The 250,288-nt window shown below is 40.7% G+C and overlaps 7 protein-coding genes across 7 annotated transcripts; 2 read left to right on the top strand and 5 right to left on the bottom strand.

Moving 5' to 3' along the window:
• Window positions 1-5,170: 5,170 nt before the first annotated feature.
• Window positions 5,171-14,366, top strand: LOC306972023 (myosin heavy chain, fast skeletal muscle-like; the record flags this gene model as incomplete). The annotated part of the gene is made up of 39 exons (XM_079568466.1): window positions 5,171-5,377; window positions 5,451-5,594; window positions 5,687-5,843; window positions 5,934-5,961; window positions 6,040-6,154; window positions 6,226-6,318; window positions 6,407-6,470; window positions 6,548-6,646; window positions 6,737-6,840; window positions 6,920-7,058; window positions 7,140-7,258; window positions 7,340-7,489; window positions 7,567-7,737; window positions 7,820-8,120; window positions 8,202-8,269; window positions 8,354-8,441; window positions 8,522-8,639; window positions 8,713-8,836; window positions 8,931-9,067; window positions 9,160-9,415; window positions 9,491-9,733; window positions 9,820-9,996; window positions 10,079-10,224; window positions 10,302-10,392; window positions 10,463-10,852; window positions 10,933-11,059; window positions 11,139-11,257; window positions 11,328-11,524; window positions 11,610-11,793; window positions 11,878-12,043; window positions 12,181-12,305; window positions 12,402-12,710; window positions 12,796-12,999; window positions 13,296-13,421; window positions 13,492-13,662; window positions 13,756-13,860; window positions 13,944-14,039; window positions 14,128-14,284; window positions 14,362-14,366. 39 exons carry the CDS (start codon window positions 5,171-5,173, stop codon window positions 14,364-14,366), a joined length of 5,820 nt encoding a protein of 1,939 aa, XP_079424592.1.
• An 8,761-nt stretch (window positions 14,367-23,127) lies between these two features.
• On the bottom strand, window positions 23,128-36,464 carry calb2a (calbindin 2a). Its single transcript, XM_079567505.1, has 11 exons — window positions 36,255-36,464; window positions 31,767-31,843; window positions 31,101-31,190; window positions 30,412-30,492; window positions 28,263-28,319; window positions 26,465-26,542; window positions 25,856-25,911; window positions 25,713-25,752; window positions 25,579-25,632; window positions 24,155-24,226; window positions 23,128-23,799 (listed from the first exon to the last, which is right to left on the bottom strand). The coding sequence occupies exons 1-11, from the start codon at window positions 36,343-36,345 to the stop codon at window positions 23,683-23,685; spliced, it is 813 nt and encodes a 270-aa protein (XP_079423631.1). The 5' UTR covers window positions 36,346-36,464; the 3' UTR covers window positions 23,128-23,682.
• A 6,202-nt stretch (window positions 36,465-42,666) lies between these two features.
• On the bottom strand, window positions 42,667-47,694 carry pnp6 (purine nucleoside phosphorylase 6). Its single transcript, XM_079567346.1, has 6 exons — window positions 47,403-47,694; window positions 46,219-46,382; window positions 46,042-46,145; window positions 45,227-45,402; window positions 44,298-44,488; window positions 42,667-43,439 (listed from the first exon to the last, which is right to left on the bottom strand). Exons 1-6 carry the CDS (start codon window positions 47,426-47,428, stop codon window positions 43,237-43,239), a joined length of 864 nt encoding a protein of 287 aa, XP_079423472.1. The 5' UTR covers window positions 47,429-47,694; the 3' UTR covers window positions 42,667-43,236.
• Window positions 47,695-76,926: 29,232 nt separating this feature from the next.
• Window positions 76,927-180,156, top strand: necab2 (N-terminal EF-hand calcium binding protein 2). Its single transcript, XM_079568492.1, has 13 exons — window positions 76,927-77,304; window positions 80,349-80,373; window positions 108,042-108,150; window positions 112,127-112,152; window positions 113,493-113,590; window positions 132,447-132,583; window positions 133,605-133,729; window positions 144,934-145,013; window positions 150,721-150,777; window positions 171,598-171,710; window positions 177,110-177,187; window positions 179,289-179,380; window positions 179,471-180,156. The coding sequence occupies exons 1-13, from the start codon at window positions 76,978-76,980 to the stop codon at window positions 179,497-179,499; spliced, it is 1,296 nt and encodes a 431-aa protein (XP_079424618.1). The 5' UTR covers window positions 76,927-76,977; the 3' UTR covers window positions 179,500-180,156.
• Window positions 180,157-183,926: 3,770 nt separating this feature from the next.
• Window positions 183,927-192,250, bottom strand: slc38a8a (solute carrier family 38 member 8a). Its single transcript, XM_079567749.1, has 10 exons — window positions 192,009-192,250; window positions 190,960-191,158; window positions 189,693-189,849; window positions 189,170-189,274; window positions 188,705-188,762; window positions 185,993-186,107; window positions 185,688-185,835; window positions 184,906-185,108; window positions 184,789-184,840; window positions 183,927-184,157 (listed from the first exon to the last, which is right to left on the bottom strand). The coding sequence occupies exons 1-10, from the start codon at window positions 192,204-192,206 to the stop codon at window positions 184,055-184,057; spliced, it is 1,338 nt and encodes a 445-aa protein (XP_079423875.1). The 5' UTR covers window positions 192,207-192,250; the 3' UTR covers window positions 183,927-184,054.
• Window positions 192,251-193,510: 1,260 nt separating this feature from the next.
• Window positions 193,511-207,344, bottom strand: mbtps1 (membrane-bound transcription factor peptidase, site 1). Its single transcript, XM_079567367.1, has 23 exons — window positions 207,192-207,344; window positions 204,525-204,995; window positions 204,099-204,359; window positions 201,914-202,129; window positions 201,503-201,613; window positions 201,309-201,418; window positions 201,106-201,222; window positions 200,386-200,453; window positions 199,927-200,029; window positions 198,769-198,920; window positions 197,921-198,082; window positions 197,223-197,367; window positions 196,953-197,141; window positions 196,692-196,864; window positions 196,492-196,607; window positions 196,243-196,399; window positions 195,517-195,641; window positions 195,373-195,450; window positions 195,153-195,293; window positions 194,927-195,058; window positions 194,678-194,804; window positions 194,388-194,518; window positions 193,511-194,313 (listed from the first exon to the last, which is right to left on the bottom strand). Exons 2-23 carry the CDS (start codon window positions 204,688-204,690, stop codon window positions 194,117-194,119), a joined length of 3,177 nt encoding a protein of 1,058 aa, XP_079423493.1. The 5' UTR covers window positions 204,691-204,995; window positions 207,192-207,344; the 3' UTR covers window positions 193,511-194,116.
• Window positions 207,345-208,253: 909 nt separating this feature from the next.
• pskh1 (protein serine kinase H1) lies at window positions 208,254-214,871 on the bottom strand. The gene is made up of 4 exons (XM_079568123.1): window positions 214,551-214,871; window positions 213,535-214,097; window positions 212,551-213,453; window positions 208,254-209,372 (listed from the first exon to the last, which is right to left on the bottom strand). The coding sequence occupies exons 2-4, from the start codon at window positions 213,601-213,603 to the stop codon at window positions 209,055-209,057; spliced, it is 1,290 nt and encodes a 429-aa protein (XP_079424249.1). The 5' UTR covers window positions 213,604-214,097; window positions 214,551-214,871; the 3' UTR covers window positions 208,254-209,054.
• Window positions 214,872-250,288: the final 35,417 nt, after the last annotated feature.

Genomic DNA, 250,288 nt, shown 5'->3' on the forward strand with positions numbered 1-250,288 from the left:
AAGCACCAGTTGTCAGAGACATACCATATATAGTACGGTTCCAGGTTTAACTTTTGCTTACTCGACAGGCACTTCAGCTACAAGAATTCATTCCCTACTTCAGTACACAATGTGTTGAATACAGACAGCATGTACTGTATATGCCAACGTTTCATTTGGGAATGGATTGATTGCCATAATGTCACACATATGTCTCCAATACTATGTTCAATCAAACAAAATAAATCATGCTATTGCATGAAAACATAATTATTTAACTTTACAATTGTTCAATAGAGGAAATGAATAGAAAGACCTTCCAAAATAAGGCAGAAATAAACCAAGACTTGATTATCTGTGAAGTGTTTAAAGCTTGTGTGCAAAAAAGAAAGAAAAAAAGAAACAAGATACAGAAAATGGAAGGTTTGATGAAAAGGCAGTGTTTGAAACACAGACCACCTCCACTTGTGGAAGACAAAAACATCGGGGCTTGGACAAAATCACCCTATTTCAATGAGCTTTCTAACTCTGCAAAGACAAAAGTCCTGAACCATACTAGTATCTCTTCTGATGTCAAGTGTACAGCAAAGCTGTCATTATTACCAATTAATTGCTTGGTCGACAAATAGTCTTTATAGAATGTGGAGCAGTGCTATGTACCGAAAGATAATAACTTAATATCATTTAGAATAATAATATATGTTAAAAGAAATCTGTTTATTGCATTTATTTATTTCCACATCAGCCATGAGTAAAATATTTCAGCATATTCTTTGTTTTTATTTGCAATTTATGGATTTGTGCATTTTACATGACAGAAACATATCAGCAACAAAAGTAAAAACAGTAAAAAACAAACAAAAAAAGAGAAAGAAGACCCCTGAGAGAGATTGGGTGAAGGCAAAACTGTGGTAAATCTGTTCTTTGCCATTTTTTGTAGTGATCACAAAGAATCAACTATTATAAATATAAATAAGGAATATTATGGACTTTGTCACTAATATGAAATATGCAATTCATTATTTTATGAATTGATTTGTCTTTAAGAGTAAACTTTTAAGGGCCCCCGGATGTGCCTATGGGGTCCCAGACCTCACTTTGGGAACCATTGCACAAGAACACATAGTATGAAAATGACATTATCCATCTGAAAGTGTTATTGCTTTAATAAAATAAATGTTGAATGTATATGATTTTGCAAAAAAAAAGACTAACATTGTTTGACTTTCTATTTTTTATTATTATTATTTTACTTTTCTTTCTTTGAACTGTGTACAGGTAGTGAGGTTCCAGAATTGTCACTGTGCAACCAGGGTCATGAGTGAATACCAATTTCATTGCTTGAATATGTTAATAATAGTTTTTCTTCATAAAACACCAATGGGAGCCACAATGTGAAACCATGACACTATACTATGCTATCACCAGTGTTAGTCCATCAAATTAACTAATAATCAGAAATTAGAAAAAACATGAGAACCTGTCATAAGCACTGAAAGTGTACTAAATTGGTTCATTTTAATTTAATTGATTAAAATCATTTTTATATGATTATCTACTGTGGCTCAGTAAATGGCCAAGTACAGCTAGAACACACTATTGGTAAAAATTTGGGAAACACTTTTTTATGTAGACCTGTTGGTTTTTCTTTATCTACAAGTAAGGATTAAACAGCCGTGAGTTTTAATGTACGACACACATGAAACTACCTGAAACTACTTCCATGCGAATCGCTCAATTGATTATTGTTACTATGGAAAAAGCTGTTGCCAGATTATCGTTGTGGGTACATGGAAATAATATGCGCCAGTTAGTATTAGAATTCTCACTGACCATTTTATAACACTATTTACATTGCATGATTCTCACCGAAGGCATGAAACTATGAATTAGCACATGGAATAATGTAGGAATAATGTGGCCCCTCCGACCACCACCAACCACTCACTCACACACTACATTCATTCTGGTCTATTGTACATGTTTTAGTGGTAGGGAAACCGGAGACGCAGACACAAGAAGAACATACAAACTCCACACAGAATCAAATCAAATCAAACTTTATTTATAAGCGCTTTTCATACAAGATTTAACACAAAGTGCTTAACAGTGCTTAAAAATCCTAACAAACACAAACACACATATACAGACAGCCAAGCAGTTAAAATATAAGTCTCAATAAAAATGGACATAAGGCTGAGTACATACTGGGCTGAGTACAGGTGAACCATAAGAGGAAACCACCAAGGAGCCGTCTGCACCGGGAGCATCCCATCGGTTACAACCAAAGGGCACCGACACAGGGCATCCGGAGGAGGTGTTGGAAACATCCAACCTCCATCCAGGCACCCACAGGAGAGCGCCCACACAGCCACAGCCAACCAACACTCCTCGGGCAGAGGGCTCCCTCAGAGAACATAAAAAAATAAAAGATTAAAAGCTAGGTGAATCTAGGCTAGAATGTGAAATAACACAAGATCAAGAAGAGTGAGACTAAATAAATAAATAATTGTATAATACTAAAACAGATAAGTAGAATGAATATAATAAATATTAGGTAAAAGCTAAAAAGGTGGGTCTTGAGGCTACTTTAAAAACATGAACGTTCTCTGCGGGTCCTGAGCTCCTCCGGCAGGCGGCCTTTCCAGAGGTGAGCTCCATAAGTTCGTCACCGAATGGTTTTCAAAAACATTTCTGACTCATTGAGAAAACATCAAACGTGCTACAAGCAGTAATCAAAGCAAAAGGCTGCTATTTTGAAGAATCTATTTAACCTTTTTTTGTTGTTTAAAATTTCTAAATTCTTAAATCAGTGCCTTTAGTGAGAATCTACAATGTGAATAATCTTTTGACTGGCAGTACAGGCATACTTTCTCCAAATTAGATGGTTTACTGACACTATCTATACTGTTCGGAATTACGGATACTGCATGTAGTGTAACATTAAATATTAATAAATATATCAATAAAAAGAATAAACACAAGCATTCATTTGATTGATATATGATGTAAAAAACAAATGTGCCTTGGACATCTAACTTTCCTGGAAGCGAGACATCACCAGCTCGTGTTCATGGAGGTGTTGCTGCTTTGCTATAACTGTTACATGTTATGTCCTTTTTCAGCTCAGCCATATGCTTTATTTTGACGATCGAACAAAAATTTAACCTGTGTTTATGCATGACAGTTTCCAAGAGTTTAGTTGCAACACTCTGTTTTTCTGTTTTAATGTACTTTAATAAAGGTTTTAATAATAACCTGAAAGTTTATCAAATGTGTGGCTTAAAGTTTGCAAAAATGGTGAATATATATGTTGATCATTCAGAGTGCACACACAAGTAAACACAAAGAAAAATACAGACAACTCTTCAACACAACTGTCCTCATCAAACACAACACTCAGAACTCTTAATATGTTCAAGAATTAACTTGCATTTGGTCACAAGCAGTTCTCAAAACAAACAAAAAATAGGAAGAAATAATGTTTGAATTTCAAAAGGTCAACGAAAGAGGGCATTTCATGTTCAATAATATCAATACTGATGACTGACAGTAGACAAAGCCTCAAAACAAGAGTCCAAAAAAATCTTGCCCAATCCATACAAAAAGGACATATTGATGAAGTGCAGGGAAGACCTCCTGTGAAAATACAATGGGCAAACAACACTCAACAGGTGCTGTGACACTCATTCTAAAATAGTGCCAAGAGGATGAGCAGCTGGAGCTTAAGGTGTTAGATTCTGTAAGGTTCCCTTAGATCTTTAAATCACAAACCATTACAGCTAATATTTGTATCCCGGTTTGTTGTTACTTTAACTTCTCAAAGCTTATACCCTAAAATAAATCCACGTATTTAGTGATAACATTTCAAGACATTTGTTATTCCCTATGCCCTCTAAAAAGGCATAACATGCACCAGTAGGAATTTATTAGGTAATAGACTTGTGTGGCCTCATTTTGGCCTCAGCACAAGCAAATGAACTTCAGTATGCCCAGTGAACGCAGAAAATAGCTTGGAAAGTCATAAAGATTTCAGAGTGTTGCAGTTACACTCGTGAAACATGGATGAAACTTGATCTGTTAAACACGCTGCCATTAGAACGCTCCATGAAAGGATTTTATATGCTGCATTTTAAACACTCTACAAATGACTTGGTACAATTAACTACACGAGATATTAAAATAAATCAAATATAAAACAACATTAAATCAGGGGGAAAACTAAAAAATGTGTATTTGGTATAATGCATATTTATACATATATGTTACAGATAATCAAAATAAATGAACACTGATAACAATCTTTTAAATAGGTTATTTTGAACTGAAATATATTTTTGTAGAAAATAAATAGAGTTCAAAGGAGGAGAGTGAAATGTTTGGATGGATGCCTTCTGTGATGCACACCTCATTTGGTGGGAGGCCCATATTTAGCTTGAGCGGTGTCAGCACCCGTGATTGAATATAAGGGGGGAACAAGGACGCAAGAGTCACTGGCCACTTGGAGAAGCTGGTAAGTCTTTCCTCTACACGTTTGGATGCATGTACTGTAGATTTACATGTTTTGCTTGTGTTTGTTGTTTTAATAATTAGCTAATATATTTTACAATTTACAGAATTGAGGAACTTTACATCCCAGCACAGTCAGGGGTCAGGTACGATAACCTTTCAAACATTTCAGTATTTGGCTATTTTTATTGTGACAATTAATGAGAATTTAATGGGTAGGGATTTTGAGAAGTTTGGGATCAGACTGCAAAATATACTATATATAATATATATATAATATTTAAAATTCACAATTGAACTATCACTATCAAACAACAAAAATAACATTTAAAAGATACAAAAGTAAATTCACACTTCCTATTTGTTCACCACGTGTTTTCTAAAGGTACATTTCATAGTCAGACTTGTAGAATTTGCTACACTTTCACACGTTGTTGTTACAGAGTGCAGAGACATGTACAGATAGGATACAAAAATACAGGTCATGCAAATTAATCGGATTTACACGTAAAAGCTTAGCATTATGAGACCAGACAGAACAAACTAGCATAATAGCATTACATTTCTGCGCTACATGGAGACATTTTTTTTCTTTCCATTTTCTGCTGTCTAATGAATGTTGGAAAACAAAGGGGTTGAGACTATAATCTATATTATCTTCAAGCAGAAACAAACCGCCACCATGAGTACGGACGCGGAGATGGCCGTTTATGGCAAAGCTGCCATTTACCTCCGTAAACCAGAGAAGGAGAGGATTGAGGCACAGAGCAAGCCCTTCGATGCCAAGAGTGCCTGCTTCGTGACTGATAAGGCGGAGCTGTACCTCAAGGGAACAATCCTCAAGAAGGAAGGTGGCAAAGCCACCGTCAAACTCTTGCTAACTGAAGAGGTATGACTTATGCAAGGTACAATACTGTCAATAAATCAGGATTTCCCTAATCACACAGACTGCTCTGTTGTAGGAGAGAACAGTCAAAGAAGATGAAGTCTTCCCCATGAACCCTCCCAAGTATGACAAAATTGAAGACATGGCCATGATGACCCACCTCAATGAAGCCTCTGTGCTTTATAACCTCAAAGAGCGTTATGCAGCATGGATGATCTACGTAAGACACCTATTTTATTGAAGAGCAACAAGCACAAAAACACTGCACCAAGAACAAGATTCTGAACACATGTTTCTGTGCACCTTCTTCAGACCTACTCCGGCCTGTTCTGTGCCACTGTGAACCCCTACAAGTGGCTGCCAGTGTATGACCAGGAAGTTGTGAGTGCCTACAGAGGCAAGAAGCGCATGGAGGCTCCACCCCACATCTTCTCTGTTTCTGACAACGCTTATCAGTTCATGCTTTGTGGTATGGCATTATAAACTCTTTTTGTTATTGGAATAATGTTCAGTGGCAAATTAATAATATGTCTGTTTCTATATCATTGTAACTTAATAGATAGGGAGAACCAGTCTGTGTTGATCACGTAAGTTTCTAATTTGTTGCTCTTTGTGACATGTCTTCAATTAAGACAGGATTCTTTCATGTCTGTTTTCATCCCCAGTGGAGAATCTGGTGCTGGAAAGACTGTGAACACAAAGCGTGTCATTCAGTACTTTGCCACAATCGCCGTTGGTGGTGGTGGTGGAGACAAGAAGAAGGATACATCAAAAATTCAGGTTGGTTGTTACAATCTTTTAACACAAATTCAAGAACAAGTTCACAAACTTGACGATTATTTCCTGTGCAGGGCTCCCTGGAGGATCAGATTATTGCAGCCAACCCCCTGCTGGAGGCCTATGGTAATGCCAAGACTGTGAGAAATGACAACTCCTCTCGTTTTGTAAGTATTGCAACAATAGAATGTATTTTCAAAAATGATTTTTCTTCATGTTTGTATGGAATTATAATTTCATGTATTACTCAAATAGGGTAAATTTATCAGAATTCATTTCGGCACAACTGGTAAACTGGCTAGTGCTGATATTGAAACCTGTAAGTAAAATACTTTAGGTTTGTGTTGGGGCAAAATGTGAATTTGTTGTTTCATACTAAATTCCTCACACTTACAGATCTGCTGGAGAAGTCTAGAGTGACATTCCAGCTTTCTGATGAGAGAGGCTACCACATCTTCTACCAGATGATGACCAACCACAAGCCTGAGCTTATTGGTACGTAGACATTAGACAATACAGATGAAACAGAACAATGTGGGACTTGCTCTTCCCTTTTATCCTAAAATGATAATGTCTGGTTTGCAGAAATGGCTCTCCTCACAACCAACCCCTATGACTTCCCAATGTGCAGCATGGGTCAAATCACTGTGAAAAGCATTGATGACAAAGAGGAGCTGGATGCCACTGATGTGAGTGATTCAGAAATCACATTACTGTATTTACTTGAAATGTACACAAAAAGTAATAATTGGAACCGTTTAAAACCAGAATGCCATTGACATCCTGGGCTTCACTGGTGAGGAGAAGATGAGCATCTACAAAATGACAGGTGCTGTGCTCCATCATGGCAACATGAAGTTCAAGCAGAAGCAGCGTGAGGAGCAGGCTGAGCCCGATGGCACAGAGGGTAAGTCTTCTGAAACAATCGTGAGAAATGGTGTAGTTCAATTTAAAGAATCATAACAGAAGGCATGATAATCTCTTATAGATGCTGACAAGGTCGCTTACCTGCTGGGCCTGAACTCTGCCGATATGCTCAAGGGTTTGTGCTACCCCAGAGTCAAGGTCGGAAATGAGTTTGTCACCAAGGGTCAGACTGTACCCCAGGTAAAGTGGAAATTTCAGTGACAATCATGACAATGTTGCCATGTTGTGAAGGGTTTACAGCTAACGCCAAGTTTTTCTTAGGTGCTGAACGCTGTCACTGCCCTGGCCAAGTCCATCTATGAAAGGATGTTCTTGTGGATGGTCATTCGTATCAACCAGATGTTGGACACCAAACAACCGAGACACTCCTTCATTGGTGTCTTGGACATTGCCGGCTTTGAAATCTTTGATGTAGGCTTCAATCTCAAGTGTTAATAAATCTAGTAAAGCATTTGTGCTCATACAGTATGAACTATTTGTCTAAACAGTTCAACAGCATGGAGCAGCTGTGCATTAACTTCACCAACGAGAAACTGCAACAGTTCTTTAACCACCACATGTTCGTCCTGGAGCAAGAGGAGTACAAGAAGGAGGGCATCATCTGGGAGTTCATTGACTTCGGTATGGACTTGGCTGCCTGCATTGAGCTGATTGAAAAGGTAAGTCTTAAGTATAGTAAAACAGTATAGGGCAACTTTATTATTACATTTATAAATTACATTTCTCTTGACATCTTTCTAGCCCATGGGAATCTTCGCCATCCTTGAAGAGGAGTGCATGTTCCCCAAAGCCTCTGACACCACCTTCAAGAACAAGCTGTATGATCAGCATCTTGGCAAGAACAGAGCATTTGAGAAGCCTAAGCCAGCAAAGAACAAGGCTGAGGCCCACTTCTCCCTGGTGCACTACGCTGGTACTGTGGACTACAATGTCCAAGGCTGGCTGGACAAGAACAAGGACCCATTGAACGAGTCCGTTTTGCAGCTGTACCAGAAGTCTTCTGTCAAGCTTCTGGCTCTTTTGTATCCTCCCGTTGTTGAAGGTATGAAAACTTGCTTCTACACAGACAATACCACTATAACAAAGACTTCATTTTGAATTATATGTATATTTCTCAAAACAGAGACTAAGGGAGGCAAGGGTGGCAAGAAGAAGGGTGGCTCTATGCAGACTGTGTCCTCACAGTTCAGAGTAAGAATTCACTAGATTAAGTCAATTGGAGCTTGTGTGATCCTTGGCTTGAATCTTTTTATTTTTATTTTTATTGTGTTTTAGGAGAACTTGGGCAAGTTGATGACTAACTTGAGGAGCACTCATCCTCACTTTGTGCGTTGCCTGATTCCCAACGAATCCAAGACTCCAGGTATGAATCATAGCACTTGGGTGGGCATCCAATTTACTTTCTGTCAAACCCTTGGCTGAGTTATTTTTGCTTTACTCTAGGTCTGATGGAGAACTTCCTGGTCATCCACCAACTCAGGTGCAATGGTGTACTGGAGGGTATCAGAATCTGCAGAAAGGGTTTCCCCAGCAGAATCCTCTATGGTGACTTCAAACAGAGGTATCACTGAACTCTATGAAAGCAAAGTTGTTAAAAATGTATGTATTTGTAATGTATTTTCTTCCTCAAAAAGATACAAGGTGCTGAATGCCAGTGTCATCCCTGAGGGTCAATTCATTGACAACAAGAAAGCTTCAGAGAAGCTGCTGGGATCAATTGATGTTGATCATGATCAGTATAGATTCGGGCACACCAAGGTACCATTGTCATCACTGTCATAATAGTGTGATAACGGTCCTTTGCAATTCCCATTTCAGTGTTCAACATTTTTCCTCCAACCTTTCGTGATAGGTGTTCTTCAAAGCTGGTCTTCTGGGTACTCTTGAGGAGATGAGAGATGAAAAACTTGCAGCTCTTGTATCCATGACACAGGCTTTGTGCCGTGGTTACCTCATGCGAAGGGAGTTTGTGAAGATGATGGAGAGAAGGCATGTCCGCTATAATAATAATATTACAACCCTATAAGTTTTATTACCATAATGGTGCAACGTTGTAACACAGATTTATCAAAAATTTACAGGGATGCCATCTTTACAGTCCAGTACAACATCCGCTCATTCATGAATGTCAAAACTTGGCCATGGATGAAGGTTTACTTCAAGATCAAGCCCCTCCTGAAGAGTGCTGAGACTGAGAAGGAGCTTCAGCAGATGAAAGAGAATTATGAGAAGATGACCACTGACTTGGCTAGTGCTCTGGCTAAGAAGAAGGAGCTGGAGGAGAAGATGGTGTCTCTTCTGCAGGAGAAGAATGATCTGCAGTTGCAAGTGGCATCCGTGAGTACTCAAGCTGTGCCTTAAAAAGTGCCCACAAACAAAATTAGTGAACTTAAAACGTAATTTCTCCTTTAGGAAGGTGAGAATCTCACTGATGCTGAGGAAAGGTGTGAGGGTCTCATCAAGAGCAAGATTCAGCTGGAGGCCAAACTCAAGGAAACCACTGAGAGACTGGAGGATGAAGAAGAGATCAATGCTGAACTCACAGCCAAAAAGAGGAAGTTGGAGGACGAATGCTCTGAGCTCAAGAAGGATATTGATGATCTGGAGCTTACCTTGGCCAAAGTGGAGAAGGAAAAGCACGCCACTGAGAACAAGGTTTGACTGAGTTATTATAATACATTGCACAACTTCCAGTACTGCTGTATCTGATTGTTAATTGATCATGTTTTTATAACCAATAGGTGAAGAATCTGACTGAGGAGATGGCCTCTCAGGATGAGAGCATCGCCAAGCTGACAAAGGAGAAGAAAGCTCTCCAGGAGGCTCACCAGCAAACACTGGATGACCTGCAGGCTGAGGAGGATAAAGTCAACACTCTGACAAAGGCCAAGACCAAGCTTGAGCAGCAAGTTGATGATGTATGTGATATTTTTATTGCCACTATTGAGACTGAAATGTGTTGAAACATGGAATAATGATATGTTTTCTATTCTTCTTCAGCTTGAAGGGTCTTTGGAGCAGGAGAAGAAGCTGCGTATGGACCTGGAGAGAGCCAAGAGGAAGCTGGAGGGTGACCTGAAACTGGCTCAGGAATCCATCATGGATCTTGAGAATGACAAGCAGCAGTCTGAGGAGAAACTGAAGAAGTAAGAAAAGCAATATCATGTATTATTCCTGTTTAGTGGAAAAACAAAAATGTGATGTATTTTACTATCCCCATCAGGAAAGACTTTGAGACCAGCCAGCTGCTTAGCAAGATTGAAGATGAACAGTCTCTGGGAGCTCAGCTGCAGAAGAAGATCAAGGAGCTTCAGGTAATGTTTCTTTTGAACTTGTAAAAGAGACTTGGTACTTAAGCGTAACTCACAAATCCTCTATCAACAGGCCCGCATTGAGGAGCTGGAGGAAGAGATTGAGGCTGAGCGTGCAGCCCGCGCCAAGGTTGAGAAACAGAGAGCAGATCTGTCCAGGGAGCTTGAGGAGATCAGTGAGAGACTGGAGGAGGCTGGCGGTGCCACTGCTGCTCAGATTGAGCTGAACAAGAAGCGTGAGGCTGAGTTCCAGAAGCTCCGTCGTGACCTTGAAGAGTCTACTCTGCAGCATGAAGCCACTGCCGCTGCTCTGCGGAAGAAGCAGGCTGACAGCGTTGCTGAGCTGGGAGAGCAGATCGACAACCTCCAGCGTGTCAAGCAAAAGCTTGAGAAGGAGAAGAGTGAATACAAGATGGAGATTGATGACCTCTCCAGCAACATGGAGGCTGTGGCTAAAGCTAAGGTAATGTGATGAGTGTTACATTGTGAATGGACAAAAAAATAATAAAGAAAGCGCTTACTAATGTACAAGTATTTCTAAAGGGAAATCTGGAGAAGATGTGCCGTACCCTTGAGGACCAACTTAGTGAACTGAAGACCAAGAATGATGAAAACGTTCGTCAAACCAATGACCTTGGTGCCCAAAAAGCACGTCTCCTCACAGAAAATGGTAAAATTAACACAATTAAGCAAATAGCCTGCTTAAAGATCAGACTTTTTGTAATCTAACTCATCATTTTACATCTAAGGTGAGTTTGGCCGCCAAATTGAAGAGAAGGAAGCCCTGGTCTCTCAGCTGACCAGAGGCAAACAGGCCTTCACACAGCAGATTGAGGAGCTCAAGAGACAGATTGAGGAGGAGGTTAAGGTACGAAATACAATAGTAGTTTAACATGCAACAAATGTTCAATATCCTTATAACCATAAGTGTTCCACAGGCCAAGAATGCCCTTGCCCATGGACTCCAGTCAGCCCGTCATGACTGCGATCTGCTCAGGGAACAGTTTGAGGAGGAGCAGGAGGCCAAGGCTGAACTTCAGCGTGGTATGTCTAAGGCCAACAGCGAGGTAGCTCAGTGGAGAAGCAAGTATGAAACTGATGCTATCCAGCGCACTGAGGAGCTTGAGGAAGCCAAGTGAGTTTGGAATATGTGGCATAACAAATTCTTACAGAACACATTCTCAACTTAAGTTTATTTCACATTCATACTGTTTTTAAAGGAAAAAGCTTGCCCAGCGCCTCCAGGAGGCTGAGGAACAGATTGAGGCTGTCAACTCTAAGTGTGCTTCTCTGGAGAAGACCAAGCAGAGGCTGCAGAGTGAGGTGGAGGACCTCATGATTGATGTGGAGAGAGCTAATGGCCTGGCTGCAAACCTTGACAAGAAGCAGAGGAACTTTGACAAGGTGCAGTTTACTTTTATTCATATCAAATAGGAAATTCTCTCTTATGCTTATTTCTGTTACTCATTGTGTCTTATAAAAATGTAGGTCCTGGCTGAATGGAAGCAGAAGTTTGAGGAGGGCCAGGCTGAGCTTGAGGGAGCTCAGAAGGAAGCCCGTTCACTGGGAACTGAACTGTTCAAGATGAAGAACTCCTATGAGGAGTCTCTTGACCAGCTGGAGACCATGAAGCGTGAAAACAAGAACCTCCAGCGTAAGTTTTTACTGGTGATTCTTAAAGGGACTAGACAGAGTTTAAAAACAGCTAAAGACAGCTTCCATCTCGTCTCTTTAATTTCAAGAGATTTCTACACCAAATATTTTAAGAGTAAATATTAAATTCCCCCACAGAGGAGATCTCTGATCTGACTGAGCAGATTGGTGAGACTGGTAAGAACATCCATGAATTGGAGAAGTCCAAGAAGCAGGTTGAGACTGAGAAGGCTGAAATCCAGACTGCCCTTGAGGAAGCTGAGGTAACAAATTCACTATGTACTTAAACTTGATGAGAAAAAATAATAATCTACAGGGAAAAAAAGCAGCACTGGTAATTTCTTTCCTGTTTTTTTTAGGGAACTCTTGAACATGAAGAGTCTAAGATCCTTCGTGTCCAGTTGGAGCTTAACCAAGTGAAGGGTGAGATTGACAGGAAGCTGGCGGAGAAAGATGAGGAAATTGAGCAGATTAAGAGGAACAGCCAGAGAGTCACTGACTCCATGCAAGGCACTCTTGACTCTGAGGTCAGAAGCAGGAACGATGCCCTCAGAATCAAGAAGAAGATGGAGGGAGATCTGAACGAGATGGAGATTCAGCTTAGCCATGCCAATCGCCAGGCAGCTGAGTCCCAGAAGCAGCTCAGGAATGTCCAGGCCCAGCTCAAGGTATTGTCTGACATTTAGCATTGTGCCATGTTGTTGCAATATTCAACCAGGATCTACTTACATGCTTTATGTCTCATTTAATCAGGATGCCCAGCTGCACCTTGATGATGCTGTCAGAGCTCAGGAAGACCTCAAAGAACAGGCTGCTATGGTTGAGCGTAGAAACGGCCTGATGGTGGCTGAAATTGAGGAGCTCAGAGCAGCTCTGGAGCAGACAGAGAGAGGCCGCAAAGTCGCTGAACAGGAGCTGGTTGATGCCAGTGAGCGTGTTGGACTTCTGCACTCACAGGTAAGCACATTCACCATGTTATGTCTACTTTTTCTTTTCTTGAATAAGTGGTCATTACCAAAATAAATGGAGAGGCCTTTGCTTTACTGTGGAAAACCTGTGGAACTGTGGATTATGTTCAAAGCATAATGATCTCCAACACCATCAAGTAAACAAAAATAACTGCATGTCTGGAGATACTTATGGTCAAGCTCAAGCTAAGGTCCAGGGAGCTAAAGTGGCAGGATACAACCCTCATTTTGCCACTACAATGGTGATACCAATGCTTTAATGAAATATTGATTTTTACCTTGCAGAACACTAGCTTGCTGAACACCAAGAAGAAGCTTGAGTCTGACCTGGTCCAGGTCCAGAGTGAAGTGGATGACACTGTTCAGGAAGCAAGAAATGCTGAGGAGAAAGCCAAGAAGGCCATCACTGATGTAGGTTTTTGACTTACGGTCCTCTTGGTCTTCTAATGAACACTCTAGTCAAACTAAATGTGCTTACCAGGCTGCCATGATGGCTGAAGAGCTGAAGAAGGAGCAGGACACTAGCGCTCATCTGGAGAGGATGAAGAAGAATCTGGAAGTTGCTGTCAAGGACCTGCAGCACCGTCTGGATGAGGCTGAGAATCTGGCCATGAAGGGTGGCAAGAAGCAGCTCCAGAAACTGGAGTCCAGGGTAAGAAAAAAACAGTGAAACAGTAACTGAAAAGTTGCTGTCACAAATCTTTCCACAACAATCACATAATCTTACAAATTGTACATTTCAAAGGTGCGTGAGCTTGAGACAGAGATTGAAGCTGAACAGAGACGTGGAGCAGATGCTGTTAAGGGCGTCCGCAAATACGAGAGGAGAGTCAAGGAGCTCACCTACCAGGTATCATGGCAAACCCAAATAAGTAGTCATTCTTTTATTTCATTCTCAGATCTTAAACATTAAATATTGCTTTTGTGCTCCAGACTGAGGAGGACAAGAAGAATGTGACCAGGCTCCAGGATCTGGTTGATAAGCTGCAGCTCAAGGTGAAGGCCTACAAGAGACAGGCTGAGGAAGCGGTAAGTTCAAAATATTTACATTTATCACATTAAAAATCTATACTATGTATATTTGTCCAAGTTGACATATATTACAAATGTGTTACAGGAGGAGCAGGCCAATGTGCATCTGTCCAAGTGCAGAAAGGTTCAGCATGAGCTGGAGGAGGCTGAGGAGCGTGCCGACATTGCAGAGTCCCAGGTTAACAAGATGAGAGCCAAGACCCGTGACTCCGGCAAGGTACGGTATAATTTTGAGCATAAATGTATATTATTATTATTTTTTACACTCTTCTTTGGTTCATATAATTTGATGTCTATATTTTGTTGATTGATTTCACAGGGTAAAGAATCCGCAGAGTAACTTCGAATGAATGTGGTTGTTTCTATTCATAAAATATGACTTGAAACAATAAATCTTTTATTTTTTTCATTTAAAAGTTTTTGTCTTGTCATTTTTATTCTGCCAACCAATATTCATAGTAGCATATAAAAAAACACCCACTTTTTATCAATGGGGCTGAATTAGTTTGATACTAATCTGAGCTATAAAACAAAAGTCAAGATCAGATTTCCAGCTACGTAACTAGCATTTTAGATAAAAAGGAAATGGATCACAGGGATAGGTGCAATAAGCTTTAGCTTATTGCACCTAGGATGGATGGATGGATGGATGGATGGATGGATGGATGGATGGATGGATGGATGGACAATAAACAATGCATGCAAGTTAATGAGATATTGTGCTATGTTTAATTGTTTATATCTGAGGCACCTCCATCTTGCGAGTGATGTAAGGACTTACTATATCCTTTGCTAGTACACTGTTAAATTGGTCTCCATAAACAAAGCTGTAGCTACTTTTGACAATGCAAGACCTCCATTCCAGTATGACTGTCCATAAAACACATGTTTTATGCAGATCCTGCAGTCAGAAAAGTCACACATTGTATATCTCTTTAAAAGCACACGAGAAGGAGATAATTATATAGAGACATTGGTAGCCTACTTCATTGTCTTGGTAGAGCTTGTCTTAACCCCGTGTGATCTGCCCCACATGTTACTACTCTGGCTTAATGAGCAGCATAGAAAGAGGGGACCTCACAAAAGCAAAGAGAGTACAGATTAGCAGTAGATTAGCATCAATTGACAAGGGGGGGAAGTTATTCAAGCACGTGGCGCCATCTAGTGTCCTTTTACAACATTAAATGTATTTTCTTACTGGACTTTTTCATTTGGGCACAGTTAACGCCCTAACTCTTAGTGTAGGCCTAATGAGGTAAATATTTGAAGCTTTGAAATGATGGCCTCGTGGCGTTCCTAGCTTTACCTGTGCCCTGGTTGGCGAGTATCTTTCTTTCCTCCGGTGGCCAAACTTTCCACTAGTTGCTGTCCGAGCCTTCGATTTGCACCAGTCAATACTGAGCCGCAATCTTTGAAATTCACATTACCACTCGTTTTGTCATTTATTTATTGCTAACTTTAGTATTTGCGCTGATTAACGCTAACACGAAATGGCTAGTCATGACGCTGATGCCCGGCAGGTGGCAGCATTGCTTAACGAGAGGATTAGCATTAGGCCACTGGTTAAACTCAAGATCTGGTTAGGACTATTCCACACCAACCAAGTTGCCTTATACCTCATAAAATATTTGTTTTTTAGGTTTAGATTACACTGAAATCTAGGCTAAAACGGGTCTAAAGAAATTAAACCAGAGTAGAAAATATACACACACAAAAAACGTAACTTAACTGTAGTTTATTATATTTCAAGTCCTAAATATTATCATTGTACTGAATTCAATTATCTCTCTAATGAACAGTCTAAAATTGCAAATGGTCATGATTTAGGACCCAGCCACCAGGGTTGGCCCCAGGGGCGGATCTAGAAAAAAAAAAATCACGGCTTGGCAAGCATGGTCAGGAATAATTAGTGGGGTGGCAACACATTTTACAATGTCGTATGTTTATAGAGGGGGTACTCAAGTTTTGCTTGATCGCAGGGCAACTTTTTCCATTTAGATACAGGCTGAATCTACCAAAATTATAATAGAAATAGCAGTATTGGCCCTAATATGAGTCAGGTTTTTTTTTTTAAATCTGGTTAAATAAATATAATAACTGAGAGCGAGTCTCTGTAACCACCCAAGTAGCGTCTTGAGCAGATGTGAGACATCACATTGGCTATACAGACCAAAAAAACTATTAAATGAATCAGGCTTTGAAGATCTGGATCACAACTAGCCCTTGCAACAATGCATTTATAAAGTGCCAGGTTGATGACTGTACTAGAATTTAGACAGTTCCAGACATGGACAAAACCTGGCTGTCATCAATGGGGTGACAGCTGGGATGCAAGACCTTCACTTGGGGTGGCACCTGCCACCTCACTGCCACCCCTCTAGAGCCACCCCTGGTAGACCCATAGAAATCACATTTTGAGAATTAGTAATCTGGTAACTATTCGAACAGGACAGGATGTGTATTATGTTAATTTCATTGCACTTATTTACTTAACAGTGAGTTGCCAAAATGTAGAAATTAATGTTCTTTCAAGACTATTGATTTGTAGATTCTCATTGAAGGCATTAATTTATGAATGAACACACACATGGAATCATGTTTTAAACACAAAAAGGTGAAATAGATTCTTTAAAATATTATTGGATTACTATACTTCTTTGCACACTTTGACATTTTCTCAATGGGCTTCAGAAATGTTTTTCACATCACAGACTGTTGAAAACCATTTCAGGTGATGTTATGAAGCTCATTGAGAAAATGCCAAGAATTAAGGGTGGCAGTTCTGAAAATATTTAAATATAAAACATATTTTGGGTATTTCACCTTTTATTTGTTTCCTTCATAAATAGTGATAGTAAATAGTAAATAGTGTTGAAAATAAAGAAAAGCCAAAACGTGGAAAGGATTTTAGGTTGGTCTAAAATAGGTTTAAATTTTAAAAAAGTAGCGCTACGCAATCACTAACATGAAGCTGGATAGAACCATGAACAAAATTTACTGTAAATGAAAGACTGAGGACCCTACATATTGCCATATACCACCAGTAGTGCTAGTACCCAACCTGTACCACAGTTTGAGAAGCACAGCTCTTTAGCAACAAGCACAAAGGGCCTATTTCCTTGCTGAATGAACAAAATTGGATCAGGAAGGGCATCTGGTATAATACGTACTGTATGCCAGTAGGTATATTCAAATTGTGTTATGGCTATGAAGTAATTTAGCTGCTGTTTGAAATTAACTTTCATCAAGAGACATGTTTGTTTTTCCCCGCATGAGTTTTCAAATATTGAAGCTTAGACGGAGGTGCAGAGGGAAGAGGCTGAGAGCACAGCTGATGGAGCTTATGCAGTCCCCGCACACAGATGGTTCCTCTGGCAAACTCGCAAGTCCAGATTCTCTTAAATCTTTTGGAGCTGCAGAGATGCAGATATCCCCATTCAGCTCCAGGTCAGTCCATTTCTGGTGTCTGTGCCTTTCTGGGAGGCATTACCTTGGCACACACTGTGCTGGTTAAATTATGGGTTGGGAATAGTACAATACTGACTGGCAAGCCTCAGCATAGTATCTATTGTTTACAAATAAAATGTGTTAATGGAACCACATGTGTAAGAGCAGAGGGAGAGATCATTTCAATTTGACAAAACATTTCACAATATTATACAAATAACATTTTATATTGTTTAGTATGTTCAAGGCCAGGACAAGGATGTTGAATGTGAAGCACAGTTTTAGGTAAAGCTGTATCTCACTAGAGCTGGACGATTTTTCTCCCCAAAAAATCTGCAATTTTTTCTCTCTCAATCAAATCAAATTGTAAATCAAGTTTTTTTTAAATAATTTTAAACAAAATAAATGCAAACTGTAAATATATATCTAAAATATATATTTATTGTATTCAATTAAAGTGTAACAAATTTGCAAAGGCAAACCCTTTCTTTAACTGAAAAGTTACTGTGCAGTGTGCAACAAAGACTGTTAAACATACAAATTATTTATTTGGATTGAGCAAATAAAACAAAAAATCCTGAGGTAACTCCTAGTTGAATTGGACATGAAACAGCAACACAATTCGCCATAAAACAAATTCAATTGTACTTTAAACATTCTTTGCCAGGAAAATGAGCCTATCAACAACAGCAGGCTTGAGGCAAGCTCGAGGTCAGGTGACAATACCCCGACCTACATGGGGTTGCTAGTTGCTGGAATGGCCAGGTATATTCTTGCCAACTTCACAACACGACTGAGTGTTGTGAAGTTGGGCTGATGCTTCTTCCACCACTCAAGTGGGTCAGTGTCAGGATCCACCTCAGGACCCAATAAGTAGGAGGTGAGCTCTGCTTCGATTTTGTCCTTAAGTGACTGGCGGGACAGTGATGCAGGTGCTGCTTTCTTAAAGAAGGCAGCTACAGTTTTCTTCATAGGTTCGCTCTGTTCTTCTTGGTACATTTGTACAGCAGGACCTTCTTCCTTTGAGCAGAGAGCAGTGAGCTTAAAAAAATAAAATAAAATTATAAATAATAAAAAATATAAATAAAAATATATATTTTTTTTTTAAATATGAATTGATTTGATTTCCATTATGAATATGGTCTTAGCACCATTTATCTGCAACTTGAAATGGAAATATCGATAATCATATGTGAACTCTTCCCTTCCCATGGTCCCTGAAGGATCCCCTTACATATGCCCTTCCGGAGTTTTCTATATTTACTTTGTGGTATGGAATAAACATTAGTGGACCATTGGGACACACTGATAAATTGCATCTTACATATGGTTACAATGGTTCTGAACCAGTGGGTTGGGACCAAAACATGGATCAACCATTTTAGTGGATTGCAAGTCTTTCCCAAAAAGTATTTTATTTAAAAAAAAAAAAAAGTAACATCTGGAAGGGTAAACACTTGTGATTAGTTGTTTTGATCATTATTTCAATGCTTTCATCCATCTGGCAGACCAGATCTCTTATTTCATTTGAGGTAGATGGAATCACCCACAGTACCTCCAATGAGCACATTCATTTAAAGGTAAATAAAAGAATTTTAGGAATTGTGAAATCTGGAACCCACCGGCAGCCAATGCAGAGATTTTAAAACTGGTGTGACACTCTCACGTCAACACGCTCCAATCCTCCAGAGCCATTACACTGAACACGGGGCTCCCCAAGTCTGTGTGCTGAGCCCCCTCGTGTTCACTCAGCGGACCCGTACTGACCAGAACTAAGGTCCTGGGTGTGCACATCACAGAAAACCTCGCTGAACCAGGCACACTACATCACTGGTCAAGAAAGTAAACAGCGTCTCTACTTTCTCCGCAAGGTGACCCTACGCACTGCGAAATGCACAGGCCAGGTCCTGTTCACTGAGGAACAGCTTCATCCACCAGGCTCTCAGGAAGCTGAACTCCCTCCCTTCCCTGCTTTGTGCATTTATATTCTTTGAATGACACAGACACAGAACTAAGACTAATCAGTGCATGATGGACAGGGAAATAGATTATTGATGAGAATACAAAATTGTTTTTACTTTGCAAGCCGTGATTGCAATATATTGAATTTATAACTTCACTCCATTTTATACACCGAAGACAGATATCAGAGACATAGTCAGAGACATAGTCCCTCAGTGTGTCCTGGGTCTTCCAAGAGGCCTCCTCCCAATTGGACATGCCTGGAACACCAACCAAGGGAGGCGACCAGGGGGCATCCGAAACAGGTGCCCTAGCCACCTCAGCTGGTGTCCAGCCACCCTGCGAAGGAAACTAATTTCAGCCGATTGTACCCACGATCTTGTCCTTACCGTCACTACCCAGATCTCATCACCATAGTTGAGGGTACAGAATGAAGATCCATCGGTAAATCGAGAGCTTTTCCCCCCGACTCTGCTCCCTCTTCACCACACCAGTCTGATACAGCAACTGCATCGCTGCCGATGCTGCACTGATCTGTCTATCGATCTCACTCGCCATCCGTCCCTTACTCGTGAACACGACCCCGAGATACTTGAACTCCTCCACGTGAGGCGAAGACTCCCCACCAAGGAAGCCACCTTTTTCTGGTGAAGAACCATGGCCTTAGTTTTGGAGGTGCTGATCATCGTCTGCAAACAGCAGAGATGAGATCCTGAGATTCCCAAACCGGACACCCTCTGGCCCATGGCTGCACCTAGAAATTCTGTCCATAAAGGTAATGAAGAGAGCCGGTGACAAAGGGCAAAGGTCTGACTTACTGCCGGCAATGCAAACCAAGCTCCTACTGCGGTCATAACGGACAAAGGGCCCCCGGACCCCATACTACAGGAGCGCCCCCCACAGGCCACCATGAGGGACATGGTCGAATGCTTTCTCTAGATCCACAAAGCACATGTGGACTGGTTGGGGGAGCTTCCACAAACCCTTGAGGCCCAGATGGAGGGTATGGAGCTGGTCCAGTGTGCCACAACCAGGACGAAAACCGCATTGTTCCTCCTGAATCCAAGGTGACATTATTTATAACCATTCCCTGTGGCCACATACCACTAAATCCTCCAAACATGTAGCCCGGGGATATCATGTTGCCGTGCAAAAACTCGTATACACAAAAAACAGTTTTGTTTATGTTTTTTGTTGTTGTTTGCCACTGTTTACATTTCAACGCTTTAAAAAAAACTAAAGTTCAAAGCTGCCTCTTTGCCTGTTAGTTAGTATTCTTTGTTCAGCATAGAATGTGGGCCGGTTCATCCATTTCCCCTGTTCAACATCATTTATTTAATTATGTGAGCTATATTTATAAAATGTATTAATAAATTAACAGGGTTCTTTTCATCAATGAATAAATCATTGCTGTTTGTATGCTGTGTATGGCTCTCCTTACTCCTACATCAGCAGTGCAATGTAATGAGCATGTCACATTAGCATCGTGTTCTATACGCAGATCCTTCTGTGTTTTATGTTACATTATGATGTCAAAAGTGTCCATGTCCACACCTTTAAATGTACACACTAATCGAGTGAAATTAAGCTTTTTTAGTGTCATTTTGTCATTGACTCTTTTGTGAGCCTGCTTCTTATATCTTACTTTTGAATTTTACATCTCTAAGTATTTGTTTGCTAAGATATTGTGATATTGTGATATATTTTGCAACATGTTGTGCAGCCCAAATGAAACGTTTATGTAATTTTTTTGTCACCCTTCTATCCATTGATTGCGATTTCAGCTACATGTGCTTACCATTGTAATGAATTCATTATAGATCTAAAATAAGTTGATCTTGGTATGCAGACAACTCTATTGGCATAAATATAAAAATAGTGATGATGATAAAAATAACTGAAATAGTGATTGTTTTGAGATGGCATTTGAATCAGCACACTAACCATGACCACATTTCCCACCAACAGTTGTCCAGGCCCACAACAAATGCAATTCAGCAAATCTTTAATTAGATATGCTTCATCCAGAAATCAATCTACATTACTTTTTTTCTTCTTCTCTCAAATCAAGCCATGCCGTTTAAATTGTTCCCCACACCAGTGCGTCTGCTCGCTTTTACAATTCTTTTGTAAGCTTGACTATGACGGCTGCTGAGTCATCTCTCTACTCAACTAAACAGTAATTAAAGATTCCACATTGTCAGAGCGAGATGGGGGCTTGGACTGTGGGTCCCTGTGTCGTATTGCGCTTGCCAAGGGACACAAGGACCAAGGGATTTCTGATGCAGCAAGGATACTCAGAATAGGATGTGCACGTGCCAACTGATCCTTACTATGAAAAATGCCCTCAATTGTCTGTTGTCAGGTCCCACAGATACAGCAAATGACAAATGAAATGACAAAGCTGTACTTCAACTTTGCGTACAGAGATCTAGAAACAGTTGAAAAATCTTTGTGGGGGGAAGGGTTACAAAATGTCACAGTTTCCTATCCGCTACAGTCTTCTTCCTATTAAGGATTCTGTCGTTTTCCCTGTGCACCTGCCTGCCATTGGAAGATTGTGTTGCTTCTGATTAATGGATACATATTTGCGCTACGGTCTGTGTGTGTCTGTACTCGCTGTATAATTCAGACTCCTTTAAAAGCATGTCAACTCAATTATAAGGGTTTTACCAGATGTATCATGTCTTGTCTAACTGTCTTGGAAGAAAAAAAAAACTGCCAATGTTCGGGATACAAAAACATAGTATCTTTAGGGCTGTCGTTAAGGTTATTTTACAGATTTACAATTATGTGACAGAGTAGTATTGAAGGGTATAAAAACAAGCATGCTACTGTATGAAACTTACCCATGTCAAATATTTACTTATTCCTTTTTGTTTATTTTTCTCATCATGGTCTATTGCATTATAGTTTCAATCCACAAATGCCTTATTATCCACTCTAGGGATGAAACATGATCATTTCATGTTGTAAATGGCATGACTGTCGCCTCATAGCAAAACATGATCAAATTGAAATGCATTTGAATTAGAAGAGGCCTCTGTGGCAAGCCCCATACTGAATAAGAGTGTGGCTCATTTCACACGCACAGGCAGTGCCTAACGGTGCTGCGTCAGCAATACCCCTCCACTTGTTTCTTCTGTCATTTCCATTATGCAACTGGGAAAAAGACATCAAGCTGCAAATGAAGCTGTCTTAGCCTGTGCCAAGGCAAAACAGCCACTATTACTCTCATCTGCCACAGAGCAATGCACAATGTGCAGCCAGTGTGTCAGGAATAAATAAGGTCCTTTTCCTTAATACTCATAGTTGTAATAAAGTGGAATTGTTCAAATAAAGCAAAATGGTGCAGCCGATGGCCTAGTGGTTAAGGCTGCAGCACAAATGCGGTTTTGACCTCAGAATTTTGGGTTTGAGTCTTGACTCTGACACTATGCTCTACACCCCCTTTCTCCCTGAACTGATCTAATACAGCCTATGGGCCAAAGAATCAATCAATCAATCAATCAATAAACTAAATCTTTTGGCATCTTGAGTACTCACATCTAATCCATCAGAAAGTATCCCTTGATGATGTAAACTTGATGGTGTGAACTTTAAAAAAATAAGTATAAATATCTCACAGTAAAAAGTTTTATCATAAGACTTTATTATTATTTCAATTGACATATCAGCCAAAAACAAACATGTAAATGGATGGTACAGAAGAAGCTCTAAAGGCTTTGACAAACAACAGTGTAAAACTCACTTCAGATTCCTCAGATGTATAATAAAGATAGATTCAAACACAGTTTTGCAGTTTCTCTTGACTATATATTGTTTCTAATGCAAAGTCGAAAGAGCAAGGGGACCAAAAGCCAGATTTATTAAGGGGTCAGGGTTCAAAGGTTAATCATGTGGAAAGAGGGGCTTCAGGTTGAAAGTCAGACACACCACTGGAGGCCTCAGGTCAACAGGAAATCTGGAGGATTACTTTAGGCGTGTTTAGCCGCTCGTGGTCTTTAAATTGGAGTGAAGTGGAGATAAGCTGTTGTGTGCTGACAGTGCACTTTTCATTCATTCATAAATGGTTATGTTGGGTACTCTGGGTCAGAGGAGCGGAGTGTGCTTGGCACATGCACCTGGTTTATGTTGCCAGGTAGTTGGAGGTGGCTGTGATTTTAGGAGGATGGGGAAATGCTGGGCAGGCAGAGAAAGAAAATATGATTAGCAAGAAGAAGGAGAAGAGTCACACCAGGGGCTCCCTGCAGAGGGCGATCTCCAGCTCACTGCGGTACAGCTTCCCCCCATCAGACAAGGCCATGATGCTTCGCTTATAGCCTGTCAGGCATTTGGGATCCACATCCTGTATGACATGAGAAACAAGACATGGCAGGATTAGTTACGGTATAAGTGATCATACACCAATAAACATAATATAAATAAGTATTTCAAACACTGCGAGGCAACTCCTGTTGTGACATTGGGCTATACAAAACCATTGATTGATTGAAACGCAAACTGGTTAAAATACAGCTACGGGTACCATGTTAAATAAACTAATTACCAATGGGCTTCCAGAGATCTTATGTGTAAAAATCATGTTGTAGGTTAGCAGTTTGAGTTCCTATTTAAGTCAGGAGAAGCTCTTGTTTGTCAAAGAATTGCCAAAGGATACTTTTTTTTTGTGTGCAACATATCATTCCTTCATCCCAATTCACCTTCTTGTTTTTCAGGTATAGGTCTTGTAGCAGAGTCTCCAACTCCTGCTCGTCAATGTAGCCATTCCCATCCTGTAACAAAGGCATTTTGTTAAACTAGCCTAACACAAAAAAACATGAATAAATAATAAATATAAGAAAAACAAAAGATAATTAAAAGATTCTCTTCAGTGTATACTTTATGCTGTGAGTGAATCAAATGTTGTGTTAGACGTCATGAAATGTCATTCAGGGATTGTAGTTTTCCAGCTGAATGATCATTCAACAAGACATGATAAAACCCCTCCATTCACAAACGGGCGCCCTGAAGAATCCACGTGGAGTCACTTTGCTAATTAATTAATCAATGGTCTCTGCGTAGTGTTTAGGGTTTAGGCCGTAAAGTAAGTCCAAATCATTGGAGATGCTCCATCAGCAGTTGGCACAAAAATCTGTCTATCTAGGCCCAGTCTCCGGATAACCGCAGTGCTGAGATGCTTGCCAGTTTTATTTTTCAACTTTGATGTTAACAAAGCTACACACAAATGCCCTACATGTCAGGAATGAAGTGAGGATCTATTTATTTTCTTTCTTTCAATTTCCATCTTTCATTCAAGCATACATCTTCAGTCTGAGCCATGTAATATGACAAGCATATTCTACATAGCGTAAAGTCGCGAACGATTTACAGTATCAGGTGTTGAAACTGAGATATTATTTCCCTTTTGAATATCAGAACAGATACTATCACATCTGTCGTACATTTGGGCAGAGCAACATGTTGATCCTCAGCTTGGATATCTAAGAGCTACCAGCTTGCAAAATCAGTTCACTCTATTGTCATTGTCGTCATATTCCATAGCCAGGTTAGTTCTTAGTAATAAACTCAACATATTCAAGGAAAAAAAGTTGGTGTAAGGGCACTAATCTCAGCTAACATGGGGGTAAAACCACCATGAAAATGAATGTGTCTGCTTATTCTTTGGGCTGTTTACATGTGAACAGGTGCGCCAGCTCCAGTCATTTCCCTAGAGCTCCTATACAAAACAGGGGATTTGTTTATTCATATCACAGAGTCACAAAAACAATTAAGACCATAGGGAATGGCTGAGTGCCATATTCCTTCTCTGTTAAATGAAATGATATTCAATTGCAGAACCTTTAAAATGTTTCAATACATTAGTCATTATAAAATAGAAGATTACAATTTATTGTGTTAACTCCAAATAATAATAACAATGCTCGACTATGCTTTTGCGAGCGAGCACTCAGGTGAAATGATTAGAAATGGAAGTATGATTGCTCTTGGATTATGTTACTGTTTTGACCACGTAGAGAGAGATTTGGGTGTAATCTGCTGAATCCAATGAATTGCACAGTATTTGTTTTAGCTTGGCACCTTATCCTTAGAAATGTTATTTGTATGTATTACATGGGACATGTACCTTGTCATGAAAGTTGAAAATAGCATGGAATTGGTCAGCAGTCATCTTCACACCCTGTAAAATGACAGTAGACTTTAATTATCAAAGAAGACAAAACTACAGTAGAAATGATTGCATATAGTCATTAGTTTCACCTGGAAATTGAGCAGGAAGTTCTCCTGAACTGGGAGCAGCCTATAAGAGACAGAGCCGTGTTGCATCAGTGGGCACAAAAGGAACCACAGAATTCAAAACTCACTGAGACATTTAGAAAGTGAATCAAAGGGGACTGCATTACCTCGCCATCTCTGCCAGGCCCAGCTTCCCGTCTCCATTCAGATCAAACATCTTCAGCTAGAAACGGTCGAGCAGACATAGAGGAGCAGAATGTGAAAAGAAACCTTTGGTCACACCAAGTTTGATATGGTCCAACAATAAACTGAGGAACTAGACTTTCTAAAATACAGTAACTATTATTATACTTTAAGCATTTGGCTTTGTTTTTTGTTTTTTCATTTTCCTATTCATAATTCAAAGAGTACTGTTATGTTGGACATGATAAGTATTCTGTTGGATGTAGTATAGGTGATAACATTTAGTTACTAGTATACCACTCTTCAACTGATCTGTGTGAAAGCAGAATTATCTTGATAATAAAAACCAAAAGAAAGTAGGGCAACCATATATTTATGGTCAAAAGTTTTCAAAATCCTTGCAGTGGAAATAAAGTGACTCTTAAAGAAGTCATTTTAGCTCAGGCCAGTTCTTTTCTGGGGCTGCAGGAGTTGGCAGCTGTGACCACATCTGGGCAGTGAACAGTAAAGAACACATGGGGTCACTGCGAGTCAAACAGACACTGTGGAAAGCCCTCTTCTACATGTCCCACTATGGTGTGTGTGATTCTTACAATAGTCTGTGTGTACTCGGCGAGCTTCTCGTCTTCGTAGTGTCTGTTGGCCTTCTGAAGCAGGTCTGACAGGAAGTCCTGAGGAGAAAAGCACTTTTGTGAGGGACAAATCAGGACAGGAACCTTTAGAAGTCATTGTTCTTTCTTAATGCCAAAAGCGCATCTTGTCATTTTCACAAGCCATCCTGCTGGACTTAATCTCTTAATTTTCTGGCAGATTGTAGTTGAAGCATACGATTACATAACATTTTTAGAAAAGGGGGAATCAGTTCTTTGTACGTTCCTGCTTGCTATAAGAAATAAATATATTGCCTCTGCCAACAACAGCTTGAGTTTGCAAACCAGCATTTGAGGTAAGTACTGCTGTTGTGACATCAAAACATCTTGTTACATATAAGTTATCACATTTTATGAGCCAGTATTCAAGTGTGGTTAAACAAAAGCTGTGTCAGGAAGGACGATGCAAACGTAATTAAGTGAACATAAAAAGTATTGTGGACTTTTTGTTGTTGTTTTTAATTAAACAGCCTTTATTGCCATTACTGAAAACTTTGTTTGTCACTTTCTAAGATATACCTTTGTCGACCCAAGTCACAGGGATAGACACTAGTGCCTTCAACTGCAAACAAATAAGCATACAATCTTAATGAAAACTTCATTCAAACTAGGGTTGTAGATTTGTTTTGAATCATTGCAAAGGGTAAATACTGTATTGTGGACTGTTTGAAAATGGAGTCATCTTTGGATGATGTAATGCATCCAGTAATATTACATTGCTGGTATTATGCCAAATTCTGAAATCCAACCTACTGCCTTGATTACACTTCTCCCTGGAGCCCAATATCATAATCACATTTCTCCACCACAATCCTGTGTGCCACGTCTGCTGTCTTTCTCCTCAGGTGCAACTTTCCAAAGCTCTGCAAAAGCCACACCTGAGTTTTGCTTCTTTGCATCTCCTCAAGCGGAAACCATTGTGGTCCCAAACGACCTGAGCAGCCTAACAAGGACATGAGGCGTTATGACTGACCCTGTTAAACAGGGTAGTGTGGTCCCCCCCCTCCCAAAATGACATTAAAGCTTTTGCGACGCAAGTTCTCCACTTTAAAGTGCACTCTTTGGGAGTATGATGTTGGACATCACTTCACTAAATCACTAAAACACTACACACTCTGCTCTGGTGAATTATTTACATCTGGTGTAAAGTTTTAACATGTTGTAAAAGTTTATCTGCCATCTTCATGTCTTTAGCGTGATGTTGCTCTCGAATGTTCCATGCAAAGAGCCTATTGGCTATGGTAACATTTCCTTCCTATGTGCTGTGTAAGTCAGTTCATTTTCTACAATTCATTCTATCATTATATAATCACTCCATTCCCGGACTTAACATAGTTTTGTCTTCTTTATTGACACAAAACAACTCAACAAGTGAAAAGGATTAACATAATGTGATATTCTCCATCAATGTAAAAGATGAGGTGAACAAAACAAAGTGAAGTTACATATGGAAAGTTGCATACAATGAGGACAATGGAATAACAACCACTGATGAACTATTACAGAATGCAAAAGGCTATAAATTAAGTGATGAAAATGCAGTCACAATCACTGGCTGTCATGCTGTTGGATTAATGTAATGGAGAGAAAAAAACAAATAAAATAGGTGTAAGTCAGAAGAGAAAAACTGGTACGACATTGTTCTTTATTTTGGTAAGCAGGGATTAAACTGAATCACTACAAATCACTGTCAGGATCATGATTTATTTAATCTTCTCCAATATAAGGATTATGTCCTTACCTTCAACTCATTTGCCTCAATGTAACCACTGCGATCTGTATCATACCGCCTCCATGCCTGCAAACAACATAGAGGAACATGAAGCCCATGAATCGACACATAGATCAAAGTCTGTGGCGTTCAGATTCCCTTTTTGGTTTTCTTTCTTACTGAAACAATTGTCTCGATTGACCACAATGACCACATGCACCACAGCAATCTCACCCCGCTCTGGCCTGCTCACGCCAGAGGAAGTCATTTTAATGAATGTTTTAATCTCGCTGCTGTCCCCGTCCAAAGAAGAGCTCCTTTTCAAAGATGGATGCCCCTACAACCCCGCCCCTTGCACCAGTCGTTCTGTAGAGAGTAGCTAGTGTTGTTATTCATTATGAATGACTCTGGAAATAGAAGCTTCCTCATTCTAACCCTTTCAAAACCTTTCCTCCCCACCACGCTGCTAACCCCACCAATCCTTGAAAAGTCCACTCCTTGTCCTTTAACAGTCCATCACAATCCAATCAACCCATTTCTGTGTTTCTGCTTACTTCGACTTGCCCTTTCTTAACCCATCTCTCCTCTTTCCCAGTATCTTTCCCGCTCCTTCATCCTCACACTACAGTGACGACCGCCTCACGGTGCATAATTGGTTTCTAATTGTCAGCGTCAGACGGTTGGAGCACATCGAACATGAAATCTGCCATTTCCCTTATCTTCATGAGGTATTTAGTGAAATAAATGACTTCCCCCCAGCTTGTACCTTTCATGGCTCGTTCCAGTCTCTCTGCTCGCGGCGTTTTCTTACTCCTATTCTGCCATTCATTATTAAACGGCACGGTGCTAAAGTTAGTTACACCTCATTCAACATTTTCCTCTGAATATGCTGCGAGAGAGAGAGAGCAACTCTGTGTATGGTATCACTGTTGTCACGCCGCTGCTTGTTGTGCTTGTTTGTGTGAATTCTTTAAAAGCGCCATGATAAATTGACGAGCTTTTTCTCTGTATTTTGGAATGTGCTCAGACATTTTTTTTTTATTGAATCTGTCATCTTGCTTTGGATATAATGCACACCGCATTTTAAAGGTGCCAGAGACATGGTCAGTGTTGGCCATTTGCAGAAACATGCCGCTGTAAAACCTGAATCAGTTACAACTTGATGCCTGTCATTGTTTATAGGGGTTGGTTAAAGGGCATTACACATGGAAGGCAATACCATTAAAATGCTATTGATAGTTTTAATGGGAGGCCTTGTACGGTGACTTTTTGCTTTGTTTCCAAACAATATAACTGACTGGTGAGTGACCCCGTGTGTCGGCTTTTACAGAGCTACAAAAGTAACGTTAGATATACAAGAAGTTGACATGTGCTATAAGAAATTGATTTACGGTTGTCCATGTAACCTTTGCATGATTTTGATTCACAACAGTATATGGCTATTAGTATTAAGCAGCATGTATAGGTTAGACAGTGATTGTATGTTCATGTTTAACCCGCTAACACCTTTAACTGAGCACATTCTCTCCAGTTCAGCTTTACCCAAATGTAAAAGCTTCTCGACTGCAGAGCAACTGTGTAATGCCTCATTTTTAAGACAAAACTGACATTTTTGTCACATTCTATCACATTTTCTTCTCTTATTATGTCACCTTTTAGAGTAATTTTATTGTTTTTCATTGCTTTTTTGTCATGTTTTTTTTCCCGCCATGTTTTTGTGACTTTTTGTAGCTCTTTTGACACTTTTTTCTTGCTTTTTCATCACTTTTTTGCTCCTTTTTTGTCACATTTTTGTTGTGTCTTCACCTTTGTCTTCATCGCTATATCGATGCTTTTTCCAAGAGGCTTTTAGATCTGGCAAAAGCCGAACTGGAGAAAATGTGAACGGTTCAGGTGGGGGTTAAGAGGTTAAATATCTCTAAACTCTGTATACTATAAATACTATAAATGAAGACTATACTTTCTATGTGGTGTGGTTGTTTGTTTTTTTTGTTTTTTTTCACTGTCAAGTTACATATGAAAATACCTCAGAATTGTCAAACCTGGTTTTAAGACCATGCTTACTCCCATATGACTACTCAAAGCTGCAGTCTATTTCTATATGTTGAAGACCTGATCAAACAATTAAATCCATACAGAACATCAATTCAGTGATGGGACTACATCAGTTCAGTCTTACCGCCATGAACTCAGCACTGGAGCTGACAAACTGTCTGAAGCAGAGCAGGAAGTTCTCCTCAGTGGGCAGAATCTGGGCCAGCTGTGGAGATAAGTGACAGGCAAAGGGGAGTGGTGAGAACACACAAGATGGCGGCGATAGAAGGGGGGGGAAAAAACGACCGGGGAGCTTTTGTCTGCAGTGCCTCGAATAGCCAACTTAAGCATGAATTATACAGTGGCATAACCTCAGAAAATATGCCTAAGGTACATTTTTATGGAATCAGGGGTATTCGAGGTTGTGGGTTGATTGAAGATCTCTGACAGAGAAGGATTAAAAAAAATGGTGGGAAGGTGCGCCCAAAATCGGCTCAATAGAATTTCATAAAGGCCGCATTTATGCAATCGACTGGAGAATTGACTTCACTCTGGGAATTTGTCTGATTTTTCTCTCCACGCAAAAATACAGACCTCAGGCTTTTTGTTGCTGTAGTTAAAAGACAGCTTGTAAAACTTTGTAAAGGCAACAATACTTGGATCATTGAATTTAGATCCCTCTGTGTTCGAACACCCAAAAATATGCAAGACCTTTGAACCAATTTTTCCATTTAAGTTGAGGCTAAATCAGTCAAAGCTTGTATTTGACATTATCGCTTATAGAATGGTGCTTTTGGTAGAAGATAGTAGGTGTGACTAAACAGGGACACTGACCTCTGACATCTCAATACGGCCATCTTTGTTTTTGTCAAACTTCTGCAAGAAGTCCTTCATCTTGTCTCTGAACGAGGGGTTTGATGGATCCTGAGAGGGAGGAAAATAGTCAACATACAGGGCTCATCCATCTTCTAATATTGTTGATGATGTTGCGGTGTCCATCTCCAAATTTTGAGCTACTCTTGGTCAGGACTACCGAGCTGGATGTCAATGTCAACTTAAAACAGAACTAAGTAACTTCTTTACCTTAATAAATCCTACCCATAGTGCATCTGGGGTTAATACAAGTGTTAATGGGATCATCTCCCCCTGGTGTCTCTGGCCAGAAAACCACAATTGCAACTTGGCTGCGGGCCACTAATAGAATCACGAAGAAGAGGCTAACAAGCTAACAGGCTAGCGCTACTTCAACAGTATATACAGCCAAATTTGAGTGAAATAAATTTTCTCCATTGTGTAATTGGATGTACAATATCCCTCTCTCCCTTTGTCTTTTCTGTCAGTGTAGTATTTACTCTCACAGACAATTAATGAGTAAAAAAAAAACGCAACATGCTACAACACCTGCAGTGGCACTTATGGCCTCTAGGGGCATAAGCTACTCAGTATTGCTTTAATGTTGCTTGGAGAAACCAGAAACTCAGCCAGACATCTTGGACTTACCACTCCTACTCCTCTTCGGGCCACCTCCAGCTCCCTGAAGAAATTCTCCAGTTCCTTGCCCTCAATGTAGCCATTCCCTGAAAAGCATAACCCCACCATGAGAACATGTGTCTCTATAGCACGTACATAAAGTCGAAGGAAACACGTGTGGTCACCGTCACGCTCATATCTCCGCTTGACGTTGTATTGATCCAAACATGAAACCTTTACAGTAACAGCCCTTCCTTCCCCCCACTGTCTTAACAGATCCCACTATTGACTTGTCCAATGGAAACTGATCACTGTGTCAAGGGGCTATATATGGCCATATCATGCTTCTTCTTTTTTTGTGTCAGTGGCATTTTCAACATGATGACACATGTTTTTTTCTGAAAATCAATCAAGCCAATAGAAGGGAGTTCAAATGTATCATTGCCAGAATGTGCTGTTCATCTCAAGACAGATTCCAAGTTCCAAAATGTGTATAAATGCTCGTCGTCTGATTCCTTTCTAGTGACCCAAGCACATTTTCTACCGTCTATATGTCTTGTGTGTGATGTTTTCCTCTCTTTACAGAAATTATTAGACCTTGTATCTACAGAATGCTTAAAAATCTTTGTCCAACGTCTACCAAAACCATTGTGACGTAGTTTAAAGGGTTCATTCTATTGTCCTTTCATTTAACTGATGCTTGTTCATTATCTTTTGAATAGACCGTTTCACTTTTACTATTGAAAGAGCTCACTAAGCACAGTTCCGAAAAGTTTCCCCATTTGCGGGGCTGCTGCATGGCACAGAACTCCATTTGCGAGTTCCATTGTTATGCGCCATCTTTGTGGTTTGGTCTTTTACTAAATAAATTCCAATCCTCTGGACACCTCTAATGCTCAGCCACAGCTTGGTATTGCCCTTGCACTAAAGTTCCTCCCGGCTCCTTAATGTTCCTTGTGGTGATCCACTGCCCTGACACTGCCTATTCAGGGGACAAATGAGAGTGTCCGCTTTGAACAGGTACTCCGTGAAGCCGTGCCAATATCCCATCAGCAGGCGCAACGCATCGGCCCGGACAGATGGCTCCAAACGATGCGACTACTGCTTCAATAAAGCCCTGGAAGGCAGAACGGGCTCATTAAACACTAACAAAGATTATTATGCCATCCCACTTCCTCAACTAGCACGCTGTCTTTCCTTGTCATCCTCTCCCCTCTGCTCCTTCCTCTCTCCATCCATCCATCCCTCCCTCTCTCTCTCTCTATCCATCAGCTTCTTTGTTCTATCTATGGAATATGTGAGCGTGTTGTTTTTTGCGCTCGTGTGTAAAGTGAGTGGAAGTGTTGCTGCTCGCGGGACAGGACAGTGCATCACGTCCCCCCCCCCACACTCGCTCTCCTGTGGGCCTTATTGACATTTAGCACTCCGCAGAGAAACGGCCCGCTTGGTAATTAAACAGAGTGAGATGTGATTAACTACAAGGCAAACGGCATGAAATGACAATAAGGACAGATTTATCAATGTACTACGCTCGGGCGCTGTCATACGCTGCAAAGAAGATGCAGCAGTCCATGATGCCTGCGCGGCGATGATGAGCATCTGGTGGGCTTTGTGCTGTAGCAGATGTGAGAGCAAATATGTTTATTATTTGAGCAGCTTTAATGTAAAGAAAGGCGAGACGCTCAGGGCATTGTGTTGTGAGAATTCATTGCAATTGCCACACGAAAAAAATACTGATTTGCCTACTACGCTTACAAAATTCAGCCTTAGGTGGAATATGAGTGCTTCTGTGTCAGTCTCAAGCCTGGAGAAATGGTGAGGGATGATGCTCAATGCTGGAATTTGCTCTAAGCTTTTACTTCTCTAGTTTTAGTGCTCAGTCACTGCGGTTAAAGATGCGACTTCGCTTTGGCATCAGCTTCTCTATTCACTCAGGCTTGAAAGTGGACATTTGTAGCGCGTTGTCCATAAACTGGGCTTACCCACTGCACTGTCCCGCCTGTTTTTCAGAACATAGGGCAAGTCTACTGGATGCCTCCGGGATCAGAAGGATGTATAGAGGCTGTAAGGGTGAGATCTGCTATGATTGGACTTTACAGACATATGATTCATTGGGTGTATGGAACGAATCTGGTCATGTTTGGGTAAAGTGGCATACAGTATCTGAAGAAAACAAAACAACAAGCCTGAGACTTTTGGTATGGTTCATAAGCAAAAAGTCTATGCAAACTCTTGAATGTAAGGCAAAAGTTGTGTGAGTCATTGCCGAAACAAAGACCACTTGCTTTTAGTCCCATAGCAACACAGCACTTAAGGCATGCAGTTGAACAGCGAGGGGCTTACAAAAAAAAAAAAAACACTTCTGGTCACCATCTGCACATTTTAGGACTCAGCATCAAACATCCCGGGAGACTTGCCCATTCTAAGAAAAAAAACAAAAAAAATCAAGCGCTGAGTTTTGAATAGTAAATTTTGCAAAGCGTTCAAAGCCTGTGTGCATTTGCCTTTCAAAACAGCCTAGTCAAATACAATACAGCGAAAGCACACGAGCCCATGGCACTGATTTCCATCCAAGGCCAGGTAATGCTGACAACAAATGTGCCGTAATTATCAAAAAATGATCCTACATCCTGTTCGGAGGTACAAGGCAGCAGGCGCTGACAGAAAAGGAGACAGATGAGCGGGTCACAATACGCAGGGAACTGTGAAAGATGCAATTCAGATGAGATTTGACTCTGAGCCAACCGGGGAATTCATTGTTTCATCAGCCCGGAGTGCAATACCTCCTGAGTGCGTTTTTTTTTCTTGCTTGCACCTCTACATGTTTATTCACATTGATCTCACAGCCATTTGTCCATTAATGCACGGGACGCACCATGCATTTAGTGCCTCGTACATGTGTCTGGTGATTAGATTTGATTTGCAAAGTGGCTCGGCACACGATATGTAAAAAACATTTATGCAAAACACCACCCGAAGATCGAAATCATGCTACACAAGATGACAACAAGCGGGTGGCGCGCGATCATTTTTCCCCAGCTCATCATCCCTTGCTTGATTTCTCTGTGGAATAGATTCAGCATCAAAAACACACACCCATAACAGGATTTCCCAGAGGGCTTTGTGCGCAAATAGGTGGAACATACATACTCCTATCTCGACAGGTGCAGGAGTTATACACACCTTAGTTAAGTTGCTTCACAGCTTGCAATGTGACAAATTTACACCGCAGCATTGTTTTGAAAGAATTGAGTTTGACTAATTGTGTAACATAATACATTTGATGGCAATTAGCTTTGGGCTCGCCTTGTCAGTTCGAAGCAATTTTCTAATTCTTTTACTTCTTGAAGATTAGCACAATGACTTTCTGTTAAAACATAGCAAATGAAGACTGATTACGTTTTGCCATTGGGAAGTTCTTTCTCGAAATCCTTCCATCATGACTGAAGCCTTACACCATCCAAATGTGACTGGGACTAAAGTTGTAGAGCACATTTCCCATGCTAAATCCAACCTCATCATTGATCCATTGTGATCCGTTTTATTTATTCAGGCCCAGTGTTTCTGTTCAATGTACGTGCGCAGTCAGTGTTCCTCTGAAACCATTTGGGGAAACTTTGAACTCTTCTTCGTGGGCATGTCCCTTTTGATGTCAGTGCAGTTGACAGTATGCTAATGGACTAATTCTACAAAGATCCATTCCCACGGTCTGACGGTGCGAGAGCCACCAGAGGCTGCAGATGTTGAAAGCTCCTTCGATTGCAAACGACTATCCATACACGCTGCAGTCACTCACGGCCACTCACTGCGTATCTTCCAGTGATTAATAAGGGGGGGGTGGGGGGTTTGGGGGGGCTCTATTCAGAACGCAACAGTAATTGCATCGTTAATTGATTGTAAACTCGTTTTAATCAATGCTCCACCTTGTGATGATGCGAGGATGATAGTGATTTGGCTGTGGTGTGGGGCGTAAAAGGCAATATTTATGCACAGATTGACTGCACTTCTATAGCTGTCGGGCTTTGATCCCTCTCACTGCAGCATCCCACCAAACAACACACAGAGAAAGAGCTGCCACTCACGCCAAAGTTCAAAACGCGCTATTGCCGGAACCGGGAGTGTCCCGCATCAAATATTCACTTCGAAAGCCTGATTGCGTTTTACGCGGCTCGCTTTTATTGAAATGTCTAGATTTAAAGGTCATAAATCACATTGCCTGAAAGCAATAGGCCTGTTGAAAATAAGCAAAATAGTAGGCTATTAATAAAATAATATTAGGCGAATGAAACATAACCCAATAATACTCCAAATTGTTTCATGTCTACAGCTGTATCTTGTAGTTTCCATCATCTCATTTATTTTACGTTTCCTTTAGTTCACACTTCTGATCTTATATTAGCTTCCATGCTTTGCTTTGCTCTTTGCACCGACACATTTGAAAATAAACACATTTTGTTCACATTTTTATAAATACACATCTCGGTGAGAAAACTTTTCTTGCTGAAGAGTCACTCCTACCGTCGGCGTCAAAGTGCTCCCAGATGTCGAGGAACTGGGATGCGGTGACCTCGGCCAGGTGCAGGTGAGGAGGCTGCGCGTTGTTTGCCATGACGCTCTCGGACGGACGGCTGTGGTCTCACAATTTCGGAAATCCCAACTTTTTTTGCGGAGTCTCGCTGCGCTCAAAACACACCCCTCAACACACTGTGGCGTCCGCGCGCTCCACGGTGCCTTTTAAACCCATGCGCACGAGCCGTAATGAGGCTGCGCTGCCGCTGGAGGCGCCCTGCCACCGAAGCCGTCTGAGTCAGCGTCCCGTGGAAGTGCGTGTGTGTAGGTGTGTGCGTGTGTGTGTGTATGTGTGATGTGCTGGTGCGATAGGACGTCTGGGGCACTGCAGTGGACCCTCAGAGTGAAGGCAGTTCTCTTATTGTTACATCATCAGTGCAGCAGCTCCGTCAACATGTGTGCGCGTGATTCTCCACATGCCCTGAGTGCTTCATCATACATAGGCTGTTGACATTGACAACCCCATCAACATCTCATTTACAGAGCCAGATGCAAGCCTGTGAGGTTTATCCTTTTGTTTGCAAAGGTGAAGATGAAGGAAACGAGTGGTGTTCAAAGGCAGATACATTCATTTGGTCAGTGGTCAACAGTGAATAATAACAGTATACATGCATAAGAGCAGCTTAACGTGAGTCTAACCAAATAACTACCTGTAAAAGCCAGTCTGTGTGTGTGCGTACGTGTGCGTGTGTGTGTGCGTGTGTGTGTGTGTGTGTGCGTGTGATGCTTCAATGACTTAATTAGAACTCAGTCTAAGCCCCGAGCCAGTATAGTGATTAGGCTTCATGATAAATGTAAAACCCAGGAGAAAAGAAAAAAAAAGGTTGTCATTAGCTGTTCTACTTTGATGAACCAGAAGAGATGCACGAACAGAGAAAAAACAGGGGAAAATCAGAATTATCTTTTTTAGTATTTCCTTCAAAAGCACAAATGCTGGTGGATAGCACCGCACATAGAACAATTCGTAGTTAAGAGGCGATATAGGGGCACTTGGGTTCAGGTTGTTAAAAAATGGGATGGGATATGTTATGTCTGGTGCGAGCGTGGTAGCTTCCAACTTCACCCCCGTTTGGAGCTATAGGATTACATTGGAAGAGGCCAAATGCTGGCAACATCTTTGGTCGTTTTGCGTGACTGAGGGCACGCACAAAGACCAGACAGGTACGCATCAACTCGTCTAAGCTCAGGCAAGAAGATATGTCTGGAGAAACGGTGGCCTGTTTTTTGATATTAGGGGTGAAAATAATTGTAGTTTAGTTCATTTGTTTTTTGACGGAGGAGACAATACAATTTTGTGCCAGCTTTTTTTCCCATGTGGAGATACAATTTAAGACATATTACAGCCATAAATCATGACGAGATCAATATGATTGTGTAAAGTGGCCAGTATTTAGTCGTCCTCAGAATAACTATAATGACTAAATAGTGAAAGGGGACACCTTTTATCTTGTTATCAACGGCCTATAACAAGTAGTGGGATTATTGAAGTGATAATTTCAGTGTCAGGTTATTCTCAGTGGTTTGTTCAGATCACAGAACCTGACAGTATCTATCAGTTTGATGTAGTGTTTATTAACATTGTGCGCTCCCTATTTAGTCATCCATCTTCAAAGGAACTTTATTCACGTTCTTCTCACATAAATATGATGCCAGCATAGCATAGGTTTCCATTACCCCAGTGTGAGCATATTGCTGTGTCAGCAAGATGCGATACCAAACAGAGCTGGTGCAATAATAAACAGTAGTAAAAGGCGGGTGCATTAGGGTGTGTTCTCCCTGGTGATGTGCAGTGTGTCAGACTGAAGGGACTGTGAGCTCCTCTGAGACCAGTGCACAGAGGACAAATACAAGTCAGCCAACTGCATCTGAGTCATGCTCCAAGCTCTCCTTCTCAGGTAACACAGTGGCATGTCGGGAGAGGGCAATGGACACTGTTAGAGCATAACAGCACCCTTTGCATGAGTTTATGCACCATCCTCCATTCTCTCTTAAGCTTAGTGGACATTACTTCTCCCAAATTGAACCACTGAACATTTTGACTAGCTAACTAAATGGTTATATGCATCCCCACACCTGTAGCCGTGATGCTTTCTATAGTCCTACGTGTAGCCTGCTTCTAATACATGATGCTTACCATGATTGGATTTTGATCTTTGTTATTAATTTGACATCATTGATACACATACAATTATATGTAATACTGTTGCATAATAATGAGGATAATCTTTGTTTTAAGAATCGAAAAGGCAAGATTAAAATTGCACTCTTTACACAATCAAAACGAACGGCAGTTGCAAATAAACTAAGCACGTATTCATCTCAATGTGCTGTTGAACTTTGCTGTCACATTTGCACAGAGGTGGAGCGGTAATTTTCCAGATTCACCCTCCTCTGCTATTGTGCTGACACACGGCTGGCAGCTCACTTTGGAAAGCGGCGTGTGAAAGTCAGACGCACCCTCCCCAGTCCCCTGCTCCTCCCGCTTGTAGCAGTCCCCTCGGCCGACTGGAGCTCCCCTGATCGCTACATGAAGGTACATCCGCATCAGCTTCGTAGCTATTGTACTGCTTCAAAGAAAGTCCAACTTTACGTGATGTTGTTTAGGATTGTGCACTCAGCAGACCTGGCCCCCTCTATTTCCTCAGCTTCCCTTTTCACCCTGTAATAATCGATAGTGGGCTCTGGGCTTAGCTGGCATGGTGACAATAGATAGATCAACATTACATTAGAGATAAGGCTTGTCGCCAGCCTGCGGGGACTGCCGAGTCAAACACACTTCACTCTCCCACTCACTTAAGTCACTGTTATCTTCATCTCTGTGCAAACCACTGTCTTCCTCACTAGTCCAACTGCTGTCCTGCGTCTATTTGAGGACTCATTTTCTGCGGGACAGGATCCACCCCCAAAAAACATCTTTTAGATCACCAGAATCCATCTTACTCTGCCACATCTTCAAGCCCTCTGTAGTATAGAGGACTAAGGAATGGGACTCACCCTGAATGGTTACTGAAGGGTGCACAGTCATGATCCCTCAAGGTTGATGAAAAGTGTACATTTACTTTCTTGTATGTAGATCTATTTCCCTTACATTTCCCAACCAAAACTCCAAATCGTATACTCTACTTTCTCCAAGTGCCAATGTGAATCTATGTCATCTGTTCTCCTGTATGTTCATTTCCAAAAGAAAGAGGATTGCTCAAAATGACAAGCATCCGGTGTTTAAGATACAAGTGAACTGTGGAACATGCTGCTATTTTTAGTAATAGTTCTGCTGAATAAAACAAAGCTTCTATTCCCCTTTGTAGAGGATGAACTGTACTCCCCAACATAATAATGCAATTTGCTTCTGTATGAAAGCGTTGTTTTTTTTCTTTCTGGGTGCACCAATTGTGGTGATGATTATATGTTTATTATATTTGTTTACTGTGCTAGTTCTCAGTTGTTTTTATGGAATTAACTTGTACCCCTGGCTGTGAAGAGGCAGCCTCTTGGCCAAGACGCAAGAGAGGAGATTTGTTATCTCAATGAGACTTCTCCTGGCACAGGCTGTATCTCCAAAATTTCATGAGGACAAATAAAAACGTAGCATACAGTATGTTATACACAAAACATGTTTTACGACTGCATTCAATTTCTTTTTTTACCATTCAAAAATAGAATATATGTCGTTTTGAATACTTAAAGGGACTATACAGGGTTTAAAAATGTTAAAATGAAGTATTTTCCTCCCACTACATGTCCCAATCATGTCCTAATGTGTAGAATGAGCCCAGACCTGTTCACCACAACTGCCTCTAAAATCCTGCACTGTCACTCAAAAAGGTGTCACTTCGGACCCGAATTGCCGCCATGCACGAGCTTAATATAGAAGGTGCAGTTACACATATGGCCTGAGGTGGCAGTAGTGAGTATAAAATGGCTTACTTGCATCCAGCCCCTTTAATATAGAACCTACAGTCACGCCTAAGACCTGAGGTGGCAGTAGTGAGCACAAAAATGACCAACTTGCATTTAGTCCCTTTAAGGAAGGGTTTGTAAATGTTCCTATTTTTGTCCCCAGATGTAAAATCAAGTAGTCTATTGATTGCACTGGTAACTGTTGCAATATTGTACATATTACATATAAACATGTTTTTGTTTTTGTTCTCTAAACTAACTGTCCAATCAGAAAGAAGAACTTGCCCCACACTTTGGCTTTCGAGAAACAATGTAAAACCAGTTTGGAAATGAGCAAAAAAGGACTCTGGTGCAGAATAAGGCTTAGTGACTGAATTCAGGAGGTTCTGAGCTTTCAAATCGGGAATGGCATGTCCATACACAGAGAAATCTTTCCTTGTGTCCTAAATAAGCAGCACTAAACCTGATATTTTTTCTTCTGTAATGGAACATTTACTTTGTCTTTGTCACTGCCATCCTGGCCTAATATACCTGTTTTAAGTGGACTTCGCAGACACGGGGAGAACATACAAACTCCACACAGAAAGGCCCCGCCAAGTGCTACACTCTGCACCACCGTGCTGCCCATTTGTGGGAAAAACACTGTGCATCTAATTGTAAAGCATCTGGAACAAGTTTATGAACTTCCAGGCGAGTTTTCTCATACCTGTGAAGAATTGGGATGCTACAAATATGTTAGGAATGAGTTTGGACCAATAGCATTGTAATTTTGTGGCTTCCTCCTTCATTATTTTGTTATTAAAAAAAAAAAAAAACAGGTATAGGGCTTTTAAGGCAATCCAGTTCAGGTGTAGATGTAGATGTAGTGCCTTTACTTATTGTTTTGTTTTGTATTTTGTATTTTTACCACTAAGAGAACCATTGTGGTAATGGTCCTTATCATTTTGGACCCATGCATATGTTGGCTTGACAGGTTTGTTAAATGCTCTTTGATCTAAGACGTGTATGTTGTGCAACTGTTGTCGCTCTGGCCTCGTCATTTGTATGAATATTTTAGCTCCACAGTGGGCTGTACGTAGATGAATTATGTAACGCAGAGAAGCCGGGAACAGAAGAGCCATTTCATCTCAATCTCGTGGAGGAAGTAACGTAGGGCTGGTTTAGAATGAATCCCTCTCGAGCTACAATATTTCATTATGTTTGAAATATAATAAACTGCTCCTCATCTTGACATACCCATATTAACTGAAGCCTGGGATAGGTCTCAGGAGAGTATAGTTTAAGCGCACATATTTTCACCATTGCACTCATCCGTGACAGAAAAAGCCAGCACTGAACTTTCATCTGCGTGATTTTTATTGGCAGCAGTCTTTGATGTGAGAACAGGCTTCAAGGAGCACTTTATTCAAGTCACACGTCACAACTTAATGCAGCAATAAAAAAACAGAAGAACAGTGAGTGAAATAGTAATTGTTACTTTTGACTAGCCTTAATTGAATCTTGATTTTCATATATAATTTGGACAAGGGGGAACAACCATGTGTTGACTAAGTGCATATGGTCCCAAGCCTGGATGTGTGCAGAAGGCAATGAAGCAGAATTTTATAACATACTTTGTCTCTAGAGTCAAACTTCAACCCACAGATGCTGAAATAATTCTAAATGGGACTTAGTTATGGTTCCAAATCAACTAAACATCAAGCTCACACGGCCATTTTGAGACTGTGATTTCTACTCTAGAACTCATGTAAAGAGATTAGGAGAGTCTAATTATAACCATTTTTTTTTTTTTTTTGTGTGTTTTTCATTTATTGTGTTCATTTGACTTTCATTAAGCAACTTTAGAGCAACTGTTTATGCAAAAAACACTTTATATTTGTGTGTAATTTACCTTTTTGTGACCCAATGGCTGTATGGGGGATTAGCATGGCGCCTTTACTCTTGGTCACATAAAAGTGATGAACAGAACTGGTGACAGACTATAACATAACATTTTGGACTTAGTAGGAGCGCACTTTCAGATCTGGTAACTCCAGACTTAGCGCTTTAAAGAGGGAAGTACTCGGGATGGAGAAAGAACCATGACCAATGGCGATGTTATGTACAACAGCCTTACAACAGGAAGAACACAAGGCAGTGTGATGCAAACGAGGAAATGAATGTGAGGGTGTAAACCACAGCTCAGTCCTCTCTCTTCGTATAAGCGACGTCCTCTTGGATAGAAAGTCTTCTTGTTACAGGATTACTATTTCTCAGGGTAAATGTTTGTTTTTACCTATTCCCTTGAACAGCACTTTGTGATTTTATCTGTGAAAAGCGCTTTATAAATAAGCTTTACTTACTTACTTACTGACTTACCTACTAAAAGTTTGTGAGCTTGATGACTGCTACCAGTTTATCATTAAGGGAGAGTATTGTTCACAATACATGTCATTTAGGAGGTAGATTTGATGGGCAGGGGCCCGCGGCAGCACTGTGGAGTATGAAGTGGAAAAGTACATATAAGACATTCCTGTCACATACAGCGCAGTGGACTCTAGTGTGTGCAGCTTTGTTCAAACATCTGACAGTTCCTGGTACAACCTCAATATGAAATATCACAGAGGGCTGTAAGCAGATCCTATACAGTCTTTAAGGAATACTAATGTGACCTACAGATAGTGGGTGCTCTTAGTTTTTTTTAGGATTACGCATTGTGACAAGGGAAATCTTCATTTTGCACAAAAATAACTCTCTTTATATAAGCAATTTTCTACTTTTATGATTCTAAAGATAAATATCAATAATTTCTTATCATTATACATTTTTTACATATGTCCTTCTAAGCACTACAAATATATAGTTATTTTAAAATAACATTTATTCTATTTTTATTGCACTTTCATAATGATTAAAGTTACCTCTGTGGCTCACTATAAAAATGAAAGCCAACCCTAAAAGTACCACAACCCTAACCTACATAGTTCTCTGCAGGTGCAGGTCACACATTAACTGTGACTGAACTGTCCTGATTTATATGACATGTTTGTAGTTATCACATTGACAACACAGAGAGAAATTTACAGACAAGATCCTGGAACAGCTTGGTCTGTCTTTGAGAGGTCTGCAGAACCTCCTCATGGTTTGCTTTCTCTTCACTGTCGTAGTCTGTTATCACCTTGTTGGTAATAAGAGACAGTCCCAGGACACGCAGGCCACAGTGACGAGCCACCAGCACCTCTGGGACAGTGCTCATGCCTAAGAAGACAAATACACAGGCGGGCGACAGTGGCACAGATGGTAGAGCGGGTCGTCTCATGATCGGAAGGTCGGGGGTTCGAATCCCACCTCCTGAAAGTGCACATTGTCGTTGTGTCCTTGGGCAAGACACTTCACCCACATTGCCCCCAGTGTCTGCGTACATTGGTGTATGAATGAGAGTATGAATGGGTGAGTGGATCCTTGCTGTAAAGCGCTTTGAGTGCCTAATGTAGGTGGAAAAGCGCTACATAAGTTGAGACCATTTACCATTTACCATTTACATTTAAAATGATAGTCTTGTTCCTGATAAATTTGTAACTTGCATTTTTTTTAACTTCATGCTGTATTGTAAGTGCTTCAGCTCGAAAAAAGGATATAATAGTGCTTGCTGTCATGGTAATTATTACTTCATGTGCATTCAGTATACTCAAAGGCAGTCATGTACAAAGCAAGAAGCATGTGCAAAAGTGGATCAGCAGTCATTTCTGCATTTTATTCTCTCGTTTACATAAAAAAAACTGCAATAGAGGCAACATTAAATGGTCTTTTAAGTTTAACAAGGAAACAGAATAGCCTATTTTATTTTTCAGCTTGCACTTGCTATTTAGCACCTGTTATAATAAATGACCCCCAAATAATTCATTATTACACATATAATGACTGTGAATGACTGTATCTCAAACAACTCTAAGTACTACAATGAATATGAATATAATAATGAAGAATAATGTGTCAATAATAATAATACAGTATGTTTAGAATCTGAATGTATCTGTATGTATAAATAATTAAATACTTGTGTAGAATTTTAAACAAATATTGGAACTTGAGTTATAAAAGTTAAACTGCACATACCAACAGCATCAGCCCCCAGCTTCTGCAGAAGTTTGCACTCTGCAATGGTCTCAAATGAAGGCCCGGCCAACATACAGTAAACTCCGTCTCGAAGGAAGTGTGCCACCCCCATGGCTTCAGCTGCACCCCTCAGTTTGCTCCTCAGCTCGCTATCATAAGCATCCGACATGCAGGGAAAACGTACTCCAAACCTAGAGGGAAATGCATAGAGGCCATTGTTAGTGCCTGACGGGTGGTATCGCGGTACAGCGTTTAGCACTCGCTTCACAGCTACAAGGTCCTGGGTTCGATCCTGGGGAGGGGGGGCCTTTCTGTGTGGAGCTTTAATGTTCTCCACTTGTCTGCGTAGGTTTCCTCCGGGTACTCCAGTTTCCCCTACCACTAAAAACATGAACAATAGGCCAGAATGTAGCTGTAGTTACAATGGTAGCTTAACACTAAGTATGGTGTGAATAAATAATGACTACAGTGTAGCGCTTTGAGAAGCTTGGTAAAACAGGCTTGTAAAGCACAAGTGTAAGCCATTATTATCATTATTATGACTAATGATGTTTGTTTATTTGTTAATATGACTTCAGAAGGTGCCCCTGAACTGGTGTGAAAGGTGGAAGTTACACGATAGTTCTAAACATCAGTCTCTTGCAGTACGTCAGAGGAAAGATGTTATTTTGAGTGCAATTTCAGATGCAATGACATGTCATCCAAAACATCCAATGAATCACTGCTGGAGAACTTATAGTGAATTGAGTTTTGTGGGCACAGATGTTTTAAAAACGCCATCACAAAGTTACCCACATGGTGAATTTGAGATTTATCAGGAGTGACGATAGTACTTAAACACACTGTATACAGCAATACATTATACTGATACTGTGGTTACGACAGTTTATCACACTATTACTATCGATGCTAATAAAACATGAAGCTACCTTTCATCATTTGGTCCACACAATGGGTTTTGTCCTGAAAAGCCTGGCATGTTAATATGATCCTTGATTATCATAATATCTCCAACGTTGTAGCTGGCATTGAGTCCTCCTGCAGCATTTGTTACAATCACAGTTTTCACTCCCAACAGTGAGAAGACACGCACGGGGTACGCCACCTGAAGGAAACACGTGATACAGTTTACTCTCATTGGACTTATTCACCTTATTCCGGAAGTTCATGTGGGTGCCGCCATGATTTGGAGTTTTATATTTTGTATAAGAATTGGGTTGGGTTCAACGTTCAAAAAAAAAAAAAAAATCAAAGCTAGTGTCTGTGTTTTATTACTGAACAACACCATTGTCATATGACTTTGTCTTTTGGTAAAACAGGGAGTGTTAACCACCTGCTGAAAGAGTAACTCAGTTTTATGATTAAATTGAGTTATTGTTCATGTGAGAGCTTGTAGTATATGCATAAACTAACATGTATAAAAAGACCAAAGGCCAAGCACTTGACACAGTGACCACGCTGCAGTTACTGACCAACTAAAGCAACACTGCACTCCCACAGGAAAGTTATGGCCTTTATAAAATTATATTATACAATTGTAACAGCAGCACAGGGTACACTATTGAGCAAACACCAAGTCTACCTGAGTCTTTTGATCTCCTTTAGCGGAATAACATTATGGTAAATTAATTTTAAAAAATTAAAAAAATAGAATAAAACTTAAGAAAATAAAACTTACATTTAAAAAGCAACCATTAGAGGAAATAAGTAGTAATAAAAGAAAAACAAGGGAAGTAAATCTTACCGTGTGTATGCTATAGCCCTCATAGAAGTGAAATCTCCCCTGCATGCAAACACAGTCATGCCCCATGAGCCTCCCAAAAACCAGCTTACCGGCATGACCTGGCACTGCAGTTGACAAAAAACTATAAGATACAACATGTCAAGCTTTAAAACATGTTTATCAGAGGGAATACTGTACCAGTGCTGGTGGGAAATCGAGGGATGTCTTCATAATTGAATGTAACACTTTCCTCCAGCTTGTCAGCCAGACCACCCAGACCTGAACCACAGATGATGGCCAATACTGGACATATTTTTGTTCGATTCAGCAGCCACTTTGCTGTCTCAGTGCACTCTTCAAAGCTGGAAAAATAAACAAAAACAATTGTTGATATTACCTAAAGTAACTCATGGTATAAGAGTTAAACATCAGTTGTGTCTGATAACAGAAACACTGACCCCAGCTCCCGGTATGCAGTGCTTTGTAGATATGTAAATAATAACTATACAAACTTGTCTGAGCTGTTGTTACAAGACGTTTTTAAGTGACGCCTAACAACACTTTTTGTAGCAGTCACTTTCAGAGCTGCTTTTTAAAGCCACAGGTGTCAGTTGCAGCAGGATAATACGTGACAGCATTGACTGCCTTAAATCTGGAAAATTGCAAACTATGGTTGCAAATGAATAACAGCACATGTAATATTTAATAGATAATCCATGAAGCAGACAAGTTTAATAAAAAGCCAGCACATACAACCTAGGCTACAGACTTATGTGTGAAATTTACACGATAGGCCAGCATGATCATCAAGTTGGCTAAATAATATGTGGGGTATAATAATACATAGCCGATGTATAGGCTACATAACCGAGCCTCCTTCTGCAACAGACGGAGGATTTCCCTCCAGGAGCCAGGGTTAGCTGAAGGGCTGCGGCTCGGAGCTGTCCATGGTGCTACACACATCTCAAGCCCCCCGGACCACGAACACTGGCGAGCTTGGTAAAGTTTTGTTTTTTCATCGTGGCTTTCCTGTTCATTTGAGCCGACATTACACAATGGAACAATGCATGACTCAAGTCCAAGGTAATCATAAAACCTGAAAGACTGGATCAGCCAAACATTGAAATGAGTTTGTTTAGGAATAAGCTAACAGTAGCGCATGTTAATTGTTATAATGCAGTCAACAAAACAACACAATACATTTACTACAACTATTACTGTATGAACAATGCGTTCAAGCTGAAGCTATATGTTGTTAGTAGTCTCTGTGCTTACAGCAGTAAGTAAGTTAGCTACATGAATGTGGATGATTGTCTACAGTGTAGCCTTGACAACCGTGAGGCTTATCTTAGCGCGGCTAACGGCAGCTGTGGCAGTCCTACCTGCTGTGACGGGAGGGCGCCTCCATCTCGGCAGATGAGCAGCGCTGACTCGGCGATCGGTCTTTATTTACAGGATGAGTTAGTTTATGACAGTACCTGTTCCAGTGTGACAATACTTTAACCAGCGGCTGATGGAGCGTCTGTATGCTGCGTCATGACGCTATTGCGTGTTAATCTAGTGGGCGTGGTCTAGGGGTGCCGGTCTCTTTGAAGTGAACAAATCCTCTTTTCTAACAGACTGGGCTGCTCACTGTGTGCTCACTGAGCCGTTCTTCTCTGACCGTACCTCTGACTGACATGGCTGGGAAAAAAGGCTGTAACAGAGTGTGCGCGGGTATGCGCGCGCGTGTGAGTGTGAGAGTGGGGGGTCAGGTCTGGGTCAATGGGTTTGTTATAACAAGCTGAACTAAACAGGCTAAAGACAACTAAACTGATTGACAAAGGTTCAACCGTTCACCAAATGTTGCCGACTTAATTATACCAAAATATTCATTTTTTAGGTAGGCTAGGTCAAATAAAAAACACACCCACTTGACCCAATAGCTATCCTATTTGCACCACCCAATGTTTTTTTCTTTTCTTTCTGTACATTAGGCCTAATTGATCTTGCAGTCTGAGCCTATGATCAAAAAGGTGTTGTATTTTGGTTTGTACAAGTCACATGCCTCTGATACAGCCAGGTCCAAATCATAAATCATAAACATGTGCAATGTGCATGATGCTCAAACATAGGGTTTTACAATCCTTTGTCTAGAGCTTTAGGTTGAAGTATTCTTAAGCCTGTTGACCTTGTGTTTAGAGCTCATGCAGACCAAGGCTCAAACTGGCATCATTTTATAAGATGACACATATTTGACGTTTTTATTTATTTCAAGAGGAATCTCGTTTTCAAGGGGGCCCTCTATTCAAATTGACATATACATTTGATAATGTTACTGCAGACTGTACCAGGCTGTATTACAGTAAAATCACATGAAAACAGGAAAGAATGATGTCTCTACCTCTTGTATTGTTCCTGTGCCTTATTGTTGGTGTTGTGTAAGGGGAGATGCTGTGTGGTGTGTGGTGTGTGGAATGTGAATCATCATTTGTTGAATCTGTGCGAGGCTGACATAGTGAGGGCCCCTAGTTAAATTCTGCTTAGAGCCCCCTGAAGGCCAAGGCCTGCAAGTGACAATGTATAATGGCATTTGTAGCCTTTATGAAACTAACCACCATTGCAAGTGATTACTAATTGTAAATGTATAGCAGATACTAGGCCATCCCATTTTACTGTAAAACACTAGAGATATTGGAAATTAGTAACTCTTCTGGCTTCTTGGGGTACATATCTCTTGAGGTGAACAATGATAAGTCATTTTACTTATCATAGTAGCACAGGGTTAGCGCTCGTGCTTCACAGCTAGAAGGTCCCAGGTTGAATTCCCACCTGGACGGGGCCTTTCTGTGTGGAGTTTGCATGTTGCAGGTTACTGTGTACTCCCGTGTACTCCGTTTTCCCCTGCCACGAAAAACATGTACAATAGGCCAGGACGAATGAGAGTGTGTTTGAGAGTGCCACTGTAAGACAACGGATGCAAATGAGCCCATGGCTACAATCCGGAGTGGTGTGTTCAACATGCCCCAACCAAATATACCAATAAATTAATACATTTGCCTTGAAGAAACCTGTATAACAATCGGAAAGGGTTTGAAGTAATTTAGATTCCTCTTTATTTAAATGCGTCCCCCTGCTCACTTATTCAGAGGTCATGTACACAGTGTAAAGCTGCTGACTCAGCTGGCACTAATTGGTAGTTTCAGGGCAGCCGTGTCACTCTGTTCTGTGCTTTCAGTTCATTTATATTTCCCTGACAATATTTACGTTTCCAGGATGAATGCACAAAATCAGTATTTATAATGCAGGCATCATTACACGTCTAGACATAGGAACATTCTGTCCAAGTGGGACATTCAAGTTACATCTGCAGCTTTTCAATAGAGACAAGGTACTATGTGTGTTGTTGTTGAACTGTTTTGGGTTAATTTACAAGTAATTGTTTGCGTGTTAAATTCAAACTAAAAAGCCTGTGGATGCTCATCAGTTTGTGCAAAGGCAGTGCGCTGAGCAAACAGGAAGACGGCATGACTGGAAAAGGTCATTCGGGATTGGGGAAGATTTATCTTTGCAATTTCTACAAGAGATTGTCAAGAAATGATGAATAAATCATCGGTTGTATATGTACCTGGCAGCGTGTGTTTCGCTGATCTAGTCTGTGTGATGTCTTGCTGTCGAGGACCAAAGGATGCAAGTTGTGCGGTGGCACTAAAATAGTCCACTTATTTCATAGTGTTATTCACCACAAAAGACAACAGTTCACTTTTTACTGCTGACAGGACGGGAAATGAAACAAAATTCAGCAATACATATTTGTTTATTTAGATAAAGCTTATAAGCTCAGATACAAAGAGCCATCAATTCAAGAGTCAAAGGTCAAGCATTAGATTGCAGTATATTCTTTCCCCATCTGCCTCACTGAGGCAGTGGGTAAGGCTGAAAACCGAGAAGCAAGGTCAAAATGAAATGTAGCAACATTATGAGGAAACATAATCGCCCCAACATGTTATATCATGTACTGTTGTCAATGTATTGCTTTAGGCTGCAGCCATTAATTCAGAAATAAATAAATACTGTTAAGGTTTGCAGAGGAGGATCCCCAAAGCGGAGACTGAGGCAGGTAAGTTTTACCAATTTATTTCCAAAACAAACAAAACAAAAACTGAAGAGGCTGAGGCGACGGGGCAGGCAGGCAGCAAGTAGAACCAGGACGGAGCAGAGGTAACCCAGAGCGAGAACCAACCTGGGCAAAGACGGAGACATGTAAGAATTACAAAAATACGTCTGGACAAAAAGCAGGTAAGGCATCTATCTGGCAGTGTGGAGAGGACTGAGCAGAGTATATGTAGGCTGGTTCCCAATCAAGTCCAGGTGTGCCTCATTGCTGCATGTGCCAGCCACGCCCCCGTCAACCGCCAGCTCTGCACAGAAGGCAAAAAAAACACAAAGAGGAGGGGAACAAAACACAAACCATAACAAATACAGCATTTCCACTCAAGAGACTGTGGAGCACAAGAGAATCTGATCTGATCTCATAAAAATAGTTTGTCTTTATTTTATCACTGAAATTATTATATTCATTACATTGTATATTTCACCACAAATAGTACTATACTAAAATGACAAAATGAGAAGACATTTTCAACTCTATACGTGTAGTATGTACAGGATTTAATGTTATCGTCTAATACATATATAAGGGCTGCTCAACTGTGGCAAAAGTAATGATATGGGTTATTTTTATCCATTACAATTATTCAAATGATGATGTGTTATGTAATTGCTAAACAATATGATATTTGTCATATGTGCAATAATACATTCTTGGAAAACAAACAATACTGTGCAAAATACTGCACACAGACAAGAAATCATATCATGATATGTAAATGAGTATTTAAATGTTTTGTTAAAGAAGTTTGGTGCATGTTTAAGCAGGAAGTGTTGTGAGATATGTGCTGTGCCTTCTCTGTGATGCCTGACACAATATTGTCATTGCAAATTTGATTACAACCAAATTATCTTTGAGATCAACCCTTAACACAGCATATCATATGCAGCACTTATCTTTTAGACTTCACTGGCGGCACAGTGAGTGGTTACTGCTCTTGTGCCAACCACTCAGTCACTGGCCCCCTCCTGTCTGGATGGGTTTCCTCCGTGTGCTCCACTTTCCCCAATCACCCCAAAACATGCACAGGTTAATCCTCCGGTCAGGTGATTCTGACCGTTAGCCTGGCTCCACCTCTGGAGATGGTCATGGTATCCAGTGATGTGGGCCTACGAATCATTATGGAAGAGGTTTGTGCTCAGTGAGGACCGAATGTGAGAGGATGTGAGATCAAACCAAATATAAATTTCCTAAATTTGATCATATTTATGTCAATAGTTGCTTTAAAGTGTCTGTCTGATTGGTTCTGTTTCGAGCACTTCTGTATACTCACTATTGCGCTCCACCCTTTGCAAATGACTTTAGGCTTTTTCCTGATTATTTGCATACAGACAGAGGTGTACACTACAAACACTAAAGATGACTGGTTTACAATCCTGCATGAGTTTAAAGATTTTGCAGTAAACGTTGAAAAGAAATCTGTAATATGTGCGGTAAAGTGGAAATGGGCAATAAAATATTGGCAAAGTGTATCTCAACCTGATATTTAATCAATAGCAATATGAAAATGGTTTTGTGGAATGTCCTATAGCTTCACCCTAAAGCTCCAAATACAAAAAGCAATATGCAAAATGAATACACCAACACTGAAGCACTTATAGCCTAAGTTAAATGGAGTAAACAGATTAAATATCACTTCATGTGCAAATGTATTATTACATGGACATATATATAACAGTCTGTTTTGTGTTTTTGCACATTCTCCTGACTAGTCCTCAGAAAGCTCATCCTTGTAATAGGAGTACCGAGCCTTGTCTGTCCTAGCAATTAAACCCTAAACATCAAAGCAAGACTTTTAGGCTACATGTAAACACTTGGGGATCAATTAGGGTTAGAAGAAGAAAGTTTTTTCTACTATTATTGGGGTAAAGGGGTTGCATAATTGGTCTAAGATGTTGCTAACAAGATCTAACTTTGTTCAAATTTGATCTTGCCTTTCTTATGCTTGTAATATTTGAAAAAGTAGACTGTGCTGGTTCGCAACTCTCAACTTTATACTTCATGTATCAATTTGCGATGATTTCATTTATAATACAATGAGATTAAGTGTTTTCCTGGTTCAGACAGTTTACACCCAGTTCAACCCTTATCTAGTACTATTATAGAATCTTATTCCTGATTTGATCTAGATCTGGTGCGACTTGGAAGTTTAAAGATTATAGGTCGTATAACGGGTGGTTGGTTTGAGAACGACTAAACCGAGGACATTTTATCCCTGCATATATAGTATAGTAGCTTAAATTTTATGGCATTATAATGTAGTGTATCACAGCATTAAAATACTTTGTACCATGCATCACACTTGTCAGAATAGCGTTTGTTTCATCAGTGATGTTTGTTCCAGTGATGGATGGTGTGTCGACGAGAGCCGGTGCCGCAATCAAATACAGCAGGAATAAGATGACAGACTAATGACTGATCAACTTACGTGATGGGCATTTAAAAAAAAAAAAAAAAAAAAAAAACTCAAGCTGTTGCCAAGTCTTCTCCCATGCTGAATTTAGCACCTTTAAGGAAACCCTTCTCCTCCTTTGCTGAAAGTATCTGGCTGCATCGACACATATTAAGTGAGCGGCTCAGAGACTTGTGGAGGATTGCTGACACTATTAGCTCTTATCAGTGGCTGTGGTATTGCAAAGTCACCTTGACATAATACCCTGCCCTGCTTTGGGTTCAGATTTACTTTCATTGTTTCTTGATGCCCCCCTTTTTCTTTTCTTTTAACAAATGCCAGATATCTGTAAATAGATGTACGTTCAAGGCTGCCTCAGATGGGCTTGACTGCGTTGTCGAGCTTTTTTCTCCCCCCCCCCTGCATGTGCGTGATCCGGGGCAGCCACGCAAAAAAACGGGAAACCCTGCGAAAGAAGTTGTAGCGTACAGCCACATTAAGCATTTATAACGGGAGGGCCAGCTTGGGTCCAGAACACCACTTACAGCCCCATCAAGACACTATCATTTTTAATTTAGCACCTTTCTCTCCACCTCTCTCGCACTTTCATGTATGTTTCAGGTTAGCTGCTTCTAATACGCCGTTCGATAGCGACTTCGCCGTGCGTCGTATTTCACATAGGGATGCGATTGTTCCGAGATGTGATGGTTTGTTCGACACTTCTCTCGTCTGTCACTGGAGCAAAGGCAGCCCCGCTCTCAGTGCCTATGCTTTGATGGATGAGTTCCACGAGGACTCCAGTCTTTTAGAAACAGAAAACACACATAAATATATACAAGCAGGCCTACGGGACACTGCCAGTGGTAAGGTGCAACAATCAAAAGGCAGGAGTGGGGTTTGAACCTATCCCTTAGCAGTTAACACAGTGAATTAATAGCAAAACAGAGCTAAGGGAAGGACTGTGTTGGGCCGGCAGCCATGATGAAAGCGTTAACAATAAGCTGCAGCTCTCCCTGTCTGTCAGCCTCTGTCACAGCATCCGGATGTGAGGAGATAATTGCTTTTCTTTACTCCCCGTTCCCGCTCACTCATTTCCTTAACATCACTCATCCGCAGGCCCATCTCTCTCTCTCTCTCTCTCTCTCTCTCTCTCTCTCTCTCTCTCTCTCTCTCTCGTGCTCGCTACCTCCTTGATATTACAGCGCTTTGTAGACTTTCTTCCCTTTCCCACAAAGTGAAATTTCAGTCCAGCAACGTGATCTGAATCTCGCCTCATTGTCGCACAGAAATGACTCAATTGTAATGTTTTGGAGCAAGCCAGACTAGTCCTGGTTTTAAATGTTCATCTTTTATATTCCCCTCTGTGTTGCATTTTTTTTCAAACAGGAATGGTGCGGGTGTGTTGTTTTTGTACGTGAGAGCTAAATACGCCACACTGGGAGAGTTTTGCTGCATCTGAGAAATTGCTCAGAAACAAAAGGAATCCATGGTCCCAAATTAATCGCTGGAGTTAAAGCCCAGCCTGAGATGGATCAAGGGCTCTTGATTCCGATTGAGTTAAATCTGCCTCAAATATCATGTAGTTTGAGTTCTGGAGATGATGTAATGTTCTGTCAACACATTTTCTGTTAGTTGAACGGCCAGCGTTTGCACTTTGGTACTTGACTAGTCACATGACTTTGACAGCTCTCTTGGCTGATGTTTATACATTTGTATGGATGTGTGTGTAGTGGGAATTGGAGAACGAGTTGGTAAAGCTCTTAACCCCCACACATTAACCAAGCACAGTTTCTCTAGTTTAGCATTACCCAAATCTGAGAGCCAAAAAGCGGCAAAAGATCGACAAAAATGTGCTGTTAAAGCAACAAAAACACGATAAAAAAGCGTCAAAAACACACGACTAAAGAGTGATGAGAAAGCAACAAAAATGACAAAAAAGTAGTTAAAAAAGATGAGAACGCAACAGAAGCACTTCCAAAACGTGACCAGAAAAATGGCGACAAAAAAGTGCTGGAAAAGCAACAATAATGCAACAATCAAAGCGACAAAAACACGACTAAAGAGGGGAACTTTATTTGTGTAGCGCCTTTCACAGACAAAGTCACAAAGCGCCTTACATGAGACAAAAAAGTGAAAAAGTGACCAAAACACGACCAAAACACACACAAAAAAGGTGACAACGCCACAAAGTTACAATCCGTTGCGTAGGTCTTAGCTTTCAAATGAGGCGTTGCACTGGCCTATAGGCTGTATGTCCAGGCCAGAAGCTTTTAGATTTGGGTAAAGCCCAAACAGTGACAGTGACAGTGACAGTGACTGTGATGTTCCCATAAATTCATCCCTGTGAAGAATTCAGACTTGAACCACAACTAACATTTAAATTAAGTATCAGGTACAGGGCCTTTAACCTCTTGCCTGAACCAAGCACATTTTCTCCTGTTTGGCTTTACCCAAATCTAAAAGCTTAAAAAAAAAAATCAGTGAACGAAAACAAGGATGAAAATGTGACAAAAATGGACAAAAACGTGACGAAAAAGCAATACAAAGCTGAAGAAAAAGTGATTAAAAAAAAAAACGTTTTGAACAAAGGACAACAACACAGTGAGTAAAAGGTCTCAGCTTTCAAATGAGGTGTTGCCCTGGCCTAGGCTGTGAGCTCTCCAATCAAGAAGCTGCAAGATTTAGGTAAAGGCGATTAGGAGGAAAAGCACTTGGTTAAAGTGGGGGTTAAGATGTTGCATGTTATTATCTTGCTAGTTTGTTCAACCATACATTTTCTAAATTCTAATTTGTTTTGATGAATGCAATACTGTCATGTTTCAATGCTGCAGTTTTCCTCGGCGCCGTTGTGCTACAGAAGATTAAAGTGCTTTATTGGCCACATACGGGTGTAAGACAGAACCGGGTGCAGTGCCGCTTGCAGGCCAACCCCAATCACAAGTTCTTGGAGGTTGTTTTACTGAATATCTACAGAGGAAGCCCACGCAGGCACAGGCTCAACAGGCAAACTCCGCCCACTCCACTCCACAGAGCCGCCTCAGAATTTTCATCAACTTTCTCCCAACTTTATGTTGTATTGCACTTCTGAATGCTTTGAGGGTCTTAGGCATTGCTGCGCTCCTTTCAGAGAAGGCCATAAAGCTTTTTAGCCCCTTCAGGCCCTCTGTGTCGGCACAGGTTTTAGATCAGGTTTTACGGTGAAAACTTGATAGCAGGTTATGTCTCCGGATACTTTAGTGTGTCTGTTGCACTTTTTAGTCGGGACATTCTTGGAAATATTATGCTATATCTTTGATGCAGCATTACGACCTGAGGACAGCGCCGCTCGTGGGTTCCGGTGCTGAGACATTTTGCTCTTGAGTCCTCGATTTCCCCTGGGGCACAAGTAAAACCAGTAGAGTGACAAGCTTTTTTTGGTGCATGAGTTAGATATATTGCGGTCTGTGCTGTCAGGTTGTGTCACGGTACACTGCACTTCCTAAAGTTCGCCTCCTGCGGCAGAAGAAGAGTGTTTAGCGTGTGAGCCAGTGTTTTGGCTTAATTACACTATATTTCTTTTTAAACGCCGCCTCTCACATTGGGGAAAGGACTGTGCAGCATTTGTTCACTGTTCAGTGTTTAATCTTGGCCAAGAGTAGCAAGCCCTTTCATCAATCTGTAGGAATATGGCTGGCTAAAGCATTTATAGCTGATGGAATTATCTCAGGCTGCTTGCAAATCGTACAAGCGTTTGCCACCGTGATCCTGTGACTCTCATGATGTGTGGTTTAATTAAAAGAGGAGAAATCTATTCAAAGCACTGTTCATTTAAAGGCACACTGCGTAACATTTTGGACTATACTGTTGCCATCAGTACAAAACATGCTCCTCATGACCAGCTCGACAGAAAATGCTATTACTGCAGTGGGTAATCAAAGACTGGATTTGATGAGGATCTTGCCTGTTTAAATCTCAAATTCTGCTGATTTTAGTCAACATCACCATGGCAACGAGCTGGGGACGTACCCACTCCCGTTTAAGCTACGGTCATGTCTTAGGGGAGCTGAGCCGCTCACAGCAAAGGCTCAGGTTTGTTTGTACATTTATGAGGTATCTTTCAATGATGAAAATATCTGTCATAAAATAAATGCTTGTATTTCAATTTTATTCAAGGTAAAATTCTACGCGGTGTGGCTTTAACTAAAATAGTTCGTCATCATTTTAGTCAAGGTCATTCTCTTTACTGACTAAACTTACACCGAAACAAAATCTAAAACTATGACTTAAATATGAAATGAAAAATGAAAAGAAGCACTAAAATCATCCAAACGTCTAATGAGAGTTTGAATTCACTGCCAAACTAACAGCTCTGTTCACGTGCGGATCAAACAGACAACCTCGATGAAATATGATTTTAGGAAAGGTAATAAATGTAATGTTTACTCAATTAAACATAGATTTAGTTGACCAAATTTACACAAAATTCTAGTCGACTAAAACTTGCATAAAATTGAAGAGAATAATTTGACTAAATCTTGACTAAAACTAAATTAACACAAAAAAATACGTTGACATATGTCAAAATTAACACTGATCCAAAGTCTAACACATGAAATGGACACTAAAAGAGAAGCCTTTGTTTGTAATAGTGTGTCCCACTTGCCAGTTTACAGAGATATTCCTGAACAAAGTCGACTGAATCTTTGTCCTACCTGAAGCTCGCATTCATGAATTTGAATTTAAACAAACGTTGAGCATATTTACATCGTCTGGCCTCATCGGAAACCTCACTTTGCATCACTTGCTTTTGATATTAGTCATTGGCTCCACTAAAGTTGGCACTTTGCCTCTACTCACCAATTACACACACACACACGAACACACACACACGCACACACACACACACACACAAACACACGCACGCACGCACGCACGCACGCACGCACACACACACACGCACACACACACACACACGCACACACACACACACGCACGAACACACACACACGCACACACACACACACACACAAACACACGCACGCACGCACGCACGCACGCACACACACACACGCACACACACACACACACGCACACACACACACACGCACGAACACACACACACGCACACACACACACACACACAAACACACGCACGCACGCACGCACGCACGCACACACACACACACACACACACCTACACACACACACACACGCACGCACACACGCACACACGCACGCACACACACACACACACACCTACACACACACACACACGCACGCACACATGTTTACACTTCGTTAGAACTTGCATCTCCTCTGACATGTGTTTTTGCAACACTATACAGCCGTTATTCCATTTGTGACTCAAGCTTTGGCCATAGCTTTGATTAAGAACTGTTTTATTTTAATAAGGCACTCTGTAACGGTGTGTATTTTTTGCTTTAGCTAAACTCAACAATCACACAAAACTACACTGACAAATCCCCGATGTGGATTAATTCAACTCAAATCTTTAGACTAGAATTTTTCTGCCTCCTATTGCAGTATAGCACATGTGTCTTAGCTTGAGTCCAACATTGCTGAACACCTTATGCTTATCCAATCCCTAAAAAACACCAAGTCTCGCTGCATTACCGTTGCTGCACACAGCCCAGCTGCAGTGAGCAGGACAAGTCCAGTGTAGCGTGCCCTGAAACCTGCAGGGCGTTTCCTCAGGTCGCCAGTTCAGGTCACTGTCTCTGAAAAGAAAAAAGAAAGGGCACAGTCCAGTTCTGCTCCCACCTCAGTTGTGCTGCAGAACTCTTCTTGAGAAGCTTTAATCCGTGGTTAATGATGCCCCTGCTGTTTGTTGTGTGCATGACTGATTGCTCTTTGTTGTTTCTTTTGTCTCTCTCTGTGCACAGAACCAATAAAGTTCTAATCTTTATCTCAAATCCCAGAAAAATTCAAAACATCTTTACATAATTTGAACCAATGCATCTCTCAAAACCCTCTGTGGCTAATCACATCTTTTTCATTCTCCATTATTTGTTTGTTTCAGGTTCAGTGCTTTTTACATTTCTGGCATCAGTGTCAGCACATTTTTCAAAATCCCTTAGTATCAAAATAAGATCTTGTTAAACATTAGCCATAACACAAACCCTGCAGCTTGTGTTTATTTTTTGCTGTTGTCCATCACAGTCTGGTGTCAACGTTTTGCTTCTCTCTGACTTTTCTTACACCTACAGTCTGTCCTCAGAGAGGGCGCCGTGCTCCACCTGAGAAGAGAGGAGGGTTTTCAGATTGAGTTCAACCCTGCAGCCATCCGTCCTCCACTGAAGGTGCCTTTACTCTGTGTTTATTTGTTATTACTGCCTTTCCTTGTGCATACAGCATTTGCAATCATCACTAGTTAAATAAATGTCCCCGATGTTCTTAAAGCATTGTTTTGGACGAATACTCTTGCCACTGAGCCCCTGTCAGCCGCAAGACAACAACTTTTTTTCCACTGAAATTAAGTATCTAATTAGAGACTGTTGGCCCGCCGATTGTAATAATTGCCTCGGTAGATTGTACCAGGCAAAAGGCTTTAAAACATATTTGCTTTTATTTTTCTGGAATAATACCTTGGTGCAAACCCGTATTTATTAGACAAAACAAGCCTGTGACAGTCCGGGTCCCCTCTGTGCCCTTGGGCTGTCAGGTAGTTTTGACACCGCTGCCACCGCCTGTGTCTCCTCGGTTCAGCTCAATCAGCCTCTCGGGGCAATGGGAGATAAAAGAGGAGAAAGAATACGACGCAAACTTTCAAAGGACAGCTACGTGAAAGGGTTTACTGCTGTCTTCCACTTACCGATAAGCACTTAGAAAAAGGGGACATCCTGGCTGTAGGGCGGGGGCTACTGGAGCTTTTCGAGAGAATTGTGAACAGAATGTAAAGAGCGTTGATCTAAGTGTCGAATGAATGAATGATCTCAAAGGAAGGAACCAAGAATATGCACTTTTGAGTCACAAGTGGCTTTATAAATAAACGTTGATTGAGTGATTGACAGAAAGTACAGGCCAGTAAGTTTTGAAGGTAAACATTCCTGTCTTTTTGGAGTTATTTTGTTGATCCAGCAGCCCCTCAGCTCAGTGTTTGCACTTCCTGCAGACTCTTCCCCCCCCCCCTGTTTGAAATCAATAGTTTTCTCATATCATCTCCACACCCTGAGTTTGGTGCAGAGCCAGGCAAAGGTTAGCGTGTCTGCCATACAAACTTTACAGGTTTGTAGGCGTCTCCTTTTCTTTCATTTAAGGGGCTGTATCCCATTTTCATTTTTTGTTTGTTTTTAAAACCATCACAAAGGGATTTTTCTGCATTTTTGACACCGGGCCTTATTTCCTAGCTATCCAGAGTGTTGTTGATTTGTGGAGATATTTATTTAATTCATGCAGTCCTTATATTTGAAGAGTTTAGTGGTGCTAGGCTAGTGCTAGGCTAGTGCATGTCTATGGTAACTAGTAGCCTGCATTAAAAACAGTCTGGCCTAAGCACAGTACCGAACAGTAGTTTGTTTACCTGCTCATTACTACACGTGGAATTCACAAAGGAGCTTTCAACAAATCAGATATGGCAACGTTTAGAGGACTACCCCATGATTCTGAGGAGGTTTTTAATGCAGACTAGCTGTTACCATAGAAATGTGTTAGCCTAGCACTAGCCTGGCACCGCTAAACTCTTCAAATATAAGGACTGCATGAATGAAAAAAAATATACTGTATATCTCCAGAAATCAACAACACTCTGGATAACTAAGAAATGAGGCCCTATGTCAAAAAATCCTGAAATATCCCTTTAAGTTTAAACTGTTCCAAACTCATTCTTTCTAACATCCTGATTCTTCACAGTAATGTGTTTATAAGCGCTATTCACAACTTTCCATGGGAAAAACAGAGCTGTGTCGTGAGGGTATTGCTGAAAGCCTGCTCACAGCACATTAGCAGTCTTCAGTTGTTGTTTTTTTTTAATAGTGAAATATAGATGCACAATGCTGACTTTTTTTCGTAAACATCTGTGACAACAACAAAACTCTAAGGAAAAAAGGGGCACCAGACTTAAACAAATATTCAAAAGTCTGCAATTTCACTATACACAAACAATTCAATGATCTTGAAAGGGTGGTTGGGGAAATTTGCATGTGGCCTTCACTCGTATCTTGCGCGGATGGACAGATTTACATTCATTTCCATGCCTTCTAAAGCAGAGTCTGACCTGACGAATGAGGTCAAAGACGACTCAACTGGATCCTTTTACTTTAGGAATCTGCTATAACCATTCATCCGTTCAAGAACATAAATCTTCTTTATGATATGGAATGTGTTACGGAAACTGTGTTAAATACCTTTCATAGTTTTTCTACATACTTATGGTTCGCTATTGAAGCTTAGACGTTCTTTTGAGTTGCTGCATTTCTCTCTTTAACTAATCACTGGTGTCAGTGTGTGAAATGTGCAGTCTCTTATTTGTATCATAAATCATGACAGCTCTGACTAAGTATAACTCTGAATTATAAACTGAACAGTAAATTTGGCCTCCACAAGCAAAATTAAAAACTGTCTCTAAGAACTCATGAATCCTGGAAATCCAATGATGTTTTAAGCAAAACCCCAACACTATAGCATAGGGACCCACCATCACATGACCCAAATAATAGCAGTCATAATCGCATTCAAAGTAGTATTCAAATATGTTAAATATGTCATGTAAAATGGTTTATTTCCCTACAAATTGTCGTTGACTTAAGCATTGAATAAGTCTTAAAAGCTAAAATCATGATTAAGACAACTCAGCACCAGTTATCAGTTTAACAGACGGGTGATTTTGCACTTTTTCCATAGATAAAACTGAAAAAGAAGTTTCTTGGGAAAGGCTTGCAAACCACTGGAAATAGTTCTGCAACACAGTTGAGAACTACTGCACTATAACATTAAGATTCAAATTTGTAATTGTATCATTTTGCTAATATTGTTACTTCGATATAAGCCCATGCAGTTCTGTTCTTAAGGCATGTGTGGTTCACCTGCTTAAAAACAATGTTCTGCTCATTAGATTAACAATGCGCTGCCAAATCAGCTTTGCCAGTTTCCTTCAGAGTCCTAAAATGACATTGATGAAACAATGCTTTTCTAAAAATAAATGTTGTAAAAAGGCAGTGGTGGGACCCAGAGCTGAGGAGTTTCTCCCATCACTCTCAAGCAACAATCAATGAGGATTCTTCTAGAATTGTATTACATTACGATCAATAGGTTGGCAGAGCAGCACACAAATAGACTGGATGAGGGTATCATGAGAGTCTTGCAGCAGCAAATATAAAAAGTATTACTAACATAACACAAAATGTAGTATGCATCTTGTTTGAGAGATATGGACAAAGGCACTGTGTCTACAACAGAATTGATTTCAATTCTGTTTTACTCGCTGCATCAAATCAGTGCAAGCAGAGCGGCTGAATGCGGCAGGTTTCACATGACTATTGAGATTGCCCATTTGTTCCATTCTTCTGGTTGTCAGTATGCTGCTTTTTCTTGACCCACACTCCACATCTAAACAAATTAAGTTCATTGGTACATTTATTTAACATCTTTTAAAATGTTTTGGTCCTAATTCAAATACAATGTACAAAACATAAAAATGTCTCATATTCTCTCTTGCATCAGATGCTGAAATCAAAACACTGAGTACACACTGAGTACGTGTGTGCATGTGTTATTAATCTCCAGTATTGTGTGTTGGTAAAAAGGTTTTATCTTTCTTAGAGTAGCCAAACAATCAGACTCTATACTGTTGATGTAATTATGCCGCAATTTGATATACACATTCATCACCCTCAATCGAACAACATAATCTGGCCTAGCCCAGTGTTAGGAAAGTACCTCCTCAACTGAGAGCGTTCAGCATCACATTTCAGTGTTCAAAAATCAGCCCAGACTGACTATGCCACTGTTTCCACTCTCCAGGCATCATGCTGCAGCACACAATTTCCACAGAGGCAGAGGAAGTCCTTGAGGCGTCTGGAGCCCAGAGAGGAGGTGTCGACCGAGGGCCAGCTGGAGTAGTGGCACATCTGAAGGACACGCTTGGCTTTGAAGACAAACTGGAAGTGTCTGCCCAGGACTGTGGCACTCAGAGTAAGAGAAGCTGGCAGCACTGTTGTCAGTGATAAGCCTTTTGCCCCAAGCCGAGATCTGGGGACACACTTCTGGTGGACACAGGGTTTGACTTCATCCCCGGAAGTAGAAGCATGTGTCACAGAGACCAATTATTTTGTGAATCTGCCCATGCAGAAGCCCTTTTAGCACCCGTGTGTGCTACAGTATGACGCCACAATGTTAAACAACAGTGAATGTTAGCTTGTTTGCGATCAAATGTTGTCAATTCAACATTTTGTTGACTTGACTTTATTAGTTAAAACAACACAGTAAGCATTTTTAATCAGTTCCTCTATTCATTAGAGACAGTGACACAGACATTTGATGCACAATGTTTAGCATTGAGCTTTGCTTTAATCCGGGCTTATACATCACGAGGGCTTCGATTGATGTAACATTTTTCACAGTATTACTTCATTCTGTATAATTTCACCTGGCTTGAGTGCACATGTCAGTAGAGCAATGAACACGAGTGTTTCCCTGGAGTTCATGCAGTCAGCATGTTTGCTTCACTTCTATGGCTTAATAAAGTGTTTTATGTTTATGAAACTTAGTTTTTTTCCTCTCTAGTTTCTCCTGATAAATTACCAAGGACACTCCTGGAAGGATGTAAGTCTGCACTGTGAGATCCACTTCCCCAGCCTGCTCTTTTCAAGCACATTAGTGGATTCTGGCCGTCTGCTTAACTCCTCTGAAACTCAAAGAGAAACCTCTGCCTGTGGCGTAACTCTGGGCATTTGTGGATCAGAGTCACAGAACTCCTAGGTACTATGTTTAAAGACTCAAAAAGGCCTGATTATAGATGGGCAGTTGTACAAAACATGCTTTTCCAAAAGAGAGCGATAAGAGAACCGTCTAAAAGTTCACATCTGATGGAGAATATCATAAATAGAATACAGACAGAATACAAATACAAAAGGTTTTTTCTTCAAGCAGAAAACTAGTCTCCAGAGGTAGTAAATTCAGCAGAATCATCAAACTCTAGAGCAGACATGAGGTCCTAGTTAAAAATGACATCACACAATTGTATTCATTGCTCTTTGAAACCTGTCCATAAATAAGATCAAAGACTGAAGCCAGTGGTACTGACTAAACAAGATTCTGAGACAATAACAAAATGGGTCTGGGCCATATATTTAAACTGTCTCCAGGGATAAGTTAGTACAGTAGCTATGGATTGAACCCCCTGAATTGAAAGCCAAATCCATTATAAATTCTCCAGGGAGGACAAATCTACTGATTGTGTACTTTGCAGCGAGTGTTCCAGCGCGCTTCCTTCAGGACTGCGATTTGGCCGCTCCCCTTTGGAAATGGACAGTATACACTATAGTAGTTTCTCAGTCCACGGCCTTGAACCAAGTTAATGGTATAGCTCCACAAGATTTATCACTACAGACCACATGCCCCTACCCTCTCTGTCATCCATTAGTATTCTTCCTCTTTGCTCTCGTCTCATCTCCAGGTTTTACGTTGCCTATTTATCTTTCCCTTTTCTACTTCTCTGCTCTCCATTGCTTCCGTTTCGGTTGCCTCAATTCTCAAGCTGAGCCTTATCAGCCCCCTCTGCTTAAGCCCGTCTTCGGCGATTGTGACCTCCCTTAACAGCGCGTCTCAAAGCCTGTCCTACTAATTAAATGGAGACCTCACTCGCTTTTCTAAAACCTGCCTTTCTTACGGAACGAAACCTGCGCTATCTTGCCATGTCCAGCTAATTACATCGCTATCAGTAATTACACCCGAGCCTATGGAGAAGGGAATTTCAATAGAGCCTATACTCCACAGTCTATCCATCTGTTGGGCTACGTGATAGAGGCAGAACAATGCACTCAAATAGGAATGCCCATCTTTCTTCCGGCATCAACATTAGCGACTAATAATCACTCTCTGTTCATCTGGTGCTTCCGAGTGATTGACAAGATCGCCCAACGAATATAGAGCTTTCAAAGAGACCTCAGTCAACAAAGAAGTAGCCTTTATGTGCCCACTGGCTGTCTTGCCAGTGCAGTTTCCTTGTGTAATACCCAATATGTGAGTTTTGTAAAAGAGCCTTGACATTGTCTGGAAGGTATCTGTAGTCAAAGATGAGGAAATGGTAGGAATATACTGTATTTGTATGACCAGGAGTGAGTGAGTTTTCCGCTAAAATATGATGCACAGTTGTTGTTCATTTGCAACAGGTCAACACTGTGCTGTTTCTGTGAGCAGCCTGAAAATGGCTTTGTGTCCGTGTAGTAACTGATCTTCTCTTGACGTCTGCAGGTGGCGAGCACACTTCACACCCGCACCCATGGGAACTTTCAGAATGAGGTGAATTGACTCTGTGCATAACTTCAAATAAAAACAATGCCGCCCAAGAAGTGACTTCCTGTTTCGATCCGGCACGCCAAAATAAAAGCGCACAGCTCGTCTCATTGATTAGATCAGCAGGTACTTGCAACATTACAAGAATATAATTAAATACACACATTTTAAGTGTTTTGTCCGTTGATCCTAATGAATAAGACGGTGCGTTTATTTTGGTGTGCTGGAATGAAACAGGAAGTCACTTCTTGGGCGGCGTTGTTATGATTTGAAGTTATGCACAGAGTCAGTTGGAGAAAGGAAGGACCGGAAAAATGGTGCAGCCCTCTTCTGAAAGTGGGCTACATACAGTTTATCCGTTGCATGTACTTCCTTCCCCTCCCTTCTGAAGGTTACTCAGCATCATAAAACTGCATCATAAAACCAACACACCCTTATACAGGTGGAAGTGTCTTTAAAGCCCCAACTTTTGAGGGATTGAAACTGTCCCCCCCCCCCAAGATTTGATGTGTCCTTTTTAACATGCTCCACACATGCTACGCTTGACATACCATCAGTGGTGCATGATTGAGAGCCACCTCATTTGATTGTGCCCATGTCGTCAGAGAAACCATTGTAAATTGCGACCGACTTTAAATTCACAACTATTGGCTGATCGAAGACTAATCTGGCCTTCATCAGGGCATACACCATCTCTGGGGGAAAGCAAGTGACTCGTTTTGCATTAGTGAAAGGGAAATCTTGCACAAGCTCATTTGCAAGCCAGCCAGACACACACACACAGGCTCATCCTCTCACCGGCCCAAGTGTGTAGTCAGTGTTCAGAGCAGAAATTATCATACTTTTAGCCTTGTGTTAAATCTTAAATAACCTTTTCCCATCTGATTGCGCTGTAAATCTTTCCGACTCTTTCTCTCTGCTCCCCGTATACACACACTTCTGTCCTGGCAGAGCATCGGAGTTATTCGCGCTTCAGTGGGTTTTTGACGATTTTCTTGGGAGACTCGATGTAGGCGAAAGGCACTGCACTCTTGCGCAGAATACATGTGTGCATAGGAGGACATGAGAGCAGGCTATTTCAGTGTGGAGATGGGCTCTCGCGGAGTCATCATCTGCTGTTGTGCCATCTGGTCCTTTGTTGGCTTCACTGAGTTTAAATCTTTCTTAGAGCACCCACAACGCTTGCTTAATGGGGGACCCACGATGTCAACCTTTTTTTTTCTTTTCTTCTTCTTCTCAAGGTTCCTAAGCGGTTCAGATTAATTAGGTCTATATTTGTCCAAAAAAAAAAAGAAGAAGTTTCTTGTTTCTGAAGACAGTGCCCTGTGGGGCTCCTTGTTAGTGAAATTTGCATGGCCAGACATAAGGTTGGCTAGTTTCTTCAAATAACCCATCATTACTGACCATGCACCAGAGCCCCCTGCTGGGTACATTGTTCACATCTAATGCAGTGGTGACATAAGGTTTCTCTTGTCCTAAGTGCCATTCTGTCACTTTTGTGTCATTCTTACAGAGATGGGTAGTTCTTTTTAAACTTTACTGTAAGCTTTTTTTTTTTTTTACTTATTTAACCATGTGGCTTGTTTGTTTTTAAGTCTGTCTTTTATGTTTTATGAATGAATGTTTCGACAGTGCACTTTGAGCTACTTGCGCCTTTTTTCCAATGTGGTTTTACTGCAAATGGCAAATAAATTTAATGTTGAATCTAGAGTAGCCAACATATTTACTCAAGATTAATGGTACTTAATAAAAATATGTTACTCAAGTACAAGCAAGCAGTAGTGGCCCAAATATTTACTCAAGTATTTGGAGAAAATGCTACTTGAGTTGTGTGCGCACTGGGTAACTGAGCATAAAAGTGATTTCTGTTTCAGTAGTGACATAAATTATGAGGAACAAAACTTGAAATACTGTTGAAATTGTAATATTTTCAAAGGAAATACTATAGAAACATAAATTCTTCACAATGATGCCTTTTAAGCAAGAAAACACAAACTACATCTATTTTACGTGTAAACAGTAAGATTTGTGATACGAGTTATCATTCTTTTTTACTCAAGCAAGAGTATTTCATTTTAATATTACTCAAGTACTGTATGAACTGAGAACTACCTCCACATTCGTCAAGTAACGGCAAGCTCATCTTCAAGTCTTCAAGTAATTTTTGAAGAAGTTAATATTCATAAATGCTCATGCACTTTCACCTTCTGTTATTGCAAAGAATTCAATGTTCTTACTTTTTCCAAGTGTTTGCATGACCCCCCAGTGTTCCCTTTGGTCGGGAATGGGGACACAGCTCTATAGAAGCAGACGTTCCACGATAGACAGCGTGTCTGTGTATGGACGTGTGCTCAAACTTGTTCAGCCCAGCTCTGAGATCGCTAAATCTCTTTCATTCGCTTCCATGTTTATTCAGCACTTCAATGCAATCTATCCTGACCTGTTTCCTGCCTCTTGCCTATTAAAATTCCTCTTAATTATAGAACACTCTGTTTAATTAACTTGATGGATGCAGCCCCTCTGATCCCACAGGGGACGAAAGAGTCAGAAGACTTGGAGAAAATTGGACTTCTTCTTAGGGCTTTGTAGATGCTAGATGTTCCACCATGTTTGGGCTACAATGTGGTAATGATACTGTATATTATCCAATACAATGTGTAGTAATCGAATTGGCTTGATGATGCAGTTCAGTGATGGGTTAATCTACTCCTTTTTTTTTTTAAGCTAAACTGTTGTTTTTTTCATTGATCTGTCTATTTCAATTATACTGGAAAGAGAGTCAAACTCATTCAGCCGTTTTATTGTTGCTTTATTTCCCCTCTGATGAACTGTTTAGTCAAGTTTGAAGTTTCAGTCTTTTATGGAGGGAAACGATGTGAACTCTCCTGATCGAAAGAGGCTGAGGGCCGATGTCTCTCACTGGAGGATGGAGAAAAGCAGACTAATGAAGAACAAGAGGATACTATTTCTTCTGCCTCATTGGTTACTATTTGTCCTGTATCTATTCTGTGAACACTAAACAAACGAGTGCTTATAGCCTTGTCAAGGTGGAGGAGTGAGGCAAATACTTAAATGTTTTTTGTCTTTCTTCCTCCGCCTAAGCTAACAGAGTGAAGTGTCAGGACGATCGTTTGTTTGGACATTTACAGCTTGTTTTACCACTATTGTATCTGAACAAACAAGAAGCAACAAAGGCTGTCAAAATACATAATGATTCTTTCTGATACTGTGGTTAACTATCCCTACTTTGGTCAACAGATATTCATGAGATGCAGGCATTGTTTTCATGACTTTATCAGTCTTAGGCTGCATGCACTTCAGGGTTTTTCTCTTTGTTCTGGTCCATCATTTTCCACACTTGCACAACTTTCTATTAAAGCCACAATAAAAATGTATAATCATATAATCATAATAGTGTTGCCACCAATAACCAATACAAAACATGTCCCTAATGACCAGCTAGACATGCATTTTTCACTGTGGATAATCAGCAAATGGATTTGTATGAGGACCTAACCTTAAATCTCAGATTTGTCTGTCTTTAGTCGACATCTCCATGGCAATAAGCTGGACACGTCTCGCCCCCAGTAAAGTTTCAGTCAAGTCTGAGGAGAGATATGCAGCTGACAGTAAAGACACGTTTGTTTGGTCATTTTTTAGGCAGGTTTTGTGAATAAAAATGTCTATAATGAAATAAAGCTTGTATTTTATTTTATATATTTTTTTATATGATTCTCCTGCACCATACTTCACAGTGAGCATACGGTTTTGATGTTGATGTGCTGTTCCATTTCTCCTCCACACATGACGTTGTGTGTTCCTCCCAAACTTGCGAAAGAGGTCTAGGATGCTCCAAAATATTAGGTGGACTGATTGACCCAAAGTTGAATAGTCTGAGCGAAACACAACAACAACACTGCTGCAGTTCAGCGAGATTCAGGGGGTGTGCTTACTTATTCCACGCTCTCCTGTGAATGTTTACATGCAATGTAATTGTTTGGGTGGTATTAGTTAAAGCAGACAATGTCTCATTCTTATGATTTTTATAAAGATCAGACCACATTTTATGCACAATTTAGGCAGAAATGTGAGAAATTCCAATCAGTGTAGTTGCTCTTTCCTCGCACTGTAAAGTCAATACTTCACTTGTGTAAATACAGTATCATCATTATGCATGGGAATTAGCAAATGATAAAAGACAAACATACAGAAATGCAGAGATCTAAACTTTGACGGATGTGAAAAACAGAGCAGATGTGCCTCATTTTAATGATCATAAATTGTTTACTTCATTGTGATTCATAATATTTCCATAACACTCGGCTCTCGGCAAAAGATGGGAAAAATCAAAAGCTTCTAATCCCACTCTGAGAAAATGGGATTAACTAGTCCACATTGTTCCGTTATCTCCGTTTCTTGTCCTCACTTCTCCTTCTCCATCTGTTTGCTCATCCGTGTGCGACACATTATATCAGGCCAAACTAATTAGATCTGGACAAACTTGGGGGAGGGATGCGTTTCTGTATCGGGCACTGGCCAGCCTGGGGGAACTTATCTGTTTGATTGTGAATGATGGAGTGTTTGTACTGTCAATGCAATTTGATTTGTCTTATTTACCCAGCAGCTTTCATACAAGAAGCCTGTATTTATTTTGTTTTATTTTTTGAAATGTTATGAGCGAAATCACAATGACTCTAAATGACACTGAACAGTTTGTCACAGCTTGTTGTTTCACATTCCCCTCAGTGACCTCTTTAGGTATGGAAGCCATCGGAAGCAGTTATCATTGATATTCAAAACAAGGACATATTGATTTTTGATTTGGGTGAAATGTGCGATTCAGCAGAACATGTCGCCGACCTTCCTGTAGGCTCAGCACTATCCCCGCACTATTTTTCCTCACTCACTTGTTGTGTTTGGCACTTGTAAATGAAATATATACATATGACTGAGGAACTTCTTCTGCTTTTGCACTCACATCCCTGTTGACCTTTTTGACAATGTTGGAGTTTAAATAAAATGCTTAAGAACACAGCTACATTTTAGGATTTGGAAAAGAAATTACACGCTGTGAGGCTTCAGAAGACAAATTGGATAATTAGAGTCGTGACAACAATATACAGAAAAACAAGAGAAGATTGTTGACTTCTGCTAAGTTAAGTGTTCATGAATAATAAAATTACAAATTTAGTAAAACACATGCATCTTGTTTGTTTTCACAGCTACTTTGAAGCATTTCTGCATTTTCAGGTGTTTTTGCTTTCACTAATCATAAATCGCACAGTGTATTTGTTGGCACAGGGCATAGATTGTACAGAACAATACAACTGTTGCATTTTACCCTACGATGACACATTCATTTCTCTATGATAAATGAAAAACTGTCAGTATTAAGTTAGGAACCTGCTCTAGGTGGAGACTGTAATGACAGACTTTTAAAGAGCCACACTAGCAAGGGGTGTGTGTGACTGTGTCCAGCCAAAACTGGTAAGAAAACATTTTTACAACACAGAATCTGAAAATGTCATCCATTTTTCTGTATCAGTACAATGAATGTTCCAAAAGTTGATGAGTGGTGACTTGTGATATGGGTGTGCTCAGGTAAATTGCATTACGTCATCATTGGTCAAAATTTATACCAAAATATATGCACAAATATTAAACTAAATCAGAGACACAACTAAGATTCCAAATTTGCAGTAATACATCTGCACACATTTACAGATTAGGTCTTGTGATTTCTACAGAAACCAGTCCACACTTTTCAGATTAAGTTCCACGCTTTACAAACTGGTGAGTGTGTTGCCCCAAAACACTGGATGTGTTCAACTGCAAGTTCAATCATATTTTCAATGTTTCTGAAGGTATGTTACAGCAAAGATCTAATGGCCAGAGTCGCTTAAACCAACCAGAAGGTGAGATCACTGTCAAACAAAATCCATGCTCCACTGGAAACCTCAATGTCTTGAGGAAAAGAATGTGTACGTTATTAATTTACCCCCCACAAAAAACTGCTATCTATCAAATGATGTGTAAATTAATAAGAAATTATAATATCTTATAAAACTGATTACAGTTTAGAGCATTTGAGACCAGCCTCTGAGTCTGCTTCTGCTCTGCACTGTGCTTTTAGAAATGAACACAGGGAGGGCTTACATAAAGAACTAGGTCAACTGCACTTGGACCTAGTCTCTAGAGCCACCGCTCGCCACATGGGTGTTGACCTGTCTCCAGACAGTCTGTCTGCACTCACACGCAGGGTCTCCCATTATTATGTATGATACTAATTATGATACTTATTTCAACACTTCAGCTGAGTCGAATACTTTATTTCAAATACATCAGTTCACTGACACACGCACATGCACATGCACATGCACACGCACACACACACACACACACACACACACACACACACACACACACACACACACACACACACACACACGCACAAACACACACACACACATACACACATCCATCACATACACATCCATCACACACTCACACACACACATCCATCACACACACATCCATCACACACACGCACACACACACACTCACACACATACACACATCCATCACACACACATCCATCACACACACATCCATCACACACACGCACACACACACACTCACACACATACACACATCCATCACACACACATCCATCACACACACATCCATCACTGACCATCAGTCTTTTGCAGAACAATAGTTCTGCAGTTTGAAGTGTCATGATAATGACCATAAGACCATAAAGCATTCCTTCATCTTGCAAAAGTATGTAAGTATGATGAAAGGTATTTTTTGCACAACAGTGTTAATTATGCCTTTCATATAAAGTTATGATTATCATCTAAAACTGTACATGCACATGTTTTTTTTTCATGACACATACTCTAAAGAGGAAATCCACTCCTGTCAGCCCCTCAGTGTGAGTAAACCAATGTGATGGAAAGTGACTCAGGTGGTCTTCAAAGTGTTTCTGGAGTCCAGCCTCTGATGCACCATCACAACAACCTGCCAACAATGAGGTGTGTGTGGCTCTGAAGCATTCACAAATGACAATAAGCCTTTTCCTTTATGTACGTAATAAATCCAGAGTGCATAGCGGGATGGACATAAAGGCAGTTTGTGGTTGAGTTTAGTTAAGGATAAGATATTCCACAGGGAAATTCATTGTCAATGCCACTGGGGAGTCTGTAAGTGCAGTGAACAACCAGTGTAGGCCAGTGCTTGGGGACCCATCTCCAGATGTGGAGCCAGGCTAATGAGCAAGGTCAGAGCAACTTGGCTGGAGAATTTACCTATTGTACATGTTTTAGAGGTAGGAGAAACCACAGTACCCAGAGGAAACCTACACAGACACTGGGAGAACATGCAAACTCCACACAGAATGGCCCCGTGCAGGGGAACCCAGGACCTTCTATGATGCACGAGCGCTAACCGCTGCGCCACCGTGCCGCCCTGTTGGAACCATGACACAATGAACTTGGTGGATGGAGGTGAGAACAGGAAAAAGACTCAAGGCAACTATAGTGGTAATAAACTATATTTCAGAGACATCCATATTTCAGGATCTTGTGTTTTAGGAACAGCAGAATGTACTTGGGGTCACTGGCACTTGTTTTCTGTATCTCAACACTTGTACTTGGTCCACTTCACGGCGTTAGCACCAAATGGAAATACTCACATGCCAAGTAGATGCGTAGGATTGGGTACGGTCAAGTAGGGTCTAGTCTCTAGTTATATTCGACTGGAACCTCTTAACTCAGAAGAAGCACTTCAGCGTTTGCATTTTCCTCAATGCATGTTGGATCTGTCAGTGAATCCTACCGAACAGTTTAATCTAAAAGGAAAATAGTGCTCTGCTGAGTCATCACTCTACGGTGAAACTACGTGCTGAAATCCTGGGCTTGTTACGCCCTCTACTGACCATTCAAGCATCCTGACAGGTAGTGTTCCTGACAACACATTGGTAGACTGTCAAATCTTAAATGTTTATGTTTATATATCAAATATACAAACTATATGCATGACGAAGATGTGTGGCTGAGTGTAATGCGCCCTTAACTGTTATTTTATGTTAGCTGAAGAGACAACACATCCAGATTTTGCACTGATTTTGCATTATATTATATATTATATTTTGCATAAAACTGCTACATGTATAATTATCAATACTACTAGTAAATCACAGTCATCTATTTTAATCTTGTCCAGTGAAAAATTACCAACTTTAACTATAAGGCAAAGGGCAAAGGAATTGCATCCAACTCCGACACACATTTTGTCTTACACTTCAGCCGTTCCCAAATGCCACCACAAATTATTTCCAATAAAATCAAATAAAAAGTTTATACACCAAAGTTCAAACTTTGGGGGGACCCAAATTACCCTTTTAAAATAATCATTTGTGCTTTTGTCAAACAGAGCTGCAGTCCAACACGTTCCAAAAAGAAACATGATGATGAATGTGGGTGATTATTGTGGGTATATTATTTATATTTCACTCTGATCAAAGTGATGCTGCTCATGTGACAGATAGAATATGATAGGTATTACACATATTACTTTATACATGAAGTTGTGGTCATATTCAAGATTTTGTATATGCATGCCTATTACTGACAATGCAATTCCTCCTGCAGATTAATAAAGTCTAAGTCTTAATAAAGACAGTGACAATTGCCATCATAGTTTGCCGTTTGAGGGAAAGTCAATCTACTGTTTGCCTGCAGGTGCTGCATTTGTTTGTTTGTTGATGCACCAGCCATACTGCTCCAACCTCTTCAGAATGAAATGTCTGAAATCATAACCTCAACCCTATATGACCACTGAGGGAAGCAAGCTATGATATTCACCATTGTAATGATCAGCTCATCTATACATCCAAACTGAGACTAAATAGTTCTTGTTTTCTGTCTCCAGCAATCTCTTTCCCAGATGGGACTGGCCTGCTTCTTTCCTGCGGAGAACAGCTGAGGCCCCTAAGCCCAATTGAATTATTGTATGCAAACTGCCAGACAAAACTCACCACACACAGAGCTCCTCTTATGCACTACTGGCTTTTGAAACTATAACTTTAAAACAAAAACTCTGTAATCTATAAGTAGTCTACAAGTCTTTAAGTAGTCTTGTCACTGGCAGCACGGTGGCACAGTGCCTTTCTGTGGAGTTTGCATGTTCGTCTTGTGTCTACGTACGTTTCCTCTGGGTACTCCGGTTTCCCTTACCACTAAAAACATGTACAATAAGCCTGAAAGAATGTAGTGTGTCTCGCTTCTGTCAGTCTACCCCAAGGGGCATGTGGCTTCAATAGTAGCTCACCACCAAGTATGGCATGAATGAATAGTGACTACATGTAGCACTTTGAGAAATCTGGTAACACAAGCTTGTAAAGCGCAATACAAGTGCATTATTATATGATAACAAATTCCACAAATGTTGCCACTGTTAACAGAAGACATATTTTTTCCTAAAATAAAATAATACAACCCACATTTAAAACATTCTTTGCTTCCTGTATTTGCTTTATAAGTGAGATATCGTGTATTGCTTGATTCTACTAAAGCCATTCATGACTTATCTGCAAACCAAGGACTAGTGAGCGTGAGAGCCACTATTCAAGAACATCCCAGATCCATAAGTAGCCTACATCAAGGATAAGGCTCCAACAGATGGTGTGCTTAGTGAATGTCTCAGACAATGGGGAACAGAAGATGAGGTGCTGGAGGTTTCGTCATGGGAGGACAAGCCTCTACACGGGATGTACCAAAACATAACTGAAGTGGCGGATATACAGAAATCCCAATGGCTAGACAGATCAGGACTGAAGGACAGCACAGAGGCCCTCGTCATGGCTGCACTGGAGCAGGCCTTGAGGACCAGACCAACAGAGCCCCAGATCTACCACACCGGACAAGACCCCAGGTGTAGACTGTGCAATGTGGCCCCTGAGACAATCCAGCTTTACATAACTGCAGGGTGTAAGATGCTGGCAGCGAAGGCTTACATGGAGCGCCATAACCAAGTGGCTGGCATAGTGTACAGGAACATCTGTGCAGAGTTTGGGCTGGAAACACCAAGGTCAACATGGGAAACACCTCCAAAGGTGGTAGAGAATGGCCGAGCCAAGATCCTGTGGGCTTCCAGATACAGACGGACAGAATGGTAATGGACATTGTGGTGGTGGACAAAGAGCAGAGGAAAGCCTCTGATTGACATAGCAATACCAAGCGACTTCAACATCAGGAAAAAGGAACCTGAGAAAGAAGACAAATACCAGGGGCTCAGAGAAGAGCTGGAGAAAACCTGGAGGGTGAAGGCATCAGTGGTGCCCGTTGGGGCACTTGGGGCAGTGACCCCCCAACTGGAGGAGTGACTACAGCAGATCCCAGGAAAAACATCAGATATCTCAGTCCAGAAAAGTGCAGTTCAAGGAACAGCAAAGATACTGCGCAGAACCCTCAAGCTCCCAGGCCTCTGGTAGAGGACCAGAGTTTGGAGAAAAAAGAGACCATCTGTGGAGGGTGAGAAGAGGTTTAGTTTATAACCTACTTCTGCCAGCAGAGTGCGCATTACTTCCTTTTACAGTGTGACCAGAGTGGGAAAACAAAAGTTGCAAAACCCCAACAACAACATGCAAATCTACGCTAAGAAGAGAGGTTTAGAACAATATGATGGAGTCTGGACTTCGAAACACAGAGGAGCATTATCATCGTGTTTGTTGAATACGAGAGTGGACCAAGGGGTATGAACCAACACATGCGTATTAAACAAAACACCAGTCCAGATAGACTTTGATTAGGGTAAACATAATAACACAGTTAAAACCTCAAAAAGTGGAGTTATTTGATATAGAACTTTTACTTGCAGTCTAGTCTTTTTCAAATGTTTCAGTAAAGCCACCATTCAGTTGGCCTAATTAGTTATAAAGATGTTGCTTATTTTATAGGCTTATAAAAGTCTATTATTGTTCTAATTATGCCTAGATTGATTGAACTATAAAATACAAAAACACAGTAGCCTACAATACTTCACAGAAATAATAATAATTGCTATTCATACTAACTGTAATATATTACATTTTGTTGTTGAACATTTAGGCCCATAATTCAACAGGCTAAAGTGGCTAAAGCCAAAAATATAAGTATTTCAGCGTTTGGCTATTTGGCAAGGGCAAACGGGAATTATTTTAATAAAAACGTATAGGCCTACCAATGCAGAAAAAATAAAAAATACATTTTAAAAATCTACTTTGTTTTGAAGAGCAGCTGGCCCTCATAGTGCCTGTCTTTGGGCAATTTGCGGACCGCCACGTGGGGGCAGTCCTGCCCTCGTGGTGGCGGCTGGAGAGACATAAGTTTTTCACTATTTGTGTATTGCGATTAGTGCAGTGTATTAGTTCATACTGTTCTGTTGGACACGTGGCGGCAGAAAGGGCACTGTCACGGGAGTGGCTTATTACAAAAGGTTACATCTCCATGTCTCTCCAAATGTTCGACTAATGAGCCATTTGACTGACAGTTCTCCCTGCTCCAAAATCCTTTGATGTTCTCCTGACACTGTCCCCAGAGGAACACGCCACACCACGCAGCCGCAGCGCAGGTGTCAACAGCTCTATTCAGAGACAGTGCTTTGATTTGGACATCCATAATTACAAGGTTTTATTGTAACTTAGAGGGAGAAAGCAGCCTGTGCCGTGACAACTGAGCCAACTCCTGAGGCTATGGCGACTCATTGTGCACTATATGCCGAATTGCCAAGACAATAAATGGATAAAGTTATTTCCAGCTGATTTGAACAGTTGACAACACCAGCCACCGCTACGATACTATGCCATGTCAGACTGGGAGGAAAATAAGGGTGTGTTTTGGGGTTGGTGCTGTGATGTAAGAAGGAGGCAGGGGCTTCTCTCTCTCCCCCATAGAGCGCAGCATGAGCGCTCCGCGGCAAAAGGATGTGTGAGCAGGCAGCGCGTTACTGTAGGGACGGTGTCCACAAACTGCTCAACAAAGAACAACCCAAACTTCGCGCTCAGGAAAGCCGCGACCAGCCTAACCCCGTAGCCCGTCAGGACAGCGAGTCCGCAACGGCAGCGCAGTCCGGAAACAGCGGCGCCCAGCCCGGTGGAATCGACGGGCTCGTCCGCTGGATAGTCACTAAAATGAGCGACAACAAGAACGCCCCCATCCGGGAGTACGCCGCCAGTAAGGAGGAGGTGGCCGTAGCCCAAGAGCAGTTCTTCGCCCCGGAGCCGCGGAGGGGCATCTCGGTGATTTTAGATGTAAGTAGAACTGGTGCATCATCTCCGTGCAGAGCCATGCGCCCTGAGCGGGGCAGTGCCCACTTACGCACCGACTTGGAGACTTGGCGAACAAGTGTAACCGATTGGGCTTCACTGAGATAGTTTAGTCACTGTGCGTATCGTGTTCATTCGTTGATTTATATCGGATTCATCATAAGTTACGGTTGATCAAGATAGTACAAATGTGAGTGTAACTTTGGAAGGTGTGTAAAAAGTCACTTCGCGTGCGCCCATCGGTGTCCTGCATGTTTCCCCAACAGATCCACCAAGGGGATAAAATCTAATAGGCCTAAACAAAACAAAAAAAGTCTGCTGGTGATTGACTCTACATTGGAGATGAAATGGGTCACACTGAAATCTTACGTTTATACTGTCATTATTTATTGCCCTACTAAGCTATACCCCTGGAGACACCCTGAGCTGCATGAATGAAATGAAACAGACACAACACGTTAAAAGTAGTTCATTCGCTCAAATGGACCAAGACCCAGATATCCTGCTGGTGAAATGGGAAAATGGTCTTGGAAACTCATTATGATTTAAGACCAGAGGGTGTCCTTCAAGCCGATGACACAAATCTGATTCAGTTTGGTTGTTGGCCAAAGCTTCAACATATTTAAATTCATGCTGTATACAGAGGTTGACATTTCACATTGAAATGCCGTGAAAAGGAATTCCTCCATCCTGTTACAGTGCTTGACATTTTTGCATGACCCCACATCTCAAACTTCACATTTGGCATTTTCTGTGGGGTGCACAGTCAAAATGTTAATCATGTCTTGCCCTTTGTGATGTCTCAGTGATGGTAATATGATCTATGCCATCGTCCAAAGCATCAATGACACTGACATGATCTTAATGTAAAGATGATCTGGTGCTAAGGGGCTGATGTCGCAGATTGGCAGCCTCGCTTCCGCAATTACAATAGTTTGGCAATAGGGCCTTGATGATTGGCTTGGTTTATTTCCTAAATGTAAGCGCTAATTTTTCTCCTTTGCATTTGACAACCATAGACAGGAGAGGACCAAAAGTGAACATGCATCTTTATTAGACAGGTGTAACATAGTCCACTGTATCATGTCATTTCTTGCCAGTTATAAGTTGATGGTTCAGGCATATTTTATCATCGCTTGCTTTGCTTTTTAGTGTGTGTGCTTTGTTTTTGCATTTTTGTCCACACCCCCCCCCTGAGTCCTGATATTTAGGCTAAGTGGTTTTCTTATTGCATTCAGAAATAGTTAAGCTGCCTCATTTTGATTCCCATCTGGGTATCCAACTTAAATCACCGGAGATTAAACTAATTCCTACACAACAACAAAAAACAATGTGGAAAGCTGTTACCATTTTTGTGTACATCACCTCTGTGTTGTCTTTTCACATCTCTCTCCTGCCTCACTTGAAGCCTCTGCTGGTTTCAGACAGGCGTGTTTCAGTGGGACTGTGCCCCGGGGTGCAGTAGTGAGGCAGAACAATGTCGTGCAGCTTTGTCCTTTCAAACTTCTCAGCAGTGAATGATTTTCACTTTGGCACAATCTGAGTACAGGCCTTCAGCTGAATAGGCACGCTGGTTGAAATAGCATTGTGCACTGTTTATTATAGATCTGTACATGTTGGGTTTTTTGTTAGAAAAAGTTTCTCGGCTTTGAAAAGGCCTGAAAGTTTGGAATTACTTCGTTGACGTGATCAATGTGACTGTGACTGAATCTGACTTATTATTACCCATCTTTCCTCATCAGTCAGACAGCTTTCAATAAGAAGTGAAAGAACTGCAGTAACAGGAGGGACATGTGAGACTCTTGCTGTTGTGATATTGGGATGTACAAAAACAATTTGATTTGAATTGATTGAAACCTACTCAGACACGCCCAAATAAAACTCGTGTTATGAGGACAAAAGGAAATTATTTTCAGAAGTAGCTTAGACACTTGGTGTGTTGATGCTTCGGAGATTTGTGCATAATGCTGCCATCTGGTATTGAAAGTATTAAAGAAAGTCCACAGGAGAGATCACACAGCTGTGTTTCCTGTCCATATTCTGAATACTTCAATTTGCACACACCTGTCACCGTCACATCTAATCCCGAGTCTCACAGTCCTTTTGTGGTTTACATTTACAATAGAACTCTTCTATTGCCTTGTGCTTTCAACTTGTTAAACTAATAAATGTTCTGGCTGTGTGGTCATATCACAGAAAACTTTACCTTATCTGAGCCACACACTCGGCCTGTCATTATGTGACTGTGCTGCCAGCAGCTGCAGACAAAGAGCTGAATAAAAGGACTCATAATCAGTTCCAAACTCTGGAACTTTTTTACTGTGTAAATTGGTTGTTCTTGTTGAAATTATCTCTTAGTCTGCAGCTGAAACCAACCTATGATTTATCTGCTAATTCACAGCAATTTGTAAAAATAAAAATTGTAAAAGTTATTTTGTGGACGGGGTAAAAATTCTATTGTAGCTGTCGCTTTGTACATGTATATTTTTTGGTCACTAGACAGCAGTAACATTGCCACATGCTAAATAAATGAATAAGCATATGCACCATTACAGATGCCTTCTGGAAACTCTTAGGGGTCATTTATCAAGCGTTTGCTCATGTGCAAATCGAGTAGCATGTGCAAAAGTAGATTAGCTTAGACTCATTTATCCATTTTTTACTCACGCAGCCTTGTCTTATTTACATATTAGATTTGTGGCCCTGGTGCTGTAATAAAGGCATCATTAAATGGCTAATTAAGTGTCACATGCCCACACAATAGCAAATTAAATTTTTCAGCTTGCACTCGCTATTTAGCACCTGCTTTGATAAATGACCCCATTGGTTGCCATTTTATTGATATATTGATATTTGTTATTGGTCGATTACTTTTGGGATAACAAAATAGTGGTATTCTACTCTTTGTAAAGCTTGTTTAACATAAATCACGCTAAATCTTAGCATAAGAGGTGAGCATTGTTTCTTAACCAAAATGTGTGATCTAATAAAACTTTGTAGTGATGCTATTGTTCACTTTTCCTTCACAGATATTCAGAAGAGCTGACAAAGATGGTGAGTAAATTTATCACTTTTTTAGGCTACATTTGGGTTTAGGGCAAGGCAAGGCAAGTTTATTTATATGGCACATTTCATGTACTTGACAACTCAATGTGCCTCACAGTAACACCAAACAGAGCAAAAATAGAATAAAAAGCATTAAAAACACAATAAAAAGCATTAAAAACACAATGAAAATCAAGAAAACAAATCATTAGTTACAATTACAATTACTATCTCCCCAAATCTGCTTCACAGTTGTTTGGTTTTACTCGCATGATAATTACCCCCAAACTGCTATATAATCCCTGCTGTGAGTAAAAATGAATGGGCGATTATTTCAGATGAAAGAAAAACACCCAATACCTCTAACCAAAGGTGACACCCTTCTAGTTGGGGATTCCTGGGCTAGAGCTTGATTCCTGCTTTAGCTTCAGACCTTCTCTAATGTGAGCTACTTGAATTGCAGTCACTTCAGAGCAGGCAACGTTGCTTAATGCATAAACCCAAGACCATTTTCTCTCATGATTGAATCAGATAAGCAGCCTCTCCTGACAGTCTCAACTGATGTAGGCTGTGCTCTGTCTGCGGCTCTGAGGGTAAAAGGCTGCACTGCTGTCTGCTGCCTGTATTTTTAGCATGTTTTTAAAGAGTTGACGTGAGTGTAGCCATGCCAGGGAATGTGTTGTGTTTTTAGCCATTGGCGCTCACAAGCCTCGTTAGTGTTTTGAATTCTCACTTCAAATCTCCCCTTATCCTTCCCTGCTCATCTCCTCCACTGTGCCGTTGACAAAAAACAATTTAACTAATGAGGAGGCAGCGTGAAGAGCTTTGCCTTCATCGCCGCCAGATGGACGTTTGCCGGTGCGCAGTGAGTATATTTGTATGAGCGAGAACTATTCACTTCAGCTTCCTCTCAGAGCCTCTCCACAGCTATTGTACCACTAGGTTCAGTTTAATATGATTGACCTGTCAATTAATGAGAAGAGAGAAATAAATTACGCCAACACATAGATTGTTTTGATATCTACTCTATGTAGAACTAAACAGAAGAGCAGTTCTTGCTTTGTGGCACTGGTAAATCTGCCTCCCGAAAAATAACTTTGTCACGGCGCAAAAAGTTGATTTTTTACTGTTCAGAGTATCAGAGTATCAGTATGCGTGCTTTTATTTCCCACATATGACCTGTACTGCAAGATTTTGTTTTTCTGCTGGCCTTTTGATAATAATAGATTTGAGTCCAACTTAAAGGGACTGTATACAGAGTTTGAAATCCTCCACTGTCACTCCAAAAGTTCTTAATTCGAGTCCTAAGTGCTGCCATGCACGAGCTTAATATAAGACCTGAGGTGGCAGTAGTGAGTATAAAAATGACCAACTTGCATCTAGTCCCTTTAAATTGCAGTGAGTGGAAAAACTACACTGTTTAAATTGCAAACAAATCAATCATAAGTTGCACAGTAACTTAAGGCCTGAATAGCAACAGCAATTGGTCCAATTTTACTGCATAAATTCATAACATTTGAGTTTTTTTGCCAGATGTTTAAGTAAGTCATGCCCCTAGAGGCCATAAGCGTCACTGCAGGTGTCATAGCATGTTATTTTTTTCACTGAAACTTGGCTGTAAATACTGTTTAAGTGGCGCTAGCCCGCAGTTAGCTTTGCCCGCTAGCTTGTTTGTCTGTTCTTCGTGATTCCTTTAGTGTGTATTGGGGCCTCCGACCCATAGGCAGCGAAGTTGCAATTGTGGTTTTCTGGCCAGAAACACCAGGGGTAGATGTCCCATTAACACTTGTATTACCCCTAGAGGGACTACGGAAAGGGTTTATTAAAGGAATAGGCTACCGTTTTTACATACTAAAATATGTTCTTACCTCACTTTAGTCGAGTTAATATATCCCCGTCTGGTCTTTGTCCGTGCGCTCTGTCACGCAAACGGAGCACATACGCAGCCTCTCCCACATGTCACATAGCTCCGAAAAAGCTCACGATAGAAGCTACCAAGCTCTTCCACGTGTTCCCTATTTAAATAAAGTTACGTGAAGTGTTTTCATGCGAAGTATATTTACACAGAAATGTAGCATGTCGATTTTATAAGCAAATAAAAAGGGGGACTATATTGTGAGGCGTAATGATACGAGGAGCAAAACGTCCGCGCAGTAACTCCTAAAGGTTATTGACGGAAGTGAGCGGGGGAAGTCTTTAGGAGTTACTACGCGGACGCTGTGCTCCTCGTATCATTACGCCTCACAATATAGTCCCCCTTTTTATTTGCTTATAAAATCGACATGTTACATTTCTGTGTAAATATACTTCGCATGAAAACACTTCACGTAACTTTATTTAAATAGGGAACTCGTGGAAGAGCTTGGTAGCTTCTATCGTGAGCTTTTTCGGAGCTATGTGACATGTGGGAGAGGCTGCGTATGTGCTCCGTTTGCCTGACAGAGCGCGCGGACAAAGACCAGACGGGGATATATTAACACGTCTAAAGTGAGGTAAGAACATATCACAGTATGTAAAAACGGTGGCCTATTCCTTTAAGGTAAACAAGTAAATAGTCTTTTAGTTTAGCTGTTTATCCACTGATCCATTCATAACACTGTTTGACTCACCAAAATGTAATAATCTGTACTATATTAAGTAACATTACTGTCAGTCTGATCTGCACTTAGTCAATCATTTCTTCCCAGGCTGTTATTGTCCTCATATCAGACAGCTAGTCATTGACTGTCATTAACTAGGATTCTTCATCAGCAACTAACAATGTCTTATTGTGTAGTTTATAACAATTGGCCTGAAAATGTACCCTTAGCCATTCAAATCTAGGAGACTCTTTCTATAATACATTATTTCCCCAAATATTGTGCAATAAAGATTGGGAGATGCAGAATTATTGTGTAAAACTAACCTGTCTTAGCCATTTCACTGACTCCTAAATCGAAATGATCTCTTATTTAGACTAACAGTCGTCTGTGCATTGTTAATTGTTCTGTGCGCAGTCGGACACCTGGTTAGTCTAGACACTACGTCATTTTCATCTATTTGTCTTGTGCAGAATTGGCACAAATTTGTGTATTTGGTAAACAACAATTTGCTTTGATAAACGCTGTGTAGAAATTCTGTGACACCAAAAAGTTAAGCCAACTGGAAGAACTTTAGCTGAATATCATGAAATATTACTCTGAATACTAATATCGCCTCTTTTTTTCTTTTCATTTGACAAAGATAGGTTAGCTCTTTCATTTGCTCATGATGGCGACAGTAAGATCAATAAGGTACGAAACATACTGTATAGTTCATACAGTATAATGGTTGTTAAGTTTGCTTTCTTTTAATCATAGGTGAGAGAAGTTATAAAGCTTGTTCTGAATCATGCAGGCTAGAAGTGTTCCGAAATTGAGCGACGTGTTAAAATATCCTTCTTTTATTTGGTTTTGGGACTAGCTGCAGGTCGATCGAGCAGAAAGTAGTGTGGCCAGAAAGACAGAAACATCCAGAAAACCACTTAATCCTCTCAACAAGCTTTGCTGTCACAAGTAGCACCCAAATGAAACTGCTTTTTAATGGTCTCCACTTCTCTAATCACAAATGCAGTAGAGTAGACTGAAGTAGGTGTGAAACTAATGTGAAGGAGTCACCTGGGACATCTCTCTTTCTCTCTCTCTGTGGGAAATGCAAACTGAATTTACGGAGTCCATACACCGCTCAGTCAGGCACACCAAGCTGGAACCGGTGAAGAAGCCTAGGCTGTGATGCTTTGATGGAGAAAGGCTGTTACCCCTATTTGATGTGAGGAACACAATGAGGCAGCCAGCACAGAAGAAGAAGCTATTTTTATCTGACTCTCTTGGGGGAGGACCAGGGAGGCGCTTTAATGAGTGGGAGAGGGAGCGGCAACATGCTAACGGCCAGAGCCGCCAATTGTTAAAAAAGAAAAGGTGCGGCGGGAAGGAGGTGCTAAGTGTGTAAGCGGGAGAGAAGCAGGAGAGCAGCAAGAGGAGACATGATAAAAGCAGTGATTGTGACCACGACAGAGTAATCCAGATATAATTACCTCACCTGTATCTACACTGTGCAGACCAGCCTCTCATGTCTTAAGCAGCAGAGGGAGCGTGCACTTCCTTCAACCTTGATGTAAAGGGTGTGCTTTACACAGATACTATGCTGCAAATGCAACTGTGTGAGGAAGGATAGTTAAAGCAAGAGATTGATAATTAATCCAACAAACATAGTAACAAGTGTTTAGTCTAGTATTGAGTATTTGCTTTTGTATTTTACGTATAGTTGAATCATCACTTTTCCATCCCACTGGAGTCGAGGCCATGTAGTCCTGCTTCTTTTGTAAAGGCTCTTGTGAAAGTGACGCCAAGTGTCCGCAATGATATATTTAACTAGCCGCGCTAATGTGCAACAACATGAGAAGTTTGATTGGCACTCACTTCATCCAATGAAACAGGTTTGGGGAAAAAAGACATGTTCAAGTGGCATTGGGTTGGACTTATGCTGCAATGGAATGAATGTCCTCCTCTTAATTCATTATCTGTTAAAACAGATTTGCCACTCAGCCTGTTTAGTAAGACACAGCGATTAAAGGATATGTTGCTTTATCGAAATTAAACACTTTTTAGCCCCTTCAGCCTTAGCGCTCCAGCAGCAGACGCTGGTGTTTTGTTCATTTCTTTGAATCTTTTATGATCATTAAGTCTGTACTGATTTCATTGTTTTCTGGATATGTCTCATGTGGCATATTCTGTGTGTAGAAATGATTGAAGAGATGACACTGTTATATTAATTCAGATTTCAAAGTTATTTATGAATGGATGTATCTGTGGCATAAATGTTTTTTTTTTTTTTTTTTTAAGAAAAAGAGACATCAGTATTTAGTAAGATTAATCATTATCAATTGCAGACGTTAACTTGTAAGTGAGCATGGCAACCTTAATTACTTAATTTACTTCTTTAATAACCAATTTTCTTTCTAACTACATTATTTACTGTAAAGGGGTAATGCAGTTGGATATTTGTCAGCAAATTGACTTGGCAATAAACCAAACCAGCAAAATGCTCCAGTTCCTCCTTTTCCTCATGCCTGATTTTACTGGACCGTGCGAGGACCATCTTTCGGCTCACACATTTATCGGTCGACTGATTATTATGAGCTTGTTTGACATAATGACATAAAACAGACGGAGTTTGGGGAGTCTTGTTTATCCGCGCTGTCAGCACTCAACACATTTCAAAGCGTCGGCAAATAGCAGGCTCCAGCTGCTGTGTTCACTGTAGCCAGAATGAGCTTATTACTACAACAATAATGGAAGTTCTGGAGCGTCTGTTTAAGCCCTGTTCATTTTGACGTTAGAGTTTTTCCCTCTCTTGTACTGGTGTGCAGCCAAGCTAAACGCCGGCTCATATTTACTCTGAAAGCCTATTAGTTCACTCACTCCCTTTGTTCAGGTGTTGGACATCAAAATGGCCGTTTCTATACAATATTCAATTAACAAGCTAAAAGAGTTGACGGAAGAATCAGAACTTTAGGAACAGGCCACCGTTTATTCCTTACTGAGATACAGTATGTTCTTACCTGAGCTTAGACGAGTTGATGCGCACCTGTCTGGTCTTTATGTGTGCGCTCAGTCATGCAAAAAGACCAAAGATGTTGTTAGCATTTAGCCTCTCTTCATGGACCCAAACGGGGGTGAAGTTAGAAACGACCAAGCTCTTCCACGTTTTCCCTATTTAAAGCAGAACTACGTAGCTCATGCCCCTAGAGCCATAAGCGCCACATGTCGTAGCATGTTGCGTTTTTTACTCATTAATTGTCCGTGAGAGTAAATACTACGCTGACAGAAAAGACAAAGGGAGAGAGGGATATTCTACATCCAATTACACAATGGAGATTTTTTTTATCACCCAAAATTGGCTGTAAATACTTTAAGTGGCGCTAGCATAGAACTATATGGCGCTAGCCCACAGTTAGCATTGCCTGCTAGCCTGTTAGCTTCTTCTTCGTGATTCCATTAGTGTGTATTGGTGCCTCCGACCCGCAGGCAGGAAAGTTGCAAGTGTGGTTTTCTGGTCAGAGACACCAGGGGGAGTGGAAAGACCCCCCCAATCATCCCGTTAACACCCCCAGAGGGACTACGAAAAGGAATGGTAAACAAGTTACTTAGTTCTTTAAATACGGTTACATGAGTAGTTACACGATCCAAGTATAGTTACAGTAAAGTGAAGATATTACTGCGCGAATGTTGAACTACTCCTGGTTTGATTACGCCTTACAGTATAATTCCCCTTTTTATCCGCTAAGAAAATCCACATGGTTTAATTTTGTGTAATTATACTTTATAGTGCAACACTTCACGTAACCATATTTAAATAGGGAAAACGTGGAAGAGCTTGGTAGCTTCTATCTTCACCTCGTTTGGAGCTATAGTGGAGAGGAGGAGAGGCTAAATGCTTACGCCGTCTGTGCTGTGTTTACGTGACTGAAGGCACGGGTGAAGACCAGACAGCTACAGAAGAACTCGTCTAAGCTCAGGTAAGAACATCCCAGTATGTAAAAACAGTGGCCTATTCCTTTAAAGCATCACTAAAGCAACTGTAAAGTAGATTTCATGGAAGGTTACTATTAGAACAAGTAGCACCACGGATTCTGGAGAGTGAATGAATAATGTAGCATAAAGCGCTCTGGGTATATTTAAATGCCCTATATAAGCGCATTGATTATCATTATTTAGTACTTAAACAATACAAGAGGAAAAGGCTTTATTGTTGAGGATGTTATTTAACGGGACAGCTCATGGTAAAAGGGGGTGAAGAGCGAGAGACGTTCTGCAAAATGTCAGGGCTTGGTTTCTTCATTTAGAAATCTTTTTCTGGTTAGAATGTGATCAAAATAACCGTTTGACAAGTGGACTATCGAAAAATTATGTTTATTGATTTCTTGTTTGCAACAGTTACAGGGTACACTTTACGTAATAATAACCTGGTGATATAATAGAAACACTACCAGGGATATCAAGGATAATGCATTAGATTTTACAGCCCTGTTTTTATATTGTCACCATGGAAATGCTAATTATGTTTCATAGTAATTGACAGTCTGTACAGCGGCTTAGGGGTAGGGCATAGGTTAGGATTAGTCATATTACTTAGAAAATAAATAATGTGTGTCTTATTACCATATAATTACCATATTTAGTATGGTGTCTAAAATTGCTAAGCTGCAGCCCTATTTATTTGGCACCAAACTCCTGATTCTCATATACTCCGATTAAGAAGTTTCTCTCAGCTGCTCATTTTAGTGGAAATGAAATACTGTAGTGCTCTCACACTGAGCGTGACATCCATCCCAGCTCCATCTGGGTTCCACAGCGTTCCTGCAGCCTGACGGTTAGTCACAACTGTGTGGTGTGTATCTAATTACCTGCAGTCTTTAATCACTGACAACACTGCTAACAAGCCCCAGAGTGCTGCACATCCAGGGACACAGCTGACAGACCGGAGAGGGGCACTTTTGCAGCTTTGCATCAGGAAAATGATAGCTGGGTTTATGAAGGCAATTCAAGCAGCACTAATTTTTTGAGATGCACAAGTTTCTATTTTGGGAGTTCTGATGTTGTAGTTCCTTTATTACCAGGGGTGGCTACTTCCAAGACTTCCACTTCCCAAACTGAATTTCATTCATTATTAAGGATAGCTAAGACAATAGCTAAGACAGTATAAGACCACACTTTGACTGGCTAAAAAAGAGTGACCAACGCCATTTCACACTATATAAATTATAAATACATTTGACAACCCCCAAACTGCATTGTCACCCGGGGAAAATGTAAAAAACGTGGTCTACACAGACATAAACTAAATAAAATGGAGGAGACAGGGTTTGTGGAGGATCTTCTCTGGTCTGGGTTTGGATCAAAGGCTGAGGTTTAAGACGACCTTTGAGGATTGACTAGGCCTTTCAGCTCCTTTACTCCGGTGCAGACTGGAAAAATGTTGGCTTTCAAAAACAGGTGGCTTTTAACAGGGTGATGCAGGTTGTGGCTCAAAGAGATTTGAATTTCTGCAGTCTATAAAAATGTTGGCTTGAGCATGACCATTTTTTTTTCTATGTTGTGCCTGCTTTTATTACTCTGGACAGGTGTGAAAGTGTCAAACTCATTACACTAAGGCCGGCCCAGTGCGCCGCCTGTGTGTTTGCAAGTTTACCCTTGGGCTAACGAGATGTGAAAAAGTTTTGTTAAAGGGACTATACGGAATTTAAAAATGTGAAAATTAAGTATTTTCCTACCCCTACATGTTCTAGCAATGTCCTAGTGTGTAGAATGAGCTCAGATCACTGGCTCTAAAATCCTGCACTGTCACTCAAGAAGGTGTTACTTCGGGTCCAAAGTGCTGTCATGCACGAGTTTAATATAGAACCTGCAGTTATGCGCAAGACCTGAGGTGGCAGTAGTGAGTATAAAAATGATTAACTTGCATCTAGTCCCTTTAAGTCTGAACTCAAACTGTAAGACTAGGGATGGGAATTCTCAGCCTCTGTCTGATACGATTCGGATTTTGATACACCTTCCACGATTCGATTACTTTAAGATACACCTGGGGACACAGAGATGCGATTCGAATCATCACCATGGCCACGATGCATCTCGATCCACACATCTGTAATCACCACCAGCCCGATACAATTAGATTTAGGCCAATTATCACAATGTTCTCGATGTAATGATTTGATAGAACCAGCTCAACTAAATTAAGATTTGACAAATATTCACAATTATTGATGCCATGGATTGATATTAGACAACTGTCAAGTTAAAACAGATCGGTTGTTCGTCCCATCCCTAACTGAGACAAGTTATTGTGTTATTGTGCTGGTGTTTGGATCACGTTATGCGGTATCTTCTTTTTCTCTTGGTCAAGTTTTTCCTGTAAACGATGCAGCCTAAATGCTGAAGGAATACATAAGGCCATCACTTTGACCAATGAAACGACAGAGAGATCACTTGAGTATGAGTGCGTTATTTGTTTTCTCTGTAACTTCTGTCAGCTCTTTTTATATATACGGGGCCGAATTGTGTAAAAGATAGACAGACAGCCAGAGACAGATTGACAGACAGACAGAGTGACAGACAAAAAAAACATTTAAAAACATAAATACTTGGACCAAATAGACATAAGACATAATATATCACCCACCTCTAACACACAGCCCCATGTTTTCATGATTCACAGTATGATTGATAAAAATATCTGCCATACATTCATCTCTGCTAAAGTTTTACCCCCACCCCCCCTCTTCCTCTGCAGTGGGCTGAACACTGCACCACTCTCAATGTGTGCCTCAGTGCAGAGTGGTGGGACTCTGGCTCAGGACGACTTTGGCAGCTTTTCTGAGACCCGGGTGATGGTGGGACGTCTGGACAGTTGGCATCATCATCTTCTCTCATTTCAGTTTCTTAAGTTGACGAATCCTCATATTCCCGGATAATCCGCCCATACCATGATTTATTTGTGAGACAGAGTAATCCCGTCTTAAGATGCATATTGTCTGTCATGATGCCGGAAATCCTATTCTTCTGTGTACAAAGAGACCCATGTTTCCTACAGACGTCTGCTGAGACTATGGGGACACTGGCAATCCTTTGTTTTGTCTGTTGATATTTATTTTTAGGATAGATTGTGCATAAAGTTGTTTCAATTTACTCTTTAAACAGTTAACCAAGTTCAAGTCTTAAATATGCAAGTCCAAGTTCTAAATGTGTCCAAGTCTGAGTCCGAGTTATGATTTTTGCAGGTTATTGATAATCATGTCATGCACATCTTTATCATTATCTTACACTTTGTTCCATATTGATATAAAACAGCCAAAACAAAAATATCCAGTATCCACTTCTCCCCCTAGGCCCACTCCACCCCCTTCCTCTTCCTCTTCCTTTTGCTCCACTTTGCTGCGCAGCTGTTTCAACAGAGAGAGGACACAAAGAGAATGGGCTGTAGCGAAGTGAGGGCGAGTGCTTGTACTTCGTGATGAATGGATGAAATGTGTTCGAAAAGTTACAATGACGTTTTGACTGCAGTTAACAACTCAAATTTACCTTAGTCCCCATTTTGAAATGTAAATAAATCGTGCTGCACGGCCCCTTTAAGTCAAACCAGACCACTCACAACAACCTCTGTCTCATATTGATTGGCAGTATGTGAAAAGCGCAGATTGGAAGTAAAAGGGCACGGAAATGAAGTGCTGAAGTGATGAGGAACTGAGGCCACCTGGTAATTAGTGCAGCCATATTCACGCTAGTTTAAAGCACTGGAGGTGTGAGAAGCAATCATCGATCCACAGATGTGACCTTTCCAACCACCCGTTTACTCAAATAGACAAATGCACAGAGGCCCTCAGAGCATCAGAACAAATGAAATCACAAAGCCCCAATCAAATCAAACCCGGCATTGTGTGCACTTGGCTCAGAGGGCTGTGTGTTATAGGATTTATGCCAAAGATGAGTATGAATCGTTAGCAGCCAAAGTAAACTACAAAAGACTGTGGAAAAGCAGACAGAAGGAGATCAAAGTGTAGAGACAGTTGCATTAATACGTTTGAAAGAGTGTGACCTGAAGACAAAAGGCTCAACACAAACCTCCACAGCACAAAAGGAGAAAAAAGAGAGGTCTTTCATGTTGAAGTGCTCTAAAGTAATAAGCTATTTATCAAAGTAACCGCAAAGCAGCAATTTCATACCTGGAGTTGTGTTTTCGAGCTACATCTTTGAGTAATCTTTGGATCTTAGCATTGCAGAAACAGCTCACAAAAAGCTTCTCCATTTCCCAATAAGCCCCTCCTGTGGTCCTGCTTATCAAGGACATGCTTTCCTCACCTCTACAACTCTAACCCTCTACCATTGCCCATTTGGCTTTAACACTGGCCCTTTAAGTTATAATGTTACCAGACATGTTTCTGTCCAATGAAATCAGGGGGTGAAGTAAGAAAGGGGCATTTGTGTGGGGGGTGGAGCAGTCCAATAACATAATTATGACTTTACTACAGGTTTGAATAGAAATAACCTGATAAAAGAAATATGTACATGCACATGAATATGTGAAGAAGCATATTAGATTGTTAACATTTTTTGTTTGTATTTATGCTAAAACTGTGCTTGTTCGGTTTGTTGCCGCAAGGCAACATCATGCAGTTGTAGCACTTTTGTTGATAAATAAAATGTTCGAGATAGGGATGAGCTGGAATGGAAAATTCCCAAAATAAAAAGTCAGGCCATAGATGGCTAAGCTTAATCCTCTCATTGGGAAGTGAAAACACTGGTCATAGCTTCACGACAGCAACACAGGCCAAGCGATGTATTTAAAAGAAAAGAAAAATGGAAGTGGAGGAGGAGTGGGAGGGGCTTATTTTAGCTCTCTTGGAGGATAAGGAACTGAAGGTACTGGATTTTTTTTGTTTCAGCTGTTTTGTATGGAGGACCGTGGCTGCCAAAACTATAAATATATACATAAATAAATAAATAAATAAATAAATTTAAAAAAGATAAAATTTGCAAAGAAATGCGTGCAATTATGAGAATAAGTGCATTTATTTCTGTATTTATTTATTTATATATTTATTTATTTCTGTATTTATTTATTTATTTACATATTTATTTATTTTTGTATTTATTTATACATTTATTTCTGTATTTCTCTATTTATTTCTCTATTTCTGTATTTATTTTTGTATTTATTTATTTATTTATATATTTATTTATTTCTCTATTTATTTATTTATTTCTCTATTTATTTATTTATTTTTGTATGTATTTATTTATTTCTCTATTTATTTATTTATTTCTCTATTTATTTTTTAATTTATGCATTTATTTATTTATTTCTGTATTTATTTATTTATTTCTGTATTTATTTATTTATTTCTGTATTTATTTATTTATTTCTGTATTTATTTATTTATTTCTGTATTTATTTATTTATTTCTGTATTTATTTATTTATTTATTTCTGTATTTCTCTTAATGAGATGCAAATCATGGGGTGGGTCGGGATGCCTCTGCTGTCAGCTCATTGGTCAATCTTTTTCCTTGCTCCAGAGCTTGTCCAGCATAGACGGCCATGTTGAGATCACTGTGTTCTCGCTATAGCCATGTCAGAACGAAAAGAAAAAAAAAGCATTCTTCCATATGCAGCAATTGCATTGTGTGTGTGTTTTTTAAACAAATAAGTAAATTATCCTTTGCTCTGTGTCGCTGAACAGCCTCCATTTTGGAGTGGTGAACGGTTGCATGTTGGACCTCAAGCATATCTAGTTGGGGACTGCTGTGCTATGTTCTAATGAGCTGAGAAGACTGGCGGACAGGAGAATCTGTAGTGCTGACTATATTATTTTCCATTTGGATCAGTTACGTAAAGTCCCGTCGCCAGACGTCAGTCTTAAGGCGTCATTAGTACTACTATAAAGAACATATTTTTCGGTATTCACGAAGCCCTGGCGCACACTGATCATTACATTAAACATAATCAACAGCAAATATGACCAGACCAACTACAGCTGTAACATCAGTCCTCGTGGCGGAAACGTCAGTAGGCCCACATGCGTTTCTCCGAGCTGAGCCTCCTCATCAACACATCCTTCTACTCAAACTTGAACTTATGAGTGAGGTCCTTTTCAAAAGCAGCTGAATGAGCTGGGCCTTGCGTCTGTGCAGAATACTGCGCCGATGCAACGAAAACACGTTTCCGAGCGTGGAAAACGACCGGACTCTGGGGCTGTAGAACGAGCGCCTGCACCCCCACACTCCCCCCACACACACCCCCACACTCGCGCCACCGTTTGTACCATGAATATGGCTCGGTCAGTGCTGTGGCCGCGTCCACTTTTCAGTCTCTCTCAGCTTCACTAAAGCTCCAGTGTCTGAGTGTAAAACGCACACTTCGAACGCGGGGACTTTTCGGCGGACTTCAGCGCTTTGTAGTAAAACACACACGAGCACCTGTCACTGCCTTTGCCTCTCACGAGCATCGTGGACTCTCAGGGCGGAGGATGATCGTTGATGCCCCTCTATCATATCACCTATATTTTATTTTGTGCCCAGACAACACGGGAGCCGTGCGCAATTGCGCACGAGCGCAGCTTGGAAGGAACCGTGCCAGAGAAAGAGAGAGAGGGATGAAATGCCGCCTCCGTGCTAGAGGAGGAAATAGTTAGGCTACTTGTTGTGGAGTTTGGGCTGGTCTAATCGGGCAGAAAGCGCGAAAGTAACACTGTACAATTGAGTGATCTTTGCCCAATTTGTAGTGGTTTGTAGTGGGCACACGCATCTTGACAGCATGGCGCTTCTCAGCGCACGCCTGTAATGTACATGTACGCACTTTGCGCGAGAGCTCGTCGCGTGCGGTGTATTAAACCGATTGAAAGCGCAAAGTAACAGTTTCGCACATGAGTGATACGTATCTTGGCCCGGTTTGTCGTGGTTATCCGGCCATCCTGCATGTTTTCTAGTGGTTATACCCGTCGCTATGGGCTGGCCATACGGGGCCATGCCCGCCCCCCCGACACAGATGTGGTGTAGTAGACTACGTGATACGCAGACATACGCCGTATAACCACGAGAAGGCCTGCAGAACTGCTGTACAACCACTATAAATTGGGCAAAGATCACTCATTTGCACAGTGTTACTTTCGCGCTTTCTGCCCGATTAGACCAGCCCAAACTCCACAAGTAACCTAACTATTTCCTCCTCACGGAGAGAGAGGACCGGCGGCATTTAATGCATGTAGGCCTACTGACGTTTCCGCCACGAGGACTGATGTTACAGCTGTAGTTGGTCTGGTCATATTTGCTGTTGATTATGTTTAATGTAATGATCAGTGTGCGCCAGGGCTACGCGAATACCGAAAAATATGTTCTTTATAGTAGTACTAATGACGCCTTAAGACTGACGTCTGGCGACGGGACTTTACGTAACTGATCCAAATGGAAAATAATATAGTCAGCACTACAGATTCTCCTGTCCGCCAGTCTTCTCAGCTCATTAGAACATAGCACAGCAGTCCCCAACTAGATATGCTTGAGGTCCAACATGCAACCGTTCACCACTCCAAAATGGAGGCTGTTCAGCGACCCAGAGCAAAGGATAATTTACTTATTTGTTTAAAAAACACACACACAATGCAATTGCTGCATATGGAAGAATGCTTTTTTTTTTTTTCTCGTTCTGACATGGCTATAGCGAGAACACAGTGATCTCAACATGGCCGTCTATGCTGGACAAGCTCTGGAGCAAGGAAAAAGATTGACCAATGAGCTGACAGCAGAGGCATCCCGACCCACCCCATGATTTGCATCTCATTAAGAGAAATACAGAAATAAATACAGAAATAAATACAGAAATAAATAAATAAATACAGAAATAAATAAATAAATACAGAAATAAATAAATAAATACAGAAATAAATAAATAAATAGAGAAATAAATAAATAAATGCATAAATTAAAAAATAAATAGAGAAATAAATAAATAAATAGAGAAATAAATAAATACATACAAAAATAAATAAATAAATAGAGAAATAAATAAATAAATAGAGAAATAAATAAATATATAAATAAATAAATAAATACAAAAATAAATACAGAAATAGAGAAATAAATAGAGAAATACAGAAATAAATGTATAAATAAATACAAAAATAAATAAATATGTAAATAAATAAATAAATACAGAAATAAATAAATATATAAATAAATAAATACAGAAATAAATGCACTTATTCTCATAATTGCACGCATTTCTTTGCAAATTTTATCTTTTTTAAATTTATTTATTTATTTATTTATTTATGTATATATTTATAGTTTTGGCAGCCACGGTCCTCCATAGTTTTGGATCAATATTGCATTTTCTAACAAAGTGTAAGAACGTATTAGGATATAATTACCAAATACCTGGAAAAAGTATAACATCGACTCTTCACAGAATGTCAGCTGTTTGAATCAAGAGGTGTCCAACTATATGTCTATTTATCAGACCTTATTTACGGTTGTGTGACAACACCTGCTTCATTAACCTTCAACTAACCTTTACTACCAATACTAAACAGCTCTCTCAGCCGCATTACTTAAAGTATTTCTTTGACTCTGTGCTTAGTGCTGGACTGATACCATTTCACACAGTGAAGACACTGGTGTATGGCTCTGATGTAGTGTAAAAGTCGTTCATCAATGTTGAAATGTGGTCTGGTATTGTCTCGAGAGTGGGTTTATGACAGAAACAGCAATTAAAGAAGTGCAATGTGACAAATGCGCTTTGAAAAGTTGCATCCATTAACTCAGCGTGAGACAGTCAGCGGAGGAAGTACCTGCTCCAGCTGCGATGAGAGCGGCCCCTACGCTTCAAACGGCTCTGGGATTTCTGTGGCGATGGCAGCTGATGATTGGCAGAAACAAAGCAGTGTGAGCGGCTGTCTGTTCTTTCATGAGATTCACACTGGAGGGAGAGAGAGTTGTTTAATGAGCAGCGATCGGGAACTGCCACTCAGAGCTCTGCAACTGTGTGTGTGTGTGCGTGTGTGTGTGTGCGTGTGTGTGTGTGCGTGTGCGTGTGCGTGTGTGTGTGTGTGTGTGTGTGTGTGTGTGTGTGTGTGTGTGTGTGTGCAGGGGGCTGCTGTTAAGAGCATGAACACACCAGGACCACTTAAGGCATGACATTTACCCGACCCATAATTAACACTGGAGCCGGGATGGGCGTGGGCTAATCTCAGGGGGTGTGTCGTTCCCGTAGCATCAGTTTTTCCTAATATGATTGTGTACAGAAAATCAGCAGGGTGACAACAGGTTTATTAGAAGCTTTTTGCCAACTGAATTGTATGAAAGTAACTGAAGAGTGAGGAGAGACTTTGCACTTGCTACTGGAATCTGGAGTCAGACTGAGGCCAGCACAGTGCCCAACATATGTGCTTGCAGTTTTGACTCTTAGACTGTCTGTGCACAATACGAGAAGAGTTCTTAACTCCTAATCCAAACCCACAGAATTGCCAAAGTGACGCCCCCCAAGGATTTTAGCCTCGAGATCATAAAATCATGGAGCATCACAGAAGTTGGTCCAAGCCAATGGTCATTATCACAGTTGTTAATATAAATACATGATAATAAATGATAAATGAGCTGAAGGCTAATGTTATAAAGTCTAGACTTTACTCCACTGGTCCACTGATTAAAAAAATGCTGATTATTCAAGTGCACGTACGACGACTGCAATAAGTGACTCCGAAGACAAATGTCTGGTTATCAATACCCGAACCGAAACCATGTGATAACTTTCACACATTCCACAAAAGACCATTTCTTTGGACAAAGATAGTGCTGTAATTTTCATCATTTATTTATGTTGGGACTCAACTTTATTCACGCTGTCTTAGTAGCTTATCACCACTATCTCAAGCGATGCGTTTTCTTTTTTCCTCAGAAATTCCCTCAAAGTCTTGGTCTCCGACTCTCCAGCTCTTCAAAAGATCCTCGTGCCAGTCTGTGATCATATTTACTTGACTTCAAATAAACTGGGGCATATGGGATAGAAAGATCTGCTCCCAAATGCAAAACTCTACATGGACCACTACTGGCATTTGAGTGTAACCTGTTTCCCATGGTTACAGCATCACTCGTCCTCTTTCCCTGTGGGGCCTGCAGTTGCCATGACACTAAGAGTTAGCCCCGTCTTCACTTCCTCCAACTCCACGACTCTCTCTTGGTTTTTCTTTGTCAAGGTTGTCAGCTGGACTGGGTTGATTGCGTTGAGGTTGTTTTTGTGGAGCTCATCTTACTTGAGTTCTCCAAAATCAGTGAGAGATGTTTGAGTCCAGAAACAAGACCTCTGTTGCAACTGCCTAGTTGAAGCTTTATTTAATCCCTAATTAATGGAAATGTTTTACGCAGTCTCTAAAAACTTGGATTTAGGAATGGCAGACAAAAGCGGACAGAAACATATAAAGAACCAATGTGACCAATTGGTTTGTCAGCTTGTGAAGCCGTGAAGGTGATTGGATTGACCAACTCTTCTAAATCGAATGGCATGTTTAAACACAATTGTTTAGACACAATTTGTATTTGTATATATTTTATTTGCGATGGGACAATACATATTAAAGGGACTATACAGAATTTAAAAATGATAAAACTAAGTATATTCCTCCCCCTACATGTTCCTGCCATGTCCTAATGTGTAGAATGAGCCCCCACCTATTCACCACAACTGTCTCTAAAATCCTGCACTGTCACTCAAAAAGTTGTTACTTCAAGTCTGAAGTGCCGTCATGCATGAGCTTAATATAGAAGCTGCAGTTACGCATAAGACCTGAGGTGGCAGTAGTGAGTATAGACATGACCAACTTGCATTGAGCCCCTTTAAAGGGACTATACGGAGTTTAAAATCCTGCACTGTCACTCAAAAAGTTGTTACTTCGGGTCTGAAGTGCCTTCATGCACAAGCTTAATATAGAGACTGTAGTTACGCAGAAGACCTGAGGTGGCAGTTGTGAGCATAAAATGACCAACTTGTATCTAGTCTCTTTAATGGACAATGGACATGTAAATGTGTGAGATTACAGCCTACGCAACTAATTTCCAACTCCAGTTCCTTTGGCAGATTGATGCAGTGTTGTGTAACATCTGCAGCACAGACAATGACACAAAAAACATTATATATAACATCCTCAAAACATAGTAGAACAGTAATGAAAGAACAAATGTTACACCAGTAACCTCTGATATTAGAATTATTATTTTAATTTTCCATGATATGAAAGCTCTATTTACAAATGACTATAGATCTTTGGCCTTCCAGCAGCCGTTTTTAGGGATTCAGTGATGATTTTCTTTAGCATGACTGTAACAGTGTCAATTCTCTGATGTGAGATGGAATAGTGTCCCTGGTTGCGATTGCTCGACAGTAAAAGGACAGACGCCCAAATGCCCTTTTCCTGAATGGTATCAGGCTGTCACCCCTTTAAACTGCTCTAGTCTCTGATTTGAGTAAAGAGCTGTAAAGGTCATGAATGATCAGCCAATATTTACCATGGGTCAATGTTTTTTTGTGATTCACCTTGATCTGTCCAGACATGACAGTAGAAGACAGCAGTGTAAGCCTCTACTCTTTTTTACTATATTTCACCAGTGATAGCTGTTGTGCTTTCTTTTTCCATTTCCATCAGAGTAACATTCAATACTTAACAACGTACAAAACATCTAATCGCACAATCGCATTTGCTGCATTTATTGGAATCGCTATAGGATTTGTATCGCCCCAAGTTTTGTGACGTGTATTGCATTGTGTCCAAAGCTTTGCAAACCAACCTTTGTTAATATACAGTATTATACATCAAACAAGTTCCTTTTTGAGCGCAGCAGCTGCTCTGTGTTGGACACAAATCAGTGCTTTATAATAGGCCTGCACTGTTCAGTTGCAGATGGGATCTTGCTCAACATCTGTCACTCCCAGTGGCTCTATGGTTGAGTTACTGAGGTCTTTGCCTGACTGCACAGGCTTTAGTACTTAAATAATGAGTTAATCTCTCTCATTTTCATAACATGTTTACCATGTACCAACTGGGCGGATTCCTGACTAACATACCGTTCAGGCTATACATAGTTTTCATTGACATCACTATGAGGGCAATTACCATGGTAACACACTGCAAGCGAATTACAGCAGATAATTATGATAACTCCAGGGATGAAAATACTTAGTTTTAACATTTTTAAACTTGGTATATGGTAGTCCCTTTAACATGCACTGTCCGGACCAAATAAAGAAATTAATTTAAAAAGTTAAACTGTTCACAAAGTTTAACAATATAAGAAATACAAATACAAAGCCAACCTGAATAAATATGTTTAAGCCTGGATTTGAAAAAGCCAAAATCAGTAGGTTTGCATTTCAAGGGGCTGCTTAGTCCAGAGTCTGGACCCAGCGACCGAAAAGTGTTTAGAAATGGTTCTGGGGACTTCCAGCAGAAGTTGATTTGACGACCTCAAGGCTCTGTTTGAGTTACAAACCTGCAGGAGTTCAGACTGTATGTAAGGAGGGACGAGGCCATTGAGAGCTTTAAGAAAAAGAATCAATCAAGAAACTGGAAGCCAATGCAAAGAAAATAGGACCATGAAGATGTTCTGAAGCCTGGGTGTATTTGTTAAAAACGGGCTGCAACATTTTGCACTCAGATAGACTCAGGCGACTCAGACAGGACTGAGGAACTCCAAAATAAAGGGAATTACAATAAGCTATTCTTGATCTGATAAAGATTTCCTGAGAACTTATAATTTACATATGAAAGAACGCTTTACTTGTTTTATTTATTCGTCAAATGTGAAAGGATGCCATGGAAGTGATCTGTTGCTGCGGATAATTCAAAGAGATGATCACAGATCTCCCATGATGTTATTTTCATGTTGTGTTATTTTCACTGGGGATTCAGTAAAAGTTCCCGGATGTTGCTCCCATTGACCTCCAAGAATGTCATATGAAAATATCTGTAGCTAAAATATGGATTTTTTGTTTTTGTTTCCCTGGGTGTCAGTCCGTCAGATAGTTAATGCAAATACATTTTACCCACTGACACGTGCCAAGCTCTGCCCTACTTTACACAGCTGTCTTTTCTTTTTTTCTTTTTTTTTGTTGACATGTGGATCTGTATCGTGTCTGCTTTGTCCATGATAAGCCTCAAAGCAAAAGCTCTCTCTCTAGTAACGTCTGGCCTATTCACCTTGTTAGTGCTGCTTGTCTAGATCCGGACTAAATGCAGTCATTAATATAGTCTGTATTTTTAAATCTATTTCACGGAATTATTACGTCTAAAAGAAAAGAAGGATAATACTAATCTTTATAAATGTTTCAACTGTATGTCCATCTCCTCACCACAGATAAGGCTTGTGTTCATCGTGGCAGTTAATATGCTCTCAGTCTTCTCAGTTACATGTTAAGAAAACACTCAAAGGTCACTAATCCCCAACCGCACACTCCCGTCCCGTCTGTGTAGTTCACCGTCAAAGCTCAAAAACTAGACGTGGCACAGATGAAAGCGCAGATGGGCACCACAGGGCAAGTCCACATCAGATTACGCTGTCTCTAAATTGCTATGGAGAATTGTTACTTTGAGCTTTCTTTAGGGGTCAAAAGTGGCAAGGCATTTTCTCATATCGCGTTTCATGCTTTTGAACTGCTCTTGGCACTGATTTAGTCCCATAGAAATTTAATTAAAGTTTTTTTTTGGTCCCTGTTGAAGCGTGCATTTCGTCTGACAAAGACTCAGAAGAACTTTTGGTTAGTTTTATATATATACTAATATAAATATAAGTTAGTCCTTGAGAAACAAAACGGGGGACGGGACTTCACGCAAATGGCTCACGCTTCAGAATTCATCCACATCGTTTCATCAGAGCCAAATGTTATGAGCACATGTATGTTTGTTTCCTCATAATGATTGATTTTCATTTTGCTATATAGCCCTTAGAAGTCTATTCATCCATTTAATAAGATTCAGTGTGTACGCGTCAAACACAAATTGGACAGCCTTCTTGGCACAGTTGTTAATCTGTCAAACCATGAGGGCACTGTGTGACAACATTACCAACAAAGAGGGTCTGGCGCTACGAGCAGGACGACCTTGTAAAACACTCTTCCATCTATTATCTGCCATTAAACACTATCATGCTGCATTAAAGGGACTCCGCTGTGGCCAAAAGCAGTCCATTACCGGCTACAAAAGTAGCATAATACCTGCTGCAACAGGACACACAAAACTCCCTTTGTGCAAATCTCATTTGTCTCTGATTGGGCACGCTCAAAATACTTGTATGTATTATTGTGGCTGGGACATGAGGATATTATCTGAGATTTCTCATCATTAGGAACAGCCCCACACACTGTACACTCCTCTAATGATAACATTATTATGTTTGCCTTCAGATTGATGATGATCACGTATCATTCCACTCTCAGCTGAGACAGAAAAGATAAGAGTGAATAATGGTAATCTCAGCTCTGTGCAACATAACAGCTGTCACTGCCTCCTCATTAAGAAGAATTACCTGATGTATAAATGTTTATTATCTGCTTAGGCTTCACAGCGACCTGTTGGGACTTCATACCTCGGTAATTGCATTAAATATGAAATCAAATAAATAAAATTTACTTTAATATCTCTATGGAAATTGATGATTTAGTTTGTCTTAAGGTCGCATTCACAGTCGGAAATTCCACTGGTTGCAAATTGAGAATTGGTGTCTCTTTTAAGCATCAAACTTAGAAATAAAAATGCATTTGCTTAAGAATCCATTAGGTGACAATGACCATAGCGCAAGAAGCCGCAATACTGTAAACAAAATCACAGTTCTTCATCTGTTTTGTTAGAATACTGTAACAGCCTGCTCACTGGCCTTTCCAAACCAGCTGTTGGACAACTGCTGCTGCTCGAGTCCTGGCCAGAACCAGGAAATACGACCACATTAGTCCAGTGCTCTGGTCTCTGCACTGGCTAGACTTTAAAGTAACTCTGCTTGTGTACTCGTCTCTTCATGGTCAGGCACCAAAGTATATAGTAGCTGACATGTTACAGCCGTATGAACCACCTCAGGCCTTAAGGACCTGAGGGAGGGGTCTTTGGTGGTTCCTAGAGTCACGATTAAACACGGTGAGGCTGCGTCTCAGTTTCATGTAAGGTCTGTACTAACAGTCTCCGTGACAACGTGAGATAGGCCTCAACTCTGACTATCTTTAGGTCCAGGCTGAAAGCATGGTTATTTGCTGCTGCCTATGGCAATAGAATGTATGTTTGGATTGCAATTTTATCATTGATTTGTTTTTATTGTATTTTCATTGTATTTTTGTGTTTGGTGTTGTGAGACACATTATCTCTGACATGAAATGTGCAGTTTAAATAAACTTGCCTTGCATTGTTCAATGTAGGGGCCAATTATAGTCCGTCTGCAAACATCTCAGCTCTGATCATCCCAGATTAATCTAAAAGCGTGTGTTTTGCTAAAGGTGTTTCCTAAACTATTAAGACATGGATTGATACCCCTTTAATGTATACATTTGCTGCCTTGCTCAGGTACACATTAGTTACCAGACAGCACTTAGATTATCTGTTCCCCAAACGAGAAGCTCATAAATGAAGGCTGTAAGTGACTTGCTCAGTTTGTGGCTGCTGATCTATTGAAGTTGTCTGTAGACGTGTGTCCAGGTGGGTTGCACTGATGGATAGAGAAAAAGGACGAGAGTTGACAGCTCACTCCTGCTCTTCATCTATCACTACGGCACACATATATATGGACACCCAACAGGCCACAGCACAGAGAGGATTCAGACAAAGAGGAAAATGGCAGCACAAATGCAATCATTACTGCAAAACAGGGGAGAGTGACTGTACAAATTAGGGAGAAAAATGAAAAACATTTTATTATAGAAGGAATTGAGAGACACAAGAAGACATTAGGGCACAGCGTAGACAAAGAAAAGCTACTGCATTATTTTCTAAGTGAGAGGAAGACTATAGTTATGACTGTGCTTGATGGAGTGGACCTGCATGTTACCTTATTCTGTGTGTTTATATAAGAGAAGAACTTTGAAGAATAACTCGTTGAACAGGGCTCAAAATGGGAATCTCGTTTCCCAGGAGTTCAGGAATAAAGATTTCATTCCATTTCCCAAGAAGCCATTATGCTGTAAATTAAGAAGTTCATTAATAACACAGTTTGCCCCTTAACTGGCCCCATGTGGCTTTAGGTGGTGTCTTATGGGAATTTCACTTTTACATTCACAGACTATTTTAATACCTGTGCAAGCTCAGTTGAAGCACTAAGCCTCATTGATGTGCACACAGCACTCACTAAGTACAGATAACACATTTGACCTATGCTGTGTCAATTAAGTTTTTTCGATCTCCAGCCCACATACATTATAGATCTGAGGCCGTTTCCCCTTATCCCGCGGCCATGACAACGCAAAAGTCCTCCTAAAGATAACGCCAAACAGTGAGCAGTCGGCGCAATGCGATTGTCTTTATTAAACAGAGCGCTTAGCGGAAGGCGATGGAGGGACAGAGCTGGTGGCGCTCTTCTCTCCACTGTGCAGCACTCAGCAGGACCAAGGGCCGCTAATTATGTCTTTATTTCACCCTGAAAATGGGCAGAATACTGGAGATATACAGCGCAGTTGTCCCTGTATAGCTGGGAAAAGACGGCATAAAAGAAAGGGTAGGGCCTTAGGGTTCACACGGCTTGGACAGTACTGAGCAGTTTCCTGGTTAGTTTTTAATACACATTTTTACAAAGGCGAGCTAAGACCCCATAATCCAAAATATGACTAAAGGCTTACACTCATATTGCGCTTTTCAAGCCCGTGTTGCCAAGTTTCCCAAAGCGCCCCACACTAGTCATTATTCCTTCACACCATTCTCGGTGTTTTGCTCATAGAAAGTTGTCTGCCTTTAAGCTCAGAGGCTGTAGGAACGTTTCCACACTTTCTTCTTTCATATGATAACAGCCAATAACATAATACATTTGGCACATTTTAAAATGTAATCAGCCAATAGCGTAATAACACTGTCGATAATGAAATAAATGGTTATGTTTCTGACTGCTTTGGCCTTGTGTGTTTTTCATCAACTTTCGTTAAAGCAGAAGCTCGAAACCTGCTGCTACAGGTGCACGCTGTCACTGCGTCCTTTCTTTTTCCATCCGTCTTCTCTCTTTAATAAAAACACAGGTGTTGGTCGAGTTAGAAGCTTATGCACACGGTGTCAGTGACAGCTGGCATGTAAAATGAGATTGCTGAAGTAGAAAAGAAAATATTTCACAAACCACAGTTTTCACGCCAGCAAAACATGGTCAAGGTACAATTCATTTAAAACTATGGCTGCCTCTGATGTCTGTACAAAGTTTTAGTTATTTTTATCACTTGCATTCTGGTGGAATAAGAGAAAACGAATCATGAACCTTTTTATTTATTGTGAAACCCATTAGTACCTATTAAACATGAATGTCCTGAATAAATCAGCTGTTTGCCCTTGATACAGCGCCACCTGATGTCACAGTTCAACACTGACACGTTTAGAAGCAAAAATTAGATATATGTCTATGATTGAAACCTTTACTACAATAATACATGTACTCTAGGCTAGATTTACTATTTACTATTATTAATTTCTTTTTACATCAAATTAAATTACTTAAAATATCGGCCTATACACCGGCAATCAGCCATGCCAATCCCCTTCGTTTCGGTATCGGACCCCAAAAATCGGTCGGGCCATAGTAGTTTTATGATTTAGGTCGTATACAAGAGTAAAGTCTTTTCCAAAGGCTAGAACCACTTTATGACACAGTTCAGTTAACTTATGTAAGCCTTTTCAGAGCTTCTTTCTGCTTTGCATTTGAATTGTTTTAAATGAATAGACTTAGATACATTTGCCTCAAAACATGGCGACGCATTCACACACTTTTTCTTCCAAGGCTCACTTTTTAGCGTTTTGCTGTAGACTTTCTGTAAATGTCATTGATCTGTGCTTCACGGTGTCATTTTGAGGTACTTTGCGCAGATGGCAGTGGTTTGGGGAATGAAGTGTTCCTATTAAGAGTGTAAGGGGCAGCCTCTGTTTTATCACCACTGCCTGTGGCTTTTGTGAGACGGGAATATACTGTACATCGCTTAATGGGGTGCAGAGGGAGCTGCTGGGCTCTGGACTCAGATAACGGGAAGCAGTTAAAATGCTTCATGGTTGCTTTTCAGTAGCACACCATTATGCACATGGTACAAAGGCAATTTCCCACTAGAGGAGCTAGAGAGAGCCACATTGCATACATCATTCATACAGTATGCATGCCATGCTATTGAGGCTGGAGAGAGGTGTGCTCTTCAGAAACTGGGTTAGATCATGTGTTGCTGATTATGGGTAGTTATGGAAGAATGTGGTAAATTTGGTCAGTGGTGCAGATTTTAGAAGCAGTGGTTTTGAGCAGATTGCAGATTTCCCATTTGAGAGGTAAACATGTTTTGCAGTGCAAGGTAGTGAAATTACATTTTGCGGTATTTTCCACTGTACCTTGGTAAATTGTCTGTATATAATAGGAAAATAGCATCATTTCTACCTTCACTAACACATCACCGTCCTTGCCAAAGTATAGACTCACTGGGATACTTAATTTGTCACATTGCCAAATGGATAAACGATGATAAATGGTTACATGGATTATAGTAAATGTCTAAAAACAGACGAAAAAAATCCGAAAGAGTTGGGATCAAACCACTGCTCAATAGGTCTGTGGGTGAGTGAAAGTAACCGAGCTGCTGCCACATGTGCTACATTAAAATGCATTGCTCACGTATTTCATGTAATGAACGCTCGAGACACTCTAAATGATCTTTCATTATATACTGTCCTTGTCTGCCCTAATGCGGTGTATCTATTAGCCATCGACCTGGATACTGGAGAGTCAGAGTCACCGTAAACATGTGAACAGTGACCTTTTTCAGGCCTTGAGAAAACCTGCCCCCCATTGTGAGAAGGTTAAGCCTTTGACAAAATTCACATTGTAGAGACAGTGCGGAGTAGCTGCATGATGAAATCAACATGGCAAAGTGGCATCAGCGTCTGAGAAGTTTCACCGAGTCCAGAAAGCTTCAAGAGAGGATTAAGAAGGAAGTGGGACATGTCAAAAACTGATTTTGAACTTGCTTAAGGCTGGCTGAGCTTGTTTGGTTTTGTGTTTTGTGTGAACTACTTATGTGATCCAAAGTGGCTCAACATTGTGCTTCACAATATTAGAAATGAGAAAATAACTTGTGATAATAAACAATACAATACAATACAATACACTCCATGATAAGCTCCGCAATAATCAATCCGGCTCTGTGTGTGCGACGATTTTGGACAAATCCCTACTCTGTGCAGTAATTTGCTTCCAGGCTCTCCACAAGGGTCCACTTCCCACTCTGCTCCAGCCAGCCTGCCACACTCAAGGACAAAGTCTTTCAGAGCAGGGCAATTAATATTTTATATGTAGCTCTGCATCATGTGGTGAGATGTACAGTCAAGCATGACAGGAAGTGTATGGAGGACAAATCACTGAAGACAGCAGTTCCCACTGCTCCTCTCTAGATGTTAGTGGAGCATTGATGATTGCTATTAATTAAATCACAAGCCAACTATAGTTTCAGTATCTATTGTCTCATTTTTGTTATTTAGTTTTTGGCCCTCAAAAAGTCAATGGGCCAAACATCCATTTTCAATTATCCTCTGCATCTGGGACTTTTTCAAATCATTCTGGTACAAACAACATACCAATACCAGCAACGTTTTGTCATTCATGCAACAAGGTGATTCCCAAATTGTTCCTTGTTTATGTACCTCTCTTTCAATTTCAGGCAGTCTCATGCTTGTGTTGCTTGAGGATGCCTTTTGGTTTCCCCCCTTCGTTAAACTTCTGAACCAATGTTTTTCAGTCAGAATACAAGTATTGTGCTATTCCTTGGTCAACAAAATTTTCCGACGTTTGCTTGCAGCATCTTTCTGCATGGTTTTGTAACATAATCTGTATTGTGCACATCCCAAAGAGCATTAAGAGGCAAACAGAGGCAGCAGACAGCAGGGAAGCAACTGCAGGTCTGTGCCAGACTGAGCCTGTGCAGCATTGATTTCACACAGCCCTCTGAAGGCACTGATCTCACTGAGCGACTGAATGCCATGTCAGACACAGGCAAACACTGCAGTCGCACATGTAAAGAGGATATTACTGCCTCCAAAACATGACAGCAACATCACACTTACGCCGCTGCAGGGTTTTTTAGGCAAACGTGGGATGAACATATGCTTTTTGGAGCTACTTGTACAGATATAGTTGGTTTAAAGAGACAGAGGAGTATAAGTTTTAAATGGGTAAATTATATTCTCGTGTTGGAAACATTGTGAATAGGACTTGCAGTTAAGTACTTTCTGTACATACACTTTATTTTACACATTGATACATTGTACCATTGTACATTGTACAAAATGTATAACAAGAGTACAACGTAAGCTGCTTTGTAACAATCTGTAGCTTATATCTATGTAGTACATACACAATGGAATAATATGTCTTAAGTACATAATGTAATAAGACACTTAGGGTGTGCCTCCAAACTACAAATACATATTATTCCATCGTGTATGTCACCCATAGGTGAGTTATTGCACACAGTTACATAGCACATTACATTGTTCTAAATTATGCAAGTACAATGCCACAAGGGTAGTGTGAAATAAAGTGTTACATGGAGGATTGTTGCACTGTATAGCAGTGGTTTCAAGCCTTTTTGTTTTTGCTGTACTCCTTTGGCCTTTTTTTACCGTTATTTTTTTGACTGATGAAATGTGAAATGTAAATTAAAATACTGTTCCTCTTCACCTGCTTATTTTTATCTAAAAATTCCAAGTACCCCTTGCTTTGTGCCTACCCCCCGGGGTCAAAAACCTTTGTGTGAACAAACGCCTTTAGTGTGAACAAAAAGCACAGTTTGAAGAAGCCGTGTGATTCCTGAAGGCCTATTAGCTTTGACAGTATTGCTTTGTAAATGTGCCATTAGCTCAGGGAGGTTTCACTCGATTCCATCACTGTATTTCTTCAAATTGTCTGTTTGTGTTTGCAGATGACGGGAAACTGTCTCTGGATGAGTTCCAGGCCTTTTTCTCGGACGGTACATTGAATGAGGAGGAGCTGGAGAAGCTGTTTCACACCATTGACTCCGACAACACCAGGTCAGCACTGCACACTCACCCACTGTAGACTGAGGCGACACTGTTAGTGTAGTTTGCACGGCCTGGCTGCAACAGGAGATATTGCTTATTAAATTGCATGAAATTAACACTGTGTGTGTGTGTGTGATGTTGTGGGGCTTCAATTATTTTTGATATCACAGAATGACATGGAAAAGAGCAGCTGTTTAACTATCACAGACACGCTGCTATGCTTCGCCATTATTTCACTGTGCTTGTGCACACTTCTTTATTCATACTGCAGCTGTGAAGGCTTCATCTAAACCAGGGCACTTCATGTGAAGTGGCAACTCCAAAACAAAAGCAACTTGCTCTTCTCATAGACACGCTTCAATGGAAAGTCAACTCAAACTTCTTTTTCTGTATTTATTTCCTTACAGACGTTTTATCTTATTGATCGACCTCTTGATTGATCTGCTGAAAATCTATGAAAGAAGTTCATTCATATGTAGAACTCTAATGCTGAATTATCACAACAATCCAGTAGTGATTTGTGTCCCATCACACCACATTACATCTCCCTGTCATGTGTCTTGTCTGTGTAGTTTTGACACAGCTTTTTAAGAATTAGTGGTGGAGGTCAATATAGACAAATACAGCCCTGAATTTTGATTGATAAACCGCCTTAATATTTGACATACAATGAGCAGAGATTGCACTACCCGGCCCGTCTATGAAAGTATTCTTCAAACAAACATGCAGTTTTGCGATTAATACTTGTGCATGCAGTGCAGAGCAGTGGTGTGTGGTCTCCGTTTTGCGAGTCGTGAGTCTCTCTAAATGAGGTTCACAATGACCAGAGCTCTGCAGGACACTGTCGCTCTAATTGGGTCTAGTTACGTTCATTTTTGGACCTTTTATCAGCCGATCAGCTCGCCCTGCTGGTGATGGAGGTGCTGACACAGCGGGTCATCAAACTCAGTCATTTACACAACCCTCTGAATCCTGTAGTGCACCTGATAAAAGTAAACGGAGCAGAATAAAAGCTGACCTTTATGACTGCAGATTGAATTAGGTTCAATATAAATCCTGCAGTGAGCCACTCATTATGGAGATGTGTTAAATCAGTGCAGCAGGACTGCAGCGCTGTCCCATCGATGTTAGACAGTGGACACTTGGAGATGGTTGGGCTTAATAAATCTTAATCACTGCAGCGGGACAGTCACAAAGTTCACCCCTTCAGATTTAACCGATCGGACAAAGCATGATTACGGCAACAAAGCACTGACATGTAATGGGAGGATCGTGTCCCTCAAACATCATCATAGATAGACAAAGACATAAATTAATAATCTTTTCTGTTGTTTTTTTTTACCTAGTTTTCCATTTTGGATGTTTATTACTTCTTTATTAAATCAGAACAGGATGTAACAGTCACAGAGCGCAATCATACTGTACCAATGGGCTATTCAACAGTTCTATCCTTGAAACATGAAATTATCCCTTTTCCTTTGTCAGTTTTGTTCTGGAACAAACAATACCAAACAAAATGACAATGATGTAATCTGCGTTGGTTCTGATTTGATCATAAGCACATTACACAGTGGGTTCAGGAAGTACTCATACCACCTATTTATTTCTAGGTTATTATGTTGTAGTTTGATAAATGTTTAATTTAATTAATAGAATTTACTACTGCACTGATTTTTTGTGTGTTCAAAAGCAGCACAAAGGTAATGAAATGGGATTGCAGTTGTTGCATCAGGTCTGAATTATGTCAGGCCTTTTTCTTTTCATTCTTTTCATTTCTTTTCCAAAAAGTTTCACTTTGTTATACATATCATGTGGGGTAATGAATGTATAAGTTTTGCCAATAGAAAATAAATTGACGAGATTTTAGTATGAGACTGCATTCATCCGTTCTTTATTTAGACACTGATAAAGATCCATATAGAATTATAGTATGTAGTAGATGGAAGTAAAAGAGGTCCGACAACTTTCCGAACCCGCTGCAAGGAGGCTTTGGAGGGCAAGTGATGGGTACAGGGTGAGGGGCTGGTGGTAGTGAAAGTTGCAGCTTGTGATTGATAGCCCGGGACAGGACGAACGAGCACACGACCATCAGTCTGAGGTGAGGAGGCAGCTCCATTTCCTCCCTACACCACACTGAGATCCTCTATCTGTGTTTTCTGTCACTCCATCACTTTCATCACCTCGTTCTCTCCCCATCTGTCACTTATCTGCTCCCCCATCTCCTGCAACAACTCATCTAATCTAAAGCAACTATTCCACAACTTGTTTTGGCCTCAAGTTGGAATTCTTATCTTTGTCCCTGGAATGATGAGATTACTTTTGGCTAAATGTCAACGATATCACATTGTAATTTGAAGTTAGCTGTCTGGTGCGTCAGTACACAAAAGTGGGTCAACATGTCGTCTTATTTAAATTGACATTAGAAATATGCAGCATAAAACATAAGTGCAAAGGAGCAGAGAGTAGAGCAATGATATAATACCTGCCCCTTAGTTAAAGCAGAACTAAGTAACTTTACCTTATGAAATCCGTTCCGTAGTCCTTCTGTGGGTAATGCAATTATTGATTGGTGGGGTCTTTCATCTCCCCCTGGTGTCTCTGACCAGAAAACCACACTTGCAGCTTTCCCTGCTCTGACCCGGAGGCGCAATACACACTAATGGAATTACAAAGAAGAAGCTAACAGGCTAACAGACAAAGCTAACTGTGGGCGAGCGCCACTTTAGCAGTATTTACAGCCAAGTTTAAGTGAAACAAATCATCTCCATTGTGTAATTGGATGTACAATATCCCTCTCTCCCTTTGTCTTTTCTGTCACCGTAGTATTTACTCTCATGGACAATTAATGAGTAAAAACGCAACATGCTACAACACCTGCAGTGGCGCTTATGGCCTCTAGGGGCACGAGTTACTTAGTTCTGCTTTACACTTGAATATACTTTACAGCAGTCCTGTTGTTTAGTCTTGTTTTATACATTATTTTTTAATTACTATCAAGATTCCAGGTTCCACATAATAGTACACAATGTACAGTCCAACTCTTTAAATATTTGCAGTATTTATTTACAAATATTCAAAAATACCATGCCCTCATTTTGGTTCCAGATATTTCACATTATTCACGTCAAACTCAAATTTTATGTCAAATCCGCCCCTTGAGAACCACTGCTTTACTTCACAAAGCCCTGAATTGTGCCTCAAAAGCATTATTCCAAAAGCGATCTCATGACAATACGGCGACAACACAAAATCAAAGCAATGTTCAGATTTTCTTTTGGCTCATTTGGCTCGAACTAATGAAAAACCAAAAAAAAAGTTGTACCATTCCATACCAAACATTCTCTCCCCGCTTTTCTCTCATGGCTGTAAAATTAGACTGGCACAGTATAATGGAGCATAATTGGTTGGAAAGCCTGCAGTAAAGTGGTGTTGTGCCTAAACAAATCGTTCTCGTCCTCATTTACACATTTCGGCGTCTACAGGCGTTTCAGTGTAACCGCCATCATTTGTGAAGCAGATGAACAGATGGGATCTCTGCCCTCTGGAATCACTGACTGCTGAACCATTTTCCATACCCCGCCTTCCCCCAACAACAACTCGCATTCAAAATGTTTCAAATACTTAATGACATTTAATCAATAGTAAACATCATCTGGATAGAAATTCCTTTAATCTTTTTTCTAATTTCCATATGATTGTTATGAATGGCAAGTGATACTTCTGAGGTTTTCTGGTTGTTGCTTGTTAGCACTAGCTACTAAGGTCTACCAGCAGCCTGCATGACTTGTGAATGTCAAGGGTACGCGTAAAGTTTGCTAGACGGTCACTGTGTGAGTGTATGCTGCTGTGTGTCTATGCAACAGCATGAAACAGTCTCTTCTCCTGTGTCTCTGACCCTGCTGCTCTCCGCCCTTCTCCCCTCTTCTTTTCAACCCTTCCTCCCCTCTCTCACTCCCTCTGCTGCTCCTTTGCGTTGATGCAATAGTAATGTTGACACCAAGGAACTCTGTGGTAAGTACAATGCACACTCGAGCACTCACACGGGCCACATTCACGCATTTCTCCTTGTCAGTTTGTGACTCTTGCATTCATCATACAGATTGCACTTTTATTCAAATGACTTGTGTATGTTCAGTCAATAATCTTAAATTGAAGTGAAGGGAGACATACAACAAGTAGTGCTGCCCTTACTGTTGATAGCTGATCATTCATTTCACCTTTATTCAAAAAGGAAATTCCCAATGAGGCTTTTCAATCGGGTCAAAGAACACTCGATTGTACGCGTTTTAATGGTAAATGAAACTGAAAAGCGAAAATGAAAATAGGAAACCTACAAGGACATGCTGTTGGGCAGGGGTGTCAAACTCATTTGAGTCGTGGGCCAAAATTCAGCTCCTATGGCGGGTCGCGGGTCACTTATAATGTAAACAGGAAAATACTATTGAGAACAGTTTTCCAATAAATGCATACTAATAATGAACTGTGATTTGTTCAAAGCCCCAACTTGAATGTAGCCTCTTTTTTTTTTTATGGACATAATTGAATTTATCCTCTACAAGGCAGGGGCCGGATTAAATCATCTCGCGGGCCGGATCTGGCCCGTGGCCCGCCTGTTTGACACCCCTGCAGGGAGTACAGATAAACTGAAACCCTGAAAGACCTTACCAAGAATGACCAGGCCACTTCAGTTTAACATCTTCACCCCCACCTTAACCAAGCACATTTTCTCCTGTTATTATCCAGGTATCCAAACATTTCCCGAATCTAAAAACTTCTTGGAAAAAGGCATCAAAATGGCACCAAAAACGAGACATAAACAAAGATGAAAACGCAGCAAAAAGTTACAAAAAAGAGCAACAAAAACATGAAAGAAGAGAGAAAGTGACGAAAAAGTAATGACAACACGGCAACAGCGCATGGAAGCACAGCAAGGAAACATTTGTAGGTCTTAGCTTTCAAATGAGGCGTTACACTGGCTTTTAGATTTGGATAAATTGGAGAAAATGTGCTCTGTTAAAGTGGGGGTTAATACATTGCTGTTTTTTCTGCTCTATTATGACAGTTATTAATTCCGATTTCCAATAGCTTGGCACCTATGCACGTCAAAGTGTTTGCGTGGTACACTCGCCAATGTGAGTGACTAATACAGTTTTATTAAGCTTTAACAGCCCAAGGTTCAGCTCCTCTTTACAGAAAACCTTCAGATTCATCTCAAAAACCCACTTCTCATTTTCTCATCTTTTTTCACTGACTTACAAAACATTTTACCACATTTTCTGCATGTATCAAATGTATTGTGTAATTCTGCACTTGTACATGTGAATGAATGAGTGTGCGCTGTATGTGTGCAGACTATTTTGCCAAGCACATGGGAGAATATGAAGGGGTTCTGGCCTCACTGGAAACACTCAACCTTTCCATCCTTAAAGCCATGGACTTCACCAAGAAGGTACGCAAACACTTTATTCCATTATGTGCCTTTGATAATCGTTTGGCTGTTTAATGTGGTGTTTTAGTTTCGTATATACACACACTGTTCAGACTGACCAGTGCACATATGCAGGGCAGAGGAGAACATTGTAAGAGTAGGAGAGGTTTGTAAGTCCTTTACTGCTGTGTTTGGCAGGCCCCATCCCCATTATGCAAATAGGATATCACAATAGTAGCTTTTCTTTTAGTTAGCGTTGTTGGATTCTAGTTGCACACTGCTGTTGGTTAGGTAGGGAGAATGTACACTTGAGTAAAGCCTAAAAGCTGTTTCCCGTTGCACATTCACGTCAACTGTACAAACGACACATGACTTGTTTGGAAAGATATGTTATAGCATCTATCACAACTGATTTTGCATTACATTGCATGGTGAGTTGTTGAAACACATCAGCTTGAATATATCCCCGCATCTTGGTAACTCCCATTGTTGTCTGAACCGGTTTATTCTAAAAAGCAGTGGAAGGAAAATCGGTGGGGAACGCTATACACCAAATCAAACTTTTCTCAAGTGGTCCGCTCAGCTCCGCTCATGTAGAAAGGCGACGGTATCACAGGCTGAAAAGTGAACACTCAGAGCCACTCTGTTCCTTTTGTGCGTTGAACTGTGCCGCACATGAACTATAGCGTACATGACAAGCTGATGATAAATAGAGCTGTGCAGATGTGGATATTATACGGCCCGTGCCACTGGTCGGTCAGGCCTCGGTGAACTAGGCTATGACCGTATTTGTGTGTGCGCTTGAGTGCTGCATAATAATGCAATGTCAAGTCAGTCCCCCGTGCTGTGACCAGTGGCTCCTCAGCTCACTATCCGCAGCCTGGATTCAGCGTCAAAGCAGCAATGTGTTATCCTACTTCTTGCCATGTGCTATATATAGCAGCTGGTCCACAGTCGCTCTCCTCATACTCCAGTCCTGCTTGTGCCATTTCCTTGTATCTCTATCCGGCAGCTCTCGCTTTATCTTTCTCCCTGAGCCACACACCCAGGCTCACCTCGGGCTGGTACCTCTGTAATGAGCGTCTATTGTTTAATCAATCAGCCAAGTGTCCCTCTTGTTCAACGGCTGTATCTGCGGCATTCATTTCCACCGCTATAGTGAGGCTGCTTTGTGGCATTCAGCATTCAGACTCGGCCGGCCCCTGATGGCATTATACCGTAGTGGCAGGCAGCAGGCAGGGCTGTGCTCACAGGAGACAGGCTTAAGGAATGATAAGACTCCGCAGTGCTGACCACTCGTACATCGATGGGATTTGTGTGTGAGGCCAGGTCACAGGTACAGCAGGTCGGAGTCCAACCTGGGCATTATAAAGTCAAAGGTCTCAGTCTGGCAAATGTTGCCATCCTGATATTTTTAGGACTGTAAAAATCATGTTTATTGCTGTGTCTATAAATGAGTTGACTCCCAGATGTTTTAACTGCTTCTCCTGTACTTACTCGTATGCTAATCTGTCTCTTTTACAAAAATAGGCTTAAAGATGGGGTATGTTTGTTCCTTCTTAAGTATTTCATAAACATGACACAGTATATGAACATGTGCATATCAAATATTAGTTATCCTGTGGTTTTACAATTGTAATATTGATTTGAACATTTAAGGGGAGACACTACAGAGAGTAATCGACAGCAAGTTTCAAATTGAGGTCTGTAAAAATTAAAACATTTTCCCTATTCACCTGTTGTGTCTCGCTCTAAAATGCTATAAAAATGGTTCATGTTTAAATGTTTTCTGCTTTGGATCTCAATCATAAAGCAGAATGAGCCCAGCCCCTCACTTACATGAGGAATGGCAAGTTCACTTCGAGTGTGCAACTCAAATTCAGTAGTCGCCCACCCCATAGCCATTTGAGGCCAGAATAAGTATGGATAATGTTAGTCCTTCATGTTAACACTGTACAATTGTAAGGTTTCATTTGTATCAAGCTGCGCGTGCCTTTTTAGGATGTGACTTATAAGTTCTCCACAGCAGTTAAGGCTTTACTATAACAGCATCATGTCTCTTCAGCAGCAGTCCATCCAGAGCGGACACGCACGCTGGCTGGTGGTTGTGGTGGTTGATGGATTGGTTGCAGTAGGCCATGTCTTAATGGAGCTCTTCCCTAGGCCTAGAACCTTATCGGCTGCTCAGCAAAGCCTCTAAGTGGACAGTTTGAAAGCTAATCCCAGGGTAAGAGTAAGAGCTTAAGCCTCAGCGCTGTCTGTGATAGTGGAATAAAACACTTGGTAAAATAGTATCTGCACTCCCCACAGCATCTCACTAATTATATTCCCTCTTCAGCCACGGCTTCCCTCTCTGTCTGACGTGTTCATTAGAGGCATTTTGCGATGATATTCTTAGCGTCGCTACTGTACAGTACTTATGACTGCTGTGAGGGTAGGTTGGAGACAAAGCTTCTGACAGATGCTTTGAAATGTCTCAATGGGAAGACAAAATGTGTGTCTGTGAGTTACAATGGCATCCCCAAAAACGCCTCTTTGGATTATAACAACAACACTGGGTCCCCAAAGCTCTGGAAAGACCTGCCAGAGGAAATGCAATGTCGGCTATATTTTGTTCATTTTGTTTCTGGTATTAATCGGTTGTGATTAATTGTGATGCACGACTTGAAATGTATTTATTACTGCCTTGCTGCCAGTGAAGCACTTGGTAACTTTGTTTTAGAAAGCGCTATATGAATGAAGATTATTTCATTATCATTAACTCGGGCATATATCTGTTTGTACGCACACATCCAGGTCGAGAGATGAAAGAGGACGTGCTGCAGATGTGTGGAGAGCTAGAAGACAGAGCGTGATATTAGCTTTAGCACCGGGTTTTGGCTTTTCAGAGTCCAGTGAGAATTGATTAGATCACCGCTCACCGCAGTGGAGGCAGACGTCGAGAGAGTGAAATGGGAGAGCAGACGCAAATTGTAAATGCAGGGGGGGAAAAAAAAAAATCTCTTTCCTCTAAAGCTATTTATTAGAACCCAGGGGTAGCACAGTGAGAAAATAAATGGGTCTCTTGATTATTCTGCTGAAATTAAAGCTGCGGCTTTGGCAGTAGTGTTTTCAGGAAACCTCGCCAAGTCCTCGCAATGCAATGCAAGACTTCATGAATAACATCACCATCAATATGAATCTGTGGCCAATGCAACACTTGTCTAAGGCTTGTTTAGAGCGGTTCGCAGTGAGCTGGTGCTTTTATGCGCCTAAGCAATTGTTAAGAAGTAAATCTCATGCTGTCACATAAACCCCAACAAGCACCAAACCAAAATAAAGTGGGCCTTTAGTATGTGAACTTACTATTATTCATGAATCCATAACTTTGTAATATGTTTTTTTATGCCCCAGAATTGTTCGCAGATTAATAATACAATAAACACATTCTACACATTCTAAAACTAGGCGTGTAAAAACGGCTTTTGCATATATATATATATATATATATATATATATATTTTTGCCATGACGTCCCTCATCCTTCCTTCTGTGTTCCCCAAGGATGGTCCAATGCACTTATAATAATGATTATTAATAATTAAAATATGTTAATGTGAGATTTCCATTTAAGTCACTTCTTTCTCTGTCAAAGTATCAATTACCATGAGCGTTTGTTGTTGTTCCGTCTTTGGAGGCATGAGAGATGTTCTGCAGACGAGTCAATCATAAAGTAATTAACGGTATTTAATAAACTCCTGTAACCCCTGCCCTCATCAGATCACACACGTACTGAAGTCATTTCTCTCTGAGTGGGATGGGAATTGGGTGCAGCCTTATCTACACTTTAGCGCTCGGCTTTTTCGCTTGTCTACGAAACATTAAAACCAAAAAAGTGGCCTGGGGAAGCACAGGTTCCATCGACATGGCAACCCTAAACCATCTATTTTCTATATATGTCTATTTACTTGGCTTTCTAAAAGTATGGTTCACTATTCCCAGTAAACACTGCAATTTGTATTTTTTGAAGAGTCAAGCAAGTCAGCCAGTGTCATGACCCCACAGCGATATAATAAGTGGCTAAATCATCACAGTGGAGGGGGAGGAAGTGTGAGCTGTCAACAATCCAAACAGCATCAGGCTAAAGCATTATAGCACCTACTGCTGCACTTGACTCTGAGTTGCAGTCTATATCTGAGCAACGTAGCCTGGGTTTTTGACACATTGTATTTACTTCTTGTTGACTGGACACTGAAAGGCACTACAGATGAATTTTGATTAATGTGGATTGATTGGTAGGCCGATTACTGCAATACTTGACTTTTCAACACATTTTAAAGCAGTTCTAAGTAACTTTTACCTTTATAAATCCTTTTCGTGGTTCCCCTCGGGGTAATACAAGTGTGAATGGGGGGGGGTCTTTAATCCCCCCCTGGTGTCTCTGGCCAGAAAACCACAATTGCAACTTTGCTGCCTCCGGGTCAGAGTCACCAATACACTAATAGAATCACGAAGAAGAGGCTAACAGGCCAACGGGCAAAGCTCACTGCGGGCTTGCGTCACTTAAACAGTATTTACAGCCAGGTTTGAGTGAAAAAGATATCTCCATTGTGTAATTGGATGTACAATATCCCTATTTTTCTTTTCTGTCAGCATGTTGCGACACCTGCAGTAGCGCTTATGGTCTCTTGGGGCATAAGTTACTTAGTACTGCTTTAACTCATTTAAACAATAATTATTGTTGTTTTTTTGTTTTGTTTTGTTTTTTCAATGAAATTGTGTCAAGCAAGATTAAACCTCTTACCACGCCTTAACAGAGCGCATTTGCTCCAATTCGGCTTTACCCAAATCTAAAATTTGCCAGTGTAACGGCTCATTTGAAAGCCTACAAAACTTTTTCCTTGCATTGTTGCTTTCTTTCTTTTTCACTCAATTTTACCACTATTTTGTAGCCTGGCTAACGCCAGACTAAACCACCAATTCATTTTCTCGTAGGAGAGGTGTGGTTTACGATCGTCCATAGTGCGTCTGCACGTGGCCACAGCCAATCTTGTCATCGTATCCGATGACGTATGACGTACCCACTGTAAACTTTCGAGCTAAACACGGGCTATTTAAAACACGGCCTAAAACTTGATCGAAAAATAGCGTCGCATCTGCTGCTGTCATGTTTGATCCGTAAATAAACTTTTTTTTTATTATCCGTAAATAAGTAAAACTACAAGCTTCCGTATATCGAATTGCTCGTCATCATCTTGCCGTCCCTCCTCGTTCTGTGATTGGTTCCCAAATCCATGCCAAAATTTCGGCCATGGTCCCCAGGCTGATGTGCTGTTCGAAATGATTCAAGCGCACACAGCAGCATGGCGTTAGCCAGGTTAACTATTTTGTTGAGTTTTTGTCACTGTTTTGTCCCATTCTTGTTGTTCTTTTGTTGATTTTTTTGGTCTTTTTTATTGTGTTTTTGTCACTTTTCTTGTTGAGTTTTTGTCATATTTTGTTGCTATTTTGATGCTTTTCATTTTTACAAGAACGTTTCTGATTTCAGTAAAGCCAAACTGCAGATAAAGTGCTCGGTGGGTTAAGAGCTTAACAAAAATCAATAATCTGTCAATATATTGTGCGACCCTTAAGCAAAACAGAGTCCTCATTGGTTTCTCAGGGGACAGTTGCCATAGAGACAGGATACATGGGAGACAGCAGTCACGGCAACCACAGGTGGCGCAAGATAACGTGAAGACGGCTTGTTAAGAAAAGACTGTACCAAGTGAACGTCAGCCAAACTTTTGTAAAATGAGAAGCAGTGGGATTGTGCTTGAGCATCTTGTCTTTGAATGTGTTTCTCATTTTCAAAACCTAAATCTTACAAGTCCAACTGTTAATGATAATGACAGACAGAAGGAAAAATGTTGACGCCATGTTTCTTAAATTCCCTCTTGACAGTTCTGCGTTTAGAAACGGTGCAGAGCAAATATCTAACCTACAGGGAGAGTCATCCCCGAGCTCCTCTTGTTCTTGTATTTATCTTTAGTTTGTGAAAGCCTTTATGGTTTCAGAGTTTGAAGTGGCTCCAGAAAAAAAGGGGGAAAAAAAAAACATTTTAATTGGCTCTTGGGCAGGTGGGGAAGGCCCAGTTTGAGTGTGTGTGTGTGCATAAGAGCAGAATTCATTAAATACCGGCTGTCCTGTCGGCCCTGTGTAAATGCTATGTTTAATGAGCCCCTCTCATTAGTGCTTTATTTTTCCACACTTTTCCGTCTTGAGCCAGATCCACTGACAGCTCGCACGCCCAACTCTTGTTAAACTAGTCAACATAGTCTCTTCTTGACACTGCCTTTCCTCGTGTCTCCACTTCCTTCATGTTCTGCCTCGCTGTTGCTCCAATTATCAGCTCTACTGCTAATCTTCTTTCTTTGCTATTTTAGTAACACTGCACTTTCTGATGAATACGTATGGCTCAAGGATAAACTCCAGGTTTGTCAATTCAGTAGCATACCAACCCAGTTTTGTACACAAAGCGCCAATTCTTCCTGAATATACTACGTTCTTGTTTTTCTAAAGAGCCACAAGCTATTTTTATGTTTAAAATAAATGAACCAGGTCTGAACCCAAACAAAACCAGGACTAAATCAATCGAGAACTGACCCCACATTAGACCACGACTAAAAGCATGAGGAAACAGGACCTTCCCAGACCACATTTTAGTGTGGGTGAAGGGTTTCTTGATGTAAAGTGCCGTGACTGCCCTAGGGAGGGGGAAAGCACTATATCACTGTGGCCACTGAACATTTTTAGCCAAAATATGTAAAGACAGACTTGATTTCTTTTTTTTTTTTTTTTTTGTTGAACGAGTTTCTAAAATTAACGTGTGAAAAGCTGAGGGGAAGCTGGAGGGCATTTAGCGAATTGAGTGATAGGTGGGTCTAAAAGTCAGCTCCACAGAGGAGAAGAGGTGAAGGAGGTCACAACTGCAGTCAAAACTCTTCCTCATGGCTGCCACTGCTGCTTACGGAGTTCAGCTTTCGATCCATGACTTATACACATAGTTTTTACTACCTATACATTCATTTATGTTCACAGCTGCTGTAAGTAAAAGGTCTGTGTCTTACAGTGTTTTGGTATAAACAAAGCATTTACTGTCCACTTTATTTATATTGCTCATTCTGTAAAAAGAGTATTAATGATTTGTACTTTTCGAAAATTGGATGGCTGACAAAAACTTTTAAGATTGCTCAATTTCAGTTTGACTTTGAGTAGATTTGCATTACATTAGAGAGTTAACAGTCTTATTAAGTAACTATATAAGTAAGGTTGCATAATATTTTGCCAAATGATCATGATATATTCTATGTTTGTACTTCCAGTTTTAAAAATGTAATATTTTTGTATTACATATTACTGTTTCAAACTGTAGCGGAGTTACACTACTTTGAGTTACTTTTGGCAAAATAAAAACTAAAAATAGTAATAATGTCACAGAGCAAAATTCTTGTGTTTTGTTTTGGCGATGTCAGGGACACACAGCAGCAGATCTTATGCACCAACTTTCAATTTGATTCGGTGTTGCAGTTTTTATGGGGGAAGTTTGGCATTTTTTTCGTTCGTACATTTAAATGCAATTGTTTTGACTAACATATTCCTATGTTTGTGTAAGTTATACAGGTGCTCATCTCATAATCATGAAAAAGTGCATTTACGTGAAACTAATACATGATAGTGAGATATGCACAGCCTGTATTTGTTATCATTTTGATTATTATGGCTCAGCTTGTAAAAACCCCAAATTAAAAATCTCATAAAAAATGCATTTAATGAGTCTTTATCATATAAGTTGAGCTACAAAAATAAATGAACTTTTTCATGATATTCTAATTATATGACGAGCGCCTGTATGTTATGTTCATTAGTTACTGAAAAAAGTAATACATTTTAGCAACTCGTTACTTTTGTAATACATTACCCACAACACTGGAAGCCACAATATTATTATTCCAGCACAGCTAAAAGGGACTATACAGAGTTTAAAAATGTCAAAATTATGTATTTTCCTGCCCCTACATGTTCCAGCCATGTCCTAATATGTAGAATAAGCCCAGACCTGTTCACCACAAATACCTCTAAAATCCTGCACTGTCACCCAAAAAGTTGTTACTTCAGGTCCGAAGTAACAACAGCTTAATATAGAAGCTACAGTTACACATATGACCTGAGGTGGCAGTAGTGAGTATAAAATAGCCAACTTGCATCTAGCCCCTTTAATACAACGTAAAAATGTTTTAGTCAGGATTATCCTATTTAATTTAGGGGTTTTTAAGTTTGAATTGCTTACATTTCTATTTAATTGAAAGTAGTGTGTTGAAGTGAGTCTGTATATACTATACTATAACAACATTTTCTTTCTTGAGCACCCCTTTTTCTCAGAGTTCATCTGTGAGTATATTTTGATAGCTTTATGTAAATGCACAGTATATTCATTACTGCTATATGTGGTATCCTTACAACAGTTCTGTTGTAAGGATACCAAATGACTAGTTAATGATCCGTATGTTTCCAATTGTTCTGTATTGTCAGAACTCATTGTCTTCAAATCAGAGCAGGGATTTGTTTTTTTCATATGCTTCTAACAGCCCATTTACATTGATGTTTTTGTGACAATGTGCACAATGCGAGTATTCTACAAGCATCCATCCCCCTTTTACGAAGAACGCTAAGCAGCAATTCCCACCAGTCTGTCTGCGCCGCATGAGGCCGCAGTGTCTACACCGGGATGAGAGCGGACACCCTTGTTTCTGTTCTGAACCTGTTTGTTTGGTGTTGCACAGAGCAGCTCGACTTCTGTTCTGACTTTGCCTTTATCTGACAATCTCCAGCCGTTAATGATGTATACATGAGTAATTGTCTCATGATACAGTGCTCTGACAGAGTGTTGAAATGTGCTGTCTGCTGTCAGTTGTTGCAAGTGATGAGGTTACACTGAGGCCATGAAAAATGCATGAGCCTTCAGGAGTGACAACGTGAAAGTCCCAGTCACTCTTCTGCAACAGCGGGATTGTTTGAATGAGATAAAATTGTTGAAAAAAAATGTCTAGTATCTGATTCTACTCCATCTTCTTTCCTTTCGAATGCAAGAGCGCTTGAGAGAGGATTCCTGCCCCAATATTGTGGGACTCACAATATGTGACTCAAAACCATCTTCATAACTTTTATCACCTCTGATTAGTGCTTTCTCCTGTTGATTTGGCACAATATGGCGCTATTTCTCTCTCCAGTGTAGTTTTAACAGTCTCTTTTTAATCTCATGAGCCGCAATGTTTTGATGGGATAGACCATGCATATCACTGAAGTTCTCAACTGTTTTCCATTGTTGACAAAGTCGAAGGTTGTTTACGAAAACTCAATGCTTACCTGATTATTGCTGCGAGTATTTGTCACATACAGAGCTGCTTAGGTGAAAGGCAAAATGTACACAACCCTTAAACAACCCTGCACAGGTGACTGTTTAGGGCAGGGGTGTCCATATTGGGGTCATGGGCCGAAATTCAGCTCCCACAGCGGGTCGCGGGCCACATGTAATGTAACCAGGAATACACTATAGAGAACATTTTTCCAGTAAATGAACAATGATAATGAGCTGTGATTTGGTCAAAGCCCCAACTTGACCTGTAGCCTAATAAATAACAACGGCTTTCACTTGTATTGCACTTTACAAGCCTGGGTCACAAGTTTCTCAAAGTGCTACAAAGCAGTAATTATTAATTGACTCCACATTGGAGCAGACATGGCTATAATGTTTTGTTCATATCCTAATCTCTTATTATGTCAGTGCCCACTGCTGGACACGTGTGAAAATCTTTCTCTGGAATCTCTGAAATTTATGCTCTACAGGGCAGGATTAAATCATCTCGCGGGCCGGATCTGGCTCGCGAGCTGCATGTTTGACACCCTTGGCTTAGGGGCTTGATTATTTATTTAAAAACACAGCTTGCATCACAGTGCACACTTTAAACATGTCTTAGAGCAGGTGTGAGCTAGTTTGCTTGGAAGAGGGACCACTTTCTTCAGCAAAAATACCAAGGGCCGAACCTCCCAATTGTTGCCTGAAGTAAAGCACCCCTTTCCACAAATGCCAGTGCTGAACTTCATGTAAGACTAAATAGGATGTTATGCCAGGGAATTATTACGGATTTGACAGTATTTAGTAGTATTAGAGTACTTTACCAGGTATGTGAGCTCTGAATTGTGTAATAATATTTCTTAAAAATCATCTAAAGGGGCCAGAGGTTTTATGCTTGGCCTCCGGGCCTGACATTGCCTACTCTATCTTAGAGGATTAGCATCTGAGAGAAGACTCACATCAAAACCTCCAAACTAATCAGAATCACATCATGCATAATACAGGGTTAGCGGCATACCCCTCTGGTTTGTCGCATACCCATCATTCGTCTGATCAAGGCTTGCTCTCACATTTTCTGTGAAGCCTGCTGGCAAAGAATCAGAAGATTCAATACAGCATGTTTCACATCTCGCCGTCTGTTTAGAAGCAAAATGTTGGCAGTTAACACATCCTACAGGAAATTCTCTTGAGATTTATAATTTGACCATATGTATCCATCTATCATTAAAAGGTATAGTTACAGTAAATAGAGTAACTGTGCTGGTTTTAGGAGGATAGAACAATTATTAATGAGGAAATCACTTACAGAGACTTCAAAGGCAAAGGTAAATGACAAGCTAATGATCAGTTAATTAAAAACGTACCCGCATGAGGTGACTTTCTGGCACTTTGAGACCTACATACTTGTGTATTCAAAGCATGCATGAATTTGAAAGTATTGAAGAAAGCACTGCTACATGTTTTTCTTTACTCCACAGTTATCTTGCATTGAAAATCCCAGCTGCAGCTTTGTGTGTGTGAGGGGAGTGTTCACACTGGGGTTATGTCCCGCTAATGGACTGCTAGAAGTCTCCAGTGGAGGAGCAGCGGGTGGTCAGACTTACACCTCTGCCATTAGGCCTCAAAAACACATACACAGGCTCCCTGCACTCTGTGTGGGGCTCAACTATAATTTCAGGTGTTTTCTGTGCTACATTGGAAGCTTAGGTTGTGCACAGACTGTTTTATGTCCACCAGTGGAGGAGTGAACCTCGCAAATCTAACATTTGCATATGCCAGTTAATGCTTTATAAACCCAGGTTTCACTTTATTTAGAATCATCAATCTGACTTAGAGTATAGAGATGGTTCCATTTTACAAGCAGAACCACATAGCTAAAGAATCACAATCAGTTTTTATTTACCCATTCATACATTGTAAGTACAACGACAAATGTGGCCATATAAAAAAGCACATGCGAGACTCAATTGAGTTCAACAAGATTCTAAACAAAATAAAGGTAATAGCCTACATGTTTTCAACAGAGATGCACTCCCCGAAAGCTTAGATGCTTGTAAAGTGGGAACAGCCGGCTGCAAAGGCACGTGTCTCTACAGCCGCTGTGAAAGTGCTCTGAACCAAAGGAGCAGGGTTAGGGTCTGGACTAAATGTTTGCTTATATTACTCATTACTCTGTTTGGTACTTGACAGAATAACTCTAGTTACTCCAAAACAGTTTTGTCTATTACATTTTTTAGGTTTTATTGTGAGACCCGCATAACTACTTTCATTCAGTTCAACAGCCACATTGTACAGCAACTGATCTGCCTCAGGGCCCTGGAGGCGACACTGTTTGTACGTCCACATTGTTGTCATCTACAGTGATTTCCCATGTGCAACATTGCAGGATTACTCCACCAAGGGCCACTTATATTTTAAATCTATGGTTGTTCTGCACAGATATCACTTCCTGCATACTGCTAAATGCCGTTGCTTAGAGACATATTGACTCCCGTTGCTTGGATACCGTTTTAATTGGCTGATGTGTGAAGGGTTGTGGGGGTTTCGGAGGTAGCGGGCCAGCGAGGGAGCCAGCTCTTCCTGCACATCAAAGCTGTGTTATAGCACAAAAAGCAAGACTCCCCCCCCCTCGCCTGCAGTGTCTGAGGCACATCCAGACAGACCTAGCGCTACTTAAACAACTTTTATTGGTTGCCATGACAAAAGATATCAAACCAATAAAAAGTAATAAGAGGACCTCAAAATAGCTGACACAGTGGAGCCTTCCTCGAGAGCGCCTCCGTGAGCTGAAATGTGGGCGTCGGACCTTTGGAGGAAAAAAAAAAAGTGCAGCAGCGACAGAGTGCTCCTGTTGAAAATGACAAGCGCCGCACTCGGTGATGGTGACTGTCAGTGTGTCTTAACATACCTCACTTCACACAGGTTACGCTGGAGTCAACGAGATCCGACAAGAAAGGCGCTATGTCTTATATCTTAATTATTGACTTGTGTTTTTCTTCAGTAAAAGGCAGCCACACAGTCTGAGGTCTACTGCATTTTTGTTATAGCCCAATTCAAAGCCAAAAAAAATCACAGATATTTAATAAAGAAATGCAAAAAAATCTGATTACACAAAGAATCACAAAGTATCTCCTGCTTGGACTCTTCTGTGACAACACAATAGATCTCGTATTCCTGGACTTTATTGCATAAAAGAAGTGCACTCTATAAACAATCACCTGCTTTGTGAGATTCTTTTCTACTCAAACTGAGCTCATAGTTAAAAACATTAATGAGAATCAATACTACACCATCCCTCCCTCCTTTTGCTGAGAGCCTTTTGCGCCCCAAGTGTGGCTGTGTGCTCTGACAGTACTTGACACCCCTGTAATTGTATTTTCGTTTATAACACGGCGTATTGTTATTATTGGGTGCGCTATCATTACATGCACCAACACCTTTGAAGCTAACGGCACAATTTAAACAGTTCAAATAAAAAATGGCCCCATTCAGAGCTGTAGTATGGATACACAGCATTGTCCTGTAGGTGGGTTTGTTCAATAGTAATCAATTCACTTGAAAGGGCTTTTCATATAACTGAGTGAAGCCTTTATTTTCCTCTCATTGTCATCATCATCATTGTGAAACCAATCAATGCAGTGATAAGCACTTCTACACCAGACCAAAGACCGGCCCAAACTCCTCTATCACAGGAGCTTCACTGGTCAATCCTGTTTAGATGCTAAATATATCAATGTTTTATCGCACAGCCACACTTTAACAGCTTTTAACCATGTTGACGTTTTTGATTGATCAGTTTCAATGCTGAGGTGTAAGTGTTAAGTGTTTCCAGCGGTCTGACCAGGGTCAAACAGGGTCAGCCAAGCACAAGTTTTGTGTTAATAAATAGAAGACAATTATTTCAATCTCACACTGAAGATGTCCACAACTGTACTGCACCATGAATGGTTGGGATACAACTGTGAGCCACTAACCTTGAGAACATCCACGGAAATATTTTGGGCCCGATCTTGTGTTTCTAAACAAAAACTATAGCATAACATTTTACGCTTAGTAGGAGTGTGCTTTCAGATCTTGCAGCTCATAGACTTAATGCTTTTAAGTGGGAAGTACGTGGGGTGGAGAAGCACCCATGGCCATTGGCGATGTTATGTACAACAGCCTTTTCCTCCAGCCAGACTCCGAGGCCGGGAAGATGCGAGGGGAAGGCAGAGGGGTTGTGGTGCATTCGTTTTAGTCGCGTTAATGCAATTACGGCCGAGCGAGTGCCGACCCGCATCTCTTTCTCTCGGGGCATGGACATTGTTTGGTTCACGATGGGGTTAATAAAGTTTTTAGTTTGCGATGTAAACGAGGAAATGAATGTGAGGCAAGTAACCATAGCGTTTAGAGTTTGCATTGTCTTTGCACCAGGCACCAGATCTGGCCCAATGTGTCCTACTTCTTCCTGTAACTGTAAGGAAATGGCAGCTGGCTCTTGAAGTTCCTGGCTCCAATAGATAGTTCATTGGCCCTCTTTAAGACATTGACCTCATGTGTTTGTGTCAACCCGCGCAACATTGTCCTAATTTTATCCTATCACTGTTTTTAATTTCGCATTATTCTAGGCTCCAAAACCCTAGCCAAATTGCTAGCATGAACAAGCTTCAACTAGCCCACAGTGAACTCGCTCCCTCAGTCGTCTTAATTTTACAGTCTATGAGTACAACCCACACATACATGTAATGCGTGCGCTGGTGCCATTACACTGAAGGCTTAATTACATTATTGCACGTCCCATAGTCACAATGTATTTCTCAACGTGAACATTGTCTGTGAAGTGCTCTCACCTGTCTGACTGATTGAAAGCACTACATGGGGCGGACTGAGCCTGTCAAACTGATCTACCTGTCTCCGTCAGGCCGGCCTCCTGATCTCCTTCTGAGACCCTGTAGATGGAATAATTTGCACTAACGAGTGGAACCTCTGTAATCAGTGATTACCACCTACTGGCTCTAATCAAGCGCCTTCATCGCATCACAAAGGCCTGGCGCGTGTGCAGATGCGTAGGTCGGGGTAATGAGGAGGTTTTTTGTTAACCTTTAGATGACTGACGAAGAGATGATGAAAACGCATACACAATGTTGTTGCTTTACATTTGTTTTACAGGCGTTTATGTTAATATCCATCGACATACTGTACATTAATTACATGACCCGCCAAAAACATTAGGGTTAATTGTAAACTAACCTCTTTCAACTTGCGTTTATTATCACTTTGCATAGAGGAAAACAATATGTGCTTAGAAAATTGAATCATGATTGTGGAGAGAAAAACACATTTAATAAGCATCTTGTTTCTACTATCGTAACAGAGACCTACAGGATGTGTACTTTTTAATGAAACATGGATAAGAGCAGAAGGAACATTATTGATCTCACTTGTTATGGCAGGTCTTATGACAAGCTTTTGTTTTGTTTTGTTTTGTTTTGTTTTGTTTTGTTTTGTTTTGGTCCTTATTTAACCAGGAAAGTCCCACTGAGATGAATGGGAGTTCTGATCCAAGAGGGGATCGTATTCTGTACAATTTATTAGTGTTATTGTAGGGTTAGAATAACTGTTGTAGAATAAAATTAAATCGCTATTTATTATATTGGGTCATGCTGCACAGTTGTACCATCTCTGCCTCTCAGGCACTGAATGTTTTGTCTTGCATATCAGTATGACACACAACAGAGGGTGTTATCCCTCTTCACGTGGAAGCATAGCCAGACTTGAATGGTGAGAATAGCACATTGTCTCATGTCTCCGGATCCCGCACTAAATAAACTTGTCCTACATAAGGACAACCAGACTCCTGCCTATTTTTCATCTATCCTCTCAGACACTATTGTTTCTTCTCCAACATTTAACCAGTAGAGGCCAATGCACTGATGTAGCCAGATTATAATAGTACTAATATGAACCACATCAACAAGACAACCCAGTGAAACATGAACAGAAGCACTTTCTATGGAAACAAGCGGTTTTGACACACTTTTGAGCATTAGGCCTAATTATGTATCTCTATGGAGACCCTCGTAAAGAACGCCAGTGTGTCTCCTCTGGGTCAGTAGTCTGTCTGAATTATGGATCACAGCTCTCCTCTCACAGGTTTTATACTTGGCCCCTGGGACACACCGACAAGTGAGTGATCTGTGATGGATGCATTCACAACAGAAACACATAAGTGATGGACAGGAGAACAAGCCAAGGCTCTGCCTCATTTACTCTGCCCTGGTCCAATTACTGCCTCCAACACCTTATAGCCCCTGGTAACAATGGAGCTAAAAATGTACACCCAAAACGGTCAAGTCTTTTTCAGTTGTGGCAGCTACCTGAACCCGATGCCGAGCCACACGGGGCCAATAAACTGGAGCTGAACACTATCAGCAGTTATTTTTGTGGAATTTGTTTTTTTTTTACCATTGAGATAAATAATTTATAAATGCTTTGTGTAACTGTAATTAAAAAAAAAAAAGTCTTTCTCTAGAGCTAAAGGATTCTGTTTGTGCACTGTGGTGTGATTGCCCCGGTCAGGGTCAGATTTTTACAAAGTTCTCACAGTTAGTTTTCAACAGAAGTAAGTATATTGATCTGGCATGAATCAAGGACCACATATTTAATAGGCCACTTTTATGAAGCTAACAAAAAATAAAAGTCTGACTCCAATGACAAACTGTTGTTTATCATGCCTCTGATCCTTTTATCAAAGTTTTTAAGCCGCTTTTCCAAATGTGCTGAAGGGAATTATTGAGCTCAATGTGTGCGTCCTTCCAGTATTGCAATAAATGGATTGTCTGTTTGTGACACAGCATGTGCTGTATTTAAAACATTCTCAATATGCAAAAGCACTGGCATCAGCAGTGAAGACTCACAGATTTACCCCAAAAGACGTCACAATAAATGATCTTCAACTTATTTTTATATTTCTGTTTATCCTGCCTTGGTAATTAACTCCCAGCATGAATGCTATTCATTCAAGTGAGTCATCAGTGTCTCTTGGAAGAAACACAAAACCCCTCAAAATCCATCTCGCTGTGTGAAATACTCAATATTGTCTTCTGTGGTGCATGCTTTTTTGTGTGTTTGTATTAGTGAGTGCGTTGTTGTGTAAAAAAACATTGGCTGCTATAATGGAAGTCAATGCGGCCCATGTGATTGTGCCCCTGTGGGAGCGCTTGTCGTTGATTAGGGTGCGGAGCAGAAAGGCTGAGTGCACGGGAACCCTAATTGTCTTGGTGAGGCAGTGCGGCGTGACCGGTGACAGTAGAGGCAGACATGAGCGACTGACTCTGCTCTCCTGAGTACATGTGTAGTCAAATTATCTCAGCCCAATGATGGAGGGCTGCTCATGCGTTGAGGTTTTCCTGGCTAAAGGGGTAGTGGCTGAAGTTTTCTGTGATGAACTCCAGTGAGCAATATAAAGGCACAGGACCTGGTCAATCTTCTGAATTATTAAATTGGTGGTGATAAGGTCATCACTGTAAAAGCACTTAACTGTTTTTCCTCCTTCAGCAGTGGGACTGTGGGACTCTGTTCACTGAAGTTGCCTCCAAAATAGGCACACAGAGAGTATACTCAGGCTTACTGGCAATAAACGCTTGGTAGCAATCTCCTACAAGCTACATATTGTAATAAACCCCTTTGACAGAAAATGACCAGCTCCATTTTCCTTGAATGTGAGAAAGACTATTTCCTGTCCCACTGTTTTCCTCAGGGGGTAATTGCAGGAAAAGGTTTTATGTATTAACTGTTGCCGATAGAAACTTTACGGTGCACAAATGTCATCGGAGGATTCTTCTGTGGTCAGAGAAATACGGTTTACAAAACTAATTTATACAATTAGTTTTGTTTTAAGTTTAAAATGTAGTATGTTTTCTTGTTATTTGTTTTAATTAATAAATTTTAATTGGACACTAAAGTCTCCCCCGGTGAAGTATCAGTCAAGTATCAAGTATTAGGAGAAGTAAGGTTGTGTTACCTTGTTGTTGCCTTCATGTAATCTTTAGAGTGCATGGTCTCTTAGGCTCTTGTTTTCAGATTGGTATCAGTGACTACGCTTAGCCCAAGTAGTGAATCGGTGGCGGGGAATTGTATCGCAACATTACTAAAAGGGTCTATACTTATTCTTATGTTCTCATTCATAAATAATTGACTGCTCATTTTGGAAAACACAAAACAAAACAAGCATACCGTATTTTCCGGACTATAAGCCGCACTTTTTTTCATAGTTTGGCTGAGGGTGCGACTTATAGATCAAAATATATAATTTCACATGTTTGTTATTTTCACACTGACAGTTGCTCAAGGTTTGTGTACCAGTATCTACAACTATGAACACAAAAATGCTCCCAAAAAGAAATTATATTCAGCAGATTACAAGCTGCAAGTTGTGAAATATGCAGCCAAAACTGGTAGTCGAGCAGCAGAAAGACAGATTGGAGAGAGCGAGAAACTTGTGAGGGACTGGCAAATAGTGGAGGTAACTCTTACTGCAATGAAGAAAACTAAAAAAGATAATTGTGGGGTGAAAGCGGGATAGCCAGAGCGAGAGGAACGATTTTGCAAATGGATGCTTGAACAACGTGCTGCCGGGAGAGGCTTTTCAACGGTGCACCAGGGTGGCTGGTGCGACTTATACTCCGGAGCAACTAGTCCGGAAAATGAGGTAACTAAAACAAATAATTGCAATCCCCTAGAGCAAAGTCATTTGTTGTTCCATTATTGACTGCACTGAACATTCAACCTCCATTATGAGTTGTAATTAAAACTGAATTTAGCTGTAACAGTGTGGGCCAACATCAAAGGAACAGTAACAAGTCTCTTCGAAAAGCTCCAACAACGCAGTTTTCAGCTCAAAGCTAAACGAATGGTATGTTAGTGTTCGTTCTCTTGAATACTGTTGCAACCCTTTGAGACAAGTGTGGCAGGGCACAATTCGACACACTGGTGCTGTGACTCATGCTGACAATGTACGTCCACATTGATTTTTCTTTTCTGTTGTGATGCTCTTTAATAAGATCAGGTGGATTGTGTTTCCGTCTCGCTTCAAAGCCGCTGAATCCAACCTGTAACAGGATCTGGTTGGACCTCAGCACTTTTTATGGCCCTGGTGGTGGAAGAGACGCTAAGCTCTGACTAAAAGCTTTTTAGGGCTTTCGCTGTAGTACAAGAGGAAGCCATGGCAGATGATGGGAGCCCCTGGAGTCGAAGTTTATTCCCTCTATGTCATTTTGTGCAGCCTGTTTACCTTGAGAAGCCCTTGAACCATCAAAAGAGGAAAGGAAAATAGAGGACTGCACTTACTGTAGGTCGTGCTGCTTTGGGACATTTCAAAGCGTAATAGAAAACTTATGTAATCTTTTTTTAGTGTTACTTTGTGATCCTGCAGTCTTTCACATGTGCTCCTGAATAACTTACGCTGAGTACTGAAATATGTATGAGCGTTTTCCATTCATGCTTTCTCTCTCTCTGTGTGGACAGGTTTATGAGAAAGGGACCAACGTGGAGCAGTTTGTGACTCGCTTCCTGCTCAAAGAGTCGGCCAATCAGATCCAGTCTCTCCTGAGCTCCGTGGAGAGTGCTGTGGACGCCATCGACGAGCAGCACAGCCAGTCAGGGTAAGATGAATGTGTTCTTAAGGCCAAAAATGTAATAATCTAAAACCACTATGCATTTGTCAAGTTGATTTTAAGCATAAATAAAGCCATGGAGAAGTTGTCTTTGGAGAGAAGCTAAGGACCAGGTGAAAATTCTGTTCACTGTGAAACAGCCATGTCGTGTAAACATTTAACAGGCTTTCATCAGTACCATAGATGTCAGACACTAATAGAAAACAGCTTTCATGAAGTGGCAGTGTACTCTTTCTGGCCTTTGGTTTGTGTTTTTGGGTCGTCCAACTTCATGACTGAGAAACCGCTCAGATCTGTTCACTCCGGAGGCGATGCCTGAAGGCTGCCTCCAGCTCCTGCAATGAATGCCCTCCATAAGTTAAATATGCCAAAAAAGACAGAAATCGAAATAAAACATAGAGAGCCGTGTTACACCAATATCATTTTTTGTTATACCTTATCTATGCAGAGTTGAGACTATTTTGTTCAATCTCTTGCTGACATTCGTTGCGAGTTCCATAAATGCACATTGCACTTCCTCTTCTTCCTTTAGAGACAAATTTGAGATGATTTCCGGATATGCATCAATAACCGTCTCAAGTTGATTTTTTTATTTCACTGTGCGTTCCTGTACAGGGCTCTGTTTCTGACTGATTTACACGTACATGAATTCTGCACATAATACAGCATGTCCTCGTCCTGCAGTACTAGGGTGGCTGAATTTGGTTGAGCTGAAAACTTGGCTGAATGAAACAAAGCTCTGAATGGGCCAAAACCATGGAGAGCCAGAGCCTCAATCTGCTGCATTCACGTCAGAGAAGTTTAGTACAAATTGGCCCTAAGCCTAATTCAACTGAAGACCTTGCTAACTAGTGTACTCATGCAGCGTGTGCACCTGTGAGCTGGAGCTCTCCTCATGCCGTCATTCAATGGCACAGAGTGAAATTATGCCTAATTTGAAGAAGCATTTGAAAAATCGCACAATGTATGCCCAGCTTCACACTGCCTGTTTGTCTTTGTGTCCTGACAGTCATTTACCTGCCAAGGTGAGCCCGCGGGTGCCAGAGAAGCGCTATGACAATGCTGTCCCAGACTACCCTCCCAACAACAGAGTGAGCGCTAAGGAGCCCGTCAGGACCATCAACACTGCATCAGGTATTTTACATGCACGCAACATTTATTGCCACTGTTACTGGTGCTTCTTTGCTTTGCTTGCGGCAGCTGTTTTTTTTATCAAAACTTTTAGGAAGGCACTTTGTGGTCTGTTAAGCTCTGATCAAGACTGCACATGTAGCCCTCCAGCAGATTTACCAGAAAAAAATAAGCAAAGAGTTTTGAAAAAGGTGAAAATGGCAGAGCATGTGGTGGATTCAGCTGAAGAGGCAAATGTAAACATGAGTTTGTCAGCGCTTTCCATTATGCATGTGCATCAATGTTATGAAAGGATCGAGAAGCATCTGACTTTCCCCAAACACTCACATAGCTTTCTGCCTCCACTTCAACAAATTGCTCACTCAAGACCTAACTCTTTATAGGTTGTCAGAATTTTGTAACTTCACACCACAAACTTAAGAGTTGGACAGAAAAAGGTCAAGAAAACTATCATTTACCCCTCGTTGTTATAGAGCTCAACACTTCCTTCATCACGACACTCTCCATAGAGGGCCTCACCAGATCAAGGTCATGGTGCCTCTCCGACCTTCAGACCACTTTCTTCTGACACTTGTCAATAGAGCAGAACAGTCCCACCCACTTCCGGTCAGGCGTCTGAGTCCGGACGTACAAAATCCCATTCATTTTTAGCATTGACTTTTCTTATAAATTTCATTATTAAGAGTTTAAAAGCATGACGCCAGTTCAGCTCATGGACGTAAAACCCACAAGGTTAAATTGAAAATTTGTATAAAACGTTATGAACTAAAAATAATTTGAGTGTTTTCTTTCTTGTAAAATATCTGTGCAATAGTCGGACTCAGTCGTCATGTTCAACACTTACTTCGCTGCTTCTCCGAATACATTGAGAATAAACAGTTCAACAGTTGCTCTGATTGCACCTCGGCTGCATCAATAGAAGCAGCTGTGGGGCAATCGTCTCGCTTGTTTCAGTGAGTGTCATGTCTGGAACATGGACTGAGTTGTTGTCAGGAGCAGTATTGATTAATGGTGTGTTCTGATCGATCGGTTGCATTTTGAATAAACACATATGACCTTAACAGATCTTCTCAGTAAACTGCTGTGTGTGAGGTGGAAGATGAGATGCTTTGCTTTACAGCTTCAATGCGAGGCTTCAAGTTGTATTATATAAATTCTGTTTCATGTTTCAGTGGAATCAGTCGTGACGGTGTGGCTTTGTTGTTTGAGCTATAAAAAGTAGCAGTATACTGGCTAATTTCACCTGATTAAGTTTTGTGACAGCTCTATTATAAATAAATGAATAACATATTTAAAAAGGAGATGTTTTTGAAAAGATAATGGCGCTCATGTGGAGAGAGAAAAAGCATGTTTATGTGTATTGTTATGCTTATGTACAGTATACAGTGCCTCTCGAAAGTATTCATACACCTTGAACTTTTGCACATTTTGTCATGTTTACAACCCTAAACATAAAGATTTTATTTAGATTTTTTTACTGAACGTTCACACACAAGGAACAGACAACTGTGAAGTGAAAGCAAAATGATACATGATTCTGTTATTTTTCAAAAAATAGAAAAGTGAAAAGTGGGGCGTGCATAAGTATTCATACAGCATTTTCTGAGTGCATTAAATTGCCTTTATAACATTCCTCATGACTCCAGAATGTTCACTCCTTGGCCTAACCATTAAATAGAGGCCACCTGTGTGTAATCTACTCTCAGTATAATTTCAGCTGTTCTTTTAGGCCCTCAGAGCTGTGGTCGGAGTGTATTGGTCACTAAACAACATCATGAGGGTCAAGGAGCTCACCAGAGAGGTCAGGGATAAAGCTGTGGAGAACTTTAAAGCAGCGTTAAGTTATACAAAGATTTCCCAAGATATAAACATCTCCCGGAGCACTGTTCAATCCATCATTCAGAAATGGAAAGAGTATAGCACCACTGCCACCTTACCAAGACATGGTCGTCCACCTAAAATATTAGATCAAACAAGGAGAGCACTTGTAAGAAGTACAACCAAGTGCCCCAAGATAACTCTGGAGGAGCTGTGAAGTCCTGCCGCTGAGCTGGGGGAATCTGTACATGGGACAACTATAAGTCGTATCTACACAAATCTGGCCTTCATGGACGAGTGGAAGAAGAAAGCCATTATTGAAAGGAGGCCATAAGAAATCCCGTTTGAAGTTTTCTAGAAGTCATATGGAGGACACAGCTCCATGTGGAAGAAGGAGCTTTGGTCAGATGAGACAAAAATTGAACTTTTTGGCCCAAATGCAAAACGTTCTGTATGGAGCAAACCTAACACTGCTCATGCTCCTGAGTGCACCATCCCCAGTGACAAATATACGGGGGGGAGCATCATGCTGTGGAGCTGCTTTTCCTCAGCGTAAGAATAGTTGTATGGAGCCAAATACAGGGACATTTTAGAGGAAAACCTGCTGGAGTCAGCAAGAGAACTGAGGCTAGAGCGGAGATTCACCTTCCAGCAGGACAATGACCCTAAACACAAAGATGAATCTACAATGGAATGGTTCAATAAAAACATAAATGATGTGTTGGAATGTCCCAGTCAAAGTCCTGACCTAAATCCTATTGAAAATCTGTGGAAAGATCTGAAAACTGCTGTTCACGAACATTCTCCTTCTAATGTGACAGAGCTTGAGTTGTTTTGTAAAGATGAATGGGCTAAAATGTCCGTCTCTACATGTGCAAATCTGGTTGCTGCTGTTATTGCAGCAAAAGGGGGTTCCACAAAGTATTCATTCATCTGTATGAATACTTATGCACGCCCCACTTTTTGGTTTTCTATTTTTTGAAAAATAACAGAATCATGTATCATTTTGCTTTCACTTCACAGTTGTTTGTTACTTGTGTGTGAACGTTCAGTAAAAAAAATCTAAATAAAATGTACAAAAGTTCAAGGTGTATGAATACTTTCGAGAGGCACTGTATTTGGAAAGCTATGCACATGAATGTATAAGGTAAATCAGATCTGTATTTAGTGCACAAGAGCGGCATCTTTCAACCAGGACCTTGCTTTCTCCCAGACTCACTGAAATGGCATAACTCCTGAAGCATCTCGGCAAATATTGATTATTGATCTTTGTGCCTCTTGAGTCCTATAATTACTCCTGTGGGGTTACCGATTTCACATTGTTCAACACCATAAAATCATGCACACACAACCCTGTAAATGATCTGCCTTTAGAGTCCTTGAAGTTTTTTTTTTTTTTTTGGGGGGTTCTTAAAGGGATATTTCAGGATTTTTGACATAGGGCCTCATTTCCTAGCTATCCAGACTGTGGTTGATTTCTGGAGATATATATATATATATATATATATATATATATATATATATATATATATATATATATATATATATATATATATATATATATATATATATATATATATTTCAATTCATGCAGTCCTTATATTTGAAGAGTTTAGTGATGCTAGGCTAATGCAAGGCTAGCACATGTCTATGGTAACTAGTAGCCTGCATTAAAAACAGTCTGACCCAAGCACAGTGCACCTGAGGCAAATCACTTACAACACCAGACTGCTGATATAAATGTCTGTGTCCACTGAATAATTTTTTAAAGACTTTCAGACTTTCTTCAAATCAGATATGGCAACGTTTGGAGGACGACCCTATGATTTAAGAGGTTTTTATTTCAGGCTACTAGTTACCATAGACATGCGCTAGCCTAGCACTAGCCTAGCACTAGCCTAGCACTAGCCTAGCACTAGCCTAGCACTAGCCTAGCACTAGCCTAGCACTAGCCTAGCACTAGCCTAGCACCACTAAACTCTTCAAATATAAGGGCTGCATGAAATCAACAACACTCTGGATAACTAGGACATGATGCCAATGTCAAAAATCCTGAAATATCCCTTTAAGTTTAGGCATAGTGCGAAGACAAGTAAAGCTCCAAATGCTGTGCCTGTACTCAGATGAATTCCTGGTTGGGATGTTTTATGTGCACATTCTCATGCTCCTGTATCGATCCCAGTTACTGTCTCAGTGCAAAGAATCATAGGATACATAGGCTCCCTCTGAAAAAGTGTGTTATTTTCCCCCCCATTTAATGATGCTGACCCCTGACCCCGACAGACACACCAAGGATAGAGCAGAACAAAAAGGTGCGCCGCAGAGCTGACACCAAGCAGCAGACGCTATAAATAATCCTACAGCCTACACTCAGTCAATACATGCGTTAAATCTCCTCGCAGTTATAGGACATGTGTCGGGCTTTAATTGTCCTCGCAGGTCAGGACTTAGAGCTGAGAGAGAGACGTTTCCTCCATGTTACTGCGTTTCCAGTTGTCAAGTGAGAAAGTGTAATGACTGAGACAGATAAGATCGCACAATATATACTTCCCAAGATGGAAGAAATAATTTAATACAGACTTTGTTAACCTATTTTATTAACCTGGATAATAGTGTTATATTTATGAAGTAAAGTAGAGCAGTTGAGGTCCGATGTGGACATTTTTACACCAGCAGAGACACTAAAAGATTAGGTTGACAAGAAATTTAAAAATGTCGGAATATTATTATTTATTTTTTTCGAACATGTTGGGATTTCTCAGGGTTGAAAGAAGCTACTGTACTTGCAGGGAATTCTGGGAAGGTTTGATTATAAATGTACTTATTTCCAAATTGACCACCAAGTACAACTGGCTCGCAGCGATGTTAAACTTTAACAGCACTGAATACATAACTCAGTTTGGATATCTATCGTCTCCACACCATTACATCAGTGAGAACCAGGCTAACAAACCGTTCTATTGTAGCCAAATGCATTCCCAAACACTGGTATGCAATGGCGTTAAAAATATTCATGCCATCTTGACAGTAATGGTTATTTCATTACCCTTTAAAAGATGTTTGTGCTGTTCAGACTGAACACAGTCTGTCGCATATGAGAAAATGACACTGTGGATGCACACGTTCACCATCTCAGTTTGACACAGCTGAGCATGTCCTTGGCAGCAATATAATTCATCTCTCTGATTTTGACTTTTGAATATAGGCCGCCGCGCTCAAACATGAAAACATTTGAGTCTTTGAAGTCAGAATCTAAGCTTTCATAAAACACGTGTCGTAGGACTCCAAGAAACTTGCACTGTCTTAAACCTGTTAGATATACATATTTGTTTCACATTGTATTCATTAAAGGGAGAGTTTGTCTTAATTTACATTTTAGATAATAAGCTAAATTAATCACTTAAATTATTATTATTATTTTTTCTTCATAATAGCTTCCAGTGAATCCTGATTTTATGGCTGATGCTTTGGCCTGGCCAGGTCCAGCTGACTGAAGGATATCTCCATCCCCCTCCAAAGCCTCTCCGGGACACTTAATTCTTAAGTTTGTTTACATATCTTTAGTTCGTTTTAGCTTTTTATACTGTTTGAACATTTGATTCATTCATCTCAATTTACTGTATGCATTTATATGTTGAGATAATGACAATAACTTGACCTTGGCGAGCAACTTTGGAATTACTGAGACACCATTAAAACTACTGAATAATAATTAATATTAGATAATGCTGCCTTTTTCCCTCATTGAAATGTGTCATTGTCTTAATAGCATCATATAGCATCACGTGTATGCTTTTTTAAACAATGACACTGAAAGCTCTTTTTGTGCTTCAGCATATTTCCCAAATCCCCTTTAGAGGAGGCAGACAGGTTATAATAATGACATTTGAACAGGGGACAAGTTGTTGACAGATCCTATAGGATTGAAAAAGTTTCTTAATGCCAAAATACTGGCACTACTTAAAGGAAGAATCCGTGCCCGTCAACGCAGCATCAGTCTGACAGGGCGGCCTAACAAGATCTTCACATTTCTTTCCCTTTTCTCCAGTCCACTCATCTGACACCTGTCAGGACGAAGAGAGAGCCACAGAGCTGCAAACTAGGCTTGGACCTACTGCACTGCCCGTTTTTATTTTCTTCCATTTAAAAAATATTGTTTATGTGATACAATGCATTATCAGATAAGGGAAGCCATGTTTAATCGGGCTCAAGATGGTATTTTGAGACAGAGCTAAAAGGTCAGGATCTGCAGCTTGTTAATCATCCGGGAGGAGAAGGTTTGCTTTTTAGGACGCCGTGCAGTAAAAGTCGTGCATCGTCTCATCGTATTTACTCTAATCATTAATGTTCTGCAAAGAAAGGTTTATGCAAATGCTGTGCAAGTTAGCTGAAGAAGCTGTGAAAAAGAGTCTGAAGTTTAGATGGCATAGATTTAGGATTAAATGACTTCCGAATTTGTTTCTTACAATCTATGGTTTCTTTTTGTTTTTTATGGAAAGATATGCAGCGCGAAAAGCTTCTTTTTTTTTTACTTTATACCCAATGGAGAGGCAGAAGTGGCTGTGGTGTAATATTTCCCGTCAGAGTGCAGAAAGAAGCCAGTGCTTTTTCTGATATTGAACCAAATGCCAATGGCCTGGGTAATGTCCGCAGCAGATAAAAATATCATTCTCATTTTGCATTAAGCCTATTTCTAAGCCCCACTCCAGAGCAGGAGCACAGGGATCCTCTATTGCAGAAAAATCAATGCAAAGGAATACATAAATGCACTCAATGCTCATTGGATCTGAAATACGGGTCCAGTTCTGCTATTCTGTTCATAGTTTGTCAGCAGCCTGTACAGATGGAGCATTTACCACTGAACTAAGATAACCTTTTACCTGTTTGAGGCATAAACCAACCATTGACGGAGTTGAGTGCTTTTTCAGTGCAGGTATTGATAGAAAGAAAAATATCTCCCTTCCAGACAGAAATCAGGTATAAGAAATCAAATGAGCACTTAGGCTGATTATAGCTCTAATAAATCTTGTTAGCTTGTGTTCAGTCACACTTAAAGGCCCTGCACCAGTTAGTTTAGGTCTGTATATTCTTAAACCAGACATTTGTGGGGAAAAAAACTGTATTGATCATGAACACCCTGTTGTTTACATTACTGTGATGGTATTTCTCCCTGAAAGTTGCGACACATGCTTCGTAACTCATTCCTGACTTGGATGTTGGAAAAGCGTTCGGACAGTTTTATGTGAGTTTGCACCACAATTAGTACAGATATTCACTCACACTCGCCTTGGTTAAGACTGTAATTAAAAATGTTCTCACTTTTATTTATTTTTTCAATTTGCTTTCCCACACAATCAAAAAGTAATTGTGGTTGTATTACTTGCTGTTTATAGCCCCCAATAACATTGTCTGCATGCACAGTTAGCTGGTTATTGATTTGCCAAGGGGAACTTAGCTTTTCAGCATCAATCAGTTAACACAAAACAGAATAGCTACTTAGTCTGATCATCAGCCTAATAAATCTAATTAGCCCAGTCTTCAATCACTCTTAAAGCCGGCGCTGACCTCTGAAATGAGCGGAGGGCTCATTCATGTTGCCTCTGACAAAAAGATGTTATTGAAGCATGATTTGGATTGCAGTGAACAAACCAGTATGTGCACATTTCTGCCAAGTGTGTGCTCTAAATGCAATGATTGTATGGCATTGTCTCTGCATATATATTTACTCTATAGTGGCATAATTAACAAAGCGCATGGCGACACAAATAACAATTTAGGAAGAAAGACTGGGCATATACGTATTGCAAGTGTTTTGTGAAAAGAATGAATTTGCACTCTTAACTTTCAGTGTTAGTGTAATAAGATAGAAAATGTAACCCTCACGTGTTAATTGTATCTCTCTCACCGGCCCAATTGAACACATCCAAGCTCTGATAATCTGTACTTAAACTTTCACGGGTGGATCAAAACAATGAAACACATGCTAGTTAGCAGCGGAGGGACCATAATTTGTGCTTTCGCTGGTCTTAAATGTGTGACTTTGGCTCTGAACACCTGCCTCATTCTCTCCTGGCTGTTGAATGCTAGCTGAGCACAAACTCTGCTGTATAGTGATGTATAGAATAAGAGAGCACTCCTATCGTATAATTAGGTACATTCTTCAAACAAAAGATACTATAATGTCTAAAAGGGTTACATTGTAGTCTAAAAGGTTCTATTTTAAGTGAGTCAAACCCTTTCAGTGAAAGATGACGGATAGAATCATGTTAATATGTTGTTTACATGCAGCTCTACTCCATCATTGACAGCGAGCATGGGCACCCCTCCCCAGCTGTGCCCTACAAGCTTACAGGTGAAACTCGGAAAATGAGAATATCGTTCAAAAGTTCATTTATTTCTGTAATTCAACGCAAAAAATGTGAAACTAATGTATGATATAGACTCATTGCATGTAAAGGGACATATGTCAAGCCATTGTTTGTTATCATTTTGGTGATTGCAGTCCATTTTCAATATATTCTAATTTGATGACAGTTTTTGTTTGGGGTATTTACAAGCTGTAACAAAATAATAAAACATATAGCAAATAACGGCTACACACATGTCACTTTGCATGTAATGAGTCATTATGTATTAGTTTCACAGTTTAAGTTGCACAACAGAAATGAATGCACCTTTTAAGGATATTCTAATTTTCCGAGTTTCACCTGTACATGTTCGGTTAAAAACACATTTCTATATTATACCACTGCCTGACCTAAAGCAAAAAAGACGTAATATTACTAATATATGGTTGGACTGCTTTAGCTTTGTTTACAGCACACATTCACTGTGGCATAGTTTCAATAAATAATCTTCTGCAATGTCAAACGATCTTGTATTGATGACGGGGGAATGGGACCACTGTGCAAACCCTCTCCAGCACATCCCAAAGATTGTTACGATCTGGACTCTGTGGTGGCCAATCCGTCTCACGCTCCCTGAACCACTCTTTCACAATGAGAGTCCAATGAATCCGACCTCTGCCATCACGGAATAAGAAATCCACTGAGAAACATGGTCATTCTGGATGTTCAGGAGCTGATCTTCCTTCCACAAACCTCAGATCATAACAGTTACTTACATCCAGATTTGGCCATTTTTTCCTTTTCTTTAGGTCAGGCAGTGTTCTTGTGCAGGTAATACTGACCTGACACTGACCTTCAATAAAATCTGCCAATTTGTTGAATGTCTCTCATTGCTCTCTACCCCTTTACACGCTGCGACGGGGATTAGAATTTCTTACCTCATTGATCTCATTAATTATGTCTGAAGCAGCTATCCATCACCGTGCCGGCTTTTCCCCCTCACATATTGACAAACGAGTGTTTAACATACTTTGTCAGCGCCGCCTTCTTAAACCTCCCACCTCTCACCTTCGTCTTCGCCCCGTACTCCACGCTGTGCACATGGCCCGAACAGCTCTGACAGACCCACCCTTTCATGTCAGGCACACTTTGTCTCCGGACGGGCCACGGCGATTGATTAATGACCCCCCCCAATCCCTGTGTCGCACCCCCCCCTCCCCCGTGTCCCTGCCCGGCTCTATTCATCAGCCTCCTGCCGTATGTTTGAGTTAATCCTGGCCCTGAATCACTGCAGCTCTCTGTTCCCCCTCACTGCGCACAGAAGAGGCAGGGCTCAAACTTTACCTTCATTTTCTCCTCCTTTCACTCTGTAATGGTGCGCGCCCGACGCAGCGAGTAAATCACAAACGGTCGAGATAGAAACGGCGTGTGGGAGATGAGTGGGATCAGCAACAAAGGGGGAACAGAAGAAAGAAGCTAAAAATACACGGCGCCAGCGCTTTTAGGTGGAGGGCCTCGGTCTATAGTTGTGATCTGTGAGGTGCATCGCTAAAGACTGCAGTGGCACTGACTGTTTGCACTTTTGTAACTCTGCCTCCGAGTTTGACTGACACCAGTGTGTTCCGCAGTGAACAAGAAAGTCCTGCACTCAAAATTGTTTTCACTTTGTTGTCACTTCAGCTCGACGGTCACGGCCAGGCAGCTATTCTGTTTGAATTCTCTTTTCATAAAAGCAGAAGAAATGATTTAGAAATAAGACCTGTGAGGCAAAAAATGAGCACAATAGCATTATTCAATAGGTCTAAGGCTTAGCAAAATTACTTGTAAAAGATGTAGCTTAGAGAGGCTTTTTAATGCACCATTACAGAGCAGAACAAAAGTGAATGCATTATAGAATCTGCCTCATTTGGCCTTTTATCATTCACTCATTTGGACCCGGTCCGGGGCAGAGTGAGAGTGAGCTAAATCGTGTGAAAGCGGGATAGCTCCAATCAAGTTAAATTGAGCTCAAAGTCAACAGCCGCCCTCCTCGGGAGCAGCCCGCTGCTACTTTTCAAGCCTCTAATTCCTTACGCACTTCTGTAATTGACTGGACAACTATTTCCTGAGTCCATCTGAAAGACTGTACGGCTTTTATCTAGCCCTGTCACCATGGTTACGGGTTTGGTGGGTGAGCGAGCGTGTGTTTTGGGGCAGAGGGAGGGAGCTCCTAATTGACTGGCTGTTAAAGCCTTTAATGAGGAGTGGACTGAAGCGCCGCAATTAGCAGATAGGGGACGTGGAGGGGGTCAGTGGAGCAAAAAGTGTGGAAAAGTTAGACTTAAATGAGCAGGAAGGCATTGTGGGGTTGTTTGAGGATTTAAACTAGACAAACAGGAGTTAAATGTCAACTACAAAAGATGTGCTATGCTCACTCCAGTCTCGGGTATATATAGTGTGTCTAATTAAATGGCCTTCCCAGTACGACCAAGCCTCTGCCCAACTGCTGTGGACAAACACACTAATTGTTTATTTTACACATGAATTATGCATGTGCGTGAGTCGCTAAAAATGAAGGCCAAACTAATATATTTGCAGGTGTAAAAAAAAAGGCAAACTGACACAATATGCAGACTTTTTGGCATTGTGAGGTGAAGGCATGGATCTGTTATAATAAACTGGTGAGGGAGGTGCGAGGTGCAGCGCTGGTCTTCTTCTACTGTGTGTGAGTGTGGCGGACATGGTGGCGCATCTAGAGGAGCTTATTGGTAATGCATCGGTGCCGAACCGGCAAAACAGGATCGCTTAGAGTAGCTTTAAGGTTCTTTAACACCTGCACTGTCTGACTGTCTGACTTTTCCTGTTTTGTTTGGACCAAAGTTTAAAGTGTGGACATCACTCAGTGCATCATGGTTCGCACCAAAGAGTTGGTCTTTTCCTCAGAAAAAGATCGATCCATAAAAGGCCTCGATCCATAAAAGCGACGATTCCGATTGGGTCAGTCAACACTCAACAGTGGTTTTAAAGCCTTATTTTTGATACATGTGTTCTTTTATGTTGCAGGGGCTGTGGAGGTGAGAAAAGAGGGTCTGGAGACTCAGATCAACCGTCTGGCCGATCTCATTGGACGACTGGAGAACAAGGTGAGTGGTGAAGATTGAGTGACAGTGGTTTTTTGAGTACCACCAGGCCTAAACTAGATCTGGACTCCACTATTTCATGACTAAAGACTAACAAAGCACAATCAAAATGGGAATGCAGAGATAGAACTGCAGGACCTTGTGTACCAGTAGAAGCAGTCGGGTTATCATCAGTGGTGCATGTATGATTAACTAACTCATTTGTTGAGAGGATTTCCACCTTACACATAAGATTTTCAGTTCAGCATTAGATTCACCCATCTTTATATATGAGGGGGGGAAAAGCTCCAGGATGTCACGCAAATGCATCCAAATTAATTCAACATTTATTGTGGTACTTTCTTCAACTTCAACAGAATGTGTGCTAGTCACTCACCATTTACTTATCTGACTTATTAAGTTTCTAAGCTGTGAAATCTGTTTGGCTCTTACTGTGTCCACACGGCACAGAAGTCTGTTAATCTCATAACATTCCACTTAATGTCCCCAAGTTTTCTAAACTCCTCAAGACAAACAACTTCCCATTCAGTCCAGCTAAAACTTTTTTTTTTACACACTGCATGACTGCCCCATTTTGTGCACTTCATGTCCTTCTTCATGCAGTATTGAGAATATTTTTTTGAGTTATGATTTGTTTTTTTTATAAAACATAACCACATTTCTGATGCTGCTGTTGTTCGGTGCAGTTACATCCATAGTAGTGGTTTGTGTGAAGGAATTTGACATTATGCTTTGTTTTGAAATGACTTTTTGCCATATGATTATTACAGATTTTGAACATCTTTTTTTTTTTTTCATTTTAACAAGATCAGATTAGATTAAGAGCCAGTTGGGAGGATTTATTTATGGCACTCAATGAAAATCTGCATTAGATCACCCATCCTCAAGTTACTTTTCTGCAGGATTCTAATACTGCAGGTAGGATTATCTTAAAGTTATGGAACGTCCAGAATGTTGAGCCATGATTGAAATATATGACTTAAACTTGTACAGTGAATAGATCTGAGGAGAGAAAACTAAAGAGGATTTATGGTTGTGAGTGAAGAAGATGCACAGAATAGATTTGAATACAGGTACGCTATAAACAGGAGGCAGATTGCAAGCTGTTTGATTAGGTAAACTGGAGGGGGTATTTTTTCTTCTTTTAAATAGTGACTTTCATATTTGTGAGTCTATATACAGTATGGAGCTATATGAGTGTTTGTCAGGACTATAGTACACTTCTGTATTCCTCTTTCCTGTATCTCATCTCAGAATAAATGTGCTTGGCCTAATGGATCCCCAGCAGACTCTGTCTTTGGATGGAGCAGAGGATGGTTCAGTGAGGGGGAAGGGCTGAACCACAGCAGAACAATCACATAGAGTAGAAATAATAGGATAAGGCACACTGCCGGCCATTGGCGAGTGTTTAGACGCGATCTTTTACCCGTCACCTCAGGGTTTAATTCTACTGGGCTTGTCCGGACCAGTGCTTTCTCCTCATGGACTGAAGGGAGTGATAGGAGAATGAGAAGAATGATAAAGAAGTAGCAAAAGTAAACTATCAACTGCAGTATTAAGGGCTTTTGAGACATGGATGATGCGTTACCCAATTCTGCAAAATCCATTATTTTACTTTATATCATTTAGTCGCAGAAGCTCTAGAAAACGATTGGATGGCAGTGTATGTGAGAATGTGGAATCTTCTCCTGAATGGCCGAAAGCTCACTCCACGCTAGTCCAGGCGCCAGTGTTCTGTGATTACACACCAGAATATCATTACCCACAAAACCTGCTCGAAATACCAGGGTCCTGTCATTGCTCGGGCTCCTTGTCACCTCCCTCCTCCCTCGGAGAATGTTTCTGTTCTCTTACACGAGAAAGGGGCTTTGCTGTCTTCATACTGCTGTAGAGCGCGGGATTTACCGTGCAAAGTGAGCATTGATTTTGTTGCAGAATTTCTTGAGTTGGCAGCTTATGTCGTCTTTGAGGAAAAATCTGTCCACCAAGTCACAATTATAGCAGGTGATCTAGAAGGGTCCGCCATGTTGTAGTATAAAAGCTTGTACAATTTCCCATTGTACGAACAGTGAGCCATTCCATTTTGTAACAGTAGGAGCTTATCCCCGTCATGAAGCCAGGTGCAAAAGTTTACAAGGACAGCAGCTATTTATTCTTCATTCTTGTGAAATTGAGGATGAACGGGATACAGCAATGGTTGCATAAGGTCGTGAACATACGTACACATATGAAATTGGGATACACTGACTATTCCCTGTCAGTTGCTTTTCGTCTATTTCATACTGATCCAGTAATAGAACATTTAATAAAACATATACTCATAAAGCACGCGTAGCAGCAACATAGTTTTCACCTTTGAGCTGTGTTTGTGAGGCAGAGCTTCAGGGTGTTTTTTCTCATGTTACCCCCATTCAAACACCTTGATGAATAAAAAATAAGCATCATATTTCTGCTTCTGATTTTCAAAATACAATGTATCAAAACAATTGCATCACCTGCAGTTGATACAAATATTTAATTTAACTGCGGGATACAAAGGCAAGCGGGTGATGAAGAAATACAATGTGATGGTGGACAAAAAAGTTTGCCATTATAAAACATTTCTGCAGGAAAAAACATATAGGTGATATAGGTTGAACCATAGAAATTACACAAATGCCTTTGGCTATCTGACCTGTTCCTACAAATGCGCTGAGTCCTGGACCCGGGAATTGAACGTGCTCTCCCATACAAAAGAAAAGGGAAGACTGGCTAATGTATGGTTATGTATGTCTTGCCCTTTTCATGGCATTTATGTAATTTCTTTATCATTAACATCTTATAAGGCTCTCCGAACATCCTTGGGAATTTCCGAGATTCCCGGATGTGTGGAGGAATACAACCATTATATTAGATGACATATTGTGTACGATAAATTGAATCTTTCTCAGCAAATCAGGCCTAAAAGCTGTTGTGTGGTTGGATGTTCCATTTTGTCAGAACTACAGGTATTAGTCTTGTAAACTGAGTAAGTTTATTAGAATCTGCAGATATAAACAAATTGTGTGGAAGGAACAGGCCACCATTTTTCCATCCTGAGATATGTTGATATGATGATGATAAGACCAGACAGGTACGCATCAACTCGTCTAAGCTCAGGTAAGAACATATCTCAGTGTAGAAAAATGGTGGCCTGTTCCTTTAAACATACAATTCATTGTTAATTATTAATGTTTAAAGTCATGACACACATGAAATAATGCTGCAGCTAAATCTAAAGCCGAATAAACTAGAAAGAACGTCGCCTGAGAGCTTCTAAAACATTTTCTAGTCAGCATTATGTTTAATTTAGACATTAAACATTAAAACAGATCTTAGACTTTGTAAAACTGATGAGAGATGACCTGGTGTGTCGGTGAGAAAGGTCTAGAGGTCGTGTACTCCAAATCTGAACATTTAGTTAGTTGGGTAGTTGCTCTAAGTAGGCTATCTCTTGGCAATACAAACATTCATCACAATCCGACAATGATTCAGTTTAATAAATCCTCTCAAATCCAATGACAACCACCCAATGCCAGCGATCTGCCATCGATGAAGCCGAGAGTGTTGTATTCACCTTGGCTAACCACCATCTTGATTTGTTACGTAACATCGGAGAGCCTAATGAGATGAAGTTTAGTGGATGTGTATCAGACCCCACAAAAAGCAACAAACTTCACTAAATTCGAGTTAGCATTTAGCAGTTAGCATTCAGCTCACCTATAGGCTCTGTGGTCGCTGGAACCGTCTGGATTGTTCATAATTTACAATGATTGATGGCTAATGCTAGCAGCTGTAGCCTACTTGCTAACTGTCTGCTTACGTTAGGATCGAACGCCGCTTCTCCTTTTTATTTCTATGGATTGAACTGTACAATAGATCATAGTTCTCTTTTCACACCAAGTGCCATCTCAATAATAGTCAACCTTCTACTACCACATGAAAAAAACTTTTTACATAAGGGCTAAACAGTTTCTACTTTTGACTGAATTATATCTAAACTGAGAGCAACCCATACTGAAACCAGGTAAAACACCAAGCTTAAATGCAATACTAAAGCATGAAAGGGACAGTCTTGACTCTTGAGTATCACTAAAAATCACTGGTATGTACTTTAGTAGTTTGAGAACCACTGCACCAGGCCAAATACTAGAATTCTTGGTCTACCCACCAAAGGAGCCGTTCAGTCCCAGGATGCAGTGGCTTGGCAATAACGATCCTTTTCATGTGCCAAATCTTCTCATAATATGCACTTGAATTGTTATGACAGGCATCATGTTTCTCATCACTATTCCTTGTAAACTGGACTTGTGGAGGCGAGATTTGGCTGGAACTGACTCCCCTCTTGCCGGTGCCCTGTAGCTTCTGAGAAATTGGCAAACTGTTGGTAGTTTGTCTTAATTTTTTTGAGGCCAGACAAGTGTGAGCTCTGAGTCCAGCCGAGCCCATCTGTGTGACATTAGGCTCACATCGCTCCTGTGGTGTCAGTCCACTCTGTGTACTGTGTATGTGTGTGTACTTTTTGCATCATCTATTACTTGTGTGTGTGTGTGTGTGTGTGTGTGTGTGTGTGTGTGTGTGTGTGTGTGTGTGTGTGTGTGTGTGTGTGCCCGAACTTCCCACTGCGCCTCCAGATCCTAGCTGTCTCTCCGTCCCGCTGCGTTGAGTAAAAGTCTCAGATATCCGGGTCTATTCGTACACGGAGCAGCGGTAAACAGTGATCACATCTCATCAGTCACCATGGAGACAGCAGCCCCCCGACACCGCCTCATTTATTTATACCTTTATATAACGCACGTAACACTGGCCACTGGAGAGGGCAGGGGATTGACAGGCCAGCAGCTTCACGGGCCTCTGAACTTTTGTCGGGCTGATTACCATAATGTAGGCAATTTTGTTACATAACCTTACAATAACTTAATTCTGTGTTATCAAGAGGAAGGATTTTCTGCCATTGGACTGTCAGCGAGTGCTCTGTTAGGCACATGCATTACGTTCCTCACATTAACATCCCAGTGAGTGCAGTATGCTGCTCAAACATATAAAAAAGCAGAACTAAGTATCTTTTTATAGTCCACATAATCCGATATAAACTGGCCAAAGTTATTATTTTTGCTAAGACAGCCTACAACGAACAAGCCAGAAGTCCATTCTATTCATACTTTTTTCCAATTTAGACTTGTTTTTGTCCTGGTTTGTTTTTTCTTGTTTTGACACGAGTTGATGGAAAAAGTAGAATGATGTAGTAATGTATCCAAATTATTTTGTTTTCACAATACGTAAAACAATCATCAAATATTGCATTGTGTTTCCCTGCATCACGCAGCCCTAGCACCATTTATGTTTCTTAACCGGGGCTCAAATCATCAATGGTCTGAGCTGACACTTCAAATGACACAAACTAAGCCATCATTTTCAGTCATCCCTATGCATGCCATTGTCTGCATTACAATATATTCAACAGCACCATGTAGACCAACTCTGTCCCATATTATTTTGATGAATCTCATTGTTTTCCCCAGTACGTTGGCTCTGCATGTGTACTCCAGTCGCCCGCTGCTACTCCTCCATCCGTCCCTGCTAACCCTGTCTCTGCGCGTAGAGCCGTACTGTATAGTGGTGTATAGTAGTGCTCCTGTATGTCCCGCTGACTGACACCGAGCTGCTGTTGTTGTTGCTGTGCTTTTTGCAGACGGTCTGGTTCGACCTGCACCAGAGGCTAACAGACACAGATGCCACCGCCAGCGCAGTGAGTACACCCCCACTGACCAGCAACATTTCACACATGTGGGCAAGAGTAGCTGCGTGGTAATTTCCACATTGTGCAACGCTTGGGTGGCTGTTTTCAGCAAGATGCAGCCACGGTGTTGAATATTCAAAGATCAGTGTCCAAAGGAATACTACATTGGACATTAGGCCTATACAAAATACCCTCCCTTGTGCAAAGAGCAGCTGAGATAGGCTGTGTTTAGCACAAAGCACTGTGCAAGCCTGGATAAAAGCAGGGGTACCTGTTTTAGTTCCATGTTGCAAAGTAAAAACAAAATTGCCACAACTTAGCAATTGATGCCAATGGTAAATGGCGAATACAAGATCGTGAATACAAGCAGCCGAAATGAGTTACCCGGGAGAAGCTCGGAGTAGAGTTGCTGCTCCTTCACGTCGAAAGGTGAGGTGGCTAGGGCATCTGTTTCGGATGCCTCCTGGTCAATTCCCGCGGGAGGTGTTCCAGGCATGCCCTATTGGGATGAGGCCTCGTGGAAGGCCCAGGACACGCTGGTGGGACTATGTCTCCGAGCTGGCCTGGTGTCGCCTCGGGGTCCCCCCAGAACAGCTGGAGGAGGTGTGTGTGGATCGGGAAGTCTGGGCATCTCTGCTGAGACTGCTGCCCCCGCGACCCGGCCCCGGATAAAGCGGAAGAAAATGGATGGATGGATGGATGGATGGATGGATGGATGGGTAAATAGACTCAACTTATATAGCGCTTTACTACTTTTATCAGGCCCAAAGCGCTTTACAGTAAGGAACCAGTCACCCATTCACTCTCTCATTCATACACAAGTGTAGGCAGACAATGGAGGCCACTAGGGTGAAGTGTCTTGCCCAAGGACACAATGACAGTGTATGGCACAGATGGTAGCTATAAATATAGCACTTTTTTTTTATGTATCTGCTTCACTTTGCCTTCTGACAAAGCTGCACACAAGCCTGAAATGTGCTTTCTAACCTCTTAACCCCCACCTGAACCGAGCACATTTTCTCCAGTTTGGCTTTACCCAAATCTAAAAGTTTCATGAGTTTCAAAGATGAAAATGCGACAAAAACATGACAAAAGGCAACCAGAGAATAACAAAAACGCAATGAAAAGCAAAAAAGTAACAACAATATCCAATAATTAACAAACATGCTCCTATAATAAAATGTACAGTGAGAAAGAAAAGAGCATCTTGGATAGATGCAGAACTGCGCAGCCATATGAAAGACAGAGATACAGCTAAACAAACAGCAAATAGAACAGGTCTGAAAGAGGACTGGGAAACATACTGTAAACTACGAAATAGAGTGACCAGTATGAACAGGAAAAAGAAAAAGGAACATTTCCAACAGAATATAAGGGAAAACTTAAAGGATGGGAAGAAATTGTGGGCAACTATTAACAATATATTGGGAAAACAGTCCAGTCGAACACCTGCTTTTGTTGAAACAGAAAATACATTTTTGACTAAACCTAGTGAAATAGCAAATTACTTTAATAATGTATTTATTGATAAGGTGGACAAACTCCGATTAAATATACCAATTTATAACTCTGTAAGAAAAACTCATGAGATCAGCCAAATTGTTACAGATAAAACCGATATAAATTTTGAATTCAAAAAAATTAACACGAAGCAAGTGACAATGCATTTAAACTCTATAGATATAACCAAGCCGGGAGGTATTGATGATTTGGATGGAAAACTCCTGAAAATAGTCGGCAATTACATAGCTGGACCTGCTTGCCATATTTTCAATACAAGTATAAATAAAAGCATTTTCCCGGTTTCATGGAAAACTGCTAAAGTGATCCCAATTCCGAAAAATACCACGCAAAGTTTGAGTGGGTCAAACTGCAGACCAATTAGCCTGCTATCAATATTAAGTAAAATTCTTGAAAAGATTGTTACTGAACAAGTAAAACAATTCTTTACGGATAATAAGTTATTTACACAATTTCAACATGCATATCGTGTGGGCCACTCGACCGCAACTGCCCTGACACAGATGGTAGATGACTGCTTTCACTCCATTGACAACAACAATTTGGTTGGAGCTGTTTTATTAGATTTTAGTTCAGCTTTTGATTTATTAGATCATGAGTTGCTACAAGAAAAATTAAAGTATTATGGATTTTCATTACATGCTATTGGGTGGTTTTCCAGCTATCTTTCACATCGTAAACAATGTGTTTTTTACAATGGTAGTTTCTCTTTCTCAAAGCGATTGCAATGTGGTGTACCTCAGGGCAGCTGTTTAGGGCCTTTACTTTTTTCAATCTTCACTAACGACCTGCCATTGGTGTTGGATCATGCTAAAGCTGTGATGTATGCAGATGATACCACGATATACCTGCCTGCTTCATCAGCTGATGTTCTGTCCAGCTCCTTAGACAGCGATCTAAAGTCTGTCGCAAGGTGGGCTCATGCAAACAAACTAGTGTTGAATACATCCAAAACAAAAAGCATTATACTGGGATCTAGTTGGAAACTAAAGGAAAAACCACAATTAGAACTATCAGTCGATGGCACAGTGATCACTCAAGTAGAAGAAACAAAACTTCTCGGAGTTATTATGGACAGCAGACTGAAGTGGTCCAAGCATATTGATCGTACTGTTGCTGTCATGGGAAGAGAATTGGCGGTTATCAGAAGATGCTCAAATTATTTAAGCCAAAATGTTCTTTCACTAGTGATCAAGACCATTGTTCTGTCCCATTTACATTACTGCCCAATGGTTTGGTCCAGTGCCTCCGAAAGAGATATTGAGAAGCTACAGTTAGTGCAAAATAAGGCAGCACGTCTCGCGCTACGGTGCTCAAAATATACAAATATTCAAAGGTTGCACCAAACTTTAGGCTGGACATTGGTGAAGAATAGACTGCACTTTGCTCTTCTTTGCTTCTTTAAAAAGATTCTTGTGTTAAAACTCCCTAAGGTTTTGTATGATGTACTTGTATTCAGCTGTTCTATACATAAGTTTAACACAAGACACGCAGTAAACGGTCATTTTACTCTTCCATCATGTAAAACCCAGACTGGACAGAAGGCTGTTATGTTCAGAGGGATGAAATCCTGGAATTCTCTGCCTAAAGACATTTCTAACATCGCAGACATAAACATTTTTAAAAAGACTCTGTTGTCCCACTGCAACAAATGTAATATGTTGTAATTGTGTATTTATACTTTTATGCTGTTGTGATCTGTGATCATTGTATGAAAATGTGATTTTATAATCTGGACCCCAGGAAGACTAGCCATTGTCAAGGGCAATGGCTAATGGGGATCTTAATAAACAAACAAACAAATGCAGCAACAAGGCAAGGAATAAGATCAGTTTAAATGAGTTTTGTAGGTCTTAGCTTTCAAATGAGGCGTTACACTGGCCTAAAGACCTTTAAGATTTGGGTAAAGCTGGAGAAAGTGCACTTGGTTAAGGCGGGGGTTAAGAAGTTAATTACTTCACTTTGAACAGTCAGGATGTGCAAACGGTATTGTGTGAGCCAGAAATGAGCCTGGGCAGTCTCTAACAGTCGATGCTGAATCTACTCCGACTTCCACAACTTAAAAATGGGGCAAAATGGGGTAGTTCAGCTTTAATTCACAAATTATTGTAGCGCATTACAGCAATCATCAGCACTTCTCTCCAGAGCCTTGCTGCTTTCAATGTTCTCTAACAAATTTTTAATTCTGTGTTTGCTCTTTGTTGCACTGAGTCAGCCTGAATAATTTATAAAGACTTTGGAGTCCCTCGAAGTATTAATAGAGTCACACAATCTCACCAGCAGAGAGTGGAGCCAGCTGTCTTATATGTACACTATCTAACACTAGTAAAGAATGTGCATAAGTGCAGTGACAAGTTTGATATAGGCTTTTATATAAGAGTTTACATGCATTATTCCCAGAAGTGCTACTATTCGCCACTTGCGTTGGTGTTGCAATAAGATAAGACAAAAAATAGAGTGAAGTAATAAAGAAACAAAGACAACAGCAGTTTAAAGGTGCTGCTGAAATCTCCAAAAACACAGTACTGTATACCCCTCTAATAACCACAACTGTAGAGGGAATTTACTGCAGATTTAATTTTACTATTGACCACGAACAGGCCAAGTAGTGGGACTGTTATGAACATGCATGTGATGATAAGGAGATTTTTTATTTTATTGTAACACAAAGAATGAACCATAAATCCATCTGCCAAACAATATTCAAGTCAATTTCTGTAGAATTATAAGCAGGTTATTATTAATGAGCCAGGGTTAGTCCATCAGGCCGGTTTTAGATTTGACTTGCAAATAAACTTTCTGTTTCTGGAAATAAAGACTAGACTGAGGCCAGTGTTGGGCTTGTGATTTACATAGGGCCATAAACAACAGATTTGACAAACCTTAAGGAATTATTCGGTTCAAAGTAAAGTAGCATATGGTAGCTTTCTGGTCTGCTTTGCATTCAAATCATAAAATTACAACGCAGTCCGCAAAAGCTGCCGGGTAGAAAATAGAAGCTTCAAAAGTAAAGACTTCAATCATCGACCTCTTTATTGTTTCAACAGCTCTGTGGTTGAAGTCTTACCTGGCTTTGAGATCACTTTAATGCCTCTCAAACAAAACAGTTGGATAAAACTTCAAACGTGACGATCGATGATTATTGTCGTTGTGCTTTTGGCAGCTTCAGTCTAATCAGTCAGTGGACTCTTTCCCCAGATGAGGTGGTCAGTTGGCCTGATAAACTCATTAAATTAGGAGATGAGTAATCAGATTTCATGCTTATGCTGCAGTGTGGCGCTGTGCTTCAGTTCTTAGAGAATCAATGCTTTTATTGTATTTGGTTATTGATGCTGGGAGGTCTTTAGCTGAAGGACAGCCACTTTAAGTAACGCTATGAGAAAAAGAAACTGTAGACTAATGAATATCTTGCTCTGCTTATACTTTTCCTTTCACATTTCCAGAGTGAAGGCATAGAATGGTACCTGTATGTGAAGTACTGTTACTGCTGTGTGTTGAGCAAATGAAAAATACTGTGGTTTTGTGTTTCTAAGCTATGTATGTCCGTATACAAATATATGCGAATATATACAAAATGTTGGTAACCTGGCAAGAGCCGGATTGATATTCCAGTGTCAATAACATTAGAACTGATATCAAGGATTGCTCCGGTGTAAATCGCTTGAGGACAAACTTTTGCCACAGCATTTGCTGCTGAAAAGTGTTTCTTGTTGTCTGCTGGACCAACCACTGCTGATCAGCAGGAATGGTACAAGACGGATTCTCATGTATTTTATGCACAAATACCATGAGAATTCAGCTTGCAAGCCAGGTTATTGTTTTTGTGTGAAATGGGAAAAGTTTTGAAATAACAGCCTCTAGTTATTAGTTGGCTTGTATTTGCACTTGTATTGTATAGCCTAATACTCCTGCTTCTTTGTTGTTTGAATATCATTGTTTTTCACCTCTGCCTGTTTCTTGTGCCTTTGTGAACTCTGCTTGTGGCGGTTTTTAGATTTTTTCTGTTCTAAACCTATCAGGAGCTTTATTGTGGTAATGGACCTTCAGAGTCTGTGTCCATGACAACAGATAATTCAGTCAGTCTCTCGCTGCTGCTGCTGCTGCTGCTGCTGCTGCCACTTAATGTGAGCCGTAAGTGGCATGACTGCTGTGGGCAAAGTGCAGCAGGTGATTATTACACTAACCTCCTACAGACTCTAGATCAGACTCACTGCTCATGCTCAGCATATGCTCAAGTCTAAAGGAGCCATTCTCCTTCAATATCCAATAGATTCAGTAGAAGAGGAGAAAAACTTTAAATCAGCCATGTTAAAGCCAAAGATGCTGTAGCATAAATTTACTAATAATTTATTTAATTCTTTGCTGCTCATAGCGTTGAGTTTGTGTGTATTATTATGGTCTGAGCACCTATGGGCCTTATGAGGAGTAAAGCTACCATTCATGATTATTAAGAAAAACCTGCCGGTTAAAGCATGTAATGCCTCTGTTTTACAGTCGATCATGTTTTTCATTATATCCAGCTTGAACAGACAGTGATCCCAATGTTCGGAATTTCAATGTTCTGAGATATACATTTTAAGGACCCGCCCCCCAAATACATTTTAATATTGTTCTGGTCTTTAGATATATGTTTTGCAATGGAAATGTATTTTTCACCACAGTTATTACAGTTTCAAAACCAATACTTTACAATAACAACAAAATATTAAATTTTCATTCATATCTCACGGTCACCTTTCACCTGCAATTCTTTGTAGCATCTCCACCTCTTGTTCTTCTAAACACAAGAAGGTCAAGCCCATATTCACCTTTACATAATTTCCTTCTTACTGTCGTCTCCATCCATATCCTGACCTCCCACCTCTCCACACATTCTTCTATGATTACACCTCTCCGCCCATTGCAAACCAATCATCCCTCTACACGGCACAAAGACGCCTCAGCGACTCACAGCGGCTCACACGGGAGGACTGTAATAAGATCACATACACTAGAAGATAGAGAGCTGCTTTGAAAGTGCAGTTGGGGGTTGAATTACCTTGGCCATTTTGCTTCTGGGGAACACTCGTGGGCAATGAGCTGCCGGCGCACAATGATTCCAGTCAGCTCAAGTGGGCAAGTCAATCACACACTTTTGATCCACAGGAGGCACATAAGAAAACACAGGCAATAAAAGCAGGACGAGTGGATATGTGGAGTTAATAATAGACTTAATGAAAGATAGAAATGAGAATGGAGAGAGGCTGAAGGCCACAAGCAGTATAGAATCATTCTCATTTGGAAAGTCAAGACATGATGATGGGTTTGTGACTTCTCTGTACAATAACATCTGTCAGTATTATCGCTAATGCTATTATTGACTGTATACTTATAAAGGAGTGGCCGGAAAGACCATCCCCCTGACTGGGTTATGTGTGCTGTTATGAGGCAGAACTAAAAAAAAAAAAAAATCAACTCTGCAAGGGTCACAGGAAGTTCTGAGTATAACTTTTCCGCTTCAAGGTATAATAGCCAAGTTAAGTTAGAACATTGCGAAATATAGTTATGTGCCCCGACAACACTGTTATATTTGAAGGATACTGAAAAATGATATTTGTAAAGCATTGTAGACATTTCAGCTCAGTTAGTGATCAGCACATGAGCAGTCCAACACTACAGTTCTTTCAAGGTAGTAATATTGATAAGTTCTAGTTCTCTATGTTCTTTATGGCATGATTTATCTATTAAGGTCATCGAAATGAAAGCGGGTAAGGTTAAGCTTGCTAAGGAAAGGAAGAAATAGGTGGACTATATTTTGGGAGGAAAAGGGATTAGCCTGCTCTGGAGAACTGAACTAATGCTGAGACCAAGTAAAAGCTAATTAATTATACATTTATGAACTATTACTGGGATCATTCTCTTCCTCCTGAGAGAAGAGGTGTGAAGCAGCTGGACCGCTTATCTCTCCTACGCAGTCAACACTTTCCTTTCAAGGCCAAGCCACGGGGCTAAACCAGATACGGACTGAGCTCTCTGGGTCATATTTTGCATAACACCCCCGTACGGTATATGCTAGAGCTCGGGATGATGTCCTTAAAACCATTGTGAAATACTATAATTCTATGTCATGTAAAATGTTGACAATATTTGCAAATTCCTCACAAAATGGCCGATTTCTACGGGAATCAGTTATAACATTCAAGCCCCAACTTGTCCAGTGCTCTGGGGCAGATAAAATAAGCCAAATCCTACCATTATAGTGAATGAGGCTGGAGTTGCATCGCTTTACAACCCGCTTATATTCAGAAAATACAACTCAGACTAGACGAGGCTCATTTGGAAAACACGTATAAACCTAATACTTATTTTTAAGATGTTTTTGGCTAGTCTCTGAGCTGGCACACTACAGTTTCACATCTTGCTTTTAAATGAAGAAATATGTGGGGGGGGAAACGTGTTGCTTTTAACAAATATATTTTACACAAAGTTGTTACATGCGCCCGTGACAGGTGGCTGGACCTACAAAGAGCCATTGTGTATAAAGCATTTGGCAGTAAAACAAAAAGAGGGCCAGTGCAGGTCGAACACTGAAGAGGAAGACCGCAATAGGCTTTTTATAACACCTGCTCTTATGAAAAATAAATCAAGAGGTTATAAATATGGATAATACAGTGCGGGCGGGTCACGCACTTAACAACGGCCAGTGCTAACAAGGGCCAAATGTTTGAATGAAGAGCAATTCAGGAACAGAGCAAAGGTGCTGACTAGGATTAGAGGAGCCAGGGTGAAGTACGCACATACTCATGGTGTCTGTTCATGTAATGCAACAAAAAAGAACAAATGAAGGCCATGAAGCAGAAACACATGGCCCTTCTTTTAGTAGAGACTCATGAAAATGTACAATGTGAAATAAGGCTTTTAAGTGTTGGAACTGCACTCATTTCACTTATAATTAATGTCTGTCCGTGTTCATGGGAGAGAACTGGATAAAAACCACATCTCTGCCTTAATCTGACAACATGGAGAAATATCCTTTGTTCCTAAATGTTCCATTCTGTCTCAGTTCTCGCTTAAGTACCGTAATTCTAACAGGTCTTTGCACAGACACCTGTGGGCGGCCCAAGGCTTGAAAGTATATAACAGAATATAATGATCATATGGTGACATTTTACACCTAAAGTAAAAGGTCGCGTTCACAGTGAGAATATAATTTACGGCTGAAATCCACTTTATTATTTATTATTTAGCTGCATATTTCTGAGGAAATACAATATTGCCTTCATGAAATATCTTTGCATACACATAATATGGGCACACACATGACATTTCAGCAAACCGTACACGCTGAACATTGAACCGAATAGTAATCTTATTGTTCAAACCATTTAACAGTAAAGTGTTCCTCTTTAAGCTTATACCTAATCTTAATTGTGGTTCTCTGTAGCATTCAGAATGTCATTAAAGCTCTTGTATGTGTGTGTGCGGGCAGAGCTGCGCTCCAGTGAAGCGGCTGATTCAAAGTCCACACAGAAGGCCACATGCTGTAGTGTGCACTACTGACCACAGCAAAGCATCATTTTAATTAAATAACATTGATCTTTGTAAAAAATGGGAGCTGTCAAGTAATGGCTATCATCAGTAATCAGTTATAGATGTGAAAGTCACATGTACCTAAAGGACTATATTTCAGCAATACAATTCAAAATCCCCACATTTACCACCACATTTTGAAGACCTTAACCTCTTTGCGGTTTGCACTGAATATTGGAATCCATCCAGTCTTTATTATTGGTTTATCACTGCACTGCGTAGATAAGAAAGCTGAAGAAATGGCCTCATAATTTTGTGTTTTATGAGATCAGACCTCTTCATAGCACTGACACATGAGCGCTGTCATTCTCATATTCACAAATACTGTGGAGGCTCTTTATGCCATGGACAGTCACTCTGCGAGTTCAATATTTGCATTTATATGCAACTACCCACAATGCACCTCCCCAGCTGTTTATGAATGTACATGTTTTACTTTTATCTCCACTGTGTCTTCTACAACACGCCTGCCTTGCCTCCCTATGTCTCAGTATTAACCTGTTATCTGCCATTTTAGGGTTGCGGTTAGAGTTATTTTCTCCAATCAGTCACATCAAGATCTCTAAGAAAATTGACAGGAAAGTTTGCAGCCTATTTGTCAGTGTCATACCTAAATTGAAAGCCAAGACCTTCTAGTTTCTAAAAAATAAGTATAAGATCTGTGTGACACACCACAACGTACATGACAGCTGTTGTCCCTAAACCTAACCCTAACTCCCTGATCGGGGGGCAGGAAACAGGAAACAGGTTAACTAAAATCCCATTTTTATTGGTTACAGTCACGGTGAAGGTTGCCCGTGCTTTTGCTGTTTAAAGTTATCTGCAAAAAATGTGTCTGCATGGGTTCTTATTTGTTTTAAAAACCTGTTAACCTTGTAGTTTAGATTAGAACTCTTGAAAGATTTTCCACAATGCATATGGTTCGTGACGCCAAGTGTTTCAAGATTCCTGTTCTGGTTCTCGTTTAGTAGTTGCAATACTTGAAAAAATGTCCAAATGGCCCAGCCGTTCTATACCTTTCACTACTACTATCAATCATTATTCATGCTTCATTATTGATTGAAGACCTCTATACTGTATAATCAATGTTTCTATCATTTAACGTTAAAAAGCAAAATAGTGGAAACATCCCCTTCTGAAGCTGTTTAATAAAACCACCTCCTTTTTGTGAGAGAAATATGGTGGCAAGATGTTCCTGGGCGGTTGAATAAAATGAACATTGAGACGGAGAGAGTAATGTGTAGATCAAAGCCCAGTTTGGCCCTGAACACAGAGACTGTACGGCGTCAGCTGTTTTCTGTAGCAGCCTATTCAAAGGCCTCTGATCGACTGTTGGAGTCAGCAGCGCACTATTTCACTCAAATACAAGACTCATTGAATCAGGCTGTCAATATAACGAAGAGAGCGTGGACAACAGGACGAACCGGCTGTGTAAAAAAAAAAGAAGAGAAAAGTACTGCTTTACAGCGCAGGGACCTCACATAAATCCATGGAGACAGGAGCCAAATGAAGATACACTCAGGCCTATATAGTGTCAATGTAGAAGGTCACATGGCACCACCTACACAACGGGCAATTAGAGCCAGCGCCATTTTCTACCCTAAAGGGTCTATTTGGTGGCCACCATTTATTTTTTATTAATACATGCATAAAAAACAATTCCACAGCAATGGATTATTTATCTGACATATAAATTCATGGGGTATGTATATAGATGGGCAGGCTTTACCTGTGAGTCGATGCTTTCTGCTGTGAACTGTTGTTGTGGGCCCCTTCATTAAATTTCCATCACTTCAGTGCCGCCTGTTCAAACAAAGCTGAAGTAAATTCCTCTGAGCTCGCTTCACGCGCTCCACATCGAAAACCCACCCATCACTCAAGTCACATCCGCAACAACGATAAAAGAAATCATTTGGCAGACAAATGCAGATACAGTCGGGACAGTTTCCAGCATTTTTTTTTTCTCCCCTTCATACATTTTATGCATGTTTTATGGCTCCAGAACATCTCATAGTGTAACATGAGTAGAAAAAAAACAGTGGTGAGCTTGAATAGATGCCCAAAATAAGACCCTTTGATGCTAAGAAGCCGTAGGGAAAATGCAATATTAATGCTGTATGTCACAAGACAGATAAAAAGATTGAGCGAGGGTGACAAGCGCTAAATCAGGCTCCAACCTTGGCCATGTTTTATCTGGTGTTGAATTATCCAGACATTGCTCTCTTCTGTTGTTCTCTCGTCATATCTTCTATAAGTGCATTACCACGCAGAAAGAGAAAAAAAAAAAGAAAGCAAATTAACAATGAGTGTTTTACAAAGTGGCATTTCCGTCTTTCTAACCCGAATTCACTTTGGTGTGTTGTAGATGCGCCTATAAATAGCAGCCTTGCGGTTATTTCATCAGACGAAATATGAATGAGCTTGCCCGCAGTCCCGTGGCGCATAACGACGTTGTGAAAGTGTTGCATGCTGCAGTTGTTCAGCCTAATTTCTCTGGTCGTTCCACAGCCCCAGCCTCGGAAATGGGACTTTAATATCACATGATCGCGTCAGGGAGCCCGAGTGCAGCCTCTTTGCTTTCGGTAGTAATGGGGCTGTCCAATTATTTGCCTTTTTTAAATCGATACAATTCGCCTTGGTTAGTATGGCCTGATCCGCGCAGAATTAATGTAATTGATCATTTAGAACTTTGTCTAATGCTATGCCGGGAATTTTTTATTTTATTTTGGCGCACATACAAGACGACCTCCTTCATAATACAGTAAAGCATTTGCTAAAACATAATCGACTGTGCAAAACTTAATGATAACAACGCCGCCCAAACTTCCTGTTTCGATCCAGCACCCCAAAATAAAAGCGCACAGCTCGTCTCATTGATTAGTTCAGCAGGTACTTGCAACATTACAAGAATATAATTAATAGGGATGCACCGATACCACTTTTTCTAAAACCGACTACGGCCGAATACGACTACGAGTACTTTGATTTAAGTAGGCTACTTGCCGATACTGAATACCAATACGAGTACAAGGCATTTTCTTCAACATACTGACTTTTTAACAGCAGATCGGTTTGTAATTTACTAATTTTCATTTCCTTAAGTAAAGTAGGCAACACTTTTAAGAGAAGTTATATCAAAATTGTACAGATGTAATTTTATTTATTTATTTATTTTCATTCAATATAATTTTTCATTTTTATTGCACTGTCATCATCGATAGAACAGTTCATGTCCAAAAGCTCCTCAATGCCTGTGCTTTATTCATTTATGTATTTTTATTCAACAATAGAGTTGAGATGGTTACTTATTACTGCAGTTAAATGGTCTCTTTTCGCCTTTACTTCAGCTCCTTGTGGATTTTCTCCTGTGTTTATAGTAACTTAGCGAGTCGCTACAGCATTTTGGTTGTTTTGCTGCAGCTCATTTTCACTCAATATGGAAATGCTGTATGGATTGTCTGAGGACTTTTTAGTTGCTGGGTTAGTTGAATAAGCCCCGGGGGAATAAAACGGAGTCAGAATCGCCAAAACTGTTAGCCGCGAGTTAGCGGCTAGTTAGCAACATTAGCCTTTATCAAGGAAACACTGCAGACTTCACTCTGCAGCACTAACAACATTAAGCTCTGGTTAAATCCAGCACAGAGTCTGATTAAGGGAGTGTCGTCTGTAGTAAAGTCAGCTCTATGTGGAATATTGTATTTCCACTAAAGAATTCTCCAGTTTGCTGCTATTTTCTCTCCTCAGGTGAGAGCTGCGCCCCGTAGGAGTGCTGGCTGCACGTCAAGTGGTATCGGTTTCTGGTATCGGGACCTCATTCATTTTGACCCAAAAGCCACTGGAGCCTGCGGCCTATCAAAATGACCCAAAAGCTAGAAAAAAGATTTTTGTAAAAAGAAGCAGAAAAATAAGAATGTATGGTTATTAGGGTCTTGAAAGGGTGCAAAATTAAGAGTACAACCATGTGGTATCGGCCTAATACCGGTATCGGTATCGGTGCATCCCTAATAATTAAATACATACATTTTAAGTGTTTGGCTGTTAATAGTTTGGCAGAAAGAAAATTGAACCAATTAATAAGATGGTGCTTTTATTTTGGTGTGCTGGATTCAGAAAGTCACTTCTTGGGCGGTGTTGTTGTGATTTGAAGTTATGCACAGAGTCAATTAAGAATTTATGAAACATACTTATTCTTAATCATGTGTCAGTCATTTATTAGCTGCTGCACGTGTTGCCTTAGTAACACTTATTTTTACGCGAAACTATAAGAAGAAATGTGTCAAAACAAGCCTGTGAGCCCCCACGCTGTGAGCAAACCCCACCTCGGCGTTATGTATTCTGCGCAGCTGCTACAGTAACAGCCTGGACGTTGTAAGCCGGGGTGTAGTCGGCCGTCCATTACTGCAGCCCTGGGAGAGCTATGCAAATGATCTACTCTCCAATGCAATGGACGTCTCCGCTGGCTTTTGAATAAATGAGGGATCCCTTATGCTCAGAGCAACAAACCAAAAAGGCCAACAATGGACAGAAATGAGGAGGAGTGACCGGGAAAGAGTACTTTTAAGAGCACTATGTTTTATCATAAGTAAACACAAATTAAAACAAGGTTATAGGGAAGGGACTGCAGCTGCGATGTACAAAATTCATCTTCTGTGTCTTCTAAATAAGTAACAAGATGGATATAGACGAGGCAAGTAGGCACTGTTTTACTGAAAGAAGCTTGTGAACATTTGTCAGGTTTTTTTTTCTTTTTGTATCAAAACAATGTGCGCATTTAATCAAATACACTGCGTCCCATAGAGGGGGGGAAATGGAAAGTGCAATTTTTTTCTACCATTACATAAGTATTTAACTGTCGAAATAGAAGCGCGGCATAAAAATCGAACAGCAAAAACGAGAACACGAGGTCTGAAGTCTGGAGATGTCAGGCAGCACAAGTAGGCCAAGCGCGGGGCGGAGGGGCTGGCGGAGGAGAGTCAGATGAAAACCTGGATGTGAGGAACTGGTATTTCCCTGTTCCCATGGCAACGGCACCCTTGTTCTACCCCTCCACCCCGCACGGCTCCCAACATTTGCTCAGTGCTACCCCTGTTTTCACATCCAGCGGGACGGGGGCTCTAAACACATACCCCACATGCGTCAGTAGTAGAATGCTTTCCCGTGCGCTATGCGGATCCTTCCCTCGCTGTATATTTGATGCTGTTGTCGGTGCGAAGCCTCTGTGTGTGTGTGTGTGGGGGGGGTCGGAGGGGCGGCATACAGATGTGGAACAAGAAAGAAAAGGAAAAAAAAAAAAGGGGGAGCGTTACATAAGTTTCAATATGCATTGCACAGGGTTTCTGCTCCGGCCTTGACTACAAAAGCGCATTGAGGATTAAACTCAAAGTTACCTCTCAATGAGGATTTGTTTTTATTGCACTTGGTGTGTTGGTGGTTGGTTGGATGGATTTTGCTTGTATATTTAGAATTGTTTGGTTTTCCATAGGGTAAAACTTGTTAATGTGTGAGTGGGCTGGGAAAGGCACTACATGCCAGCGATAGGTTAGGGACACTGTTTTCTCTCAAATTGACTCATATTGCTTCATATTGGTTGAAAACTTTGCCAATTTGCAATTGGACTACTTTAATAAATCTGTATGTTTTCCTGTTGTTAAAGGAATGGGCCACCGTTTTTACATACTGAGATATGCTCTTACCTCACTTTAGCCGAGTTAATATATCCCCGTCTGGTCTTTGTCCGTCCGCTCTGTCACGCAAACGGAGCACATACGCAGCCTCTCCCACATGTCATATAGCTCCAAAAAAGCTCACGATAGAAGCTACCAAGCTCTTCCACGTGTTCCCTATTTAAATAAAGTTACGTGAAGTGTTTTCATGCGAAGTATATTTACACAGAAATGTAGCATGTCGATTTTATAAGCAAATAAAAAGGGGGACTATATTGTGAGGCGTAATGATACGAGGAGTAAAACGTCCGCGCAGTAACTCCTGCTTATAAAATCGACACGTTACATTTCTGTGTAAATATACTTCGCATGAAAACACTTCACGTAACTTTATTTAAATAGGGAACACGTGGAAGAGCTTGGTAGCTTCTATCGTGAGCTTTTTTGGAGCTATATGACATGTGGGAGAGGCTGCGTATGTGCTCCGTTTGCGTGACAGAGCGCACGGACAAAGACCAGACGGGGATATATTAACTCGGCTAAAGTGAGGTAAGAGCATATCTCAGTATGTAAAAACGGTGGCCTATTCCTTTGAGGTATTTATGGTTTAACTTAAAAGCAATTATTGAACTAGTCACTTTCTCTGGGCTTACTTCTCATTCAGTTTAGCATTGAATTCATGATCAACTGAAAAATGTTACTTCCAATTAGGGCTACACAATGTATTGCCAAGTTACCAACAACAACAAAAAGTCCACCGCCTTTAGCTTTGATTACGGCTCGCGTTCGCTGTGGCGTTGTGTCAGTAAGCTTCTGCAATGTTAAAAAGAACCATTCTTGCATTTATTTTGTATTGATGCTGGGAGAGTGTGACCACTGCATTACGGTTTCTCCAGCACATCCCAAAGATTCTTAAAGGAATAGGCCACCATTTTTCCATACTGAGATATGTTCTTACCTGAGCTTAGACGAGTTGATGCGTATCTGTCTGGTAGCATGTAGCCTCTCCTCCTCTCCTCTATGGGGCCAAAGGGAGGGGTGAAGCTAGAAGCGACCAAGCTCTTCCACGTTTCCCCCTTTAAATACGCTTACATGAGTAATAACACGATCCAAGTATATTTACACAACATTAAACATGTGGATTTTCTAACTTTTCTAACTTCAGCCCCGTTTGGCCCCATAGAGGAGAGAAGAGGTTAAATGCTAACAACATCTTTGGTCTTTTTGCGTGACTGAGCGGACGCGCAAAGACCAGACAGGTACACATCAACTCGTCTAAGCTCAGGTAAGAACATATCTCAGTATGGAAAAACGGTGGCCTGTTTCTTTAATGGGGTTAAGATCTGGACTCTGTGGCCAATCCATGAGTGAAAATGATGTCTCATGCTGCCTGAACCACTCTTTCACAATGTAAGTCCAATGAATCCTGGAAATAAGCCCGTGCCATCAGGGGAAAAGAAGTCAATTGATGGAAAAACCTGGTCATTCAGGATGTTTGGGTCGTCAGCTGATCTCATTCTTTGGGCACATAGTGTTGCTGAACCTTACCAACGACAGCAACCCCAGATCAGAACAGTTAGTCATATCCAGGTGGCCACTTTTTTTGGTCTCAATGTTCAAGACTTTTCTTTTTTCTCATATTGTGCGGCCGTATTCCAAAACCATTTGACAAATTAGCTTGGTACAGGACAACAGAATTTTAGAAATGGATTTGAATATAATTAATCAAGTCTTTTTCTTCACGCTTGGATGGTTACTGACAGACAGAGCAAAATTAAAAGCTGTTTTAATTATCAAAATCATCATAGCTGGAGGCCGATAATGGATTGCACAATGCCATTAAACCATCAGTCTGATGAATTGTCTTCCTCCTGAATTATTCTAATTTGTCCATAATGTTAATGAAGCTTTATACTGGAGTGAGAATGAATAGGAAGACAATTCTAGGTCCTTTTTTGCTGCGTTCATTTTTAAAAGGTCAATTATAATACCTTGTGTGACGTTTACATTAAGTTAAAAGCTGGAAATCCACGCTTACAAGGAACACGTGCATTTTAAAGTGAATCACTCGCTTGTCCATCAAGGCCTTGAAGAGTCTGTAAAGGCAGGCATTGTCACATGATTTACAAGCTGTATACGAGCAACAATGTGCCATAATGTGTGTTGCTGCTGACACCAGACGCTCACTCACAACATGAACAGATGCTGCAGGCGAACATTTATCACATCAGCCTAACACGGAGTGAACAGCGTGAGTGAAGGCTGACTGCATATAGTCGTCCCCAGGGAATGAGATGGTTCGATTTGATGTATTTCAGAGTCATAGAGAAAATGTTTGACACTTTAGACGGCAGTGAGGTCAGAAGGAGGAAAAGGACGTCTTGAGAGAGGAATGTAATAAGAGCCCTTTTTTTTTTTTTTTTTTTTGATGAAACGTAATCTGTCAATGAGCAACAGTGTGTGTGTGCCTCCAGATACAATCCACGACCACAACATGGCCACACTAATGAGCCTCAGGTGACCCAACGTCCCTGATGCTGCTTACTCCAGCTCAGGACTATAATAGGTAATCTTATGAGTCCAAACTAGTCTCGTGCAAACAACTAACCCACAGGCCTTGCCAGTCTCGTCATGCACCCACTAAGATATTTTTGTTGCTGGTGCTCTGATTTGAGCTGCTTCATGGTAAGGATGTTTCCAGGCACACTCACAATTTCCCTTTCGTTTTCACTGCGACATAACAAACGCAGCTGCTCATTGTTCTTTTGGGACTCTTCCCATGGCAACGTTATGCAGTTATCATGCAAAAATGTATAAGATTTTGCTTTATTTTGAACTGGATTTCACACTTTTCTTCAGTTTCATCAGTCTTCACCAATGAGTATGCACCTTTTGGCATAATACGCTCATGAGACATAACAGCGATTTACCGCGGGTCTTGCAATTCTCACGATAAACCTACTGTGAGCTTTTACAACCACGATAATTGCAAAACCGGTTAATCTTGACATCCCTACTTCACGGTGATGTGATGCTGGTATTCTGTCACTGGATAAAAAGAAGGCTTTTCAGGACACTGCGCAGGAAAAGTATTGAAGTCACATTTGAAAATGAGACAAATTGAAATGTACATTATATAAAATACATTGGCATCCTCTCCTGCCCTTGTTACTTATTCTGTGGCCCATTAAGAAATTAATCCATTCTTCATTCATTGCCTCTTGGGCACGGCCTGTCAGAAGTCGACAACAGCAGTGCAGTGCCAGTGGACAAATTATGAACTAGGATCTCTGCAGCTGGAGTAAGCCGCTGGAGGATAATCCCATTGAGCATGTTTTTGATTCAATACACAACACCTGTACCCGTAATCCAGGTGAAGGAAGGATATGCAAATCTAAACAGAAGTGCCTCACACATCGGGGGAATCATACTCGAGACTTTTCAGGCGCATATCAAACTCTGACTGTTCATATCGCCGATAATTGGAGAGAGTCCCGTCCATACCGGGCTGGCCTGGTGGGAACAGATGTAATTGCAGGGATTCGGTCAGGGAGGCAGCACGGCTAATGGAGTGGCAATGATTAGATTAACACAGGCTGCTGGCCAATGTGGTGTTTCTAATTGAGTTGGTGTGCTCCTCTGTGTGTCCGTGTCCTCAGGTTAGACTGCATACTACCTGCGCCGCCATAAGGTCGACTTCTGAGCAGCTTGCGCACATATTTATTACTTCATAAATGGCACAAACATGCTCATGCGTGACACATGTTGCAGTGGGTGGTTAGATGATCATCCGTGTGCAGCAGAGTGGTTAGCCCCTCTAATGACAGCATGGCTAACCTAACAGCTTCAGGTTGTGTAATTAGATAAAACATTAGTTGCAGATCAGACAGGTACTGACATCTATAAATGCTGACGACACACAGTCCTTGTAAGACATGTGCGTTATGCCTTTTTAATGTTCAATAAAACGTCTATTAATGTAGAAATCTTGGTAAGCTCCTGCTATCCATCTGCATTTTATGACATGAACATATGGTACAGTTATTATGTTTAAATTATCATCATACTAGCCAGTAAATCATGTGGAAAAAGCTGTGGGAAAGCACAGAGATCCGTACCAAGACTCAGGGGTACCGCCATATCTTATTAGTCCTACAGTATTTAATAAAAGCTTATAAACCCAGATTTCCCTCTTCCCAGACACTTCCGCCTCCCATTTCCCTTCTGTATGTACATATTGGAAAAGCTAAAGAGCCATGACTGTAGCAGATCAGTGGGATATGTGTTGATTGAAATTCACAGTCTACCATGGTCTCATTTGTATGGCGGAAGGAACTCTGTTTGAGGACGGAGAACTGAAGTGTAAAGGACGAGAGCTGCGGGTGAGGTCAGGTCAAACAAGAGTCTACTTTAACTTTCTGATGCTTTTGTCACTTCTGTTCTTCTCCAGAGTGGACAACTGTGTTCTTGGGTCATCTAAGGAGAGCACGACCAACTTAAAAAAGAGCCTTGACAGCAGCATTGAGTAAACATAAAATGACAATGACCCTCTGTTTTGTGTGGAATTCTGTGTAAATATTACAGGGCTTTTGTGTCTCCTGTGTGAGCAGCCTGTAAATATCGGCTGGAGTTATCTAGGTCATAGTGGATGAATTTTTAATTGTACTGTAGTGTGCCGCTCATAAAAAGCCAGAGCCAGGAGATAATCTGATGTGATCAAACCAGCGCAAGTGGTAGCCCCTCAGCCGTGCTTCAAAATCAGATTTCACATGATTATAGCAAATGTCCTTAGGCACCTTCTGTACTGCATTTAGCTTTTATCAATTGAAGACACATATTAAACTAGAGCAAGGAACACAACTGGAACTGCTGATTCTTGCATCTGTACCAAGCAGCAAAGCTCTGTTAATATTCCCCTAAAGAGTCATACTGTATCACCCAGACAGAAATAAGTCATACCGATGTGGTAACATTCTTACCTTTTACTTTTAGTCGTTGCAAAGACACATTTGTCTGCCAGCAAAAACAAGAAACAAGGAATATTTTTTTGTTTTTTTTAATGAACTTTTCTGTGGGTTCTATTCTTGCATCAAATACAAGAATGTGACATGTACACACTCATCAGCAGCACAGAAAGAAAAACAATGGGTTTTATCTATTATTCTATAAACAATGTAATTGCTATGTCCATATTAAATAAATAAATAAAAGTAATTCTGTGAGATTCTCTGAATTTCTCGGTAACATCTAATGTGATTGTATTCCTGTCAATCAGCTTTATTCAAAACTAACTTGGAGGTAGTCACGCTCAAATGACTGTGAACACCAGCTAATTCCTGCCCCCTAAATAAAACATTACACTGTAAATTCAAAGAAATTAACTCTAAATCCTAACCCTAACCCTAATTGCAACCCAATTCTAATCCTAACCCTAAAACCACATCTTGACCCTCAAACAGTCCTTCAAATAAGTGAGGACCACCCAAAATGTCCTCACTTTCCAAAAATGTCCTCACTCTGTTGGTCTACAACTTTGTGTGTCTGTACAAGTGCTCACATGCACGCACACACACAACACATAAAGGTGGACACAGTGTCTTTCCCAAGGACACAATAACAACATTCTCTTGTGGGAGCTGGGATTTACCTGCTGAATATTTTAAGAGAGGGCAAACACTTCATCAACTGAGCTACTCAGTACTAAACTGAATGTGATGTTTTGTCTATGTGCATTACACTTGGAACTATGGAAGACCATATTAGCACTGATGCTGTTGTAGCGACGCTCCAGAACAGTCGGCTGTTTGCCATGTGCTTGTCATTTTCCCTGTTTGAAATTGTCTCATACACTGTTCCTCTGTTTGATCAAATCCTCAGTGTTTGTGAAGCCCTGCGAGGCACCTGCTGTTTTTATATTATATTGGGCTGTACAAAAGCAAATTGAACTGAATCATTTATTTAGCTTCAAGACTAGTTTAAAGTCGGATACCTTCGCAGTCCTACATACCAGTGCACCTGCCGTGACTAAAGCAGATGGCAGTGCTGAACTGACCCGTTTCTATGTGTTCCTCCTCAGTCCTTGCTGCTGATTCGTCAGGAGATGGTGGTCCACCAGAAGAAACTGGGCGACTTCTGCGAGGCTCTGAAGCAATACCTGAAAAATGTGTCTGCGCAAAGAGACTGTTTTCAGTAAGTTACACCACACGCACCTCAGTGAACCTCACCGCGCCTCAGTGCACTGTCAAAGAGTTACAGTCGAGTTGGATTTTTTGCCTGCATTGTATTGAAAGAGCTTGGTTATGGATGGCACACGCTGCATGTTGCTGGACATTATCTAATCACATTATTATGTACAATTATGTGCAAGTATTGTACAAGTCAGGCAATGGGTTGGAAGTTCCCTTAGTGTGTGCTTTCTACTGGCTTCTTTCAGAAAAGAAAAATCCTTTTCATTACCTCAATATGGCCCAGACCTTCTCCAACACTACAGACATTATCTCACAACAGTTGAGATTGTTTCCCGACTAAAGCCCTACTTCAGTTAGATTATCGTTGCCTACTGTAGAATAAAAGGTAATATTTGCTGCTGTGTGAATCTGCCATGTCAATAATTGTGCAAACTCCAAAGGTAATACCTTAAATATTAGGGTTTTAGATCTGAACCAGGACAGCTATAGTTGGCAATGCACCACTGAATGCAGAGAAAGTAGTTATATTTGGAATATTTGATACAATATTCTGCAACATTACTAATCAGAAAGCCCACAAAGCCTTTTTCTTTATGCTGCCAGATCATATGGCCAAAATATGCTGTCACTGATCCAAATAAATGACCGTTTAAGACAACGCAGCATGTCTTTGTTTGTGTCAAGCCATTGTAAACATTGAACATACTGCTGTACATACGAACAATGCCTTTAATTCCCAGCCAATATACCACATTTCTAATCAAATTGACTAATCTGTTCTTCCAGAAGGAACACAACAACTGCTTCAGTACATGTTTTTACTTTGCAATATTGTATTTTCCCCTTTCCACAAAGAATTTCATCATTGTTTTTTGACACCATGGATTGCAACACTGCTGCATCTCCACAGGCCTCAGATTAGTCAGATTGTGTCTTACTTACAGTACATTTCTGATAAAGTCATACCTTGAGGACAGTGTGATGTATACATGCTGTAACAAGGCTGAACATCCAGCTGTCCACGCCGAGCGGGGGGCTGCAGGGAATCACACTAAGATCCACTGAGACCCTCCTTTCCCCACCTCAATAAGAGCATGCACAGTCCGCTCCTATATACTGCAAATGCCCTTGGCTACACCACCAGCTCATCACATCTGCACGCATTACTCTGCAGAAATTTGAATATTGGCTGAGAGTATGGGATCTATCTAGTTACGGACAAAACAGGGACATAACACAGACTGTAGGCTATCTCAAAATTGTATAAATCCAGACAGTTGGATCTTGGTGTTAAAAGGGTTCAATCTCGAATTTCGCAGTGATTTTCTGATGACAATCTGTACATGGTCGTGTGACACCACCTCAGTCAGAATACAGCTCTGTACGAGAGACTTGAACCAACAGCTGTTTTTGACATGACATGTCTCAGTTTATCAAACTTTATGATGTCATTTTACCTGGATGTTTGAGCATTCCTGTTTTTGAAACTGTAGGTCAATAAAAAGTTTTAGGCCTGGAGTTTATAGAGCTTTTCAAAATATCAAAGCATGTTTTATCCATTGCGTCCGCAGTCACTGTAGTCAGACTGTCGCCACAGCTGCTCTGGGTCTGACTGATGAAAACATGACTGCCAATCAGCGCCAATAACCTCTCAGACCATCTCCAATTACACCATCTTAGTTTCATATTCGCACCGGAACAGTGGGCCCAGTGTCTTGGCCACAGTGACGAGAGTTAGAGTCAAACTACAACTTTACTGCAATCTGAGAGACTGTTGCTCTAAAATACTTCCTCCACCACCCAGAAGCAGGAGTCTCTAAATTCTCTGCATTTCGTCATCTGTTTGCAGTTTTAGGGCAGTAGGATAGTATTTGACTTGGACCTGTCCTGTCCAGACAAAATGCCCGAGAGTCCAATCCAAAAGTATGGAAGCTGGAACCTACTCCCTCATAACAAGCAAAAACAGTAGCATCAATAACATTAAGTAAGGTGTTTTCAGATAATTTTTCTTCAAATTCTTACTTCTTTTTACTCTCACACATCAAAAGTGTTCATTGTCTTTGGGGTTATTTCAAATGTGTGATTGACAGGGAAATGTCTTGACCTTCTTTTGGTTTCCCTCACAATCAAAATCATTGTGACAGCACCAAAAGAATTGTATCTACAGTAATTGCCGGGGGTCGTGTTGGTGTCTGACTCCGCTCTGTTGTTCTTTTCAATTATTTTAGAGGTGACACAAACGTTTATAAATCATTTTCCCTCACCACAGACACCAGCCTTTTACAGTCTTTTCTGCAGATGCTAATTACAGCGTTTGTATAGAGCAACGCAGACATAAAGCCAGTCCTCTTTGACATTATGCCTGCCTAGCACCGTAATTAATGTAATATAAATATATGAATTACACCCTTTGCACCAAAGCGTGTTTAATGTCGGCCTGTGTCTCTGGTGATAGCGCGCAGCTTCATGCCTCAGTCTAATAAACATGTAAAATGTGAATAATGTGATGTCTTTAATATTTTTATGGACATCATCTGTACGTAATGAAGACGTGAAGCAATAAACAGCGGAACGACTTGTTTAGCCAATCAGGCACATTAATGAATGATGTTTTCCAGCTCAGTGACTATCCCTTAGTGTGCAGTATGTCTGTCATAAAACAAGAAGAGCTGCAGCTGCTGCTGGAATAGATTTCATGGAGAAGCAGGCTGATTTTAAGGAGACATTACCAACTGGGACCCAATGAGAATTTATTGTACATTTGGTAATGGTGAGAAAAGTGGACAAAAATTACAGCCCTTTTTTTTTTTTTTTGATAACAATGCATTACTTTATTCAAAGGAAGTAATCCACACAGTACTTAACCTCATAACCCCCACCTGAACCAAGCACATTCTCTCCAGGTTGGCTTTACCCTATAAGCTTCAGGAACAAAGTGTCAAAATAGCGACAAAAGCAAGGGTGAAAATTCAACGAGAAAAGCAATAAAAGAGCAACAAAAACACATTAAACAAAAATCATAGCATATCAATCAAAAAGCATGATTGAAAAGTGATGAAAAAGCGACAAAAGTGTGCCGCAAAAGCAAACAACACCACAGTAAAGAAGCGGCAAAAACAAGACTAAAAAGCGCCAAGAAGCAACGGAAAAAGGCGAGGAAAAAAGCAACAACAAATGAAAACTACAATAACCAGGCAAAAAAACAGACGAAAACATGATGAAAATGGTCTTTCAAATGAGGCATTACTCTGGCCTGTAGGCTTTTACATTTGGGTAAAGCTGAACTGGAAAAAATGCGCTCGGTTAAAGCGGGGGGGGGGGGGTAAGAGGATGATCATGGTGAAAATTACAGGCAAACAGCTCAAAACGATTGAAACTGTGGTTTGTATTGACTCGTAACATTGGAAAAAGCGATCAACGCCGCTCTTCAATTTACTCTTTTCACAAAAATTGTCACAAAAAAGTCAGCAGACAGACACACGGACTGTATAGATTCTGCCATAGCCTGTATCCTTAATGGCACTTACATGTCATGCTCGCTGTCCTGACCCATGAACCTTTTCCCATTACAGCCTGCCTCAATACACAGCAATAAGATAAGCCGATATTGTGCCCTCTCGCAGTCTGACATTCACTGCTGCTGCTGCTGCAGTAGTAGTAGTAGTAGTAGTGCAGAGGGATGAGCATTTATCCAGTCAACTCCTGCCTGTTTGTTTGTGTAGCTGTTAGACACTCGGCTGATTTGTTGGTTCTTTGCAGCTTTCCTTCTCGATCAGTAAAAAATAGTAGCGGTACAATGGTTGGTGTAAATAATGCATGAGAGGAGAGCACTGTGTTGATGCTCATTAGCTGTCTCTCTCTCCCTCTATATGGGCTACACACACACACACAGACCTCTCTCGCCCGACTTGGCTGTGCACTTAATCTCACACAAAGCTGTACAATGTAATATGTAAAGATTATTTAGAGCGTGCGCGTCCATGCTCATTATCTTGGAGAGCAGCCGTACTTGATTACATCCTCCAGCAGAACTCATCCAACTTATTTGTTCTGGAGCCCCCTGGATGGTTTTTGGCAAGTGGAGCAGTCTTGACTTGCTAGTGCCCTCTACAGGTATACAGGCAAACAGCAGGAGCATTACCGTAGTGCTAACTGGTTTCATTATCCAACATCGAAACACACTGTACTGAAATCTGGCTGAAATATAAGTACAATGCTAAACCAACAAGAGTCGCTACACATTCACTGTGCTATTGTTTCAATAAACTTATGTAAAGATTCTCAATGGAATTAAGATCTGGACTCTGTGGTGACCAATCCATGTTTAAAATGATGCCTCATGCTCCTTGAACTACTCTTCACCGTTAGAGCCCGATGAATCCTGGCATTGTCATCTTGGACATTGGTCATTCACGATATTCAGGTTCAGGTCATCAGCTGATCTCATTCTTTGGGCACATAGTGTTGTTGAACCATGATCTAAATAACCAGGTGGTGACAATTTCTTTTTGGTGAGACAAGTGTCAGATCAGATGAGGAAATCTTTATTGTATATCCCAGCAGAGAAATAAATACATGTTTTTTTCTCAAACTTTACAGGAGAACAATGACTACACACACACACACACACACACACACAAACAGAAAAACACAATTGTCGATAATCAACATGAACAAATGATGAAGTTCTTGAGACTCGGGTACACTTTGGGCGGAGAACAAGAAGGCCGAGCCAAAAGTCAATATTATCGTGGAGATCTGAGCCGCAGATGGAGACACACTAGTCACAGTTCATCCTCTGACAATCTGCTGCAACAATGGACATTTAAATCATTAGTCGGTCCTTTCATACTGGGGCTAGCGCTCTGCTCAAACTGTTTTTGTATTATTTGTAGAGCTCCGAGCACAGCAGTTAATATAAGGGGCTCTTTAACTCTCTCCGCAGCCCTGTAAAAAGACACCATTACTGCTGCTTGTTATGCTAATCAGAGCACACCTCTGGATGAGGTCTATAATTTTGTTACAGCCAACAGTTTAATGCATGCATGATACAGTATCGCTGGGGGTAAGAATAGCTGTGATTAATGTTTCAAAATCCAACATTTATTTTCAGTATGCAGATCAGTTATAAGTGCCGACTGATATGTTTGTGAGAGGAAAAAGTGGAGTGGCCAGTCAAAATAATCAAAAGACCTGTTTACGTTACATATTATAGTGAAGTTGCGCTAATTTGACCCAAACTCTACACCCAGAATCAATATTTCATTGAATATTTGCTTCCAATAATTGATTTCACGTTGCTCTTGGCCACTTCATGTCACCCTATTATGCGTTCTCCTTAATCTCACCTGTATTACCTTTATACTCTATAACTCTCTCCGCTCTGCTGTGTCTCCTCAGTGTGACCGCGGTGCGCCTGCCCGACGGTTTATCCTTTGTCGTGTATGAGTTCTGGGACGGCGAGGACGAGTGGAAGAGGTGAGACTTAAACCATTAAGCCCTGTGCAGTACAGTGATCCAGGCTCTACTGTCATTCCCATAAACTGCCTGTTGTCATAAGAATGTATATGTGCACTTTGTTACTTTACTTTTCTCATTGGTAAATTGAAGCGAAATTGGTGTCAGGATGTATAGTGCTTCGAAAAAAATGTACCCAGAAAGAAAAATAGTCTCTGAAAATAAAGTAAGGTAATGTTACTGCAATGCGAGACAAAACAACACCCCGCGAAACCAAAGAGCAGCTAGCCAGTTTTGTAAGTAAATGCTGAGGAGAGACGATTCCTGCCAAACATTTCATTTCTACAAAACTTTAAAGTGCGTGGACGCTCCTCCTTCAGAGTCAGCACTTCTATCAACTCCGTGGCGCTGAGCAGGCTTTTCCCCCTTGGCCATTGTTCTTATTGATTGCCGATCACTGAAATCGCGCTCACATTTCTTCCATTACTGTCATAAGTCTGTGTGCATTTCATTAGCATTGTGCAGGCGCTCGGTCACTCTGGAGCAGGACGGGCTCTTGCATTGTGTCAGCTGCTTATGATTTAGTGATGTGCCGATGTGGCTGAAGTCGAGGCTGCTCCTGATCAGTCTCTCCGCTCCACTGCGCACTCACTCCACTCCAACATTAATATTTCAGCACTTACTGTAAAAAGCCGCGCACGGTGGCCACAGCTTTTGTGACTGGCACTCAGGAGAAGTGCCAAGGGCAACGGGGAAAAAAGCTCCTCAAGGAGCTTTACTAGAGGGTAGAAGATTATGAAGACCGTGATGTTGTGCTTGTTTTCTTTGAGGTTTTTTCTTCATGATTACCTTGAAAGATTCACCTTTTTAGTAAAGGGTTTGTACCTGATTTCTGTTTTGTTCTTTAAAGTGCATATAACAGGATATAATGCTTTTGAAAATATATTCCTATTCAGAAGGATAACATTACAAGTTCATCAGTTGCATATTTATCATTTAATTTCAGTGAAGCAGCAATTTTAATGATGAAATCTTGGGCAGAAAAGTTATTTTGACTCATTTCCCACTGACTAACGTGGTCGGCGCGGCTACTGTTTCAAATTGTTTACCTTCTTCTATGTCATTTCCCGTCAGTATCCAAAAAGGAAGTGAAACTATAAACATCACAAAAATGGCCAAACTAAAAAAAGCTGGGTACAATCTTAAGCAAAACCTGTTGACTCTGTCTAATGTGTCATATGCACTTTAATGAAAGCAGATATTGGTGAAAAAAAAAAGATCAGTGTTCAATGTATCTATATTATAAAGCCTTTTTTATCAATCATAAAGTAGCATGCTAGTTGTTGTCATCAAAGTTATAAAATATGCTGAGAAATTAAGAATGAGTTTGGATATTTCAGGATTTTTGATGTAGGGCCTCATTTCCTAGTTTTCCAGAGTGTTCTTGATTTTTGGAGATTTTTTTATTTTTTAAATTCATGCAGTCCTTATATTTGAAGAGTTTAGTTGCGCTAGGCTAGCGCATTTCTACGGTAACAGCTAGCCACAGTGCACCTGAGGCAAATCACTTCAAACGCCAGGCTAACCATATAAATGTCTGTGTCGATAGAGTAATTTTTGAAATATAACAAACCTTGCATCACAGGAATTACCGCATTTTGAGGGACTATTTTCTAGTAGATCACTCCACCGCTGCCCAAAGCTGATGCTGCTTAAATAGAAGTTGTTTTAAATGCAAAATAGTTACAATTATTTTATCAACACAGACATTTATATGGTTAGTCTGGTGTTATAAGTGATTTGCCTCAGGTGCTCTGTGGAGCGGGTCAGACTGTTTTTAACGTAGGCTAGCTGATACCGTAGAAATGCGCTAGCCTAGCACTAGCCTAGCACCACTAAACTCTTCAAATATAAGGACTGCATGAATTGAAAAATATATATCTCCAGAAATGAACAACACTCTGGAAAACTAGGAAATTAGGCCCTATGTCAAAAATCTTCAAATATCCCTTTAAATTTAACACATTCCCTTGTTCAGGACCTTTAAGACCCAGAAAAATAAAGTTTGCTTCTGAGAACTATCTTGAATGCAATTATTTTGATGCATGTCCTCTGCCTCCAGACACCTCCAGTCTCCGCCCAACAAAGCCTTTCAGCATGTGAAGGTGGATACACTGTGCCAGCCTGAGGCAGTGTCCTCTGTCGCCGTGCCAGGTCAGTGCTGTTCACCAATTGACACTTTGATTCTAGAATGACATAATAGTCATACGATGTCACATGATAATTGTTTCTCCTCTCACACAGCCGCCTGGTGCAGCGTGAACAGGGACTAAAAGCATGAAGAAGTGACCACCGCGCCAAGACTATGAACGTCTATAACCCCACAAACCTCATGTATCGCTCCTCACCCCTCCCTCTTACTTTACCTCAGTCTTTTTTGTAAGTACATGTTTACACAGTCCAAACGAATGGTGTCAAATGCAGTCGATATTGAACTAAAGTACTTTTACAGTATGAATTTGCTGGCTCAAGACTTTTGAAATATTTCCTGTCACTGTCACTATCTACAGCTATGAGCCGCAGGTAGTCTGTCATGTAGCAAGGTCCCCCAGCGTAGTTGTTATGTAGCAGTTTTGGCCATAACTTTGTGGAAAAAAAATATAGGAGTATGCAGCTTATTTTACGCATGTTTCACGAGCTTGCTGGAAGTGATGTAGCTCTTTTTGTTTTGGCATCAGTTCCATATCAGCCATTTTGAAATGATCCTAGCCCATAGCAAAAGGAATAGCTGCCATAATAGCTTGCGATCTCAGGAAGAAATTTGACAGTTAGCTTCACTAGCTACAAACGTGCTTTAAGACAATTGGAACAGAGACTTACTTTTTCTATATCCACCTTGGTTTAAACAATTTTACAATTCATATATTTGTATTAACGTAGCTCCTGCCCTCCTCGAAACCCTCTGGGAGCGAAATTCCCATTCAAAATCCGTGCATTTAGAGATGCAGAATGTTAATTAAAAGTAGGTTTATTGGCATGACATAGCTGACTTGCCTCCAACAGTGCATTTAGGAAATGAATGTCAATTTTACTTCCTGAACTCAGGTTTTGAAGTGGGTGGGACTGTTAAGCTCTATTGAAAAACATTTTTGCTATAGTTTAGAGAAACATAATTAAAAGGATTTGCAATTCTGTGTCTTAAATCAAATTAAACCTTCTGCAATATGTCAATCATTTAACTTCCCCCGACACACTCGTTTTGTTCTTCTCAGTTGTGAAATTCAAAAGTTAAAATGGCTGCTGTGAGTAATGTTTACGTTACAACTATATTACAAACTACTTATCAGAAATGGTGTCTGTTCAAAAGTTCACATGTGTTTGTTTTCAACTATATGATTTCTATGAATAGTCAATGTAAATGGGTATCTAGACTTTTATGTAGCTCTATATTTTATGTATGAAGATGAGGTTTCCATGTGAGCCATGTATGTTATAGGTTTTAGATAAATACACATTGTGCTGCTAAGTGGAGGTCAGAGGTCAATGCTAAGGTCATGGCAGTGGTTCATCGTCCATGAAGATGATAGTTTATGTTTTTCTTGGCTTATTTGGCGATGCTTATATTAGCTGTGGGAGTCTAGTAGAGATTGTACATAAAAATGTTGTTCTATGATTATTATATTTGTATTCTTGATATCTTTTAGTGCTATATGGTGCAGTTTTCTTCGGCAGTAGCATAAATTGCGCTGCATTTTCTTAACAAAATCATCAAATCTGAATGACATTAAATATATAAAGCCTTAAACATGAACATGCAGAGGAGTTGGGAAAGGGATTTCAGTCGACTTTTATAAGCAAAGCTGACTCCAGCGAGCTGCTAATAAGCGGTTGGGTTCAGAGGACATTAGCCTTGTGTTGCATGAACATTCAAGTACAAAATCTGTCAGGTGCTGCGAGATCTTTAAAAACATTGATTTCATTGATAAAAAAAACTTTACCGAAGCAGATTATCTGTAAGAGATTATCTGTCTCATCCACATGTACACAAAGTTCAGCTTGACCTCGAAGTGGTGTCTGAAGTCAAGACCTGCACACTAGCCTTCAAGCTAAGTGCTGGTAGATTTTTGTTCAGGCCAGAAACAGATACAGTGCATCTAGCCACATTAGCTGGTAGGATTTTATAATTAATCTACCTGGGCTTCAGATGTATAGGCCTGCATTCCTCTAGTCCTGCTGAAGGCTAAATTTTTTATCAAAATTCTTCAAAAACAAAATTCAAACCGTATAAGGTTTAATTGTCAGAGATTTAATTGGCCCCCGATCAGCCATAAAACAAGTGAAACCAATAATGAATAACTTGTACTGGCTCGTAAAGTTTGAAATAGACTAGGCACAGTGGCCAGTGAGCAAAAAAGTGAATGCCTGTGATTGAGAACCATCAGAACACAGGACCAAGTAAATGCAAGATTGGAGTCGGTTGATATTAATATATGGTCAAAATATATATTCGGATTTGATTTCAATCGAAATCCTATTGGAGCGATGGATACAACCGTGAAGGTCAGGTTTGGATGGATCAGCCGGTTTGTGTTCTGATGGTCTTTCCTCATCCCTGCTTGAATCTGACATGTTGACATCAGAGTAAAATGAGATCAAATGCAGGTCAAGATGCTCGTAATTCACGGTCTAAATCCCCTGACCCTCAGCACAGCACCACACCACTGTACGCCACCAGTGTGAAACAATCACCCACAAAGCACAATGTACAAATGATGGACTGAAGAAACATTATATTATTGATAACGTAAGGAGAGTGCATATAGGGAATTAAAAAATCATATAGATATCTATTTATAGAAAAACTGTTAAGGACAATGAACCACATCTATACTTTATATCCATATGTCATTTTTACATCCACACCATCTGCCAGTTGTAGTGGTAGCAGCCAATGGGGATCCAGCTACACTGATACAACCACTGAACTGATGTGTAACGGAACATGGGCAGCACTCAAAGGTAATGGGACGATTACTTTACTTTCTGCAAATCAATCTACAACTATAGTCTCATGTATCAAAGATCAATAATATAAGATGTAATATACACAGGGGCATGTCTAGGGGGGGGGTCGGGGGTAGCACAGGCCACTCCTGGAATCTGATTGGCCAAAGACGGGCTGAGGCAGTAAAGTCCCCACAGCAAATATGGAGACATGGCCATGAAAAGAGGGGGGGAAATGGCATTCTAATGTAACAAAGTGCTCCCCGGGGCCACCCCAATGAAAAAAAAGGGGAAAAAAACAGAAAATGCCCCTAAATATACTACTGCTAATGACGGCAGTGAGTGGCAATGACTGAGTGCAGCCCAGTTTCCTCTGCTCTGTACATTGCTCTGGCCTGGTGTGGTTCAGTGTAGTCGTTAGGCGAGCTGTCAGAAATGCCAATACCGTTTCCTGTTAATACATTCCTGACTCTGCTTTTCTTCTATCCCTCGACTCTTCAGTGCAACCTGTGCTTTGTCATACAACGAAAGAGTTCTGCCGTTCAAATGTGGTGAATGAAAAACCCAGTCTGAATGCTCTCGCCATAGAAAAGAGTTCTGTACGTAGACACCAGGCCCACTCTAGGCAGCATGCTTCTGGTGTCACTGCTATAGGTTTACCTCAAGATGAATGGTCACTAAGCCAATCAGGAACTAGCCACATCGACATCATGGCGGTAACTCTTCTTTTCTATGGCCGTGTTTTTTTTTTTTTAACCTTCCGCGAGTGCATGTCAAACTGAATGTCCAGTAACTTCTTTGCTGTAGTATTAGGCAATGCTACTCTTATATGGGTTTGTGCATTTCTTACCTATTCTTTCTTTTCTAGTATTCCTATGAAGACAGAGAAAAATCTATTATATAAAACATATATGATTGGAACAATGAAAAACAAGAATGAACTTTCACTTTTATGGCAATGTTTAAAGAAATAATTATTCTTAATGTATGTTTCAGTAAAACTGCTTTCTGTAGAGACTTATTGCAGGGATGCAAGTAATATATATTTGGTCTTAAAAAAAAAATATGTTGAAATTATAGATGATGTAGAGTGATGCAAGTCAATAAAATGACAAAAAACAGAAAGTCTTGTGTCCATTGTATGTCTTTTATGATTTTTTTTTTTAACACTTAACAAGCCCAAGGGAAGAAGGGAAGTTAGACGGAACTTCAGGATGTCTCATCAGGATGTTACTGCAATATTATAGATTCTTTCTCCAAAAAGCCTGTATTAAATAATAACATCTCTGGGATCCAGGTCTCCTTGGGTCTTCCATTTCTGAATATATCACTCCTTGACAATGCATTCTTAAATAGTATTCATTAAAAAAGTATGCAGTAAAAAGTACTTGGGAAGGGAGTTGCTCTTAATAACTTAATTCCACTGTGACATACCCACATAACAATGTACTTTTAGAGTCAGTAAAAACAAGAGTATGCATGTGTGGCGCAAAATAGTATAAATAGTAGAAAATTTAAATAATATAAAAACAGTAAAAGTCACTTCACCTTAAAGGCTACTGTTTTTCGATACTGAGATATGTTGCTTAAACGAGTTGATGCGTACCTGTTTTTTGTGCATGCGCTCAGTGCACAAAAAGACCAAAGATGTTGTTAGCATTTGGCCTCTCCCAGCATATTCCTGTGGACCCAAACGGGGTGAAGTTAGAAGCTCTTCCACAGGCACGCACAAAGACCAGACAGGTACATATCAACTCGTCTAAGCTCAGGTAAGAACATAACTCAGTATGGAAAAACGGTGGCCTGTTCCTTTAAGGCCTATTCCACAAGATGCAAGAACGTCTTGTGAAGTATTAATAGGCTTTTTGATCTGCAGTGTTTGGGTCAGGTCTTGTGCAGGAGCTGCATTACGGCGATGGTGGTGCTTTGGCCAAAGATGAAAGCGCCACAGACCAGGGTCAGAGCCCCCCACGTGGTCAGCACCACTCTGAGGAGGACAGGGCACAAGTCAGGAGAGTAATGGGAATAAATGACTTATTGACCTCATGGTAGTTTGGAACAGGGACAGGGCTTGCTGAAAATATAAACTGGACATTCAGAATTAGATGACACTGTCACTATAAACCTATTGTGATAATGGAACAATAAAAACAGTTTGCATTGCATTGCATAAATATGACTATGACAGGAGGTATTTCTTTGGTTGTGACGAGACTGAGGACAGACCTAAAGATAAAGCAGTGTTTACAGAAGAGGATAAAACCAAAATCCCGAATTTGGCCAAAATTGTTTCATAACAATTATGCTATGAGGCTCACTTTTCATTGTAGATTTGAACAAGCCCAATTGCCTGGAAAGTACTGATTCTTGAGTGAGGATTGATTTCACATTACAGTGACTTTCCTACAAATGTGCGTCAGATGTCATTAGTTGGATAGAAACCAAAGCTGAATGAGTGCCTATTTCTGTCACAGTCAAAGATTTTCAAAGCGGTAAACAAACAGAAGCTGTCAGCTTATTAACTGTCATACTGTCTCGGGTGGATTTGTATGGCTTTTCTTCGAGTTGTATATTTACATTACATTAACATCTAAATGAGTTTCTGGAAGTGTGCTCACCTGGTCTTAAAGGACACAGGCTCAGACTGCATGGCAAACATCAGACACAGACCTGTGCAAACATAAATTCAAGTCACAGTGAACTATATTTGAAACATGGACTTTGTGATGCCGTACCTGGGAAAATGAAGATGAAGAAGGCGCTGATGCCTCCTATCACACTAATGACTTTGCTGATGTCCGGGACAAACATGGCGATAAGAAGGGTGACAGTGATCCACAGGATGGTCAGGAGGTACCGGCTGCACCTCTCAAAGGCCTCTGTCACGGTCCCGGTCCGCTTCTGACGCCACCTCATCAAGGGCTCCTGCATCACTGACCTAAGAGCAGCACAAAGGCCAGACACGTAATCTGTAGAGCAGTGTAGATATTCATGCTTTATATGTATATAGTTACATTATGAAAATAGCTCATTTCTGCAGTTTCCTTCAGGCTTTGCGAGATGGACCTCTGTATCTCTGTCTCAACCTCTGCTCATTTGTTGCAACAAGAATAAGAACAAAAGTTCTACACATTTTCAAAGCCTGGTGGTATTTTTTTTTTAAGTATACAATCTGTCCAATGTCATATTTATTTGTTTATTTGGTCAGGATGTGTTAATGAACACACATGAGACTTTGCAAAGTAAACATGGCACACTGGGTAGTAGCCATGGGCTAATTTCCATTGTCCCCCACTCTCTTAGCCTGGCCTATTGTATATGTTTTTAGTGGTAGGGGAAACCATAGTACCAGGAGGAAACCTACGCAGATACGGGGGGAACATGCAAACTCTGCATAAAAAGGCCCCTGGGACCTGTTAGCCGTGAAGCACGAGTGCCGCCAAATGTCCAAAGTCAGTAGCCATTGAAGCCACTACTATATTTATGAGTGATACTAATACTGTGTGAAGGATCAGACCTGCTGAGCAGCACAATGATGGGAAACACAGTGATGATGGAGATTCCAAACAGCAGGCGAGCCACCACCATTAAGATGTCATGTCCCGCATACGACATTAGGATGTCCGCCTCCACGTTCTTTCCAAATGTCAGGTACCCATAAATCCCTGCAACATCCGAGAGAGTCGGGTTTGTATGGCATTTACAATATTGCACATAATATTATGCAAGGACACTACAAAACAAATAGAAATTCTCAGAGGTAAACTGTGCAGAAGGACAAACTATTCAAGATTTTTGGAATAACATGCAAACATTTCTCACCAGTGAGAGAGTAGATGATGAGGCAGAAGACCATGGAGAGAACAGAGATGAGGACCCAGTGGGAGAGTTTCTGGTTCTCCATGCTGCTGTAAATGGCAATGGACGCCTCATGACACTGAAATTCAAACAGTGGGGATAAAAGGAGTAATTATTCAGTTGTCAACTGGTATTCAAAAGTTGTAGGACCTTGTCGGTGCGTCATGTTCCTATATCAAAAGTAACTGTGAAGCCGATGTGATTGCGGCTGCAAATATGACAGAACACTCAACTGCTCTCACTCCTCAAGACTTCAAGTCCCAACTTCAACAACTTGCTGAATGTCTCGCCTTGCTCTTCATCCCCTTTAACCCTGTGCTGTCCTGTCAAAAAGCCTATGGATCAATAACCATATCCCGCACTCTCACGGCACAATTTTAACCATTTGATAGTGGAACATACAGTGCTACACCACAGTCAGGCACTTTTTTTCAGTTTGACAATATGGTCTTTTACTCATAACAGCAGTTTTAGAGACAGTAATCGCGATGCTTATAACCAAGGCCATAAACCCTGGTTGTCTGCTGGTTGGACAATGGTCTCATGCTCGGGCTCACACATGGAGGTGAAGATCCCAGCAGTGTGTCACTCCTCCTGATGGTAAGATTGGTGTCATGATGAAATAGAGAATTAAACTAGGAATTTGGGCTGATGATAATAATACGCCTTACAGCACAGTGGAGGTCAGGAGGCAGGCACTTGTCCCTACTTGATCCCAGCTGCAGCGGCCGGTTTTAAATCTAGTTTCTCCCTTCCATGCCCTGCACCTCTTAGGATCTCATCAACTTGCCTTTCAACCTCCGCAATCACTTGCCCCGGGGGATGGTGTCTCCTAGTGTGTTTGTGTGAAAGGACTTGCATCAATCTTTTCACACTCCCGCCTTTTATTATTGGATCCCAGAAGCCTCCTCAGGGGCGTAACCGTGGCAACTCAGGAGGTTACACACCGGCCCGTTCTCCGTAGATTGACGAAACCATCATTTTACTCCTACTGTAAACGCCGCCGCCTCTAAATATGAAAAGTTCGTACAGCCAGGCTCCTGTGGCGCTCAGCGGCCGTGGGCTCCTTTGCCAGCTGACCTTTCACTGCAGTAAAAAACACCACTTAGACACACACACTGCAGCTGCCAAAACACAGCGGAGGAAAACCATTCACAATCTCCTCTATTGAGAAACAGCTGAATACAGGATCAATACATTGTGAGCCCCGCAGCAAAATAACACATTTTACTTCTCAGCTTTTTCACCATGGTATTTTCACAAGATCAATTTGAAGAAAAACTCAAACAAGAGAAGAAAAATGTGGGTAGGACAGGCACACATTTCCAAAGCAGCTGGTCAATGATAGGGCTGCACAATATATCCCCATATTATCATTATAGTAATATCAGGTTACGCAATGGACATATCGCACAAAGCCACAATATATCTCCAAATCAATTCAATTCTATCTGATTTTTCCACATGTTTTGCTAATACAGCATAAGGGGTCATTTATCAGGACAGGTGCTGAATAGTGAATGCAAGCTGAAACATTATTACCGTATTTTCCAGTCTATAAGTCACACTTTTTTTTTCATTGTTTGGCTGGGGGTGCGACTTGTACTCAGGTGCGACTTATATATCAAAATACATAATTTCACATGTCTGTTATTTTCACACTGACGGCCGCGAGAAGGTGGACATAGGCTTGTGTACTAGTATCTGCTACTCCTGCACCACTGAAAATGGTAAGCAAGCAGCACAAAGAAAGTTTGGGGTGAGACTGGCGAAGAGCAGAGTTTACTCTTACTGCAATAAAGAAAACAAAAGGCTAATCACGGGCTAAAAGCTCGATGGCCAGAGCTGGGGGAAAGAGGTCGCAAATGGGTGCTTGAACCACGTGATGCCGGGAGAGGCTTGTCAACGGTGCAGTTGCACCTCCAAGCCCAATTTACCATTTGAAATTGCCTCTATTGCAGTTTTAGGTCCCTTAATCTGATATGTAAAGGAGAGAATGAAACTTTGTAAATTACTTACTTGCTGCTTATCCAATTTTGCACATGCTACTTGTTTGGCCCTTGAGCAAACACTTAGTAAATAACCCCCATAGTTTAACTCAAATTTGTGCAATATTTCAGTTTTAAGTTTTATCAAGATTTTCCTCATATACTTCACTTTTAGACTCATTTCGGTCCTGATTCAGTATTTTCATCAAAGTCTTGTTTTGACACAGCTTGACTTAAAAACAAATTGCTCATGATTTTTGTTTAAAATCTTACTCATTTTCTCATATCATGCAGCCCTGGTCAGTCACAAACCGCAGTAACCTAATTTCAAGGCACACTGCCATTCAAAAATTGGATTCATGGCTGATTTATATACATGGATTTGAAAGAGAGAGAAAAAAAAGTGGCACGAAATCCCGCTGAGAATGGCTTGTACGCCACAGCGCAAACAAGGAACTACAATGTGTGGTTTTGCTCAGGAAAACTGGTTTCACATCTAAAAGCAAAACAAAAGCATGGTTGCTGAGCAGTGTGGGTGGCTTGAGGGCTGGAAAGAGAATGTTTTTTTTTGGGAGGGGGGCGACAAAAGAAGACAAACAGAAATACACCAGCAGTAAACATGTTGTCTTAAAGTGAACGTAGGGACTCAAACTCTAAGGAAACACCTGATTTAGATGGTTGCACTCACTTGGAAACCAAAGCAGATGGTCGGGATGGCACTGAAAATGGACGCCCACGAACTGGATCTAGACAAATATACATTCAACTTAGGACGCAGTATTAGGTGACGCAATGTCCATATTGTAAATAAGCCACAACAAATCACTGATTTCTTCTATCTGAGATACACACTCCGAAAACAAATTACTAAAACTTCAAAATGTGCATAAGTTCAATTTCAGCCATTATATTTTTTGTCATTACTGATTGCCTGATTTAGTGTTGTTTTCAGTCTTGTTTAATTCAGACTTAATGGATCATACGGTTTAGTGAAACATCACAGTAATGTCGAGTAAAATTCAAAACAGTTATCCAATATCTCTATCTTTGTAATTGTACAGCCTTAATTCAAATTAGAGCAATACTAGCATGATCTCCTAACAACTGACTCTATAAACTGCATTATGAAGTTTTGAGACACATTTGAACTTACCCAGAGCTGAGCAGAGACGTGGAGCGAGGCAGGACAGAGGGAAGGGTGTAGTATTTGACAATCATGGCAACGGTCAGGTAGGTAGCTGCAAAAGTGCCTAAAACACTGAGAGGACAGAGACAAATGGCCCCTTTAGAGAGGAATCATTGAGGTTAATTGTATTGGATGTCTGCTTTACTGAAGGGGAACAGCAGGGGTCAGCACCTCCAGTGAGGTCACAACACAAATCATTTACCCTTATACTGTACGAACACCTGAATCACTGTGAGCACACTCCTGATTCACAACTGCATTGTGTACAGTATGATCATGAAGACCATGTTTAATCACACTTTACAAAAATCTAAATAATGAATAATTCAATATTTTAATATTTCATATTAGGATCTGATGTTCAGTGACCTGTCGTCAAAACAAAGCAGCGACACCGGTCAGGTCTTTTTCTGCTCCGCAGTATGACTTTACATGACTGATCTGAACCATCTAACCCTCTGTCAGGATATCTGTATTGTTCAGTACTAACCTGATGTATTTCTGGATGCTGATCTCTTTGGGGATGGACATGGGCAGAATGAGTAACATGCAGACAAGCACCAGAGCAAAGTGTCTGTCTGTGTACCAGCGGTAGGGCATCTCTGAGCCGGGCAGGCCAGTCACCACCTCATACAAGGAGCCGCACACTGTCAGGGGAAAAGAAAGGCTTATCTACCACACAGTGTACATTTGTCAGAACACGGATGGGCTGTAAGTAAAGACCAATAAATAGGAGCAATGGGCATTTTTTTTAAATGTTGCAGACAGTAATATAAATCACGTTCCTCTCTGTGATTAGCTGTGTCTGATTACGTTGATTAACACTAACTGCGAAATCACACACACGCACACACACACACACACACACACACGCACACGCACGCACACACACACACACACACGCACACACACGCGCACACACACAACAACAAACAATGTAAATGATGTCAGTAAAAGTAAAAGATGATGAATTAAGAAAAGGAAAAAAAAATGCTACGTTAGTAAAATATTAAACTAATTCATGATGATGACAATGGGGACAATGGATGTAAAAAGAAAAATAATACATAAATACATAATATTGGCTAAAATCAAATTCGAGTTTTGTACATGCAACATAAGATAATATAAATTAGGGCAACAGAATAAGTCATGAAACTGTCAAAGCAAAAACGGTTACATCACAGTCACACACATCTGAGCGACACTTTTCCCCTTACAGAGCCTAAAATAAAAATGTCATGGTTTAAAAACTGGATTTAATCAATATTAATTTAGGTCAAGTCGGCTATTGGTCCATGGTAGAATATCTGTGATGTTTTTTTTCTTCTAAATAATTCATACATCCACATATGTTTATGTTATTGATTATTATCCACATATTGTTTTTATTGATTAACAACTATGGCTGATTTATCCCAAATTCCCCCTAAAACATTTAAAATTATGTCTTTTTTTTTCCTTTTTCTTTTTGTCTAGTTCCAATCATCAAAACCAGTTTGCAGAAAACCGAAAGGGGACTCTCTTCTCACTTTCAAAGTATCCAGGCCCCAGTCAAGTTTAAATTAGCACATGTGCAGGCCTACATTTGTTAAAGCTGACTGAATATGACTAAATTAAAGTTGAGCTCTCAAATTTGGCAACTGAACAACTGAACTGAATTTTGTTCAACATTTCATTTTATTTTGACATTAAACTTTTCCCTATGTTGTGAAGCCCTATATCATAAATGTTGCCTGGTGTATTTTGTCGCTCACATTTCTCGAGTTGGTCTTTGACGATGACGAGGAAGGCCACGGCGATCATGAAGAGGTTAAAGACGAAGCAGAGCTCACACAGCTGGCCGATGGCGGCTCCACACACCTCCTTCACCACGGCCTGGTACGTACAACGCCCGCTGATGGACGACGAGTAGCCCAGGATGATCAGACCACTCACCAGGAACACCAGGGAGATCTGAGGGAACAGACTAAAGTGACAAGGGCCACCTCTACATTTGATGGGTCCTATGACTGTCCAGCAATAATGACGGGGAGGACTGGTAAGATTTCTGCGGTAACATTGCTTTTTGGTTGTAAAATATAGCCTGTGAACAGATGAAACAAAAACTGGCACAAGATCAGCATTTTCTTTGCAGAGGTTTTATCCAATTTACCAATATATTCGACTCAATGTAATGTTTTTTTCCCCCGCTTGTTCACACAAAAACTGAAAACTATTCCTAACAAAATCACATCAGCACAAGCTGGATTTAATACCCATTGCTTATTTAACAGGTATGGGTTGAAAGAGGGCTAAACATTTAAGAAGAAACATAATGGACGTATCATGAGGGTTTATCACTATTGTTTGGCTTAATGGATGTGGACAGGATCCGATTAAAAGGCCTTTGTGACAGTCTAAAACACAACTGAGGCCTGAACAGCTCATTAGCCATGGCCAGGGTCAATGGGATTACTGCAGGGGTCATGGTCAGGTATAACCTTTGAATTACCAGGCAGTAAAAGACATTTCATGGGTATGAGGTGGAAAGTGTTTAATTTTATTTTAAAAATATCATTATTCAATTATTATTATTGGGGATCACACTCCATACTGTATAATAGTAAACTCTCCTCTGTGAATAAAATAATAAAAGAAATAATAATAAATACACCAAAATTATAAAGGCCTACTGTAAACTATTATTCAAGTCATAGGCAGTAGCCTAGAACAGTGTAGGCTACCTGATGCAAGTGCATGGTGAATAAGTAAAATGTTGAAAAAGATGCAGTTTTCTGAAAGAAAAGTGTGTAAAAGTGCCCACCAGCTCCACGGTGATAGCGCTGCGGATCCCTCCAGCCTTGTCGAAAGCCCAGGGGAAGTTCAGCAGTCCCGCTCCCAGGGCGGACTTGAGCATGATGAACACGGCCCCCATAGAGCCAAGCCGGGGCCCGGAGTCCAGCGGGGGCTTGTTGGAGGTAGACCCAAGCAGGCTAATGCTGTCCCGGGCTAACTTCTCCATGGCGCGCGGGGTACTCACACAGGGGCACCTGTCTGCTCATGCAGCGCAGGTCCAGATGAAGAGGTTTGGTTCATATAAGCTTTATGTCCTCATGTCCAGCACACGGCGCAGTTCCTCTCCATGGGTCAGTCTGTGTGTCCTCCTCTCACATGCACTGACTGGGGTGAGCAGCACACTGCCTGGGGGTGAGCTGGGTCTGGGTGTGGCTGAATGGAGGATGATGCTGTGTTCACTCATCACCAAAATGAAAAGGGTTGTGGTTATTTAGTGCTTGGCAACATGGAGGTCACTATATCAGCAGTTGATTTATCAAGCCCTTTCTACAGCATTGCCTATAGACCTATTTCCATTGTGTGCATTAAAGTCATTAAGATATTTAACCATAAAGCCTGGTCTGTTAACTTTATTGTTTGTATTTAATTAAGCTTTTTTTTCCCAAATTCTTTTATTTTTTTATTAGCCTACTAAAAATAAAGAAAATCTTTATGCATAAGTGTTTTACAATTCATGGTTGATATCATTTTCAAGCTGCCTGGTTTGGTGTACAATTAATCAAGTTGATAATAATAAAAAATAAAAAGACTCATTCAACCATAAAAATCTGCAGGCATTTCTGCAACTACAGTCGGCTAAAGGCAGCTATAGCCATCTTGTAAATGTAGGCCTATGGTTAAAATGACAAGTAGTTCTGATTCTGTTCATTTAAAAGAGCAGATTATACAATATAAAGGTATAATGCTTGTCCTAATTGCAGAGCAGGGAGCATGTGGACAGGTACAGGCTGGTATATACTGAAGGAGGCTGAGGAGTGAGGCAGAGTTCAGCCCGGAGCCGCCACACTGTCTCTTTCAAGTGCCTGTTCAGGATGCGAGCAGGCGACATGATTGGCCCGACAGGAAGTCCTGGCATCTGGGAACAGAGGAGGGAACGAGGGCATGTGACCTCCACTCACCACCAGCTTTTCCAAATCTTGTTAGCGCAACTAGCTGGCTCCAGGGTCATTTCCCAGTTTCCCAAGGTTCAGGGGGAGATTAGTCCCCCAGTGGGGCAGTCATCCTTGTGGACGCTGACAGATTCACAGGCTGATCGAGCCCATTAGTCTCGGATAAAGAGCCAAAGCTCGGGCCACAGAGCGCACCGACGTACATCACCCCTCATCACATCAGCTCATGATGCATTCACCTCCTGATAAACCACCTACAAAGTGCATTAGGGCTTTCACCATTACAAAATGAAAAGTAAGACATTCTGGACATATCTATCATCAAATAAACAAGAGAGGAGGATTTGACTATGCTCTTTTAATTGATAATATATTGGACATGTCTGTTAAAGCTGCTTGAATGAGCAGAACAAAATAAACCTTTGCTTGGTCGGAGTTTAAGTTCTATAAAGAACAAAAACAAAACAAAAATTTACACATGGTCCAGATTAGAGGAAGTCCGCATGATGAAATCCAGGAAGTAAATATTGGCAGGTTATTTGTTTGTAGTTTTGGTCATTGTGTAATCCAGCAGCTTAATTAATGTTTATCCAATACAGTGCAAGCATCGTATCATATTTAGGACAAAAACAAATTAAATAAATATAAAACACATTTCATTGACAAAAGGGTTGGTCCAACAACATTTTGGGAAAAGACCAGAATCAATGACATGGCAGAAAATGCCAGAAAAGGTTTTCAGTTCAGTCTGACTGTAGTCATTGAATTAAAGACTTGAATACTGTTCATCAGTTCACAAATAACACCAAAGGACGACCTTGATGAGACCATGACAATAGTAGTGCCAAGTAAAGCCACGGTCAAGAGCCCTGGATGTGAAAAGTCCAGGATTGTCCAACAGTTAAAAATATCCCTTAATACCAGATGGATCTCCCTGTCCTTCACAGAGACCAGAGAGCAGTCCTGGTCAAACCGTGGGGTTCTTCCCGGTGGTCGGCTGCTGCAAATATGTGGGGCGCTTGATGCGTTGCTTCCTGCGTTTGGGTTTACTCTTGGCCTTGGTCAGCTGCACCACAAAAAATGACAAGACAACCATTGCTCCAAGGAAGGCAAAAACTGGGATGGTCTGGCTGACTTCCTGATTATAGCGTCCAGGCATTATTCCTAAAAACAGAGCGCACAGTTAGCTCTGAATTGTACCATGTTTACTGTAAAATCGCTGGTATCGCCAGTCTCACCTCCAGGGATGTCCCATGCGCCACTCTCCCCAGGAGACAGCGGCCTGACCTGGGGTCTGTAGGCTCTAACATTGGGCAAAGCTACCTTGTCCAGATCCACTGACAGAAGCTTCTGGTGCTTCCATAGGTTACTAAACAAATATTGTAAATGCAGAATTAGTTTATGGTGAAAGAAAACAAAATCTGGCATATTCTGAATTTGGGGTTTCAGTATTTCATAAAAACACGTTTTGCCTCTTTATTGTTTAAATGATTGCCAGATTGTGGACACATCTGGACCTTTTACACACCTCGGGGCAGTCTCATTGAGTGGCTGGGGCTTGGCCCAAGACAGATGAGGACAGGCAGGGAGAGGGCGGGGCTTAGGGTCACCCAGGTGAGCCTCTAAAACCTTAGAGTAACGGTAAAGATGGTTCCCTGAAAGCAGGAAGGAAACAGAGACTATAAATATTTCATAAAAGCAGATTACAATGGCTACTAACTGTCTACCATATACGGTCGTATCTTGTTTGGTCTCTGCCTCTGGAACTATACCTTACCTTCCAGTCTTTGTGGCAGGGGCCGCTCTACGCCGGTAGGGGGCGCCACTCGGCTATGTGAGTGGCTCAGGCTCGGAGGGGTCATGCTGTAGGAGGTATATTGCAGAAGAGCGTCCAGCAACCAGAAACAATCTAAAAAAAACACACCCAAAATAAAATCTCTCTTCACACATTTTACACAAGGCTCATGCAGTAAACAGAACAGGCTTCAACAGAGAGATGCTACCTTTCTGTCGATGGCTGTCGTCGATACAGTTTGAATCTCCATAGAGAGCAATGCGGCCTCCCCCCTCAGACGGAGTTTGGTACAGTCCCAGAATGGGAACGGCCTCTACAACTGCAGTTTCCTGCTGTAGCACTTCCAACCCTATGCACACACATGCATCATTATTAGTACTGAAGAAGGACAGCTTGACGCCAGGGCTATAAAAATACAAATATTGTACCTTGGTCCTTTAAATTCTTAGCAATCACAATTCCATCTTCTGGGAAGCGTGCAATACTACAGCCCGAGGCATAGTACACTGAAAATAAATGTAAAAATGATTAGATGAGCGCGGAAGAGCAGAAGAAGCTTTTTTGATACTTACTGTCATGGTCAGCTAAAGTAAAGTCTCCTTCGTAAAGACCATCACTAAAAGCCATTCCCCAAACTGAAATGAGGTCATTTAGAGCTGGTACGTTGGCGCCCCCTGTGTCTGGCATCCACCACTGCCTGAAAATTCAATTGTGGAGAGAAAAAAGTGTCACTTTACACACAATAAATTGCATCATACGCCATTACTAATAAGAAGTAGGAATGAATGAATGAACTGCAAAACAGCAACATTTCTTTCTCACTGTACGGGGTCTTAAAAATAACTTCACTGGATGCTCAACTCACTACTGCAATTAAAGCGGCAACACAACATTTACAAAACCAAAAGACTTGGCGAGTCCGTGAGATAGCCTGGTCGTGTATCGAGTGATGAGCACAAGAGGGCCTGCGCTGAAAAACGATAACTCATATCATTAAGATTTACAGCCTGAAAGCGAAACGGATACTGCTGCTCTCAACTGTGGCGGTGCAGTTTATCACGGCGCTATTGTAGGATGATAAAGCTTGTGAGAGCATGGTAATAGCCATTTAATCATTGAAGCAAGAGATAGATCAGTAAGATACACATCCAAAATGCAAGCAGGTTTACAGTGCAAACAAATTATGCCGTATTTATGCTAATAATGCCTAAAATGGACAATTAATCTAGAAACAAATAGTTGCTAAAATGCTTATGGAGACATCTTTTCCGCTTTCGGACAACCTTCAAAAAACCTACCTTGTGTTTTCGTCGTAAAACTTGACCCTCCTCATGACAGATGTGTTGTACCAGTCGCTGAAGACAATCAGTGACAGGCCATTATCAATGTCCCTCCTCAGTTTGGTGATCTCTTCAGGAAAATACTCCTCCTCACTGTCTACCATCAGCAAAGTGCCTGCAGAAATACATGATGCACATCAGTTTACCGTATTCTTTCATAATAGAGGAAGATATATTGACAAAAAAAAAAATCTATTACACTCTTACCATACTGACTAGCATCAAAGCATGTGATGGGAGCTCCCAGCACTTCGACAAAGTATCCCATACTCCTTAAGTGCTGGTACATGTCCCTGAAGTTAGTGTGGATATGATCCCCATTCCTGAGAGCAAATGAACACAATAGTCAACACTGTGTAAAAGTATAGGGCAACACAGACAATACATGAAGCAGCACAGTAACTGACCAATCTAATGGGTCGTTTTTCATTCTGAGGTTGTCCCGGGGAAAGTAGCCTGGTGGGTAGCGCAGATTGTGGTACTGGTCCCACAGTACTCTCTTACTGCGTGGGGGCGTAGGCACAATTTTCACTTTGATAGGCAGTTTGATTGTGGAGGTCAATTCTCCGCCCGCCTCCGACTGCAAATCATTTAGGGATGAAGAAACAACCATGTTATTTTGTGCTTTAAACTGACAAACATAGGATTATTGTGGTGCAATGGCTCACATCGTTCTCCGCAGGCGAGGCCACAGTGACCATCACATGACCTTGAGCTATTCCTTCCCACGATGCAGCTTTCTTGGCCACAGAGATGGAGACCGCCAAGTAGCCCACCCACGGCCACAGCACGGGAGAGTATGAGAGGGCTACGTCTATGTGGTCACCATTCTGAGGAAGATATGGCTGCCAGATGGGCTACAAAGAAAGCAAATGACAGAAATTGTCAGTAAGATTACGGATTATAGCAACTGTGAGAGTAGGCGTCTTGGAGCTTACCTTGTCCACTACCCTGCCTGTGACACCCATGCCATTGAGAAAAGTCACATTGACAATCGTGGGCATTCCTCCGTAGTAGATCGGTTGAGAGCAGTAAGGCCACATGTATGGACACTCGGTTAGATCAATGTAACTGGGAGACAAGCTGTGAGAGAGGATGAAGACAACAGCTGCTTAAAGAATACTATGGAGTAAGAAATGTTATCAAAGGACACTGAGGTAAGGAGGGTAACACTACATGTTGTGTACAAAGTTAGGAAGATATTTAAATACTCGAAACTCGATACCAATTTAGATACTATAGAGCAAAAATAGATGATCAAGAATTATTCAAAACTATTCATAAGTTCTAATTAATAATGATACCTTTGCAAATGAGCGTGTAGTTCTGATAATAGTCTTAATGTTGACAACCCTAGTTAGAGGTACAGTACTGTGTTACTGACATCGGTGCTGGCTCTGCTCTGCTGTTTTGTGCTACGTTTTGGTAAAACTTAATAAAATATTGTAAAAGTTACTACAATCTACTTTTTTTTTAGGAAAAAATTTAAAACAAACATATATTACATATTACATGCCTTTTATCTGTTTCTGCTTTATAATGTAGTAAATAGAGATGTTAATAAAAACATGCACAATGTTTCAGTTTAAGTAACAAAACATTAACATTAAAGGATAGTAATACAGAGGTGGTTTACCTGGCCTGGGGCCTGTAGCTGTTGAGGATCTGGTAAGCCCTGATCAGATCAAGTTTGCCATGTCCTTGCTCAAACATGTTGACCCCCGGGAGCCTGCGGGCCGAGGCAATCAGAGCCTGTTTCATGGAGGCGGGGTTCACCAGCTCCCGGTTCAGCACCGTGCTATGGGCACAACAGGGTCATGGTCAGGTATTAAACATTTTAGGTCATGTGTGAGTGAATGCAGTCAAAGAAACTGAAACTATACTAAATTTATGCCAGATTCACAACCTAACTACTGTACGTCTTTATAACTGCACCCAGCAGTGAATAGGAGACCACTCAGGTGGTCATAATGTTTTGCCTGTTGAAATATGGTTCTTTGTGAGTGCCTACAAAGATACAGATAGAAATCTAGGTGGGAATGAGTTTTATCGGCGAAAACTGAGACATAACTCTTGTCTACAATGGCAGTGTGATACTTCCTTTAGCAACATGAGCGATGTGCAAACTCGCACATGGATTCAATTACATGTACACAACAAGAGGGCTTTCACAATATGAAAGACCATATTGACTGATATACAGCTATGGACTGACACACCACTTCCCTGAGGGACACATCTCAGTGCCTGCTGATGTAGGATTACAAGCAAAGATTTAGTTACACAAGACTGAGCTGGAAAAGTCTTCCCTATTATCCTGCATGTGTCCTCTGATGCTCTGCTGACTCGCAACAGCGCATCCACTCAAAGCTTGTGTCAATTGATATACTCAGTGGAACTGAGAAGAGAGTTTCAAAAGTCTCAGATGCGATTCGAGATTGTAGCCGCTATAAAGCAACAGAAATCTAGAGCATGAGTTCACACCTGGCCAGAAGAGCAACGGCTCCAGCCACCACAGGAGAGGCCACGCTGGTGCCAGACAGGGAGCGACAGCCCTCCTTCATCCCAGAGCCACGCACTCCAGAGCCATAAGTCACAATGTCAGGCTTCACCCTGCCATAGCCCCCCGGCAGCTCCTGCACAGAGAAAAAAAAATACATGACAAAACCAGGGCCTAAAAGAGGACCTTTCTGTTCTGGACCTACTGTGAATAATTAATTGTGCATCCCTAGTAACAAGTGTAACATGTTTTATATTCTATTACTTTTATAGAAACCATCTCTGTCACAGCCCACTTAGCGCTTAAAGACACCCGGCTGTGTCAAACGATTTTATTTCTTTACTCTTTCTCACTCAGACTCATTCAAATGAAACCAGATTAAGCAATGGCACAGAAAGATTGGATTAGGTCTTTGCTTTTTCCTTCGTGAATATGTTCTGAACACTACAAGAAGTAATTTCCCCAACGGTTCAGAGGTAAGTTGACATTTTCTTTATTAGCTCTGTGACATTGTCGTCAACAGGGCATGCAGTCTGACGAGGAGCCCTGTTCAACCTCCGTATACTAAATTATAGCTCGAGCTTGAATGCCTTCATCTCAGCCGCAGTGAAGCAGTCAATTGTGGAGAAGAAAGTTTTTGTTTTTTGACACAAGTAATAATTCCGGATGATGGATTCACCTCCAACTCCATACATCTACATTTCAGAGATTAAAATTGATGCATGAAAGGAAAACTACATTCAGCAGTTCCTCATTAGAAAGTCTGATTCGTCTAGTGCGCAGACAATGTTCAGTACTTAAGACGATTCAGCAGTTGGACGGAGTTGTGGAAATTGTGTATAAAAAGCCGTCATTCATGAATTATTCGAATACATTTAGTAGACCACGCCAGTCAAAACTGCAAACTGTTCACGGCTGAATTAGAGCAGCTGAGGTGAGCAGGGAGATGGGCTCAAAATGGAAAGCTCACTCAGATCCTCAGTCAGATGTCGGCTGTGAGCTGTAACTGTGCGTCTGGGAGAATATTTAAGGGTCATGGATTACAAATCAGAAGATATGGTTGAAAGGTTTTGATGGCACAAACTGATTAGTGACGCGCTTGTGTGTTTGTGTGGAGGTCAGAGAGTGCGAGAGCTGCTTACCCAGGTGGTCATGCCTCTGGAGGAGAACCGGGCAATATTGTCCTCAAAGTCAATCCCGCCAACCCCAATCACATCCATCTGGTCTGCCGGGTTGTTCAGGGTCCTAAGAGATGGAAGCAACTTTAAGTCACCAGAAAACTTTGATCAAAACTTGTATGAGAAACATGCACTTTGCTGTGTTGCTCTACTTTATTAAAAGGCACACTGCGTAACATTTTGGACTAAACTGTTGCCATCAATACAAAACATGCTCCTGATGACCAGCTCGACACAGCAAATGCTATTTCTGCAGTGGGTAATCAAAGAATGGATTTGTATGACAACCGAACCTATTTAAATCTCAAATTTAGTCACATCTCCATGGAGACGTACCCACTCCCGGTTTAGTTACAGTCATGTATGTGTCATGAGGAGAGCTGAGTGGTGTGGCTTCAGCCCTTTTCTCAACACCAAACTTACCCATACAGTGGTCCATCATTGCCAATGGCAGAAACCATGATCACTCTATTAGCAGTCAGCTCCCACACCTGTCAAAGCAAAGTATAGGGTTCACTTCTAGTTTTTGTTTCGTTTTTATCTTACAAACAAAAGAAAAAGCTCCATGTTTTCTGAGTTGTTCCCTGTGTCTGTAGCAAACCTGAATGTAGTTTGAATATATGGTTCATCAAATAGTATATACATTAATTTCCAGATTATAAGTCGCTAATGTTTCACACGCTCTGAACCATGCGGCCTATACAACAATGTAGCTAATTTACACATTTTGACACGCCCAACCAGAAATTTGTTGTCCCATAGTTCAGCCCTTTTTCCTACTAAGACTGCTACCAGACTGCGACGCAGGGGAAAGGGTGCTGAGGGGGGGTATTGGTCAATTTTCCTTAAGCATGGCGCGTTACACAGAGACAAACGCTTTATGCTCTTTATCTAAGACAGTTTAAACTTACAGTGGGCTAAAATGCAGCGCAATGTTTGTGGAAAAACAGGCGAGGAGGAGATGAGAATGAAACGGCAAAGCGGAGGGACACTTTGCGCTCATTTCTCGGCCCTAGTGCAGTGTGTGTGCGCTCGTGTCACAACATGGATAGACGCCTGCGGCGTATATTCAGGTGCGCTTCATAGCCATGAATTTACGCTATATGAAATAACATTAGTTTTGTTTGTATTTCATGTTTTCACCTTATCAACAAACGGGTGGTCCATGAAGTCCGGGCCTCCAATGCTGAGGTTAAGAACATCGATCTTCTTCAAGATGGCGTAGTTAAAGGCGTCCAGGAACCAGGAGGTGTACGAAACCTACGAATGTGACCATAAACAATACTTAGGCTATTTATAACCCACATATAGATGAAAACACAATGGAAAGTGAATCAAGAATGTACCTGGTTATTTGTGAACACTTTGAAGATGTGCAGTTCTGCGTCTGGGGCAAAGCCTTGGCATTCCCTCATACTCGCTATTACACCCGCAACAAATGTGCCATGGCCCAGGCCTAAATATCACAACAGACAATTGATACAGTTATAACTTTCGGCAGCTGCAAATATCTTAATGTGTTTGTGTCCATCTGCCTCACCGTCATCCAGTGTCTTTTCATTTGTCCAGTTGGTCCTTTCCTTCACGTTTTTAAAATGAGGGTGTTTTTCGCTCAGGCCTGTATCGAAGACGGCCACTTTCACTCCAGACCCTGGCAACAGAAAACAGAACATCTCAGGAAGCTGGCACACAGATATTCCAACACGAAAGGTACTAAGTAAGGCAGCAAAACTTCATATAAATATGTACTTGTGATATTTCTAACAATGTAGTTAGAAACAAAATGTATGTTTTAGAAGCAAAATGTAGTCCACAGTGCACATGCTGCATCTAAATCACATTCAGAAGCAACATTTGACAGAACACTGAATTATATGACCTGTTAAACTAATATGTTGTGCAGCCTAAATGTTATCTCTCTGACAGGAGAGGTTAAATGTCCCCAGCTCACCTGTGTGTCCCATCTGCCACAGCACATCTGCCTGCAGGATCTGTGCCACGTGGCGGGGTATGGCCCTCAGTAGACGGCGGCTCGAGTGGCGACCGGTGGCGTGCCAGAAGCCAGAGCCCAAAGACAGGCTAGTTCTTCTGAAAGAGCGCGAGGACTGCCACGACTGCCACTTCTCTGGCTCGCCTGAGCTGTTACAGGGAGCGGTGGGTTCAGTTGCTGTGGAGACACATGAACAAAAGATATATCATTACTTAAATCACATTATTTTATATGGTGTATTGTTCTAAAACTAATCCATGCATCTTTTAGGTTTTTCTAGCCTGGCTATCGCCAGACAAAATATCACAAGTGACATTTAGTCTGGGGACCACAAATTCATTTTCTCTAAGGAGAGGTGTGGTTTACGATTGTCCATAACCGTTTAGTGGGCGCTACGGATGTCTATCAAATGCTTCAGCACGTAGCTGTAAACTTTCGAGCTAAACTATTTAACACGGTCTAAAGCTTGATGGAAAGATGTCGTCGCTGCTGAATCCATGTTGGATCTGTAAATAAACTTCAAAATATATAAAACAAATTCTACAAGCTTCCGTATCTTGCTGTCCCTCTTCGTTCTGTGATTGGTCCCCAAATCCATGCAACATTTTGGCCATGGTCCCCAGACTGCTGTGCAGAAATGATTCAAGAGCACACAGCAGAATGGGTATTCCCCCAGGCTAAGGTTTTTCAGAAAGCTTGAAATGTTTTTCTCCTCACAATCTCAATTTAAAGCAGAACTAAGTAACTTTTTTTACCTCAATAAATCCTGAGGGTAATACAGGTGTTAATGGGATGATTTGTCTTTCAACTCCCCCGGTGTCTCTGGCCAGAAAACCACAACTGCAACTTTCCCTGCTCTGACCCGGCAGCTCCAATAGACACTAATGGAAAACATCTCCCCTCACTGCTCTCAGTTGTTTACAAAATCACTTTTGGCTCACATTTCTGAGGTTTAAAAAATGGCGGACAGGACTGTATTCTGTCTACAGCTTTCAATTCGTTGATGAACATTTGGCAAAACGTTATTTGGTTTATCACGATCAGAAGAGGCTAACGGGCTAACGGGCAAAGCTAATTGTGGGCTAGTGCCACTTCAGCTGTGTTTACAGCCAAGTTAGATCTCCATTGTGTAATTGGGTTGTAGCACAATGTACAATATGCCTCTTTCCCTTTGTCTTTTCTGTCAGAGTAGTACTTACTCTCACGGACAATGCCAATGCCACGACACCTGCAGTGGCGCTTATGGCCTCTAGGGGCAAAAGTTACTTAGTTCTACTTTAAGCAATAAAGGGAAGAAAAGTAAACATTTTATGCATGGTTGATCTTTTACATCCAAGACTGAAAACTCGATAAATTAATCCTCTGGTTAATTTTCATTTTAAAGTGATTATGAAACCATTTTCTTCTACGTAGGTTGGCAAGCAATTCAAAGCATGATAGACCACTTGGGCTGTTTTTGCTTCGTCAGTCTACAGCTAGTTAGATATTTGGCCACCAAATCTGCATTAAACCTAAACAAAGTGAAAATAAATGCTACATGATGCTACTCAACTTAAATGCAACAGTTGCAGCTTCACTGTGGTCTTTAATCCAGTGCCAGTATCAGGTTGTTCAGTCTCTTTCGGTTCATACAAACTCACCCTGTTTCTACAGGAGAGCAACACAGAGCTCTCTGTCCTTCACCCTCCCTCCTTCCCCCATAACATACACATTCACAAGCCACACTTTTGGATGTCATAGCAATAGACAATATGTTGGCAATGACAGGAAATAATTGCAATATTAATGCAACTGCACACCCGAAAAGGTTACAAAATGACTTTTAACATTTTAACTTAACTTGATTAAAATAAAATAAAAAGTTGTGTTTTCTTTTATCTGTTTTTCAAACTTGTTTTCCTGTGGTGAGGGGTATGAGTGTGTGTGGGAGGGTTTCTTTCCTTGTACTAATTGTTTATTTAATTTGATACCATATTATGATAAATAAAATAGATCATATAAAAGTTAATAATCACAACAAAACAATGTACACTGACTACCATCAAATCTGCAGTTAATATCCTGTAGCATAATTCTTTAGTGTTTACAAGCTAATCTATTGACAAGATAAATGTTACAGGTACAGGACATGGACAGTGGCACTTACAAGGTATATATTTGAGAGAGCGGAACACTTTGCGCTGTGGGGTCACCCTCTTGATGCAGGGGTGGTCCTCTAAGGTCAGCAGGCTGCTGGGTGAGGCCTTACGGATGTGGACCAGCTCAAAGTCACTGGGAAAATCTGATGCTGGGTTTTCTCTTGGAACTATGTGCCACTCCAGTTCTCCTCCCGCATTTCGCAGCGCACTGCTGATGTACAAACTTCGAGCTTTGGCTGAGAAATACCCCGTGAAGGCCACAATGTACTCTGCACACACAAACAAAACATTCTAAATCCTTGAGAAACAATTCTTCCACTACCACATTGGATATATAAATCTAGTGCATTCAAACTTCAAACATATTTAATGAAACATATTTGTGGACATGTGTATTATGTACAGATACTGAAAAAAGACTGAAGGTTCCTTACCATGCTCCACAACTTTAGAAGAGAACTCCACTTTGAGTGTTGCAGTTGTGCAGTTGGAGCCCGGTATGGGGACCAGTGGATCTGGGATCTGTGGCTCTGTCCCTATTCCAGGCAAAAGCCCTGCCAGAAGCCCAGAGAGCACACAAGTCCACACAGGCAGCAGCATGTTTCTGTCTATGGACCTCTTAAGGTGAAAAATAAGCAATCGACGTTGGATTAATTACCAGAGGCAAAACAGAGCATTTCAGGTCCAGAGTTCTGAAAACAAGTCCATACTGCAAAAGGCTGATGCAGCTAGATTAATTTCTTTCTGCGTTTTCTCTCCATGTTGCTTGTCCACAGTGTCGGTCAATGGCACTGCCAGAGTGAAGAGATAGTGGCCATTTTGCAAAATTCAAAAAGGAGCAGGCAAAAAATTGGTGAAACGGTCTTCCGTCTTCTTCTCTTACACAGCACTTTCTGAATTTGTGCCTGAAAAAAGAAACAAAGTGGTTACAACTATGAGCCTGTGGTGGGATACACAATTTAATTCTTAGTTTATTTGACAGGGACAGTACACGTCAGTGGACATTTCTGTATATGTGTCTGTATTAGCTGCAAAGCTTGTCAACTGTTGTTGCAAGGTGTCTCACAATGAGCAGCAATAAGTGTCAATCGCTAAATGTTCAATAGAGGGCATAAACTCAGCATGCTATTCAAAATTATATTATGACTCATGAGTTACACCTTATGTCAACCAGGAATCATTAAAACATAGTTGCAAATACGATCCTTCTTTGAATCACGCAAATGGACGGACTCAAAAAATGTGATTCAGGCGTACCACTCTCGCACCCCGCTGTACTCAAGGACACTGAGATCACTCCACTGGATCTAGATGAATCTCTTAATCCTGGGCTTCTATATTACTGTAATAAAATACACATTTGTTCATAATGCAGTTGAAGACACAGAGACGGGCTGAAGTCTTTAGGGAGCAGCTCGCTGGAGGTTCAGCCCAACTTATATAAGACTCAGGAAGGATTGGGTTTAACTGCTTTACACCAAAGGGACAAATGACAGGCCTTTCCCACTGCTGTGTTTGATGACTCAAGTTAAACAAAGATGGAAGTTTATTTACAAAGTTTAAAGAGGATTTCACCACATCAAGATCCCACTCATATCCTACTCAGAGCCATCTGCTTCGTGGGCAAGAAAGTGTATTCTTGCTACTTTGATGTGACCAGAATTAATAGCCAAGTTCACAGCCAAATGCCAACCACCAATATTGGTAGGGATTAGCAGCAGCAGAAATTCATTTGTGAGATATCTGTCAAACAGGTTTCACAACAGCACAGTGTAACAATCATGAAGCATGATATTCAAAATCTTCAATGAAGAGCTATTAGTTGCAATTCTCTAAAAAAGGCAAACCTAAATTTCCAAACTCATTAGTGGCTATAATAATTGTATGTATCAAACTATGGTGTGGGCCGGGGCTTCATAACAAACACCTGGTGATGTGTAGATAAGTGAAGGAAGGAAACCCCCTGGTGTGTGTGGTCAGGTCTCAAGGTGGGACTTGTGGGTGGGGGATGCAATTCCAGCTCAGAGACCGGAGGCTCACAAAAAACCATAGTAAAGCACTACTGTTTGAGCTGTAAAAATAGTTTGACCGGCTAAAGGCTGGTACTAAAACACGGGCTATGGCCACATCACTTGTGTAAACACACAACACCACAAATACATACACACATGAGAACTTGATTGGACATCATTGAAGAGCTTTGTTCACAAACATAACAATAATAAACCATTACTAAATATAATCAAAATAATCTAATAGAAAGGTAAAGTATTGAGGTAAAGGTAAAGTGATTTTCTAGTAACAACAATGAAATAAGATAGTAAATTCTAATGTTAGTTGTGGTCCAAACTCAGTCCTAACTTTCGTGACACATTTGTAGCATCTACATTCTTCACAGGGACATGTTTATAGTGACCCCAGAACACTGACCTGTGACTTCATGAAATTGATACAAATGCTTTATAATGAGATGCATCATGTTTTCCTCACAAATGTCTGAGTTCACAATATACTAAAGGAGGACAAACCTGACCACTACAAGAATATTGTAATAATATAGTTTGTTTGTCCATCTACTTGAATGCATTTTCATTCATACGATAAAAGTGTCTTGAAAGTGCCATCTGTAAATAGTAATACATATTTATTGTTGTTTTGTACTGGATTTGTATCCAAAATGATACATGAAAATAAGACACTCAAACATGTAATCATAATCTACAGTATACATAATTATTAATTCTAGTAGATTTAGAAAACAAAAAAGATAGGAAAGATAGAAAAATGCTATTGCAGACGCTAAAGGCTTAAAAGAAATCACGCTACAGTTTTGATCAGCAACAACAACAACACTCAGCGCATATGCTACATCCCGTAGCGATCCCTGATGTGCACAGGGCATTGTACTAAATATTAAACTGGCGGCAATAATATTCAACACAACTAAGTTAATGACATTAATATTTGAACGAAACAGTGGTTTTGTAAACAAGACAAAATGCTAATCGACTTTTAGCAACTGCAGCAAAAGCCTTTCACATGGACCGCGCTAGCTAACATGCTTTATGCTCATTTTAAAACGCTTAGGTAAAAGAACTTACTGAACAGAAAAACGACACAATCGCTGCAAATGTCTGCCAGGTAATGTCTGTTATCCACTTTCAGCTCAGCTAACGCTGATTCAGTGTCTACTTTATGTCTCAAACAATGGCTAGCAGTAGCAAACTCAAAGACGAACAGCCGCAGACTGACGTCCAGTGCAGACGAGTTGCCAGATGAGACAAACGTCTCCTTCAAGGCATTTCATTTTACTTTTTCCTCTTACTATAATAATTTGAATACAACTTGTGATTTAGGCAGTTGTGAAATTTACAATATTTATGATCTTATTTGGATCTTTCAGGATGTCTTTTTTTCTGAAGTAATTTTGTAAATATCTTAGGTCTTATTATCTCAAACCTGGCAACTCTGTTCTTTGTCTGTTTCAGTCCTCCTCCACTAGATGGCGCCATATACACGCCAACAGAATGCCTGAAAGTTAAAGTATCTAATAAAGATAAACAGTGAAGAAATTGGGTATATTTATTTTTTACAAAAAATAAAATGAGACAGAACAAAATACTTTCCGGTAATAGTTTGCTTCTTATTTTCAAATGACTTCATCCATGTAAAAAACAAATACAAAACAAAAGTTTAACACACACAAAAATATGTGTGCTCCACCACTGATCTGAGCAGTTGTGTGAAATGTACCTGGCAGGACACTATGATTAAATAATGTGTTTAAGTAGTTAATAAATTTTAGATGATACTTAACACTAAATGTGTGTTTGAATGGAGACTTTTAAATAGTAGCCTATAGTGAGGACAGGTCAACTGTTGGCATCCCTTTGGCTTTTAATCACAATTTACTATTGGGCAGTGAGACAACAGCAACAAAAGTCTTGACAGGGCAAAGTGAGGTCCGCTAACATGGCTCGGTTGTTTTCCAGTATCAAAAGTATAACACATTTAGGCTGGGAAAGGACACAAAGTGAAGAACTTAGTGTGTCTATTAAAACATTGAGAGAAAATGCTGTGAAATCACACATTTCAATATAAAGAAGTGCTTTCTAAGACTTAAACCACCAAGAACAGATGACAATTTAAGAACTTTTGTCGTCTTTCTTAGGTAAAGAACACCTGTATTACGTGCTACCCATTTTTTTCTGCATACGATTTTAAATGATATATACAGTATTTCTTGACCTCTCCATAGCTATGATATTCTAATAAGTGCTAATTTTATTATATTTAATTTGGACACATTCCTACGAGTGTTTAATCTCCACCAGTTAAGAAAAAATAATTCTGAGGGATTATTATCAAAATAACTTCCATTGTAACAACGCACTGTGCTACTCTTAGTCATCACAGCAATTGTATATAAAAACACAAGCTCACATTTCTGACATGGAGCGCTTCATATGTGTTTGAAATTTACTTACAATAGACCTGAAAGAAATACAGCTTCACAATCTTAACGGCAAATGTTAAAACAACTCATCTCTAAGAATCTAAGAACTCATCTCTATGAATCTCTGAGAAGAATTTGAACTCTTCACCTCCAGGGCACGTTTGGTTGCAGTCTGACTACATTTGAAACATTATGAAAAAGTCAACAACAATACAATTCACAGCACTTTCATTGGGAATGGTAGAGGAGCAAGGGAAATGTCACTAACCAGAGCTCTGTTCAACAGATCTTTGTGAAGGTCATTATCCAGTGACCGCTTGAATGAAAATCAATCATCATTTCAACAGTAATAAATAAATATGTACACACAGAGAAAAGAGTGAAAAACAATGAACAGTTATAACACTTTTACTCGTTAGACGTCTTTATCCAAAGAGCGTGGCACTCCACACTCACAGTTTTGTTGCACTGCACATGATTCAATGGTAACAGTGCAGTCGTCTCCGTTCTAACCATTATACTGCTGCTGATAGCGTCGGTTGAGCTCGCGCAGCTCCTTCTCCCTCATGCGGCGCGCCTTGTTGGATTTGGTGGATCGGCTGGAGCGTGTGGACTGGGAGGACTTGGTGCTGTGGCAGCGGGACGAGGCGCGTTTCAGCAGGTTCTGGGAGATGCAGCGCTGCAAGTTCTTCATGGACGAGGACGCGGCCATGCTAACGATCCACGGGTGCTTCAGGGCCTGTCCCGCTGAGAGCCGCTGCGCTGGGTCTACTGTCAGGATACGCTCCACAAAGTCTTTGGCCAGGTTCGACACACTGGGCCATGGCTGAAAAACAACAAAAACACAAAGACATGAAATAACGGAGTCACTGATCACTGACAGGGAGGAGACAGATATTCACTTACAAATTACAACTGATTTTGGGGTAAATAATTTTAGCACAGCATTATGGGTAAAGTAGGCTACTGGAAAATACTGTATAAGACTCAAATCAATAAATCAGTTACAAACATGTACTTTGCTGAATTAACTTTGGTGCAACAACAAAACAAGATGAAAGACGCAGCAAGAGCTTGAGGCCTCAAAAGTTTGTTTACAGCCAGAATTGTTTCATTCTGCAATAAATACAAACAGGTGCAGTTTAGACTGTAGAGATTTTCTTGGAACTGAAGAGGGCAGCAAAGTGTTAAGTTGAAGGTCTTAGTTCAGTTGAAAAACAATTAAAGACAAAATTTGAAAATAACCTTTGTTTTACATTATGCTCATAGATTTTAGCATTGCTAATCATCAAAATATGCTTAGGACAATTATAGTCCTAAAGAGCTGGTGTTTAGGTGTTGGTGGATAGTGCAACATAGTCAGTCCATAAAAAGACATACACTACACAGCTTAACATGTGAGATGCACTTGGTTCATGTGGGTGAAAAGGAGGCATCTCTGTCATCAGAGAAACTCAAGCACTGCTTGACCCCCTACTGAGACAGGAAATGGAAATATTAACACTGCATGCCTTTCTATTACTCACAGTCTCTACTTGGTGATCTTCTAGACAAACAGCAGTGTTTTAAGTTTCCCACTGGACAATTACAGCCCCTGAGCACAGCAGGTAAATCAGTGCTGGCTAAAGCAACACGACACAAATATAACCCTTTTATGTCCATTCTATTGGCTGTAAACACACGTTATAGCTGGAGGACCTTCTGCGCAGCAGACTGACTCGTTTTTTATTCTAGTTGTAAAGACGAGTGTCCACCACCAGAGCACTCCAGACACTTGCATCTCCTGAAGTAAGCACGTTTATTTATAAGGCACCTTTAGTGCAAAAAGCAATACTAAGCACCGTACAGAGGAAACAATAAGACAATAACTACCATTATTTAATTCAAAAGCAATATTCAAATAAAAGTATTCACTTTTCTGTCATTATAATTTCTTGGAAGCTGATTCTCTCATTGTAAATGGGAATTGCTCCCACACTGGAGGAAAAAAAGATGGTCTGTTCCCGAAGTGTCTTCAAGATTGTTCTGTTTTGTTTAAGTTTCAATGAATGACAGAAAGTGTTTAACATTTTCCTTTAAGTTTTGAAATAGCTTTTTAGTGTTTAATGTGTAACCTTGGAGTTTGCGTGTGGCCATTTATTTTGAATATGAACTACAGTAGAATACTTTTCCAATAGATCATGTTATGACTCATGTCATAAATGACAACAGGGTGTCCTTGGTTTATAGATGATATGTGATGAGTGAGAGTTACATTCGCTTTATCTTTAGCACATACAGAGAATCACAATTGTGTGACTCTCACAATCCTCACTTTTCCATAACGTTCTTCCCCCCAAAAAATGCATCTATAAAATCAGAAGCACAAAACACAAACCAAACTGTGCAACCTTGATAAGATTGGCACTGCGGGGTTTCTGAGAAGGCCAAGTCCTTGTCAGAAAAAATTACTAATTGTCAAACATAGAAGGGACGAGGGCTTCCACAAAGACTGTGAACTTACATGTTTTTTTTTGTTCTATTTACCCAGACAAGGCGAGAGTCATTCTGTAACCTTCACAGTTGAGACAAGATTATTGTCCTTGCCCTGTGTTCAATGGCTGTCCACAAAACACGTCACCTTTGCTTCTCCTCAAACAAAGTGGTCACGATTAACCTTAAGAACACATGAAATAAGAGTGCTTTGTTGATACAGCTCTCCGGAGAAATCGTGTTAGCTTTAATCTTTTTCTTGTGCTGTATTCTACCATGACGAGTGAATTCTCTGCCATTAAATGTGTCTGATTTGACCTTACAGTTACATACGGGCAGCAAACAAAGGTGACTCTGAGTGTGCTTATTAAACAGCACAACACTACTCAGCTTTTATCCCGCTCTGAAGCAAACATCAACCAAGGGCCTCTCTGCGAAGCTCAATGGCAACATAAACATCCCACGCCACGAAACAAAGAAACTACTACTCAGCATTCCTCCTACCAGATACACTGATAGAGCATAAATTACTACGCACGCATACTTGGAGACGCAGCACAGTGACTGCAGAGGTAAAAGCTCGTAGGTAGAGAGAGGGAGGTGAGGAGGACAGAAATAGTCGCAAGGCTTTAGAGGAGGAGACCAGGGGAAAAGCGGCCTTTAATAAACACGTACACTCAAGAAAAAAGCTGAACTTGTTTGAAATGTGTTGACAAAGCCTCATGCAGTGTAAGGAATGCGCTCCAAATATGGGTTATGTCTGCCGGCCGAGTGCACGCTCAGAATGGCACACACTGAGGGACGATTTAAGGCTAAAAGTAGAACATCGGTGTGTGAGGTGTTTTTGTGTAGAAACGAGTAGAACAAGTAGAAAGTGGGATCTAGGGATTACAAAATATGCCAACCTCCAACCAACGTTATAACCTGTTTTCTCTTTTCAGCAGCAAAAATGCAAAACATAAACATATTCAAATGCTATAAAACTAGCCAATCTGCACCATCGGCTCCGAGCACCACCATTCTCACTCAAAACAGTCTGCACCAGTGGGAGTAAGGATTTGAACCACCAACCTTCAAATTATAAGCCCTTTACTGCAGAGCCTCACTCAGGTGCGACTTATATATCAAAATGTATGATTTCAAATGTTCCTTATTTTCACACTGAGAGCTGCTAGAGGGCGCTCTAGGCTTGTGTACCAGTATCTACTACACTGAACACAAATGCCCCCAAAAAGAAAATCATATTCTGCAGATTACAAGCTGCCAGTAGTGAAATATGCAGCCGAAAACGGTAAGCGAGCAGCAGAAAGAAAGTTTGGAGAGAGTGAGAAACTTGTGAGGGACTGGCAAAAAGCGGAGGTTACTCTTACTGCAATGAAGAAAACAAAAATCGCAATGAGTGCTTGAATAACGTGCTGCCGGAAGAGGCTTGTCAACGGTGCACCAGGGTGGCTGGTGCGACTTATACTCCGACTTATACCCTATGTTTTATAGTCCGGAAAATATGGTAGGTAGAATCCCTGCACTCTCACCTCTCCTGTGAAGCTGTACTTCCCCTTGAGGATCTGTCTGTAGAGCCTCATGCGATTGTCGTCCTCAAAGGGCATGGTGCCGCTCAGCAGGATGTAGGATATGACCCCCAGTGCCCACATGTCCACAGCGTTGGTGTAGGGTTTCCTGACCAGGATCTCAGGGGCGATGTATTCTGGTGTCCCGCACGTTGTCTTCATCAGACACTCGTCCCCTTTCTTCCTGCTGCTGGCCAGACCAAAGTCAGTGATGATGATTTTGGAGTCGGCACCGGGGTGGTAGTACAAGAGGTTCTCAGGCTTCAAGTCTCTGTGAGTGATTCCTAAAGTGTGCAGGTATTTGACACCATCCAGCACCATCTGTAAAACCCGAGTGGCATCCCGTTCAGTAAAGGATCCCCTCGCAATGATCCGGTCAAACAGCTCTCCTCCAGTGGCCAACTCCATCACCATATACACACGCTCTGCTGTCTCGAACACCTCCATCAGCTGGATGATGTTTGTATGACGAACTCGGCGCAGAACGCACAACTCAGACTCACAGACCTCCCTTCCCTCTCGATATCGGGTCTCGATGATCTTTATGGCATAAGGCTGTCGAGTACTTTTATGCTCAACTCGTACAACTCGACTGAAACTCCCACGGCCTATCAAAGCCTTGATGTCATACTTGGCAGTGACTCGTGGGTCAAACTTGGCTCGATATTTGGCGACCTTCTTGCGCTGAGGGTCAGAGAGTTCATTGGGCTCTTTAGGGGCCTGAGCTGAGGCCATGGGACCAGCAGCCTGGGCCTGTAGTGGTGACACCGCACCAGTCTTGTCCCCTCCACCAGCTGCTGCGGTTTTCTCATCTCCTCTTATGAAGTGCTGATAGATATCGGTCTGCAGGGGCTGGAGAGGGTCCACCTGAACATAAGGCACATATATATCAATAAACAAGCTTCTCTGGCAATGGACTCAATCTCTTCATCTAGTTGACTCACTGACCTTTTTGACCAGGTCCAACTGAACATCCCCTGGAGGCTCAGGGAGGACCTTACTGTTCCTGCACCCCATCACATCACATCATGTTGGGCCGCTGCCCATCCAGCCACATAGGGCCCCGGGAGTCCTGCCTCATCACCGCATCTGCTGATTTACACGCTCATGTACCCCCACTGTTGTGCTCAAAGTCCATATGTGTGACTCTGTGATATCTAGTCCCAGCCAGCAGGCATGAGCTCTGGTTTCAACTGTTGTGCTTTGGAAGGAGTGGTGAATGTATATAGTTTGAGGCAGCTTGCTAGTGTTACAACTTCATTTTAGAACTTTGAATAAGAGTTTAAGGTACGTTATGCACAACTATGCATTGATCGATGATAAAAAGCGCCAGAGTGCCCGAGGCATCCACAACATCTGAAATATGCTTATGCAATGCTGCCTTTATAATTCTAAATTATCCTTGAGTTTTTGGACTTCCACAGAAACCTCACATCAACAAAGCTCAGTCCACAGGGAAATGGTGCAGCGTCAGCAGTCGCAGATGAAGGAGGCCTCAGGAGAGCAGCAACCTGAAGAGAAGCAAAGACCAGCTCTGAAATACACAGGAGTTAATTATGAACACGGAATCAACAGTACACACACGATCACTTATAACTCACATGATACTGATGTGAAAAAGCAAGCCAGGAGGTGAGGCCATATTGGACAGCTATGAGCTTGAGATAACACCATTTCTAAACCTTATTTCAGAAGGATCTAAACAACAGCTCTGATTAACCCCTATAAGTCTGATCTATTCCTTTATGACATGCCTGAGGAATATTAGTTCAGCAGATTGTTTTTCTTCATCAGACAAAAGTTATTATGATCGATGTAAAGTACCGTGGGCTGAAAAATGGCTTCAGTCGTGTTCATGTCAGAGTTTCTGCCCTTAAACATCCCCACAGACTCTCTTCATCATGACACCAAGTAATCCTGTAACAACTCTATCATTACATGCGAAAACAGCACTTTCTGCTCACCTTGGCTCACTTATCCATGAGGACGAAGTTTCTGTGAGCTAACTAGCCCGTTAGCAGCAGGGCAGGACTCCCAAAACCCTGCCAAACCCAGCCTCCTCACCCCACTCTCACTCAGCTGGGCTCTTCGTTTTCAACTCGGACTTTCACAACTTCTCACCGAAACCATATGTCACTCTATGGCTTGTCTTTGTGTCTTTTTCTTTTTTTGAAACAAAGTCTTCCTTAGTTTTAGGAAGTGGACGTTTGTTCTGGAGGGATAAATACCAAAGCGACCAAAACATGGAAAGAAGCCCCCTTCAGTGCTTTTCTGGTCGGTGTTTTTCGGACGGGACCACCTTCCCACAGGAGGCGAAAATTGCACGAACACCCCCACGTACTTCCGCTTCTTATTTTGAAAATAAAACGCACTTTTATGGTTTTGACCTTTTTGACATCCTATGAACACGAAAAGCACAATTTGTCCGCGACCATTTATGATATATATATATACACACCTTTATCTTGGCATTCGGGAAAATCCACAGTTGCCATGGAGATCCGCCATGTTTGCAGCTGCTAGCATACATTTCCAGCTAAAAAACTTTTAAAAGTGAAGGAAAAAAAGCCGTGGAACAACTCCGTTAGCTGGTAACTTACTACTGGTAAATACATCTAACTCACTGTGGTGTCCAAGTGTTTTAATGTGAACAATAACTCCAGTTTTTTCACTTTTAATATCTCCATTAGTTTATAATTGCTGCTAATCCGGCGATGCTTAGGGTTGGGGGTGTTGGGATCACGTTTACATCTGCATCATGTCATTTGTTGCATTAATAGTTCTTTTCAAAAACAAACGATTCCAACCAGAGCTTCCGTGTTGTCTGTATCTGCCTGTGCTCAGCTTGATGAGATGCTCCTCATCAACTTTCTTTTTTCTTTTGTACAGAGACGGGGCGACCTCCCTCGGTTTGTCTCAACCCCATCAAATTCCCTCCGTCATTTCCTTCTCAGGTCTCGTTCTGCTGATTTCTTTTCCTGGAAATGTACTAACAAGAAAGTATGTGAGGCAGGATTCATCCAATCCAAAGTTCAAGTTCAGGTAAGACCTTAAATTTTCTTTACTGATTTGTTCAACCTCATAACCTGGCTAACACCAGGCTGCTGTGTGCGCTCGAATTATTTCGAACTGCACAACAGCCTGGGGACCATGGCCAAATCTCCGGTGGATTTGGGAACCAATCACAGAGCGAGGAGGGACGGCAAGACGATGACGCGCTATTCGATATATGGAAGCTTGTAGTTTATTTACGGATAATTTAAAAAAAAGTTTATTTACGGATCCAACATGACAGCAGCAGACACGATGGTATTTTTTGATCAAGCTTTAGACCTTGTTCTAAATAATTTAGCTCAAAAGTTTACAGCGGGTACGTCATACGTCATCTCATACGATGATATGATTGGCTGGGGCTACGTGCAGACGCATGAGACTTTTTTTTTTTTTTTTCGTATCGCCCAATAAACGACTATGGACGCTCGTAAACCACACCTCTCCTACGAGAAAATAGGTGTGTTTAAGATGAGCGAGGCGCTGCAGGCGGCTGCAGGCGAGCGTTGCATGCCGGTCAGAATCGCTCTGACGCCACCTATGCGACGGTGCCCGTATTCTCGTGAGACCGAGGCGGCTGGAGCGCCTTGGGGAGGCGAGCGAAGTTGCTTTTCTCCGCCTCGCTCGGCTGGCTGAACTACAAAGGCCAAAGGGATTGTGGGAAATGAAGTGCCGTAAACACGTACGCTGACAGAGGACTGACAGATGATTGGATACGAGTTGTGTTTAGATCGTAGACGTGTTGCCCTGACGCTCCGCAGCTCCTGCCTCCTCCAAGATCTACTTAAATCTGCAGAAATGCTTCATATTTGACAGAAAGTGCCAGTGTGTTCAACATATGGCCTACATTTTAAATATGCATAAGTTTATTATTCTAATCCTAAACTGTAAGAGGAGAGTCTGTTATTTTTGCTGTAGTGATGGGTCTGTCTGGTGTGTGGGAGAAGCAGAACTGTGTTCACAAACTTTTAAAATAGTTTTATTCCCAAACTCTTTCTAACAAACGCGAGACGCTGCGTGATCTGAGGCTCCTCTCTGTTCTCGGGGCTGAGATGTGTCTGCCTTGATTAGAGGCGCCTTTCTCCGCCCTCTGACGCCACCGCCTGGTCTCGTCTGGAATCGAGGCGAGGCGCCTCGCATCTTAAACACACCTAATGAATTGGTGGTCCCCAGACTAAATATCACTTGTGATTTTAGTCTGGTGTTAGCCAGGCTATCAACCTCATGCACTTCAGCGTGAATTAATTACCTGTAAATCATTAGGGCGATAACCAGAAAAAAAAAAAAAGTAGTATCACGAGACACTTTTTATTTATTTATTTATTTATTTATTTATTTATTTATTTATTTATTTATTTATTTATTTATTGCCTTCAATGCACCTAGCACTCGGGCCGAATCAAACAATTATTTAAAAAATAAAAAAATAAAAAATAAAAAATCTTGATCACAATCGCCTCTCAACATAAAATAGTCTATGGTTTTGTGGGGGTTTAGTTATTGCATCTGGCCGCATGGTGGCACTGTTCTCATAAAATTCCACTGCAAGGCCACTACGATTTGAAGGGCTTTTGGCTTTGTTGTGGCCTTGCGTCTCCTCCTTTACCCTTTCTCCAGGCCAGGCAGAGTGCCACCCTTTCTCTGCAAGAAGTGCACGGACAAGGTCATTACAAAAACATGCTCCGTTCCCAACTTCAATATTGATGCTGTGAACTTTTTCTCTCCATCAGCCGGACGTCCTTCTGTTCTGCCCAACCTGAACACTGCAGTTGTAGTTTTTTTTTCTTTTTTCTTTTTTTCTTGCACAGTCTGGGCAAATTAGCAAAGAGGAGGACAAATGTTCCAGAAAGAAAAAAAGACAGTTAAATTCATCTTTTGATGCCAATAAACCCCTCCCCTCCAATTGGATCGAGCGGGGATGAGCGGATGTGGGGGTGACAGTGGATGACAGATGGTGGGGGAACAGGCAGAAATATATAGGGATGATGCAGTAGGGAGGGGGACAGTAATCAGAATGGAGAGAGGACAGAGGAGAGTGTCTCCATGGGCCAGCGCAGGTCCGGACAGCCTGTATCCGCAGTGCAGCTCAGGTCACGGCCTCTCCCTGGCTCAAAACCTTACATAGTCATCATTGTGATTGATTACCTCTTTGTCGCACTCTGATTAAGAAGCTTTGTCTGGTATGCAATTGACACTGTGTTTTCCTCTGCATTGCAACCGTCTCTCTTCCATCCTCCCTCCCTTTTCTCTCCTCACACCCGAAAGGTCAATATCATCCGTTAGATCCCAAATTTGCTGACTGCTGTATTATTTATCCTTACAAAAAAAAAAAGAGAGGAGAGGCTCTATTAAAAGCTCAATTGACTCCGTCTGTCTTTCTCTGGCTTGCATTAATTTTTCCATAATGCCCCACCCTCTCGCTGTGTAATTGTGTAAGTTTGGAAAGTGTTGGCTAGAGCTGAGGGATACTGCAGTATGGATGAGCAAGCTAAGTGAGTTCTGGGTGCTAAAGGATTTATTACATTATAGAGATATCGGCCCTTACCATCTTTGTTCTCCTGCCACAATAAGAGGAACATTACAGCGCCGCTGTCTTTGCAAACCATACAGGTATTCTATTAATAAAGTGCTCTCACTGTATATGCTTGTGTCTTTGATAAAAGGCACTAATGGAGGAGAAGGAGCTTGTTATGAGACACACAAAAGAGAGTGCTTACGAAAACCTGGCATAATGTGATGGAGAGCCAGAAACTTGAGTGAATCGAAATAGTGCCACAGGAAAAAATGTGCAAGTCCATCTCAAGTCATTTCTACATTAGACCCGCCTGAAAGACAGTAACGTGCAGCTGCAAGTGATGGCTGAGTAGTAGCAATTTGTTATGGCAGAAATTCATAGCAATTGGACTGCAGCTCTGATGACGCAAACACCACCACCGCCACAACTACTGCTTTAGACCAATATCAAATGCAAATGCTCTTCTTATATTTTAGATAGATAAGGATGTACATGGCAAGTCACTTTTGTCAGAGAAACTCTCTTCATCACAGTGAAAACAAAGAAAATCAGACGATAGAAGATATAGCTCCAAGACACTATTGGGAGAACGAACATCAAAAAGCCACTCAAATGATTCACTACTGGCATATTTCTGATGTAGGCTACATTACTGCCTTAAGAATGCCACATCTGGTCTGAGCCTGGAAACTAAGCCAGGCTGGGCTTGGTTGTTACCACGATCGAAGTACGGCAGTGGCTCTGCAAAGCCAAAGGTTGAAGGTTCAATCTCAGCTCAGGCCAGTGAATGCTGCCATTGTGAAACACATTGAGAAATGTTGCTGACATGCCATCGATCCAGTGTCGGTGTACACTGGGTTATGAACGAGAGCAAAAGGATGAAATTCAGCCCATTGTTACAATCCACCATGGCACATTTACATGCATGTGTCTCAGTTATGCCCATTAACATTCACTGTTCCAACCAAATAAACAAATAGGAATGATACAGATAGTGCAGACTGTCTGCTGTTCATTGACTGGACATCTGAGAACTGAAACTTTAGACAGAAATACAAGAAAGGAAATGTGGTAAACATACTTATACGTAGCATCCTTTGTCTCTGATACAGCTCCATGTTTTCTCCACAGCTGTGTATGAACAGACCCATGTTGGTTTTGTGGTAACCTCAAGTGTCAGACATGATTGTGTGTCTTTGGTGTCGAGGGACTGTCCTGGCCGGTCTGGGGGAGGACAGGGCTGGTTGTGTCTGCTGCTGCCCTCCATACAACCGGGTCATAGTAAAGTCTCTATTGATTACCTCTGGCCCTGAATTCCCGGGGGGGATATTGTATTAATACTTGAGCGTCAGCACAGAAGATAAAAATATCATAAAAGAGCTCCGATTTTGTGAGCATGCCACTGAAGCCATGGAGATTGTATCTGAGTATAGTAGTGTAGAAAGGCTTTTAGTGATTGTCTTTGTTCTGAGACAGGCATTTACAAGACAGCTGCCGGTGTGGTAGTAAAACTTTCATTTAATCCTTGTAGAACTGCTGTAGTTTTGGACACAACACCTGTGACATAAAAAGCCTTGGCATAGGACCTGCAAGTTAATGCGACTGCAGAAGAGTTACTTTTACATTTGGGAAGATGAACAAGGTTGGACAGTCTTTGATAAGTTTAAATATCCTTTACTTTGTGGTTTATGGTGCCTTGCATGAATGTAGTCTTGGAAAATAGATGAAAGGAAGTTCAGATTTTTCTTTTAACCATTTAGTAATTTCAGTGACTTTTTTTGTAATTTCCGCACACTTTACATATGGCCACGCTGCTGCACATCAATAATGTCACCCTACATCACTGACCCCACTACTGTGGCATTTGACCAATCAGCAGAGACCGGTCACGCTCTCAACGTCCTGTTTTCTCTGAAGTCTGAAAAAGACCCAAGTCTGGCTAAATTCATGGTACATTTCTTTACATAACTTGAAAACTAACAATGGTAAGTTGATGAAACTCACACATTTTATTGGTGAATAATTCTGCTAAGTGATGATATATGTGTTGGTTTTGGAGGAAGTAGTGAAATAAGTGAAATTACAGCATGAAAAAGGCAGGCACCATACTTGATCATACGCTTAAACCTAAAGTTAATTAGTCCTGGCCATATTTGGACATGCGCGTTGCACCTATTATTCATATCTACAGCACTTTTTTGACAAAAGGACCAATAAATCTTAGGAATGTGTTTTGATGTTGCCAAATTTTATTTTTAGTAAAGTTTTTAGGCAAACAATATTGGAGGTGACTGACCCCGCTCACTGCACATAAAGCTCAATCACATTACAAAAGCTCTTGCTTATGACACGTGTGATCATTCAAACATTATCACAAAACACAACGTCTCCTGAGTACCAGCACCCCCGAGACCTGAAAATACTTCTTATATATATTATATGTAAACCTTTGTATTTTTTTTCTTTAACCAGTTTAGGGCAAGGAACCAAATAGGTAGATAGATATACAGTACTTCGCTCACATTGATTTTGTGCATGATAATGAACAGAAATAAACTTGTGTTATGTTCCCCAATAACATTCTTAAGCTGAAATTATGAAGGACATAATTATGAAATTATGTATTTCAAAGTACAATGAGTGCCCTCAGTAAATCAGAGACTTTTCAGACAACAGTATAATGATGGTCGATCTATGGAGCAACAGCTGAATAAGTTACTAAAATCCAACTTCAAAATGTATCAGTATGCTTGAAGTCAGGCAAAAGTAAGTCAGAGAAAAACCAGTAGAATAGAAATGTGAAAACAGAAGATGAAGTGGTGCATCGACTCTTAAGATAGACGTACAGCAGCGGTGAGGCAGGCAGTGACAAATGCAGGCGAGTTTACGTTTCAGGCGACTAAACTAGAAAGTAGCAAGTGAGACACAGTATACAGAAACAAGGTGCTTCACTTCAGGCTGAGCCTGGATGAGCCACTTGAGGAGGAGTGAGAAGCAAAGTACAGGAGTGATAAGGTACTTAAGAAGTCCTTAGGCAGTGGGGTGTGGTGGATGTTAATTCGTTAGCTCTGAGCTGAGGAGACAGGCTGCAGCAGAGGGACCCATCGGCACAAGCAGATAAATGCAGCGCAGGTAACTCTCCTGTCTGTTTAGACAGAACATCCAGCAAACAGGGAAATGTCATTATGCAATGGAAGCATGGACAGGAAAATAGAATGAGTCCAGAAGAAAAGAATGTGGACATGCCATTTTTATCAGAATTACATTGGATATGGCTCGAATTCACTTAATGTTAGTTAATGTATTTGCTTTCCAATCATCCATCAAGAAAAACACAAAATCAGGATCAAAACATAGGTCAAATTGAACTAAATTATGACATGTTTAACTAAAACTCAACTTTTACACATTTTTAAGTTTGTTCATTGTTTGATTTTGGCTGAGTTTGCAGAAAATGTGTTGATTTCAGTCAGATACAGACTTTAGTGATGTTGCCATATATTCTGGCTTCTTGCGATACGGTTATTGCATCACCTAATATCACGATATGATATTTTTTGTGATATATTGCGCAGTCTTAATATCGACCAATGCTGTGATGGACCATAAAGCTCGTTCTAAACGAACACCTGATTATTACGCTGGTTAATGATTTGAGCCGGGGCTGTTTGAAGTGTCAGGGGTGTCACTTCGTTGCTGTGATAGAATGAGTGCACAATCTCATTATTGAGTCTGACTCTGGCATGAATCTTTCAACAAAGTTTGAGCTGTGATTGACAAAACTGAAGCGTCGAATGGGAACAAAAGGTGCTGTACTCTGGAGAAGTTTATGCACCCTTTGCACCTTGTTGTTTGGATACTAGGCTACAGTTAGTCTACGATCTTTGTGCACATGCAGTCCTAAAAATGTTCATATTTGAGAGTATTTAATCCTCCTTTATTCATACTTTTTTTTTCTGAATAACCCGACCTATAGACTATAGTACACAGAGATTTATTTGAAATAATATTTCAGTTTAAAAATATCACAATCCTTGACTTTTAACCTATCTTTACAATATGCTTTTCTTTTTTTAATGCTGTGACTTTTCCTGTAAATATAGTTTATAATGCTAACAATGTCGGTCATAAAAGCAGCCGCTGTGTTGTGGCTACATAGAGTTAAAATATAGTGTTTCTATCAAAAACAGATGCGCTGCCACTTGAATACAAGTTATAGATTTTAAACTCAGACATGAAAGTCACACTAGATTAATGAACAACATCATAAAATGTAAAAACAGAGGGGAAAAAAAGAGTCACTTTAGCAATACCCTCAACCATTGGCTGCATATGGCCCTACATGCAGTATAATACCCTGGTGAAAGTTTAGGTCTGAGCAATTACAGAAACTGATAAATAAACTAGAAAGGTGTGATGTCAGGGGCTTAGCCCATGCTTGGCTAAAAAGTTATTTAAGTGACCGAAATCAGTCTGTACATATTAATAATATCAACTCAACTCATTGGAGGCAAAAAATAACCCACGGTGTTCCTCAGGGCTCCGTTTTCGGACATAAACTATTTATTTTGTTCATTAATGATATCAGTGAAGTCCTCAACAAATTACAATTCATCCTATTTGCTGATGATACCAGCTTGTAGCCTACTATTTTGGAAAAGATCCTGAGCTGCTTTCGAATACAGTAGGAACTGAACTGAAGATACTAAAAAAATGGATTGACATAAATGAAGTCTACCTAAATCTGCATAAAACTAAATATATTGTATTTGGAAACAGGGAAGTAAACAAACCATGTCGAATCAAAATTGGAGAGGGAGAAACTGAAAGGGTGTATGCTGCAAAGTTTTTGGGAATCAATATTGATGATAAGTTAAATTTGACAGTGCACATAAATACGCTAAAGACTGTAATCTCTAAACTTATTGCTATGCTGTGTAAAATAAAACTCTGTGAATCGAAATGCATTACATACACTGTACAATTCCCTCATCCTTCCATACCTTAGCTATTGTGTGGAAATGTGGGGGAATACCTATAAAACTAATATACAACCTTTTTTCTTATTACAAAAGAAAGCCGTTAGAGTGATCAGCCATGATCAGAATGCTTGGCTCCAACAAATCCTATAATTACATGATCGTGTTGATGTTTACACAGCAGTTGTGATGTCCAAGGCTCACAACCTCATGCTTCCTCACTGTTTACAAGACATGTGTTAAATAAGAGAATCTGGATACAAACTCAGAGGAGCTGAGCTGCTACGAAAACCTATGGCGAAGACTAATACTCAGAGGAGATGTTGATCAGTTAAAAGAGTTGATTTATGGAACGGTTTACCTAATCAACTTAAAGGGGCTGGAAGCAAGTTTGCCATTTTATACTCACTACTGCCACCTCAGGCCATATGTGTAACTGCACCTTCTATATTAAGCTCGTGCATGACGGCAATTCGGGCCGAAGTGACACATTTTTGAGTGACCGTACAGGATTTTAGAGGCAGTTGTGGTGAACAGGTCTGAGCTCATTCTACACATTAGGACATGGCTGGAATATGTAGGAAAATACTTAATTTTAATATTTTTAAACTCCTTATAGTCCCTTTAAGGGCTCCAAAACTATTAAAACATTTAAGAAAATGTATAAGTTGAACATTATGGAGAAGTATAGAACACTTGTATGAAGATAATAAGAAAAAAAGTTAATCGCGAATGTTTTTTTGATTGCAGAAGTTTAAGTTTTGTGCTACCATCATTGGTATTAGAGAAACTGTATAACTGTATATATTATTTAAAAATAATATATGTGCCATCTTTGAACATAGTGTAAAAGGGGTTAGGCAGTATAAGTCTTGACTTCAGCCTAAACCCCTTTCGGTCAGGTATTATTTAGCACTTGATGTACATGTTTTTCTTGTTGTGTAGTGTATAAGATCTTTGAAAAACATGTGACTTGTGATCTGGGTGTCTGTAATGACCGGAGAAAATAAACTACTACTACTACTACTACTAATTGCAACTAATCAACTAAAAATATATTCTATACTCACTCGACAGCACACACATAAATTAAACTGACAAAAGAAATAGCTGACCTGCCAACAAATATAATTGTTAGTTGCCGCCCTAGAGCAAATACACTGCAGCCCTGACTGCAGTATTGTGTAAAAGTGATGGCAACAGATTGATACAGAGTTAGAAGCTGAAAATGAAACCAGCCGCTGAAGCCTGTTTCCTGCAGCGTGGCTTCACAGATCTCTCTCAGTGCAGCAGAGTCCAGTCAGCGAGTGAGAGGGATGTGTACCCCGGGACTGAAGTGGGCCACTCAGGGCTCGTGCAGTAGAGCAATGTCCAAAATAAGGACATGTCAGGGGCATTGTTTGGTCAGACGTTTGTCATGGAGGTCCGGAATAGACGTCTGACAATACAGAGCTTACACATCACCCCCACCCCGACCCCCCCACCCCTTCCATCACTGCACCATCACTCTGATAACACAGCTCCACCAGAGTTTAATGAAAAATGTCATGTTCCTATTTCTGCAAATGGCCGAAACCTTCACTCCCAAGTACTGGTCATTACCCGAATCAGCTTATGATCTCATTACAGACATAATGATCATTTAGTCACAGCGCTCAAGAGTCATCTGAAAAACAAATGTCCGAGCAGTGGGCAAGAGTGAGAGAATTGCATTGTTAGGTCGTGGCAACATAATATGTGATTGTGTGTGTTCTGTGGAGGAGGTTGTTGGCTGTTTTTATCATTAGTGAGCAAAAGGTCAGTGGGAAGTGATTAGGATAATGATGTGACGAAGGCTCCTTTATGGTCTGCAATCTGGATCACGAGTCTCATCCAAGAATTTTTTTTTTTAAAGCAATAATTAAGAAAAACACTGGAGATTTTGGTAACACATGGTTAATAGATTTACCGCTACAATTCAGGAGCCCGTGCGGGATCGTTTTTCTGTTTTCATCATTGCGGAATTAGGCAAGATGAGGATGCTGGAGAGTTTAACAACAATAAAAAAAAAACATCTTAACAAAACAATGGTATGCATCTTATAAATAACAGATCTGAAAGAGTTAAATGGAAGCATTGCTGCTCCACCATATGCTCCAGTCCGTGCTTATGCATCATTTATACATAGTCACGTGAGGAGCGTGATGCCAAACCATGTTTTTCAGAGATTCAAAGTATATTCGCTCCTAAAGATGTAGATGTAAATATAAAAGGTGCTGCTGGATCAAACACACCTAATATGAATGATTGCAATTCCAGTTAGACAGGTTAATTTCTTTTATGATTTATTTGTTTTCCGGTTCACCCAAACCAGGGGCTGGACATATGGCAGAAAAAATGTATCACCATTTTTTTTCTTATATTGATTCCATTTGATTTGTTTTTTATTTCATGCTAAGATTAATGAATGTAGCTGATTCATGAACATAGACAGACAGAATCTTCCATTGTCTCCATCCAAACTCCAAAACTAGGAGCTGTTTCTGCCAAAGAAACCTGATGATTATAGTTTCCCTGTTAAGTACAGATGCATCCGACTTCAGTTTGATTTGATAGAATAATATTTCACACTTTGCTGAAAATTAAACCTCCCCTGTTTTATAAAATTGTCCTTTAATTCATGTGTATTGTGCTTTCTCTTTCTTGTATTGTTCTCCTGGTCTGCTGTAGCACCTATAGTTCATTTGAACCTTTTCAACTGTGCGCAGTGGTTTAGTGGCTTAGATTTACAAGACTTACGTGTAATGGTAGAGGAGGAAGAGAGGGAGCCAAGCCACTCTGGATGAAGCCAAAGCGTATTTTATTGCAGCGTCACCTGCACCGATGTGTATACACTGCGTTCCAAATTATTATGCAAATTGGATTTTTGTGTCAAAAAGGTTAAAAAAAAAGCAATAATAATGAAACTCATGGATGGTATCGTGTCTTGGGGCTCTATGAATCACTGACATAAATCTCAGAGACCTGGGATGATTAGTTGTTGGGTTAAACCCAGTTAAGGGAAAAACTGCTGAAAAAGGGTGTTCCACTTTATTATGCAGATCATCATTTTCAAGCAATATGGTAAAGAAAAAGGGACTTTCTGCTGATGAAAAGTGTGAAATAGTTGAATGCCTTGGTCTAGGTATAAAAACCTTCGATATTTCATGAAAGATTAAGTGTAATCATCGTACTGATAAGAGATTTGTGGATGATTCAGAGCACACTCGGGTTTGTGCCGATAAAGGCACAATATGGACGGTTTCTGCCAGACAAACACATCAGATTAGGAGAACAGATGCCACAAAGCAGCATACAGGTATTTGAAGCTGCTGGTGCCTCTGGAACATCAAGGTGTAGGACCCTCCAGAGGCTGCAGTTGTGCATAAACCTTCTATCCGGGCCTCCCCTAAACTGTTAATTGAATGCTGATGAACAGAAACGGCTGCAGTGGATCAGAAATTAATGAGGACTCATTTTCAAACAGTCTTGTTCACTGATGAGTGCCGTGTAGCCCTGGATGGTCAAATCAATGGAGTAGTGAATGGTTGGTGAATGACCACAATGTCCCAACAAGGCTGTGACGTCAGTAAAGAGGTGGCGGAGTCATGTTTTGGGCCAGAATCATGGTGGGAGAGCTGGTCGGCCCCTTTAGGCCCTTTTAGGCTCCCTGAAGGTGTGAAAATGACCTTTGAAAAATATGTGGAGTTTCTGACTGACCACTGTCTTCTATGCTACAAAAAGAAGAGCCCTGCTTTCCCGAACAAAATCCTCTTCATGCATGACAACGCACCATGTCATACTGCAAAGAAAACCTCTGCATCTCTGGCTGCTCTGGGCATAAAAGGAGAGAAGCTCATGATGTGGACCCCCTCCTCCCCTGACCTCAACCCTGTTGAGAACCTTTGGAGCCTCAACAAAAAAAACTTCTATGAGGGTGGGAGGCAGTTTTCATCCAAACGGCAGCTCTGGGAGGCTATTCTGACATCCTGCAAAGAAATCCAAGCAGAAACTGTCCAAAAACTCACAAGTTTAATGGATTTAAGAATTTTGAAGCTGCTATCACACAAGGTCTCCTTTGGTAAAATATAACTTGACCTGTTAATATTTTTTTGATTGAAATAACTTTTGATTTCAGTAAATATGACCTCCTAATGCTACAAATTCAACAAATGACCATTTTCAGTTAATTACAAGCTTTAAAATGTATTGAAACGATGAGTTGCATAATAACTTGGAACAGTGGATTTTGAGGTTTTTACTATATTTATTTTTGAAAAAAATACTATTATCACTAGGAAATTTTTTCCACCACATTTAAATGATCCTCTACCAGTTAAAGACTTAAAAATTATGCTGACTCTCATTTGAGTTGACAATTTAGAAAATCTTAGAAAAATGTCATTTGCATAATAATTTGGAACGCAGTGTAATGTTGTTGGTTTATGTCGACTTTTTCTATTTATTTGATTTGATTGTTTTTGTCTTTTGAGATAAATGTTTGTTTACTTCAGAAATACAAGTCCCGTGTCGTCCAAAGCCATTTCACACTGTTTTATTCCCTTTGAGATCCATCATGGTGTTGAAGGTGTGTGATCTTTGACCTCTGCATAGACCTCATGATCCCAGTGGTGAGGCTGCACTGACACGGTGACGGGACGCGCACAGAGACGGTTTAATTTTGTCTTTCTGTAGACTCCGATAGGGACAAACCATGGCTCACACACACATGTCGTCTGATGGGCGATATAACTGGTTGTGTGTATTGGTTGCACAGATGATTTGAGCTATCTAAAATGTGTAGCTACTGAAAGCCAATATCACCATAATGTTGTGGTCATAGATTCTGAACCATGTAGTGATTTGCCTGTTCGGAGAGATTGTCATAAGGTGATTCAAGTCTTTTCTGACACACGTCGCCCACTTTCACGCAGTCACTCCTCCTGGTCACTCTTCGTCATGCTACAAGCAAGCGACAGGAGGATATTTAACCACTCACGCGTGTGGAAGCATAGTTACCGCTTACGCAACACCACACTGCGTAGCATTTCACCCAAACAAAGCAGTGCTACAGATGTTTAAATATTGGTGAAAACGACTTGTGGAGAGCTATTAGCCTCTTCACAAACCTGACTTCACTTTGCTGGGAGCGGGACAGCTCGTTTCCATGGAGATTTGCTGCTTTGATTTTGCCACGGGTATAGCCAAGCACATATTATATTATATCCCAAACGCTGTACAGGGAAAACCCATCGCAAAACTGGCATTGTTCATGTCTATTTGAGCGTTTGGCACCACTTTGGCAGCTTGGATTATGTTTGGAGTTTTACATTGTGACACATAACCTGGCAGTTCGCCTTTAAGGAAATATCAAATAAGACAATAATAAGATCAAATTCCTTTTTTTCCCCATGCTATATGTTGGCAGACACTTTTCAATGTGCGACACGGGTCCAAAGATGAGCACTCACAACTAAGAAAAAAAGTTCAACTACACTTAGAAGAGGTAATGACCGGACTGTTTAACCTTTCATTTTATTTATTAACCTTTGTTAGCATTGTCTTTGTCCAGTGTAATGTATAAGTGCATCAGTTAGAACTTGGAATAGCTCATTAATAAAGTTAAGTCTCAAATTAATAAGGTCATTGTGAACAGTGTAAATCATTTAAAGGGCAGATCTATTGCGAAGTTACACTCACTCTCGTTCCCTTTTCTCTCTCTCTCTCTCTCTCTCTCTCTGCAGCTCTCAGTCACTCCCCCTCTCCCCTCTCTCTCTATACTGTCTCTGTTTCTGTCTCTCTCTCTATGGATAATTCATCAGTGTTTGTGCGCGCTGCTGTCTGCCTTCCTGCCTGCTGTGATTTCCACTGGGACGCTTTCAGGGACCATTCCCACTTCAGCTGGGAATTAGAGCCACAGATATACAGGGAAATTAATCACCGCTTTTTTATACCCCGACCCTCACACACAGCGCGCCGCCTCGTTCACATGCGCCCGTGCTCTCGCGGTCGTGTCCAGCCCTATTCGCTCGCACGTCTTTGTGTTTGACCACTAACTTGGCCTTGTTGATCACAGGCTGTGCACCTGCTGCCAGTTAGTCCGTGGTAAGAGTCGAGATGGTAAAAATAATTAGATTTCAATGCATTGGCCCAATATTCGGATGTGGAAAATGCTTTGTGTGATAAATTGTGTATAATTGTGAGAAGAGAGAGAAGAAGAAGAGAAGATCTTTATTTATATAGCGCCTTTCAGCTATATAAATAAAGAGATCAGTCAATACTGGCCAGGCGTCACCAAATGCAGGACTCACAGCCCTTTGGCCGGTTTGGGGGAAATGTTCTGATAAAGTCATGGGTTAGTCCTGGTTTAGTCCTGCCTTTGTCCAGTAGTTTTGCTTTTTTCCTGAACCCTAGAGTGGGTTTAGATCTAACTTGGTCTTGGTTTAGTCCTAGTTTAGCATGTTTTCGGTCCACACATTCCCAGTCAACATAAAAACATCTCTGAATCTTAAAGGAAGCAGATCCGTGATATAGGTCCCTTTCAATCCACTGATGAATCATGTACACCTATAAGAAGCTTTACCATAAGAACATCAAGCTTAAAGTACTTTGACAATACATTTTTCACTGGAATCCTCAGATCTGCTTCATATTTGAGTCGATGCACACCAGTGCAGAGTAAAGTATAGGACCCATAGTGTGAGCACACACACCGTTACTATACCTGCTGCTACATGTGTGAACAGGGAGCAAGGATCAGAGAGCTGCAGCTGAGAATTGGCCTCATTACACATGTATTCAGCACCATCGTTCCTGCTACTCACTTATTCTGCTCTTATAGTGCCAATTTTAAGGGATTTGTGAGTGCTTATTTGTACAAAAAATGTGGAATAAACTACATACTTGTGGGAAGTGTGATCCATACGAGGCTCTTATTTAGCAAACTCCGGCTCGTGAATTTTTTAATATTTGATAGGGGCTTGCACAATTCAACACTTGCACACTTGGCTTCATTCCAAGTCAGTTCTTTCTGATAAGAACATGTAAAAACAAAGGCCAGACTTCAGACAGTGTAAGAACCAGCAAGAACCACGGAGCTGGTTAGTATTTTGACCATCAAGAATATACATTGCATCTACTTATATTGCAGACTTGTCACTTATTTGGCTCTGTTGCCATGACTGAATGCCATCTGCATACCGTTTATTAAAAAATAAAGTCATAGAAATATTTGTTGCACATATTTGGCCGATTTTGACTAAAGACATCTTGAAACCAGACGTGTTGATAAGTTGCTGACGGAAATTCAATAAAAAGCCTTCATGAATGAGTGCTGCAGGGCCTTCTCTCACCTCAGTATTCGAACATACCAAGCCGTTCTTAGTAATTTTTGCAGATTTGTCCTTGATTTATTTCCTTCTCGCCTGAAGTGAATTTCACCTCTAATACTGACTTTAAAATCGTACTGTGACCACTACTATTCGGATGGGCTTATTCATCATCATAAGGGTCTAAAGAAGCAAAAATCTGCTTCATGAACACTGTTGTTGTGGTGCCTGTTTTCTAACATGCTGATCGCTATAGTGTAAAACTAAATACTGGCCGCAACATATTGTCAGTCACTCCAACACACAGTGGAGGTTGTGTTTGGATCCAAATGCTCTGATTAAAAAAATGCATGCCACAAAAAATACATTTCTCATTGATTACTTTGTTCAAAGTTTGCTAAAGAGATGCAAACAGTAAACACAAATAACAGCAGCAAGTGATTCCCTCCCTGGCAGAGACAATAGTTATACACGGACAACTTGATGCTTTGCTAAAGGCAGTGTTTGTTTGTGCTCTGATTTCTTTTTAAAGGCAATAAACTACAATTGAACTTGGACTGCCTTGAGTTGCACATATTTCATGTTGAACATGCCCTTTTACAATTGAAAGCTAAGAACCTCCAGAAACCAGTCACTGAATGTTGAGTGCTTGATTTGGGATGGGTTCTGAGACTGTGGAAGTGAGAGTCTGTTGTTCACTTCATAGGAGACAACTGTTCGTGAGGGGCTCATTCTGCTGCCTGATTTTGAAAACAACAAAATGTAAACATCAGCAACATAGAATGACATAATAAAAAAGCATGTATGCTAATAATCAACAAGACTTGTTTAATATCTGGAGATTTGCAATAACAATTTCGTCACATAGAATAAAAATCAAATATACCAGACCAAGATATACTGAACAAGTGTGTATTGAAGGCCAGGGAGAAGAGGTGTGTTTTCAGCCTGGACTTTAACTGTCCAACAAACTGAGAGGACCTGACAGATATTGGAAGACTGTCACTGCCACATTCTATTCGATCTACTGTACGCAATAAAATCCTGGAATTAATGCAGGCTGGTTGCACTTCAGGAGTAAAAGAAACAGCCAAAGTAAATAGGAAACCTGTGAGCATTAATGCAGAATACCACTGCAGCCATGCTTTTGGTAAGGGTACATAAACAAGTCAATTTTGTCCCCTTTAACCTCTTCACCCCCACTTAAAGCAGAACAAAGTAACTCATGCCCCTAGAGGCCAAGTTCCCCTGCAGGTGTCGTCGTATGTTGCGGTTCATTAATTGTCCGTGAGAGTAAAGAGAGAGAGGGATAGTGTTCATCCAAGTACACAAAGGAGATCATTTTTTTCACTCAGACTTGGCTGTAAATACAGTTTGTGGCGCTAGCCCGCAGTTAGCCTTGCCCGTTTGCCTGTTAGCTTCTTCTTTGTGATAGTGTGTATTGGTGGCTCTGACCCGGAGGCAGGAAAGTTGGCAATTTTGGTTTTCTGGCCAGAGACACCGGGGAAGATGAAAGACCCCCAATCATCCCATTAACACTTGTATTACGTGTTTTTGTAGATTTTTCATCACTTTTTTGTCACTTGTTTGTGGCTTTCTTGTTTCTTTTTCATCACTATTATTATTCACACTAGTCATTCTTTTTGTTGCTTTTTTATTGTGTTATTGTTGCTTTTCCAGCACGTTTTTGTTGCTCTTTTGACACTTTTTGTTGTGGTTTTATCCTCACTTTTGCCGCTATTTTGACGCTTATTTTTCAAGAAGTTTTTAGAGGTGGAACTGGAGAGTGAAGGAAAAAAGTAAGGTAAAAGTAAAGAATCAAACCCCCATCTCCCTTCTTGATTGATTTTGGTTAAGCTTCGGTTGACTCTTATTTCAGTCGTGCTTAAAATCTTGGTTCCAAACGCAGACTCATATTAAAGATGTTGGCGGTTTTTACCCAAGATAAATGGGCCACAGTGAAACTCTACTTCCTTCTAATTTGTGCGCATGAAGCAACTCCCTGACAGGACTTTAACAAATATGAGAAAGGCGCCCGCCACATTTAGCCTCATCTTCGTTCGGAAACCTACCTACTCTGGTGGGTGAGAGGGCCGCTCTCACTTCTTCAAAAGGAAGCGACTCTAATTGAGGTGCAAATGTAAGGTTATTTCTCAGGCCAGCACTCACGCCCTCCAAATGTCAATGTTGTCCTTTGTAAACTCTCCATTGAAAATGGAAATAACTGTTTCTTCTACTGCCGGACATGAACCTCATCAAATGAAATGGAAAATAATGATACAGGAAAAATAAATAACAGAAGAACTGAATTAAATATCCATAAAAAGGCTATATGAGGTGCATTTCTCAAAGTCTAGAAGGATGGATTTTTCTTTTCTTTTCATGATCTAGATGCTGTAGCTTGACCATAACAGCCTAATTGAATGAAATGAGACGAAGAGTGCAGTTGCCGTCTGGCCACTTGACTTTGGCACAGCTCCATATGACGCACACGGCCTGTTCCCGTCTGTCTTCTCTCTATTTATCGCATAGGATGTTAGGGGCGCTCTGACCTACACCTGCAGCGCTGCTGGACTGGGGTCAGCTGGGGGCGCCAAAAACACCTGCGTCCACGGCCTTCAACCAGGACCTGAGTTCACTTCAAAAAAGTTTCTCCCTACAACAAAGAAGCGTTATTGTGCATCAGGTAAATGTTTTCACTTTGAGGGAGAAACGCTAGAATGAGGCATTGTTTCAGTAAAAATGACGCAAGATTATGAAGAGTGTGTAATCCTCTGACAGCTGATGAAATCCACACTCTGGGCTATAGATGATTTTCACTCAGCGCATGGCAGAAGGGCACAGGCAACAGCACGTATAGCTGCTACGCGTAGTAGCAAAATGACTTTTACTGTTTTTCAATTAGAACCTTTTTGTCCAAGCAATTGTAGCGTTTCAATGTTCTTTTTTATAATAAACAAATAAGTACATTAGTTAGCCTACATGAATGATATATATATATAAACTCTTTGAACCTCATTTGAAAGACCTACAAAACTGATCAAAATAGATCTTGTTGCCGTATTGTCGTCACGTTCTCTTTCCCATCTCGTTTTTGTCACTTGAGTTTTTGTCACTTTTTTGTTGAGTTTGTTCACTTTTTTTGTTGAGTTTTTGTCACTTTTGAGTTTTTGTCACTTTTTTTGTTGAGTTTTTGTCACTTTTGAGTTGGAATTTTGTGGCTTTTCTGTCACTTTTTTTTGTTGAGTTTTTGTCACTTTTTTGTCGAGTATTTGTCACTTTTTATGTTGAGCTTTTGTCACTTTTTTGTCGAGTATTTGTCACTTTTTATGTTGAGTTTTTGTCACTTTTTTTGTCGAGTTTTTGTCACTTTTGTTGCAATTTTGTGGCTTTTCTATCACTTTTTTGTTCAGTTTTTGCTGTATGTTTGTTGAGTTTTTGTCGCACTGTCATCTGTTCATTTTGACGCTCTTTTGTTGCGTTTTCATCCTCATTTTCTTCTCGTTTTTGTCGCTCTTTTGATGCTTTTTTTCCCATGAAGCTGGAGAAAATGTGCTCCGTCCAGGTGGGAGTTAAGAGCTTATGTGTTAGTCACACTTTACTAATGAACTGTTCATGATGAATTAAGAGTTCATTCCTAATTTATTCAAGCTAAATAAGGTGTAGTTATTATAAAGTGTTATCAATAGTTCTATGATAGCTCACAAACAGGGCATTGCTTCCCAGTCATTTTATAAAACAGCGTTAGCAGCCTGGATGTATCAACTGTTGCCTAAACATCCGCCGAAAATTGCGGAAGTACAACACAACAGCGATCGCATGTATACAGTAGTGACTCATAACCATCCTCACTGTGGGATTTTGGTCGATACAGATTTGAGGCACTAGAGGAATAGGCCGCCAAGACAAAGAAGTGAACTGAATATTATTTTCAGTGTTTTCAGTGTGTTGCTTGACAAACTCCTCAGATACGGACTTAATATGGCATGTCCTGGTAATGGTTCCAACTTCCCCGAGTCCGACATTGTGTTTCACGGTGTAAATATAGGCATTTATAGAGTGACTTCAAGTGACAGGTCAGGCTGATTTTGTGGTGGTGGACACTACACTTGCGTTGAGGGGAAAGGGCTTTATTGAATTCGATCACATGACACAGAGCAGTAGAAAGTGTAGGCTCATTACAGACAGCGGCATTGATCCAGTGTTAGAAGAGCAGTCAGATAAACAGCACGATGTTCAGCTGTTTGAGAGAAAAGGGAAGATTATTTTAGACTTAGAGTACTGCCTGACTTTAGATGAATCAGATGTATTTTTTATCTTTTATCTAGCTACATACGCTTAAAAACTATGTGCGCCTTCGGTGGAGCTCGCTGTAGAAGTTAAGATGACATTTCAACAAAAGAAAGACTTGACTTTCCTCTGTATATTCACCGAAATGTTTACGGATTGTGTTCAGCATGAAGACAAAAATGCATTTAATATATCATTCATCACCATAAGCATTTGGGAAGCTGCTTAGACAAAGGGCTGCAGAGTGTAATTTGGGAGAGGATGATACATTTAACATTGTCAATTACCTTGCTGTGATTGATGCTGGGATATTGTTTCATGTTTCTCTGTTTGCTATGTGTGTGTTTTGTTGACTATTTTTTTTTGTTTGGAAGAAATATTGTGTGGGGTGAAAAACTCTCAGAAACTACTGGTGCTGATAACACTGCAGTTCAGTTTTTGCTCATTACAAAAGAGGCTGAACGGCCAGGTTTTTTGTCTCCCTCAATTTCCTATCTTTCATCCCCAAAGTGACCATATTAATTATTCACCAGCCCTACTAATGTAAAACCCATGCACGGGGGAGGACACAACTGTACAAATTTCAGTTGGAAGCACTGTGTGGTCCAGTTCGTCAGCTCTTGGTCTCATTTCCAACACGGACACAGTCAATCCCAGAGAGAGTGGCTCACGGCCCCCTCTGTGGCCTGACCTTTCTCTAATTGACTCTAATCAATCGGCTCTAGCTTTCTTATCAAGCTGGTTTTAACGCGCCTATAAACTACTTCACACTGTACAGCTCTTCGTCTCCTTTAGTGTGCGTTGGGATTACACCTGGTTTAGGCACAGACTGGTCCTCAATTTCATCTGACTTGGACTTAGTTTTGACATGAGTTTTTAGACCTATGCAGTTTCAATTTGTGTTAGTCTGCAATAAGTACACTTTGAGCGCAGAGCTGTGGTAACATCTGTGGACACTTCAGGTTTATTTCAATTCAATTCAAGTTTAGTTCTATTGCACACTTAACCTCTTAACCCCCACCTGAAACCGAGCACAGTTTCTCCAGTTTGACTTTACCCAGATCAAAAAGCTTCTTGAGAAAAAAGCATCAAAACAGAGGCGTGACAATCACCTGTAGGCTGTAAACTTCTACATTTTGGGCAAAGCTGAACTTAAGAAAATGCACTTGGTTGAGGCGGGGGTTAGGAGGTTAGTAACTACTTAACTACTACAGTTAATGCCTAACTGAATAGTTCTTCATGTCACGGCTTTCACTGGACCCAAAAACAGAACACAGCTGGTAAGTGAATTGTGATTTATTACACACAAAAGGGAGGTGAAAATCTTCAAGTGGTTGGCAGGCAGGCAATGGCGATGACACAATGATTTGGTAACAACGAACTGGCTACGAGGGTTTGAAAAGCCGGGCTTATATACACAGCTGCTGATGAAGGTGGAATGGGATAGAGGTGTGCCATCTGCCATCCAAGGTCTGGCCATGCCCACATCACGCCCAGGTAAGGACGAGCCAGCCACATACTTAACTTATTCATTGTTAAAGGAACAGGCCACCGTTTTTACATACTGAGATATGTTCTTACCTTAGTTTAGGCGAGTTGATATGTAGCTGTCTGGTCTGCCCTCAGTCACGTAAACAGTGCACAGACAGCGTTAGCATATTGCCTCTCCTCCTCTCATCTCTATGGATCCAAACGGAAGTGAAGTTAGAAGTTAGAAGTTAAATAGGAAACCTGTGAGAATGTAGCATTAATGCAGAATACCGCTGCTGCCATGTTTTTGTTTGTCATGGGTACATAACAAGTCAATTTTGTCCCCTTTAACCTCTTAACCCCCACTTAGCAGAACTAAGTAACTCATGCCCCTAGAGGCCATAAGTGCCACTGCAGGTGTCGTAGCATGTTGCGTTTTTTTACTCAGTAATTGTCCGTGAGAGTAAATACTATAGACAGGAAAGACAAAGAGGGAGAGGGTTATTGTACATCCGATTACACAATGGAGATTATGTTTTTCAATCAAATTTGGCTGTAAAAACTGTTGGAGCTAGCCCGCAGTTTGCTTTGCCCGTTCTTTGTGATTCTATTAGTGTGTATTGGAGCCTCCGGGTCGTAGGCAGCGAAGTTGCAAGGGTTGTCGTCTATTTAAAACATTAAATTACCACTGCCCCCGGACGTGGCAACCTCACAATCGCTCGTATTTTTTGTGCTTGTTGAATGGAGAAGGTTGTGCAAGCATTTATGTAATTAAATAATGTAATTAATGTTGGTTAACAGGAACTAAAGTTAAGTAATGTAAATAATGATGAGAATAATGTACATGATAACCAACAGTGTTTGGTCTTAATTTGCACCGTTAAAGAGGTTTTACCATACATATTTTTGCCCACTTTCCTCTCCAGCTCCTCCCTTATACCATGCAGGAAAATAGCACCGTATAGGCTGCTGCACTTCAGCAGACTTCAGCACACGTGGCTTCCCTCTGTCAATCGCCAATACATTTACAGAACCTCAAGGACATGCAAACACAGACAACAACAGTACAACGGGCCAAAGGAACGGTTTCTTCTGTTTCAAACCATCTTCTTTAACGGTCCCCTGATACTCACAGCTTCTGTTCCCTTATGTGTCTCTGCTTTCTTCTCCAGACACACTTCTCCTTTGACATTCAAACACTCTGTTAGTATAACCTTCACTTTCTAACTCCTCTTCCTCACTCCACCTCATTCCTACAAAGCCTATACATCTTCCTCATCCATCCCTGACCTGCCTTTTATAAACTGTTTTTCTTCACACTTGAAAGTCAGATGAACACAAGTATCGCCTCTGATCTGTGCCGTATGTCCCCTCCAACTACCGATCACAGTCACATCCAAACATAGACAAGTGGGAGAAACGTCTTGCTCAAGGACACTATAAGTACGGGATGAAGCAAGAGTTTGAACCGTAAAACCATTGCCTGGGCGATTGCACTATCCCTAAGCTCTTGATTTCCTAGTAAGTTTACTAGTTTCCAGTAATGGTGTTTCCATTAACCAATAATAAATGTCCTGTTCTTGTGAAGCAATGGAATTACTCAAGTGAAGGTCTGGGTGAAGTGCCTCTGGACGATCAGCGCTTCTACTGAGGTTTCAGACGTTCTAAATGACCCGCTCAACGATGAGGAATGATGTGACGCCGTGGGACCTGATGTGACACTAGCAGCGCTGCGCAAACCCCCCAGTTCCCATAGATTCCTTTTTTTCCTCATTTCTGGTCACACGATCCATTAAATGTGAAAGGAAGCATTTCCGCTGCAAATTTCATAACAGTTTTGATTCAATGTGTGCATTTTGTCCATCCCAGTCTACAGGGCAAAATGGGGGTTAGGAACAAGTTCATTTCATTGTTACTTAAAATATATCATCAAACTATAACTAAGAAAACCAAGAAACCTTTGAGATGGCATCATTGTGATATCATACAAAAGCACAAGCTTTTTACTTTTGAAAACTTTGTAAATTTTAGTATACTGAAATTGACTTTTAAATGTCTGAACAATTGTGTGTCACCTCTGTTCTCTGGCCTCATGGTGAGGTGTCAGGGCTCTCTCAGACCTTCCACCAGAGCCTCAGTTAATGGGGACTGTGTGCTCCCAAAATTTAGAAAATCTTTTGGACAGTTGAGCTTCTCCTTCAGAGGGGCTACACTGTGGAACTCTCTCCCTACGGCTCTGAACTGCAGATGAACGTTACCATCTTTACCAGAGAGCTTAAACAGTGGCTCTAATCGGCCCAAAGGTGTTCACACGTGTAAAATGTGCCTTATCTAGTTTAATAATCTGTTTTATTGTAACCGTGTTTAATAATTGTGTTTTATCTTTGAAACCTAAAAGCCCCCTATGGACAGGTGTTGAAAATTAGCACTTGTGCTATAACACTTTAAACAATGCATCTGGTTCGTCCAATGTAATTGCTATGTCCATATTAAATAAATAAATAAATGAATGAAATGAATATGGGGGAAAGGTAAAAACATGCATAAACGTGTACCAGGCCTTTCACCAGGATTGTGAAATTTCTTTGATCAACTGATTTTAATTTATATTCTCCTTAAGTGGCCTTAAAGAAGAACTAAGTAACTTGTTTACCTTAAAGGGACTATACGGAGTTTAAAAATGTGTAGAATGCCTCAAAAATCCTGCACTGTCACTCAAAAAGTCGTTAATTCGGGTCCCAAGTGCCGTCATGCATAAGCTTAATATAGAGACTGCAGCTACGCGAAAGACCTGAGGTGGCAGTAGTGAGTATAAAAATGACCAATTTATATCTAGTCCCTTTAATAAATCCTTTTCGTAGTCCCTCCGGGGGCAATACAAGTGTTGATGGGATGATGGGGGGGTATTTCCCGGTGTCTCTTGCCAGAAAACCACCCTTGCAACTTTCCCTGCACCGGGTCGGAGGCACCAATACACACTAATAGAAGAAGAAGCTATCAGGCAAAGCTAACTACGGGCTCGCGTCACTTTAGCAGAGTTTGCAGCCATGTTTGAGTGAAAAAATAATCTCCATTGTGTAATTGGGTTGTGGCACAATGTACAATATCCCTCTCTCCCTTTGTCTTTTCTGTCAGTGTAGTATTTACATGCTACGATACCCGCAGTGGCGCTATGGCCTCTCGGGGCATGAGTTACTTAGTTCTGCTTTAAAGGCATTGGTGCCACATTTGTATAATCATCACTGTCATCCCTGGGCAATCTCAATAAGTCTGAACATGCCCCTGCTTTACAAAACAAGTGTATAACCGCTTTATTCAAAGGCTGTATTTGTTTTGTCTAATATTAGTCGTTTAATTGCTAATATTTAATGTGACTAAAATAAAATTAAAAATATTTTTGTGTGTCGTATTACCCTGTGATAAAACTTCTCAAAGATGACTCTTGTAGTGTCTTTGTGCAGAACATAAAAGCTATTGTGAGACATGGGCTTATAGCGACATCAATCATGGTTCATATATCAGCATTAGTCGAGCTGTCGGGGGAAAGTGAAAGTGTTTGATAGCACTGTCAGAGCAGGGCTGAAACGCAAGTTGTCTGTGCAGCTCCCAGATCATTGCTTTGCATTTATGACTCCTGAATTTACTTTACTTTTGTCTCTGTGCTCTAGCCGATCCTGCTACAAGTCGAATGTGACAACCAACACGAGCAAACTTTACAAGAAAAATCACGAGGAGGTAAAGCATAGTAAATCACAACAACACAGAGCGGCATTTAATCTCCATTGTTTCTGAGAGCTTGACTAGTGACCTATTGTGACGGCAGATGTAAGGAGACATAATATGATCGAATAGCTGGCGGATAAAAGTCCCATCAATCAGACCTAGTATTTTGTAACAACAGTCCCTTCAAAAGTGTTAAAGGTTTTATGTTATATATTGGGTTGTAAATCGACGTAACTGGTGCTTCCAAATTTCGCAGCGACCACTATTTATGCAGTTCCTTCGTGCGGCACGGTGGTGCAGCGGTTAGTGCTTGTGCCAGGAAACCAGAAAACCCATTAAAGACACACAGACAACATGCAAACTCTACGTAGACTGGCCCCACCTGGACCAGGAACTGAACGCGCTAACCACTCCACCACAAAGTGCACTCTCGTCCAAACTTGAATCAATTGATAAAAGGGGCCTCTCTAAGCCCCCTCTCCCAGCTGACATAGATAAGGTTTTTGTACCTAGCTTTGTCCACATTACCCTTGAGCCATCCACAGTGTTGTTGATGACTGTGCAGTTCACTGATTCCCAGCAGGCCCTGTCCTAAAAAGTCACCCCCAAGTTCACTGTGAGTCTCTCCTCCTGCTCCTTTCTCCAGATGAGCACATTTAGTTCTCTTCCTCTCACGGGGCTCCCTCGAATGGTCCTCTCTGGGGATTGTCCGATCCATTAGGCTGTCTTTTGTTGATTTGCCAGACAACAAGGGTATATCAGAGTTTGTGATGTCTAAAAAGTTTTTGTCTAGTAAGTAAGTTGCTCGTCTATAAAGTTCCTCTGCTACCTGCTGTCTGAGTAAATAGATATTTGCTGATTCATCAACAGTCTGTGTTTATTTATTCATTGTATGTCCATGGCCTTGACAGTGTAGAACACCTCAACATTTAGCAGCTTTTAGCATTTTTTTACATCCACAGGGTGCTTCCTCGTACTATGTAAAAAAAAGTTTTTTTAAATCTGCTTTCCTCCAACCCTGCATTACATGATGCTTGTTATAGAGAAGCTGTAAAAAAAGTTTTAGCTGAAAATATTGATATTTAGGACTTGCTCAACTCTATTGAAGTTTTTACCTTTTAAGTCACATGGCGCCAATCCAAGATTCAGACATTTTTATTACTTTCAATTAAATCAAAACAAGCTCAACTATATACGGTCTAAAAAGACTACAGTTTTGGTGTCAGGTGGTAAAACCGATGTAAATATTGGAAAATATTACTTTAGTTTAAAAGTCTTCAGTTGTTTTAAAAGAAAATGTTTACCCATGCTAACAAATGCTAACGCTAATGCAAGAGTCCACATAAAAGCCAATTTAATTTGAAATTAGTTGCTAATGTCAGGTGGTGCAACTGCAAAAAACACCAAATTACCATCTGAAAAATATAGGGATGCACCGATCCAACACTGGTATAAGTTATCAGAGTCAAAACTAGAAAAAAAAATCAGATATTGGTTTAAAACATCTGATACTGAACCGATCACTGTTTTGGGCTGACACCGAGCACTCTGTCCGTGGTCCTCTGGCTTTATTGCTGATTACAGCATCAGTCAGTTACAAATTACTGATGAAATGTTCAGAGGAGAAAGGCTGTCTAAGATACACTTGGCAAAGATTTGACTTTGTACAATTTTTTTTGGAAACTATTTAAATTTTAGAGAAAACTCCACCTGACACTTTTTATACAGAGAAGCTACAAATACATCAAAATACATGTAAATACTTGTTAAATGTTATTTAACAAACATAACTTGTTTAAACACAAAAATATGCATGCCATCAGTTTTGAAAAAACTTTTTGAAAATATGCTTTTAGACCCTAATACAACAAATCCATCCATTTTCTTCCACTTTTCCGTTGCCGGGTTGTGGGGGCAGCTGTTGGAGCTGCACCAGCCACTATGGCTCCTCCTGCAGGTGGTGGGTCCACAGAAGGACGGCCTCATGGTTCTGACCGGGCCTGTTGGTCTCTCATAAGGGGCTTCTGACCCGCTCTTTGTCTGACCCGTCACCTAGGACCAGTTTGCCCTGGGAGACCCTACTGGGGCACGAAGCCTGTGACAACAGAGCTCCAGGATCATTCGATTCTACTATTTATATTTTTCAACATTAAATCGCATTGAGCAAGTTTTAAATATTCTTTGAATTAAATAAAATTTTGGCTACTGAATCTTTATATGACCCATAGGTGCATCCCTATATTTTTTAGATGGTAATTTGGTGTTTTTTGCAGTTGCACCACCTGACATTAGCAACTAATTTCAAATTAAATTGGCTTTTATGTGGACTCTTGCATTAGCGTTAGCATTTGTTAGCATGGGTAAACATTGTCTTTTAAAACAACTGAAGACTTTTAAACTAAAGTAATATTTTCCAATATTTACATCGGTTTTACCACCTGACACCAAAACTGTAGTCTTTTTAGACCGTATATAGTTGAGCTTGTTTTGATTTAATTGAAAGTAATAAAAATGTCTGAATCTTGGATTGGCGCCATGTGACTTAAAAGGTAAAAACTTCAATAGAGTTGAGCAAGTCCTAAATATCAATATTTTCAGCTAAAACTTTTTTTACAGCTTCTCTATAACAAGCATCATGTAATGCAGGGTTGGAGAACACTGCCCTGAAACTTTCATTTTTTAGAAGCACCCTAATCCACATATAAACATTTCTTACTGATAACAAAACAAAGTGAATGGAAACCTGTTTTCATGTCAATTTCAATTGAACCTGGACAGAATAATGCGTTCACAAGCTGTTGGTCTTTGATCAGAGCACCTGGGTTTTCAAGTAACATTGATTTATTTTTTATTTTAGCTTTTAGTTTTAGTTTTAGTCCATGGTCTTTGATTTAAACAGTATTCCTCCTTTTGTCAGTCATCGCCTCACATTTTGGGATCTCTCTAATTGAAAGTTCACAACTTTGTAATCGAAGCTCCAGTTTGTTACAAAGCGCAGGACAAAAATAAATAAAGCAGCTGATTTGATGAGAGAATAAGGTCTGATTCTGGAGTGAGAGTGCAGTTTCCTTGTCCGCTGCAGTCGCCTGAGTATTTACACGTGCTTATGCACTTACTGCGTAAAGCTGAGCAACCCTGGGACCATCCCTCCATAACTGCAGCAGCTCTGTTTACTGAGGCATCCAGCTGTAATAAAATATTCATCCACAGAACCATCCAAATAACTGCCAGCTACTCCTGCGCACTGTAGTTGCACCTGAGACTAACATAGACTGTACCTACCTGTGCTCAAGATCTTAGTGTTGTCCACATTTTCCAGGAGCCCACGTGAGTTTGTCCTCAACGACATGCACTACCCTGTGATTCTGTGTCTTATTATTACGCACATGTTATGAAATGAGTGCCTTCGTATTTTCTGGATCTCAATATATTTTTCAGAGCACATCATTATTTACAAAAAATCTTAAATTAAATGTACAAATAAAATTGCTTAAACTTATGTTGATAACCATATTGTCTGTAGCTTTACAAAGCATGTAGGACAACGGCAAAACAAACAGGAGATATTTTTGGAGGCCTCAGGGGTAAATTGCCTCCCAGTGGTGGGTTTGGATAAGCTCTGAAATTAGAAGCATTGTGAAAATATTCTTTGTCCGATTTCACATGATGTCCTTGAATACGTATAGGCCTATGTCCCTGAAATCTACTGTAAGATCCTCACAGGACTGAACAAAGACGTTACACAGGACTTAAATGTACCGCACTGCCGAGATGCCTGTGAATTGCTACTTAGCCTTATTGAATTTGCCTGGTGACCATGAGCAATCTTAAATTACCTGTGCACTGTTATGTGTTACTTACGACATTGCAATCTTGTGGGAACTCAGCTACCGACTTTGGCCCGAGAGAGGAGAAGTCAAGAACTGTCCAGCTGTCTCAAATTACCAGGCTCTGTTCAGTAAGGACTTTATTATTTAAAGCAGTACTAAGCAACTTGTTTAATAAATCCTTTACACAGTCCCTCTGGGGGTAATACAAGTGCTATTGGGATGATTGGAGGGTCTTTCATCACCCCGTGGTGTCTCTGGCCAGAAAACCACCTTCGCAACTTTCCCTGCACCGAGTCGGAGGCGCAATACACACTAATGGAATCACGAAGAAGAAGCTAACAGGCTAACGGGCAAAGCTAACTGCGGACTGGCACCACTTAGACGTATTTACAGCCAAGTTTATGTGACACACTTATGGCCTCTCGGGGCATGAGTTCTTTAGTTCTGTCTTAAACACTGAGTACAGAAAAATGTAAAAACTAAATTTAAAAAAAGTGTGTACTTATTAGTTGTAGCTTTGTCTCTGAGAACACCTGAGCACTTGGCACCTTCTCACATTCAAAGCAAAAATAAAACTCCCCGTGAACCTTTTCTTGCTCTAGGAAGTGAGGTCGCATTGATATTGTGGAACCCAATCAGCTTCCAGCCGAGTGATGAAAAAGCTGAATATATCTGTTTTTTTGTTTGTTTTTTTCACTGAATTTAACAGCTGTGTTTGCAATGCAGTTAACAAAGGCGTTGCCGCTTTGTTTAAAATCATTTAGCAATCTTTTTCATTTTAAATCTTCGGGAAGTTTAATTATTTATTATTTTAACAAGTCTGTGTGTTCTCCAGAAGAGAATGAGTTATAAATATAGCATAAGAAACTGTGCTAAATCTGTATGAGAAAGAGGAGAAAGGAGCACAAAAGAAAAATCATAGAAGGTTTTCAAATCGTCATCTTTGCTTTGAAATTGAGGACATTTTGCCTTAATCCACAAATGCTTTCTCTGGGCCGGACTTTCACGCTCCTCCATGGGGGGAAGGTTACACTTTCAACTAGTCTAGACTTTGATCTGCTGATACATTCAAACACTTTAAACACGTGGTTTGAAACATGTGGGTCCCACTATGAGAATATTAATCTTTCATTCACTCACAGGGACCACAAACAAACAAATTAAAACAAAATAACTTAATTGAACAAGCAAGATGACGAAGGCGAATAATGTTTTGCTGCCGTACTGGGGCTTTGTTGGAGACAATGACGAGCTTTTGGGCTCGGAAACCGGAAGGTTGAGGAGAGACTGATGAGAGGGACTGGGAGGTATTTACAGGATGAAGACAGGAAAGGGCGTACGCGACGTGTGGTCCTGCTCCCGAACTTAAAGCAGAACTAAGTAACTCATGCTCCTAGAGGCCATAAGCACCACTGCAGGTGTCGTAGCATGTTGCAGTTTTTTACTCACTATTTGTCCGTGAGAGTAAATACTACGCTGACAGAAAAGACAAGGGGAGAGAGGGATATTGTACACCTAAATAACACAATGGAGAATTATTTTTTTTCCGCTCAAACTTGGCTGTAAATACTGTTTAAGTGGCGCTAGCCCACAGTTAGCTTTGCCTGTTAGCCTGTCAGCGTCTTATTCGTGATTCCATTAGTGTGTATTGCGCCTCCAACCCAGAGGCAGGAAGTTGCAAGGGTGGTTTTCTGCCTAGAGACACCAGGGGGAGATGAAAGAAAGAATCATCCCATTAACACTTGTTTTATTCAGGATTTATTCAACATTATTAAACATGTCACCTAGTGCTGCTTTAAGATAAGCATCTACGTTGTTAATGTCCAAAAGTGGTCACATTATTTAAAACCATGTGTCTTCTTTTGGTCATTATAAAATACTGTAATAATATGGATATGCTTGTCTTTGGACCTTCTTCCTTATAAATGATCATCAGGTTAAATATTCAATATCGGCCCCTGCCCTCCATCTTTAGTAACGTATATGAAAACTGTCTATTGCGTAAACTGCCTTACAGTTTGGAGTAATTAGTGGTATTACAGAGTAATAGCCTGAAGCCGCAGCACCTCTCTACTCATTATACAAATAAACAAAAACTCGCTTTGGCAGCCTGTCAGTCAGAACAACTTTAATGATTTTTTATAAAGGTAGCAAAACACACTGAATATTGATGACAAAGAAAAGGACAACAGGTCGATGTGAAGAGGGCATTACACTCACACACAACTTTACAGCATGTACGAGTCTTTACAATCACTTGTACCCCAATGTACCTGTATGTATTTGTCCACATAGTGCAGTTTATGGAGTGGCTGGTGCTCACTTTCTCCTTTGTTATCTGTGGAAAAGTCCAGCCTTAATCCCTGATGTTTGGATCTCCATTCTGTTTGATGGGACGCCCCGAGCGGCTGCACCAGCGCTGCTTTTAACAGGCTCCACTGTTTTATCCGCTCGTCTGTGAGCTTCAGACACCAGTGTACCGTACATACATGGACTATCGCACAGTCTCTCTCACATAAAGCCTGCCGCAAAGAAAGCTCAGTGTTTCACATGGATTCGCGCGAGTTTCACATGCTACAGCTACGCACAAACCAGATCAAAGCAACAGTATTTTGCTGAGAAGCGTTTCAGTCAGCGACGGTGGAAATGTCCATAGAGTGAAGTCAATATTCGTTTTACAGCAACACGTTTTATTTGCACATATATAAATCTATCAACATAAAACAATTAACATCTAAAGACTGTCAAGTGATAAAACAGTTTCCTTTTATTAACAAAGGTATTCCATTCACCAACACGGGATGAGGAGTGTCATCTGTAAAACAGCACGATCAATAAAAATGTTAAAGCTTTCAAAGTAGCACTTGCAGTGTATACAGTATCTGACTATTTCTATACATATGAAATAAAGTACTGCTATATACATTCATCTTCATGGAGACTATTCACACTGTACACTGATTAGAGCCTGTGTTATAAGATGACCGAGATGTGATTTACAACTCCAATACCAAAAAACAGCGGAAAATACCAAATTGATTGATCAAAAATTCATAATGAGATGGGAGAAAAACGGTACTTTACTGTCTCGGTAATGACACAGACTTTTTCTGATTTTACAACAGCGGTTCCTAAACCCTTTTTTGTCTCATGTGAATCTTTCATGTATTCTTATCCGAGCACCCCTTGCCAATATTATTACAAAGTGAACAACTAAACTAAGATTATTCCATATTTAATAGTGTGTTGTGTTCAAAAGGAATAATAATAAAATCAATCATTTTACTGAAAAATATAATTAAAGCTAACTTTTGCAGTTTCACTTTCCGCTGTACCCCTGGTTGGGAAACAGTTTCACCATATACTGCTCTATTGCACCATGTGGTATGTCCACACTCATATTTGCACCTGCACATCTGTAATACACTCACGCTGTTGTTCTATGTCGAATTCTTCTGGTCTTTATCATAGTTTAAAGTGAATCTTCTCACGCATGCCCTTGTAGTCTTATAGTTTAAGATTTTTATAGTTTATTATTTTGATAAGTTATGTGGATGTTTTATGTTTCTTGTTGCACGATCGACTGAAAAAATAGTTGTGAACCTGTTCATAACAATGGCAATACAACTGATTCTGATTCTGAAGGACAAGGAGGATTTCAGCGAATAAATATGTGTTACAAGTAATTTTATTTATTTTGGTGCTTTTAATTTATTTTTTATTTACACATTACACATCGTCACTGCTATTTCATAATATGGATCAGTCTATTTCTGTCCTGAAGTCACACATCACTGTGGATTTATCTTGTGCTTCCTTTTCAGAACTTTTCAGTCTGGTAATTTCTCTTTGTCTCATCAGTAAGTTCACCGGGAGATGTCTGGTTTGTTCACTGCCTCTCGCTGTGGGCCGCGATATCTGTCCGTGACCCGTGAGCTCGTCTGTCCGCCTGCCTGCCACTCTGTCTGTCCCCTGCACAGCCCCAAACCTCTGGTCAAAGCGTCATACATATTTCACCCACCATCTGCCACTGCCTCACGCTGTGGGTTTGTGCAAGCTCACTGTTGACAGGGAACGTAAAAGGGCCTTTAGAGAAAGCATCGTTTGAAGTGTAAATGAAGAGACAAGTGCCTCATCAACCGCGTTCAGTGCTTGACTGAGCAAATTCACTGGACCGCCACAGGTTGATGGGAGACTTCAAAGGATACTTTTGTAATACACAGAAATTGTGCAAAGTAAAAGTACAGATGCCACTATGCATTCTTAATTGAAAAGTGCACATCCTTGTAGTTAATTGATTAAGCAACCGCATGAAAGAAACCAGGTATTGGTTTTACTGTAGAGCTTTCATATTGATTTATTCACAATTAGCCAATCAGAATGAGCCCCACACTTTGGGTTGCCAGATGCTACGACTAAACTGTGAACCTAAAATATCTCTCTCTGACCTAATATTAGAGCGAGACCTCGAATAGTTAAGGTTCAGTGGTAACATTCTGGAGGTTCTGAGCTTTGTCCTGCCCAGATGACTTCAGCCCATACTGAAACCACACATTCAAAGCAGATTTGCAACTATTCCCGCTGCTCCGTCCGATAATGCTCCACAGTTATTGAAAAATTATATTTGTCTCTTTCTACAGGCACTTTACAAGCTCAGTTGGACATCTTCAGAAAGTTGAACTAATAATTCAAACTCCCAACACACTGTTATGATGTATTTTTATAGTTTTGTAAAAATGAGAAGCTTCCTGTGTGATTCAGCCCGCTAATTGCTAATCCTGCCAGTTTAATTAAAGTTCAAAACTACAGGAGCCTTTTTAGCCATCCAAGCATAGCGCTGGCTGAAGTGTCTTTGTAGGGGGAAAAAAAGAGAATAGCTGTGGGCCTAAGTAGGAGGGTTTTTATTTCCGCAGCCCACTCCTTCCTGTGTTTCGTCCTTGCACTCAGATTTACCTCACTGTACTTTACTAATAGGCTACAGTTTCAAGGCTATCTCTGGAGATCCCTACAACTTAGATCAATTACAGAACTTTTGTTTTGTTTTACTGTATGAAAGTCCTTTTTATATACACTAGCTACTGCAGCAGCTTAGCTCCTCTGTAGCTTAAAACACACAGCTTCACGGGGGCTTTTTCATTTCCCAGACAAAGCAAGCCCCTTGGAGTAAAATAATGCATGTTTCCCATTTGTTTCACAGATTTGCATCAATTGTACAGCTTATTGGGCTAATTTTTCCAACATGTGGGTATTCATACGTTTAAATTGGCTAGATGCAAGTTGGCCATTTTATACTCACTACTGCCACCTCAGGTCATACGTGTAACTGCACCTTCTATATTGAGCTCGTGCATGATGGTATTTTGGACACGAAATAGCAACTTTATGAGTGACAGTGCAGGATTTTAGAGGCAGTTGTGGTGAATAGGTCTGAGCTCATTCTACACATTAGGACATGGCTGGAACATGTAGGTGGAGGAAAATAATAAAGCATAATTTTAACATTTTTAAACTCCATATAGTCCCTTTAAAGAGTTTGATATGTGAAATTGACTTTTAGAGCTTTTAGCCATGTTATTATGTTGTTCACCCATCAAAAACACTCCTGTAGTTGTTCTGAGGCATTTGCACATGTTTGAGTGATCTTTGAATCTTCCGCTATGCAAAGTGTTTTGACACCTGCTCACACTATGAGCCAATTTGTAGCATTTTCCAGTTCTGAACACCTAATCAAAAGGCTCTTGACTGTAAATGTATTGTTTGTAATCCATTTGCTTCCTTTCCTGAAGCCACATTTGCAACCTTTCGAGGGTTTTTTCTTCCGCTTCAATACGTCACAGCTTTAAAGTTGTGCCGCTTTGATTTATTTCGGTGCAGGGAACAAAAGTAACCTAAACCCTCCGGTGTAAAGTGCACTCACGGTTAGACAGGTGGGTTCAATTTAGGCCTTCACACGCTGCTGAATTGTGTTTGTTTTGCAGCTCTATAGCCTACTCATCTCCCTTGTTCTCTGTGCGTCTCTAATCTGGTAGTATTTTTTCAGATACCGGCCCAGACACAAACAAGTGTTACCTCCCGCCTCGGTGAATAACAAGCCGCCCGAGGCAGGTCTGATGCCGAGCACTGATCGTTGAACACACTCTTCTGTTTGGGATTGTAAAAAGTGGACATACTGGTCAAATATTGTGGGATGTTGTGCAACGGCTTTAGTATTAAAAGAATTTGTGTTCAAAGGTGAGCACAGACTACTCGCACATCTTCACTGGATTTTTCACCATTTTGTTGACTCGTCATCTTTCAGAAGAACAACATATTTACATTTTACCCCAAGCCTTAACCATATGCATCGGCTCCAGTTCGGCTATACACAAATCTAAAAGCTTCTCGGCTGGAGAGCAACATTGTAATGCCTCATTCGAAAGCTAAGGCCTACAGAACTGATCCTAACTTTCTTGTCACCACATTTTTGTCTCATTTTGGAAGTGTTTATGTAGCCTTTTT

The sequence above is a fragment of the Gobius niger genome, assembly GCF_951799975.1.
Source record: "Gobius niger genome assembly, chromosome: 12".
In the NCBI taxonomy this organism is placed as follows: domain Eukaryota; kingdom Metazoa; phylum Chordata; class Actinopteri; order Gobiiformes; family Gobiidae; genus Gobius; species Gobius niger.

Excerpts from the sequence above, each read along its gene's own strand:
- calb2a (XM_079567505.1), bottom strand. The coding sequence starts at position 36,345 with ATGGCAAACAACGCGCAGCCTCCTCACCTGCACCTGGCCGAGGTCACC. Across the intron at positions 31,844-36,254 it reads GGAGCACTTTGACGCCGACG|GGAATGGCTACATTGAGGGC; the intron begins GTAGGAGTGACT and ends TATGCTTTTCAG. Across the intron at positions 30,493-31,100 it reads GCCGTATTGAGATGTCAGAG|CTGGCCCAGATTCTGCCCAC; the intron begins GTCAGTGTCCCT and ends TTATCTCCACAG.
- pnp6 (XM_079567346.1), bottom strand. The coding sequence starts at position 47,428 with ATGGAGGCGCCCTCCCGTCACAGCAG. Across the intron at positions 44,489-45,226 it reads TGTGGACCAAATGATGAAAG|GTTTGGAGTACGTTTTCCCT; the intron begins GTAGCTTCATGT and ends ATTTCCCTCTAG. Across the intron at positions 43,440-44,297 it reads GCTGGGGGCTGATGCTGTTG|GCATGAGCACTGTCCCAGAG; the intron begins GTATGTGCAGTT and ends TTGTCTTCTTAG.
- necab2 (XM_079568492.1), top strand. The coding sequence starts at position 76,978 with ATGTGTGAGCAGGCAGCGCGTTACTGTAGGGACGGTGTCCACAAACTG. Across the intron at positions 77,305-80,348 it reads GCATCTCGGTGATTTTAGAT|ATATTCAGAAGAGCTGACAA; the intron begins GTAAGTAGAACT and ends TTTCCTTCACAG. Across the intron at positions 171,711-177,109 it reads GCGCAAAGAGACTGTTTTCA|TGTGACCGCGGTGCGCCTGC; the intron begins GTAAGTTACACC and ends GTGTCTCCTCAG.
- slc38a8a (XM_079567749.1), bottom strand. The coding sequence starts at position 192,206 with ATGGAGAAGTTAGCCCGGGACAGCATTAGCCTGCTTGGGTCTACCTCC. Across the intron at positions 191,159-192,008 it reads GCGCTATCACCGTGGAGCTG|ATCTCCCTGGTGTTCCTGGT; the intron begins GTGGGCACTTTT and ends CTGTTCCCTCAG. Across the intron at positions 189,850-190,959 it reads CAAAGACCAACTCGAGAAAT|TGTGCGGCTCCTTGTATGAG; the intron begins GTGAGCGACAAA and ends TTCCCCTGACAG.
- mbtps1 (XM_079567367.1), bottom strand. The coding sequence starts at position 204,690 with ATGCTGCTGCCTGTGTGGACTTGTGTGCTCTCTGGGCTTCTGGCAGGG. Across the intron at positions 202,130-204,098 it reads CTCTCTCAAATATATACCTT|CAACTGAACCCACCGCTCCC; the intron begins GTAAGTGCCACT and ends GTGTCTCCACAG. Across the intron at positions 197,142-197,222 it reads CAGGCAGGGTAGTGGACAAG|CCCATCTGGCAGCCATATCT; the intron begins GTAAGCTCCAAG and ends CTTTCTTTGTAG.
- pskh1 (XM_079568123.1), bottom strand. The coding sequence starts at position 213,603 with ATGGGGTGCAGGAACAGTAAGGTCCTCCCTGAGCCTCCAGGGGATGTT. Across the intron at positions 213,454-213,534 it reads AGTTGGACCTGGTCAAAAAG|GTGGACCCTCTCCAGCCCCT; the intron begins GTCAGTGAGTCA and ends CCTTATGTTCAG. Across the intron at positions 209,373-212,550 it reads AGTACAGCTTCACAGGAGAG|CCATGGCCCAGTGTGTCGAA; the intron begins GTGAGAGTGCAG and ends GTTGTTTTTCAG.